This window comes from Centruroides vittatus, unplaced genomic scaffold (assembly GCF_030686945.1).
Source record: "Centruroides vittatus isolate TY-2023 unplaced genomic scaffold, ASM3068694v2 scaffold_1152, whole genome shotgun sequence".
In the NCBI taxonomy this organism is placed as follows: Eukaryota; Metazoa; Arthropoda; class Arachnida; order Scorpiones; family Buthidae; genus Centruroides; species Centruroides vittatus.
Genome location: NW_027122670.1, coordinates 2,536,775 through 2,825,132, shown reverse-complemented (window position 1 = coordinate 2,825,132; position 288,358 = coordinate 2,536,775). Strand labels below are relative to the sequence as shown.

Sequence of the window (288,358 nt, the reverse complement as noted above, 5' to 3'; positions counted from 1 at the left end):
CTATGTTGTTTATATTAGTTTTAGTTTACGTTGTTTAGCATCGCGCGTGAGTTCTTTTGTATTTTATTTAAATTTGAAATTGGTTATTCGGAACAGTATTCGAATGTTGTTAGCCTGACGATGGCCATGGAATGGGCCGAAAACGTTTGTTTATGATTAAAGTTAAAGGTTCTCAGCATCAAGGTGTTGTTGTCTTACAGTGTAATAGAGTCTGAGTGAGGTTAGGAGAATAACTATTAATTATTCCTATTTTATTAAAATTATTACTTAATATAAATATTAATATAAATAAAATATAACGTTCGTTTGTTCCTACCGATTCCTTTGAAATTTTGACACAACGTTGCATTCGAATACGCACGTGTTTTTATATAATATACATGTCGAAATTCCCCCCAGTGGGGGGAGATGGACGGGATTAAGGCTTACCGTGAAGAACTCGGCTTCTATTATACTATTTTACATGCGTTTTTTGCGTTTTTAATTGCGTTTTAATAGGTTACGTCAACAGAATATACACTAAAAAGGGATTTTTCGATATTCCCCAGCGGGAAAAGTGACGGGATTAAGGCTTACTGTGAAGAACTCGGCTTTTATTATACTATTTTAGATGCGTTTTTGATTGCGTTTTAATAGGGTACGTCAAGAGAATATACACTAAGAAGGAATTTTTTGAAATTTCCCCCACGGGGGAAGTGTTACACATTTATAATAGATACATTTTGAGCCACAACAACGCGTGGCCGGGTCAGCTAGTATTTAAATAAAAATAACAAATCTCTGCTTGTTTGGTGTTGGATTTTTATTAAATTTTCGCCATTGTTTAATTTTGAAGTCTTTTAGTTTTAGATATATTCTTAGTTTTAAAACCAAGAAAATATCTCATATGTGTATTTTAGAACTCTGAAGAGCAAGAGCGGAAGTGATGCATCTGGAAATCCCCAGAATTTCTATTTAATCATGTGGAGCGATCATGCTATTTTCTTTCGCAACCGCTTGCTTCGCGAAAATATTAATAATAAAACTTTATAAATAATAAAAATTTGTAAGCTAATCTGAAAAATTACTTATAAATACAACAAATTTAATTTACTCGACAATTTTGTGATCAGTGGCCCAAACCACTACTACTTATATTATGTAGGCCTATAATATAACCTCTTATATAATTATTAAAAGACATTTATTTAAGAGCAAGAAGAAAAATGTGTAAAATTTTAAATATTTGCAATGTCAATGCTTAGCTATCCCCGCAAACTTTCATCGACCCCTGAAGGGTCAATACCGACCCCGTCAATAAAACCGGAGTTAATATAATAAAATATATGTAACAAAATATTTCAGTTTTAGAATTAATAAATCACAGGAGGGACAATCGTAAATTACGTATCAGCAGTTTATAGTAAATTTAAATTTGATTTTGTACTCGACTTTTTCAACGAAACACCAATGCTCTGGGTTTTCAAAGTCAAACGGCATAAGAAATGCAGCAGTGGCCGAATGGATAAAAATGAAACAAGCAGCTCTTCGCCTGCCGTTCGTCATTTTCAGACAAACGACAACCCAGAACTCACCACGTGGAGGTGGCTGCTTCAGAGTTCCACCAAGAGTTGGAAAAAATCCTACTCCACAAGTGACCAACATCACTTGTGGAGTCGAGTTCTTCCTAACTCGCACGATGAAAATATTCATAATTACTTTTGAATACTCCAAATTCAGCTATTCGAAACTCACCGTATTATTACTATCTAAACTAAGGGATGCAATATTACAACAACTAGTAACAAAGAAAGACAGAAATCTATAAATACACCTGGTTGTAATAAAATGCACATTAGGGCCACAAAATTTAGTTCAATCTCACACCGAACTTCATTAATAAAAAGCAAATAAAAAAAACTCGCCCTGCGCGGTATTTAATAAAGCGGGACACAGAAAACCCTCTCATCCTCGATCGGCCTCTTCACTCGAGCGGACCTTAAAAATACGAAACACAGAGTCCTCTAAGCCTCACCGTTTTTTGTCTTCACTCCAGCGTGCCCTAAAGATGCAGGATACAGGAAACCTTCTCCACCTCTTTTGTCTTTGCCTGAGCGGGCCTTAGAGCCCTGTGTCTCGCATCTTTATGGCCCTCTCGGAGGAAGAAACGTGATTTGACCGGAGGCGGAGAAGTGCCTTGTGTCCCGCATCTTTAATGCCCGTTTGGACAACTGTTCTTGTCCGAGTGGGCGTTAAAGATGCGGGACACAGGGAACCTTCTCAGCCTCCGGTCAAATCTCCTGTCTTCGTCCGAGTGGACCTTAAAGATAGGGAGTCTTCTCAGCCTCCAGTCAAATCTCCTGTCTTCGTCCGAGGGCGCCTTAAAGATATGGGACACAGGGGGCCGTCTCTGTCTCTTGTCGGCGTATCCTGTTCTCGTCTGAGTGGGCCTTAAAGATGCAGGACACAAAGAGTTAGTTTGAATAAAAAGTAACTCGAGTAAAAAGGCCGACAGGAAATTCCATCCCTTTTCTAGGGCGGGCCTAAGAGAAAGGCGACACAGAAAGCGCTTTCTGAGTCCCGTACATTACCGAAGTTTACTTAATCGCAATTTTTTCGCGAAATATCAAAGAAACGCGGAACTTTCGAACAATAATTATCTACAATAGAAAAGGCCAACAATACATTCTAACAATTCGTTACGTATTGTTAGAATGTATTGTTTAGAATGCGTGACGTATTACGATCCCGTCATATTTTTACGTCACGTGCTACGTAAAAACATTAATCAGTTTGAAATATTTTAGAAAAGATCATTTTATTGAAATAATATTCATTAGAAACAGGATTGCTTTCAGTTTTTTAAGTTAAAATAATGCTTTTTTTGCAAATAAAATTATAGAAATGTCGAATCATTCATTTATTCTAAAGTAATGTTATGTGTATTTTTGAAAATCCAAAGAGGAATTTGTAATGATTGTTGCCAGATAATGAAACCAGAATGTCTTAATTCACAAATTTGGGAAATTTTCGACAAAAGGTGCTTAAGCTTCAAAGTAGGTGAACAAAATTTCTGAGATTTCGCAGGGTGGTTTGATTATTAAAGTAATCGATGATATTAAATTTTGGCGGTTAAAGGTCGAGGGGTTGGAAAGATAATTGGGGTCGTGTGAATCTCGGGTAGGGTCAGACTTAATGACAACTTTACTTGTTATGAGCATTTACAATTTTTTTTTTTTTTTAATAAATCTTATCTGTATTCCCAAAATTAAGCTTTCTGCCATTTTATAATATTTAAAAATATAACGAATATTTCAATAAAATATGATAATAGATGGCGCCACCAAACTTTTTAATGTCGCCGAGAAAGGACCAAGTCGTTGCTGGTTTATTTTTCAATAAAGAAAGTTAATGAAATTAAAACTATTAAAATTCCAACAACAAAGGAAATCTTTAATTTAAAATAAAGCCTTTCAAACACGATATAAACAATACGTGGTATTTCCATCATACATATAAGTATAATATTTAATTTTTCAACCTGGAGAGTATGAATAGAAGAATGTTTAAAAATTTTTACAATAATGCTCTCAATATCAATGGGTAAAGAATCTACAGCATGTTGAATACAATATGCACTATACATCCGCTATCTTCTAAATCAGCGGTTCCCAACCTTTTTTTGACCAGGGACCACTTTGATTTCATTGTTGTTAGCAGGGACCACAAGGTTTAAGAAAAATAAACTGTGTCAATCTAAAAATAAACTTTAATGAAAACTTTTAACATAAGTAATCGTTAAACTCGTGCTTTAACAGTACTATTATAATAGAAAACATAACATTTTTAGTAAAAATTAAATTCAGTTTGTATCAATGTGGAAATAATAATTTAAAATGAATAAAAGTTTTAAATCTTTCGTGGACCATATTTTAGCTCTTGCGGATAACTGGTGGTCCGCGGACCACTGGTTGGGAACCGCTGGTGTAAATAATGGCAATAACTTCTCCCCCGCTGTATACTGTACAGGAATAAATAATTTTTAAAATGTGTTAGATTCGGTACTTGGTGCCATAAACCCTTACCTAAGATGACCTTTGTAATTACATCAATCAAATACTATAATATAACAAACACTAAAACGAAACTATATAAAGAGTTTGGTTATTTTAGCCTATCATTGTTACGTTTACCGTTATACTCGGATGATACAAAATGGTACAATTTCATTGGTCAAATGGACAGATTTTTTTTCTAACGTCAAGCTTCTGTCTGTTTATTTCATTAAATTTGCACAATTTTACAATCAAACTTCCACGTTACGATCTTCTATACAGCGAATTTCTCCATATAACGAATTTTTGCATCGTACAGGTACACTGCTCTTTCAGCCAAAAAATATATGTAAAATTGCTTCTAAATAACAAAGTTCCGGATTTAGGTTCAATTTCAGATATCAATCTGTAAACCCTTTGTAAAACCGCGGCCCAGGCGTGAGAAATACTAGTCGCTAGATTTTAAAACCATTATGTTATCCGCTCCCTGCGGCTACCAGTTGTAAAGAAGGGAGTATCTGATAACGAGAATATTTCCACCTAAACGATTTACAGTATTTATGTATTAAAATAAATAAATTTAATACAATATTTCTTAGTAATACGGTACTAAACTAATTACTGTATTAAATTTATTTATTTATTTTAATACATACTTAACAAGTTGTTATTGAAAAAAAAATTGTTGTACTGTAATTTAATTTTATCTATATACATTTTAAATATATTAAACTTCATATTTATACATATATTTCATTTATAGTTGAGTACGTTTGACACTTTCATAGGCAAAACATACTTTTTATACTCTATCTTCTTTCTATCATAATGTCTAAATAATTTATAATATTTGTTTTTCTGTTTATTTCCAACTGTATACTTTCTTTAAATTGAATTGCTTGTTTTTCGTTTGTTTCTGTATTGTCAAATATAATAATAGTCATCTACATACCTATTATAAAATTGAATTCCTTTTCTATTTCATAAATAATTCTGCCAATCTCGGACCTATATACATGTTCCTATGGTATTTCTTCTATTGGTTGCAATATTCTTCATCGAACTGAAAATAATTGTTTTCTGTTATTATCATACATAAATTAATTATCCATTGAGGAGCGTTTGCTCTTATTAAATTAAGCAATTTTTAATATCTTCTCTAGTCAATTTTTTATATCTAAAGCAGGGTTGGCAAATTTATGTTTTTTTTTAAAAAAAAAATAATATAATAATACACGTTTTATTTAGAAACCTTTGTTTTTGTTTGTTTTAAAACAGTTTTATATTACTTTATAAAATACTGTTTTAAAACAATGTTTTAAATTTAAAAAAAAATATATTTTATTATATAAATTTAGTGAATAAACTTTTTGTGACTTGTGAGCTAAACGTAAACGTGGGAATGGGAAATTTTTCTCACTGTCATAGATCATAAAAGCACGTGACACGCCGACTTTCATCACTAAGAGGAGATTTCCTGACAGCACATGCCAGTTAATACTGTTAGCAATACAGCTAATGTATTGTAATATTATTTGGATGATAAAAGACATTATTATTATCGTTGTTACTTGTTAAGTAAAAAATGAGTGCAGGAAGAAGGCTTGATAGTATCTAGAAATCCAGGAAAACCGGCATGCAGGGTGCAATGCAAAATATGTAGGAAAGAAATGAATTAGTCGCTCGTATGAAAAAACATATTGAAGATAACCACCTACAGGATAATATACAAAAATTGCAACAGCTGGGTGAGTATTTCGAACCATTATCAGTTTTAAATTTTTCATATAGTTTTTCTATAAAAACACGTTTTTTGGGGGTATTTATTCCCCGGCAATTATTTCGGCTGTCAGATTCGCTTTTACATGGAAATAATTATTTAATATAAAAATATCAATAGATCAAAAATTTTCCGAGCGAAATTAATTAGGCCTCTGAAACTAAAGTCGATAGTATACAATTACATATCGTAATCATTGTGAACTGAACATACAGAAGTGTGTAAATTATTAGACTCTTGCATAAAGTGTATTATTTTTGGTTCTTATCCTAAAATGTATCATTTTATATTGCACTGGTCCGACTTGAGTCTAATAATTTTCACACGTCTGTATATAGTAGTAATTTCAAAAACATACACCTAATTAGTAATTAATTTATTGTTTCTATATTTATTATTTAGATTGGCAGGAGTCAGAAAGTCAGGAGCCTGAGTCTGAGACCAGTGGGAAGTGCTCCGCCACCACTTCTGGTTCCACTAGTGAACTAGCACTGCATCCCAAAGCAAAGTAAAATTGCAACGCATTGATTCGTTTATTGTAAAAACGTCAACTAATCAAAAAATGCAATTGGATCTCCCATGCGCATAATTTATATATGCCACCAATTCGGACTATACTCGTGTAGAACACCCCAAATTTATAAAATTTTGTCAGATGTTGCGACCTGGATATGACCCTCCACGCAGAAAGGAAATTGGGGGACCCTTGCTGGACACTGTACACAATTCCATTGAGAATGAATCAGCTAATGAGTTAAAAAATATTACAGTCTGTATGGCTGTAATATTTTTTGGTCTGTATTGTTGGGTGGAGTAATATCCATAATGAACTAGTGATTTGTGTCTGTGTGACTGATCCTAATAGAACAGTTCATTTGATTGACTCAGTTGATACAGATGCAGAAAGGCACACATCAAACTACTTAGAAATAATTGCAACTGCAGCAATTAAAAAAATGCAATCAAATCGCTGTAAAGTAAGAAGTCTGGTAAGTGACAATGCAAGCAATATGTGAAAAATGAGAGAAACATTAGCAATGACAGAAAATTTAGATATTGTCACTTATGGATGCTCTGCTCGTATTTTAAACTTACTGGCTCAAAATATCAATATTAAAGAGGTTAATGAACAAGTTAAAGCACATCATTGTATACTTCCGGAATCATCGTTTCCCGAAAACCGAATGCAAAGAGGCAGGTGGAAATGGATTGATATTACCACAGGATGTACAGTACGTTGGAACAGCTTAGCTGATTGCTTAGAGTCAAACATTCAGAACTGGAATATCCTAATGAAGTACTATCATAACTTTAAGTTGTTTTTATTTTCTTATTTGGTACCGTGGGGAAAGTCACTAGTTTATAAAGCATATACTAGTTGTGTTGAAGTGTGATTACTTTTAGCAATATAGTAATAATATACTTAGAGTAATAATGATGAGATGAAATATATGATTATTTTATTTTGTAAACTGACTGTTTACTCTAATGCTAGTTAACTCTACTCGTGTACTCAATGAGTATCGAATAATGAGTATCAAGTGTTTAATCCTGAAAGCAGTTACAAATCTTATGTTAACAGGTTTGCGACGAAAACAGGTTCGTAATTTACAAGGATATTGTAGCCAAAGTTCAAAACCTTGAAATTAAGCGTGGTGCTGAAGATTTGCTGACACGTTTAAAGATCATTGCTGTTGCATTAGACAAAATGCAAAGAAATGACTGCACAATCAATGAAGAAATTGAATTATGGTTTGGGTAAGTTACATTAGCCAGAATTGTTTTTTGTAACCAATCTGATTTCAAAATTGTGTTCATTAAATTCACTAATTTTATACGTCTAATGATATTACTTTTACTTTTATAGTGTTCAAAATGACTTGCAACAACTTGGGATCACAGGAGTCACGCAAGCAGCCAAAGATAGATTTGATATGGCTATCACAGACTATCACTTTTTAGCAAATCTTCTGGACCCAAGATACCAGGGTGCAAAGCTCACAGACAGTATGAAGGATGCTGCACTAACTGTGTGCCACACTCACTACCCAGATGATATGCTTTCAGTTTTAAAATACTTGGCAAAACTAGCCCATTTCTGTAACACATGTTTGCAGAGTCTGTGCTAACTAATATCACTCTTCTTACATGGTGGTAGTCACTACGTGACAGAATTGACTCTTTTAAAATTAGTTACACAACTTCACAAAGCAGTGGCTTCTTCAGTGGGAATTGAGAGAATTTTCTCTACCTATAAACTTGTTCATTCAAAACTTAAAAATCGACTTGGACAGGAAAAGGCAGCGAAGCTTCTTAAGGTTTTCAAGCACTTAAACAAACACTACTGATCATTGTATATTTGTGTAAATAAGAAATTCTTCAAGCTGAAGAAGCCACTGCTGTCAATCCTGTTTTAATTTTGTACATGCAAATCTTAAAAATGCCATTTCATAAAGAAACATTTAAAAATGCTGTATTTTATATTAAATAAAACAAACATTCTGTACATTCTTAAGTCTTACACTGAAGTTTTTCTAATTTTTTTTTCTATTTTACTAGATCCCAGTGTTTTATTTCTTAAAAAACCATGTTTTCATAAATGTTTTAAAACATTTTTTTAAAATCATGCCAACCCTGATCTAAAGACAATAATTTCATGTTACTATTAATGTTTATATTTTCATTTTTTAATCTGTTTAACAATTCATCTACATTTTTTAAACTATATCTTCATGTATCTAAAAAATTTAACTTACTTTTTAAAATTTTTCTATCAATAAATTGTAGTATAGCCTATATAATATTTAACGTCTATTAAGGGTCTATGCTTAACTGGTTCTTTGTGTGCTTTTACTCAAATATTGAACTTAGATGTTCTATTACCTTCTGTCTTCAATGTCTTCATCTGTTATTATTTTCTGATTTTTCATTCTTTCTAATTCTGTATCCAATAATTTTGACAAAACTTTCGTTGGTTTCTTTTTTAATTGCTTGTATCTTCCTTCTTTTAACACTTCTTTTATTACTGTTTCATCCCCTTGCAACAATTCTAAGTTATTTTGTAATAAGAATGTTTTTACATTATTTAATTGCCTTTTATAAGTTCTTACCTTATCTATTGTTTTTTTATTTAGTTTTTGATTTTTTTTACTATATTTTGCACACCTGATCTTATTGTTTCTCTTTCTTCTTCTGAAATTTTCAACGACAAATGTTCTGTAAATACTGCAAAATCTTCTATTTTCATTATAGTTGGCCCATTAAACTTTATTCCTAATTCTAATGTTCTTATTGGAGTAGGTATTTCTATATCTGCTGTGTTTACTATGTTTTCTCTCTATTCTTTTTCTATAAGAGATGGATATCCTACTTGTTTTTTTAAACAAATTTTCAATATTTATCTACGAAAACTTACCAGGACTTTCTTTTCTGTTTCTGTTTTCTTTGTTTTCTTAAACAATTTCTTTAATTTGTACTTATTACTATTAATACACAAAGTTCACTAATAAAACTAAAATGTATGCTTTTGTAATAAACCTTCATGAACCCCACAACACCCCATCGGCGGTTCATAGGACCCCCAGGAGTTTTGTAGGAACCACTTTGAGAAACATTAACTCAAAAATGGAATTAGATAGATCAAAGCGGTAGGTTAATACGACATTAATATTTAATTTGTTTTTGACAATAATGATGTCGTAAAAAACAATGTCACATAAAGCATCTAAATTAGCTGAACCCTTTTACGTTTCCTTCTGGCTGTTAAAAAATAACAAATGTACAGCTACATTTATTGTGTTTGATAGTTGAAAATTAGAAGAGTATTTAGATTATTAAGGAATATTTGTAGCTGCCAGTTAAAAAATCCAGCAACGAGTTGCTTAACTTTTCCGGTAACATTTGGTGGCGCATAAGATATAAAAAAAGTCGAGATTTTTGATAATTGTTCTTGTTTGTTAGATTGGTAGAAAATCGCTGCTCTACTTTTTCTAATTAATATGGCTGGAAAAAAGAGAAAAGTGGAAGAATATCGAGAATTTAGAAGTGAATGAACTGAATCCAGTGTAGCTGTTTGAAATTTAAAGGTATTTCCAGTGTGTTTAATATGTCAAGAAAAGTTTTCTGACAACAGAAAAATCAAATGTACAAAGGCATTTTTTAAAAATAAACATACAGCATTTGCAAACACTTATCGAGAAAGAGAAGAAAGAAGAAAGGCAGTAGAACTTCAGCGTAAAATGAAATTAAGTAAATGTACATTTTCAAATTGGATAAAATCAAGTAACAATATAACTACTGCTAGTTTTGTTGCCTATCTAGAAATAGTGAAACGGAGAAAGCCATTTACGGATGGGCTGTGATGAATCTTGCGATGTGAATGGTATTGCACAGGTTGTACTATTAACTCTGACGGACCACAGGAAGAGTTACTTGATATACTGCCACTTACAGGACAAACTCATCAATGAGACGATATAGAATCTGCTGTTATCAATTGTTTGAAAAGTAAAAATATTGATATTAATAAAATAATATCAATTGCAACCAATAGAGCACCAAGTACGAAAGGTGAAAAGAAAGGTGTTTTTTCTACGTTTAAAGAACAAATTTTGCATGACGTTTTTTTCTTTTCACTGCATAATCCATCAAGACGCACTTCGTTCGCAAACTTTTACGAAGGAAATAACGTTAGTTACAAACCCGGTTGTACAAATTGCAAACAAAATAATGGCAAAGACCACTATATTGTCGGCAATTTTGTGAACTTCTTAATGAAGTCTATAGTCAATATTCTGATCTTTATTTATACAATAAAGTAAGGTGGCTTTCCAGAGCAGCAGTGTTAATGCCATTTGCTGCTTGTATTGAAAAGATAAAATTATTTTTAACTGAAAAAATCTTGAATACATTGAGCTCAATAATCACGATTGGTTACAAACATTTTATTTTATGGTGGACATTTAAACACACTAAACAAGGAACTGCAAGGAAAGGGAAATACAGCTATTTTGCTTTTAAAAGAAGTACTTGCTTTTGAACAAAAATATGTTTGTTTACTGCAGACTTAGGAAAATGTAGCAATGTGCCTTTATCTATGTTGAAGGAATATCAACAGGATCATATTTCAATAGGTTTAACATATTTTGCACAAATAGTGGAAAATATGAAATTGGGATTTAATGAGAGATTAAAGAGTTTACAAAGGAAAGGGCAACCTTTTTACTAAGACCACTTAAAATCAATTCTAACCGATTTGAATATTTCATCTCTTAGTGTTATTGATCCAGCAGTTTTTCAACTAGAACTAGCAAATTTAAAGATCAAGGAAATGTGCAGTTCCAAATTTGTAAATCTTAAAAATGAATTAGAAAATTAGCATAAATGGTCTGAGATAAAAAAATCTTAAAAGGAAAGATCGAGTTGTTTTTTTATACTTGGAACCGTTTGCCCGATACTTATATTCTATTGAAAACTTATGCATTTGTACTTCTGTCAATTTTCGGAACAACATATTCTTGTGAACAGGCATTTACAAACACGAATTTTATCAAAAATAAACTAAGAAATCAGCCGAACGGTGCGACTCTGCCGTCTTGTATGAAAATAAAAATAATGTCGTATTTACCAAATTTTGACAAACTTTCTCGAGAAATTCGGCAACAAAAATCACATTAGAAACTATATATTATTCTTATTTTTTATGAAGTTCTCTATTTTAATTTTTTTATACATACAAGTTAAACATATTATAAAATATTTGAAATCCCAGCATATTGTTTGACCAAAGAAAAATGTTAATTTATATGTAAGGATGTTTAAAATAATTTATTTTTTACTTTAAATTAATAATTATATTTTATAATTATCACTATTGTAACATTGATAATAAATAATTGAATTGCAATGTATTTTATTACAGTACCTTTAAGCAAAGCACAAATAAACCCATTTTAATAAAAAAGAAAGACATTTTAGGCTCAATTTTCAAGAATGTATGGTAAGTATAATTCTTAAATGGCCCTTTACGAAAAAAAGGTTGCCGACCCCTGCCCTACACCTTCAATCACCAAAATTTAATAGCATCAATTCCTCTAATAAACAAACCTCCCTGCATAATTTCAGAAATTTCCAACCAAAAGAACAGAAGTTATTATTAAGCTTCAAACAGGGTGAACAAAATCATGCCCCCCACACACTAATACCCATAGAAAGAAAAAAACTGATTTTTTAATCTATGGATGTTAGTTTGTGAGGGGCAGGATTTTGATCACCCCGATTGAAGCTTAATAACTCCTGTACATTTTGTCGAAAATTTCTGAAAATTATTTAAAACAACGGAGTCAGATTATTTATCCAATTCTTACTTAATTGTATTATAGAGAAATACACGAAAAATCAATTTTTCTTTCTTTTCTGACTTACAGAGGGTAAATAACTTAAAAATTCTAAAACATTAGGGCCTGTATCAATAATGAAATAAAAATTGAAGTTAAAAAAGGTAAAAGCAAACTCAATTTGCAGAGAAAAACACTTTATTACATGGTTAAATCCCCTAAATGCATTTTGCCAAGAAAATTAGGCCTCCTCGGTAGGGTTATTAACGTACAGTTCAAACTTCGACAATATTCCATCGTGGGTTTCCATTATGAATTTCCACCTATATATCCGACAAAACTTTCCCAGCATGCATGCAGCTGTCAACACACCTGTATTTAAATTAACTGTATTATTTTGCATAATTATGGCAAAATGTTCTTTAACTTTTCTTTTTACATTATTTTTTTACTTTTAAACAATTTTTACATTATTAATGTTAATTTCACAATTATCAATACTACAATGATGAAAGATGGGAGAATTATTAATTTTTGATCTTACAGCTGCTGAATGTTCCGACAATCTGGTCTTCGGTTTTCTCTTCATTTCACCAATGTAGAAACTTAGAATATTACTTGTGCATTCGAGTCTGTAGACCACGTCTTCTTCTTCTAATGGGTCCTTTTTAATACTTCTTATAACCGTCAGATTAGACAACCTATTATTTTGAGTTGAAGCCAGTTTAATTAAATTTCGATTGAGAATTTTATTATATTTTTTATATAAGGAAATGATATGTACTGTTTTGTTTCCTGTTTTTCTTTCACTTTATATCTTCTTTGGATACCCGTTTAGAATATACTTCTTGTGCATTGCTTTTATTTCCTGTTCTCTTATATCCGTTTTTGTTGTCTGGAAAGGAAAATATCTTTCTTATTTCCATTAAATATATACTGTATTACATTTTTGCAATATGATTTAAAGTTAATAACATTTTTAGCACTACAATTCAAATTTACAATATTTGAGACGATCTATAAATTGTGTAATCGTTATATCTAAATAATTTATTTCATTATACTTCTCAGATTCTTGGGTGAATTTAATATTTGAATTAATTTCATTGGATTGTTTCAATATTTGAATAGGTGTCGTTATAACACTATTATATGTAATCAATATGTCATCAACAAACCTTTCAAAAAATATAATGTCCCTTAGGTTTGATAAAGTTTTCTCCATATCTAACATGCAGATTTCTGCTAGTTTCGGTCCAATTACTGAACCCATGGAAATGCCACCAGTTTGGCAATAAAAGTTTTCTTTTACTGTAAAATAATTATTAGCCAGAGCGAAAAATAATTTGAAACTCCATACTTACTTAGGCTCTGCGTAATCACATCATTATTGATAGAAGGGTACACAGACGTTATATCCAAGCTCATTAACTTATATTCAGGCAAATTTCTTCTTTTTCTAATTTCGATATTAAATCGTCTGCATTTTTCAACGCTGTATTCTGAATTTCAAATAACCTGTAACGACTTTTTAATAAATACTTCTACATTATATAATAACGTAAACTGAAACAAAATAAGTGCCGACCAATTATTGATTTTGTGTCTTTTAATTCTAATGTTCAAGATAGGAATCCTTACATTTCCTTAGGGAGTATTTCTTTACTTTGATGTATTGAGATGTAGCCTTCATTTACTAATTTCTTCAATTTTGTAGATACCATTTGTTGTATTTCAATAAACAGATCTCTTCGAAGTTTTTCAAAATTTCCTGTTTCCTGTCTTCTAAATCTTGTAAGTTCATTATTACTATTTGATGTGATTTGTCTGCTTTTATTAGGTAAAGGTTATATTTAAAAAAATTTTTTATTCTATTATATTTACCTATGTAATATCTTGCTTTATATAACCTTTCTTGGTATTAACCCTACTGAGGAGGCCTAATTTTCTTGGCAAAATGCATTTGCATACATTTGCAATGTATGCAAAATGTTTTGCATACATTGCATATACAAGCAATGTGTGCAAAAACAATGCATACATTGCTTGGCAAGTGTTTGCCAATAATTTTCTTGGCAAACACTTTATTACATTTTTAAATCCCCCATTAGGGGATTTAAAAATGTAATATAGTGTTTTTCTCTATAAATTTGGTTTGCTTTTACCTTTTTTAACTTTAATTTTATTTCATTATTGATATAATGTTTTAAAATTTTGAAGTTATTTACCGTCCATAAGTCAGAAAAGAAAGAAAATTTGATTTTTCGTGTATTACTCTACAATACAATTAAGTAGGTTCTGAAATTACGCATGTATGTTTGTTTATTAGGGGAATTCATGTTATTAAATTTTTGTTTGTTAATGGTGGAGGTGGAGAGATAAATGGAGGTCGTGTATTATATCTCGAGTATGGTCAGTCGGTCTTAATGACGATTTTACTCATTAGCATTTACAATTTTTCATAAAACCCATCCCTACCCTCAAAATAAAGATTTTTGCCATTTTATAATAGTTAAAAAGATGATGTTTTTAATATTTTAAAAGATGGTGCACATGCAGTTTTAAATGTTGCTGAGAAAGTTAAGCAACTCATTGCTCGATTTTTCTGTCGTGTAAAGAGATTTGATAAACTGATAAACTTTATTCCCAGCATAGCAACATTCGGGAAAGAGGGAAATCATTTTTTTTATACAAAATTGATCGATAGCTAAGCATCATTAGGTTTAAGAAAATGTGAGCTATTGTAAAAGGTATTTATTTTGTTGCATACCATATATCTTTTGTATCTTAAAAACTGGTCATTAGTCCTTCCTATCTCTAATCATTTCCAGTAAAAAACTACTGAATGGCACCAGTCAAACACCCTATACAGCAGCGTGTATGCAATTTATTGTCAGATTAACATTTTTAGTTAAACGAATCATAACAGATAAGGAAAATGATTTTTTTGCATGAATGTAGCAACTCAAAGAATTCTTTTATCGCCGTGGACAGCTTCAATAGTACACAAAATGTCCAATCTGCAATTGATTTCTTGCAAGTTTTTCAAGCATAACTTTATGAAAATATTATTTTCTCTCTCCCATTTGAGGTTTCAATTCTGCAATATCAGCAACCTTCTTTGAATACATCCTGTTCCTTTAAATATCCCCCAAAAAATACAGAGATGAGGCCAAAGAATAGAACAACTTCAACTGTACATCAGTCGTGTATCCTATCTAAAATTTGCTCACTTGTAATCCCAGGGTGGTGATGTTCCGTATTGCTGGAAAACACATTGGACTACATTTCTTCCGATTCAAAAATACAAAATGAGTTCAGCATGTTGAGTGACTTTTAACGAAAAAAAATGGTCCAAAAACTTCACGTGATACTGTGCACCAAGACATTTGTCTTCAGACTGTCTTATTTCTGCTAACAAAATGCACTTGTATTCAGATCCCAATTATGTCAGTTAACTTTTATCAACACGTGAAAGTATTGGCAGACAATTTTCTTGCCAAAGACATTGTCTGCCAATAAATGGGCCTCTAAATGTAGTGAAGAAAGTTGTGTAAATTTCAATTAAAACAACTGTCATAACATTTATTTGCACAATCAAAAGTTAAGTGTTGTTTTGTTGATTGGATAAAACAGTAAAAAATAGAGACGAACATACCCTTATCAGACCACATCAAACAATACTTATCAGAAAACATTCAAATGCTTTCATTGTCCATGTACAGAAATAATATTTTGATTTTATGGTTTACTGCCTTGCACTATTTTTCTTTATAAATATATTTTGTTTTGTTTATGGCAAAATGTTAATTTTATGTTTACGTTTATGCTAAAAAATTAGAAAGATTTTACATTAATCACATCATTACACATATAAAACAAATTTATATTTCACTGATCAATACATATAAATGTATTAAAAATACATACTCATTCAAAACCCCCTTCATTGTCTACGTGATTTTTACAAAATTTACATACGTACAGTACATTATATAAAAAACAGACTAAAATCATTATTTACATATTTGTACAGAACTCAGGAATTGAAATTTAAATTCAATAATGAATTTTCCAAGGTATACAAACTAAAAGTGGCTCCTGACCGGAATAAAGGAAGAAAATAGAAAAAGGACTCAAACTTTTAGTTTGTATACCTTGGAAAATTCGTTATTGAATTTAAATTTCAATTCCTGAGTTCTGTACAAATATGTAAATTTTTGTGAGATTACTCGAATCCGCCAGAGGGCCCGCAGCTAAAAAGCGATTATATAACACGGGTGCTATTGTGGAAGATTAACAGTTTTTAATGTTTTGTAAGCGCCGTTGCCTACAGAAACAGGTCGGCGCCGAAGATCATTTTTAATTGTGTTGTGAATCGTCTAATGGTATTTTGTTCGTTATTTTAGAAGTTTTTTTGACTTCAAGTCGCCAGCTGCACAGTGGTTCCTGACCGGATTAAAGGAAGAAAATAGAAAAAGGACTCAAACTTTTAGTTTGTATACCTTGGAAAATTCATTATTGGATTTACATTATTTACAGATAAAACCGTACATCTAGAACGAGCAATATTAAAACACTACAGTTCTACAATTCGTTATTCTTCTGAAGGTAAATCTTATATTTTTCCCGGGGAGATTGCCGATCCGCAGTACGATTTCTGATCCAAACAATAACTGATTAATTGCCTCCAGTGTTTATCCTAACAATGCAAACGAACAATCGTTACAGTTTGGAAGCAAAGTCGATAAATGAACTAAAAAAAATTACTTACGTGACACAGGAGACACTGATCTCCAATCACAATTAGCAGGGCTTGCGCTCTGGTAATTGCAACGTTAAACCTTTTCGGATCGATCAGGAAACAGTCGCGTCTGGCATTCGGCCGATATTTAGAAGTTCGAACCTGCGGTGTTAAAAATTAATTTGTGAGAAAAGGACCATCGACGTTAAAATTAAACGAACGACGAGAAACAATTACCGTAGAAATAATTATAACCAATTTCTCCCGGCCTTGAAATTCTTCTACAGAATCCACTTGGCACATTTCAATTCGATTCATGTTTACCATATGTTTGATTTTTCCAACCTAAAATAATGTGGAATAAAAATACTGTGTGAAGAAATTTGCATAAAATAACTAAAAAAGATGTTTGTATTTATAAATAAACTTTTATTTTGCTTTCAACACTATAGAAATTTGTTTTGTTCTCCTATTTTGCCCCAGTAGACACAATCTTTTTTTATAACAATTTCTTTTGATCCAAGTATGATTATTCCATAAAAAAGTCATACCGATCTCGTCGTCAAGCTAAAATTTCCAACATTTAAAAATCATCGTTATATGGGAAATTTAAATGAATTGAGTAATTTTTCTTATCATATAAACGTACGTTTATATCTCTTTAAATTATTCTCCAACCTACCTGTTTGCGATATGGAGTGATGATACCGATGTCGTCGGGCGAAATTCCCAAAGCATATAAACTTTTTAAATATTTAATCACTTGCTGGACCTCATACAGATTAAACCAAGAAGGACTGTCACGATCCCAAAGATTTTCACCCTATTCATACAAAAACTTTTAGAATTCTGAATATAAAATCATTTTTAAGGACAATTTTGACATACCCTGATTCCGCAGAATATCATTGGAAACGTCCCAGTAATGTTCAAAATAACCACTCAGTCGGTTTGACGAAACACACAGTTTATATTTACAATATAAATGTACAAAATAATACAAATTAGAGTTACAATTAAATATGCACAAACACTCATCCAAACGACAACCGACTATTTCCGTACAGTACAAGTTCGTCGAAAGAAACTCCTTACGACCTCCTTTAGCAGACCTCTAATTAACACCTCCTAGACAGGAACAAGTTCGTACTAAACCACGTAACGTCCAACGAGATAACAACGATCCGATCCGATCCCCCGATACGAGCTCTGTTCCCGCCGAAACTTGCTGCTTATATAGAGATCGGCGTTTAAATCCTCCGCCAATCAAATTCGAATGTTTCCACAACGGCCGGCCAACGGTCATTTTCCGTCGGCCAATCGTCCGTCTGTCGACGATTTGAAACTTTGACGGTTCTTTCCAACGAAAGTTTCTAACGGCCGGTTTTCCGTTATGAAAGTTCGTTATAATAAAACAGGGTGGAAATTGTGCGCCTTGGCGATTCCATACCCTACAGTCCCGTTCGGTAATTCTTCCCAGTTGCAAAATGTATTCCGTAAACTTTCGGGAGCAGAACAGACGAGTTCGGAGTCGTAGAAAATTCGTGACGATAACGAAATGATGCACGAATGGGATCTATAATTATCTACAAGTTTCGTTACCTATAAAAAAAAAATTAAAAAGTTATAAACGTGAGCCTTTGGTACTTTTCTAATTCAAGATGTGATTCTGAAAGTAATTATCGTACTAGTAATGGATTATAGTTTCCTTGTTCTCGATACTTTTCTGGATTTCTCTGATACAGAGGAAGAGCCATTATCCTTTCTAGAAATTAAAGAAAATGGACTTACAATTTCGAGTAAAAGGAGTGTACGACCGGTCCGAGCTGCTGAGGATCTTCAGCTAGGACAACCTTGAAAATTATAAAAGCATACATTTGTCATTAAGACCCGCCAATATTTGTAATAAAAGAACTACGAGAAATCCTGCATTTCCTTTGCCATATCATAGAAAAGTCCGGTTACCTGTCCGTTGCCTGTTGCAACTAATTCCATCGCTAACATCGATTCTGGCTCGGTAGTCTGTCCGGCCTACAAATAAGAAAATAAACAATATGTTTTATACAAACAGAAAACACTTACTCTTACGTTCAGTGAAATAAACAGTGTCGTTAAATAAGAAATACAAAACAATTACCTCGTCTAAAAATAAATGAGTGAAATGGTCTACTCTCAATCCTAGACTATAAAATTTTCCGGCAGTTACAGAAGTACAAACGATAATACGATGACTAGAAATCAAAGACAGTTTGTCTACACTTTTATAGAATGGCTTAACTAAGTCTGGCATAACCTGAAAGTAATCGTCATCGTTAGAGAGAGATGCTACGGCACTATCATTATTCAAATGAAATAATAACAAACCTTGTCGGGTCTATGGAAGGCATTGAGTCTAACCAGGTCGTCTTCGGTGAATAAGTTACTTTCTGCCAGACGTTGAACCTAATATTTTAAGATATAGAAATGAAATTATATAAAGATTTCGGATATAAATTTTACTTTTTGAAATTAATATTTCACTTACGATTAAATCTGCAGCACTATTTGTCGGAGTGCAGGCTAAAATTCTACTAGACTTTACACGACCGAATATTTGAATAATACACTCTACCACGTTCATCGTTTTACCCGTTCCCGGAGGTCCAAATATAACGTAAGGCATGGGTCGGCAAGTTCCGTCCAACACTCTTTTCACCGCAACTTTCTGTCGATCGTTCAGAGACCTGTTATGCCACTTAATTGTCACCGACTTTCTATTAATTGGTGACCGGACTTCCGTCTTTACCACGGGACAGCAGAATGTGGCATTATCATTACGAGGAATGGAATTTATATTTATATATTTGTTGGGTTCTGGCTCTTCCTTCTTTTCCAATTCTCCTTTCTGTGTACAAGAAATTGAAGGCATTGATGCCGCCACTTCCACAAGATGAACTTGAGGTGTTTTGTAGACTATTTTATTTGGAAAGAGAACTAAAAAAGAAAAATCAATAACAATTATATTAATATAGATCTCACAATTTCCTTCCGCAATGTAACGTATCACTCACCATTTTCGGGAAGGTTTAATGCGTCTTCAATAGCCTGATGATATCTTCTCATAATCATTCTGAAATAAAGAATAATACATTATACAACTAATATTAACACACTATTTGTTAATTCCTATTTTATTGTGAGTATCCCAACTTCAATGTAAAGTCGTAACATCAACTTTTTCAACTATCTGTCAACTTTCACAACTGGGAGTATATCTTCTTTTAAGTTTTCCACGTGGATAAAGACACTTTCGTGCGACCTTGTGGCCTGCTGTCTGATTTCATCATTTCAATATAACAACTAGCTACCAACTATTGGCAGTTGTTGCTAGTTCCTCAACCGAGCCATTCGTTTTCCTTGTGCTTCAAATTTCGGATTCACTTAAATACGTCGTTTTATTATATCGTTGGATACATCATTTTAGGTATCTCTATGGGTACATAATCCTTATCGCCTGCAACCATAATATCAACTGTTGACCTCTGAACTAAGACTAACTAAGAATAAGAACTATCATCTGGAACTTTCTTCTTTTCGACCGGCAAACACCCAATCTCCAACTCCTCTACAAGGTATTTATCACCCCGCGTGCTCGAATGTAAACTCTCTCTCTCTTGCGATCATATCTCTATAGTTGTTCCGATATAATGTGTATCGTATGTTTTTCTCAAATAAACGGTTATTTGTTGGTTTAATTAGAATCCGAATTCACTTCCAACCCGACGTCTCACGGTCTCCGTCCCGAATTCGATCACCCGTGCATGCGGCCACTCGTGTGACCTACTTTTAAAACAAACCTCGCCGTCGTGCCTTATGGATCAACGAGACTCAATGGTGTTAGTCCCGACGAGGCATCAAAGAGGTGCCGACTCTCCGGTCACATTATACTTTCTGCCTAAAGGCACTAATAACCCTCTTTTTCATGCCTAGTATAAGTCTGACCAGACTCTCAGTGAGAAAAATATCTAGTAATGGACAGAGGCCTACGTGTCTGCATCAAATTATGAAAATCTCAGATTCTACTACACAAGCAGTTCCTTAAAATACGCGACTAACGGCATTACTACTTTAGCCACTACCTTTAGTACATTAACACATAATAATAATAATAATCTAAAAGTCTTACCTGTTATAATGAAATTCTACGTCGTAACTTTCTCCTTTATATTTATTATGAAAAATGCTATTGAATTTGACAAATATCTTTTTTCATCAATCTGAAATAGACAAATCTCATATTACTTTTAAGTTTATTTATTCCGTATAGAATATATTAAAAACAAAAATTATAGTATGGTACCAAATCCTATATATAATTAATATACATTTATTTAAACTTATGCTTAAAATTTATTTAAAGTGACATTCCATGTAGCTCAAAAATCTTTTTAAAATAATAATGGTAACAAAAAGCAGTCTGCTTCGGTTCCAATATCAAAATATTAATTTTTGATTTCTAATACAAAAATTCCTTATAGGTTTTTGATACCGTAGCACATACCTCGTGAATAAATCCTTCGTATACCGGATTGGATTTCTCTATCGGGTCACTGGCCGTAATTCTGTCGCCTATGAATAGCATGGGCCTGTTTTCTGCCAGTCCCGGTACCTCTAACGTTAAATAGTCTTTGCAAGGTTGAAAACAAACCTAAAGATGCCAAAAAGTGTTATTACCAAACTGAATTTTAAAATTGGTGTTACTGTTTATCAAACAATATATCATACCTGATCCATACTAAAGTCTTTCGTGTCCATATTTATTTGTATTTCTTCAAGATGAAGCAGTGTGTGAAATTTCTCTTTATAATTTGTTACAGATAACTCCTAATTTTTTAAATAAACTTAATTAATCACAAATAAATTCATATTAAATAAAATTACGTAATGCACGGTATATTTTCGTAACGAACCTCTGCGAGAACGGACACGTTACGCACGGCGTGTTTTCCTTCGAGAACGACGCTCTGCAATTCTTCCTGAATGGGAAATGTCCGCAGTTTTCGAGAGAATCGACTTTTAACCCTATTAAAGTTAAGTGCAACAATTAACGTCAAATGCTAATCAAAATCTTGTGTAAAAGTTAGACAATATTACAAACCTGCGAGGTCTCTCTCCCGGTATCACAGAACCTGATTTTTTTCTTTTGAGTCACTAAATTATCAACATTTAAAATTAGACCATCATTTACTTTATAATTTATCCCGTATTAATCTGAAACCATAAAACTACCACATACGACCACAGTGGCCAACCCGCAGCTCTTCTCAACTCTCGACGCGACTCCCGTATATTTATACAATTTCTTTTTACGTATGAACTCGATACATATTATTTACATAAGAAAACTTACAAAAAATATAACAGGCAACCGAAATCAAGGGTACATTCATAAATTGAAAAGTTACATAAATTTGCTTTTATTATAATACAGGAACTTTTCAGGCAAATGGTAAAAAAAGACTTTATTGATTATAGAATATTAGACGTTACACTATTGAATAATGTTAAACGACGGTATAATATATAAATTCAAATGCAGTCGTATAGCAAAATGTTACGAAGGAGAAACTAGAAGACTATTAAACAGTAGAATAACAGAACATTTACGTGCAATTAAATACAATTACACAAATTCTGCAGTGGCAGTGCACTGTTCCCGAACTGGATTTGAAGTGTTTTTTTTTTTAACTCTTTCCGCCCTGTGGGCACTAAGAGAGCCTCTTTTAATAGGCCCATTATGGGTTCGACCAGGCCCACAATGGGGCGACCGGGTGGTGAGGGACGGGGCCCGACATATCCGAACGGACCACCCCCCGAAAAATTCCTGGGGATTATTCGACCCGTTCGGATTCGATCCCGGGTCCCCCAGAGCGGTAGGCTGCCACCTTGACCGCTCGGCCATCCGGCCTTTTTTTTTTTTTTTTTTTTTGGATTTGAAGTGTTAGCTAACAGTGTAAAAATTATTTAAAATGAAAAAGAATAATATTAAAAGACAATTACACAAACACTTCGTGAATACAAAAGTTCCTTTATACAATGGAATAAATTTAAATAATAAAATAAAAATCGATGGAACGTGGAAACTCATAATACAAGCAAATTTCTGAAAACAACAGTACTGTATCCCTTTAGTGTTTAGTGTAATGTTACTTTCCCTTCAAGGTGGAGTGCTTTGCAGTGAAGTGACGGTGATGAAATGCATATTGAAAGACGACAATGAAAGAAGGTCAAGGTATTACTACGGAAGAAGTGTAACATCGCTTTTCTTTTTAAAATTCGCGGGTTTCATCGTAGAATGTTACGGTATTACCGAAAACGTAACAAATGCAATATTTATCACACTGTGGTTCGAAGTCACTTCGACGTCGGAAAAGTTGCGGGAAAACACGTCAGAAACGTCACGTGGCCCAGATGAGCCACATTCCCGGGCAGTCACGTGAACGAGTGAGCCTTTCTACGCTTCCGCCACCGACGCGACACTCCACGACGAAAACCGGCTTAAGCAATGGCGACCCGAACGGTGCACAGTCGATAAGTAGTCCCATGGTGTTTTGTTCATTGCGTTTTTTATATGGATCGGCGTCGAATAATTCTGTGTGTTTTGCAAATACCACATAATATATCTGGTTTAGAAACCGAATTGAGAGAAAAAGCGATGCTCTACTTCTATAGTGGTTTCATCTTTTTAATAATAAACATTTGAAATAAACTTTATATTTTAGTTATAGATTCTTATATTTAGACCGAATGTGTTAGTTGCGTATTGTATAAAAGCTACAGCAAAAAATCTTCTAATTTACAAGACGAATATCAATTGCAAAATGTCTGTAAAAATATTAAAAGCAAAATGTTCCGTCGCCGCCGCACAAAAATAACGTAAATTTAAAAATTAATTTCATTTACAATTTAAAAATTTCAAAACAACTTTTAAACTTTTAATCGTTGTCTTATTATTTTTAATATTTATTAATTACAAGCGATTTCACATCCATTGAACTACCGGGCTGCCTTCTATTGTTTAATATTATAACACGCATTTCCAGGTGCATTTATCGACACACTTTAACAGAGTTAAATTGTTTCTTCCGTGTAAAAAATCTAGCAACGAGTTGCATTATTTTCCATTACTTTATAAAAACTGACTTTTATATTACAGAATTAGTCATAAAAAAATTGTGTGAAAAATTCGTAGGGTCAAATTTTATACAATTCCAATACTTTTCCTTCTTATATACACACAACAGCCGTGAGAGTAAAATACAATGCGTGTAAAGAGGGATAGGTATATTTATAAGTGAGAACTAACGAGGGGCGTCACACCCGAAATGCATATTCTGTAATAAATAAAGTCAATTTTTTACTCTTCGCTTGTAAAGTTCCTGTGTGATAAGCTCGTAATAAAAGCAAATTTATGTTAAATCCAGCAGATTGTTACTTTACTGGTATTTTATTACTTAGACAAATGATAATGATATATACCACACAACATTGATAACTATAGAATTTTAACTAGAAAAAAATAAATATATGGAGATAAATATAATAATTTAAATAACATAATACAGTGGTGCCTCGCACTTCGAATTCGATTCATTCCAGGATGCCCATTTGAACACCTTATCAAATTTTCCCATTAGAAAATAACGGTAAGCGACGGCCAGATACTAAACAATAGCCATTTTGATAAACTTACGGCAATGACACATAAATTGAGGCAAAAATTATACAATTAGATGTCCTAATAACAAATTAATACTCGAAAATAATCGTTGTAAATACAACGAAAATTTCATTTAGACTATTGGTGGACGCGGCCACTTTCGGCATCTTAAACATGGCCGCCATGTTGGCCTTTGTCGAAACGACAACCTTCTTTTTAGGCTTCCTTGCTTCTAAACACCTGGCGGATGCCATGATTAATAAGTAAAAGTTATATTGGGTCGGACGGATAGATTTTGCGTATTTTAGCAACTGTCGTAACTTATAACACAGAATCTGTGAAATTTAAGATGTTATTGCTATTGTAAAATTATATTCTATGGGGCACCCAAAAGCTATCGGTGAAGTAAAACTACGTCAAGAAATTGTTTAAAATCGACGAATAACGCAATCAAACACTCCAAAAATAAAGTTAAACAGGGATTAGAAACAGGAACGTAACACTCCAGCAAGAGACGACTTGAATGCACATAGAATGGAAAATCCTGTCGTTCTTCGAGAACATTTTTTCCCCTCCAGACGAATTTTTGTGGAATTCGTCGTTCGAAGTACGAGGTACCATTATATATAAAATACGGGATGCGGCCCTCAGTGGCGTAGCAAACATAACTGGCGCCCGGAGCCCGACACTTTATTGGCGCCCCCGCCCTCCTCCCTCCCCTGGAGGCCCTATTTCTGACCGCGATACACGGTTTCATCGGAAGAAGGCTTGACCATACCAAATGTGTGATTTCAGTAAGAACAAAAGGAAATTCTTATTATTCATTAATAAATCCTTTTGTCCGTTACAAAAGTGTGAGTTGATTAAATTTTTCCATAAATTGATAAATGATTGATAAATTTCACAAATTTTATAAAATATTAATAAATTGGAAGAAATACCCTTTCGTTATTCGATCAAAATTACTAAAATAAAAATTTAACCATGATAAATGACACTATTTAATGCGCGTCTGCACTTTATAGTGTTTAGGAAACAATAAATTACAACTAGTTGAGGTACCGTAGCTGGCTTCACTCGACAAAGTTATACATTAAATAAAGCTATTGTTTTATCCGAAGTCAATTCTATATTCAATGCTCTTCTACGGAAATACAGATGCAAAAATGTTTATAAGAAAAAAATATACTTACCATTTCCACAACCGTTTTGCAAAAAATTAATTTCGTAGTAGAAGAACAAGCAAGCCAACACTGACGAGATAAAGAACGTGAATACTTGTGTTTCGCTCAAATAACAAACTAGCCAATCAAATTTCACGTAACCAGCTGTAACATCCAATTAGCGACCAGAAATTAGCCTATTGTGTTTGAATTTCACGATTCGCTTCACAACCCATTTACCGGATTTAGTATTACTGGAATTCAAGTAAAACCGGCATTAGAATTATCTGTAGAATTATCTGTTCACATTTTCGTGTTTGTCAAAGAATGGGATTAGGACCATTTAGCCTAGGGAGATTCTCGATACATTTAAACAAAAAAAATTTTAATAAATTAATAAAAATTATTGTGAAACAGAGGAATGGATTTTTTTTCTAATAATTAATGTAATATATATTAATATATATATATATATAGTATTCTATATACTGTATATATAAATATTTGCCTGAGAGAAAGCAAGGCTACTGAGGTAACGTTTGCTCTTTGCCGTCCGATTTTTTAATAAAAATTCCCACGTTAGATTTTTATGATTTTGGTGTCGAAATGCTTAGCGGAACACTGGCGTGTCGATAAATTACATTTTAGAAAATATAATTTACTCTGAGAAAAGATATATTCAAAAAACGAAAGTGTCGACTATCGCCTCTTTGACGCTTAAAACAAAAAAAGTAATTTGACATTTTTCGGTGCTGTTTTCTGAAATAAAAAGCTACACAGTTGCTTGATATTTTTTCAAAGTTTGGTTTATTTCGGTTGAACTACGAAAAAGTAATCCGAGTTCTAAGAAAAAGAACCAGATTTACGTCCCTCGTCCCCACTAGATGGCGCCACGTTACCTAGATCCTCTATTGCTTCTGCTATAACTCCACGGCCGGACCTTTACCGATTTAAAGGAAGTGTTTTATCTGTACTTTTCATCATATTTTTTTCTTTTCTCAACAATAAACCACTTATAATCGTTTATTTGTGACATACTGCTCAAACTGGTCGCCCAGGCTAACTGCATAAACATGGTCTCCAGTTTCTCCATGTCACCTATCTAATATATATATACAGTATAATATTAAACACTAAAATAGCGTGGTTTGTACCTCTAAAAAAACAAAGTAATGAACAAATAAACTGACAACGAGATGCTCAAGTATCCCAACAACAATTAAAATTTTTGTAGGACTAGCACAGGTGCAACAGGTGCACCCGCACAGGGCCCACTTGAAAGGGGGGCCAAAAATATGCATGTATTGTTTTATTATTTTCCCAAACTTAATTAAGGGGCCTAAATCAAATTCTTGCGCAGGGCACGGGAATGGCTAGTTACGGCACTGGGTGAGGCCATCTGTAATATATTTTTTTTAATTTTTAAACTTTTAACATTATAAAATGGCAAAAGCCTTAATTCTGAGTTTAGAGATAAGTTTTATAAAAAAAAAAAAAACAAACTGTAAATGCTAATTACCAGTAAAACTGTCATTGAGTCCGATCCTACTCTCCCACCCCTCGGAACAGGTGTTGTTAACCGCGTCCCAATGTTGATGTCATTTATGTACTGTACACCCCATAAGGGTTCTTGGAAAATAATTGTATTGTAGATCAGCAATGAGGAAATTGCCGCGGAATAGTTTTCGTTGCCTAATTTATTATTATACGAAGTAAAAGTAGCTTTTCCCTATAAAACTGTCTAGTGAAATTATATAATCCAAAACATTATTTTCTGGTACAACTGTCCTATAAAATTAATTTCGATTCGTAAACACCATACTTTGGGATAGCTGTTTGAGTGCTGTCGGCGGATCAACGTATAGAGAAAGTATCACTGTTCTAGTGTTAGCTGTACAATTGGCTCAAAGCAATCAAAGGGAAACTCCTTTAAAGCTTTAATTGAGTATCTACTGTATTTGTTGACATTACTTTAACAAATCCCAGACTTGTGAAAGCAATAAATTGCCGCGAAAAGCCTAGCCCCGCCTCCAACCGTCGAAGTGAAATGTAAATAATCGCTATAAATTCGCTTCTTTAATCGTTTTCTTATCTCTGATTAACTAATTAATGCTCTTAGACAGTATTTAGGCGAGTAAACATCATTTTAGAACCGTCAAGCTATAAATTTTCCGGGAAAGTCAATTCCCCCCTTCCGCCGTTACGTAATACGAGAAAATATGTAAATAATCGCATAAAACATTACGTATTATACTTGAACATTGTAAAAATAATCGAAATACTATAAAAATAATGTATAATGCACATTATCGCGAAGAAAACTTGTGTTAACTTCGACCTTCCCACTCTCTCCCAGGAGAGTAAATAGAGTCTTACTTGTTAGTGTAAAGAATCTAAATGCTTAATGTCTTGTCTTAACAATGCAAACAGATTATTTTTCCGACATGTCCACATGACCCAAAATTTGTGTTACAGTTGTCTCCTTCAAAAGCAACACATTTTTGAGAATAATTAATTTTTCTCAGTGTATTTGTTAACAAGTCTTTAATGGTAGCTGCTTTTTGTTTGAGACTGATGTCATCTGGACATGTTTATATTCAATTCCAATAGTTTTGTGAGTAAAATAATGAATTATAACTGGAAATATCTTTGCATCTTTGTGATTGCTACTGTCAGTTGCAATTCCTGTGAATGGAATATTTTTTAACTCTTCTACCTGTAATATCTTTTCTAATGAATAGGATGCCAAACACCTTTAATCGAAGCTTCTGTCTTGGTTCCGGCAGAAGAAATTCGTGTTGCTACCATCGAGTCATTGAAAATTTTGGAGTTCAATTTATTTGTGCAATCTACAGATTTAAAGCTGGAATGATATATGGCTGTGTGGTAAGCTAATGATAATTCAGTAGCAGAAACCTTCTCCTCTAATTTGGAATTGTGGGGTGCAATACATTTCTCCATTTGAACATTGCTTCCAGGTGGTGTAATATTTTTCTTATGACAATCTGTTTCCAGATGTTGCTCTAATGATGTCTTCCCTTTATAAGCAATATTCAGAGTTTGGTTATAAATTGGATAAAATGCTTCATCATCCTTGTACATAGGTCTAGGACCCTGGTAAATCTTAGTTCTAAATTATGCCGCTATGGCGAACAGCACCAGTCGCGGGAACTGGATTTGTCAGTGGTTACACGTGGGTATCTTTGTTCAGTCTTGGTTAATAATGGAATGCAGTATATGCTTATCATTTGTTTGTCATACTGTCAACGTTGTTGAATTCGTTACACGTTAAATAAAATAGAATGTAATTCGTGTGGTTTAAAATATACCGGTACAATACTTGTGTTTTCTATTCATAATCATAAATTATAAATGCTTTATTCGAAATTATTAGACAAAAGTAAAAATAAAATAATTCATTTTTAGCAAGGTATCTATTCATAAATGTATTTTATAAAAAAATTAATATTGTAAGATTATCACATAGAAGTACGAATAAAATAAAACACAGGAAGACTTAAAATTTGATATTTTTCCACTGAGAAAAGTGCTATTATTAGTAATAATCGAACGTTCTGTAATATGCATAAGTATATAGCCTAAAAACATTACTGTTTGCGTTAATTATAAATTCATTACTTATATGACATATGCATCCATCATATTGTCTGGATATTATTTTGGAAAGAATAGTTAGAAATAACCGGATTTATGACAGTTATAATATAGGGAACTATTAGGCATAATGTACTTAACAGTATTTTCCATTTCATATTTCTGTTTGTATTTTTTAAAATCACTAAATGAATTATATGTCTGAATATTATTAGATATAAAAATGTCATGTACCTTGCCGAAATGTGACAATATTTTTTTTCTGATATTCACTTAAACACAAACTACATTTAAATATTTTTAAACTTCTATTCTTGCTATGACCCTTTTCATGCTTCCCTCTCATGTGTGTTTGCTTAAACTTTGTTTATATTTATATTTTAATTGGCATATAGTGCATTCCATTATTAACCAAGACTGAACAAAGACAAGACCTACGTGTAACCACGACCAGAAACTGACAAATTCAGTTCCCGCGACTATTTCTGTTCGCCGTAGCGGCATAATTTAGAACTAAGATTTACCAGGGCTCTAGACGTTTGTGACTTGACCCATGTGTCACTTGTAGGTTAGATGGGTGAGTGTAGTCTCCCACGTTCATTCCTTCAAAAGTAGGACATTTGCTGTTTTTGTTTAAAGGACGGAGGACGGAGGACTGGGGGTCAAATTGTAGGACATGTTCTCTCAAAGTAGTACGTTTGGTAACCCTATTTAGTACTCACAATGTGAAAGATACCAAACTAAAAAAAAAACAGCCGGTCCCACTGTGCCTTAACTGAACTCAAAATAGGCATGGTTAAAAAGTTCTCTTAGAGTACAAGGAGCGAAAAATGAAAAAAGTAATGTATTTTATATTACGACGTAGTCTTTACGTCATAATATAAAATACTATCGTTGAAATATATATATTTATTTTAAAAAAGAGTTAATTAAAATATGTTCATTAAATTTAAGTACTGTTTAAATATATGTTATAATTATTTTGAAAAGAAATTTTCGATCATAATTATTTTAATAAATTATAAATTAGAAAATTAGGAGAAGGTGGCGTTGTGATCTGGGCGTGTGTATGCCACGTAAGGATTTACGTTGGTGTGTTGTATTTGTGTTTAATTTGAGACATTTTCCATTCTAATTCATTAATAGTTAATTGTTTACAATGTTTAACATTGAAAGAATTGAAATTTAAATCAATATAAATACATTTTAATATAATAATTTAAAAATATGGGTGGTTCTCAGAGTAATCCTGTTCCCGGAGGTGGTACAGAAGGTTATCATGTCTTACGAGTGAGTAAAAATCTTTTATTTATTATTAATTACATAAAAGTTACAATATTAAATAACAAACAAACATAATAAGTACCCAACACTTTAACTCTTTTTTAATGAAAATTAAATTGGATGACATGAGAGAAGCAACGTGCAATAAAAAATTTGAAATACGATCCATCACCGTCCTAATCCTCTAAATGCTTTAATCTCTGTTTTTAACAGCAGAAATTTGAAATTCTTGTTAAACATACTGCAGATGACGTGTTAATTCCAGTTTATTGCACGTTATAGACTTGTTATTCATTTCTATCATATCAGCATGATCATTTTCTGTTTCAGTAAACAGAAAATAGCTCTTCCTGATATGTATTCTAAATATAAAATACATTTCGTGTATATCAAAATTCCAGTATTACAAATGCAGTTTATAACATAACTTCAAATAAATTTATTCTCAATTTATTTCAAGATGATGTCCAATTATAGATTGGAAACGGTAGTCGAAAAGTTTTTATTTTGATTTAAAACCCCGCTGGAATACAATAAGTCAGTTATATATTTAAAATTGATTGCAATTAAATCATAAAAAGATGTAATTATATCACATCTATGTGAGGTAGTTTGTTTATAATTTTCTATGTTTATGTACGAAATGGTTATACTAATGTGATACTTAACAAAAAGATTGAAGGTATATTTTATCTAAAATATATGCAATATGATCTGAAATATTTTTACACGATTTAGTACAGGAGAATATTACAATAAATTATTTGCTAAAAGAAGAAATTTGTTTTCACGTGTTCTTGTGAAATGTGTTTTTGTTTTGTAAACTTTAGAATTGCATATAAATTAAAAATTTGCTAAATTTCAAATTCATAGGTAGCTAAGTCTACAGTCATTTTACAAAATTTTTCAGAAATTTATAATACTTTAAATCTTGTAAGCAGTATTTCACAAAAAACATTCATGAACTTATTTTGTCATATTCAGGCATAGATTTAGATGTTCAAATATTCCAAAGATGTATGTCTTAAGATGACAATTGATTCCTGTCAAAAGTTCTTGCATGCTTTTTTCATTTTTAAAATTACTATTCCAAAATATATGAATTTAATATCAGAAGTCTGCATTTTTCTTTCAACCAAATATGCGTTTTGTTTAAAATTTTTAGATTCACATGTTTTTAATATTTTTTTAAAAATTATTTTAGATTAAATAATCAAATTTGTTAACTAGATTAAATATTTGGTATTATGATATATGAAAACAGAAAACATTATTCAGTTTTATATATTCATTTTCGTTATGGTCTTTATTTACTAGTCAAATTAGTTTATTTAATATATGAAGCGTGCAATGCCATAAGGTTGTAAATGCCATTTTTCTCAAAATACGTTTTATTGAAGAAATGAATTTTAAATGCAATGTTTTTTCCTACAAAAAAATATTGTGGCGATTGTGGCGCTCTAAGTGGCTATATTTTGAAGATGAATTTATGTGCAAGCCATAACGTTTTAAGTGCCAAAGTGCAAGCCACGTGACTTTTGGCGCATAAAATGTTACGGTTTACATTTACATCATTTTGTTATTCCAATTTGTAACGCAGTGAGTTTTTTACGCAGAACCGGATAACTGAATCCCAGTTTATTAATAGTTAACCTGTATCACCTTATTATTTGATATTTCAAAATGATATTCGGACTTCCATTAATCTTTCAAATTTGAAGTTTTTAAATACATTTTAACTTTTATTACACTAAATTAATACCTTATTGTTTATATTTTCCTTTATTTATCATAATTATATTACAATTAATAAAGATTACAACCCAGTTCAAGTACCAAAACTGTGGGCCAACATTGCTGAAGCCAGGAAGCAGTCACTAATAGATTATTGCCAGTTTTTAATGTTAAAATTGATATTGAATTTGTAAATTGTGTTTAATAATTTAAATGTAAGTTTTTGGTATTCAAAACTGTTTTTCAGCTGTAGAAACATTAATTTTATGATTGCAATTGTTTTTGGCATTTACAACTTTATGCACTTGCACAATTTTGGCATTTACAACGTTATGGCTCTAACCCTGTTTTTAAACTTTTTTTGTTTCCTTACCATCATACTTAGGTGTTTGAAATTAAACCCAATGTTTTATTCCAAAGTGTAAATTGTTAAAATAATTTTTATAGCATTTGATTAAAGTTTGTTCATTAGAAAAAGTGTTTTTTTTCTCTCCTGAAAAGTTTGTTTTTTGGCATTTACAACCTTATGGCATTGCACGCTTCATATATTAATTTATGATTAATGAGATTCAAATCTTTTTTGCTCATACTCAGTTTATTATATAATTAAAGATTTTACAGTAAAAGATTAAGTGCATCTTGAAAAATAATTGTGAATTTCTTATTATATAAAAGCTATAATGCAAAATCTAGTTATTAAAGTCAGAAAAATATTCTAAACAATACAAATAAACTCAAATTCTACTTTGAATGCTCAGTAAGGTTTTCACACATCAATACTGATATATGTTTAGAAATTATAAAAAGGTTTTTTATTTTAAATATTTGTGATAAAGAAATAACTTCAGATTTAAGTTATTAATATATAAATTTATTAACTAAAAGTTCATATTTGAGAAAAATTTGTTACTTTGAAGATTATATATAGCCTACTAACACTGTTCAAATGTCAAAAGAAAAACTCAAATTACAAAATTAATGTAAACTAGAAATTCATTTGCTTCAATTTGAAAAGCCAAATAACCACTGGGTTACATCAGGCTACTTTTCTGCAATTACTATGGAACCTCGCTTAACGAGCATAATTCGTTCCAGAATCTTGCTTGTAATGCAAAACACTTGTTAAGCGAAACAGTTTTTCCCATAGAAATTAACGTAAAATACAATAATGCATTCCATGCTGAAAAAATATTCAAATATTTTATGTATAACATTTATTCAAAGAAAATTATACAATATACATTGTTAAGGAGCGTAAATCATTGTCGTCTTTTCTTCTAGCGCAGAATGAATCAACCTGGAATGCGAATTTGATTTGCGGAAAACAAAAAGATCACAGATAATATGTCTGATGAAGATGCCAAACAATATGCCAAATTCTTGGACTATGTAAAGGCTATAATTAAATATTAGAAATTAATTAATTTGACTAGAGGTAGGCAGTTATGCTGCCATCTCGTATTAAATTTAATAATTATAAATAATTAATTTTTAATTTAGACATTTTAAAAATTTAATTTGTAATTGGTCATTAAATTTAGTATGAGATGGCGTGTTTATTATATAACAGGCTATGATTGTCGATGTTTATATGTAATATGTGTGAACACAAGTTTGGAAAAATGTTTGATCACAAGCAACACTAAGATGCTAGCGGAACTAGTGCTAAACACAGACTGATGGAGCATGTGCACAATCCGGGATTGCCCCTCTCTTTGTCCTCATTATGCGAAACATCGCTAGTTAAGTGAGTTAAATTTTTACAATTTGTTTTGCTCGTTAAGCGAGGTTCCACTGTATATTCAAGTAATTACTAAATAATTATGTCACCAGAGGGAGGCGTTAGGTGTCATCTTTTATAAAATTTAATAATTATAATTAGATTAATATTTATTAAATAATTATTAATATTCTGGAAGAAAAGAATCGGCCTGGAGTGGGACTTAAACCCACAATTCCTGCTTACCATGAAGATGTGTTGCTTGCCAGTTATGCTACCTGAGCCTCCAGTCTGATGTCCTCTTCCAGACATATTTAAATATGATATAACCATCCTTGGTTATTTAGGGTGCAAACTGGAGATGCCTTCAGTGCCCTCATTCTATAAACTCCTACCCATAGCATTCTCCATATTATTGAAATATACACCAGTAGAAAAATTATGGAAAGATAACAGTTTAGAGAATAAGATTTTTTGTTTCTATGTGAAAAAACTGACTTATAAATATGTGTTCATGTGATGACAAATTTCAAAAATAATCATTATTGCGTGAGCAGCTGTAAAAGAAACATGATAGAAAATAATATGAAACAATCTCAATTGAAAAAAATCTTTTAATTTTTCTGTTTTAGTTGTTTTTCTGTTATAATTATTGCTTATATAGGCTATATTATTTTCACTCTTATTTCTAAAAATATTATTATTTCTCATTAATTGTATTATATTTATATCCTAATTTTTTGCATTATAATAATAGCATATAGATACGTAGCCATTTTGGCTATTCTATTTTATTATACCTGATTTTCTTTCTCTATTCTTTGCTTAATTCTGTTAATTGTCATCTTGATATTCTTTTATCTTGGAGAAAAAATGAGTTCTTTTGATTCAAGTTCTGTTCTGCACTATATATTTTATTGTAGGAATTTTTAAAAAGTTTTTCTTTATTAAAATAAGGATACAAAGAATTGTCTGTAGAAAAACAAATTGTAAATAAAATTATAAATTGTGTGATCCTAAGGAATAGTAATGAAATCAGACCAATTTCTCTATCTGCTTTCTACTATATATTATAATCAGTTGTAACATTGATCTCAATGAGGTCACTCAATTAGAAAATAACAAAAAAGGCAATATAGAAAAATATTTTTAATAAGATTTTGTGTTTATTTAGATTGGGTCACCAAACTACGGCCAATGGGCCAGATCAGGCCTGCGAGGTCAATTCATCTGGCCTGCCGTTGCACTGTGCCACAAATGAGCTAAAATATAATTATTTATATGGAAATATCATAGATTGTAGATAAACTTACTATGTAGAGAAAATTAAATTAAGTGTAGGCTTAAGTAAAAATGTCAAAATTGGTCCAATTTGATTTTGCATCTCAGAGAAATATAATTTTTAGGAAAATAAGTGAAATGAAAAATTCAGCAACTTTGGATATCAGAGTGCTTATGTGTAAGTATCTGCAATGAAGTTTCTAAGAAATGCAATTATGAGCTTGCTGCAGCAATCATGTTTGTGTATTGGTAAATAAATATGTTAGTTGTCTTTATTTTTTGTCTATTCAATGTGCTGTATTGAACAAAATGGTTATGTGGCCCACACTTGTCATTCTCTGTTATGTGGCCCGTTGCGAAAAATGTTTGGTGACCCCTGATTTAGATAAACAGAATAGTAATTTATAACATAATGAAAAATTTTAGCTCAGTTAATAAATTGTTTTCGTAATTGAATTTACATGTCTTTGAAGTTGATTATAAAAAATACTCCAGGAACTGGGTTATATTGTACTGCGGAAACTCCCTATCTTGATATTCACCTAACAGAATGATGTAAGTTCAGAAAAAAAACAAATGTTTTCAGTCTTCTTCTAAGACCTGCTTCAGGTCACACATTTCAAATAGATGATACCAAGAAGGAGATGGATTGCATCATAGACATCACTACTATGCATGGCTACTCCAAGGACTTGACCTATAAATTAGTCCATAGATGGGAAACGAAAGAAACACAACCAGACAGCACACTCAAAGATGCTCCTGTAGATAACTCAGCACTACAAGAAACTAAATCTTGCCATAATGTGGTGGCTTATAATCATTGCATGCATGATGTATATCAGGAAATGGTGTCATATGTGGGCACAAGATTAACATACAAAACGTAGTCCCCATAGGTTTAAAATGCTCAGAAACAAAAGACCTGATTGGCTTTGCATAAAGCAGAATGAATATCATAAGAAATTTATTATTATTTTTTTTTTGTACTGAAAATTTAGAATCACTAATTTTTTAATTTAGACTCTGTACATATGTATATATGTCTCAAAGGACTATAATCACAGTGCAAAAAATGTATAAACATAATAATTGAAATTTTGATTACTTATGTGAAAAAGTAGAATCATATATATCTGAAAGCAGTAAAAAGACTTATGTTATGATTATTTATACAAGATCATAAATCTCCTGTTTTTGCAGGTGTTGCAAAAACATTTTCAATTTCTTTAATGTTATTAAAGTATCAGAAAATTTCAAACATTATTTTAAAATTATAAACATCACTAAGCTTTATAGTTATATTAAAGCCAAACAATTGCTGGATTAAAATAATATAGTGGTAATATAGCTTGATAATATAGCTTGATTTAATTTGACAATCATTTGGCTTTATTATTTAAAGATTAGAACGTTATAACAAAAAGAGTATTATTCTTTTTGGCCTGCAATTTGAAAAAATTGTAGACCTATAAATTCCCAATGTAGTCCATTCACCTGTCTTTCCTTAATCTCGAAAACGGAGTTAGATAGATGAAAGACAAGACCAGATACGGAAACCTTAGAGGCAGGAGGCCCTGTTTAACTATATACAAACTTAAGGTGCAAACTGGAAGGCACATTATTTCAATTCAAAACTTTTCCCCTGAAAGCAGTTAATAGATGACTTGGCATGACTCTATTGTTAAAGGAAAAGTATGATGTACAGGGGCAAGACACTACAGTTCCAATTTGAGGTGGCAAGCATATATTTTAAATTAAATAAGTTTAAAAATATGATTAGAAATTGTAGCCTGGCATTATGATGATGTCACAATAAATAATTGCATTTAAATTTAAATCTGGAGTTTTTGCGGAATTGGGAAAAATTTCGGTATTGTCCCATCGCTGATTATGGTTTTAATAGAATTTTCTTCATAAACCATATTAAACACAATACAAGGAAAAGTCAAAAAAGATTTCCTTTGTTTCTATTTTTTAATGAAAGCAAATTAGAATTAAAAAAACAAACGACAGATGTAGGCATATATTTGATTTATTTCTTCAAATAGTTCCTTCCTCTTTTGGAGTAATTATTGCATTTTTAATGTTTTAACTAAACAGAATATATTGTATAATGATAAAAATACATTTATTAGTTAAAATAAAAACTTTTATTTTTGAATGGTTTTTTAAATTTATTTATGCCTCAAGAAATAAATTTTAAAAATCTGCATAGCACTGTAATAATTCTAACAATTACTATTGAGTTCTTAACAAAACAACTAAATTAAATTTATAGCTGATTCACCTAAGTCTTAAAAATAGGACACATATGGCTGCCAACAGATTTTGTTTCATTAGGATAATTAAAAGAACAAATAAAATATTAGTGATGATTTAACTTTTTTATTTTATGACTATTTTTAAGAGTTATTTTAGAAACAATTAACTAATTTTGAATAAAATGGTGGAAATTATTTATATTTTCGAATTTTAATTATATTAATGTCTGTCAATGAATTTTATTACACTGAAAAGCATTTGTTTCAATTTGATTTTCATATTTTATTTTGATAATCATTATCAAAATAACAGAAAATATTCTGTGATATCATAAGTTTTCATACTTAAGGTCTACATATTCACAAAATATTTAGTTGAATACTTTTACTTTTCTAAGACTGATGAAGTTAATAATTAAACATGCTATTACTGATTGTAACTGCATTAAGTCTATGATAACATTAGTTATATATATATATATATTTGCTTAACTCTAATTTTTTGAAGATTATTTTATTTTAGATGAAATTATCAAAATAAATCTGTTTTGAAATAATATAAATTTATAAGGCTTTTTCTATTTTTATTTGATAATTCTAAATAACTGAAATTAATTTCTTACTGCTATTGATTTAATATCTTTTCTCAGTTAAATGACTTCATTTACAGAAGTATGCAGTTATCTAAACTTTATTTTAAAAAATAGTTTCCTGTAGGAAATTAGAAAATAGAGGAAATAACTTGATCACATTATATTTGATAGAAATATAGAATATTTTTATCAAACATCTGTTTTATGAAAATAATTATATATTACAATAAGTTGTTTTTTACAAATGAATACTCATTCTTTCAGTTTGAAACACACTAATGATATAAAAGTCAAAATTTGTTAATAAGATTTGAGTTAAATGTGTAATTTAAATGTTCACAAATTACATATACTGACAAATATTTTAAATAAAAATTACATTTATTTAAAACTGGTGCATCATGGAATAATGGGACATATAGCAATAAGTATCAATTAGCTCAATAATACTAGCAACATGCAGTATAAAATTCTCAGCATTTAAACATTTAAAATTCACAAACAGGATAATAGTCATTTTAGATACAAATTTTAGTTTGCACTATTTCACAAAAATCTGAGTCCAGGCATAATGATTTTCCAAATAAATTTTGCAAAAGTAAGGAACAAAACACAAAAATTTGGAATCAAATAGCAACTCTCACTTGTAATTTTTCTAAACAACATTCTCAAATCTAAAATAATCATTTCTCTTACATACAATGTAAAGTCTATTAAGTTGATCGGGGAGTGGTTATAAAATCTTTTTTACGTACATAATTACTTTATTATTCAAAGTCTTTCCATGATATAACTCAAATACAACTGACTCCCCTGATGTCCCTAAATTGTTTGCCTTTGCAAAGACCCATAAACCGGGACATCAACTCCACCCTGTCGTGGACAAGGCAAGAGCCCCTACCTCTAAGCTAGAGAAGGCCGTGAACACCCTTCTCACTCCCCACCTAGAAGGATACCCCTACACTATTGCTAGCCTGGTGGAGCTTATAACACAATTGAAAGAAGTCACCTCTTCACATTACATCATGGTCTTGGACTTTAAGCCCTCTACCCCTCCATAGAGCTTTCTCCTGCCTTTTGTGCGCTCAGGGACATTTTATTTTGTATTGTTTGGGATGCCGCATTACACAACCAAGGGCTAGAAACGGCACACTTAATTTGCTATAATTTGTTTTTCCAATTCAACGGCAACATCTACACACAAGGGAGAAGGGTCCCCATGGGCAGCCCTATTTCAGGGGACCTTTGTGAAATGGTTGTGCAACAGTTGGAGAACAAGGTCCTCCCCAACATCCAGTTATATAGGAGGTATATTGATGATATTATTTTTTGGAAGACTGTACTGAATGTAACAGCCTTGGTCGATTCTTTTAACAACAATCTCTACAGGTTGACAATGGAGATAGAACAATCCAACCCTACTGAAGTGCACTTCCTGGATTTAAATATATTAGAGTGGAATGCTCGGGCATCCACACTTCGGTGTATCATAAGCCAGGATCTATGTTGTCATACATTCCGGTGGGGTCCTGCAATCCAGTTTTGTACAAGACTGCAGCTTTTAAATCCTTAATCAGAAGAGAACTTCACACATTCATCCAACACCCAAGCACATGATACCAAAACAGCATCTATAGAACACATTGCTGCTTTACATGGTTATCACAAAGTTGCATCTAGGCTGATACAATGTTATCAACATATACATTCACAACACACACACAGGGGGTTGACCAGCCAATTGACAATCAGCCCCAATGACATAGAATGGATCCCCATTACCTTTAACCAGTACCTAAGATCTGTATATGCCAAGGTTGCCAGGAAACACTGGGTACGTCTTGCTTTCAGGAGGTGCCAACTATTTTTAATATCCTATGTAATGAGAAGGACCCTCCTAACCCCAGTAGACTCCCCAGAGTGTATAGTGTCTCTTTAAGAGATAATACATGTAATAGACTTGATATATATAGGCTCTACTAAATGGTCTATGGGCTAATCAGAATACAAGAACATCAGGCAGATATTTATTATGCGAGAACCTCCACTGCCTTCGTTATGTATGTAACAGATCCAGACATAGTAGCCGACTTTACCCAAGCCAATCTCCTCCTTGCTGTGCCTCCCAATAAACACCTCAAATGGTTAGAGGCTATGCACATCTTTAAATCTTCCATCACAGCCATGTGCATAAATTTCAAAGAGGAGATGGTTTTGTCATTGGCCTGGCAAGAGTTGATTCACAAATGCGCTCTAGCCACTCATTATGTCCGGGCAGGCTGACTCATTGTGCATGTGCGATGTAGTTTTTTTGTAAATTGTTTTGAACTTATGATCAAACTTTTATTTAAACGACATTCGTTAATTGAATAACCATCTAGGAACAGTTATGAGCCTGATGCAGAGCCCAGAAGGGGTTCAAAAATGTTCATTTTTTTTGTTGTTTCGTTATCACACCATAATTGGTTTTGTGTAGGTTATTAACAATATTTGGTGTGGTGAGTAGTTAGTTAACATAGTTTTTTAAATTTCATTTATAGTGGTGTTTAAAAAGCTGTTAGTTAATTGAACAAAAAGAAATCACTGTGTATATTTTTTTCACTGATGCTTTTAGTTTTGATGCTAAGGTTTGAATACCAGTCATTAGTAGTGCTGTACCAATAACCAATATATCAAACTGAAATCAATAGTCTAGACCAGAGGTTTCCAACCTCTTGACTGCGGGTTCGTGTGTGCCTGTGGCAAAGTGTTGAAATAATGGGAAAACAAATTTAATCTTAAAAATAAAGAAAATAAAAAGTTACTTTAGTTTTTAAAATCTTGCTAGATGTACTGAGAAATTTGCTAAATTGGTTACACTTGGGCTACATGCTATCTAATCCATCACGCCTATTATAATGATGTCTTCAACTGCAACCCTATTGTATTAGTAGTATTAATTGTCACCACGTGTTGTCGTAAACTCGTACTGTTGTCATCACATATTATCATTGTGTTATATATATGTATGTTACTGGCAAAATTCGATTTTATGCCAAACTAGTTTTGCCTAGGCCAAACTAGTTTAGAATTATTATTCAAGTATATTAATGGTTAAATATATTAATGGTTCAAGTAAAATTAAAAGGCAATCAATTAGATGAACAATATTTACTCTACTTAATTATAAAAAACGGGGTTAATGTTACCTTATGTATCGAAGGTGGCGGCTCGTTTCCGATTCCAGCAATCAGAAGACCAGGAACAGTGGGGACGTGCGTTCTAACCTAACCTAATCCATTCTAATAAATTACCATAATTAATAGCAACCAAATTATTATAATAGGTTAGAACGTGCATCCCTGGTAGTGGCTCATCTCTAGTTCCAGCAATTAGAAGATAGGGAACAGTGGGGACATGTGTTCTAACCTAACCTATTCTTAATGTCAGCTGTGGTAGCTGTATATATGTAATGTGAATTATTTATTTGAATTTGAATCTGGTAGACTTCCTCACAGCTATTGCTGTCAGGAAGTCTATCAGATTTATTTATTTGAATTAAAGAGGTTAGTGCGAATGTATGTCTATTTTAATAAATTACCATAATTATTAAGTAGACTATGTTTGAATAAATATTGTTCATCTAATTGATTGCCTTTTAATTTTATTTTAACTATTAATATACTTGAATAATAATTCTAAACTAGTTTGACCTGACACGCTTACGCCAAACTAATTTGGCATAAAATCGGGTTTTTCCGGTAACATATATATATATATATAACAAATGTTTATATATATATATATATATATATATATAACATTTTACCCTAAAATGAGTAATCCAAGTAAAAAACAACAAACCTATCATTTTAACAAAGTTTGGGAAGAAGACTACTTTATTATTGAAAGTAAGGGGAAATGTATTTATTTGCTTAATATGCAACAATGTTGTTGTGTCAGTGACAAAAAAAACACAATGTCAAATGTCATTACAAAACCAATTGCAGTTCTTTTGAAGTTAGTTATCCACCTAAATCTGAGTTAAGAAAAAGAAAATTTAATCAACTAAAAACATTTTTTACCAGCCATGTAAATAAAAATAAAAATGCCACTATTGCTTCCTTTAAAATTTCTTATTTGTTGGCAAAACGAAAAAAAAAAAACTTTTTAGAAAGTGAACTAATTAAGGAAGCATTTCTCATTGGAGCTGATTCATTATTTGAAGGACTTTCTAATAAATGAGAAATTATTTCAGCAATACAATATTTGCCATTATCAAACAATACAAGTACAAGAAGAATCCAGGTGATTTCAACAGATTTACAAAGTCAGTTGAAAGATGATTTGGAAGAATTTGAATATTTCTCATTACAATTAAACGAGTCAACAGATATATCAGATACAGTGCAATTGGCAGTAATGATGATAATAGTATTCAGTGATTTTAGTGTGAAAGAAGAACTATTAAAGTTACTACCAATGCAAAAGTGAACAAGGGGTGAAGATATTTATAATATCTTCAAAAATTACTCAACAGAAATTAATATGCTTTTACACAAGTTATTAGTAATAATTACTGATGATGCACCAGCAATGGTGAGCTGCAATAATGGATTCATTTCCCATTGCAAGAAAGATGAATCCTTTCCAAACTTTATAAATATTATCACTATATCGTACATCAAGAATCATTGTGCCAAAATATTATCCTTTAAACATGTTATGAATGTTGTTAAAATAATTAACAAAATTTGAGCAAATCATTTATTACACAGATTGTTTAAAGCCCTTTTAGAAAAGGACCAATTTTCCCAAGCTGACCTTATCTTACATACAGATATAAGATGGTTAAGTAAAGGCAAAGCACTTGGCCGAATTTTTGATTTTTTGGAAGAGATAGAGATTTCTTATTTCAAAATGTCAAATGTTTGAACAATTAGATAACCTACAATGGTTAATGGATTTAGCTTTTTTAACTGACATATGTGAAAAATTGAACAGTTTAAACCTGGACCTCTAGGGAAAAAATAAACATCTAGCTGAAATGATTAGCTTTATAAAAGAATTCAAAAGCCAAAATACTGTTTTGTATAAATAATCTGTTGAAAAATTCTCTTGTACACTTTCCAAGGATGAAAAAAGTGACTAGTGAAAATAATTTTGACTTGACTTATTTATTACTCATCTTAAAACACTTTTGAAACAGTTTGAAAGTAGATTCCAGCAATTTACCATTATCTAACCTGTGGCTACATTTTTTGTAAATCCTTTTACTACACAAGTAGACATTACTGAAGCTGCTAAATCTATAGCAGAACTTCTTCAAGAAGAAACAATGAAAATTGAAGAAGAGATTTTCAATTTTCAAAATGACATCATATTAAAATCTCATGATATGAATAAAAACTTTTGGAATTTAGTTATCATAAAAAGTGTAATCTTTTGAAAAAAAGAGCCTTCAAAATCAAATCCTGTTTTGGTTCCACATATTTGTCAAATCTGTATTTTCCACCATAAATATTATAAAATCAAAAATCAGATCTCAACTTACTAATGCCAACTTTGAACATTGTTTATGATTGGGATTATCTTACACTCCCAATCGTAAACAATCTTCAAATTTGGCATTAGTAACCAGGGGTTCCTAACCTATTTGTGGTGCCTGTGCAATAAATAGGTGGGAACCCCTGGTCTAGATGAATACACAGTATCAATATTATATTGACACTCTGTATTTTTCTAGAATTTTTATAATTGATTTTTCAGTATTAAATATTGATATATTAAAGGAATTTTGAAATCAAATCCAATATTGATGTTTAAATTTTGGTTTAGAACAGTTGTAGTCATTACTGCTGCCTATAATTGTAAGACCTGTATCAGTGCTGATATTGCAAGAATAATCAACACTGAAACATCTTTGCGCACCATGTTTCAAGTTTTTTAAATGGCCTTAACACATTCAGAACATTAGAAGCTAATTCCACTAGTTTGTTATTTTCATCATAATGTATCATGATGGGATGATGATTGATTAATTGATCTAATATATCAAATGATCAAACATAGTTTTATCAAGTTTGGAACATCTTGAATAAGAGAATGCACTGATGCCTTCATGTCTAGTTGAATTTTCCTCAATTTTTCTTTTGCTTTACTTGAATAGTTGAAATGTGTTGAAATACTTTTTCCCGCAGTCATTACATCTTTTAGGAATTTTTTGGAAAAATCATAGATGCAAATCTACAGGATGTTTATAGCACATTCTGTATTCTCTACATTTAAGTTAGTCATTGAATGTTCCATATTACAGTATTGTCTTGGACAAAATGTATTGCTTTTTTCTTCCGACAAAACAATATATTTTGTCTTTTCAGTATTCTACTTATTTATTGATTCTATAATCATATTGAAATATTTTTTGTGAGTTTCAGGAAAATGAACAGCATTTAGTATTGCCATTTCATAGTACTTTCATATTGCACATGATAGTGACATTTTGTTAGCTCTTTCACATTTTGTACTGTGCAAGTGAAGTATTTTGTATTTTCTTAGCACAATGTTGCTGTTGAGAATATATCACACAGGGAACACTTTCAGAGGGAAAAGGTTAGAACAGGAACACTTCCTTTTTTAACTTCTCATATCTTGTCTATGTTCTATGTACTGTACATCTCATCAGAATTATTTCACACCCTACAGCACATTATACTATCCTAATGTGTATGTGTGTGGAGCCAAAAATTCTTTTGGCTCCTTTTTCAACTATGTATATATCTTCTTACAAGTCGTGTTGGTTTAACTGTCACTATCTCAAGACTGAAGAGGGGTGTTAAGCCCAAAATGCAAATCCGTTTACACTGATAAACCAACCTTTTTCCTCTGAAAGTGTTCCCTATGTGATATGTTTTCAATGGCAACATTGCGCTAAGAAAATACATATAACAGAGAACAACAAGCAACCAAGATTGAAAGTATTTTGATTCTTCATTACGTATGGCTGCCATGCTGACAACACTACTAAACTGGGCAATATTTTTATCTAACTTACATCACTCTTAAATAGTATATTAATTTAATTTTTTCCTTTTCATCACATAATTATTTTTTAATCTTTAAAATATCATTAATTTAATATATATATATACTCCATGGTCTGTAAATGTAAATTCCTTACAACTCCTGTAATTTTTGTCCAATCCAGATGAAATTTTGTTTATATTCATTTTATGTTCTGACGGAAAGTATAGGCTACTTATTTTGCAGAAATATTGGCTATAGAATAAATGTTTTATTGGTTTTGGATCAGTGATCACACTTACGTTGCATTGACATCAGTGACCTCATTTAGTTCATGCTTGATGACAGAATTTTCCTTAAGTTGCATTTTTAAATATATTGGCAAATGGCATATTTTAAACCTACTTTATTAAATTTTAACTTTAAAAAAAAAGATAGCCACATTGTGTCACTTTTATAACAAATTTTAAAAAAAATCTCTCCGTGGTGACTACATGACATTCTATTATCCGATCAGAAGTAATGATCTAACAAGCTACATCTCTACTCTTCTTCTCAATACTTTAATCTCTACTTTCTCATAAAAAGCATTCTGTCATGCTTCATGGGAAAATTTCTAGTTATTATTGAATAGGAAATGCTGCCTCCACTTTATGCTAAGCCTTTTGTTTCATGCAGTTCTTAATAAATCAGCTGACATTCAGCAACAGAAAAGCCTGAATAATTATTTGATATTCAGCCAAACAACTATTTTGGTCTATTCCTAATTATAATCATAATTAAATTATTTTATTGCTTTTTAAACTTTTTAACAAAAGTCTTGTTGGATATTTTTGTATAAGAAATTTGGTATCATATGATTTTAAAGAAATATTTTAAATACTTGAATAACTTAAAAGAAATTCATCGTCTTTGATAAACAAAAAGATATCTTTTTCATCAAATATAAATTACTCAAAGAATAGATATATTTACTAAATCATGGCTTAATTATTCAATAAATGTAAAATATCATAAAGTAGTTTAATTTAAAATATAAATATATATTTATTTATTTATGTTTTGTTTAGGTCCAGGAAAACTCTCCAGGATATCGTGCTGGTCTTGAAGCATTCTTTGACTTTATAGTAGCTATTGGAAATACACGACTTGTAAGTATTAAAGCACATAAAATTCGTTGATTTACATTGTCATAAATTTAAGAAAATTTACTAAATTTATCATTCTTAGATTAAAGATAAAATTTTTATTAAATTATTATTAAAAGAAATAGAACATAATTAAACTGTATTAAATTATTTAAATCATGGTAATTATGATATGCTATTTTATTGGCATTATATTTAATAAAATATAATTTTGTATATATATATATATATGTATGTATGTATGTATACAGTAAATATGTATATAATATGATTAAAAACTCCCAGATATGGAAAAAATTGATTGGTTTATCTTATTGACTAGTATTGTTTTTCTTAAAATAGTTATCTTTTGCTTTTATGCCAAATTCTATATTTTCCTGTTTTGAAAGCATTGCTGGAACTTTAAACTGTTTTAAATAGGCAATGTTTTGTTTCAATTTAAAAATACAATGAGATTTTCATCCTTTGAACAGGTTTGACAACCTTTCTATAGTGAGTATAGTATGGACATAAGATGTTTTGATATGAAATCAGGCCGAAATGCCGAAAACATCAGATTTTATTCATTTAAAATCATAGTAATATCTTTTTCTTAAATTTTTATGTATTTATTTATTTTATGAGAATTTTGGGTTTGCTGCTTTTTGACCAGTTTTCCAATATGTAGGGGAGAATCTTGGAAGTTGAAACTTAATTATTGACAATTTGAATACATTACACATTCACTGACTTGTACAGGAAATGCAAATACTATTTGTGACTAATCTCTAACTATCACTATAGCCTTTTTATATACTTATAACTTTTCTTCATTTGACACACAGATTAAGATGTAAATAGAAACATCTTTACTAAAACCTGATACATTGCAATAACACACCATCAACTGCCATAAATCATTGGGCTATAATTTGGCAATAATAATTATAAATTACAAATAAATTTGACACTAGATGGAGGCGTTAGATGCCATCTCGTATTAAATTTAATAATAATAATTTTAATTAAATAATTTTAGATTAAACTGGACGAAAAGAATTGGACCGGAGTGGGACTTGAACCTGCAACTGCCGCTTACCGTGCGGATGCGTTGCCAGTTACACTACCCGGACCTCCGGTCTGATCTCCTCTTCCAGTAAGCATGATTGTCCTTGTCTTAGATAAATTTTTCAGAAATAAAAATTATTAGAAGTTTGGTCAAAGTTGGTGTGGAGGATGAAAATAATTGCAATGGTATATTTGGTCAAAAATTGTTGAATTAATAAAATATTGCTGATTATTGTATTTATCATAATGAAATGTATTGTCCTGAATTAATTTTGTTTAAATTTTAGAATTTACAATTTGACTCAGAGAAAGTCTTGATGTACATTCCTTTAGTCAGGAAATTTAGCATACTCTTGACATTTGACTTGATCTACTTATCTTCTATGGAGATAATGTTTATTCTGTTTAGACAGCCACCTTGTTTATAATTACAACTATTAATTTATCTTTCATCTTCTAAAATTTGTTTTAGCATGTTTTTGAATTTATTATATTTTGGAAAAAATGATTACCATAATCATATACTGTAGTTCTTCAATTCTAAGCTGCATCCTGAGTTTGAAGTAGAATTTTAAGATTTCTTATGAAGAGAAAAACATTAAAATAATTTTATTAAAATTTAAAAAGCAACAAGTTAGAAAAATGATATAAATGCCATAAAATAGGTGATATTCTTAAATCAATAACTGATGATTATAATGTCATTTTGAAGCCATTTTATATATTAAAAGAGAGTTTAAATTAAATGCTAATTATCAACAAAATACATTTGAACTGATGAGACCATTGGACAGTATAGCTAAAAACATTTATTATTGGTATATGTGATCTACTTATGATTACTGCTGATTGTTTTTTTGTATTACAAATGCAGACATGTCTATTTCAGTAAAAATGGGTAAAATATGTGTGTTAGAATTGAGTATTCCTTTTTCAAATTTTTGATATACTATATGTCAAACAGAAAAATATAAATATGAAGATGTAGACAGATGCTAAATATAATAATGTAATTATAGAAAATAATAACTATAATTATTGTAAGAACAAGTAGAAAAGCAGTTTAATTTTTCAATCTTGTTTATAATCTTGATCTTGTTTATAAAAGCCAAATTATAAAATATTTTAATCCAGAAATTCTTGATAAGTTTCAAAAACTAAATAATGTATTTTTTGATTTCCAATGTAAACAACCACATTTCTTCCAAATGACAAGGAATCTTGCGAGAATATCATCCAATATATTTTAATACCATTCTTAATGTATATGCATTTTGGGCTTTAGCCCCACTTCAAGTTTTTTGTTTTGTTTTTTACTTTACTATATTGTAATTTAAGTTATAAGAAATTATTAAAATTACTGATATAATTTTAAAATTGATGCTTCATGTATTTGAGATTATATTAAACATTTTATTTATTTATAGCAGAAATGCTTGTAGAAGTAAGCTATTATAAATGAGTGTAGTATTTTAAATTTTAAGTGCATCCAGTTACTGGATCAAAAGTTTTTTTTTATTCTCTGCCTGGGATTAAAACTTAATTAGATTAATTAAGAATATTTATTATTTAATTTGTTTATTATTAATTTTTTTCAGAATCAAGATAATGATACATTAAAGGAGATCTTAAAAAATAATGTAGAAAGAATCATAACAATGACAGTTTATAACAGCAAAACACAAAAAATAAGAGATGTAGAAATTGTTCCTTCAAACACATGGGGTGGCCAGGGATTATTGGGTGTCAGTATTCGTTTCTGTTCATTTGAAGGTGCAAACGAAAATGTTTGGCATGTTTTGGTAAGTATTTATAATTTTATAATGCTGTTATTAATATCAGTTTTTATTTTAGAATTGAATGCAAGTTGTTTGCTATAATATACCTATGTAAAAAAATATACAAATGAATCATGTGTGTTTGTGTACATACATATACTTGAGTAATAAGTATATTAAAGAACTGTAAAGTTACACTCTGAATTTAGTAAATTGCTAGTTTTAATAATTACTGGTTTGTATACTTAGTGAATTAAACATTACCTCATACTTTGCAACTAATTAATATTAACATTAACATATTTTTCAAATAAAATTTATTAGGATGTTCAGCCACATTCTCCTGCTGATTTAGCTGGTCTAAAACCATTTTCTGATTATATCATTGGAGCTGATTCAGTTTTACATGAGGTAAATTTAATTCAATTTTTAAATTAGGTAACATTTTATAAATTTAATTACAGAATATTTTGTTTATAGTCAGAAGATTTATTTACACTAATTGATGCCCATGAAGGAAAATTGTTAACTCTATATGTATACAATGTAGAAATGGATGCTTGTCGAGAAGTAGTAATTACACCAAACAAACAATGGGGTGGTGAAGGAAGGTATAGTGTCTTTTATTTTTAATTATTAACTATATGGTGTATTAGTCATATTCTAATAAATAGTGGGGTGTAAATAATTTAAAAGTTATTAAAACTTTATCATCATATTTTTAGTGAAAACTGAAATTATATATATATAAAATCAATTATTAAAACCAATGGGATCGGTGGTAATATTAACACACTAAAAATAAAAAATTTTTAGTTAAATAACAAGTAAAAATTATACTCTTTCCATTTCCGACTTCGAGGATTCTATGAGCCAAAACATGTTTTGGCTCATAGAATCCTCGAAGTCGGAAATGGAAAGAGTATAATTTTTACTTGTTATTTAACTAAAAATTTTTTATTTTTAGTGTGTTGAAATTATATACTTTGAATTTTCTAATGGTAGCTGTTTTATTTGTTCTGTAAATACAATTTACAGTGTTTACAGTACATGAAATTATATAATTAGTTATTGTAATAATTTGAAATAATTCATTTCTGTTACTCAAATCCTAACAACTATAAACAACATAATAAATTCAAAAATTTCTAAGTATTTTTCTTTGACAAGAAAAGAATGCAATATATCTGCACTACCAGATATATATTGTATTCTATAATGTGAAATGATATTTCCATGTGGCTGATAAAAGTAATATGATGTGAAAAAATAGCAGGTGACAGTGTGAAATGATTAACTTCCTTGTTAAGGAGGAAATTTTTACAGTTGATATTGTGGGAACGCCAGGAGGTAGGACGGAGTCGTACCTCCTTCTTTTCGGCGAACAGGTCGGCAAGACCCACCCCACTGTCAAGGATGGCGCAATTTTTATTGATATCCCGACGAGTCGGAATCGGGTAATTAATTGTCAGGTCGAGTGGAGGAAGTGTGTGGGGTCGTCGATAAGGTTAAGGCGATATTCGAAATAACGGAGTCAGTATAGAACAAATAAAGATTTATTGGGATAGATAACCTAGTACAGAGAATCTGCGCGTCCCATCCCTAATCGCGGGAGAGAGAGAGTTCACACTTGTTGGGGGATTCATACCTCTTGGTTATCGACAACAATCGCAGAATGTTCTTCGGCTCTGGCGTCTTCTCTGGCGGTGGCTGGCAGGATCGGGCTCGTAGGCGGAGGCTCCGGCGTCTTTGAATCGAACTTCGTATGGGACTGAGTTTAGCCGGGACATTCGTCTTCTTCGGACGTCAGCCACCCCGTTCTTAGAGATCTCCCCCCTATTTATACTTCCGATCGCGTCCGCTAAGCTCACCAATCGCGACGGAGGGCGATGATTCGGGCTCCGTGACGCAGAAGTCAAATCCGGAGAGGAGGGAAGCGAGTTTGACGGCGGAAGACTGTACATCCTTTGACTTGTGATTGTTATCTCTGATTTTGATCGTTATCTCTCGATGGGATTTGAAACAAAGAAATTTTAAAAACGGACCGACTTAATTCGGTATTCACAATATTTACCAAAAAATAAAAGATGAATATAGAAAAGTTTGCATGAATATTTGCAAATGGGTCAGACAATGGGTTAAATAAAGATGATAAAACAGACATCACAGATCAAATCCATAGTGGTCATCTGTAAATTGCCTCTAACAAAATCACCCAAGACAAACATGAGACTCTCATAAGGAAGAGCCAACATTCGATAAAGAAATTTCAGTGCATTTTGGAATTGGTCATTTGCAATGCAAGAGCTGATGAGTTTGTGATATGTTTTTCATTAGATTTCTAGATTATTGTTGGATAAAAAAAAACAACTCATTCTCTTTACAATCCAGATTTGGCCCCATCAGATAAACACATGTTTGATTCCATTAAGAAGCAGTTGAAAATCAGCATTAGAAAAATTATGAAGCAATCATTGAAACTGTTTTTGAATATGCAAACAGTCAAAACAAATTTGTAATGCGGAAGAATTTTTATAATTCTGTAATGATGGTAATTATATATCAAACAGAATGGAGATTTTGTAGAAAAGTAAATCAAGCTACAGTACATAAACTATACTGATGTGAAAAATTTTCATTGTCATTATTTAGAAAAAAATAAATGTGGCCAAAATTTTTGACACAAACCTTGTTATACACAGAAGAACACCAATTATCTGAGATAATGTGGGCAGATGGTACTTCCAATAACCAGAAACTCAGATAATATGGATGGTCACAATCATTTTGGATTTAAAATTACAATGATTTATATGCAATTAGCAAAAGTTATGTGAGCTTTGTTTTTTTTTTTTTTTTTTTTTTGTGGGAAACCTACATATTTTACAACATAATGATTCTTCATTGAAGGAAAGTGTCTTTTTGCCTCTCACTTTCAGGATGGCCTGAAAGTGAGAGGCAAAAAGACTGATTCAAAACCCATGTTTTGCTATTAGAGTTACTTTTCTTCCAGTCTGGAATCATTATGCAATAAAACTTGGGTTTTCCTGAAAAAAGGACTTGGCATTTTAATCAATGAAAATTAGTTATTTACCATGATTTGAAAAAATGTTTCAGATAATCCCTACATAATTTTTGACATAGAATTTGAATCTACTATGAAAAATGGGGGTTTCCATTGGAATTTACAAATTTGTTTCCCCTAGGTGGTTGGCGGGGAGGCTAAATTTTGTAGGGTTGAACTGCCCTCTCCAAAATACTAAGGGCTTGTTTCAAACATTTTTTTATGATGTGTATTTCTCGATATATTTTGGTCTCAAGTTAAATGAAACACCCTGTATATCACTCCTTGTGATAGTCAAGTCAGAAACTGAATTACTTTTTGTATTAGGCTCTTCTGAATCAATACTACATTTGATGCTCACATCTTTCCACATGCAATCATCTTCAGTGTCATTTGGCTCATTAGTTATGCAAAATTTTTTGAAAGAATGCTTCATAACTTTTTCTCTGATTTTTGTCAAAGTAGTTATGATGTAACTGTAATGGATTAATGAGATTGAGTTAAGTTCACCTCTTAAATACATATTAGGAATATTGGTCTAATAAAATCATTAAAATGATATATGTATTACATTAGTGACAGATTCAATCATAATTATTAGCAACCTCTAGTGCCATGTGCTTATTTTTCTAAGATGCATTCTACTCTCAGAGATACCAAAACCTGAAAAGTGCAACTTGCATTCGAGTAAAATGCTATTGGTACTTGCTATTTATAAGTATTTGTCATATTTTAGCTTAATTTTAAAGTAATAAGTACAGTAGTTTATTGTTTTATAAATCACAGTTTAAGAAGATAGTTTTGCAAATGAAGATATAAATATTAAAAATACATCATTATTACTTTTATTTATTAAAGAAAGCAAAATTTTTTGATGATAAAAGCACTATATTCTTCAGTTCCATAAAAATTTAAGTAACAGTTGTTTTATGGGAGAAATTCTATAAGTTATAATTATTGAATTACTTACTACATTTAGTATGTTAAATACATTTATTAAGCATTCAAATTATTTTGAAAATATAATTATCAATGTTAAAAATTTTTTTAATTTTGAATATTCAGACTATTACAGATCATTTTTATACTTTTATAATTTCAAATTTAACAAGAAATATTGTGCAGTTACGATTTACTTCTTTTGTGTGATTTCAATATAATGTGTGTAATTTAAATAGTAATTTTTCTTTATTCCAAAAGAAAAAAAAACTCCAATATTAATTGCTCTTTTTGAGTAGCCACCATTTTCACTTCATAAAAAGCAGTTAATGAATATTTAATTTTCTCTCACTTGTTAAATTAAACCTACCAGGTTTGTGCATGTGGGCCAGACACCTCACTTTGCTCTACTGTAGACTTAACTTTGACCTTGTATATTTGTCACAAGTTCAATTTTAAAATACTTTTGTGTCATGACCTAGACCAAGATTAATTCTATTTGTGTGCAAAAAATGATTTAAATTAGTTAAGAGGTTTCAGAGAAGTTAACTATTACACCAACATCAAAGTTGTCATTAAAAGAACTCTGCTTCACTTTGCTCAAATTAAAAATTTCACTTAATGATATAAAATTTGTTAATTTATCTGCATCAAATGAACTGAAAAATTTGTTATATCAGTAGCAATTATGTATTCATATGTCACAAATTTTAATCTTTTTGTGGACTAATTAGTAATGTTAAATTGTACAAAACTTTCTTTTTTGCATTTCTCAAGGATTACAAGATAAATTAATAACATAATTTTATCTTTACATGTATATAGGACATTTAGGGATGTTCTGACACCACAAAATATCGATACTGGTATCATGAGTAGTTTTAAAATACCAATATTTGTATTGGTATCAGTCTTAAAGTATCAATACTAGCCAGTATTAGCATCAGGTATTGAAACTGGAAATCTTGCCGAATGTCATTGTACCGTTCATTGTGTTGCCTTCCAGTTGTTTTACTCCTGAGAAGATAATGTACTCATTATAATGAAGACTGCATGGGCCCCAGAGCAATTAATATTTTGTTGCTTAATTCAGAGAATTGAATCCCGGTGACTTGATTCAGATATCAATCGGTACTCATATGTTGTCTTACGTACACGAAAGAAGCCCCAGATCTACAGTCCTGCTAACGGGCTCTGTGGGTACTACTATACATGGGATGGGGTGGATAAGAAATCACTGATGAAGAAGTAAAACAGTGTCTTTATATTGAAAATTCTTTATGATGATCAATTTTTACAAATGTCAGTACAAACAAGTCTATACAAATTGTTGCTAATTTTAAAAATTACTGATGGTCCAAGTTGATTAACAAACAAAGTACTGCATCATATTTAACTAATCAGAACTCTAAGCATAAATAGATTCTGAAAATGAAATTTGATGTAATACAATTATTGATTTTTGGTCATAAACTTATATAAAAAAAATGTTAAACTTAACCAAAAATAGTGTAAAATTCCATTTCAGTTTCTGATTTGGCTGCAAAATCTGGTTTGTCAGATCTTACCTGACTGTGAAAAATGTAACAATACCTTATCCAATACCCAAAGTATAGTATTGATATGGATATTGATATCAAGCCAAAAGTATAGAAGGAAAGTTATTGATATGGTATCAGTATCAGCAGTATCGGGACTTCCTACGGACGTATGGTTTATTATTTTTTTACTGAATTATTATTAAAGTACAAAATGCAAATAAATATACTGACAAATAACAAATATTATTGCATATTGATGGTAGAAATATAATTTTTTTCAGTGCATTTTTATCTTTCTGTCAGGATTATAGGATTTTTTTATTTTCAAAACATTTGGAGTTTTTTTGTTAACTGTTTTCCATTTTGTCGAAAATATAACCGATATATTTTACTTGTGTTTTTTTATTATTATTATTTAATAGATTTTATTTTATATCTCTGCATATTTATTAGTTGCTATTATCATTTTAAAATTTAATTTAATAATGGTTGTCATATTAATTTTAAATCATCTTTTTTTTCTCAGATTAATTTTTAAAAATGTTGAAGTTTTTGTTTTTGGATAAAATAGTTATCCATTTGTGAAGTAATATTAAAAATTCATAAACCAAATAAGAGGTAGCCTGTTAAATTTTACTGTATATAGAAAAGCACTAAGTCTAATCATTTCTTAACATAAGAATGTGAAAAACAAATAATTAATAATGCAATTTTTATGAGAAATTGTTTTTTATATAATTGTGTATCACCTCTTAGTTTAGGTTGTGGAATTGGTTATGGTTATTTACATCGGATTCCAACAAAACCTGTGGATAAACCTAAAGCATTAACAAGTCCTACTGCTACCACTTCTGCTACCATGAAGCAAACAATTAATGTGCAGCCAGGAAGTACACCTTCTAAAGATGGTTTCTCAGCAGTAAGTGTCATTTAATATATTTATTATGAAACTTTGCAGTTTATAGTGATCACATTTTTCTTCAAGATAAAATTAAAAGAAATCTTATGATTCATATTTTGTTTTGTATTAACTTTAATTTTATTTCAGATAAATTGGAAAATTTCAGATTCTGTTACTTTTATTAAAGATCATTTATTATTCTTTGTGAAGTAGATATAATTACAGATATTTTAAACTGTATTAAATCTTTAATATTAAATTGAAGAAATTGGAAACATTTACTACTAATATTGGAGAAAAATTATAAATAGGCTGTTTTTTTCAAGCTCCAATGGTCCATAAAAAAAAGACAAGTGTGAATAACAAGAATTTATTTAAAAGTTAAAGTAAGTTAGGTACAAACATGGTTACTTCAACATAGTTTGTACCTAACTTTTGATGATAAATTCACTTTGTTATTTACACCTTGGCTTTGATTTTTTGGACAATCTAAGTTTTATCTCAAAACAATTGAATGTGTCATGCAGTCTCTCAATTCAAATAGAAGGGCGGTTTTTTTCAAGCTCCGATGGTCCATAAAACAAAGTAATAAAAAAATTTTTTGGCAAATTAAGTAGGAAAGGTGAATTTTAATTTATTGAAAATAGAATTATTTGAGATTTGATAGATCTCTTATTAAATATCATTAACATAAATAATTTTTGAAGCAACACAACTAGTTCTTGTAAAAAGTAAATTTTAAAATGCTGCATTTCATAAATTTTAATCATCAGATAAATGAATAGAAAAATATTTTAATGTTTTATTCAGACCTTTCTGAATAATTTGATCAATAATCTAGCAGAAAACATTCTGGTATCAATTCTCTTAGCACTTTTATAATAATTACATTCTACTCTAGTATAAGTAAATTTTTCAGATATTTTGTATAGTGTGAGATAAGCAGAGGATCAGGGGGAAAACGTCGCTGACACTTACGCTGCATGGGTTGATAAAACCCAACCTCGTTGTCGTTGGATGGCTAGGAGGGCAAAAGTGAGTGGTGAGGTGCGTCAGTACGTCGACAGGCGTCCTAGCATGACAGGAGACAGGTTTGACAAATAACAACACAGGTTTATTAACTAACAAAAGCGAACATACAATAAAATACACATAAAATAAAGGTATACAGATAATTACTGCTAAAATGCGGATAAAATATCCCTATCGCTAATCGCGCTCTAACCAACAAATTAGTCATGTGCCTAACCTCGAGTGGGAGAGAGTTTACAAAGTCAATATACCTTGATAGGTGTGGTCCGATGACCGTATGCAACGACCTCCTGGACTATGGAAGCTGGAATCAGTCTTATGTCCGGGACTGGAGACACTGGATTCAGACCTTCCTGGATGATCGCGCCTTTTCCAGAGTTGCTCGGGTTTTTATACCATCGTTGTTGGCATTGAGCCAGTCTATTATTCAATGTTCGATGACTAATTGGCTGACTCGTGATGACCGTGACTTTTGTTTTCTCTTTCTGATCTGATTGCGATGACTTGGATTTTTGATTTCTCTTTCTGATCGGGTCAGATGTGTAATCAACATCCGATCGATTTCCTATTGAACTTGGGGGTCATGAACCCCCTTTAAACTCTCGAATTTATGCCCTCAAAACCTGCGGGCTCACATTTACTCTCGGTTTTCTTTAAAATTATATGTCCTTTTGGACAGTATAATTTTAACATTTGGCTTTACACTCTCTCCAGACCGACAGGGATATTCTATTCTTACGACTAGAATACAAAATAATTCTTAAGGACATTATGAAAATTTGGATGGATATCATTTCGCGTGACGATCTCAACAACTCAACGCGTAACATCTAAATCTGTAATTTTTCCGATAGCACATCTCAGTGTGTTCTTGGAAACGTTCATTGATCTACTGTCACAGTTCTTAGCGACGGAGGTGTCTGTTGGGGGTTGATGGTTGCTATGTCAATCCCTCGGATGTCCTACGTCAATCACTTGGACGTTGACCTGGTCCTACCATCGGTGGTAACTCGCTATGGCTGGTTTCTGTCGAATTGCCCAGGGTTGGATACTGGACTTGCAGTGTTGACTTGCGTTGTGTAGATTCACTTCCACATGAGTTTCCAGTCACAAAATAATCACACAATAATAAAGAACTAAGTTACAAAATTGGTTATAATGACTCTCTCTTACAAATAAAAAGTTGATAATATCCTGAAGCTAAGCCTATGCTAGAGCATGCGCTTTCCTAATTTCATTGCCAAAATTTTGGATTTACGGCAAGTCCCGAAGGAATGGTGCTTAACTTGCGGCATTGGTGTCGCGGGATGGATCGGAAGTGGGATATAACTTTGTTGTCGTTGTGCGTTTCTTTCGGTTATTTTTGCTGTTCGTGCTGTGTTGTCTTCCACAGACTGGCTTCGTCTGCTGAGGAGACCAAAGTAAATCATTAAAAGTCGAAGCACTTGCATAAACTTTTCTAAACATGGTCGAAATTCTGTCTCTGGAGAAGTTTCTGGTTCCGATCTGGTATTGTTGCTCTGTAGATCTTTTGACTCAACTTCTCTGGTCTTGACGTTGATTCATCTGGTTTCGGATTTAGTTATCTTTCCTCGATCATACCTTCTATTCGCTGGAGGAGGTGTTGCACGTATTATTCGGATCCGTTTTGGTTCCTTGACTTTCGCTTCCGTAACTTGAGCGGGATCTAATTGTTGCTGGCCGCTTCGAGGGGCTGATTGCATAAAGCGGAGTACCGATGTTTCGTCTGCTTGGTTGGTCAAATTTGTTCTACCTCTTGTCTTCTTGGAGTTTTTCCACGAACAAAAGTGGACTACCTTTCCGTTGGGCAAAAGAATTTGTTCGTTGTCCCTGTCGAGCATCAAATTTTCCTGCTGGAAGAGGTCCTTTCCAATTACACCCTCACATGGGAATGCCATTTCGGGTCTTACGATCTTACATGGTATGGAGAACTTGTGTCCCCTTAATTTAAAAGTAGGTACTACCAGACCAATGGTTTGGATTACCTTTCCGTTCAACCCTTTTATCTTCCCTTTTGATCCGAAGTGGACTGGAGCTTTAGTCATAAGTCTATTGGCTACTTCCTTAGGTAACAGCGTCTCGTTTACGTTAGGATTAATGATAAATTTGACTGGTACATTATTGACATACCCTAAAATGAAGGGCTCCCGCTTCGGTTGGGTTTTTGCGGTTTGAATGACGCCTTTCCACCTGTCCTCATCATCTGAGGAGGAGTCTGCTTGGCAAATCCGTTGGATCCGCTCATTTGATTGGAATTTCCGACGTCTTTTCTCCTGCTGGTTTTGATCTTCTTCCCATTGTGGGGTCAAATTTCTCTGCAGATTTGCTACTTTACTTCGAAGAATGTCAATCTCTTCCGCTAACTTCTCTAGATAGTCCTCCGAAGGAGCAGTGAACTCGTTCCTTTTATCTTTGAAGGATTTCCATGGTTCTGGCTCCCCTCGAATAGTTCGAATACTCCCGCGAGGATGTGTCGTTAGACTTTCAATAGTTTCTTCACTTTATGGTGGCCTCCAAGGCCTCGTCGAATGTTTTTGCTTCTCTGCTCATTACACGCTTCCGGATCCTCATATCTATCCCATTTAGAAACTGCGCTTTTAATCGCTCATCCAACTCCTTTGCCTGTATGCGCTGGATAATTGCAGTTAGATTACAAGCCCTCGCAGCTGAAATAGAAATAAAGCAAGAAGGCGTAGATGCCACTGAAACTGCTTAGGTTTGAACGTCCTCATCTGGACGCTGAAAACAAGCGTAAAATTTGCTCAGACGAACCGGAAAAGGATCTTTGACAAAGCGTTCAATTAGGATTTTCTTAAATTCATCATAGTTTTCCACTGTTTTAATACGCCGATCCTTTCTAACGAACTCCCTAGCTATCCCTATCAGTCTCAGCTTAGCTACAGCTAGCATTTGTGCTTTTGTCCAAACAGCTAACTTGGCTATATCCTCTAAGGATTCGAAAAATTCGCTTATGCGAAGACCCTCTGACTGTCCCGTAAATGCTGGCAGCAAAGGAACCAAAGTGCTTAGTCCTCCAAGCGTGGCTCTTGGATTTTCGCCTTCCATTCTTTTTCTGTACTATGTTCCTTTAGCTTAGCTTATCCTAGAATTATATGTTGGGAACGGGATTCCTAAATCGTCCCAAAACCTGTCTTTGATTGCCTAAACCTGTCTAAGCCGAACCTGTTATCGGCGGACAAACCTGTCGAAAGCCTGGAAGTTGGCTTCACCCCACTCCTGACACCAGTGTGAGATAAGCAGAGGATCAGGGGAAACCCTCTGCTTATCTCACACTGGTGTCAGGAGTGGGGGAAGCCAACTTCCAGGCATTGGATTTTTGATTTCTCTTTCTGATCGGATCAGATGTGTAATCAACATCCGATCGATTTCCTATCGAACTTGGGGGTCATGAACCCCCTTTAAACTCTCGAATTTATGCCTTCAAAACCTGCGGGCTCACAATAGTATTCAATATATTTTTTAATTGGAAGCTAAAATTAAGGAAGGAAGAATATTATTCCTTAGTGCAGAATCAAATAATTATAGATTCTGCACTAAATAAGAAGTGATTTTACTTAGTTTTAACTTGATAAAATAAAACAACGACCATGCTTTAACATTTTTTACTGAGAAAATATTGCATTGTTCTATTGTGGACTATTTTATTTCGAAGTTATTTGCATAATAAAGATTTTTTTGGGATTAGTCATATAGTATGTTTCATCAGTTTATTTTAATGTAAATTTATTTATAAACTATCATCTAATGTATTTGACTTCAATCTTTTTGCTGATGGTTTGGTTTTTGCTTGGTAAAACCTGGCAGTAGGTTAATGATGTCAAGGTAGTCATACCAGCTCTCCCAAGAATTTCTTGTACTTACTGAAAATAGCAGGCACAAAAAATTCTCATTTGTGCTGGTAAAAGGATTAATATAATTAATATACAACATGAAAGTATTTATTATTTGGATACCACCAATAAGCTTCTAATGATTTGACATTCAATTAAGCTCAGTTTTGTTTCAACATCCCATTGAGTCAGACAAGTCAGATCCTTACACTACTTTCTATCATTCCGCACTGTCTTTTATCAATGTCTCTCTTATTTTCTCCTAATTCTTCAATATCCTCGCTCACCTGATTGCTCCATCACTTTCATAATCACCCTGTGGTTCTCTTGGCACTTTGCTATTATTTTATTTATCCTCCTTAAATCTCTATACCATTTCAATCATCAAGAAAGTCTTTTGATTTGACACTATCAATCTTTGACATCATTATTCTAATAACTGTCAAATTCATCTAGCTTTTCTCTAATAATTGGGTTGCAATTTGTAAAATTGTAAACCTATAAATTTCCATTGTCTGTCCTTCCTTAATCTCAAGAATGCCATTAGATAGATGAAAGATGAGACCATATATGGAAAGCTTAGAGGTAGGAGGCCCCAATTATACACAAATGTCTGGTGCAAACTGGAAGTCACATTATTTCAATTCAAAAATTTTTTCCTGAAAGGAATTAGATGATGACTGGCATGACTCTGTTGCTAACAGGAAAAGTATGATGCAAGCCACTACTAATTTGAGGTAGGGGTATATTTTAAATTTATTTAATTTAAAATATGATTAAAAATTGTAGCCCAGCATTGTGATGATGTCACAATAAATAATTGCTTGTTTTGCATTTTGTCTCCTTTTGTTTTTCCCAATATAGTCTACAAAAATTTCATTATATAGCCTGTATTCTGTTTTCCTTTTTCTGTGTCTGTTCAAGTTTCTGAGGCAAAGTAAGGATACACATAAAGTAAATTTTAAATGAGTGTTTTTTGCATTTGAGAGGAATGTCTTTGGCTTACAACAATCCATGAACACTGTTATAAAATCTTCGGGGTAGCACCATACCTGACTATCTCACTGTTGAAAGGTTAAAATCATGGCAGAATTGATAAAGAAATAATAAGAATAACTCAAAACCAAAGTATTGGAGAATATACAAAAACTTCTAGACACTGTAATTTATCAGACTTACTTCTACTCAAACCGAACAGTGCTAATTTTGCTATATTTCTTTCTTCACTAACGTTTTTGAACCTCGGGTTCTTCTTCAGGTGAACAGATAACGGACAAATTATTCGATGGCAAGAATCTTTTCAAAAAACGAATTCCAAAAGTTCTACAGGAACACGTGCCGTCTTCATCATTCTGCGCATGCGCAGTTGATGGAAGTATGGCTTTGTTATCATGTATCATAGACCAGCTTTTGCCAGGCTACTGATAAATGTATTAACAATAAAGAAGAATTATCATTTTCTTCCTTTGCTACTTTATGTATACATATCGCTTCTATCCGTCTTAAATGGTGCGGCTGCAGTGTCGTTTGTATTATTTTGGCCTCATTAAAAAATGGTTCTATATCTGGGCCTGTAGCGTACTGTGCCAGTGTAGTTGTATATCTGTTATAGCTTTGTGCTCTTTAATTCTCACCTCCAATGATCTTTTTGTGGAAGATCTTCTTATTGGAGAATAAACTGGGAAATTTTTAAAGTATATTTCACATGTTTTGTCTCATTACTGTTTCGAAAAAGATTTTGTAAACAGTTATGTCTAGTAAAGAAAAGTCTTTTTTTTATTGTTACATAATTCATTTTTTATGTGAATTTTTTTTCACGGTAGTTTTTGGCAATACCCCCAAAAGAATTTAACGGATATATCCGTTCCTTACCACTGCCACACGATTGCCCTTGACTGATATATTTGTTGGTCACTGCAGAGTGATTAAAATGGTCTGCATCTTTAAATTTTGTTTCCTAGCATTATTTTACTGTTGTCTTTCCCTTTCAGCTAATTACCATTTTTTACTTTTGCTGAATTAATTTTTTGCCTGTAATTTCTGGATACTGACCATTTGCTTACTTTCTTTTGGCATTTCACCTGTGTGTTTGCCTAGATTACATCATCATCTGCAAATACTGCTGTTTCTTCTCTGTGTTCATCTACCTCTTCCAGGCTGTTATGAATAGCAATGAGGATAGGATGCTACAATATTTTTTCTTATACAGCTTTCACACTTTTTGTATCTGCTCTTAATCATTTCAATTTGTGGTTTATTAATTTTTAATCTTTCTAATAGTCTAAACTTTATTTTTGTTTACACTATGTTAAAGGCCTTTCAAAAGGAACTCTAGATATTCTGTGAATTTAGAAAAGATTTATATTTCAAATAAAATAAGCAATTATTTATTGTGACATTGTCACAATGCTGGACTGCAGTTCTTAATTTATTTTATTTAAAATCTATGCTCTCCTTATCAAATTAGTAGTGTCTTGCCCCTGTACATCATACTTTTCTTTTAATAGATGACTGGCATGACTATTGTTAACTGCTTTCAGGGGAAAAGTTTTGAATTGAAATAATGTGACTTTCAGTTTGCATCAAAAGTTTGTATATAGTTAAATGGGGCCTCCTGTCCCTAAGGCTTTCATATCTGGTCTCAAGATTAACAATAGATGGATGACAGTAGCAATTTATAGATTTACAATTTTTTCAAATTGCAGCCCAATAAAATTTTATTTAAAAGATTTTCTCTGAAAGATTGCTCAAATAAAATTTTTTTCTTCTTTGTCTGACCCTTGTTGTGGTAAATCCCTTTCTAAGCAAATAGACACACACAATTGCCATAAATAATCTGGCTATATTTTGGAAATAATGTGTGTCTAAACATTTTCTTTTGCTTAGCCCTAGTATATTTAAATTTCTGTCCTTCATAGTGTGTATTAGTTCAACTTTCTTCTTTTAGCTGAAGAAGAATCCACTGTTGGCTTGCTGGGTCTGTCACAGCTTTACCAGAGCCCATTAGCCAGACATTTCTGGTTCCTTCTGAGCCTTGCAGTAACAATGATAACTGGGCTCACATGATCTTTACTATATGTTACCCCAATAGGCTGGTCTCATATACATTTGTTACCACCTCACACTTATTCTTATGGCTAGGAAGTTGATACTTTGACATTAAATAAAAATGGAAAAATATTATTAATAATGGTAATATAAAAGCTGAATTTTAATTAATATTTTCAATTCTTCATTGTATTTATTTACAGTTTGAATAGATGTATAAAAATCTTAATTATTTTACTAAAACTTTTTGAAAGCTACTTTTTAAAAATATTATAGAAAGTTTATATTTTTCAAAAACTGTATAGGCTTATAATTATAATTGCTTTGAGATTGATAAAATTAACTGACTGATAACATGAAGCAGGAAGATTCAAATTTGTGAAAATTCTGGTTATTGATTCTGGCATTAAGAGAATATGTTAAAACAATTTAATAATTAATAAATCTTCAATATTGTTTAAGTTGTTATAAGTATAATCTGTATGTTTTTAAAGGATAAATTTTTTATATTTTGAGATGTTCTAATTCTGATAACTGATTGCAATAAGTAAATCCTATTGTATATTATTCAGATTCAATTAATCATATTTTATACAGACAGATAAAGTATTAAAACTATTGCATAATACTAGAGTTAATCCCAATTCCATGAAAAAATTTTTAACATAATGAAAAGAAGTTGTAAAAAATAGATAAAAAGATTGAAATTTAAACAAATATATAGTTTATTTGTAATTCTTATATGAATATTTTAAATATAAGATTATATTCTTTTAATGCAAGAAAAAAATGTTTTTTCTGTTCTTGTAAATAAATTAAGATACATCTACTGTCAATTTTTTAGGTTCCATTAACAACTGCAGATGTAATCCAAGGAGTTAATGCATTACATCTAAATGAAGAAGCAAAATTAGATACACCATTGAATCCAGGTATAATATCTATCTAACATATCTTAGCTGAAATTAAATATTTAAATGATATATATAAATTGTTTATTTTTAATTTTAGTTCCAATAACAACTGTACCACCAATATATCCAGTAGAAAAGATTGAAGCAAATTCTGATATAGGAGGTATGTTTTATAAAATTATAATTTAAAAAGTTATTGTTACTCTCTCTCATTTTTTAATATTTTTAGATCAAACAAATATCAGTTCATCAGCAGTTCCACTTACAACTGCTTTGAGTTTGCCAGGGATGCCTGTTATTACTGTTAGTGCAACTTTAAATACAGATACTTTGGCTAATTTGACATCACCTTCAGCACCACCTTTACCAGGTAAATTTTTCTAAAGATACTTTAACAATTTATTCATGGTAAATGTAAATTAAATAATTTTTAAGAATTAAATACCCACTACAAGATTTTTTCTTGTAATATTAAGGACTTCACCCTGGTATAGACCAAGGGACATCAAGAATAACTTTACCAGAAGAAGAGACTGCTAAAGTGTGGTAAATTAGTCAATATTAATCTCACTGCATGAGGCTGAATAACTTTTATATATTTTATTTAAAGCAAGCTATGCACTTCAGCATGCAGCATTCATTAACAACAATTTATTTTTACATTACTAATCATATTGTATTACAGTTTTGTCATAACACAAAATCACATTATTAGAACGCTGTTTTTTTTTTTGTTTTTTTAAGATGGTAGTAAAATTAAAATTGTTTACTGATACTTATGTCTAATTTGTTGAATGATTGATTTTTTTTTTTAAATACTAATTCACGTATATCTAAAAATTTTGATAATATATTTAGTAAAAATGCATTTTTAATTTGCTGTTAAAATATAAAGAAAGATATAGATTTCTACATAAGCATTTTTAGTTATAATCTTGAAAAAGTCCTTCATCTTAAACACTGGTTTGAAAATAGACTTAGATTATTATTATCCAGTCATGTTCTAACCTAGTTTAACCATTCTCATTAAATTTTGAAATCACAAAAGAGTAACTTTTTGTGAGTTTTTTGTTTATTTAGTTCCATAATAAGCAAATTATTGGTAATGTAATCCCAACAAAAACTAATTTTATATCAAAAGGAACTTACCTTTCCACAAATGTTTTTTCTTTCTGTAGATTGTCAAAATTTTTAAGTAAGACATTCGATAGTGTAAGACATAACAATGCATTCAAAAATTGTTAACACTGATCTTTAATGTGAAAAACATGATATGCATTTTCTCAAGAAAATTATAGATTCAGAAATAAATATAAAATTATTCTTAAAAATATTTACAGCTCAATAACAAAGAAAATAGTATATAATGAAATAAGAAGCTAATATTTTTAACACTACTTTTCTGGTGAAAAAAATAAGCAATCAAGTAGATTATACCAGTAATAAGGAAACTATGGAATTTTTAAAAAGACTTAATTATAGGATTAATAACTTATTTTTTGCCTGTTACTAAAAATTATGGAACTTCAAAGGAAATAGTAGACAAAATTGTAAACAAATAATAGATTGATAACCTATGAAAATTAACAATAGCAAAATAGTGATTTACAAAACTTCATAAATATTCATATTATTTATCTACCATATAAATCTGAAAAACTGGGCAGTCTCTATCACAGTATGCCAAAAACGGCCACTAAGGGCATCCCTAGCTATTATTTAAATTAACAATAAATTCAGTTTTTTGCGTAACAATATTAAAATAACAGTAAATGCAGTTTTTTGCATTTTTGACTGCGTTTTAGTAGGGTATGCCATGAGAATGCACATTAGGAAGGGATTTTTTAAAATTCCTCCCATGGGGAGAGGAGATTAAGGATTACCCTGAAGAACTTGGCTTCTACTGTACTATTTTAGATGCAGTTTTTTGCATTTTAGTAGGGTACGCCATGTGAAATTCAGTATATTATTATTTTTATTTGTAATATGAATTTATTATTTATACCATGGAATGACACTGCTGCTTAGACCACCCACTAGGGAGCATCCCAGGCTACTAGTATGTGACATAATAACATTTGTCGTGTAAATTACTAGAGAAGAGTTCATTTTGTTCAAAATTCTTTTGATTCTGGAATAATGATTTTCAAGTGTTATGATATGGAACTGTTGTTTACAATGTAAAATAGAATTGTTGATATAATACCAAATATCTTTAAAAACTACAGACTAGAAATATAGATAATTTAGTGATACATTCTGTACTTCACTTCAAGTTAGAATGCACTGTATCAAAACAAATCTTGTTGAATTCATATTCTGTAATGAACTTCCTGTGATTTGTTGGCTTGCTTTGGCCTTTTGCAGTTACACTTGGAACACTAGCAATGTGCCAATGAACCGTGTGAAGATATTTGTACCATTCTACCAGTCTGACTGTATTTTTATTAACAAATGTTTTAGCACATTGTCTTCAATTTAGCACATTTAAACATTTATCATTTAATGTTAACACAAACACAAAGTCTGCCCAAAAGGAACCACCATTTATTTCTTGTGTTCCAGACTATACACATTCATGGTGACAGACCTTTCTTTATAGGTTACATGCCACCAGAAGTTAAAAAAGTCCTATTTCATCTCTGAATTTCTTTTTTAACTTCTGGTGGCATGTAACCTATAAAGAAAGGTCTGTCACCATGAATGTGTATAGTCTAGAACACAAGAAATAAATGGTGGTTCCTTTTGGGCAGACTTTGTCTTCAATTTTGGTAATAATAATCTTCATCGGACAAAAAAATTTAGAAACAAATTATTTTTGTATCTGGTTGATGAAAACATTGAAAATTTAATTCATTATTCTAGAGTTCTTTACATCCAAATAGTTTTTTTTTTTTAAATTGTGTTTTGGTTTCTCTATTCAGTCTTTGGGAACTTTTGAGCCTTCAGGCTCATTATTGGGGCTAAAACTATAAGAAATGTCCATTCAAAATTTGATTCTTTGACTTTATGAATTAGCAGAATTCCAAACTTGTTCTAAAAGCTTTCAAGTTCTAACCATCTGAGCAGAAAAACTCCAATATTGTGCCACTTTGTGGACTGTATATAGTTTCATAGAATAGATCAGATCATTCTCCATATTTAAACTTTATTAGTTAATGAAATAATTTTAATTTCTGAATACTCAAGAATTTGATTTAATATATGTAAGAACAAACTTGAAAATTTTGGAGATTATTGAAAAAAGTTTTTTAAATTAAGAAATATAATTTGAATTATTGAAAAAGAATCTTAGATATTAATGTTTATCATTAAAAAATAAGTATGATAGCAATGGAATATCTGTCATCTCTGAATTAAGTATTTCAGGAATACTAAACTCCTCTTATGACAGTTTGAGAATTTTGTCAATAAATTTATAACAGTGAAGAAATGCTTTAAAACATAATTTAAATTCATCTTACATAAACTCTACAATTTGTTACTTTAATTTTTTTATGCTCTGATATTTATATTGCACTTTTTAATTTCAAATATCTTCATTAATGTTTTTTTTATACAAATAATAATTTCGAAATATGGATTTCTTAAGAATTTCAATGTTGAATGTTTATAAATAATACTATTGACAGTTTTGTTGAGATTTTTTTTTTGATGTTTTGTGTGTTTACTACACCTTAAAATTTAGTCTACATCTAAATTTTGGTAATTGTTTTCTTTGAAAGACAATAATCAACCCTTCCTAGAAATGATTTCAAAACTTTAAGAGATTATAAAAATAGTAAAGCTGTTTGACAATAAAAATTTTCTCATCTGTTTACTACTATATTAATTAAACCAGGCATATTTTCTCTTCTAGCTAAATATTCCATTCTAATTTACTTTATCCTACGTGAAAATCTATATGGGATTTGTTGGATATTTTAACACTTAAGGAGGATTTATATGCAGAAATTCTCTCTCTCTCAAATTTTAACATACCATGTGACACAAAAGGTGGGATTACACAAGTTAGGGTTTAATTTAAGGTACCAGGCCTGGACTTTATGGGAACAAAATATAAGTGTTGTGGATTTGTAATTATATACACTTGTTAACTGTTGTTATTTATATAATACTGGTCAATTTATTGTTTTGGATTATTATATTTCAAATATTCTAAAAAAAGTCAAACAACAAAAATGAACAATTAATCAAAGAAATTCTTTTTTCATATATATCAAATCAAATCAAATCTCCACCAAAAAATTCTCAAAGAAAGTATACGTTTCTTACACTGATCAGCGTATTAAGAACACCCAACAAGTCTCTGTCAGAAGTTACACCACACTGCTGGACGAACGTGCTGTCTTTTATCTTGTTCTCGGTGTAGCTCCACACTGCCCTATTTACATGTGTGTGCGTCACGGGATCAGTCACCGATGCAAATTAGTATTTTTCACCTTTTTTCTTTTTGAATTTTAGCACATTGAGGGTTTTTTAGGAGTTTCCATTCTGAAAAGAAAATAACTATAACTAAAAATAACACCCAAGACATAAAATAACAATCTGACTTTGACAACACTTGAGAAAACTTTTTTATTATATTGAAATAAGACATTAATATTCAACCTATTATTGATGAGAATTATGATTGTCATTTAAAGAAAGTTAGTTTTTTTTTAATATATACATTTTCTATTATAATATCAGGAGAAAAAATACTAAAATTATAGGAGTCAAGTTTTTTAATGGTAAAATGTTTTTCAGGACTTCTGAATTTTTATGGTTTGAAGATGTTTTTCAAAAGTTTGCTGCCCCATTTCACTAATAAAGATAACTGTTACTCCTATAGATTTAGCATATTTTTCTTCTAATCTTATATTAAAATTTAATTAGTTGTAAAACAAGATAAATGGAGTTGTCATAATCTGAAATATATCTGTGTGCTGTTATATGCATTGAAATAACTATTTGTCTTAATGAATGTGATTTTTGTATTTTATAAATTATTACAGCAGAAAGTTTAATATTAGGACACTTGGACTTACTCTCTACTAAATGCCCAAATGGGACAATTTGTCCCCACTATTTTTGTTATAATTTGAATTTTTGAGCATCTTCTATTGAAATATTGAGTTTTTCATTGCATTATATTTATACCTACATTTATTTTTCACACAAATTGCAGACAAGCTTTTTTCACACTGAGCATCTGCATCTATGTGTTGATTTGTTTGTACAATTTTTTGATGCTTGGCATTCATGTCTATTTGTTTCTTTGAGATCATCATTAGTGAGGGTGAGGCCAAAGTTTTAAATGCAAAAACGTGTACGTCAGACGTTCAGTGCCTCTTTCCTGTAAGCCTAGAAGTTTGACAATGGCATTTGGCGTTTGGAATGTCGAGCATGATTCCACTGACTTTCCAAACATTATTGTCAAACTTCTATGCTTACGGGAAAGCAGCACTGAACGTCAGACGTACATGTTTAAAACTTTGGCCTCAACCTCGCTATTGTCTTTTTCACTAAACACTGCTGGAGGAATGGAAATAATTTTCTTGTGAACTTCAGTGCAAATTAACTTCAAGAAATTTTTGTATAAGACATTAGATTTTGCCACAATAAATGCATTTGTATCATAAAAAGAATGCACATGCCAGCTTCTAGGTGATGCCTTGACAATATTGTATGGCCATTTTATCCACAATACCAATACCATATTTTGTGTTATGTAATACAGTTTTGGGTGTTTCTTTTTACTAGTCATAATAGAAGCAATACATCAAAGGAATTCAAAACAATGATGTTTTTCTCCGATAAGTAGTGATTGTCAAGTCATCATTTTTCAATATTTTCATACTGAATAGAGGTTCTTTCTATGCTTTACAGTGTAAAGAATGCAAAGAGATACCTTATTCATTGTTCCAACATGACTTTTTTCTTTAATTCCATAGAAATTACCTAAAAAATGGAAATGTTACCATGGACAATTACTTTCAATCAAACTTATAACAATGTTGATTGTCTGAACAAACTCATTCTTTCCCAAATGTGATATTTCATAAATGGATTTCCAATATCCACACACTAAGCCAGTATTTTTGGCCATATTTATCTGGCTTGGAGAGCATACAATTGCATAAATTCACATTCGATGGCTATATTTGGCCCTGGCTTATAGCAAGTTTGACAGTTCTCAACGAATTTGTTCCATACTGCTGAAATCAAGGCAAATTTATCATTGAGTTGTTATGAGTGGGTGGCTTTTATGTCAAAATAGAGAGACCAATTATTTTTGCAAAATAATGAGAAGACTTTTTTTCTTTCACTTTGTGTCAGTATGGTCAGAAAATTAATGGAACTCAAATGTTTCTGTAACCACTCATACGGCTTGCGTAAATTATAGCAATAAAAGCTTCAAGTTGTTTGGTTTCTCTCTGTAAATAATTGCCTTTCAGCACATGGCAAATACATTTATACAAAAATTTATTGTGTTGGAGAATGAAATTGTCTCCCATTAAATGCCCTGCACTTAATGTATAATAATATACTATGTTGTGCTTGGCATAAAATATTTTGAAAGAAGCTTCAAACAGATTGTTTTGAAAAGCATCCAGAATGATAAAAATGTTTGGGATGTTATTGACAGTAATCATCTTGTTCAATATACTGTACTGTACCAATCATCATCATAAACTCGTCATTGATTTCTGTATCACTTGGACTCATAATCACCGAGTGTAAACATGGCCAAGATTGGAATCGACATATCTTACACAGTGTTCTACACCAACAAAGTTTACTTCTTGACTGGGAAGGACTGTTTGTATTAGTGACATTAGCCATGTCCTCTAAATTTTCAGATAAATGAAAGTAATTGTGCTTACTGTTTTTGTAATCACTTTCTCTATTTCTGATGATAAAATTGGATGGTATTCTGTAATTTTTGATAAGTTCTTCACTTGTAAAGCAAGCCATTTTTACAACTAAGCAACTGGAAGCAGAATGAAATCTGACCTTTAGCCAAGAAATATCAACACACACAATTTACTTTTTAAAAAGTGTAGTTATTGAAGACGAGTCTAAAATTTTAAATAGAATACACAAAAAAAAAAAAGACATGTATAAATTTTTTTTATGGTGGTTGATTTTATCTTTTTTTGTTATGGATCTTGTTATTTATTGAGGGAGGAGATCTGCTCTCTGGTGACATTTTCTAATGTACTGTACTGTACATGAAATAAATTTTTTCCTCTGGGTGTTGTTAATAAATAAATCATCAAAGAAAGGCTACTTCTAAAACGATAAGGTTTAAAAATTGATATTAGTTAATTTTAGTAAATTTAAAAAGTATATTGTCTAAGAGTGCTAATTTTTTTTATACAGATGTAAAAATGAATGAAATGGAAGGACACTCTCTGCCGAAAAGGTCAATGCCCCAACGTTTGTGAACCAGCAAAAAATTTGGGTAATCTGGTGTTAATGAAATATCCATGCAGCAAAATATTTTAGTTGGAATAGACAATTGACATTTCATTTTTAAGGCATTTGACATTCATAAACGGGAGGAAATATATATATAAAATGAAACACTGTATCGTTTCGATTTTTCTTCTAATTCAAAATTTGTATTATTCTAACTTATGTCACCGCTGGACTTCACAGAAATTCTTCCGTTTCTACCCAACGTCCATACAAAGGATTTGTTACGTGCCTGTGATTCTACAAAAGATTTAAAAAAAAACAATAAAAGAAATTTTGTTCGTACGTAATGTGGTATTTTTTATTATTTTATTGAGCTTTACACATTTAATTTCATAAAGAAAAACTTATTGCAAATATGAAATAACAGAGCAAGCTATCTAGAATCTCTATGTATTTAGAAGACAATGTAATTTTTTTTTTTTTTTTTACTATGGGGAAAAAAGGTGATTGACGATCTTAAAATCATTTTATCTTGTAAAAGTATTTTATAAATAGTTGTATATAAATTTTTGAATAAACTTGTTCTGAAATTTAATTTATTAGTGTTATATCTATTTTTAATTTACCTAAATTCGTCTAGTTCAAGAATTGTAAAATTATTGAAATAAATGCTTTATAAGCAAAATTGATTCCATGATTCTATTCAATGAGCTCAGATTTAAATATAAGTTAAAAACAAGGGCGCTATGAAAGGAGTAATCGTGTTATTACGTTAAACTGATTTGGGCCTAAATGCAATAGTTAACAGAGCCCAGAAAAAATTCTGTGTAAAATATGTATATTTTTAGAGTATAAGCCGGGAATGGTCCGGATAAAGGTGTTTATTAATACTAAGTAGTTATTTAATTTGAGTAAAGTTTTGTTAATTCCTTCCTACAAATTGTTCTCAAACCGAAACAAATTTTCCCATAAACAATATATGAATTAAGTTCGAAAAGTGAGGTTTGACTTTAATAATGACAATCTACATCAATGAAAACTTCAAATTGTCCATTCGGATTTGAGGTTTGTTTAATGGAATAAGGCAGTTCAAACTATCTGACAAGGATTTTTCTACGGAAAATTGGCCCATATTTAGGCTTTCAAAATTTTGTGTGTCCAGCATATTCGTCAGGCGCAATCCCAGAATCAATATCAGTGTGGGATTGCGCCTGACTAATAAATTTTTTTATTAAAAAAACTATTTTTAGTACTAAAAATAAAAACAAGAAATTCTGTATATAAAATATTTTAGTAATTTAATATTTTTACTACTAATGTCAAGATAGATATTAATAGGAATCGAAGTAAGATTCAGGAGAAACGTAAATCGTAAACATAGAAAAAATATGAACTAGAGACGGAAATTCCCACTCTACGTAGCGCTGCCGTGGATTCAGCAAGAATCCAATATGGCTTTATAGCGAGGATGTTTCGAATGCACGCAATCGAGTGAAACGTACAGAGTTAGAAATTAATAAAATTTTTTCAGGCATATTTATCTCGACACGGGAAAACTAGGGACAGTTTCAAGAGTAGTTACAATTTTTGTTGCTAGAATCTAACGGCATCACTGTCGCATCAGCTTGAAAAGAACTGTTCGACGAACTCTGCCACTCTCAGTCACATATCGCAATCGAGTTGTAACGTTAGCCACATGTCAGGACTAATTAGACTCGTTTCCCTTCCAGTTTCTTTCTTTAGTTCTGATAATTTCAAGTAGCTTAATAGATTAGTTTGCCGTAAGCCTTCTTGCTATGGGCCATGCCATGGCAGCTTACAGCCTGAATTATAATAAGACACTTGTTTTTTAATTTAATACACTAGACAGAAACGTTGTACTTTGGTTATTAATTTATTTTCTCGAGTGAAATACGAGTATAACGTGTATTAAAGTAAGGAAGTCCAGCCTCGGCAGTCCATTAATCAGACGGTCGGATGGCCGAGCGGTCAAGGTGGCAGCCTACTGCTCTGGGGGACCCGGGATCGAATCCGATCGGGTCGAATAATCCCCAGGAATTTTTCGGGGAGTGGTCCGTTCGGATATGTCGGGCCCCGTCCCTCACCACCCGGTCGCCCCATTGTGGGCCTGGCCGAACCCATAATGGGCCTACTAAAAGAGGCCCTCTTAGTGCCCACAGGGCGGAAAGAGTTAAAAAAAAATTCCATTAATCAAGTTTTTACCAATCACAACGCGAGCTGATGGTGCTTTTGCTTAAACTGTTGTATTAAAAACTGGAGAGAGTATTTAGTATGGACAGTACTTAACGTATGCCACGGTTCAATACAAAGATGATAATTTGATGAGGATGGCTGCCTTTATTACAATTCTTAAAATGAAAATAAATGCATTTAAACAGACTTATTTTCTAATAAACTATTAAATCTGAAATTATATTTTGACAGGAAGTAATTTAAAATCACTATTTGAAGTTTTAATTGTTTATTTAACTAGCATGTATACTTTTTTCAAGCTGTGTTAGCAATGTTTACAACAAATACAGATTTTTATTAATAGAAAAGGTATGAGAATGGCGAATATATTCTGAATTATTTTGTAAATTGTAAAAACTAAGGCTTCTAACAAAAATTATGATGGATATATAAAATGCAGTCAAACGAATCGACTTATATTCTAGTAATTTCATATACGCTACATCGCGTGATTATGTCGTATTGCGTTAGAATTTAGGCGGAGCTGGAAAGAAAAACAATTTTTGCACTTGTTAAGTACAGAAGAGGTGATCTATATACCTTATAACAAAGCAATCTCCATCGACTGCTTTGTTCTTGTGTCTAGTTCGTTTTTCGCGCCCATTTTCCGTTAAACGCACGCAACGCTGTTTTTATTTTTGATCCCTGCCCCTTAATTCCATTAGGCGAACTTAGTGGCATCAGAAAACACTGGCACGGTAACTTTAACCTCTCTGTATATCGAAAACGTGTAGTGGACTCCTATCTTTTACATTTCAATGGACCCTCATTGCATTTTCGGATTCCTCCTGGCAATTAATGGAAAATGGCAAAGTTTTACTGATTGATCGATCAAATTTTGAGAAAGAACAATTATGTAAATCAAATAGAAGAGGCATCGCTAACCAAATATTGATGTTATTAAATTTTGGTGATTAAAGGCGAGATAAAGGGGCAGTAGCGTAGCGAGGGGGGTGCAAGGGGGTGTATCATGCACCGGACGCCACTCTCAGAGAGGCGCCCAAATGGTCTCCGAGACAAACTATATGTGTTTCTGGAGGGGGGAAGAGGGGCGCCAATAAAGTGTCGGGCGCCAGTTATGTTCGCTACGCCACTGTAAAGAGGTCGTGTGTATCTCCAGGAATGTCAGACTTAATGACGATTTTAACTCCCTATTAGCATTTACAATTTTTTATAAAACTCATCCTCAAAATTAAACTTTTTATATTTTTAATTATTATAAAATAGCAAAAAGTTTATTTTAATAAAATATCGTAACAGATGGCGTTACCAAATGTTGCCGGGAAAGTTAAGTAACTCGTTGCTGAATTTTTTTATCCATTCTTTAAATAATAATAATATGTATAAAACTACTCAATGCTACTTTCTCATTATAAACAATATATTTTAATAATATAATTATTTTTTTGCATAGTTATCATGAAATATATCTGGGAAATAACCGAACATGCTTTTCTGATTTTAATTTTAATTTAAAAAATAACGTAAGCCTGAACAAATTTGTTCGTTTTCCTCTTTTCATTTCAGTCATCTGTACAAATAAAATCATTAATTGGTCAAATAATAATAGTAATAATGCGAGGAACATGGATTATCATCAACATCAGGACCATTATAAATTCCACTTGGAAGTACAAACTTCAATATTCATCATGAAGAAATTCACAATTCGTTTGTGCTTTGCTCTCTTGGTAGTTCTACTGGGTAAGTATTTTATATGAACAAATTCATATCTTATTTTCCGTACAGTTTCGAAAAACAATCTAGAATATTTGAATTTTATGCTATTACATATTAAAACTGAACCCTTAAAAATATATATTTCAGTTGTCGGCGTTGTAATGGCTTCTAACAATGAAGTATCTAGTGAATCGGTAAATTATTTTTTTCATAAATTTAATTCAAAGTGTCATTTATTTTTGAAAATGTATGTGATCTTGATGCACTTCGTTTGTTGATCATTCAAAGTAGAGAAAACGAGATTTGTTGATACTAGTTTCTTTATTTTGATCACAATCTTGGTGACTTAATTCTGTTATTAATCGTCGGTTTTTTCTATTTCTGTAAAAAAATCTTCCCAAAAACTGTATAAATAATCCAATATTAGTTAACCACTTCAGTTCCAAAGCACTTTCTCATCCCCACTCCCTTTCACCCTTTTGTTTCTAATTTGTAATTGTGTGTCCCTCCTCTGTTGTTTAAAATTCAGTACTAAGACTATGTATTTGCAAACCATTGTTATTAATTTCTTCTGTTTTCTTTTTTTTAATTTTATAATTTCTGTGTGTTCATAGAGCCTTCTTTTAAAATTATTATTAGTTTTTGTTTTTTTTTAAAATTATTTTTACGGAATCTAACTATTTCGCAATTGTTATTGTTGCATTGTTCTCTTTTCTTCCTTTAGGCCTATATATAATATATACATACAATGAATTCGGTGTTTGCCATCAATCAAATATCACATATACCTAATTTATATTTCGCTGGTCGTATTCTTAGCAAGAGCTTTCGAATTTTAAAACATTTGAACAACATTAAAGAATTGAAACCAACCTTTACGAGAAGTTATAATTCTTTAATGTTGTTCAAATGTTTTAAAATTCGAAAGCTCTTGCTAAGAATAAGACCAGCGAAATATAAATTAGGTGTATGTGACATTTGATTGATGGCAAACACCGAATTCATTGTATGTATATTGACGTCACATTGACGTAAAAGTGCACAATTCTAACAAAACGAATCTACCCGTTACTTTATTTAAATATTGCCGACTCGTTAATTTTCATTGAAATTTTTAACTGAAATTGCATTTCAGATAAATATTTATCAAGTTTAAAAATAAATTAAAATATTTAAAACGATGGAGCCAGAATTTGCTAATCTTACTTAATTGTGCTGTGAGTGAGTAAACGAAAATACGAATTTTCTTTCTTTTCTAACTTACGGAGGCCTAAAAACTGAACTCTAAACCATTTACTAAATGAAATAGAATTAGAATTAAAGGTTAAAAAACATACCAGTTTTCCTTAGAGATAAACACTTTATTACATCGTATTTATCCCGAAATGCATTTCGCCAGTACACTGGCCTTTTCAGTAGGGCTCCAAAATGCACAATATGATTCAATTTGCCAATCACAATAACTATTCATTACAATCTCTTACTCCGTGTTTACTGTTTATATATCCGACAAAGTTTACCCAGCATTCCGCTGGCACCACACCATTATTTAAATTTACGGAGTTACTTTGCGTAACAATTGCAAAATGTTCTTTAAATTTCCATTTTACAGTCTTTATTTCTTTATACACAATTTCTACTTCGTTAACGTTAATTTGACAATTATTAACATTACAATGCAAAAAATCGGGAAAGTATTGACCCTTAAACGTACTGCGGCGAGATGTTCCGACAGTCTAACCTTCAACTCCAACATAAAAATTTGGGACTCCGCACGTGCATTGTAATCTGTACACCACTCCTTCTTCCTCTAACCGATCCCTTTTTTCAATGTATCCAATTTTCATCAGTTCAGATAGTTCCAATCCAAAAAACAGGCTAATTTTATTAAAGTTTCACTAACGACTTTTTGGTATTTCTCGTAACATTTAATATATGGAAACGATACGTATTTTTTAATTTCTTGTTTTGTCTTTACTTTATATCTATTTGACACGAAGTCATCATATCATCATACCATTTTTCGTGTACTCACTCACAGTACAATTAAGTAAGATTTTATCAAGTTTATTTAGATTTATAAAATATTATTTTCTTATAACAACATTTCCAACTTACATTTTACAATATTAAAATTTAAAAGCGAAATTTACGAATTATTCCAATAAAAATTTCAATGAATTAATAAACTAATTTATAAAAAATATTTTAAGTTTGTTTAAAATAGCCGAATTTCTTTTTCCGTGCGATCCATGGCCCGCAATGCGACACTGGAAACTCTACAATACGGCCTGTAGCCCCAAGCTTACACATATTATTAAAATAATAAAATGAAATTTAAAAAAATAAATGTAATGTATTGATAATTAAATTTGAAGTCGGTGGATAAAAAGTTTATTGTTCTATATAAATTTTTACTTTCGGCGAGTTCTTGTCTCAAAGATATGGCTACAGAATATACAGAAGAGAGCTTTTTTAAAACTCTTTGTTCTATTGGCACTAAGAGGGTTCTTTTAGCAAACCCATTATAGATTTAACCAAGTTCACAATGGGGCTGCCAAGTGGCGAGGGACGGTGGCGGCATATCCAGTCGGACTACCCCCAAAAACTTTCCTGAGGACTTTTCGACCCAACCGTGAGGATGAGATCCCGGATTCCCCAGAGCGTAGGCCATCTTATGGCTCTGGGCTCTGGGGAATCTTATGAGTTTGATACCAACGATGTAGACAAATAATTTGTTCCCTCTCTCTGTCTAGGTTGATATTCAAACAAGTTTAAAATAATTAAATAAGAAATGACCACAGAATTTTTTTTCTATGATATTGCAATTATTAATACAAAATATTTATTTATTCTAATTACAGGATGAATCGTCATCAGGTTTAGAATCAAACGAAGTAAGGATATTCTTTTAATTCAATCACAATAAAGTTACTAATTATTAAGAATTTTTTATTAACGAGAACTCAATTAATTACAGGTTCACGGTCGTAAAAAGAGAGTATGAAAGTTTCATTTTTTGTATTTTTAAATATTTTATTTTCTATTCTTTTTTTAAATATAAATATTAAATAAATTACTTATATAGTAACTACATATTCCGCTAACCTTAATTATTGTGCGCTCCTGTGCGCAATGAGATGGACAACAATAAAGCAAACAGCCGAAAAGCAGCAGCAACCATCGGGCCATGTAGCCTACTTACAGTACCACAGACGAGGTGGATATGGGAACGGAAAGCGTGCTGCGCTTTTGTGGCAAAAATGTGAAAACGGTGACAAAGAGCGTGCCAAGAAAGTAATGTCCGTTTCTGCCCACCAGCACATCCGATTTTCACCCATTAGGTGATCCAACTTAGAGTTGTGATACGAAGGTCAGATCGGAAGACCAAGAAAAAGAAGAACGCAATTAATACAAGTATAACCAAACGAAATTGGACTGAAAAAGTTTAACAATATTTGTATAAAGAATATTGTCTGCAGCCAGTGTTGTAAACAGTAATAAAAGTGCCATAAAAATAATGTCTTGGGACTTCCAAGCATTAAAAAAAATTCAATAGAAAAAAAAATTAAAAAGTCTTTAAAAGGTCGACTTCGCCGAAAAAAAGACAATTTGTTTCTGAAGTGGTTAATATATATTTAAAAAACAACTTTATAAATCGGAAATAATGAATGAAATGAAATTCATAATTATGACATTTAAATTATAGTATTATATATTTTCTATTTTAATCACAGAGCCTTACCACAAAGCAAAAAGACAATAGCGAAGACGATAGCGAAGACGATAGCGAAGACGATGACGATGATTAGGACGATGACGTAAGAATCTCAAATATTCTTTGAACAAAATTATTGTTATTAAATTTAAGTTTATTACTAACAAGACTCATATTAATTAATTATACAGATATAAATTTCACTTCTTATTTTATATAATTAATTAAATGCAAAATTTCTTATATTTAGTTTAATGCGTTTTGATTTACCCTATATACCCTATGAAGCTTGAAAAAGTAGCAATTACAACACTTCTCGAGAAAACTTAAATAGGAAATAGTTTATAAAAATCTTGTGAGATTAACTAATTGTAATTTGCGTCAAAATACCTTTTTAATGATTATTATAAGTAACAATTCATATTTGATGTTTACGCGTTGTCGACGCGACAATCGGGAGCGAAGGAGAATGTAAGTAAGAAGATGCGCTTCTCGAATCGGTTTGCCTTGTAAATGCATTAATTCCATTTAAATGAGGTTGGGAAATGATGCAACGTATGCCGAACAAATATATCATCGTCACGAAGCAACCAATTTTTGAATTCATTCACTGGAGCCACGAATGTCTAGAATGTCTCATATTGAAAAATCAATGTTTAAAACTCAAAAAGGCGGTAAACTTATATTAAAAATAATTGTTGGCGATAAGATATTTTTAATAAAAGGGCCCCATTAATGAGTAATGAAAAGCCCAATAATCTGTCACTGAACCCAAGCGAATTTAGAAAGAGGACGTTTTCGCCATTTACTTATCAGAATTTTATTTAATAATTGTACAATGTGTTTTAAGATATAAAAAAAATTAGAAAATTAGCGATGCTAAGTAGAATATCAAAAATATCATATACATAATATATGATATTATTTTTTTAAGGTTAATTTTTATTTTATTTATTTTTTCTAGATAAATCAAATTCCCGAGTGGATGATGATAATGTCTTTTTTTGGTACTAAATGATAATAAAAGTTAATGAGCAAATACTTGTTGTTTACCGATATTGTCAGCTCTGATTTCAAACGATTCAAATTAAAAACACAAACTAAAATTTATATTAGAAATATGAAACAATTACCTTACACGAATCAGCATGAAAGATACTCATGTACTACTGTACAGTACGTACAACATTAGGTTCTTTATTTACTGACCAAAACAAAAGGTAACGACATTTGCTACGAAAGGTTCCGCCAAAGTGATATTTAACAAACCTCGGGCCCTATATAATGTTGATTTATTTACTTCAATAATAATTTTATTTTCTATAGGGCCTAGGTCCCCATTACCCTCTGGGCAGCCCCGATATCACATAAAATACAAAATAAAACATTGAAACATAATGGTACTGTACATAATTGCATGTTTCAGCAGATTACAACAGACGAGGGTAGGGATTATATAAAATAATAATAATAATAATAATTGTAAATGCTAATAACGAGTAAAATCGTCATTAAGTCCACTTCTACTTGATATATGACACGAACCCTCCTTTATCTCTCCAACCCCTCGACCTTTAGTCGTCAGAATTTAATAGCATCAATCTTCCTAATAAACAAACCGTCCTGCAAACTTTCAGAAAATTTCTACAAAAAGCACAGGAGTTATTAAGCTTCGGAGGGTGAACATAATCGCGCCACCCATACAGACATTAACATCCATACATATTGAAAAAACCTTCGAATTTTTTTTTAAATTTCTCGACGTTTCAAGGTCTCCTGAATTCAAAAATGTAAAAACCTGGGGGTTATTAAAATGGAATAATCTATTGCTTTTAGCCCTTAACACCTAATTAATAAAACTCTATAATAAATTAAGGCTCTTTTTAACATGTATAAGTAACAGTTAAAACCCGTTTTGTCTAGTTAAAACTAGTTTTAACTAGACAAAGTTCTAGTTAAAACTAGACAAAACGTCTAGTTTTAACTAGACGTTTTGTCTAGTTAAAACTAGTTTTAACTAGACAAAACGGGTTTTAACAATGACATCCAGTAAAAACTAGTTTAAACTAAAAACGGGTTTTTTACTGTAACATATATAATATAGAACACTCAAAATGCATTTCGGACTCAATACGTCCCTCTTCAGTTGGTGTTCATACAAAAATATAAATTATAGAAACACATTAAAAGACCGTTGTAAATATGACAAATTCACAATTATCACAGGTGATCTCACACTAGTGTAATAGTTTCACAATCATCATTTCTTAGACTTGGGAACACTAATACAATTTACCAAAAATTTCTGTTTTTATAATTAATAATTAAAATATAAATGTAAAATGATGGATCTATACTCACAATAAACACATCAGTTGAACTAGCTGAAACACTTTCACACAACTGAAACACTGTACTAACACTACGCACTACCACAGCTAATTTGTATATTTATTCACTTCAAGTGTCACCTATTATTACGTCATTAATTATTAATTTATTTTTGTTTTTATCAATGAAATCATACTACCCTGCGTCTAACTTTATTCCTAAATTGTAATTAATTCTTTTTTCTGATTTAATTTTTAAAATTTCTATATGTTCATAGTATTTATCGCCTTTATTGTATCTTTCACTATTTCACAACCTTTAAAATTTTGAGTGTTCTATATTATATACATGTTAAAAAGAACCGTAATTTATTGTAGTTTTATTAATAAGATGCTAAATAATCATTAAAGATTTTGTGAATTCTCGTTTAAGCCCGTATGTATATATCAATATGTCTATTTAAACTAGACTGACAAGTCAGTGTTAAATAATTTAAAATCTTTTATGTTACATGACAACAGTTCATCTATTCGGGTTATAGTTTGAACGATTCTGGAATGAAAGAAACGTTTAATAATTGACAGAAAAGGAAATTTACAAAATTTTATTTAAAATAAAGAATACTTTATTTAATGTATCTTCAACTTTGTAAGTGAAGTGTCTATTTTTTAAATTGAAATACCATAATCCACTAGACATTGAAAGTTTGTATAAAACTGGGATCTTATAGAGGATTGTGAAATAGTGTCTCCATGAAACATGTCGACGAATATTCAAACTCAGCTGCGGTCTTGGTCAATAACGTTTGGTAGGGCAGAACTGTCTGAAATTTCTGGCTAAATCCCAACCACCAAAATGGCAGATGTCGAGGATTTTCCGAAGAACACCAGCATCAACGAATGGGATTATGAGAAAGATTTGGATCATTTGACCAATTTTTTAGAAAATAATTCTCTTTTATCACTCAAACTGCAAACATTAGCCTATTTCTTACTTATTGTAAAAACAGAAAATTAATAGTGTATACTTTTGTAATTTATTTCGCTGAAACTGAATCTTATCTTCTAAACTGTGCTATTTAGGAGTTAGACACGAAGAAAATCCAGAAAACTGCACGTTGCCAGCAAGTTAGTCAGGTGCGAACCCACGACCTGTTCAGTGGTTTTGTCTGGCAGGTCACTGGTGGGATGTTATAAAAGAAAGTTAAATATAAATTTTAAACTCAAAATCAATTACTTAGGCGAAATATTCAAGACAAACGTCTCAATAATTAAGTGTGTAAATCTATTTTTTATTTTGTAATTTAAATTCAAATGGTTGTTAAAAGTACGACGCGAAAGAAAAACACGTACACGTGTTGATCAATTAAAATAAATTTAATTTCGCGTTGGAAATAAATGGTACAAATTCTTTATGGATTCCCGCTGTTCGTATCGTAACCGTAATCCGCGAGTACAGTTCCGTTACAAATGCCGTCCGACAATACTACTTAACTAACGCGCGCGAATTTTAATCGGACTTAAACTAATAGGAAGGGATAGAAGAAAAAAGGGAAGTAAGAAGGATTATAGGATAGATGGGTACCCAATTCCTTGGCTGTTGTTGGACGCAGATCCTTGTCTCGACTTATAATGCTCGTATGCTCTCGCGTACAAAGACGGTTTCTTAGCGTTTTCTTCCAGGGATCGGATTCTCTTCTCGATCTGTTCCTTTTGGCCCTATTCCATAGAGCTCGCCAATTTCTCACTCGAGGTTCGCAGCCACACGTCTTTCTTCGTTCGTGTCCGGCCAAAGAATGTTCAGTGGAACGTTCCTTTTCCCTCCAGGCTCGTCGCCGTCTATTATTTTCCCCTACCTCCTGGTGGGCTACGGGCAAGTCCGAGTTCTCGGAAGTTCGAGACAATGAGACAAAGAAAATTGGAAAGAAGGATAGATTTATAGAAATAGAATATAAATTAAACTAAAAACTATACATAAATAAAGGCGTACAGCCACATGGTTATGGTTAGTGCAGTGTATAGAGTAAACAAATCACTTTGTCAGCAATTAGTTACAAAAAATAATCCATCAAAAGGATTATCAATTTTATGCTTCACTATATATTTAACTTTTATTTTAAAAATTTTAGGAAATTTTGGCACTATTAAAGTTACCATTGATATCAAAATTTTTTTTGTAGCTTACACCTCCCATATTTAAGTTTTGTTACAATTATTTGTGCTTTGCAAAATCTTTTATAACTTCATTCAGTGTGACTTAGATTTTTTCATTAATTTAATGGAAGAATAATTCAGATAAATTGTTGAAAGGCCACATGAAATTTGTTAGAAGTGGCAGACAAGTGATATATACATTCATTTGGAGATGGCAAGTTTAGAGAATTGTAATTACAGTAGACCCCTCTATAACACGGTACATAAGTTCAGCGTTATATGAATCAGTGTTGTACGAGTCACTTGAATACATGAGCCAATCACAGCCCGGCACACGGGCTGTGATTGGCTCGTGTATTTAAGTGACTCGTACAACACGGATTCATATAACACAAACTTATCTACCCGTGTTATAGGGGGGTCTACTGTACAGGATATTCATATTCTTAAAATCACAATAATATTCAAGTTAAAACTATTATTTCAAAAATTAATCCAGAAAAGTTGTTACTTTTATGAAAATTTATTTTTACAATAACAATTAAAAAAAATCTTACAATCATTTACTGAAGAAACATACACAACCTGATGTTAATACATAAACATTTCAAAAATTCAAATCCTGATGAATACAAAACCTTTTCAAAAATAATAATTCCTAAAATATTTACAGCATATAACTAAGAACATCCTAAAATGATTAATAAAGTTCCAAAATACAAATAAAATTTTTCATTTGAATTTATGGTATACGAACATTACAAACAATTAGTTACCGTACCGTTTAATAAATTTAGATATCTACAAATCAGTTCAAAATACCGAGATTAACAATATTATGTACAACCATAATAAATGCTTTCGTAGAAGATTCTAAGAAATTAAGATTCTTAATTGGTTTTTACCACAAAAAAAAAAACAAAAAAAACTGATAATATTCTTAAACAAATTTACCAGTTTTATGAACATTATCTGAGAAAATAGTTCATCTGACATATAAATTATAAAAATATAAAGATTTTTTCCCCCCTTGTTCTCCTTTCTTTCCTAACAAAAATAATCTTCAATAAGTATCACATTTAGATGGTTCATGATAATTACATATTTGTTGGTCCACAAATAGAAGATTTTTTAATGTAATTTACTTTTGTTTCTGTATGTTTCTACATTAGGGCAAAATCTGTTCGTAGAAATCTGGTTCTTCGTGTTGTTCATCATCAATTTCTTCACCATCAAGCTAAATAAATTGATGAAAATTAATAAATAATTGATGAAATATAAATATCTTAAACATATAATCATCATTTATATAAATACTCACAGCATGCAATTCTTTCACAGTAAAGCAACATTTTAACTGTGATCTGATAGGCACCATCATTAACAATACAAATGGAAATGCGAGAGCAGCTGCAGTTGACTTGACTATCCAAAGCACAGCTAGAGATATCAACTGGATAACTGTATAAAGATGCATCTTTATAGTTGGTACCTAAATCAAAAATAAAATGAGATTATTTTATTTAATTATCCTGATTTTTAAAGAAAAGATATCTAATAATACTTTTGGAATTAATCTAGATAGAGAAATATACTTAGACTAGCAGGTAGGCCCGGCGTTACTCGGGCAAAAGTAACGATAGCGAAGATTAAGTTTATTACATTATAGTCACAAAAAAAGAGTAATTTCATCAACCAACAAAATTTTTCTAAAGAAAGGTTGAATTTGAAAATCAAATGTTCTAATATTGTTCGATTTTTACGACATGTTCTCGTTATATCCTTCAATTTTCATCCAATGTTCTAAAGAAGAAAAATCGAGAAAAACTAAACTAATCTGTTTAAATTTGAAAATCGAATATGTTCCAACATATTACTCTTTTTCGTTTTTCTTTTTTTTTCCAGTGCCCGTAAATCTTGCACGTCACTTTCTCTTGTTCTCCATTGTTACTTAACACTTCCGTTGTTACTTAACACTTTGGTACTTAAATCTGGTACCCTAATTGTGCACCAAATTTCAACTTTCAACTCCTAACTGTTTTAGCAAATATTAAGATTATTACGTTATAGTCAACCTTACCCGTTTTCACAGAATGCAAGAATTGGGTCCTTCCTGTTTCCAGACTAATTACAGAATTTTTAGATAGGTCTAAAAATATGTTCGATTTCCCGCAAAAACGAAAAAAAACTACATCTGCGTCTTGCATGTCGCTTTCTCTTAACACTTCCATTGTTACGTAACACTTCCATTGTTGATGGAGGTGTTAAGACTTAATCCTGTCCTTCTACCCCGTGGGGAGGAATTTCGAAAAACTCCTTCTTAGTGTGTGTTCTCATGATGTACCCTAACTGTGTACCAAATTTCAACTTTCAACTCCTAACCGTTTGGACTCTGCGCTGATTATTATTATTATTATTATTATTATAATTATTATCAACTCGTCTCGATTATATATATAGATTACACGTGTAAACATCAACACAAAAACCAGATTTATAGTTAAATTCAAATATATTTAGTATTATTTAATTAATTACATAACCATATTATAGCCCGATAATTATGTAATCATTTGATGTCATTTAACAAGTTCAAAGTTATTAAAATGGAGAGTGCAATAACTGACAAAACAAGAAATGTTATCTACAGTATATCAATAATTAAGCTGGTAATTAAATTTAATTCATAGCTGGTAAGAAATTATAGGTTTGCATATTTTTTGCTATTTATTTCGAGGAAAAACTGCAGACAAAAAAATTTATTAGTTTTGGCATATCAAACACTGAATACTTTAAGTTTAATTTTAAAATATTCTTCAGAATATATTGTATTATAAAAAGGGGAAAAAATAAACATTATTATTTAAAAATGATCAACTCCTGTGATTGGTTTATTCCAATTACATAATTAAATTTTATTACTTATTTCAATTAATTCATTCTAAACTGGAAACTGACAATCTCTATGTTACGTTCTTTTAATATTACGTAATAGGCCTATATCTACTTAAATTCATTCTACGATGTACTGTACAGGTGTATCCCAGGTTACATACATAATATGTTCCATTAAATAGTAGTTGTTTGGGAAATGACAATTCAAGTTTCACCTAATGGAACTTTCCATTTGAGCAATGACCAATATGATTTCATGTCCTAGCTTTCCACAGAGAATGCCCTTATTAAATTGTGATACTCTACAGCAAGGAAAAGTGTGTGTGTTGTCTCTTAATATTTCTAGATATCAAAGGCACATTTGACAATGCATGGTGGCTCTCTATTTTATAACATATCGAAGATACTAAAGTACCTCAGAATATTTTCTACTTGCACAAGGATTTCTTAAAAGACAACAGCTTAGCTTAAATTGGGCTTTGTTAAAAAAAACCTGCTCCCCAAATAAAGGCTGTCCTCAAGCTCAGTATCTAGACTCCTACTCTGGAATGTTTCTGTTAGTTAGTTAGTTATAAAATTTGGCCATATTAATAATTAATTATTTTTTAAATGATAAGAATTGAGCTTAGGGGCCAACTTTTAAGGACCCAAGATAATACACAGCATGTAGTTTTTAAATAAGGAACATAGAAAGTAAAACAATACCATTGTAAAGATTTCTTGTTAATAATATAAAAGCTTTTTTTTATTTTAGATAGAGTTAGATAGCCTAATAAATAGGATTTTAACAATTTGGAGGACTTATCACACTAAGGCCAACTGAAAAATAACTAGATTTTTTACAAAAATATTGGTCTTTAATAATCACCTTCAAATTTAGGAAAGGATGCATTTCGGGTACATGGACTCCTCATCAGCTTACAAACACAGCACAACATATAATTATAACACTAACAGTTAACCAATACAAAGGAATTTTTGATATATACACTGCACTGTATTTACAATAGTTAATACAACCCATATACTAAATAACAATCTATCGAGCATAAAATTTATTTATATAATAATATCACATTATTTGGGACCAGTAAATATCACATCTTATTTTCTCCCACATTTTCTGAATTCCGATAGACGGTTCCACTATTAATAATAAAATATTGTTAAAATATATTAAAAACCAAATGGGAGAGAAACTAACAATGAACTTATTATTATTAAAATAATTGGTTTCCAGACCTTAAACAAAACAATACACCAAATCCATAAGACTGTGTGAAGCCAACTGCCTTGTTACAATTCATTTTACAATATGATGTGACTTTACTCCCACATCTGTTCAGCATCTGTTTCAAGGTTATGTAAAAATGGTGTCATTCCATCCCTCATGTAGCTTCACAGTCCCACATTGTTTATTATTAATAAAAAAGTTGTTGTCTGTGTCAATTTCTTATAACTCCTGTAATTTTTGTCCAATTCAGATGAAATTTTAGTTATGTGTGTTTTATGTTCTGATGAAAAGTATAGACTACTTATTTTGTGGAAATATTAGCTGTAGCAGGGTTCCTACTCAAACTTTTGTTTTAAATTCCATGACTTTTTCCTGACTTTCCCTGACCAACTTTGTACAAATTCCCTGACCTTCAATCTCTTACAGCATGGCACATTAACAAAATAAAACATCACTTGACTTACTACGCACACACACTATTGCCTCTCCAACTTTTTAACTGGTTATTTTTTCTAATTAACAGTTATATATTTTTTATAATCAATGAATTAGAAAAATTAAAAATAAAATAAGAAAGACAGAATTATGGCATGTCTTCTCTACATAAAACTAAAATGTTTTATTAAATAAAAATAATTTATCCTGTTATTGAATCATAACTGTAAAACTTCATGGCTTTGAAAAAGAAAAAGCCATTAATTATTATTAAAAAATTCTGTATAATCAACGTACAAAAGTAGAAATTTATTAAATTTGTTCCTTAATAAATTTTCCAAACTTTTTTCCAGTTTATTAATATTTTATAAAGTTACAAGAAATCAGACATTGTTTTGTTATGAGATCAAAATTATTAAATTAAAAAATGATAATATTAATTCAAAAGGTATCATTTAAGTTATTTATCATTTTTTGTTCTTTGTTATAATTTTTTTTTCATCAGTTCATTAACACTTTCCCTCAAAGTGAAAGAGTAAATTGTGAGAGATTGATAAAAAAATTTTTGAAATATTTTAACACTATGTTAGACTATTAATTAAGAGTATTAGATTTTTCTCTCAAACTTATAATACTGCATAATTAATACAAGTTTTAAAATTTTAAAATAACAATTGACACTGTTGTATGCTTATATATTTTGTGTGCGATAATTTTGGGAAAATTCTGTGTATGTTTGGGTGAAATTTTGAATCCTGAAAATATTGTGCACCCCTTTTCATAAATTGCATTGTATCACAATAGTTCTTGCTGCATGCAAACAGCTACACTGTCAACAAACAAAATCAATGAGACAGCCACAGAAACAAATTCAGACTTTCCAGATGCATAGGAACTCTGTATAGAATAAACATTTTATTGATTTCAAATTGGTGATTGCAATTACATTGCAGTGATGTCAGTGACATCATTTAATTCATGCTTGATGAGGAAATTTCCCTTAAGTAGCATTGTTAAATATTTTGGCAAATAGCATATTTTAAACTTACTTCATTAAATTTAAAATTTACACTTTAAAAAAGATAGCTGTATCATGTCACTTCTATAACAAATTTTAAAAAAATTCTTTGTTGATGTTCTATTATCCAATCAGAAGTAATGATCTAACAAGCATATTATTTAGAAAGTGTTATCACTTATCTAACTAATGTACAAACAATTCATCTTTGTTTAATCAACATGGAATTAAAGAGACTTTTTCCTCTTTTTTACAAAATGGCAAAAGCCTAGGGGAAAGCACAAGAGTAAAATTGATCAAATAAATTCTAGATCTAAAAAAATAAGAATAACTGAGACCCCTGAAGGCCATAAAGTCCAACTTGAACAATAACAAAAAACAATGGCTGCAGAAACAGCATCACACCATCAAGTTTGAGTATAAACTACTTAATTTATAGAAATGTTAGCAACTCTTCTAGAATTTCTTAAAATCTCTACTCTTTTCAATTCTTCAATCTACTTTCTCATAAAAAGTATTCAGTCGTGCTTGATGGGGGAATTTCTAGTTAAAATTAATTAATGTGGCAATTGGCTATCATATAATTTTCTTTTACCTACATAATCTTTATTTAATTCACTTTTACTTAATGCTTGTAACATTTAATAACATTTTATTAATGTTAAGTTGATAAAGGTTAAGAAATAAAATAATAATAATAATAAAATATTGCCTCATATATAAAATAATTTTTTTTAAAATTTATTATTATTTAAAAATTTTAGAAAAAGGCTCAAAGAAATCTCAAGTCTAAGGTCTCCACAAAATTAGATCCATCCTTGATCACACAATCAACGTCTCCCAATATATGAAAAACATCATTTGCAAAATTTTTCTGACAGTTAGCATTTGGCTTGTATAAAAAAAAAAGCTTAACAATTTTAAAACAAAAAAAAAATGCTCATTATGAAAACAACAATACATTGTGTCCTTCGGAATTAGCATAAAATTGCTATTGAGAATAAATCACACAAACATTTCTTTTTGGTGAAAAAATACATTTATTTTTACAGTTTTGCTTGTACTAAGCGATGATTTTATACGTTTTAACAAACATAACTTCATTGACAAAAGGAGAAAAACTCACATAAAAGGCATTAAGGAATATTTTATTTTCCTGCAAGCGCTTTCAATGCAGTTATGAATGTCGTCTTCAGGAAGAAAAGGAATTGAACAGATTTTAAATTAGAAACAGGAACAGCATTAACTGTTTAGAATATTAACAACTTTTAGAACAGAGTTTTAAAAACTTAAATTTGAAAATCACGTAACATCTACGCGCATGTGCTTTAATATGTGGAGAAGGTGGAAGATGCAGGGACAGTGGAGAAATGTGGTTAATTATAATGCTTTAATAGCTTAAACAAGCTGATCCAAATTCTAGGCAACTCAAGGGTGAGGGAAATGCATGGGGACGATAACGTGGTGAAAAGGGCCTCCCAAATGTGCACCAGATTGCTTTCACCACAGTGCCTAAGCAACACTGTAAGGTCCCAAAGTGAGATGTGGTGATGCTATAACACCATCTTGGACAACTCCACGTCATACCTTCCCACCATGACAGAATGTTGGTGTTCAGATATACGACTAGAAAGAATTCTGGTGGTCGCCCTTATGTAGCAGGTGTGTACCCCTGTTGCTGTATTCTCTAATGAGACAGAATACACACCTGACTTTTCCAAGATCAAAATCATGTCCCTGTCATTGCACAAGAGTCTCCATAGACTTGGCTGTGGAGCAATGGGTAAAAGTAATGCATTTTGTCTAAAAATACGACAAACTCCGGCTGTATATGGGGAGGATGCAATTACTGACCAAACATGCCAGAAATGGTTTTCAAAATTTAGGGCAGGAGATTTTTCTATCAAACATGCACCTTGGTCAGGATGGCCTTTGACCATAGAAGATGAGTCCATAATGGCTTTAATCCTAAATAATCAGCACAGAACAACACAAGAGATAGCTGACATCTTAAAAATATCCCAAACATCTGTTGTCAGATATTTAGCTAGCCTTGGATACATTTCTCATTATGATGTTTGGGTTCCCCATCAGTAAAATGAACAAAATCTTATTGAGTGTGTTTCTGTTTGTGATTCACTTTTAAAACACAATGAAAATGATCCATTTTTAAAGTGATTAATAAACAGTTTAAAACTCTGTTCTAAAAGTTGTTAATATTCTAAACGGTTAATGCCGTTCCTGTTTCTAATTTAAAATCCGTTCGAAAAACTATTAGATTCCTTTTCTTCCTCAAGACAATGTTCATAACTGCATGGAAAGTGCTTGCAGGAAAATAAAGTATTCCTTAATGCCTTTTATGTGAGTTTTTCTCCTTGTGTCAGTACAATTGTCAGCATGACGTCCACTGTATGTGTTTATGTTAATTTACAAAATAATTTCATTTCTACAGTTTTACTTCTTTTATCCCATGATTTTAATTATTGTTATTCCAGCTGTCCCTTCCAGCTTCTGGTTAATTTTTTAGTTTTTTACTGATATACTTAATAAAATATGGATTGAAGAAGGGCATAAAGCCTGAAATGCATATCTGTTCTAAATTATAAAAAATAAACCTACTTTTTCCATCAAAATGAAATGTTCTGTGTGATTTGTTTTCAATAGCAACTTTATGCTAATTCCAAAGGATATACAACTAATTATGAGAACAGCAAGCAATCAAGTAATAACAACAATACAGCACATACAAAATGCTCAATTATGAAAAAAAGTCAAAAGAAAAGTACATTTTGAAGTATTGCAATGTTACATAGTAAAGCTCATAATAATCAATATCTTTTTCTTGCTTACCTTTTGAACATAGGGAGCTTCAGGATGATGTTTAACAGGCATAAATAGTAACTGTATGCGTTCAAACAACTGAATACCACTCATTGAAGAGATACCCATGTATATAAAAACTCCAAATAGCACAGCAACAGGTACTTTTCTTAACAATGGTGCCATAAGAACAGAAACACCTATTTCATGTAAATAATTCAAACTAAATCATGCAAAATTTCAAAATCAAAATTGTATTATAATAATAAAGGTAAACATACCTATAAGAATGGATACGAAAAGATTGCTCACCCTTTGTTCTTTAACCTCAATTACATAAGGTGTTTCACCAGGTGCATGTGTACGACTCATTACAGTTAAGCTCGCGACATGAGATACAGATCTAACTGTTGCTGCACAAATCCAAGGTCCACCTAACAAAGCACAAGCTATTTCCATGTAACTAATTAATATTAAATCAAGATGAAATCCTGATCCTTTTTTTAATTTCCTTTCTTTCTTGTTAATTATTAGTCTACAGAAAAATACAATTGAAATTTAATAAACATTTCAGAATTAAAATCATGCTTTTCTAATCTACCTAGAATAATGAGATTTGAGTCAGATATATTTTTTTATTTTGTGTTACTTTAATGTGAGTCCGAGCCTTTATTCTAGAAGTCTTTTGTTGGTAATTAAACTAATATTGGGTTGGACCAAAAGTTCGTTCAGGTATTTACATAATTGCTTGTCTGTTTCCTCTGCCGTGCTTATCAAGTTTTAACTTGTTTAGTTGTACATTATTGTGAAGATCCTAACATGGCGCCGGGAATTCAATTGTTTACGAGATCGCTACATCGGAAAATTTCGGAAAGTCAATCGGAGCGAGAACGCGCATCGGGCTATAAACCGGACATCTGTAAAGCATTTCTTCTAAAACAAACACAACGCGGTAATAAACGACGAAGGGAATGTCGCGGTGCTCGTATACAAGAGTCGAGATGTAAACAATTAACAAAAAAGGGGAGAAAGAAGAGAGACAGATGGTCAAGGACACCTGCTAGACCATATGAGCCCGGGATCGTCTCGAAAGGGGGGCAGCCACAGAACGTTTGGCGGATCGGTTCAGCCCGATGTCCGCGAGAGGGGGGCAAACAGTGTAATTTATGTGAGTAGCTGTCAACGCCCGGGCGCCGTCCCTGGCCAAACTTGGTTTTCGTCTTGCTTAGAAACAGTAGACTGACCAATCAAAAAAAGGAAAAAGGGACTTAAGACTTGATTTGATTAAGGGAAGATTTGAGGGAAAATCATATAAAAACCCCCGAATCAAGGTCAGAAGGGGAGACGGCGGAGCTTTCTACCAGGAAGTGGACGACGGTACTCCAACCAGCCACCTACTCCTTCGCCAACGTCCGTCACCGACCCCATCGGACTCTCCTACCCGACTGCCCCGGGGCTTTACCGACGACTCCGACAGCATTCTCCGATCGCCGTCATCCGGAGCTCCTTCAGCCACAGACGATCTAGATCGCATCTTGTATTGTAGGCCTACTTTGTAAGTTTGTTTTGATGTTAAAATAAACGGTTATTGTAAGACACTTGTCATCTTTGCCTCTGCCGCCACCACCCACATATGATCGGTCCCTAGGTTTTTCCTGACGTGCAATTAACTAATTGCCCCCATATGTCGGCAGCTTACGTTATGAATATTTGCATATTTAATACATAACTTTAGTTACAGCTATTTTTTAAAATTCTGTTATCTTTTAAAAAGAAAAAAAACATTAAAATAAAAGATAAGAAGGGGCATCTCATGCTCTTTTATTTCCAAAAAGAAAAAAATGCAGCAAAAACTCAAAAGATGTACAGTACTGTATATGGGGAGGATGCAGTTACTGATCAAATATGCCAGAAATGGTTTTCAAAATTTAGGGCAGGAGATTTTTCTTTCAAGGTCAGGACAGCCTTGGTCAGGACGGCCTTCAACAATAGAAGATGAGATCAAAATGGCTTTAATCCTAAATGATCAGCATAGAACAACACAAGAGATAGCAGACATCTTAAAAATATCCAAAAACATCTGTTGTCAGACATTTGGCTAGCCTTGGATACATTTTCCGTTATAAAGTTTCTTTTCCCATCAGTAAAGTGAACAAAACCTTATTGAGTTGTGTTTCTGTTTGTGATTCACTTTTAAAATGCAATGAAGATAATCCATTTTTAGAGAGATTAATAATAGGCAATAAAAAATGAATCGTTTATAACAATATTCAATGCAAGAGATCTTGGAATAAGCCAGGTGATCTGCAAGTGCTGCAACCTAAAGCTGGTTTGCATTCCAGAAAAGTAAAGATTTCAGTTTGGTGGGACTGGAAAAGGATTCTTTATTATGAGCTTTTACCCAACAACCACACAATTAATTCCAATAAATATTGACTCCAACTGGGTGAACTAAAGGCTGCAGTGCATCAAAAATTTCCAGAACTTGCAAATCGACAGGGAGTGGTATTCCATCATGATAATGCAAGGCTGCACATATCATCAAATATGCACCAAAAACTTCCAGACTTTAACTGGGATGTTTTGACACACCCTGCATATTCTCCAGATATTCTCACTCAGGCATCATCATCTTTGTTCATTGCAGAATAATTTAAAATGCCATAGAATTTCAATCTTTAGAAAGTATCAAAAATCACATTGATAATTTCTTCAATCAGAAACTCACCCACGCAGGCTGCATAACCATTTTGTTCAATACAATATACTGAATACACAAAAAATAAACAACCAACATATTTATTTATCAATACACAAACACAATTGCTGCAGCAAGCTCGTAATCACTTTTCTTAGAAACTTCATTGCAGGTACTTACACAAAAAGCACTCTGATAACCAAAGTCACAAAAAGCCAAAAATTTCATTTCACTGATTTTCCTAAAAATTATATTACTCAGATGCAAAGATCAGATTGAACCAATTTTGGCATTTTTATTTACACTTATTTTAATTTTTTTCTACATAGTAAGTTCATCTAAAATCTACGATATTTCCACATAAATAATTATATTTTAGCTCATTTCTGGCACAGTGTGGTGAAATGAGGCACAATGGCTGGATGAACCGACCTCACAGGCCAGATATAGCCTGCAGGCCATAGTTTGGTGACCCCTGGCATAAGGTTATCGAACAGAAGGTTGAATACATTGTGAATTAAAGGTTTATATTTATTCCAAAATAGTATATTTTATTTCTATCTAAAAACCAAACAAACTTTCAGTTCAACCCAATATTTTCAGTTACTGCACCAATCAGAGATATCTTACATCTAAGTTTCCCCAAGAATGATATATGATTACCAGTGTTGTAACTAGCTTTCATCTGCCCTCTGCAAGGTTTTATTTTTGGGCATCTTAATTTTTGTAGGAAAATAATAAATAATAATAATAAAACAATTATTTATAAATAATTTGTGTATACAAGAAATATTCAAGATCATTCACATATATTTATAAATAAAATTATTACAGTATATTTGACAATTTTTTTTCATTTCCATTTTGAGGCTCCCTTCATCCCAGGCTCTGTGCCATGTACATATCTAGTTACAGTACCAATGATTAAAATCATGTTTTATTATTACATGAAAATTATTAATGAAATACTGACAAAGCAATTACTTACTCGCATATTTGAATTTCTAGAAAAAGCAATATAAATATTAAAACTGCAGCAATAAAAGCAGCAAATGCATGCCAAACAGCAATTGGTCTCTGTAATCCCATAGGAGAAATAAGCCAACCTCTTTGAGAAGGATCACTAGGACTAAGACCTTCTGGTACACTAAGTTTCTAAACAAAAAAAATTTATTTTAAAAACCAAATAATATTTTATATAATAAAAAAAATTATATTTACTTGTGTGTAACTATCTTTGATTGAAGCATCTAATCCAACCATTATAATAATGGCAATAGGAACACCAAAATCTCCTAATGCTCGTCTTGCCTTAAAAAAAACAAATTAAATGAGTTTATATATCTATCTAAAAAGCTACAAGCAATCATTAGAGACAGTAATTAATATCAATTTATGATAATTTTTTACTAAATTTAAATATTAATACTAACATTATAATATACTTTTGTAAATAAATGTATCAAACTTATTATCAATTTGCACTAAATGATCGAAATTCTGGAAGCATTTATTTTCCCATAATTTTGTGAAGTAATAATAAGTATAAAAGTATTAAAAAAAATGGTAAATTGTTTTTACCATTTCATAAATGCTAATCCTTGTAAAAAATTGTACTTCTTTTTTTTGATCAAATGACAAGATGATAAAGAATGTCTTTCCTATTAACAATAAAATTCAAAAACAAAAGAATAGACCTCTACTGACAATATTTTGTATTGTAAGTTCCCTCAATAAACAAATACTTTACATTAACTTTTTCTTCTTTTGAAGAATTTGCTTTTACATAATTGTAGGAATAATAATTTTATTTGGTTGGTTGATTGGATTTTGTGGCATAAGGGCCTAGGTAGGCCAAAAAGTGCTAGGTCTAGCAAGTTATATTAAAAGACTCAAGAGGGCATACAGCAACATGTCATAGTTATTCTGTTGTGTATCTTAGAGTTCTGTATATAAGTTCATTACCTTCAGATATGCCATTGTAGGTTAAATTTGTCCATTCTCATCTACTATATTCTGTAGAGCTTGGTCATCTGAAGATATTTGTTGTTGAAGGTAGTGTTCTCTGGCTGTTTTGTACTGACAGCAGGTTAATAATATATGTTGAGTGGTAAGTTGAACATATTGGTTAATTATCTACTAACAAGGGATAGCCATGTGTTAGTCTTGTATGTCCAGTTCTCAGTCGGGCAAGTACTATTTTTTTTTCCAATTTTTCTGTTGACTGGTTGTCCATTTTATTAACGCTATATGGTGTGTAGTTTATTGTTGAGTTGTTTGTCCCAGTTCCCTTGCCATTTGTTGTGTAGGTACTTGTTGATATGGCTGTAAAGGTTATAATAATATGGTCTGAAAGCTCTTGCTTGGTTCCTGTTTTCTTGTTTTGCAAGTTTGTCTGCTATTTCATTTCCTTGGAGTTCTATATGTCCGGGCAGCCAATATTGTATTTCGTACATGTTTGAGATGTTGTATGCTATTTAGTGTTTGGTGACTACCCAACACTAAATAGCACATACACATATACTCCAGTACACATACCAACAACACATACAGTCTGTTATCCTACAACTTGTTTAGTGCACTGCATTGGTCTTATTGTCTGTCTGTAGATGGCTTTCCAACATACACAAAGACACATGAAGATTACAAACAGCTCTGCAGTGTAGACTGTTGTTTTTGCAGGCACTCTGTAGCATAAGCTGCTTCAATGCAGACAAGAGCTGCTCCTACTATTCTTGATTTTGAACCATCTGTATATATGGATAGTGTATGACTATATTGAAACAGTGTTCTAATAATTTTATTTTATATTTATTTATTTAGTATTTACTCAAATGTAAGATGCACCTTAATTCCTACATGATCACTAGCAAATTATTTTTAATAGACAATTTGAAACAAATTTGTCAGCAGAATCAGTATTTATTGCACACAGTTATATATCTTCCATGGTAGTGAATCAAAAACTTCTTCACTTTCCATGTTAGGCTATCTTGAATTAACATTGGATTTGAAGTCACATTTTCCACATGCAATCATCCTCAATGTCACTTAAAGCATTGGAAAATGAAGCATTTCTTGTAAGAGTGTTGCACAACTTTTTTTGGGATTTTCATCCATGTATGCCTACATACAAGTTTATTACAATAAACTAGTATGTAGGCCTACTTGGATGAGTTAGATCAATCTCTTAAATATTTGCTATTACAAATAGTGGTCTAATAAAATTAAAATGACAATGGAATTAGTGACCTCTTAAATAAAGATGAGAAATAAGACACTTAGCAATAGGGGCTGCATATTACATCAAATCTAAGATGCCATTGAATCTTAAACACACTATTTCTAGAGATACTACAACTCTCTCGAGTGTGTGCGAGTGCATATATGCAGTATAAAATATAACTATTAGTGTTAGTTGTATGGTTTAAAAATGACAACACTTACTATTAATAATTACTACTTACACTTCTTCCTAAAAACTTGCTATTACGAAAATGACGAAGAAAATGAGCTATAAAAAATGTTCCAATCATCATAATAGTCGATAATAAAGCAGTGTTAGGCTGATTAATCATCTCTGGAACAGCAAGCTTTTTAGTAAAATTTGTTGCTTTTGTGCTTGAAACATTAAAATCTCTTAAACTTGAATTTTGTGAAATATTAGTATAATTTAATGAAGTTTCGTTAAGGTTGCTAATATTTGATATATTACAATAGTCAGAAAGAAGTGGATGCTGTAAAAATACCTGAAATGAGTCAATTTTAAATTAGTTTGCTGTAATATATAAAGAAACAAAAATTTAAAAACTTAAGAAACATAACTAATAAAATTCTTTAAGTTCAATTGTTTAAAATCGTCATAAAGAAAATGATTTTACCTGATATAATTTATTGAAACTTTCATATATATACAATAAAGAAATTAAAGCAGCAAATATTTCTTGAGTAAATCTAGAGAAAAATCGAACCAAAGCACTCCCTTCCAGTGCAACAACTACAGTGGCAATAATTGCCACCCAAAAACTGATCCAAACTCTCATTGGAAGAAATTCAATGTCATTGTCATTGCAGAACTACAATAAAAATAAAAGATTTTCATATCATATTAATATATAACTGAAAAATTTTACTCCGGTAAAGATGTGTTATAATGTCAAATGCATTTTTCTAACCTTAAAAAGAATCTCATCAAACAGAAGAACAGGACCAGTTGTTCCAATAATTACCATAGGCTGACCAGCTAATAAAGAATACAAAACACCAGAAGCTGCCGTAACTATCAATGTTTCAGATACTCCAATTAAATTATTAGTTTTATCCCCTAAACAGCAAAAGAAGTAAAGAATTTATTTGTGAATATTTCTAAATAAAAGCATATATTCTATAGAAAATCTTGTCAAAAGTTACTAAATTGAAAAGATAAATATTCAACAATTTTAAAGTTACTTTAATTGTACAAAAATGTTGATTTATTAAAATAACTCATTGTAAGTTTCATATTTCTGTTATAAACTTTAATGAATTTTACTTACCCATCAAACCACCAAATGTTATAGCACCAGAAAGAGCAGCAAAATAAATGAAAATTGCTGCAGCAAAACATTGGCCATTAAGACCATCTTTCAGATCACTGAGATACCAAGGAAAACGATGCTTAATGTCATTAATGACACCCCCAAAACATCGTCGAGAACGTTGTAAAGGATCATAGGAGGAAAACTTAGTTGGTTCTGCAAAATATCATATTGCTAAAGCAAATTATATAATAAAAACAGACATTCTAAATCTAAAATAAAGCTAAAAGGATTCAAAAGTGTTCATGTCAAAATAAATTGTATTTCTATATATATATATATATATATATATATATATATATATAATTTAAGTTCAAATATATTAGATTACTCTATAAAGAACAATATTTTGAAATAGTATGTTAATTTGTTATTGTTTATGCTTATATATTATATATAATATTCTGAATTACATATTAAATACTTATTTTGTACATATTTAACTAATGCATTTTCTACATATGACTACTGTTAAATTATTTAAAAAAAGAAAAAATACTTCAGAAATTACAAGCAGACTGATAAAAATACTTTACATTCAAAATGAATTGTTTACAATTTTATTTATTAGGAAAATATCTTAATATAAAGAATTTCATACATAAGTAAATTAATGAAAATTTCAATTGCTTTAAGATAAATTTTACTTGTTCAGATTCTCTTAATGAATGCAAATAAAATGTAATATTTCATTGAATGTAATGCTATTTTGTGATTTTCTATAACCGTGAACGAGTCAAAAACAGGGCGAGGCAAAGGCAACAAGAACATTTATTAACTCACATACATCCGACTTGGATCTTACACGAAAAGGACGCCTCCTATCGTGAACAATTGACAAATGGAAGTGTACATTGACCAGACAATAAATAAAGACTTAGCTTGTATATACGTAACTCGATCCCGAGTGGTTCTTTGACAGTCGGACACACAAAATAAGCGAATAGCGACTGACTAAAGCGCGGTTTACAATGACTAATATGATTAACCTTAACACTCCTCCTTAATCATATTACAGCGTAACTTTTCGAATATTACACGATTCAAAGGTTTTGTTAATATGTCAGCAAGCTGATCGACGCTTTTAATATGTTGCAGTTCAACGGTCGTGCCAATATGCTGCTGAATAAATTTTCTCTGAATCTCAATATGCTTTTTACCCTTAGTTATCTTTCCTTGGTGAGCGTTTTTAAGCATGTGAATTGCCGACTGATTGTCGACAAATAACGGGGTGGGTTTATCATTCTTTAATAATCTCAGTTCAATTCCTATTCTTCGTACCCAGCAGATATCGTCGATAGATGAAACTGCTGCACGGTACTCGGCCTCAGCTGTTGAGTTCGCCACGAGACGCTGCTTTCTTGAATACCATACGATTGGACCTCCTCTCATGATAAGAACTCCACTTGTGGAATGTAGACTATTGGCGTCTCCTCCGTAATCCGCATCTGTATATGCTATCAATTTCGGATCTTGGTTAAAAAATATTCCAAAATGTGTAGTTCCTCTTAAATACTGAAAAATTCTTTTAATCATCTTCCAGTGACTTTTCATGGGTCGATTACTGAATCTGCTCAGATAATTGACGGCGTAGCTTATATCTGGGTGGGAAATTGTTGCTAAATAAAGTAAGCTTCCGACGGCTTTGAGGTAATGATTTTGTTTTTCTAGTGTCTGGTCATTGACAAGATTTTCAGAATTCGTTTTCATTCCTGGCTCTATCGGTGTATTCACGGCGTTCACTTGATCATACCCAAATCGTTTTAATATTCGTTCTGTGTAATCAGGTTGACTCACAAAAATTCCCTCAGACGACACTTTGATCTTTATACCTAAGTATGTCATGTGTGATTGTAAAGTCCTTTTATAAGTAATTTCAAACTTGTCATTCAGTAATTTCAGAATCTTGAAAATGTCCTCCTCATTTTGGGCGGCAATGAACCCGTCGTCCACAACTAATATTATCATCACACTTCTGTCGTTGTTATAATAAACGCACGGATCGTCGTCAGTATTAGCGAATCCTATCGTGAGAAAAAAGTCAGAGATTTCGTCGTTCCAATCTTTGGCGGCTTGCTTTAAACCGTACAGACTCTTTTCAAGCTTGCAAACTTTTTCTGTCCCATCAGAGAATCCTTCCGGCTGGTTCATATATATCTCTTCTTTGAGATTGGCATGTAGGTAAGCTGTCTTGACATCAAAAACTGTTACTTTCATTTTACTGGATGCTGCGTGACTGAGCACGAGTCTGATAGATGCATGTCTGGCTACGGGACTGAAGGTGTCTGAATAATCGATGCCTTGTCTTTGTTCGAATCCTCTCACAACAAGTCTGGCTTTCATCCTGCCGTCCTGCTTACGACGTAACACCCATCTGCATGTAAGAGGTTTTGCATATTTTGGAGGTTCCACCAAGCTCCAAGTCTTCAGTTTGATCAGGCTGTCGTACTCGTTCTGCATAGCCTTATACCATTCTCTGTCCTTCAAAGCCTCCTTAACTGAAATATCCTCGGTTTCTCCTATCATGGCATAGTTGTGAATGAGTCCCATCTCATAATCGTTGAATCTGGTTGGAGACTTTAGTTTTCGGCGATCTCGTAAACTTCGTTGAATTTCCTCTGGCGGTTGTGGTCTTTCATCGGTTTCTTCTAGAGTGATGTATCGTGAATGATTCTGTGAACATCTATCATCCAAATCCTCCACGGTTTCGTCTTCAGTTTCAGGCTCTTCTATCTTCTCTCCTGTTCCTTTTTCTTTCATGCAGGTCTCGACTTCGGCAGTGCTTCCTTTAGTTTCAGACTTTTCATTGAAAATCACATTGTCAGAGCAGACGACCTCCTTTTCATCTGGTAAGTAGATTCTATAACAGGGTGAATCAAGATCATATCCGACGAAGATTCCTTTCATAGACTTTCTCTCCATCTTTTTCCTTTTATGATCTTCAATCAACACGTAACATTCACAGCCAAAGCTTTTTAATTTTGAGATGTTTACCATACGTCCAAACCAAAGTTCGGCAGGACTTTTGTCATCTACAGAGCTCTTTCCTGTTTGATTAATGGTGAATACAGCGTAGTTAATAGCTTCAGCCCAAAGATTCTCGCTTAAATTTCTGGCATGTAAAACAGATCGAGCTGACTCTACTATGGTGCGCATCTCCCTTTCTATTCGTCCATTCTACTGCGGTGTATATGTGTTTGTTCTGGTATGTAAAACTCCAAGCTCCTCCAATAACTCTCTGGTAGTCGAATTTTTGATTTCTGTCCCGTTGTCAGACCTTAGGCTTTTCACTTTTCTTCCAAATTGATTTTCAACTAGTTTCATGTATTTATCCAATGCTGCAGGGGCTTCGTCCTTGGTTCGTAAAAAATAAACAGTTCTAAAATGAGAAAAGTCGTCCTTGAATAAGAGAAAATATCTTGCCTTTCCCAGAGATAAGGTATCCATTTCACCTAAGTCAACATGCATCAGATCCAATACTTCCTTCGCTACCTTGTTATTTCTTGGGTGAGAGATGTGATGTTGTTTGCCGTAGACACAGCCAATACAAACATTGTTGTCCCAGTCATCAATATATCTTATATTGTTTCTGTCCAAAATACTCTTGCAGTACTTCACATTCTGATGTGCCAGTCTTTCGTGCCAGACTTTGATTGAGTTGGCCACCATACACATTCCTGTGACCTCTCTGCGGAACATCATTTGATATAATCCTTCGAGTCGTTGTGCTACTGCTATTTGCTCCTTTCCATCGGCCGTTTTGATAACTGATGTGTTGGCATTGGCAGTCTGAATAAACCCTTTATCCAACATTTGGGTAACCGAAAATAGATTGAATGATATATTAGGAACATATAAAACGTCTTTCACGGTTGCTGGATACCATTCCCTTCCATTAAAGGCCTCGAGTTCGACGTCACCTACTCTGATTCCATTGATTTCTGTGTTGTTCCCGAGTATCACTTTCATATGCTCCTCCAGTGCTTTGTAGTTTGTCAGCCAATCCTTCCTGAAGGTCATGTGCTGTGTGGCAGCACTATCTTGATACCAAATATCCTGTCGGTTTCGTCTTGAGTTCTTGTCATTTATTTTCGTAGACGTCAATCCTACAGTGACAAGAGCTCGTCGTTGTCCTTTGGTCTTATCTCCTTTGTCTGATTCGTCTGACTTCTCATTTTTACATTCCCTTGCAAAATGGCCCTTTTGATTGCAGTTGTTACAATTGTAGGTTTTCCTGCAGTATTCAAAATATTTCTGACACGGCTTATTCTTGCAATATTTCTTTATATGTCCCTTTTGTCCACATCTAAAACATTCGACTCCTGAATTTTTCTGCTGACTTCTGTCCTTGTTACCTTGCGTTTTCTGTTTTGAAATGAGGGCATTCTGTGCGATTGGTTCCTTCTCGTCGTCTTCCTTCAGTCTGTCTTCTTCCAGTCGAAGTCGCTCAATTAAAGTGTCGATGTTCTTGTCCGTTGGATTAGCATTATCCCATGACGTCCTGAAGTGATGTAGTTTCGGCGGCAGTATTCCGAGCATTCTTGTTATAATCCAGCTTTCCTTAATTGTTTCTCCTTCAGCTTTTAAGTCTTCTGCATATTGTTGAACTGATAAGCAATTCTCCACTACAGACTTACTTGAATCATACTTATAATTAAAAAAATTTCTCTGTAGTCCTTCAATTGTGAGATCGGACCTTTTACCATACAAAGTTTCTAATTTGTGTATCATACTATACGCAGAGGTGCAATTTGCAATTTTCTTTGCGATATTACTGCTCACATTTAAACCTATACAAGTTTGAGCGTCTAAATCCTTTTTAATCCACGCTGCGACATCTGCCGCATTATTCGCATCTTCAGGTTTAAGAATGATTCCATTCGCAACGTCATACAAGTCCTTCGATCTCAACGTAAGATTTAGCTTAAACTTCCATGAGATATAATTAATATTTCCCTGCGAGTCTTCTGACAAAGTTTCCATTTGAGATTTCACGATATCCATATTGACAGAGAGCACTGACAAGGTTGACCGACGAATGAAGCTCGTCAAAGATGGCGATTGCGGACGATGAACGAAGATGTGGCTGACACGTATCTTGACGCAACTTGCGGTTCTCAATTTACGCTATTTCCTTTCTTTCAGACAAATTCGACTGTTGAGATTCGTTCACGGGACCTGGGCCCATAACCTGTGGTGATTTCCTATAACCGTGAACGAGTCAAAAACAGGGCGAGGCAAAGGCAACAAGAACATTTATTAACTCACATACATCCGACTTGGATCTTACACGAAAAGGACGCCTCCTATCGTGAACAATTGACAAACGGAAGTGTACATTGACCAGACAATAAATAAAGACTTAGCTTGTATATACGTAACTCGATCCCGAGTGGTTCTTTGACAGTCGGACACACAAAATAAGCGAATAGCGACTGACTAAAGCGCGGTTTACAATGACTAATATGATTAACCTTAACATATTTCTACTTTTTCCATTAGTATAATTGACAGCACATTCTACTATAGATGAAAAGTTTTGAATTTACACCCATATGCTAAATGTGGCACATAAACAAAGTCAGTACATCATAATACACAAAAAGTATATGAAGTAAAATTAAACAAATTTATACATGTATAGAAATCAATAAATTTTTTGAACAGCTACAAATGTATTTCACAAAAAGCTGAAATTCATAAAATTAGCTACAGTACAAGAGAATGATCATCATTATTTGATTGACTCCTGCTTATTGCGTATGTTACTGACAGCATACAAAATGAATAAACTGTATCATTTCCTATTCTATTTTACCATTGATAGTAATTTTATGGACAAAGCAAAAATTCCAACGTTCTTTAAAATTTTGACAAGACATCTAGTGATATCAAATCTTCAACATGATAGCTGAAAGGATTTTGAAAAAAAAAAAAAAAAATATTGAAGATGGAAACAATTGATCTTTCTTCAAACAGCAGAAATTTATTTAAGGAAGAATTTAACTTATTTTCAGACAATATTTTACAAAATTTTCAAAATCTGTAAATGAAGAATTAAACAAAAATGGTTGACTTTCCATAAACATTAAAAAACACAGTGAATCCTTGTTTTATACTGTAAAGGGTTCAGTAAGTTCTTATACTATTCTGCAATTTAACTTGGATTTTGTCAATATCTAACTTCTTATCTATTACTACTACTTTATGTGATTGTCATATCTACAATATCATCAATGAAAACTGCTTTAAAAGTTCACCTTCAAAACACAAAAAAAAACCTCTAAAAAAATAAATAAAAATGAAGTGACCTTTTAATTATAAGAGCAATTTTTCTTTTTTTTCATACACTTCAGAAAACTTTTAAATAAATGGTGTTTTTGTAAACTGTTATATTTTTCTTAACTTTTTCTAAAATTTAAGAAAATTAGATCTATTTTAAAAAATATGTTTTCAAATAAATAATAGAATTCAATATAGTTCACCATTTTAAAAATTTGTACATCATTATTTTTGAATATTTTAAAATAAACATTGGCTGCAGCTAAATATTGTAGTAATTTATACAATTTTTTTCATAATTAATTAATAAGTATGTCAACATAAATGAAGAATATGTTCTGTAAAGAAAATACAGTAGAGCATTGATTATCCGACTTAATTGGGGACTGGGGTTGGTCGAATAACTGAAAAGTCGGATAACCGAAAAACATAAAAAAATACATTATTAGTATAGTGTATTAGGCCTGGTTTAAATACTACCTTCCCTTTCATGGTCGAGCCAGTGCTGCCAGCTAAAACATGCAAAAATTTAACAAAAATAATATTAAAGTAATCAAGACATAACCAAGTATTGTAGCGCCACATCACTAGCGGACATTTGAATTTGCCGACTAGAACGCGGTCAGTTAGCCGATAAGTCGGTTAATCGGGGGTCGGATAATCGATGCTCTACTGTAATAATCTAAAAATTTCCAAAACAAAAAATTTTGTTTTAACCTTATTTAAGGCACTTATAACATATTTCCACATTTTCATTGAAGTCAACAGAGGAATAAATAAATAAATAATAATATTTTTAAAAACTAGTAGTTATGCAGATGACTATTTAAATGGCTGATCTTAAAACCAGTTTCCACTGTATTAAAAATGAAGTAATTTTCATTCATTATGCTGTCCTACATATTCACCAACACCAAATTACAATCACCTATTAAAAGTTTCTGATTTTGACTATGAACAAATTTAATAGCTGCAATTATGAACCTTTGTGGTTTCTAAAATCATCTTTAATCAATCAAAATTTGATAAATTACAATTTGTATACAGTGGCCATTCTTTCAGATATTCTGTAGTGATTCCAAGTAATGACACTGAACAAACAACATATAAAGCCTAATCACATTCTATAATGACCATGACTTTTTTAGAATAATAGTTGTATAATCTAACACTTGTTTTATTTTTTTAATGAACTTTCAGTTTGATAAGCAAGAATATTTATTACTTAGTTCTTTATTTTGTAATAGTTTTAAAATAAAACAAACCTTGCACACTTTTCCAGCAAAATAGCATTTTAATGTATTTTTTCTTTAACGAAAGCCTAAAGTGGGCCCTAAATAGAGCCAAAAATGTTTGTTTGGTGTATGTTTAGATATACATTAAGCCAGACATTGTGACATCATCATAATGTCTGGCTGAAATTTTTAATCATTTTAATTTTAAAAATCACAAACTTTCAGTCCAGACCAGAAGTTAACATATAGTTTGTAGTGATTCGTCACTATTACTAACATCATTTTTATGTTTTTTTGTATATACATATATGCATTCCATTTCGTCCGTGTCGGAATTTGAAGTATCGTCACGCGGGTTATTTGTTTTGTGGTACCGTATCACCCTTTGACAGGTGCTTGTAAGTGGACAGAGGATTGGTCGACTCTGTACCATGTGGACGCGGCTGCAGCCCCGGATGACGGGCAATGTAAAATGCGGTGCTACATGTTACGAGACACCTTTTTTTCATTGGCTGGCTCACCACCTGGACAGAAGAATTGTCAGACTTCTGAGTAAGAGGTGAGAATCGTCGCTCGTCATTACGAAAGGGACAAGATGACAAATTAAAAAAAAGAAATCCACTTGTATCTGTACAGAAGATCAGATTTTCGTCTAAGTTCCCTTACCAAGGAAAGGTTATTGTTAACATGGATGTATAGTAACTATTAGTTCATGAAGAAGGTAAAGATAATTCCTTTCTCGTTTCTATGAACTACATGTGGTTTGGAAAGGAAGGCCAGTGTGGGGATGACCTTGTGGTATACTCAACGATTGCCCGCATATGAATATTGTGTAATTCATGTGATTTATACATACTTATATATACATATACTGTATATAGATTTAGATTTGTAGTTTTAGTCTGATATAATTGTCTGTTATATACATGCTATAAGGCTTCATCGGCATATTTCATGTTGCAAGATGGGTTAATTGTAGTTGTTATAAGCGTAGATATTGTATCACTGATCCTAATTATTATAAAAGATAATACAGATATTGACAAGATTTCAAAGTGTGCTTATTTGTAAGATCTTTACACTCTTGCCTTAACACATCAGGAACGTTTCGTTTGATCCTCGACACCACAAGTTAATCTAGACCTCTGGTCTTGATTTTCAGCTATCTAACTCTGTTTGAGATTAAGGAAGAACAGATAGACAATAGTAGGAATCTACAGATCTGCAATTTGAGAAATGCAGCCCAATAATATAATTAGCATTCATATAATATATATGCAGGAACTGAAAGAAGACATTGTTTCTTAATATAGTTATTATAGTTTGTATATCCAGGTTTCTTATGTTCAACTTTTTTTAAGTTTAAATCATACTATAATAATTAATACATTATTACATTCAAATTTTGTTAATTCAATTCCATGTTGATAACTTATTAATGAGTTTACAATATGCTTATGTCATTTTAATGAAGTATATTGATAAAACAAATCAATAAAGTAATATTTTTAGAGAGAATATATCATTATATCATATATTCTCTCTTTGAAGATATTTGTATGATATATATCATATATCATACAAATATATATCATATATCATACAAATATCATATGCATTTTCCTTGCATATGATATTTGCATACAGAAATGGAAGTACAAAATTTTATCCATATTATTTGTACAAATATTTGTATACAAGCTTTTAAAGTTTCTTCAAACAAATATGCAATGTTACTTAATTCTTTATTTTGTAATAAAGTAATATATTAAGAGTAATTACCTTTTTCTTTTTCTTCTTTCCGTTTCCTTTGACGAATTTCTTGATATTTCTTCCTAATCTCTTGAATAGGCAGCAAAGATTTTCTTTCCCAGTCCCCGGGTGGAAGTACAATGCTATCATCCAGAAACTCATTAATGGCACACAGTAAATCCTTGCGGTCATCTGCTTTGTATGCAACCTCATGGAAATTCTGTAATTGATGGATTTCACTTGATGTCTTGTGCTAGCCAATTTTCCACTTTTCACTTAACAGCCACTAGACAGTGAAAAATACTTTTTTTCAGTTGTAATTCTATTTGTATCAGAGCTTTAATAGTCAGGCAGTACGTGCCACTTCATACCAAAACTTACAACTGTTGTGCAAATACTGAATCATCATGCAGCAAAAAATCTCCATGTGCATTCCATGAGATTTAAAATTTCATTTTATAAATAAGTTTTTGTCAGTGCTGTTAAGAAAGTGTTCCATTGCCAAATATAATATATTTAAATATAAATTTGTTAATATACACAAATATTTTATGAAATTTAACATAACTGATATTATATATATATATATATATATATATATATATAAAATTTGAAATTTAAATAATTCATTTTTTTAAATAGATATTAAACTGGATAATATAGTTAGAGTGGACCACTTAAACCAAAATGCACATGATAAAAAAAACATCATTAATTCTGTAATATTTTTAAAATAGTAAATTTCAAATATTTTATGATTTGTCATCCATTTTAAGAGTAATCAAATTCTGATTATTTTAAATTTAACCTAGTTATTTGTTTTTATTTTCATATGTTCTTAATTAATAATGAAACAAACACCAATTTGGCTAAATATTGGAAATTTTATGAATGTTAGATATGTATTATTTAATTATTTGTTGGCCAAGTAATAAATTTATTTTAAAAGCAGATATAATTTTTTTCTTCATACTCTTGAAACAAATCTAAACAATAAAACAGTTTCTTGTGGTTTGAATTTAAACATCTTTGTTTAACATTTTAGTAAACTCATTCTCTTGATGCAAATTGTTCATTTTCCCTTTTAACCTCATCTCATTTGATTTAATCTATATACTTCTAGGCAGAAAGATGAGAGTAGTGAAAATGTTAAAAACAGAAGGAAAAAAATGTCAATTGGGCAAAAGAAACCTGAATTTTCTTCTCAATAGGATCTCAAATTTCTTAAGTTTAAAGTTATTTAAATGATGTATAAGAAAAACAAAAAATTTTTTAATATTAAAATTAAATCTTCATCGATTCTTCCATTGCTGATTTAAAATTAAATAGAATTAAAGCATTTAACTTTAACATAAGTTTTTAAATAAATCATTTTTTAAATTTTGAATAATACATTTACCGTATTTACTTGAATATAAGACGATTTCACATATAAGACGAGGTGTGACTTTAAAAATCAAAATAAAGAAAAATGAGATTTTTTTAATACAATACTAATTTTATTTTATTTAATAACAAATAAAATATCAAATGCACGTAAATGCACACATTGTCCCACAAAAATTACTGGCATTTTAAATTTCAGGAAAAATCTTGTAAAATCGACAACATAATTTGTTCATATATAGCTGGACAATTGGAAACCTTCTTTTGCCAATTCTTAACAGTCGAATTCACTCTTTGTCGATTACACTAATGAGTTTCTTCAAGTTTCTGATTTCTAAATAATCATCTGTTTTCACGTGGGAATAGATTAAACTTATATCGGGCTCCCGTGTAATTTTGGAATTCAATTCAAAAGCTTTGCTTTTCCTATTGTGATTCATCTTTACTCCTGACAATACACAAGAACGATTCAAATGACCCAGATAAAATACTTTCATTTTCAAACACCAGAAGGTGAGAATCCGGTAAAAAATACAAATACACAGTTTACAAAAATTATACAAAAACGAAATGAATTCTTTGCTTGCACATATAGGACAACCTAGGTTTTTGAAGCAGTGAAAAATGGATAAAAACTCATCTTATATACAAGTAAATACGGTAATTCATAAAAGCATTAGAACAGTATACTATTGATAGTAATACTGTTTATAAGCCCTAAAGTTGACTGTAGCCACTAAAATCATAATATAGAGGTGAAAATAAAATGTCATTCAGTCAAAGAAAAAATTTCCTTGATTTCTTAATAATTTTTGTTCATATCTGTCAGGTTTCACAATATAATGATGAAAAAGTAAACACAAATTTTTAAATATTGTTTAAGCATTCGAAAACTAATGTAACTAATGTAGGAATAATCACATTACACTTAATTTGTATAAATAAATATGCAAAATGTATAATATGATCTCCTATCCTATAAACTAAGAACATATAAATAGAAAAAGTAAGATATAAGAATTTGAAGAATTAAAAGAAAAATATTTCACTCAGATATTTCGAAATAACTGGATCTATAAAAGAAAAAAAATTTGAATGAATAAAATCACTAATTTACAGGGTTTTTAACCAGTAAAACTTAATCCATATAATTATATTAAATTTATGTAAAATATTTATAAATTTTATAAATTTTTATAAATTTTTGAAAATTATTTAGATTTGGCCTTTGCACAATAAAGATGATTTTAAAAACTGTGTGACAGCCACCTGCCACACATTATATGTAAATATATTTTAGTTGTAGATCTTCTGGAATGTTCTCTGCCTCTCTTTTGTCTCTGTTTTGAGTCTTGTTGGTTTATTGCCTAAAGGGCAACAACCCAGCAGAAGTAGAGGGGAGTTTTGTATAAGCCTAGTAGGTGGAAGAAATTGGAAGTGCATGTGTGTATAAAAGGCTCAAGAAGGTCACTAGGACATGGTGACCATAAAGTTTATATGAAATCGGGACAATAAAATCACTAACAAAAAGAAAATTCAATGTCACAAAGGATTGACCATCCCATTTTACATTTACAGAGAGAACATTAACTGCCTTCATCTACCATTTTAAGCTTAGAGATACCTATCCCACATTGAACCTTTTAATTTCTTCTCCCTCTCCCATATTTCTATCTTCTCCTCAGGATAATTTTAAGATAAACTTGTGATCTTAAAAAATCTATGCATTAAATGTATGTTGTGATTATTGAAATTGTGTAATGGAAATTGCAAAATAAACTTTTTTGTGACATATTTCTTGGGTTCATTTACAAGCCTGAATGAAAATTATTCTCACAACTGTAGATTAGATTAGTCTGAGCAAGTAAAATCCAAATATAAACTTAGCCCAATCATTTAATTATTACTCTAACCAGAATTTACAAATTCTCTTAAAAAAATGACAATCTTGAATTTTAAATTATTCTCTTATAATTTATTAAATATTTTATCATAACTGCTGATAAAGTGTACACAGAGTGATTCATAAAAATCTTCGATAATCAAATTATCATCATTAATATTCCAACATATAGTGAATTTACCACAAGAAACAGGCTGCAAATTATTTTTAAAATAGAAAATTAATTCTGGCTTTTAATAAATAGTTTTCAGAATATCAAAGATATGATGTATATTATCACAACATTTAGAGTAGCATCTAAACATTGTTTCATTAATTTAATTATTTTAAATATTGAATCAGTTTTTTTTAAATATCTATTTAAAAAAACCATTAAATTTGGTAATTATATAGTAATTTGTTCAATTGAAATCATATTATTTCAAAAAATATTGACTATTTAAGCATCAGCATCAGAATGTAATTGCATAAAATTTAAAGATAAACATGAAATAAAATGTGTGTGAAAATGATTTAAGTAAAAGACAATTTTAATCAAGATAACTAGTAAAGGAACTGTGAAAGTTTATGGTTTTGGCCTTTGCTATTATTTATAGCATTCAAAAACAGAAATCTTAAAAATTTGTATTTGTAGCCATTGCTTTATATTGTGTTGTATGATTCTGCTGAAAATGAGAGGCATGTCTTCTGAAAATGTTTCAAAAGTAAAGTTTTGTGGACTCCTTCAACAGGGTTGTGGCTGTCGGCCATATCATTGTATAGTTATATTAATATTTTTATATTTTATTTTAGATTTAAGATTTCCTTTGTCTTTACTATTCGAGGAATTCCTTCTTTAATCCTTTCCCCCCTCAGGTGGAGTCGCTGTTTTGGGGAAGTAACGTCCTGAGACAAAAGAAGTAAGGAGACCCAAGGGATTAGCAAGTGCGGGAAAGCGAGTTGGAAAGCAGATTTTGGAACCAAGAGATCGGAGGCTAGACATTCTTGGGGACAAGATCAATGTTCCCATGTTAAAGAATAGAAAGTGAGAAGTTGAGAGGATAAAAATTCCAGAGACTCATAATAAGAAGCAGAGGACAACCTTAAGAAAGACGGTAGAAACTGGACGATTAACAAAGTACGGTGACTCATCCCAGACCATGTGGCAAGCAGAACATTCCCGGGTATTTCCATCGTCCTCTTATGCTATTCCTAATTATCTATCTTCCTCTCTCCTTATAGTTTATAAGTAGGTTAAGGCTTAGATATAAGTTTCCTTGCATATAACTTTGTTGTGACTTGAATACCTGATTTTCATCCATTCGAAAAGTCCAATTATTGTATGTGAAAAGGAACCTTTTATCGCCTGTTATCGCCTTTCAAATTAAAATTAGTACATTATAAAGCAAATATTTTATCAATCAATATTACATTAATGAAAATTATTTACTGATAAGAAAAAGTTAAATTATCAGCAGTCATTAAGTCTAGTGGTAAATTCACAGGCAATAACATTTTTAACAACAATGAATATTGAATAGTTCTCTTAGGTAAACTATATTTAGAGTATTATTTTGATTTGGGTATTAGTTTTAAGATAATTACTAAAAGATATGGATTATAAACATTAGTACTATAATATATAAAACCAAATATCTAAAGGCTGGATTTCTTAGGCTATATTTTGGCCAGACTAAGATGCATCCTGAAAAAAAAAAATCTGTCTGGCTTTTGGATATTTGATCATAAAGATTTGGGCTTAAAATAGTATTTTTAATTACCATAAAAAACTTTTCCATTTATATTCTGTATTCATTTAACTAATAAAATTCATTAATTTTAAATAATTTCAGCTTGATATTGATGACATTTAAGACCCACATTACCAAAACTAAGAGAGTGGCATTTTTTTAATTATCATCTGTTGATGACGATTAAAAAATATTTTTAAAAATTCTTTAGATAATAATTTAGATTTTTGATTTAATCATTAATAAAAGAACATTCAGTTTTATGTGGACCACCCTATACTAATAGTAAAGTATAATATATAAACTGTATGTAAAAAAAAATACTTGTATATATACATACTCATGTATAAGCATTCATATACATAAATATGTACACATACTATGATTATATTAAAAAACTATACAGACTAAATATATTCCTTTTCCTTTTAGTAACATTTACTTAATTTTATTGAGCATTTTTTTCACTATCGTATCATATCATATATCATATATACAGGGTGGGCCAGCGAAAACGAAACGGCAGAGTGTTCGTGTTCGTCCAAGCAAAGCGCTCGGACAGGTCGATTTTACTCTCGAGGGGACATCTTTTGCAATAAAGTTTTTGCGATTCTGAATATTAACTAAACAAACATTTTTTTTCGAAATAAATGCTTGTTTAGTTAATACAAAATAAATGAGTTTTTAAAATTTTATTGTTGTCTGTTGTATTCAGAATCACAAAAACTTTATTGCAAAAGATGTTCCCTCAAGAGTAAAATCGACCTGTCCGAGCGCTTTGCTTGGACGAACACGAACACTCTGCCGTTTCGTTTTCGCTGGCCCACCCTGTATATATCATAATAATAATAATAAACAGAACAAATTTTATTTTTATATCGTTTAGCATCGCAGAATAAAATTATAAAAACATATCAAATGTAAGTATATCATCATCTTTAAAATAATTGATAAAGAAAAAATTTTCCTAACATTGCATTAACCCAAAAATTTTCCTATCTGAAATGAAATATACAATAGTTTTCATGAATTTTTAAATTCAACATAACAAAACATAAATTTGTTTATTGAAGATTTTTACTAAAATATTTAGATTTTGAAATAATCATACACAAGAATAAATTTTAAAGCATTTTAAGAATTTCTAAAAATGCTTTAAAAACATGTTAAAGATTACTGAAATTCATATTCATTAGCAACAATGCATAATTTAAATTTTTTTATATTTAATTATACTTGATTTAAATATAGAAAAAAAATTTAATTTAATATCAAATACATTGATATTTTTTTATACTAAAGTATTATTACTGATTTAATTTTTGAATGATTATTAACTTTGTTTTTTATTGCAAGGTATAAAATATTAAATCTGAATATATTTCAGAGAAGCATTAACTTCTTAAGAGCTATTGTTTCTATTTACTTAAAACCCCAAAAGGAAAAATGATAGATATATATAAAAAGTTTATTCAAAATTACAATATGCTTACAATTGTAAAAGATAAAACAGAAATACTATTCTCTAAATTAGATGTGTCACTAGAATAATAAAGTATTACAATTCATTGCACCTCTCTGATTATTCTACCTTACTAAATCTTCTACAATATCTGAAAAACTTATTTTTTAGATCATTTCTTCTTTTGGTATAGCACAACCTATCAATGTTACTGGCTTACTGTAAACAACATATTTTATTAGCCTGTTCAAGGTCAAATTATTCTGCACCTGCCAGCAATAGTTGGCTAAGTTTTGTTTTACTTTAAGCTTAATGTACTACATACATTGAAAAAATTTTTCTGAGTTATTTTACAAATGAAAATGCAGCAATTTTTATATAAAAGTCATTTTAACATACGTTAAAATAAATATGCATGAAATCCAAAAACAAATGCTTAAAAAAGCTTTGCAAATAAATTAAAATTTGATTTTTGTATGAAAAATTTTAAAACGCAGATCTGCACACAATGCCACATTTAGGGATTGCAATCCAGCAGTGAAATCATTCCAGCTGGATCCAGCGCGGATGTATTTTTGGTGCAATAAAGTGTTATCTATCTATCTATATATCCTGCAATTTATGTTTTTTTAACAAAATAAAACATTTTAAAAAATACTTTAAAAGCTTTTATTATTTAGACTGGTCACTATAAATCAGTAAAACTTCTTACACATTTAGGTAGTAAAATTAACTTTGGTTCGGTTTAACATTTGAGATAGAGATAATTAACTTTAAATGTTTAGTTAGATTATAATTATAATGTAATCTTTAAGTTAAATAATAGCAAAGGTAATTCTACTGATTAATTTATATTAATATATTATAATAATGTAAGGACGGATAATCGGTGGCTAAGTGGCTATCAGTCTTACCAGTTTTCATATATATAGGCTCTACATATTAGTCTGTAGTTATTTATAGGTATGTAAAACTATGTACTGGAAGTAGAATAAGTTAAATAAACTACATCTTTATCAATCCAGCAAAATTTAATAAAATAATAACGTTTTCAATCATTTTTAACGATCTTCCTCGGTTACAAAAAAAAATAGAACATTAAATATAGAACATAAAATGTGTTCGGAATAAATATGAAAATTAACGGAAAACGCCCAAACGGACAAAATATAGATAAATAAACAAAATAAATAGCGGAAAAAATATATACAGGGTGTTTTTTTTAAACTGACGGTACTCAGAAACATCTGTAGAGCAATCTAGCAGCCGGACTGTCGCCAAATTTGGGAGAGTGACTAAGGACGACATGGAAAAGAGATTCTGCGAAGAAAAAAGTAATACCTAAATTCGCCGGTAGAGGAGGATTTGGCGCTGTTGTAGCGAAAAAGCTACCAGCACTTCACTGAAGAAAGGGTCATCAGTCGCTTTTTTCCACTTGCATGGCCGCCTCGCTCCCCGGATCTAACCCCATGTTACTTTTTCCTGTGGGTTACTTAAAGTCCAAGGTCTATCTTGGTAGTGTCCCAAACTTGATGACTTTGAAGGACAACATTTCTCGAACTGTGATGAACATTCCTGCGAACATGTTACACTCGGCCATAGGGAACACGGTGTTCAGGATGCAATGAGTTGTCCAGCAGGACGGTGATCACATTGAAGAAGGGAGAAGGTTATTTGCTGATTAATTAAACTTTCATTATTACACTGAAACCTCTGTCTGATTATTCATTCGTGTGTTTGTTAATTGCAGCTGGATTTTATGCAGATTCTTAGCTGTTTTGCTACAACAGCGCCAAATCCACCCCTACCGGCAAATTTGGGTACTACTTTTTTCTTCGCGAAATCTCTTTCCCATGTCGTCCTTAGTCACTCTCCCAAATTTGGTGACAGTCCGGCTGTTAGATTGCTCTACAGATGTCTCTGAGTACCGTCAGTTTAAAAAAAAAACACCCTGTATATAAGATCCAATGAAACCAGCATTGTCCGTTAATAACATTAATTAATGTAAAAGGTTCTCCACATGGTAGACGATAAGTCCACATCTCTATGGTTTATACAACCAGTTGTCATGTGCGCCTTGCAGATTTCCAATCTCTCAAGATGTTTGACCGTTTGCCTATTCGTCGTCGTTTTTATAATTGCCACTTGATCCCATTGGACGTTAACATCCTTCTGTCTTGCGTATGATGCCAGCGCAGTGTTGTCAAGGTTCTTACTGATTGTATATTTGTGCTCTTAAGCCTTTGTTTTAAACTGCACATCGTTGCACCCACATAAACAAGCTTGAAATTGAAACGTTAGTTGTGTAAAGGCACCGAATTCCAATCTCTCTTTCTTTTTATCGTTTCTTAAAAGTTTGAAAACAGTGGGATTACGTCGGTATACAATACGAAAATTATCAGACCTGGCAGTACATCTATGTATCTTGTTTTAAAAAAATGGGATGTAATTAAGCACTATTCTTTCTATATTTATTTCAAACACATTTTATGTTCTATAGTTAATGTTGTATTTTTTTTGTAACTGAGGAAGATTGTTAAAAGCGATTGAATACATTATTATTTTATTAAATTTTGCTGGATTGATTAAGGTATAGTTTATTTATAAGTAATTTAATTATTAGTGTTAGTAAAGTAGTGAGTAAGTAATTAGTAGCAGTCTAGTAGTTAGCAAAGCGGGAACGCGACGACGTAGACTTTTGCGCAATTATTTAGAAAGTTAATTGAGTATTTGCGGATCCGCAGTGCTAGATCCAGCAGGCCGAAGAATACGCTGGATCCAGCTGGATTGCTGGATGAGGGATCCAGCAATTGCAATCCCTAGCCACATTACAATATTTAAACTCATATTGATTTTTTAAAAAGATATTCTCATGTACAAGCTCTCATTTACAACAGTTTATGTTCATTGAGCATTGACATAAAAAATTTTATCATGCTTGAGACTTAAATAAGTGCTAAGACACATGATATTATAATTTTGAAAGATCTAATGACAAATAATGTCATCTTGTTTTAATAAAATGTACTAAATGACAAATGAATTAACACAGGCAATTTCAAGTTCATGAAGAGTGCCTCTACAAATCAACTCAGATGTGGCCTTGAACAGGTTAATCTTAACTGAGAAAAACTATATTCTACTAAAACTATAGAAATGGGCAACATTAACATTATTCTTAATATAACAAATATAACTTAGATGAGTGGTCAGAGAACTTTGTCTCCCAATACTACTCTCTCACTATATACAATGTCTCAGGTGATAAGTTAGTACTCAACAAATTGCTACATCCTAGTAAAATATTTACCATCAGATATAAATGACCTATAAAATATAGTTAAGAGCAATTAAGTGCAATATTTTCTAAACTGATTTTGTCATATTGCAGAATCAATTTGCTGGAGACTTATATTTGAAAATGATTGTACCAGAATTTTTTATCATTTCCCATAGCCAGTCAGTATTTTCAAAACATATGATAAGTAAATACACAACTGACTTAATGGAAAGGAATGTGGTTATGGAGTGGAAAAGCATATTTGGAAGTATGGACAACCTTAACAAATTTTAAATTTTAAACATTGCTGTAACAAAAGAACTCTATTGCTACGATGACTAAATGCATAAAATAATCAGTAAAAAAAAATAAAGTAAATAAGTAGAAAAAAGTAAACAAAATAATGAGAATATATGGAAAAACTAATATTAAATTTAAAAAGTAGTGATGAGAAAAGATGCATCACGGCAATACAATTTGAAAGAAAAGCTCTTTGTTAGTATTTTTATTTTCTTGATATTTCTCATTTCTTGAGAAAATAAATTTCAAACCAGATTTTGAAAATTTTTGAAAAATTTAACTTACTGAATAATAAAATATAAAAATAAAACATTTATTTTTTAAACATTATAAATACTACTTATTGTCATCTTTACATTTTCATATAATTAAAAGTTAAAAGGAATGATGATGATTATAAAATTAGATGATTTTTACACTTATTTTATTGTGATTGATTTCACACAAGCAATTTGTTTTCTTAAGCAGTCAAAATATATTTTACTATTAAGTATAGAGACTAATATTCATAGATATACAGTACAATTTGGTTTTGACAAAAAAAATAGTGTTATAATAATTGTTCTTTTAGATAATTGAAGCATTACATACAGTCTTTACAGATAAAATATACAAGATCTACTTACATGATTTGCCATAAGAGTTGAAATAGATCGGCCAATCTCGTGATAATCTAATTCTGTATGAATTGGTCCAAGTAAAACAAAAATAAATCTCACTGGAATTGGAACCTAAAAGTTTAAAAATATAATTCTAAATCAATCAGCACAGAATCATTTAAAAATTATATATTTGTTCTTACTTAATTGTACTATGAGTGAGTACACGAAAATTTGAATTTCCTTTCTTTTTTGACTTACAGAGGCATAAAACTTTCTTAACTCTAAACCATTTACTAAAATGAAGTAGAATTAGAATAAAAGGTTAACCGCAGTGCACTCTCGGAACACCTCGCTGCAGTATGTTTAAAGGTCAATACTTCCCCGGTATTTTTGCATTGTAATATTAATAATTGTCAAATTGATGTTAATGAAGTAAAAATTGTGTATAAAGAAATAAATACTGTAAAACGAAAATTTAAAGAACATTTTGTAATCATTATGCAAAGTAACTCTGTAAATTTAAATAATGGCGTGGTGCCAGCGGAATGCTGGGTAAACCTTGTCGGATATAAAAACTCAGAGTAAGAGAGTGTAATGAATAGTGATTGTGATTGGCAAACTGAATTGTATTGTGTATATTGGAGCCATACTGAGGAGGCCAGTGTACTGGCGAAATGCATTTAGGGATAAATACAATTTAATAAAAAGGTTTCTCTCTGAAAAAAAAAAACCTGGTTTGCTTTTTAACCTTTTATTCTAATTCTGCTTCATTTTAGTAAATGGTTTAGAGTTCGGAAAGTTTTATGCCTCCGTAAGTTAGGAAAGAAAGGAAATTCAAATTTTTGTGTACTCACTCACAGTACAATTAAGATTAGAAAATTCTGGCTCCATCATTTTAAATATTTTTATTTATTTTTATATATTTGTTGTCTGATTAAATACATTGATATTGGACAGATTACTTTATTAATTAATGCCAACATCAAAATTTAAAAAAAAATCTTTTATGTAGAGATGAGATATTCTTTTCTAACAGCTTTTAATCTGCTAATGTCTTATATACCAACAATGGCTGATTTTTAAAATCAACTTGCCTGCCACACTAAATTTCATATAACCAATCTCCTGTAACATATGAGGTGAGGTGATAAAATCTATATATCTATATATATATATATAGAAGTTATTATACTATATATATAGAAGTTATTAATACTATATATATAGAAAAATTACTAATAATTTTATTTATTAGTAAATTTAAAAACTATTACAGTCAAACCCTGGTTTACAAACTTAATTCATTCCTAAAAGTTGTCTGGAAATTAATAACTTTAAGTAACTATTACAATTTCATAAAATAGCTATATCTGCAAATGAAATGACCAATTTACTCAACACGTGATTCTCACCAATAACTAACACCAAAATCTTTTGCAGCGGCAAAAAATGGAAACATGTGAATACCGCAATTTTCCTTATGGCGGACTGCCTTACTAGCAAAGTGATCAAGAAGCCTTGACTGTACATTCTGTTTGGTATTTTTTCCAAAACAGTCCAGTTTCTCACAATTAAACACTTGATGGGGGATAAAACCCTCAGCAGTCACATATTCTCCAAATTCTTTCACATCTTTTTTGTACACACTTGAAGCCTTTTCATGCTTAACCATGCTGTGTATGATACTTCACTCAAACTTTCAAACCAGCCTCAACTAGCCTTAAACACATCGGTCTTAGAACTAATGATGTCATCTATTTAACATGAACATCATCATTAGTTTTGATTTCAATTTACCATGGAGTAAGATTTCCTTTGTTTCTAAGTGCTGTGGTTTATAATTTAATTTAAAAATAAAAAATAGAGTTAAATGCATAATTTATGGAAGCAATAATTTGCTATTATTAATTACTTTTCTAAGGAAAAGTGAACTAGTTGTGGCTTGTAAAGTTGCATTGTCAATTCAAATATTATTTTATTTGTTGTTACAACCCATTATTTAAAATCATACATCTCCAGCTCAGAGGCCCACAGTGGTTTCCTATCCCTATAAAATTGTTTTGTTAGTAAAAATAACATCAAGGTCTTTAAGACTGCTTTCTATTGAATAAAGAAACATTCTATATATTTTTTTTTTTTTTTGAACAAATGAAATAAACTAAAAGAACTACAAGAAAGCAAAAGGAAGAAGAGGCACACACTACCTCCCAGTTCCTTCTGCATATACAAACTTCATGGCATTGAATACTGACAGTTGATCAGTAAAACAAAATTATGTATATATATAGTCACCATATACACATACTGGAAGTAATTATCTTTATAAAAATTACTGGAGATAACCAGGAATAACATTAAGTTTGTAAAAATAACCAACATATTGCAATTATTAGAGAATTGCTAATGAATCCAATACCTTATTTTGAACATATCAAGTAGTCAAACTAAGACTACATAAAATTTATTCTTTAGATCAGTGTTTCTCAAACTTTTTGGTCCGCGACCCCCTTTTGCACTTAAAAATTTCAAACGACCCCCGAAAAATGAGTATGTGTAGAAAAACATCCCGGAGGGAGGGGGGTTAATTTAAATTCAGGACGAGTTAATTTTTGTTTAATTAATCTATTTCATGTTGAAATTTCTCTCCGTTGCGTGTTGCTTTGTGTTGAATTTTTGTCAATGTTAAGACTAACGAAATTTTTAAAAAATTATTTCTTTATTTTTCACAAACAAAATAAATATATTGAAAAATATAAAAACAAAAAACATTATATTTCGGAAGTTAATCTAGTCTCGAAACGTTCCGATTCAGCACAACACAGTCCTCAGAAAAACAAGCAAAACTTACCACTCATGATGGGAAAAAAGTCTCGTTCAAATACTGGCGCGTCCTTAAGTCCCTCTCATGGTCGCGCCAGTGTTGCCAGCTAAAAACGCATATCAACTAAAATAATATCGGAGTATCCCAAGACATAGCCAAATATTGTGGCGCCACAGCACTAGCGGAAATTCGAATTTGCCGACTGAAACGCTTTTGGTTGATCGGTTTTCGGATAATCGACGCTCTACCTAAGTCGACTTGCCTACAGACGCAACGCTGCTAGCGAACATTGTTCCAAATGACAACGCTGTTCTATCATAGTTTAGGCGGAGTGTGGAACTCGGGGATTCCCCAATAGCGCACAAATTTATGATTATTATATTTAGGCTCGTATTTAAATATTTATATTGTTTTTATTTATATGTACAATTTATTTAAGTAAAAATTATTTTATATATTTTTTATTTCTATTATTTCTAAATATGAATTTATAGTAAATTTATAAAATATTTGAAAAAAAAAATTGATTTGGCATCAATTTTTCAGCGACCCCCCAAATATTTTTCACGACCCCCTTAGGGGTCGCGACCCCTACTTTGAGAATCACTGCTTTAGATCATATTTGAGAATCAAATGAAAAACTGACTATGCATTATTTGAAGTAAGAATCTCACCAAGCAGTAATCACCAAGCATTAATCACCAAAAATAAATTTATAAACACATTTCAAAAACAAAACAAATTTTGGCAATTATTTCAAAGTGGAAAATGAACACAACATTGTATTAAACAACATTGTCTTTGTATAAATTGAATTTCATCTAATTTACGAAAGAAATTTATAATTTAATTTTGAAGATTTGATAAATTGATGTTTCTAAATTGCCTTTAAGATATGGATACATTTCAAAAACATCAAAAAGGATCTGGAACAATTTGGCATGTAAAGCTACTTAGCTATTAGAATATACTGTAATTAATAAAAATTTTCTAACATTATTTTTTTTATCAAAATCCCACTTTATCTCAAAAAATTAAGTATTTTCTACTTAAATTTTAAGCACTTATAAGTGTTTTAAATGATTCTTAGACTTGTTTATTAAAGACATGGAAATTTCAAAGAACGGAAGGTTGTTAGGTCATTTTAATCATTTTTTACAATAAAGTTAAATTCTTTAATATTATAAGTATAAAATTTTAATCATCATTTTAAAAAAATCATAAAGATGACAGTTAATGATTTCATCTGAATCTTATAATTTAAATTTTTTTTCTATAAAAAAAAAAAAAAAAGATTTTAATACAGTAAAACTCTTCATTTAACAGAGAAAATTTCCAATCCATGTCTCGTGTGAAAATTAACACCTTGTTAATTAAATATAAAATGCATTTTAAAATTAACAGGTTTAAATTTTGGATAACTGATTATAGAAATAAATCTTTGTACTAGAGCTAGGCATTAGGCGCCATCATTTGCGGTGGTTGTGAGTGTATTTGCTTATGTTATCGGGTTTTGTTTATGTATATTTGTATTAACAGGTTTTTTCCAAATCAAAAAGTCACCATTCTTAACTTCACACCACAGCAGGCATATCTCTATATATCATCATCTAGAGACAAATAAATAGGAAATTTTGTGTCTCTTTTTTTGTCAAATTTAAAATTTTTTATTTTATTTTTAAGAACCTTATTTATTTGCTTATTTAAATACAATTAAAGTGTATTTTCAAAAAATGTTTATTTATTTTGCTTTAGAGCATATACTTGTCTTTTACAGTCTCAGAACAGTAACATATTATAGAAACACATAAGCAATAACACACATCAATTTCACAGAAAACTTTTTTATAAACTTTTCATACATACTTAATTTTCCTTACATAAAACACACATACATAAGTAAAAAGAAGATAAAATAACTATTTTTTTAATTTTTAAAAGAACACAGGTTCAGAAAACCTACCTTATCACCTAATGAACTTTTAGCTTTAACGGACTTGAATTAGTCCATTAAATCAAGATTTTATTGTATTTCTTTTAAAGAATTGTGAAAAAAATTTTTTTTTCTCATAATGCTACTGTATTCTTTGTTTCTGAAAAATCTGTTGTAATTCTAGCATTTTATTTTTTTCTTGTCCATCAAAAGTTGTTTCATATATGAATTTTACTTCTCTTATAATATGTCATCTCCAAGTCTTATAGTGTCTATTCTAATTCCTCAATTTATTGTACCTACTTATGCAGATAACACCAAAGTGATAACCACTGATTGTTCTGTTATCTAGTTTCTGAATGTTCAATTAAAAAAATTAATTTAAAAATCTATTTTTGCATCTGTAAGTGTTTATATAAGTTGGTCTGGTCAGCTGTAAATAATTAAGTATTTTTAAAGACTTCTTAAAAGTACTTTGTGCAAAAATCTGTAAAGTACCATAAAACTAAGTATTTTGAAGGACTACAGATTTCTAAGGATTGTGAGAACACTGATTTATCAAATTTGATTCCTTTAATTTTTTTGCCTCCCTAATGAACAGCATCTTGAAGAGAAGATGATGATCAAAATTTCAGAGATGCAAACAAACTGATTTGATATTTCTTAATAATCCTTAAAGCTATCAGAGGTATAAAGATACTCAAAATGTAAAAAAATAAATATAATACATCTCAAAGTCCAAAGTTATATTAAATAAATCAACCAATGCCTAAATAATCAGGCTAATAAATGGTTATAATTAAATAATAAATATAAACAAATTTGGTATAGAGGTAAGCATTAGGTGCCATCTCATATCTAAATTAATAATTATAATTTTAATAATTTAATAAATAATTTAGAACATTCTGGAAGAAAGTAGCTGACCCGGGGCGGGGATTGAACCCGCAGAATCCACTTGCCATGCGGTGTGCTACCAATTGCACCACCCGGACCCCAAGTCAATCATCACTTCCAGACATATTTAAAATTGTGATATAACAGTCTATGGTTACTAACGTCACTGGCTGGAGACGACTCCTACGTCTACTGGCCAATAAGGCACTCAGTCAGCTATCACTATCCCTAGCGATCAATCAATCGCTATCAATTTAAATACGTCTGGAAGTGATGATTGACTTGGGGTGGTGCAATTGGTAACACACTGCACGGCAAGCGAAGGCTGCGGGTTCAATCCCCACCCCGGGTCAGTTATTTTCTTCCAGGATGTTCTAAATTATTTATTAAATTATTACATTATAATTACTAATTTAGATATGAGATGGTACCTAACGCTTACCTCTATACCAAATTTGTTTATATTTATTATTTAATTATAGCCATTTATTAGCCCAATTATTTAGGCATTGGTTGGTTTATGTAAAGAAATAAATGAAATCTGAAAAAAAAAAAAACCTTAAAACAGAATTCTGAAATTAAAATATATAGTCACTATAATAAATTCTTTCAGGATTTCCAATGTGTATCTATAATTTCATAACTGGCCTTTCTATAATATCCAAAATAAAAAGAATAGTATTGAACAGTTTCATAAGTCAAGAAAACTGTAAAATTAAAATTTAGCAAGTTCAATTTAGTAAGGAAAATGAAAATCTCTCTGAATGAAGCCTAATTATATACATAATTTTATTTATGTATATAATGCAATTGGAAATAGTTCAGAGAGATAATTTGATGAACAACAAACAAAAACATATCTATGAGGTAAATACACCCAATAAGTAATAAATAAAATACAATGTAAAAATTATATTAAAATAATTTTAATATAAAAATTTTCATTAAAAATGTTTCTAAAAATTAATATATAAATACCTCAACAAGATTGGGCATCATTTGACCTTTGGCTAATCTGATAAAAGCTATTATGGGTTGCTGCAAGGTATCTAGAGCACCAACTAAAACTGTAGTTGCTTCAGCTCCTTCTGGGATACGTTTTAAAATACTTGTGTCCATCTTTTGTAAATCATCTTGTGATTTAGCATGATTAACAAGAACCTCTAATTCTGGCTGAAGCTGAAATGATTTGTTTGGTCACTGTAGTGCAAAATAAAAAAAAAAAACAATTAAAATAATATTACCTTAGTGTCTGAAGATACTGTTTTAATTGTACTCTGATTATGCTTTCCATTTGATTTATCCACTGTTTCTTGAGGACTATAAGAAGCCCGTCTTCCGATAGAAATAATTTTTGGTGATCTATTTACAAATGTAAACATTTTTGAAATAAATAAATGATATATTTTCTTTTACATTACGACATTCAAAAATAAACTTTTTTATTATAAACTTTAACCATTAATATCTAATACAGTCAAACCTGTTTTTATGCGCTCCTTTTATGTGCGATTTTTATTTGTGCGATTTTTTTAATGCGAATTTTTAATTTGTGCGGTATAGTTGGCGACTAGTCTCGTGCGATTCGTCATGTCTTACGTTGACTTATTATAGCTAAATAAACTTATTATAGCATAAATGCACTTATTATAGTAATATTATTGCATGAATATGCGAAAAATGAAATAATTTACTTTTTAAGTCAACAAAACACCACCTGGACAAAAATATGTAAAACAGACGATAGACCAGACGATGCAGTCAAGTGCTGACATCTGTTGTCAATAAATTCTATTTCGTACGGTTTTGAGTTATTTTCTATGTGAGACTTTTTTTATGCGGTCCCTGTTGACCGCATAAAAAAAATTATTTTTTTAATTGTGTCGCGAAAACTATTATTTACAGCCATTCGTGAAATTTTGTGAGATTTTTTTTAATGCGTTTTTTTTAATGCGGTCCCTATCCCCCGCATAAAAACAGGTTTGACTGTATATTTTTTTATATCCTCCAACTTTCAGTCCCCTACAAAAAATTAGCATAAAAGTGAAAATTGGACACAAATCAGAAACTATTATAGCAATTTATTTCAAATTTTACAGTCACAGAATAGAACTCTGCCAATTATTAGCATACCTACAAAAACAGTTTCAATGAATAATGTGACATTCAAGAAAATTAACAAAATGACAGAACATACTTATGAATGAGGAATATGTCAATAAGAAATATGACCTCATTTTACACTAATGCAGACTGCATAAAGATAATTCATGCCAGCTATCAGATGATCAATGAAGTCAGAAGGCAGAAATCCTACTGTTTTATGAGAGCACATTGGAGCTTGCTCTTGAGTACTGTGATTTGGAATTGGGTCAAAAGGGGTAAAATCACAGAACAGTGAAATCTGAAGAATTAAGCAGCTTCTTTAGTAGAGTGACTGGATTCCAACCTAGCCTTTGCACACCATCTTTGACCATTGCTGAAATGCCTTCTTTGGGACATAACAAACTGGCTATTTTGGAATTTCTGTCATATCTGTAATTGAAATATCAAAACACAGAACAAAACATCGGTTTTTATCTATGGTTTAATTTGTGTATTTTGAACAAAGCCAATGTGCATTTTACTATAATTCAATGTTTGCATATTACGCTCAAAGCATACAACAAATTTCATTCGATAAAACTCACACATTCACTTTTTATCTGAAAATTTTCATGTCATGCTTATTCCTTGGAGGAGAGTGTACATAAAAGTAAATAAACAAACACTTAGGAATTTCTCAATATTGAAAAATAATAATATAGTTTATTTATAGTATTTATACATCAATATTTTTTCTCAATATACGAATCAATATGATAAAAATAATTAAATTACACTGAATTATAAAGAATAAAACTCAGACCTCCCCATGATCTAAAGCTCTCTGTATTCAGATCTTTTAATAAGAAGAGCCTTTATACATTCTACTAGCATCCTAGACACACTGAGCTTACTTACATCAAAAAGATAGTAAAACAGCATCATTATATGATGGAATTGATGCAACATTCAATCACTACCTTTGATGCAACATTTAATCATCCAGAACCAGAAAATAATCAAGTGAAATGTGAAGACAGGACAAAAATGCAACTTTCCTTCTATCTTATGAAAAATATATATGGAGACAAACCAAGCTTAAGTTGTTATGGTTGGCTGAGTGCAATCCTACAGCATTCAAGATTTTACAGAATGACAAAATGTTTTATAACTATGACAATTCCTCTGGAATGAATTCCATTCTGACTGAAGACCTCTACCTCAACAGAAACATGACATCAACATGCCTCAAAGAATTAAAAAAGTGTATGGAGTTAACAAGAAACTGGACAATCCATCCCTAGCAGCATATGCTAGCCATCATGAGGTGCAAGTAAATTGTGATGAAGCCAAAATTGTTCAACTCGCCAATGACCTTAATTTCCTTAGGTACTTTGAGGTGTTAGAGATATACAAAGTAAATAGAAGCAACAGCTGTGTTAACTACTGCAATACAGACACTTTAGCAACTGCTTGAAAATCATATTAAAAATTTGATTAAGTCAGATTTCATTATATATTACTATTACAATTTAATATTTATTGTTCATTATTTTTATCTTTAAATTTTTGCTTCGGATTTAAACTTTATATGATCTATTTTGTATTTTTAAATTTATTTAAATTAAAGATCTTGATAGGTAAGACCTTGAACTAACCCCCATCAAGTTGTCAATTATATATTTGACAACTGAGGTAGACCTATGAAATTAGGTTGAAAATGTTGTTCTTTATTATATTGCTAGAGTTGCTTTAAGATGTAAATTTTTTAGTTTTTACAGCAACATTTTCTCCAGTTCTGCAAGAATTTATTGAAAGATATTACAGTGAAAACTGCTTAGGCGACCACCTGCATTCGACGGGCACCTGTCAAAACGGGCAAAAATTTCTGGCACAGAATAGTTTAATCCAGCAACTTCAACCTTTAAATTTCCGGTACAAACGACGAAAATTAACAGAAAAAACTAACGTTTTCGAATCTCCATCGAGATCTTCTTCAGGTTCGTTAATGGAATGTCATGAGAATAGAACTCTTTTGAAGTTCAAGAAATCGAACATCTCCAGCGTGCGATGACGATGCAAAACATAAGATTGATTTAATAGACCTGAGTCTACTATCGTAACGTCGCAAAATATCAATGCAGGAAATAAAACCATGTCTACCATCGTGGATTGACCTCCGAGATGTATCGCCACGCGTACGATAAAACGTTGCTGTCTTTGTAATTAATGCATTTCCCCGATTTGGTAGCTCTGTAAATCTCCAGGGTCTCCAATGCCCTAATGTGGTCCGTTTTGAACGACTTCTTAATGAGGGTGGCGTTATCGAAGTCCGCTTTTACATCGGGGTCCGTGGCGTACGTCGACAGGGCGGTGGTGTGCCTTTTTTTGGCAACGTCATTCTTATGTTCAGAAACCCTTTTTTGGAGGGATCTCTTGGTAGAACCAATATATACTAGGTCCCTTTGGAATCTGTGGTCTCTTAACGGGATACTATAAACGCCTGGTGCCCTTAAAATGCTCGGTTTGTCCTTGGCGTTTCTGAGAAGCGAATAGATAGATGGCGTTCTCGTGTACGCTAACTTGGTGCCCTTCCTTAGCGCTATTTCCCTGTACAAGGAATGGAGGTCTTTGTTGTATAGTACAACCGTGTGCTGGTCGGGGCTCGAGTTAGGATCACTCCGCCCTGCGGAGGTGTGATGCGCTGTGTTTATATTACAACACTTACGAGCTAAACTGCGGATAAGGCTACTTTTGTATCCATGGCTAGTGGCAATGTCTTCAATGTGTTTTAGCTCTGCGATCGTGTCTTCCCTTTTAGTATTATGGGTGAATGCCCTATTTACTAACGCCCTGAACGCCGCAATTTTATAAGGGTACGGATCCTCCGACCCAGCGGGTATGTACATAGGTAGGTAGCCGGGTTTGTAGTACACCCGCGTCTCAATATTGTTTATATCGAGCTGAATGGAGACGTCTAAAAAATGCACTCTGGTGTCCGATATTTGATCAAGCTTGAGCGTTAGACCAAACGGGTTGTTATTTACGATGTGCAAAAAATCATCGACCTTCGGCTCGCCCTTCCATATGATAATCACGTCATCCACGTACCTACGGTACAAAATAATGTCAGGTGTAAACATGGGAACGACATCCCTCTCTAATTGCCGTATAACCAACTCACATAGGTCGCCCGAAATTGGGCTCCCCATGGGTACCCCCCTTTTTTGTAGATATGTGGTATTGCCGAACCTAAACAGCGAATTGTAGCACATTAGGTGTGTGAGTTCCAGTACATGCTTGCGGTGTGCCGGAAGACTATATTTGGCCAGCAAGACGTCCCTGAGGGCGCAAAAGCAAGGCTGGAGTTTGATGGATGGATACAGAGCCTGAAAATCAAGCACCGTGAGGTGAGCGCTCTCTGTTAGCTGTGTATGTTTCAACGCGTCGACCAGCTCTCTGGAGTTCTTCACCGTTAAAGCATACTGTTCTAGATGTCCAGCCAATATGCGGTGTAATTTGTTCTCTAGAATTCTAGTGGGGGCTCTAGCTTTATCCAGTATTGGTCTGAGGGCCGGCGTAGGCTTGTGCGTTTTCGCAAAAGCAAAGAGCCTGGGCGTATCTGGTGACGCGACCACCGCCCTGTCCAAACCTTGCGCTTTTGCAAGGGGTGTGCTCGTGAACCGTACCACCCGAGCCTGTAGCTTGTTCACATAATTATCAGTCACCTGCTCACATTCAGTATCCGCGATGTATTGCATCATCATTGTCTTGTAGGTCTCTTCCTTGAGTAGAACCAATGCCCTGTTCTTATCCGCCCTTAGTAGAATAATACGTTCTTCTGCAAGCCATTTCTTGGTTCTTCTTATTTGCCACCATAAGTTCACTTTTTCATTACGCCTGCTATGGTTTATTTTCATGGCCGCCCTCCATCTGTAATGCTCCTTGTAGACCTCATCCAATCCGCGCACCATTCTTTCAATATCCGGCATAACTGTTTCCAGCATTGGTCTCGACGAGCCCGGAGTATACATCGGGCCGTGCGCCATAGCTTCGATTAGGCAAGCTGGAGGAACAATGCCGTCCCAGCAGACAAGTGGTGTGGGGGGTGCCTTTCTCCTGTTGGGTTTTTGTTTACTCATTATCCACTCCAATTTCTTCTTGTACTTACGGGCCAATTTTCTTGCCAATATTTCTTGAAAGACGGCTACCTTTTGATTTTCAAGTTGTAGGAACGCCCGGTTATGTTCAAAGAGGTCGTCTTCTGCTTCGATCACCTTGTTGAGGCAGGAGTATACGTTCTTCCTAGATGCTCTAATAGCTTTTCTCAGACACAACAATCTAAGTTTCGGTATTAAGGATTCACATCCCAATGGTAGACGTATCCTGAATATAGACATGGGATACACGTTATTATTCTTACATTCCAGAAGAAAGTTCAGTTTAGCCCTTGCTTTGGTTAAGGCCAACGTTAATTTCTTGTAAGCTCTAGCCGGCATAGCTATCTATTGAAAACAAACTTCACTCGTGACTACCGGTACATATAAAGTCTAATCCAGCAACTTCAACCTTTAAATTTCCGGTACAAACGACGAAAATTAACAGAAAAAACTAACGTTTTCGAATCTCCATCGAGATCTTCTTCAGGTTCGTTAATGGAATGTCATGAGAATAGAACTCTTTTGAAGTTCAAGAAAACTGGATAGTTTTCTTGTCAAGAAAACTGGATAGTTTTCTTGAACTTCAAACCCTCAGACCAATACTGGATAAAGCTAGAGCCCCCACTAGAATTCTAGAGAACAAATTACACCGCATATTAGCTGGACATCTAGAAGATTATGCTTTAACGGTGAAGAACTCCAGAGAGCTGGTCGACGCGTTGAAACATACACAGCTAACAGAGAGCGCTCACCTCACGGTGCTTGATTTTCAGGCTCTGTATCCATCCATCAAACTCCAACCTTGCTTTTGCGCCCTCAGGGACGTCTTGCTGGCCAAATATAGTCTTCCGGCACACCGCAAGCATGTACTGGAACTCACACACCTAATGTGCTACAATTCGCTGTTTAGGTTCGGCAATACCACATATCTACAAAAAAGAGGGGTACCCATGGGGAGCCCAATTTCGGGCGACCTATGTGAGTTGGTTATACGGCAATTAGAGAGGGGTGTCGTTCCCATGTTTACACCCGACATTATTTTGTACCGTAGGTACGTGGATGACGTGATTATCATATGGAAGGGCGAGCCGAAGGTCGATGATTTTTTGCACATCGTAAATAACAACCCGTTTGGTCTAACGCTCAAGCTTGATCAAATATCGGACACCAGAGTGCATTTTTTAGACGTCTCCATTCAGCTCGATATAAACATTATTGAGACGCGGGTGTACTACAAACCCGGCTACCTACCTATGTACATACCCGCTGGGTCTGAGGATCCGTACCCTTATAAAATTGCGGCGTTCAGGGCGTTAGTAAATAGGGCATTCACCCATAATACTAAAAGGGAAGACACGATCGCAGAGCTAAAACACATTGAAGACATTGCCACTAGCCATGGATACAGAAGTAGCCTTATCCGCAGTTTAGCTCGTAATTGTTGTAATACAAACACAGCGCATCACACCTCCGCAGGGCGGAGTGAGTCTAACTCGAGCCCCGACCAGCACACGGTTGTACTATACAACAAAGACCTCCATTCCTTGTACAGGGAAATAGCGCTAAGGAAGGGCACCAAGTTAGCGTACACGAGAACGCCATCTATCTATTCGCTTTTCAGAAACGCCAAGGACAAACCGAGCATTTTAAGGGCACCAGGCATTTATAGTATCCCGTTAAGAGACTGCAGGTTCCAAAGGGACCTAGTTCTACCAAGAGATCCCTCCAAGAAAGGGTTTCTGAGCATAAGAATGACGTTGCCAAAAAAGGCACACCACCGGCCCTGTCGACGTACGCCACGGACCCCGATGTAAGAGCGGACTTCGATAACGCCACCCTCATTAAGAAGTCGTTCAAAACGGACCAAATTAGGGCATTGGAGACCCTGGAGATTTACAGAGCTACCAAATTGGGGAAATGCATTAATTACAAAGACAGCAACGTTTTATCGTACGTGTGGCGATACATCTCGGAGGTCAATCCATGATGGTAGACATGGTTTTATTTCCAGCATTGATATTTTGCGACGTTACGATAGTAGACTCAGGTCTATTAAATCAATCTTATGTTTTGCATTGTCATCGCATGCTGGAGATGTTCGATTTCTTGAACTTCAAAAGAGTTCTATTCTCATGACATTCCATTAATGAACCTGAAGAAGATCTCGATGGAGATTCGAAAACGTTAGTTTTTTCTGTTAATTTTCGTCGTTTGTACCGGAAATTTAAACGTTGAAGTTGCTGGATTAGACTTTATATGTACCGGTAGTCACGGGTGAAGTTTGTTTTCACGGAATAGTTTGTACATAGTCTCTTCGTATAAGTTACCTGTATTAAATGACCACTTGTGTAATGTGGGCATTGATTTTTGGTCCGAAACAACATACAACAACTGTAATGAGCAACCACTTCCACGAATATATCTGGTCTAAACTCTTGTTCGAGCCCATCTCAACAATGTTCCCCCCCCCTTAGTATAATGAATTAGTCTAAACTCTTGTTTAAAACCCACCTTGGGCACTTCTCCCACCCTTGAAATTAGGTGCAGGTGTTAATGAATTAGTCTAGCAACAAACAAAATTCATTTCAGTTTGTACGAAATTGTTTGAAAACCAAAGAAATGCCAAGTGATGTGGTTAGAAGATTGTGTTAAAGTTATCAGAAAAAGTGAAAATGGTTTATCACAAATGGAAATAGTGGCAAAGTTTAACTGTGGGAAAATGCAATTTATTGTACTGTAGCCCTACAGTATTTTCCTTAGAGGTATAAAAATATTGTACATGATCCAATTAATCGGCTGGTCAAATTGTTTGATAAAATTTATTTACTTAATTAATTCTTTTTTTATGCAATAAATAGTTTCTGTATCAACCTACCTTATTTCCACGATATTTATAGAAAAATAATATCCAAGTAATTTTTGCATGCAAAATATTTAAAAAACAATAAACGCATTAATGAAAAATCAGTTTACAGCCAACCTTCTTTTTTTGATTTCGCACACCGAATGTAATGAAACTGTATTATAAGAAAAAATAATAAAATCATTTTATTATTAATTAATAATTTTTCTTATTGTACTTAAGAAAATATCAAATATTAAAAAAAAAAACAGTATTTTTAAAGTTAAAGTAAGGTTAAACTAACAAAAACCAAAACCAAAATGATGGAGAGATACAACGTGCTTGTATATGGATGAAGTAATACACGTAACTGAGGAGTGAACAAAAAGAACCAAGTTGAATTAATTAAGTCAGAAAAAAGAAAGAGTGCATTATAATCGAGAAAATGTGAGTATTGTATTAATCGTTAAAATATTGGTATTAAATCTGTCTTATAAAATCATGACAACTCCTGTAAATCGAGTTATCTGATAAGAATAAAATACAATACCAAAATAGCTCTATTGTTGAAAACAATTCATGTATTTTTGCTCACCTCGAGTTTTGCTTACTAGAAACACAGTTAAAAAGTGTGCAAAATAAATACAGAAATACGGTATTACAGCACCACCTGTATTGGACGACCACTGTCTAAAAGACCACTTTTTGAAGGAACCGTGGGTGGTCGCCATAGACAGGTTTTACTGTACTTATTAGTCTAGTTTTTAGATGATAAAAAGAATTAAATTTTTTTTTAATCAAGTAAAATAATAAAAATTAACATGGAATAAAAAAAGTTAAAATAATACTTATAATTTCATACTTGCTCTTATCATTTGCCACAAGTTGATTGAGATTTGAATAAACTGAACTATTTCTTCTCATTCCAAACATTAAACTCCTATCATTAACATGACGATGTCGCAAAAGAAGTGCTCTTAGAACAGCACCTTGATTTTCGGGTTTTAATTGATCTGTAGCAACCAAATTTTCAACAACCTTCTGTGCAATTCCAGGTAAATCTTTTTCTTCCAAATCTAACAGCACAGTACCTAAAGAGATAAAAATATATATATATTATACTTTGTAAACAATCATCAGCCAAATAATTGGGCAGAAATTAATTACAAATATCAATTAGAAATAACATGATTAGACAAATATTTTAATAAACAGTAAATTATATGTACCCTGTTCTAGACATTTTCTAAGAGATAATAAACTATGAAATGATAAAGAAGCTACATGGGGTTTCCCCCAACGTTCAGCCCCTTCTTCAACATTCTCCTCATATTTAATCCATCGAGCAGTTTCTCTCCATTCAAGATCTTGATGGGTAGGACCTTGAACTAACTCATCAAGTTCAACAAATATCTAAAAAGAAGTTTTGAGCTTTTAAACATCACTATTTAAATTTATTTATTTTATAGATATTGCTATTAAATATACCTCATGAGGCTGATGGTCATAGAGTTTCTTCACAAAAGGTAAACTTTTTACATCTACACCTTCTTTTCTACTGAGGTGAATAAAGGATGATACAGAACTTTTCGCTTGAATCTTATGTCTTCGAATACCACGAGGATTCTCAAAGCGATGGCCTAATAAATTCAAAAAAGTTAACTAAATACTGTATAATAATAAATTATAGTAAATGAGTTTGTAAACAAGCAGTAAAATCCTTTAATAACCAATACCTTTGTAATTTTCAATAAAATTGCATCTTAATTCAAAACTCAAATTAGCTCTTTTCATTATAATCTGGATTTAGAACTAAATTACAATATTTTCATGTGTTTAATACAGGTTAACAACGTTTAGAAAATAATTTGAAAGGAATGCAAAGTTATCCAATGGGGGAAGATTATACACTAATTTTTACTTGTAATTACAAACCTGTGTCTATAGAGAAATGGCTGTTCTCATGTGACGGTACGCCATAATTTTGTATATACGCGATAGTCATAAGCCTAACATTAATCCCTCAATTCTTTGTTCTTTATTTCCCCTATTTCTCGATCTTTCGATTTTTCACTTTCCTTGCGGATGGGGCAGTCCTTTTCCAGGAATTAAGGGGAAAGACGAAGAGAGTGAAAAGACCCCGAGGCACGTAGAACGGAGTAACGGTCATTCTTGGTGTGGAGCTGAGATGGAGAGGACGGCGAGAGAGAATCCAAATGGTTCGTTCAGCAACACAGAGATACAACAGGAAAAGAAAAAAGATAGTAGCCAGCACCTTGAACATAATTCCCCGACTCGAAGATCTCGAAGACATATCATTATCCTGGGTACCCCCTATACTTTCCTTCTATACTTCTCTATATCTATCTAACTTTTCTTTTTCCTCTCTATAGTTTGTAAGTTAGTTTTAAGTCTTAGTTTATAATATTTCGGATAATATTTCATTGTAACTAATTATCATTGAGTCGTGCTTCTTTTGTGTGAACCACGTGTTTTTGTGTGAAAGTGTTTTGTTAAAAATTGTTTTTTTTTCTATAAAAATAAAAATAAAGTTTTGTTTTATTCGTATTTCCTGTCCTTTCGTTGGCCATGCACTTGCGCGATCTAACACTCATAGGTATGTATATCCCAAGGAATATACAATGGAGTGCAATATGTAAAGGTTTTGTTTTTGTTCTAGCAATATTCTGCAAGTTACATACATGAAAATACAGTAATTAATTTATTTTTATTTACCAAATGATTTATTGGATTATTTATCTGACTACATTAAGACTAATTGATAATTAAATACAAAGCAATTTGGTTACAGGTAACAAACGGTACATGGTTAAGACATTGTCTCATGATAAATTTAATAAGAAATAAATTGATTTTAGTTTGAAATAATCTGGAAGAAAAGGAAAGAATCAGCCCAGAACTCCTGGGACTCAAACCCGCAATTCCTACTTATTGTGTAGGTGCATTGCCAATCATGCTACAGGACCTCCATCCAATCTTCACTTTCAGAGTTAAATTTGAAATAAATTATTTCTTTTTCTTTTTTTACTTGATCTGTGAAAGTGGCTACATCACGTCTGCCTATGTGTTTTTCCAGATGTGCTTTTATATCTGGAGGGTCTGTCATCAAACCCGCCAGTCTGTTCACACTTCTCTCATTTGATCTATGAAAGCAGACAGAGAACATTGCATTTGTGGTCTGTATATTCATGATCTGTGCTTCTAAGGTATGTTTTAATTATGTAATTTGTATTAGTATGTATAAATTTTCTTATGTTTAATTTTTAAAATTTAGTTAGCTGAAGAGGGGTGAATGCCCGAAACGCGACCTGTAATCGGCGTGCTAACTAAATGAAGTGATGAATAATATGCCAAGTGTTTTTGAAAAACGTCACTCCATTGTGTCAACATAAAACAACATAAATTAAAACACGGTTTCATTAGAATTAAATTATTTCTATTTATTAAATTTATCATGAAATGGCATCTTAACCATATCTCTCTAGTCAAATTGCTTTGTATCTAATTAATTAATAAATCCTAATACACTCCAATAAATAATCCAGCATACTGTTTGGTAATACAAGTGTATCAGTTATTTAATTAATGAATAAAAACAATAAGAATTAAACAAATTTATTTACCAATAAAGCTTTGAAATGACTCCATTTTAACAGCATCAAAAACAACTTTCATAAATTTAACTCATATCCTGCTTTTAGAATATTTTAAAAATTTACAGTTTAATAAGTAGAAATAAGTATTTTGTTTTAATCAGTAGTTAGTAGAATGACTGTCAGAAGAAGGGAATACAGATACTAGTGGTGATGCATTATAAAAAAAATATCTAAATGGCACATGTAACAAGATAGTAAGGAGCATGAGTAAGAAAAGTCAGATTATAGTAAGGTTCTTGCTTTAATATATAATCTGACTTTTTAGAAATGACAACAATCATGTAGACTTGGAGGTTAGAAAGGATTACAGTCTCCCTATTATGGACTGTAGGACTAACAGAAACATGGACTATGTGAGTATCAAGAAGTGTTCTTTAAAGTACAGGATAAGTGAACATTAACAGGATACAAAGGAAGGGGTTTATGTTGACAGCCTGACAGTACATTCATCTGAAGACTTGGTGGCAATGAAGTGAACAAATGCAATAATTGTTAGAAGGTGTCAATGAACAGTCATGGTATAAAATGAATCTTGGATTTGTAAACTGACACAAAAGGTACATTCATAAATTTTAACAACCAGACAATTATTTCTCAGGCATGAAGAGCATAGTATAAGATTTTAGCCATATAGAATAATTGGGGTGAATGAGATGATGCTATATTTCCTGTAGATGAATGTTCTGGTATATGTTTATTAATTTGTAAAACATGATTATGACTTCCAGCAATTGCAACGTTGGTCTGAGTTTTGAACGTGTGTTCAAAGATTGATTGTTCTATGCTCTATTCTGTTACAATTTAAACATTATTTGACCTATGTTATAGCCTGATGACAGCCATTAAAAATTCATTTGCTTAGGTTTGTTTAAATATGTGATTGCAAACTTAAAAGGTTTTGTTTTGTGTTCTTAAAAACAAGTTTTTATATTAGGGCATGAAATTTTATTTATCAAATCTAAAGTGGATATGGATTTCTTTTTGTGTATGAAACTAATCATTTATCTACAGTAAAATCTGGTTATTTCAATATAAGATGACTTCAAATTATGTGATACTTTGAATTAAGTCCAGCTCCCAGCCAAGAGAATAGGATTTTGCAAATATTTTAGTTCAGATAATTCAAAATATGTGTACAATAAAATTTGAAGTCATTATCTGGTTCAGTGACCCACAAAACTATTGTTTTGTGGTTCACTGAACCAGAAATCTTGAAATCTTCCATCATATTAAGTCTTTATAAGAAAGTTTCCATGTCTAAGTGATAGTTTCAGTTTTACCAATTATACATTGATTTATCAGACATCCATTCAAGGTCATTTAGACATTATATATGTTGCCAATGAAAAGAGAATTCTTTTTATTTTTATGGAATAAATCTGTTTGGCATTTAATCCTGTTTGACATTTTTTGCAAAAATCTATCGTTTCGAAATTCAAAAGTCCATTAAATATACATGTGTATTCCAAATAGAATGCATTCTTATGGCTTTAGCCATTAATAGAGCTTGTTTTCATCAGATTGCATGGTTTTCATAATCTCAAACTCAAGACAGTGAATTTTTCATACCATAGAACTAGCCAATGATCTTCTAGATGAAATTCATGGCAATTCTTATTGAAGCACTTCAGCTTCTTTTGTACATTATTTTCAGATCTTGCTTTGAATATAATTTGGTTACATTTTCAATTTTTATTGAGTACTAGCCAACTGATGGTTTTTACAAAATAGCTTAAATTACTAAGTAATAACTTGTAATATTAATGCATTTGTAAATGAATGGGAGAAATTATATAAGATAATATCATAATTTTATTCAAGAATTACAAAAAACTTTGAATTATCCAAACTATTCTGAATTGAAATAATTTATTTTTTGGTCCCTTGAGTTTCAAAATAATGAGTTTTACTGTACTAGATAATTTAACTATAATGCTTAAGCTTAATAACCAAGAAAAAAAAAAAATCACTTAATGTTTACAATTTCTTGTATTTTGGCCAGAAAAGCCAGAAAACTTTAATCATCAGTATATCAGTATATCAACAGTATACTGGATGTATATAGTAGAGAAACACACTAAAAGAACAAAAAACAGCAACAAAAAAAATTTTAAGTAAAAACAAAATGTTTTCCACTGTATTAAACAGTCATCTTCAGGTTTCTTTAAACAAAACAATATAGAATAAATACTCAAAAAATAGAATACAAATTTAAATTAAAACAAACAAAATGTAAAAACAAACATTCTGCATGAGGAATCTTGCATGTGCACAAGGTGTAAGTCAAGACAAGATGTAAAAGACATTAGGAATTCAATAATAATGCCTATAAAAAAGGTAGCAACTTTTAGGTCTCTGACAAAAATATTTTTTGTTCAAATATCAAGGCATTTTATATTACTAATATTAAGATATACATATATCACAATGTTTATCCAGAAAACATTTAAAACAAAATATTTTAAGTTATGTTTGTTATCACTTTGCTTATGATGCCACTAATTCATAAAAAGCTTTTTATGAATTAGTGGCATCAATGGATTCTAACTTCAAGAATTAATTTATTATCTGACTGTATTGAATCTGCACTTTTTGCACTAGATTATTTCAACTGAAAAAGTCTATTAAAAAATTTAATTTTTTTTCATTTTTACAAAAATGTATGTAAATATAAGAATAAGAGAAAATAATTAGTTTTATAATAAATCAGAACTGAAAATGGTCTATGCTTTAGTTTTTAAGATAAATCTTGAACTACTAAAATTACATTTGGAAAAATTTCTAAATCGACAAACATTAATTTTAAAACTATGTCATTGACCATAAAAACAGTACAGTACAAGTTTCAAACACATATTGTTTAAGTTCAGAAAATCATAACTATACATTCTATTTATCAATAATGTAATATTAGAAATTGTAATGTAATAGAATTCTTAATGAAAAGAAAATTGAACATGTTAATTTACTGTGTCTTATCCATTATGAAGTAAATAAATTGACTAAAGTGTTTTATTTCAGATTAATCTTAATTTTCTTAATTATTATAGAAGAAATCCAATAATGACTAAGGTATGTGATGAGATTAATAAGTTTTATATTATTTGTATAAACACACATTTTATATTTGTCAAAAATTATTTTGATATAACATTTCAACACATTATTTTGATCAATAATGAAAATTGTTTACTGTATATAATAATTGTATATATTACTATTAACAAATATTTTTTCTTAACAGTGATGAACAAATTTAACTGCTTAATAAATAAAAAAATTATATAGATTTGCAATACAATCCTAGAAAAAGATTTTCAATACTGCTTAATATTAATACTGTTCCGAGTATTCATATATTCAGATCAAATATTCATTAAATTCTTCTATATAAAAAACTTCTTTAAGTTCTTAATATTCCATGTTATTAATATCAATTGATTTTAGTCTAAATTTCAAAACAAATCATTCAAATTTATCAATTAATTTTTGAAGAATTGCTCATATTTATAAAATTTCAATTAAAAATTTTCATACTTGCTAAATCATCCAAATCGGCAGTTTGAAGCATTGCAGCTTCTTCTGGTTCTATAATTTGATGGGAAGAAAATTTGTCATGTTCGAGATTTGAACCCGACTGTAATCTCTGAAGAGGTTCATGTCGATGACGATGTTTCCGGTGGTGGTGGTGATGATGATAATGATCACTTCTAAAAATTATTAATAATTATTTAAGAATTTAAACTACTCACAAAAAACATAAGATTAAAATAACTTACTTTTTACTCAATGGTTTTTGATTAGAATCATCATCTACATCTTTTACTTGTTTCACATTTTCTTCACCTAAGAATGATATTCCATCTTATTTATTGTTCGATAAAAAAAAATATACACACAAGAAGTTATCTAACTATTTATAGCACTTTTATTACTTTCGTATTGACATATATGGCCATAATCGAACAGTATCCAATAAAACTGATACTCTAACAGCACGATGCACAAATTCAACTAATGGACTTTGTCTTTCCTGTAGAATAGTACTTCACTATTGTTTAAATTTTTTTTATGCCCTTACTGCGTTATATATTTTGCAAACTGTATGTGTTTGAATAAAAATTAATTTATATTATGTAATATCCCATTAAGTGAAATTAATTAATTAATAAAAATTAATCATTGTAACAAAAATTACTGTTATACACACATTATTTCAAATAATCTCATTAAAAATTAAATTTTTAAATATATATTACAGTTTAAACTTACCAAGTTGAAAGGTAACTTTAGATTGATTAGCATTGTAAGCTTTTGAATCAGTGAGTAATGGTTCTGTCACACTGGAATCACCTATATAATATGAACTTTCACCTTCATTCTCCTCTAACAGATGGCTGAAATCAAATGTTTTCAAGAATGAAAATTAAATCTTAAAATATTAATGTCAACATTGTTATTTTTCATAACAGATGCACACTCACATCTGTTTAAAATGAACAAATCAGCATTGACTCCATCAAGATAATATAAGAAAAGCAAATTTGACCTGCTTGTACTTGTACATCAAGTGCAGGTAATTAGTTAAATGACAAGAACACCTGTCCTTTTATAACATGCAGATCTTTGAGACAACGAGTGCACTACAGTGTCTAACTGGCAGAAAACTTTGCTGTCAGCTGAGAATTCACGCTGCGATTGACCACGTGGTTAAATACGCCCCCTTACAGTACCAGATGACAGTTGAATCGATTGATTGACTATACGATATTTTAAAAATCGAATCTGAAAATTGACGTCTCTGGTAATGATTAGCCGGGAAGTGTAACATCCTGTTCCTGTAAAAAGGTTCCGTTGTCGATTTACTTTTATTTGGTTTAAAAACTTTCAAAATTAATTTCCACGATATTTTTTATTTAGCAATTTGATTTCCGCGCTTAATCTGTATTTCATCACCATTCACTAATAATCACATTCAACGTCGTAATCGTTAATGAAATCACCAGCCTGATATTAACACAAACGCTCCATATGTAAAAACTCCAACATTTAATAAAATATTCAAAAAAGATGCAAATCAGTGCCGGCACGTGATCTCGTCGTACTTTTGAAACTTAAAAATCCTTTAAAAAACAACTATTTTACGCAAAAATTCTGGAATTTAATGGCTTAACTAGCGTTATTTTTCCCTCAAATATACATATATATATTTTTTTCATATTATAATAGCACTTTAAAACTTGAGTCACGTGATACGATTTAGCTTTTTTTAACCCCCGTTTCGGTAAAGTTTATAACGAAAATTCGATTTTGTCTTCTTATTTTAATGACGAAAATTAGTTTAATTAATTATATAACCCATGCTTATTTTATTAGATTGACGACAATTGCGCTCTTTTGACATACGAGTCTTTCTCGTCGTTGTGTAATGAACAGGCGTTTTTCTCTCCGTTACGCATTTCGAATGCTTTTATTTAATCACTAATCTTTTTTTTATACATTACTCAGAAGTTCTTTTCTCGGTAAAGATAATTGAATCTAGTAATTAAGAAGCTAAGTCGACTCTCCATCATTCTAGATGTCACGATGCCTAATGACGAGACGAACCCCAAGTGTCAACAATTTCGTCGCCATAGCAACGTTCAACGTCGCTTTACTTTCCTAAATACCATATGGAAGTATATATTTATATGTATATATATAAATACATAAAAGTAGGTTATATATTAAATATTTAATATAACATTAAATTTATCTTATAATTTTTTATAACGCCTATCCCAGTTTGGGTATACTTCACTGTAAAACAAGAGATTAGTCGAGTAGCGGAAGATGAAGATGGATCGTATTCTTTAGTGACAAAAAAAAGGAAATTTTAATAAAACGAATTCATCAAGCGCTTGTCTTACACGTCAAATTAGAGACAGAACCCAAAAATAAATCAATAAAGTATTCAATACCATTTTATATACTTCTTAATTATGTAGAATTTGAACAGCAATTATTACTTATTCGTAAAAAATATATGATAAATTTCATCTTAATGTAAGTGCTGCTCGTAAGAATTATTAAATAGACTACATAAATTCATCCCATTCATGACGTTTGTGACGTATCTCTCGAGTCTTAAGTTAATGTAATATTAATAATATATATTTTTGCTTGCAAAATTTGAAGCAATCAGCCTTACATATGGTATTTTCATTAAGTTACAATATTGATAAAAAAAATAAATCTTAAAACATAATTAAAATAGTAATAATGAGATTATATAACGATTCAGTATATATTTTCAAAATAAATAGCATTTTAAATGAAAACATTTCTGATATTATTTGAAAATATTAAATTCGGATATGATAAATTGACTAGTTTTTCTAATGAAATTTATGATAAAAGGTTAAATAAATGCCTGTCATGTTTTTCTTTTTAATTGTTTACAGGATGAGGTAGTTGTTATAATTTCTATCCATTCTGAATAATAATGTGAATACCAACATACTGTTAAGAAACGTGAGGGCTTAACTATTACTTTTCACGCTGTTGTGGCAACCTCGGAGCTGTCGAGAGTTTATATGGGGCCCATCAGCTATTTTTTACACAAATCAAATACGCAGAATATTTCTCTATTAATAAAAAGCAGTCTTGGAGATTTTTGTTAGTAACAGTAACATTCATTTTAGAGGGACGGGAACCATTACGGCCCCTAACTTTTCTCCGTGCCCGGAAAAAATCCCCAGCTTTCCTCTCTCGACTGCACTGGTGATAATTACTTTCGTGTTAATAACACTATTTTTTCGATTGTACTTTAAACATTTCTATTTTATACTTATTAAAACGTTAATAGAATTTTTATGTATCATTTAAACTAAGATTATTATTTGTGTAAATCTCGTAAATTCCTTTTACCCCCTCAAAAACTATTCATTTAAAACTTGAGAATTCATAAAAGTTGATGTTATTAGAGCTTTATTTATTTAATGATATCTACATTTCGAAAGATTTATTTTTTCTGTAAACATTTGGTGTCCAAATTTAACATCTTGCTGTTGATGAAATGATTATTTTTAAACCGCGGTGATAAAATTCTAATGATAAATGAAATATAAAGATTTAAACTTAAGTATTAATATGGTTAATACTCAACTTTTAAATGTATTAAAGTATTAACACTAATTAAAATTTAGGCTAAAACATCCTTTGTACAGTACAGTACATGATCGAAATACACAACTTATCCATACTCTGTTTCATCTGAAACTGTAATATCGTAATAAAAGTTTATCAATCATCATCTTTGATATGCTTTTTCGCAATTGTGCTTGTAGCATGCACAAATAAGATAAAACCAATAAATAATAATACAAAACATATACAAAATCAATATATACGTACAAAAAAGCAGTAAGATATACAGAAAATTACTAAAGACGATTTAAGATTTTTATATTATCTAGTGTAAAATCTAATGTAACTATTATTAATCAAAATGATCCGACATTAACCAAAACTTGTATTAATTCATACTTATTATTATTAGAAACTTCTTCATTTGAAAATTTGACAAATAATTATTATTTAAAATGATAAATTTCGATGGAAATATCACTAATATGTTAATAATTTACAATATATTAACAGAGATAATATGGAGCTTTTCCAGATTTAAAGCTTCTTTTCATTTCATAAACGTTACTCATTCTCAGCTATAAAAAGTCATTTCAATAAAATAATTAGAGACATTTTTTATGGTTGTAATGAGTTGTGTTTCAATATTAAAAATGCTCTGAGTTTTTTTAATATTGAACCAATTTGGATTTGACTTTTCAAAAATTAGCCTAAAAATTAATATATAAAAATTATGTTTGTATTCCTTTTCACATAGCTGCAAAACAAGAAAACTGGAAAGCATAATTAATATGTAGCACTACAACATAAAAGATAAATTCCAGGTTCGCATAAAAGTAATTAATGGAAATAAAGTAACACATTGATTATTGGAAACTTCATAGATTCATCTCTGAAATTCTAATACCTACATCTACGATATTTTTACTTTATAGTCCCTCGTTATATCGTGGATTCGGATATATCGCGCATTTTTTGGTCCCCAAACTGAAAAGCACTCGAGTCAATAAATTTTAAAATAATCGTCATTAAATTTCTTTTTCCAATGAAATTCTGTATTTTATTCCTTTCGTTGTCCTTGAAACTACCACTGCAAGTGAAACAATACATTTGTCAAGATCTAAATAAGCAAAACAGGTGGACAGATCAATTATCATTTATGTTTCCTTTTGATCCTAGTGTTTATTTATTGGTTTTAATTATTGTCTTCTCATTTACAAGTTTCTGTAAATTCGAAATTTCACATCTTTATGTGAATTGACGGTATTGTGTCAATTCACATAAAGGTGTGAAATTTCGAATTCACATTGGAATGTGTAAGGAAAAGATTTCTTTATTTCTGAACAGAAAGTTCTTACATTTTTATTCATTAGTAACTTTGCTTTGCTTTTTACTCTGTAATTTTATAAGTTTTGATGTTCTATTATATGTTCAATATTTATTTTTTAAATTTTCAATTACTGTATTTATAATTTTTATTGAAAAATATAAATTACACGAATTTTTAATAAGCGATTTATTACGAAATATAGTACTGTATAATAAAATCACAACTGATATTTTTTAGGCCTATATCACAGTATTTGTCTTTAAATGTCATTGTTAAAGAAAAAATAATGCTAAACGAGCGTTTGTGATATCGATGTTTACGTAAACGTCATTTAATACTATATAACCGCGAATAATATTCAGTATTGCAAAACTAAGCTTATTTTATATCAGAAACACTTGCTGATGAAAGAGTAGAGGAGAGATTCCAACGCATGGATAATATATTTATTATACTATAAACCCTGAATTTTAGTACTGAGTTATATCGCGCTTTTTCTTTATCTCCCAACAAGCGCGATATAACGAGGGTCTACTGTAATTTTGTCAATGCATGTTATTTGGAGATTTTCAGATCCAGTAGGATCCAAAACTAAGTTAAATCTTACATATTTAAAATGCTTTAAAAATTACTGGAAATGTTGACACAGTGTATTGTTTTATTATAATTTTATTGCGTTTTTCCGATATTATGTCATTCGTGTGAGTATTGTGAAGTTTTAACATTTTAACAATCTTATCCTTAGCTATCCTTACAGAAATAGTTCATATTATTTTTATCATTTACTAGGAATAAATGATCCATTTTCGAGATACTTGTTTATAATCTGTTTATTAATAATTAACATACTGTTTTGATGTACTTAAATTACAGTATCAAAAACATATAAATTTATAAAGTGTAGAAAAGAACATCAATTTTGAATTTTATTTACATACATTTAAATTCTACATGCAATATCCAATTCAATTCAGAATAATTTTCCATAAGAAAAAAATATATATATGTAATAAGAATTGAATTGTAATTTAGTGAGTATTGAGACATGATAAAATTTACTGGAAATTGGTTGGTGTAAGTTAATTTAGATAAATTATTAAAGTTACTTACTTAATTGATCATTTCTTACTTCTACCTTGATCTGTTTTATAAAAAAAAAGAAAGACGAAAGTCGTAAAAACTTAAATATAGAAATCTATGTATTGAGTTGAGAAAAACTGTCAAAACTGAATTAAAACTGAAGAATAAAATATAGTATTCGTTGAAAAGCCAGTATAAATCTTCTACCTAAGATACGAAGCAGTTTTAGTTCATTTCTATCTCCTCGAAAGAAAAATAAACAGAATTTTAGCGAATGAGTAGAGCATCTTACTCTTGCACCTGGGCTATATGACTGTGATTTGAAATTTTAAGTATGATCTACAGGGGGGGAAAGAAAGTCACTTAACACCCCTGCTACAGAATATAGAATGTACCCAAAGAATGTATGTACTGTACTGTACTCAGGGCCGGATTAACACTTTGGGGCCCTAGACATTTTCTTCTTACCGGGGCCCCCCTCTCCCACAAGAAATAGAGCACAATATATATATATATATATAACAATAAATAAAACGAAATTAAATAATGTGAAAAACTAAAACAAATCTTAAATTTTTATTAATAAAAAATATTATTCTTATCGCTATAAAAAAAAAATCTAAATTATCGGAAGAATTACTTTCAATAAGAAGAAACATAAGAACACATTTTCTTTAGATTTTACAATTCACAATAACCATATAAAAAGCAATATATTTTTGTTTATTTGTTTATTATATACAGTTATCCAACAGAAAAGTAAACTATCTTACTTACAAATCTTTTCAAAATAGACAGTTCGACCGGGCCCTTCTAAAAACCGAGCCCTAGACATTTGTCTCATTTGTCTATTCGATAATCCGGCCCTGACTGTACTGTACAGTACATTGAGCACGTCATGTAACGTGCATAACTCTTTAACCGTTCGAGGTAGGTCAATAAAATGTTTAAGCAATCAATTCCTTGTGAAATTCTGACCCTAAATGATGTCACACAGCGCCGTAACTAGCCTTTTATGCGCCCGGTGCGAGCTTCTGTAACTATGCCCCAAAACTTGGCCCAGGTCATTTCTGCGCCCTCTCAGGGTCTGCGCCCTGTGCCTGGGCACCGCTGGCACCGCCCTAGTTACGGCACTGATGTCACACGACCCCCTTCCCATTTACAATTTCGGAGTTGCATTCAATATGGTCGTCGTAAGATGGTGGCCGTGCGTATAACACACATCACTGTTTCCCCTCGGTCTAATGTGTTCCTAACATGAGCGAATTAACTTTGGGTACATTCTATATTCTGTAGCAGGGATGTCAAGTGACTTTCTTTCCCACCATATAGATTATAGAGCAGCATTGGCAAACTTTTTTGAAAAAGTAGGTCAAAACTAAAATCGAAATTTATTAACTTCAATTTTAAACGTTTAATTTGTGACTTGGAGTAATTAAAAAGAACAACAACAACAAAAAAAAGCTTCAAAATTCTACTTAACTTTTTAACCTATATCAGAAAAATAACAATAAGCTATGTAAATGAAAAGAAGTAATAATGCGATTATAAAGAAAACAAATATTTCATTTTAATGAGAAATCCTTGTTGTTAATTTGATAACTTTTCTAGAGTCATAATTAACGAGGTTGATAATTAAGGACCTTTAAAGACTTTTCATCATAGCTTCAGGACACTACTTTCACACTTGCCATATAACAGCTGTGCTTGCAGTCTATAGAACTGGGGGACACAGGATATAAACAAAGCATCGCACATTATGCAAGAAGCTTCAAACTCTAATGAATTCTCTCCCACAAGCACCACTGATCACACTCAGCGCTAATTTTGCCTTGTAAACAAGGAGTGATTTTGGTCAACATGCAACGAAATAACTACATAAAAATTGTTGCAGGAGATCATGACGTCCGCAGAGAGGACAAACGAACACTTACTTGCCCTCCTCTGGGATCCACCAGTAAAAAATTCTACAAATTATAATCGTAAAACTGAGACACGTAATCTTTCATTAGTTTATTTTACACAAGTATTTGCAGAATAAGTTAAAAGTCGTGCATTTTCTATTCTTTGCAGATAATGGAATTTGGGCCCCCTTGGGAATTAGAAAAAGGGCAATCCTGACGAAAAAGGGGACATTTGCTCCCAATGTACTGGTGCCCCTGCTATGTATGCAAAGTTTTGAAATTATCAAATATAGATATATATCTTTTTTATAATATATAAAAACCTAATACAGTGAAGCGTAAAAAAGTCCGAATTCCGCCGTCGAAAAATGGATAACTCTTTCAATGGTCACTTCGTTATGCTCTTTCAACCTTGTTCTTTTGTTCTTGCATTGTTGATTTTCTAAAATTCGTTCAGAATTCGTAATTTTTTAATTCTGTAGTTATGATTGGTGTATTTTTTGTTTATATATAATGATTCTGGAATTATATTTTGAATCTTTATAAGTATCCCTATATTCTTTATGAAATACTTGCTTAGGTTCAAGCCAGTATTTCATAAAGAATGAAGCCTACAGTGCAGGTATATTTGGTGTTTACAGTACTTAAATTTACACGTAGATTTAAAAATCCAGATGACTCCGGTCCAAATTAGTCCGGATTTTCGACGCTTCACTGTACTTCCTAACCATTCAATGCCGGTACTGTACAGTACCTTGAAATTGTCGCACAAGTCCTTGCGTGCCCAACAGATCACGGGTTCCCCATCGCTAATCTCTGGGGTTAAATTAGTAGAAAGACAGAATATTTTCGGGTTTGTCATTATGCTAGATAACACTGAAATTCAGGAATGCCACTACAGAATTTGAGAAAAGTGATTGCTTTATGTATATACAAGTATCTTTAGTATTCCCAGTTATGAAATCTCCAACAAAAATAATTTTATCTAATGAATGTTTTAAATATTTTATTTTGTTATCTGTTATCTAAAAAAAAGCGATGACCTTTCTTTGTCATATTAAAAATATTGGGTTTTTCATTTTCAAATCTTTTTAAATATTAACAACATTATATATAAAGTAAAATAATAAATTAACCAGATTATTATTTAAGTTTGTAATTGTTTTTATTTTAGAAACTGAATTTTTACATAATTACTTTTATCCTATATATTCACACTTAAAAAAAATTGAAATCTTGTAATGAAAAGAGTTAATTGTATCAACTTAATATTTAATTATCAATATCAAAAATTTCTATAATGTACTGTAGAGTATTTAAGAACTATAACTAAACAAACGGATTCAAAATTTCAAATTTTATACATTAAGATTGATTAATTGCTTAATATGAAAAATTTTACATATTGATAGTGTGATCAGTGCTGTAACTAGCCATTCTTGTGCCCTGTGCAAGAATCCGCATTTAGGCCCCTTAATTAATTAGATTTGAAAAAATAATAAAACAAATACATGCATTTTGGACCCCCCTTCCAAGCGGGCCCTGGGCGGGTGAACCTGTTGCACCTGCCTAGTTATGGCACTGAGTGTGATGTTCTCAAAACTGAAAAATTAAATTACATAAAAAGACCTATGAAAATGTAAAAGTATCATCAAGATTTTGATTTAGGTTTTGTTTACACTTAATGTTTTCGTGTTGATAGTAACTAAATGATAATTTCATTCACACTAACATAACATTGCACATTCTTCCAGCATTAAAACTTGTAACTATGCTGGAAGAGTGTCAAGGTTTGTGCCAGTTCACTTTTAGAATATTTCCAGCTTTAGAAATAAATTTTATGACTCCATAATTTCATTGTATCTATGTTCCAAACAAAATAAAAACTGTTATTTCTAAGTAATTGTAATGTAATGAATAGTTTATTCTTATTACATAATATTTCCTTTCAGTTATTAAATATTAACACATACATATAAAATTTTAATTTATTCAACAAAATATTAATAATAATTTTATTAATTATTATTATTATTTACAATTTATTTATTAAATGAGTATAATATTCGTAGCAATTAAATTATTTTTTTAAATAATAAATAAAAAATGATAAATGATATTTATATTAACTTATGTATTGTATTACTTATTATGAAGTACTTTTTTTAATTTATTATTTTTGAAAAACTAACTGAATTATTCCTTTTAATCACCAATATTTTAATATATAAAAATTTTCAAACATTAATATTTCAAAAGATTTCAATAAAATATCTCTCTACACTAATATGAAAACGAATTCAAATCAGTTTTTTATCATTTTTTATAAAGTAAATTCTGTTATCTTCAATTATTAGATAAATTGATTTTGATTAAATCATTTAATTAGAGATACTACAGTATATTTATATATACTTTATTAAAATCAAGTTATTGACATAAGTGTAAAACAAATAACTCTAACAACATACATTAGAAATTTAAATTAGAGTAAACAAAACTAAAATTTATTAAGTATTATTCTGTAGTATGTAAAACTTATTTATATATTTAATTTTCTTAAAAAAGAAACTTAATAGTTCAGAACTTCTAATAAATATAAAAATTCACTTTATTAAGTTTTATATTTATTAAAAAAATTTTTTTGTATTGGTTTAATATGCAAAATTTACATTCAGTAGGATGTTTCAAATAAGACTGATGAATGAAAATATAATATTTTTATTCTAATTTAAAGTTAAAATTTTATATTTACATATAAAATTTGAAGTTATATCACATGTAGTGTTGGACCAAATATCTGGTAAGGTAGGGACTAGAAGTGATTTGGTTTTCTGAGCACATGCTAATACATACATAAAATATAAAACAAACAATGAAAAGAAGAGAATGAAATTTTTCTAACACACTGTATGCCAGCAGTCACATTAAAACTGGCATCATGTAATGTATACACCACAAAAACCAAAATAAAGCAGCCACATGACAAACTACAGTTGTACTGCAGCTCACCAAATTCAAAACTACCCAGTTCTCAAAAATAGCTGGGTTTTTGGTCATTCAGATTTCTGGAAGCTGGATATTTAGTCCAATACTGTATGTACTGTATAATTTTTATTTAGTAAAAGTTGCAATTAATTTTTATTTTATATCATCAATGTTGTGGATAGCAATATAAGATTAATAAAAATTTAGTTTGGAATGAACAACTAATAAATTTATATTAGTTGTTCATTCCAGTAAAAATCAAAAGAAATTTTTATTGGTCTTTTTATTGATATCTGTAAACAGTGTAATGTTTACAGATATCAATAAAACGACACCTTTTGGCATATAAGGAAAGGTTCACTTTACATAAAAGAAAAACATGCGATAGCATTTCTCCACTAAAAATGACAATCATAGAAAAAACTACACAGCAGTTCTCCTAGTGTAGCTATGAATGTTTCAGTTTGAAAAAATCAGTCTTTAAACTTTATTAAACCAAGTTTCAATCCATTATATTATAAGTAAAAAGTTTTTACAGTTGAAATTCCTTGATATTTTCTATCCAGGATTAATGTTTTGTTTTAACTAAACTATTCTTAACTTAGTAAAATAAAATTATAATTTTCTGACAGTTTACTATTATTCTTTTTATATGTATACTACTTGTTTATATATATTGATACTAACAAAATATTTGGAAAAGTAATATTTAATTAAGTTTATTTTAAAATATAAAAGCATTTCAATAATAAATGAGTAAAATAGTTTAATATTTAAAAAATATCTTAATAACAATAAAAATGCTTTATTCTATTAGTCCAGACATAAAAATTGTCACTCCACTTATGAAGTAACTAAGATTCAAATGACAACTTATTATAACCACCACATTGTTTTCTTCTTTCACTTAATTTAGCTTTTACCAATGTGTTCACCATATGTTGTTACAACATATTATCCTTACTTTTTTTGTTTATTTATCAATGTCATTCTATCTAAAATGATATTTAATAACATGTTTAATAATAACTACTAAATGTCTATTTTTATTAATTTAGATAATTATTTTTTGGGAAAAAGTTGTATGTTATTTTAACAACTTCATGTAGATTGAATAAGTCATTAATAAGAATAATAGATCTTGTAGTTTGATCTCTTAATTAAAATTTATCTAGATCCTACTTTAATATTTTGCAGTAGCTCCTATAATCCTCTCCTTTTAATTAAAATATAACATGGAAATTCTAATATTTGATCTATAAACAATCATATACTTTGCTTTTAAGCTTTCATAAAATAAATTATCAGTATATCTGATATTCTCTATTTATCAATGTGTATGCTTTGATGTCAAACAGCCTAATTCCAAATATTTCTATGTTTCAGTAAATTAATATAAATATTTTAAAATGTACTTTTTTGTCTACTAATATGTAATCTACTTACTTTAAAAAATTTCCAAATTCTACATTTAATAAACAAAACTTAAATAAATTAATTAAGTAATAAATTTGAATATTAACTGAATTTATATTACTCTTCTATATGTATCGTCTGATTAATTAATTAATTTGAAACTATTATTATGAAACATATTATTTTTGTACAGTGTATAATAATTTATTGACAGTTTGTAAGAAATTTACAAAACAGTTTACATATGTTGTATGGTCAGATAAGGTAAGTGGAATAACTATATCTATCTATAATATCTCATCAAGTAATTAAAATTAAGCTGATACTAATAAATTGATTTGTAACTCATAAATACAGGTATTGATAGTATTCAAATTGATTTCAACATGGCTGCTTCTATGATTGCAACAGTGATTTAAAAAATCTGGATACGTTTGGTCTTTTCTATTGACAGAATGCAGGTATGTTAATTTTTCTATTTAAAATCCACTATTTGTGAATTTAAGATATAATATTTAAATAAATATTGTAGAATGATAGATGCAAATACTGTAAGTTGTGAAGTGTTTTGTCCTTGCAAGTAATTTCATCTTATTTCATAAATCACTTTACATTTCTATTGTAATCGGAGAGATGTAAATTACAATAAATAATGCAGATTTTACTGTGGCCTTTTAAGTATGCCATCATTACTTTATTTGCTATGCTTGTACTCACAATAAAGTTTACTGAAGTCTCTATACAAGCAAAAGGTTACTGTCAAGCTTCAGTATACTTGTCCTAGAATTTGATTTTATTTGGATTTTTGTAGTTGTTACAATGGAAGGTGCACTTACTTCCACTAGTGGGGGTAAGTGCCCTCCAGTATTATTTTTAAAAAGCATATTCTGGATCAACAAATAGCACTCACATGAGACCTGCAATATTCATGACCTGTTGTTGTAGAACCAGGTAAGTTATTTCAGCAATTAGTTTTTGAAATCAAGTACTCTTTACCCTTCTTACTGGCTAGAAATTTCAAATTCCAGAATTGAGGGTGTACTTATCCCACCTGACCTTAAATAAAATGCAGTAAACCATTCATTGCTTATGCTTTGCAAATAAATAAAATTCTATTACAATGTTTCTTACTTCTGTAAAGAAAAGAAAAGACCTCAAACTTTTGAACACAAAATTCTACAGATTACATTTTATCCAAAACTTATCTGTAGAAATCATTATAAAAAAATAATTTAAATTACAAAAAGACCAAATAGTATTGATATTTATTGAAATAAATCAATTATATATTCATTTCATTATTTATTCTATATGCATATATTATTTTTTAACATCTCTAATTTTAATAGATAACTGCATCTTTGATGTTAGACAAAAAAATCATTATTTATTTATCAGTTATGTGAGCCATTCTTAAATAGGACATACAAAATTAAATAAAACTACAGATGTAGCTGCGTATTGTGTGCTATAAACTGGTTAACATTGTGAGCACTGTAACTTTTTATTAAAGTGACTAGATCCTGAAATGTAAAAATCAAAACATTAAGTTGGGCATTTCAACTTGACACAATGAGTCATGTGATCAATTCCAGCTGGCGATTATTGGTTTTTGAGCTCTCTGACATCATCAATGACAGATATTACAAACAACCAAACCAATGAACATTTTACTTATTCATATACTTCTGTTTACAAAATAATAATCTACAGCAACAGTGAGAACAAACAATATAATTACAGCTTCAAGTGTAGCTTTGCCAATTTTTTTAATTCAGATAATTAGTAAAAACCATCAACTTACTCCCTTTTATAACTGATCCACAAAATTGAATATTAAAATTTTTATGCTATAATTTTTATGCAATTCATCTTTGACTTATAATTCGTGAAAAGAATATTGACTATTTTTGAACATAAGTATAAAACAATCCAAAAATAGGACATTTTTCAGACATTTTAAAAATTGAGACAGTTTTAAAATCAGGACAGCATATTAAAAACTGGGATTGTTCTGCCTAATTTGGAAGTTTGGTCACTTTACATAATATTAATAATAGAAAGTTTAGTAATGATATAACTATAATAGATAATCACTAATCTGCCCTCACTAATTTGATCTTTCAGTTATCAGGAATACCTCTAGTGTGATTGTCTTTGCACTTCTATTTCCATGAAAATGTTGGTTACATCATACTTCCTTTTTTCCTGTTTATTGGAGTTTCTGTATACAGTATTGTATTTCAGCACAATATATTATTTGCTTGCCTGCGTCCAAAACAATCAGCACCAAATAGCAACATTATTCATTGCCTTTTGGCCATACACACTCAGTAATCCAGTACTTTTGCTAATCCAACAGCTCTCTGTGCAAGGACTTGCCAGATTAGTGAGATTACATTAGTGATTATTACAAGTAAGAGTATAATTCCAAACAGAATAGTTACAATACAATGATTTGTTTCCTTCAAGCAAATTACTTTTAATCATACAAACATATATATAATGTTATAAATTACAATTGAACATAACCATGCCATTTTTTCCAACACAAAATGCATGACATATCACCATTGTATTTTGTGTTTGAAAAAGTAGCATGATTATGTTCATCAATTAAAATTTATTAAACTTATTTTATTTGTAAGATTTATTTAATCAATATTTATTATATAAGCAAATGGGAAAATATTAATACTATTACCTGTTGTCAGTGAAAGATACACCTTTCAAATCTTTTTTTCCCTCTTTTGACATTGGTTTTTTTAGTGATGATCGTAATGTTGGACCTACTGAAGGCACAGTTGGAGCTGATAATTTTCTTCCAGGAATGATTAAAGGAGAATTTTTGCTATCATCTGTCTGATGTTCTAGTGATGTAACACTTCCCAAAAAAAACTGAACTTTTTCATTTCCAGAATCTTTAGTAGGTTCTGTTTCTACTTTCTGAAATTATCAATGAATTTAATACATATTTATTTTTTTTAAATAATCTTATAATAAACAAGATAATTTTTTCCTTATTCTTCAGTAAAAATTTCTGTAAAAGATGGAAAAATCAACTGCCATGTGATGGATTTGAATTGTCAATCGTTTGCTAATTAACCCAAACAGTAGTGTAGACAAAGCCTTCCAAATTACAAAGTAATATCTTATGGATTAGGGGTCTTATGGATTAACTCTATACAGAATATTGAATTTTTTCAGATATTTTTTGGGTTGGATTATATGATTCTGAAAATATTCATTTAGCCCAGTGCAGATTCAGATTAAAATATTCAAGACCTTCTACATATGACCTTTATTATTAAAAATGAATTTTGCTGAAAAGTAACTTATTTAATGAATTGTGTACTTGCAACTTTATTAATAATAACAAAAGCAAAAGTTCTCTAATTGTTTCATTTGTTTTCACTAATAAAACAATAAAAGCTATGTTATTAGTTGGGACAGAAGTTCAGTAATATAAAGGGTAACAAATAGTATAAAACAAGATTAGGTAAAAGATATTATTAAGATGTTATTGTTAAATGGATATTATATATATATATATATATAATATATTTTTCATTTTTGTTTCAGGTTTCATTTTTGTTAACCATTTATTTAATATATATATATATTAAATAAATGGTTAACAAAAATGAAACCTGAAAGAAAAGAAGAAAAAGAAGGAGTAATAAACTAGAGAATCAGACATTTGGGAAAATAACTTATATACTAGAAACTTTTTGAACAAATCAAGAAAATATTTTATCAAAGTAATATTGTATTGATCCCTAATCAAGAAAATAGAGTAGAACAAGTATTATATTAACTGAGAGCACCAACCAATAGTAGAAGATAAAATTAATAATAGACTAAAAAAGGTAGATATGGTATACAGATTTAACTGTGGATGTAAAAAGCCATTTACTTACATTGGAGAGATAGGAAGAGAGTTAGGAGAAAGAATTAAAGAGCATGTCAGAGCAATAAGGTATGATTACAAGAACTTGAGTATAGCTAAACATTGTGTAAAGAACAAATGTCAGATTGATCTTAATACATTAACAATAGTTCATTTAGAGATGAATATGATGAAGAGATAGTTGTTTAAATACATAGTTAGTAAAAACTTTTTATTACTAATGAACACAGATAACAGAATAAATTTACATGAACTGTGGAATCAATTTTTGGCTAGTAGGCAGCAGGAGGAGAGATGTTTGGCTGTTGGGAGTTTTGGCAAATGATATGAAAGTAACAATAGCAAGGATTGTACAAAACAAAATATTGTTTACAAAAGAATATAGTTATTGATATTAGAATAGTTTCTCTTAAAAATTTTTAAATTAACATAAGTTTTTTAAAAATTGATGAAAATGCCTTAGTATGAAAGTAATTAAATAATTGGAATATTGGAATTGGAAGATAAAATATTTAATGGTTTTTAGTAAATGTAATTGTATATAGTTATTATAGTTTTTATGTATTTATTAGTGTATCAGAAAATTGTTTGTGTTTTGTTTAGCTTGCATGGAAGAAAACCCACTGAAGAGATATTGTAATTTCTGAAATGCATCTGGGTAAAATAAAGTTGTTGATTGGTTAGTAATTACGGCATCTGTGGATGTGATAATTCCTAAAAAATTAAGGTATTTTGACTGGTTACATATTGATATTACAATGGAGAAATTATATACGAGGGGTGTCTGACATTAAAGGTACAAGCCAAAATTACACTAACATTTATAATTAAAGAAAATATTTAATACATTCCATAAAAACTACATACTTTTGTTTATTTCTCAACATATCCCAGCATGACACTACTTTAAATGTCCCTTTATGGTACTGTTGCTTGTCAAGTTGCTTCAAGTAGTTCAGAACAATGTCTTCCAATTCCTACTGATCCACAAAGCATTTTCCCACCAAAAATTTCTTTAAAGGTCCAAATAAATGAAAATCTGAGGGGCTAAATCTGTATTATACTCCACACATCAAATCAAACCATGGTTGTCAGCAGAAATAGGAGGTCCTGCAACATCTCCAAATAGTCCAGATTTAGCCCCTCAGATTTTCATTTATTTGGACCTTTAAAGAAATTTTTGGCAGGGAAATGCTTTGCAGATCAGAAGGAATTGGAAGACACCGTTCTGGACTACTTCAAGCAACTTGACAAGCAACAGTACTGTGAAGGGATGTTCAAACTAGATTCATGCTGGGATAAATGTCTCAATGTTTACAGCAATAATGTTGCGAAACAAACAAAAGTATGTAGTTTTTGTGGAATATATTAAATATTTTCTTTAATTATAAATGTTAGTATAATTTTGGCCTGTACACCTTTAATATTGGACTCTCCTCATATATTTTTGTAAACTAAAAATAATTATATTAGAATAAAATCTGGTTTAAGGGTTTTTCAATTCAAGTTGTTTCCAATTATAAATATTTGGGTGTTACTTTTTCAACTAATGGTCTATTTCGAATGCATTATAATCAATAAGAATATTCATGCTAGATTATTGATGAATTACTCAGTTGGGGAAATCTGCTAGATTATGTAATTTGAATGATTATTTACATCTATTGAAAACTGTGGTTTCACCCTCTTTGTTATATGCCTCGGAAATATGGGATTTTCATTTAGTTAATGGTGATGAAATTTTTAAAATTTATTTTGTTTACCTCATTATACACCAAGTTATTTAATTATGATGGAATGTGCTTTGACTCTATAAAACATGATTTTTAGAAGGTTAAGGAATTGGCTTATTAGGATTTCTAATTTTCATGACTCTTGTTTGAGTAAGGTATGCTTTAAGTTTTCACTGGGTAAAAATCATATAGATTAGTCTGGTTTTCTTATCAATACATTTAATGATCATGGTATTAATTTTATATGTGATAATTTAAAGTCAATAGACTGATCTCTTCTACTTGTTAATATTTTTGATAATTTTTTATTTGGTATAAATGGAAAAATAAATAATAGTGTATATAAAACAATTGGTTTAAGGATTTAAATGTTACTTTTTTTTGATAATTCCTTATATAATCAAAATGTTTCTCTTATTATTTTGTCTTTCTTTATACAGGCTAAGTGTAATTCATTGTATTTTTTTTAAATGATTACTTGAATGAATTTTTGTGTGGAGGAAGAACCTGTGGATGCCTGGCATATTCTGGCTAAATGTGGGCATCTTAAAGTATTACAAGAAGAAATTTTTGTTGCATTGTTCTTTCCAGGTTGTTTTTCTTAAAATGTTATCAGAACCTTGTTTTCAATTTAAAGTATTTTGTTTTCTAAAAAAATCCGTTGATATTTTGTTTTAGGGGGCATGATTTCCCTGCTATAAATTTGGTTTAATTGCTGGTGTAGTTTGAGAGTATCTGTCAGTGTTGTGTCTATACTATTTTCTTTTTAATAGGTAAGAAATATTCTTATTAATAATTAAATAATAAATAATACCAATCAGTAATTATATTTTTCTTATTTTATTGACAGATGCTCCCAAATTTTAATTTTAGCCTTAACTTTAAGTTAATTCTAATGTAATTTAATATTACTTTATATTTTTGTTTGTGATTTTATGTTCAATGTAATTAAGCGATTTGTTTTTGGGAGATGGTATGGCACCCCGCATCAAGGAATGTATCTAGTATGCATAATAAATAAATAAATATAATCAATTATAGTAAATATAAAACCAGTTAAAAATTTAATTATTATTATTTACTGATTATTTTATATTTATTTTTTAAGAATTTTCTCATCAGTCAACAGTTTAAGAAAATTGAGAAAACAGTGCAACTGTTAATTGATGCTCTAAGCGCAATGTAAAAGTGAAAAGCATTTTGCCATTTTGAATGATTTTGATCTTGCTACAAAACTTTCTAAATGTTTCTAATTCAGATATATTTATGTATTATGTATGTTCATATATTTTATACCTACTACAAACTTCTAATTAAAAAAAATAAATAAAAAACATTTAAACTCAAAAATGTAATAGAAGAATTAACAAGAGATGATATGCAGAAAGCAAAACATTGTTCTAATCATTAATAAATTTTCTGGTACTATATGTAAATCATTATGAGCAATATATTATAATTTGACAAGTCATTATTATATTTCATTTAATAATCTGATTAATAAAAATAAATAAATTATATATTTTTTATTTGATATTGTTTAATATTTTCTACTAAACTTTCCATATAAATTATAGAGGAATTATATAAAACTAGTTTTAAAAATCTAATTGATATCAAATACACTGGTGTTCTAAACATTCAACAGGCATGCGTATTGCATGCCTGTTGAATGTATATGAATCAGCAGAACGATAATAATGCAAGTGCAACGTATGATGTGGATAACATATTAATGACAAGCAATTATTTATGACATTGTCAAAATGCCAGGCTGCAATTTTAAATCATGTTTTTATTTATTTATTTAATCTAAAATACTGTGTTTCCTGAAAATAATGCTGGGTCTTATATTACTTTTTGCTCCAAAAGACACATTAGGTCTTATTTTCAGGGGATGTCTCATCCAAAGGCACTTGCTTCAGTATTTACAAATACTTAATTATAATATCATTTAAGAACTAATGTCAATAATAATATTTATTTATATATAATTATTATTTTATAATTCAATATGTCTGTTTTGGGTTGCAATGGACATATTAAATACAAAATCTGGCTAACGATCTTAACTGGGGCTTATTTTAGGGGTAGGGCTTATATTACGAGCATCCTGAAAAATCATGCTAGAGATTATTTTCTCATTAGGTCTTATCTTCAAGAAAATACAATATATGCTCTCCACCTCAAATTAGTACTGTAGTGTCTTGCCCCTGTGCATCATACTTTTCTGTTAGCAATGGGGTTATGCTGGTCATTTATCTAACTCTTTTAAGGGAAAAATTTTTGAATTGAAATAACATGACTTCTGGTTTGCATCAGAAGTTCATATATAGTTAATCAGGGCCTTTTGCCCCTAAGTTTTCCATATCTAGTCTTGAATTTCATTTATCTAACAACGTTCTGAAGATTAAGGAAAGATAGAAAGACAGATGAGAGTGGGAATTTATAGGTCTACAATTTTTTCAAATTGCAATCCAACGAGTAGTAATAAATATAGAAGAGAATATAGAAAAGAATTTAGAACTGCAAAGTTCATTTACCATAATTTATTGTTATATGACAGATATATACAATACAATGCTTAAAAATGTAGAAACCTGTTTTGAGCAAATGCTTGGAGAAGTTAATAAACAAAAAAAATTTAGATGAACTATTCATGAAAACAGAATATGAATACATTATTTTCATTAATATTTCATGAAATCACCTTTGACTTAATAATGATCTGAAGTTTTTCCAGTGTACCATTAATTAGACTTCGAATAACATTATAAGTAATGTTCTAGTACTAAATACAAACAATCACTTCTTTAAGCTATTCTGTAGAAGCTTTTTGAGCACAAAACACCACACATTTTCAAATGTATTAATGTCAGGTGAATTTCAAGCCCAATCCAGCACTTGTATTCCCAGTTACAGGAACACCCTTTACATCTGGAAGAATGGTATATTGGATAATTATGTAATGTTATAAAGCTATTGAACATCATTAAAACCAGGTATGTAGTGGTACACTTAACTGTCTAAATGTGTGAAAGGATGCCAAATCTTCTTGGAAATATTTGGCTCCAACTGAAATTAATCTCTATGTTAATGATAAAACATCTAACCATAATTTCATACTGATTCAAATTCATTGTGCCATGAACAAAATAAAGCCTTCTAACATTATTATAGGTAATTACATTCCAAATCATTACTGAAGATGCATACTTTTTGAACCTCACAAGGCATTCTGAATATCTTTTGTCCATTTTACAACATATCAAATTGGAGCTGATCAATTGGATAATGAAAAATAGCTCTCATCTAAAAATATGACATGTTCCATTGTCCAATTGCAATGCTTTTTGGCCATGCAAATCTTGTTTTCTTAATTTTCTGTTTTAGTAATGTGTTTCTTCTTGCTTGCATTGCAAAACTTCTTGTTTCACAGAGCTTTTTACAAACACATGGATTTGCAGCCACTCTCCTGTTGATGCTTTCCACTCCATCAATTCCTGAGACATAGCAAATCATTTTTTTGGCTCAAACAGCAGAGAATTTTGCCATTCTTTGGCAAGGATAGGCATGGCTGCCTACTACAGGCATTATCCACGTTTCCAATATCTTAAGCTTTGAAATGTTGTAACTATCAGTGAAACAGGAACAGTTCAGTCTATGAGCAATTTTAGTTATAATTAAATATTTCTTGTGTAAAATTTTGATTCATTTCATTTTTCTAGATGTCAACTCATGCATCTTTGGCTTACTGTACAGTTAAATATTGAAAAACACTTACATGCTTGAACAGCACTCATCAGTAACTGACATCAAAATGAACAGTTTACTAAGCATCTTTCATTTATATCAGGGGTCACCAAACTATGGCCCATGGGCCAGATCCGATCCACAAGGTCAGCTCATTTGGCCCACTGCTGCACTGTGCCACAAATGAGTTAAAATATAATTATTTATATGGACATATCATAGATTGTAGATAAAGTTACTATGTAGAAAAAATTAAAGTGTAAGTAAAAATTAGTGTAAGTTAAAGTGTAAAAATGCCAAAATTGGTCTAATCTGATTTTTGCATCTGACATTAATACAAACAATATTTAGGAAAATCAGTGAAATAAAAAATTCAGCGACTTTTTACGACTTTAAATATCGGAGTGCTTTTTGTGTAAGTACTTACCTGCAAAGAAGTTTCTAAAAAAGCATTATGAGTTTGCTGCAATGATCATGTTTGTGTATTGGTAAATAAATACATAGGTAGATCCAAAGAAAAGGTTACAAGCAGCAGCATTTGAAAAGTAATTAATATGGAGGGAATATTTTTTCTGAGAGTGGAGACAAATGATAGTAGTTATCTTACAGTAGTTGTGTGGGTAGGTAGCATAAATGCGCTGACACGTCAGAGTGATTGAAATGGCAAGACATTTAGAAAAGTGGTCTCACTTGGAGGTGCGAGCTGTGATTCATTTCTTATGGGCATCTGATGCGAATGGCCTGGCATGTTGAGTGATGGTGTCATCCTCCTGCAAGACAATGCCAGGCCCCATACTGCTTGCAAAACTCAACAATTGCTGCAAAGTTCAAGTGAGAAGTCTGGAGCCACCTCCCATACAGCCCAGATTTGGCACCCAGTGACTATTTCCTTTTTCCAAAAATGAAGAAACACTTTACTGAAGAGAACCTTGTTCCAGATATGTGAAAACAGCTGCCAAGAACTGGCTCATTGGGCAGGGACATGATTTCTACCAAGCTGGGTTATACAAGTTGGTCCTGCTTTCAGATAAATGCCTAAATAGATTTGGTGATTATGTGGAAAAGTGATTGGCAATTATGCCTCTTAATTCCCTTTTGTATTTTCTGTCTATTATTAATAAATAATTTTTTATTACCCCTGTAACCTTTTTTTTTGGATCCACCCTTGTATATTGGTTGTCTTTATTTTTTGTGTATTCAGTATACTGTATTGAACAAAATGGTTATGTGGCCCGCGCTTGTCATTCTCTCAGTTATCTGGCCTGCTGTGAAAAAGGTTTGGTGACCCCTGATTTATATCAATCGGTATGACATATTATACAGATGATGACATATTATAGTACAATGTGAATGAACAATTCTTTGCAACAAGATGATACAATGCTGGTTTAACATTTCATAACCATTACTTAAGTTTTTTGTCCATTAATACTGGATTTAGCAAAAAATACACATTTTGTAGTAGGTTTGCAATGCTTTAGAACAATATTGTATAATGATATTATTATTATAATTGTAAATATTTATAATTTTTGAAATTAAGAAATTTGTCTTTTATTCTTAAAAGCCATGAATTTAAATTATATTTCAATATAACTACAGTAGAATCTCATTTTAATAAAAATCATGGAATAACGGATTTTTTTGGAATAATGGATTTTTTCTCCAGGTCCCACCAAATCAATGTTTTTACCTCTTTTTAACAGATCCATAACTCGGAATAATGAATGTTTTTCTAGCTCCATCTTCGGTAAACATCATATTTTTTTCAACCTTTAATTGGATATTTCCAGATACTGAATTCAAAAAAATACATTGTACGCTGTGCAAACTAAGTGCATAATCATCACAGTTCTCACTGCTAACATTGCAGCCATGCATTAGTGTTCTCATGTAGCATGTAGATTAGTGGTGGGAAACTACTTCCGGCTTAACACTTCCAGATATGCACATGTCTATTTCATTTAATATCTCATGATGAAATAAAGATTAAGAAAAGAAATTTGGCATGGTAATTTATACATAAAGGACATTGATGTTACTAAATTTTGAAGTATGGAACACAAGAGGGTGGAGATATAGAAGGGAGTCATATGTGTCAAATATCGAGTGGGGTCAAACTTAAAATTTTACTTGTTACTGGCATTTATAATATTTTTAAAAACTCATCTCTATCCTCAAAATTAAACTTTTTCTCTCTTAGTCTTTTTATAATAATTAATAATATAGTTATTTTTTAACTAATTCTTAAGCTCTGAAAACTTTCTCTTACTATGTAGCTGAAGACTAAATTGTTTTTACCCCTCAGGCTACAAGGGAAACTTATATAGCAAAACAAGTCAAACAACTTTTCTATCGGCTAATTTCATTTTGAACGGACAATGCCAATTTTGACCAATTTCACGTTTAAAGAGTTAATAATATCTCATAACAGATAGTGCCACACACAATTCTAACTTTTAACTAATGTCATAGGGTTCTTTAAACTTGAATATTATAACTGTCCTAGTATAACTGAAAATTATTGGACTTTGTAATGGTCTCCTTAACCTCTCCTGTTTGAGGCTGGGAAAAGCCTTTTGCTCAGCTTTTAAAATGCCAGTTTAAAATGCAAGAAATTTACTTTACAGATTTATAAAAGTTAAAGTCTTTTTACAATAATAATATGTATATATTATTGTAAAAAGAAATATAAATTTTGTGATAATAACTGATTATCATATTTATCAGTATATATCAATTTCTATACTAGTAGTTCTGAGCCTGTTTTTTCTTGAGGTGCACATTTTGTACAAGATGTGTACAAAATTAAAAATATATTACTATATTTTAAACAACAACACATAACACCGGAGTGTATTAAATAATGTACCCTGAGAACCTATATCCGGTGTTATTTAATATATTTTAAATTGTAAATAAACTTTGTACTATAATAACTGCTATCCTATAGATATAACCTAGCTATTAATTTATTATGGATGTAATAAATCTTTATATAAATTGGTTCTTCTCATTTTTCAAATAAATAAGCCTACTTTCATAATATCCATAGCACATCTAGCAATCTCTTTGACACACCAGTTGAGAATCATTGTTCTTTACATTAAAAATTATTTTTACGTAAATATTGTGAATGAAATATTTATAAAATTTAAACAGACATATATATTCTCTCATTGTTACCTTTGCTGGTGAAAGTGATTCTTCCACTTTCGGTTTGACACCAGTGTTAACATCTTCAGTTTTTTCTTCTGGTTTTATGAAATCATCATCAAATTCAGTTTCCTCTTGATCAGATCGAGAATAAGCACGATGACGATGGTGATGTAACCTTCTTAAAGGCTGATGATGATGAAAGCTTTCCATTCTATGTACTATTATTATATAATATATTAATAAATATTACTTTAAATAGTGTAAAATAATCTTATAAAAGACTATAATTTTAAAAAGTGAACGATTAATTTTAAAATATGATTATATAAAGTTAACATTATAATCTAATTCTGAAAATAAATTAATTTTATATATTTTAATCAATAAATATAATATTTTCATTAAATTATATAAGCTTCATATTCCTTAACTATTTATCTTCAAATTAACTATTCATCTAATAAAACTGTAATTGTAAATCATATATTGTAATTTCGAGTCGTTTATCATTTCAAACTTGTGATGTTAAATAATAAAGTTTTCTTATTTCAGACTTAAAGTAAGAAGGCTCCAAGTCTTTTCCAATTACAAAATACATTTATTCACATATCTCAAGTCTGTAAGTCAAATATAATACAAGTAAATATAACAGATACAAAAATTATGTTTTACAAAATATCTCTTATATCTAACAATATCAATTATTTAATTTGTAGATTTACTAAACTTCAAATCAAATTCAAAGTTTATAAAAAAAAATTCTTGAGTTTTTAATAAATTCTAGATTTTACAACTAGCTGAAAATTAAACATATTTAATTTATAGATTATTATTTTATTTAATTTTTAAAGATTAATTAAGTTGATCAAAAGAACTCAAATAAGTACACAGTAAACTCAAATTATCAGGATGGTGTTAGCCAGATCACCCTCTGACTTTAAAAATAAATAGGCATATACTTGTATGTACTGTTTATGCACAAAAAGTATTTTTTCTAAATATAGAAAATAAACTATATTCTATCATTTCCACCTAATTATGTACACACATACATAATGAGATGTATGAATAGTGGAAAAAAAATGTTTATTTTAAGTACAAATCCAATTATTTGGATGGTTCAAAGTCCCAATTATTTCAGATAATTGGAGTTTTACTGTATAATGAGTAAATTCCAACTTTTATAACAAAACTAAAAACTCTGTTTGTTCTCCTTCTGACAGGCTTGAGTGCCCAAAAATCCTAAAGAAACAATACTCAATTTAAATTTGTGAGCTATAATAAAACATAATTTGGATTATAAATTTTATGATCTATGAAAATAACAGATATCTTCTTGTATTAGGTTTGTTAAAAGTAATTCAAACAGTAGTTAATTTATTCATAAGGTATTCAAGAGAAAATTTTGCATTTTAGTTGCTTTGCCTTGAATAATAATTAAAATATTAATGATATTAAAAAAAGTCAACAAAAATTAGTAATTATATATTCATTACAAATTTTATATTTTTTCAAAATTCCTAGAAATTTGGTTCAATTTTAGTCTGTTTCAAAATTTCTTAACTGTGCTAATTTAAACAATAGTACAATAGTACAACATAAACTTGAAGTAGCTTCAGAATCAACTTCATTACTAAATTGAAAAAATCCTTTGATATAGGATACACAAATCTTTAAAATCATGTAAAAGAAAGTTTGTTAATTGAATAAAATATGTTCTTATTTGTTTTTAAGAATATGAGAATCAATAGAGTTTTAAAATTTAAATAATGTTCACTTAAATTCAATTTAATTTATCATTCCAAGCAAAATAGATGATGAAGATTAAGATGCTGAGTCAATTCAAAAACACTTATTAATAAAAAGAATTAAATCCTTTTTTACAGATCATTTTTATAGATTTAAATTTCTAAAGTCAAACTAGCTGTGGTTAATTAAATAAAGTAAGCAATATATCTTTAACAATAGGTAAGGTTGAAAAAATTGTTGTATTCAATAGACTAAAGAGTTTCAGAGCAGTTGAATATTTTCTGCTGAATATCCTCTGCAAAAACATTACTTCAGAACATATTGAGTGTATTGACAACAGGTTTAGTAGCAGACCTTCATTTACGCTACCTGATAGCTACAATTAACCAATTAACCAATTAAACAAATAAACCTATACAAGCGAAATATGTATTATTTACAAGGTATATGAAAGTATGCATTACAACATTAATCCACCCATATACAGCTTTTGACAACTAAAATCAAATATACAAAATAAAAACATATGGATTAATTTAATTTAGGCCTATTTCTTTGGATGTTTCTACAAATTTGGAAGTTTGTATAAATGAGCAAAAGCTATTGTAATACCCATACAAAAATAACCTTAATACAACACCAGCAAAGATTTTAATTCAACATAGACAAATGTTTTCGATTTATTCATAAACCTGCTTTCAGGTTTAGCATTAGCATTTAAAAACTGTTTTGTATCGATTTTGTTTTCTACAGTTTCACATAAAACACATAGTTAATTAACAATTAACTTTATTCCCTTTCGGATACAACTGACTGGGGTGATGACTGCACAAGAACTCCCCTCCCAGACAACGAAAGTATGTAGGAATTTTCACCCCTGACCTGACACTCAGATCAAGTTACAACCGACCGTTACAACAGATCTTCCCCCTCTAAAACGAAGTCTCGGCCATGACACCGAAGGGCCCGTCTCCGGTTTGGGGGCCGGCGTGGGCCGCGGCCCGCTAGCCGACGGAGCGGTGGAGAGGCGGCCGAGAGGACGAGATGGCAGAGCAGCACCCGCACCCAGACCGCCGCTCTGAGATGCTCAGATACCTGACCCATAAACTCCGCACTCAGTCGCTCAACGAAGGTGATCCGCCGCATTCCAAGGTTGATGACGATCATGATTGTCAGGCTACTACATATGGCTGCTATATGTTAACGTTGATATGTTGCTTGAATTTGATGCAGTTTATGGAAAGTGATGTTCAATCTCCAGGAGATAAGAAGCAAGCAGAGCGAAGTAGCAGTAATCAAGAGGTGATCACTGACAGTGCAGAAAACAGTGAGAGGCAACAACATTCAGGAGCCTCCAAGACTGAAGTGGATAGTCCCATTTTAGACACTGCATTAGATTCGGCCTTGCCCAGTGATAGTGATCACAACTGCGATCATCGTAGTTCAGAAGAAGAACTGGAAGTAATTAATAGTGCAGATGTGGTTCAAGAGAAAATGACAAAGAGTAGTTATCCCTAGAACCTTGCAACCACAGCTATTACACTTGTTACACTCCACACATGAGGGTATGTCTAGAATGAAAAGAACAGCCAGAAGCTATTTTTGGTGGCCTGAAATGGACTCCCAAATTGAAGAGATGGTATCGATGTGTAGAAAATGCCAAGAACAGATCTTCCCCCTCTAAGTGCGAGATCTCGTGTGCATTTCAGCTCCTGTGGAGTTTCGTTCTTCTCCTCCTGCGAACGTTCCCAAACCCAGTCGGTCATTATCCCCACCACCTAAATTATTTCACTCATCAGTAGGCAACATCCCACCTCTCGAACTATGTTCTGTGTCACCTAGGAAGAGGCATAGACATATACCAAATGTAAACACCAGTACAAATCTTCAGAGACCATGTCTAGACTTCGAAAAAATACAACAAACTGCATCATTCTGAAATTCCACAGATGAATGTTAAATGTATTTTATGACATTTACATTTAAATTTAAAATACTCAAATATTTAAATTACACTTTGTATTTTAAAATATTTTTAAGGGTTGAATATGTTAACAAGCAACATGATGTTAAGTTTACACCAGAACAAATCACGATTGTTTGAGCACATTTTATGGAGTGACGACGCATCTTTTCCTGAAATGGTGTGTAAATGCCATAATGCATATATTGTGGCATTCTGTTCCATGTATCCAAAATAAACAACACTAGGTACATTTACACTAAATGTCTAGTGTGGTATTTGGTCCTTTATTCATCAAAGGAATCTTGAGTAACGACTGCTATCTTAATATCCTATGCATGATGGTAGACAAATGGCTTGATGACTTGCTTTTAGAGAAATTGTGGTAGATTTGGTGTTAGGAGGATGCATGGACTGCACATTAGCTCATTCTAAGCAGACATGTGTCAGTGGCTCACAGATTGGTTTGAGAGCAACAATGTAGTCCTATTCTACTACGTTCCTTGGACTTTGATTTTACTGGATTTTTCCTGTACAATAATCTAAAAGTATCAACACATACTCATCAGCACTGATGATATTGGCAAACTGAAGAGGAAAATATGAGAGACTTGTTGGATGGTGACATAAGTATGCTATATACCAGGGGTGGCCAACTTTTGTGTACATAAGATCTACTTTTTATCTTAAAAATGTGTTGTGATCGACTTGTTGTCATAGGCATAGTCTAAGTGGAGAGGGGGAGGTGTGTAATACATACTATGTTTATACACTGTATTACAGTACGAGGTGCACTCCCGCGAGCTATGGGTAGATAAGCAAAATATATTCAAAACTATTTTTCTATTTTTTAAACCACTTATTAAGTTTTCGAGATATAAGGCTCATAAAAAAATAAATTTCCAGACTCAACTTTTGATATTTGCAGCTACCAGTTCATTCCGTACAGGCGGTACCTAAAAAATCTTTCAAGATAGATTTTTAGTAACTTACAATATAATTTAATTTTTTTATCAATTGCAATGTATAAGTTGTGGTACTATTTGTTCGGAAATATGAAAAAGTACAGTATGACTGATAATTTGATTGAAGACTATCATGGAAGAATGATATAAGATTTTTAGATTTATTCTTTGTTAATCTATCAATCGCGGGAGTGCACGTCATACTGAAACACTGTATATCTACCTATGTAAAAAACAACATAATTATTTAACAGGCCAAAAGACTCACATTCAGGGGAATTAAAACAACATGAGTAATTATTAACAATATTTATTAATTCGAATTAGCTACAGATAAAGACAGATTTGGAATCTATTTTATTACCTTAATAATAATGAGAGAAATAGTAATAATATTGTTAATACATGTACTAAAGAAAAGAAGCTACCGTATGACAGTACCAAATATTCAAGCTAAATGGCTGTGTTTTTCTATGAGTCGAGTCATAACTGCATGCATACTGTTGCGTTTGCTTGTTACGTTCAGGCGTTGCGTTCAGTTGCAAGTGTAACACATAAAGTAAAGGCATTGCGAGCGGTCGACCAAAATTGGCTTCGCGATTGACCAGTCGATCGCGATCGACTTGTTGGCCACTCCTGCTATATACAACCTATAACACCACTCTCAAACATCTACACTTTTGTATCACAGCTGATGACAGTAGTTTTGAACATGTACTACAGAAAAGTAAACTGCTTTTGTATTAAAAATTTTTAAAAAATAAGCCAGGACGATTAAGTACAAATAAAGAAAAAAATATATTTCTCTTACAGACAATACATATAAAATATGTCTTTTTATCCAGACGTCCTTTCTCACGCAGTTGCTCAAATAAAAGGTCGACTCCACCGTGGAATTGTCTTATCCCTCAACTGCGTGAGAAAGGACGTCTGGATAAAAAGACCCATTTTATATGTATTGTCTGTAAGAGAAATATATTTTTTTCTTTATTTGTGCTTTTGTATTAATTTATGTAATGTTGGCTTTCATTCCTTAAAATCAGAGATTCTTTGTACACTAAGTTAAATCTTCTGGCTTCTTTAACATTATTTTTATGCTTGGGAAAGATGGGAAAATTTATGTATTGTCTTGGAATTATCTTGCAATTTACACATGTTCTTTTTTTCAATGAATTTATTTTACTATAAACATTGCACTGGAACTTTTGCACTTGGATAAATGTTAATGTGAATACCCTGTATATCTGCTAGCAATGATCTTAAGTTTCACTAATAAATAAATGATTTAGATGATTTGAATGTCTTGTGAAAATTTAATGTGTATATCAAAACAAATAGATTAATTTTTTATAATTAAAATCGATGAAAAGGTTATACATAAATTGGTATTTTGGAATTACTTTTTATAAAACAAGATTTGAATACATTTAAGTTCAAACAAATAAATTAAAAATATAAAAATTTGTATAAAGTTTAATACTTACATTGATAGTCATTTTCATCATATCGGTGCTTTCTCTCAACATTCTCTTTACCATCATGAAAATCCGCAAGAGAAAAACGTGTACTTGGAGGATGATATATTTCTTCCATTGCCTGCTCTAATTCTGGATTTCTCCATGGAGATGATTGTGATTCTTCTGTATTCATCTGTAAATAGAATAATTATGAAATTATTATTGTTATTAAACATTGAAATTTTAATATTTAAAATTATTTAAAATTTTGCTGAAAATAACAATGAAATTAAAAATAAAACTACAGCTATATCATTATTCCAGAGCTTTTTAAATGCATCATAGCTTTGAATAAACAGCAGAAAAATAAACAAAAGTATATATACAGCAAATAAATTATATTCAATATCTACTGTAAATTAATTTTAAATTTTATTTATTTGTAGATATTATTTCATTTTAAGCATCTTTTAAGATAATATACAAGAGAAAAATTTTTGAAACAAATAAAAATGTATAGTTTAAAGTTTTATTATATAAAAAAACTTTCTGTAAATACTTTTATCAATTTAATATAATTATTTGAAATTTTTCTCTGTGATATATAAGTTGAGGCAAAAATTAATCGATAGTCAGATATATTTATTGAAAGATGAAATAAAATAAAAATCTGAAAAAGTAAATAAAAGAGTGTAACTAGTAACAAAATCAATTAGAAATTGGGATAATACGTGGTACAATCCAAAAGTTCGGGGAATGCAGTAATCTACGACAACAAAAGCATGTATTTGAAGTTATAGCGTATGAAATGGATTCTACCAAACCACCTCTACGTGCTCAGGTTAATTTCACCCATGTCACGTGATTAAACCGCAAGCACTGCTGTTTTTTTCCGGAGATAGTTACCTTTGTCCTGCGACGTAATCAAAGTGGAGTTTCAAGAACAACCTCCAACATTTCGACTTCACCGTGACCTTTCACCGTAGAATCACCGTACACCTTTCTTAGCAAGTTTAAAATCTCTGTAGGTGTTTTACCTAAACGCTGACAAAATTTAATGTTGGAGGTTGTTCTTGAAACTCCACTTTGATTACGTCGCAGGACAAAGGTAACTATCTCCGGAAAAAAACAGCAGTGCTTGCGGTTTAATCACATGACATGGGTGAAATTAACCTGAACACATAGAGGTGGTTTGGTAGAATCCATTTCATATGCTGTAACTTCAAATACATGCTTTTGTTGTCGTAGATTACTGCATTCCCCGAACTTTTGGATCGTACCACGTATATCTATCTATACATTAACCAACATTTCCAATGGATGTTCAGCATGAATCATTGTCAAATGACTTTTGTCTCACCTTATATATAAAATATTGCATGAAAGTTAAATGATGAATTAACTAAAATCTAAAACTACTTCTGATATCAACATAAATTAATTTTTATATTTAGTTAATAATTCAATACAAAATCAGAATAAATGTTATTAATGTAAATTGTAATTAATATCAATAAATTTATATATATCTAAATATAAAATTAACTCATATAATAAATTTTATAAATAAGTTCAAGTATGTTTACATATAATAAATTTAGTTATACTTTAATAGCATATTTGTTTAAGCTTACAGCTGACTATAATATCATTTCTAAATTAAATCTTCTGAAAACATTTTGAAAGTGATATTATTTTCCTATAGATTTAATTTTTATTTTCTATGTGTAACATTAAATCAGTGGATCTATGTTTATAATACTATTATGAATAATAATATATGTATTTTAGATACAAAGATTTTTATCAAAATTGCTAATCGGCTGTTTGAAACACTGACAATAGTACTTCTTTTATAAATAAATATTGAAATTTAAAGTTTATCAGATAAAATTCAGAAGAGAAATTAATAAATATAATTTAATATAATCTGTTAGTTTAAAGAGAATTTACCACATTAGATTTCTAGATATGTTTTAAATCAAGTTTGAAGGAAAAAAGTGCAAAATTTATTACTGCGTTATTTGTTACTGTTTTGATTAAGCTTATTTACTATGCAATTGACCAAGGAAAAAATCTTGTCAATGTAATTCATAAAGTATATACTTTGTTATTATCAGAAATGCTATTTATGTGTCCGATGATAAATTGAAAATAATCCAAAACTATGCTTCTTATTTTAGGCACTTATAATTTATAGAATGTTTTGAAAATTCTCAACAGCTATGTTTTTGAATTGTGTTTCAATCATTTGTTCTAAGAAATGTACCTGAGGATGACCTTTAAAATGTGATCAAAAACATTAGTTACATTAAATTTAATACAGCTGGAATATCAAGGTCGTGTTGCTCATTCAAATTGTTTTTCAGTTTTGAGTTAGTTGCTTCATTTAAAACAGCAAATTCCAGTTTGATATCTGATATTTTTAAAATAAAAATACTTTTTCAAAAATTGATTTTTTTTTTAAATTACAAAATTTCAATTTATTATTTACTAAGTGTATCATCATATTTTATAATTAAAAATTTATTGCTAAATTGTAACTAAATAAATCAGAAACATTAAAAAATAACACAAATGATATGCAGAAATGCTTTTTATTTAAATTTTATGCTGTTCTTAGTGAATTAAATCTAATACTGAGTTTAATATTCTAAAAAGATTATTAAATATACACCAAAATAATGAGTAAAAAATTATTCTCATAAAAATATGAGAATAATTCTGTGCCTGATCTGTGCACAGAATTTTTAACAGGGTGGAGTTTTAAAATAAAATTATTTTTTCATAACATAGTTTATATACCTGTATTTTAAAAATTAATAAAGTAACACTATAAAGTAGACTAATGAGGAAGTGAACAAGCACAAAATAAACATGTTATATACAATAGACTGTTTAATTTTATTTAATTGTTTAATTATTTCCAAATGGGAGGTGATAAATCCCCAAAAGCTACTGCACATATGAAAGGTTATATGTTATCCTCATAATACTATGAGAAGACAAGATTATTAGATACATAACAATATGTACTTAAATGTACTGGTGTACAATTTTACTAGGCAAAGATTAAAAGAACACATTGCAGACCTCAAATACCATAGACTAAACTCCGTTTTCCACGATCACTGTTTACTTAACGACTGCAACATAGACAAAAATAACGTTCAAATCCTATACAAAGAAAAGAATATGTATAACAGAAAATTTAAAGAAAGTGTTTCAATCCTAACAATCAAAAATTGCATTAATAAAAATCTAAGCGTAAAAATAAATGAAAACTGGTTAAAAATATTGTAAAACACACTGTATATATTAATAAATAAATATTGTAAATATTTATTTACAATATTTATTTATTAATATAATCACAAGTGTGTTTTACAATATTGTAAATATTGTAAAAAACACTTGTGATTATTGCAAGAAATTACATCGTTGTTAACCATCTATAATAACTGAAAATATGCAAATTTGTACTATGCCACAGCACAGAAAATGAGCCCGAAACAGCCATAAGACATTAACGAAAAAGAATTTTTATGTTCTTGTGAAAAATCAATTATTATATTCCGTAATATGAATACAACTATAGTCTACATCTTCTAGATATTGTGATAACTGGATATCGTAAAATAAGCAAAAGATTATGTACAATACAACAGGTAATCAGTTAATCTACTTCCTGTCAGTGCTTTTAAAGAATTTTTACATTTTTTAAAAATATCTTATTATATATGGCTTATGTTTTTATACCAGATATAAATATTGTGTGTAAAAGGGATTACTCCGTTTATAGAAAAAATAAGATACATGTGTTGACTGAGTTTTAACCTTGTATGCATGGCAGATCGAATATGTTAATGTTGACTGATGAGGGGCTTTATGCCCGAAACGTGCAAATGCCATATATAAAGATGGAAATAAAGCCAAGTGTTTAATTAAAACTCAACTTTGGGTTCATAGTCCAACAATCAACAAAACATGGTTTCAAAGAAGAAATAAAAGAGTACAATTTTACATTATACAAGTGAAAAACAATAGGTTATAAACTGTTTTGCATCTATATCATTATTATTATTAATATATTAGTATTAATTATAAATATTTGCATATTTTAGTTTAATTTAGAATGTAAAATTTTAACAGTAGACCATAACTTTCTTTATGAAAGGGATATAGATTAATATATACAGATAAGCATATAAAAATGAAAATAAGGACTGTCCTTTGAAGTGAAGAAAGTATAGCAACTATCTGTGTTTAATAGAAAGGAAGTTTTATTTATTCAAATTAACAAAATAAACTTTAACTTTTTAAATTTGTTAAAGTTTATTTTTCTTCTGTTGTTAAATATTGTGAAGTTGGAACGTGTCTAAATATTCAAAACTATTTACTGATTATTATATATTTATGTAAACTGTGTTAATAACTATTATTATAATTTTTTTAATAACTGACATAAATAATTAGAACATTTATTACATTAATTGTTGTTGAGTTTTCCTTAGATTAAAAAAAAATCATTTATTTTAAATGAAGCAAATCATTGTTTAATATGTGTTTAAAATATATATATTATGTATAAAGGACAAATGTATATTAAGTTGTTATTATTTATTTGTGTCCTGACACAAGTTCAGAAGAAACATTAAAGTAAAAGTGCCTTTGCAGTGACACTTTTACTCTAATTTAGTATTTCTTCTGAGCTTGTAAACTTTTAATTAATCAAATGTATTTTATATAATTGAATAACTTAAATGATGTTTAAATTAATTGTACTGTATATTAATGGTGTATACTAGTTATAATAATAAATCATTAATTATATAATTTTTTATATCCTTCTAGCATTAGTATAAATTTGTTAATGAAAGTTTTATAGGTATTAAATAAATTTTATTAGAAATTATTATTTTAATATTTATAATTTAATATAGTTCATTATACTATACATTATATATTATTATGTTATAGTTAATTATCGACATTATATATCATTGGCATTGATCAACTTTATATTCGGATATTATTGCAAAGTTTTCGATATTTTGCAAAAAATTCATAAACCAACACACATATGAAAAGGAAAAAAAAGTACAAAGTTTTTACACGTCCATAAATATGATGAAAACAATTTTTCACATTAAAATGCAGTTTTATTATTACTTCTTTTTATTTATTTATTTAGTTTTATTTGTTTTTTGTCTCTAAAAATAAAGTATATTTGAAAAATTACATTTTTAATGCTAAAGTTTATTTTTTCTTTCGAAAACTTCTAAATTCTTTTTCTATTTATTTCTAAACTTTTCAAACTAACAAAATTGTTTTTTTTAAAAAAAAAGAAATGTTTTTCCAGATTAAATCGACTGTAACATCGAATTAAATTTCTTTGCCTTCATGATTTTGAAAATAATTAAAATCCAAGAGGTTTTGCAGAAATCTAAACGTGTGAATTATTTCACACTAATTATTATATTTAAACACTAATTTGCAATTTCAAGAAGTCGAAGTGAAAATTCACTACTTTTAAATTTAATTAAATATGATATATTTATTTATTGGCATCCCAAGAGAATTTAGAAATCCTATCGTTCATTGATAATAGATAATGCAACAAAATAATTTATTATGGCATATTAGATTTGATGTTATCATCCGCATACTTTTCCATGTACTGTACAGTACTTGTATGAATTTTCTCAATATTAGGTTTGAAAGAAATAAATCATACATAAAAAAAAAATAATATTCCAGTTTTGAAACGAGCAAAATTGTCGTCATTTATCTTTGCCATCATTTTTCTTTAACTAAAAACATTCTGAAACGTTTCATTATTTATTAATATATTGCATTTTTAATCATTCTTGCTCCTCTATATCTCTATTTTTTTTTTTTTTTTTTTAATTTACTTATATAATTTTGGATATTATAATGAAAGAGTTTATTTTAACCTTAATTTGAGAATATAATACATTACTTAATAACTTAAGTTTGTTAATATTTTTAACGGCCATACAAAATATAGCCTCGTGGCTTTTTTCCCTTCTTAATTTAACCTTTCCTTATTTATAATTCATAAAATCCCAAAACAGAAAATTCTATGAAAATTATTTCATCATAATTACAATTTATATGCTTTCTGGGAAGCGAACAGAAAAATGAATAATATTCAAAAGTGACAATAATCACGTTTAAAACTTCGTCATTCCACTAAAATATGCATTAACTTAACAGTAAATTCAAAATCAATTAATCAATCAATATTAAAATTTATTAGTCTTAGGAAGACAGTGCTAAAAAAAAAATGACTAGGGACCGTCCATTAATTATATGTATACAGTTTAAGGGAGGAAGACAGTCAAGGCATTGTCTACTTGGACTTCTTTTTTACTGATATAGTGACATAAATTTGTTCTTATAAGCCTACTTACTAGTCATGTGTACAAGATAGTATTTGCATAACTTTTTAAAATCATTTAAATTTCAGGGAATCCGTGAACTATTGTATATGTAATTGAAGGGTATTTGACAAAAGTACACTATTACACACAATGGGAAAGGAGTAGGGTCTAAAGTAGCTCAAAAACTGCACCCGTAATAAAAGGATGGCCCCTTATATCTATATTGTTCAATAATTATGTTTTGTTTATACGAAAGTTATAAATTTAAAAGAAAAAAAATCAATATTTAAAGTCTGTATGTAACAATATTTTAATAAATACGAAGCGAAGATCAATTGACAAGTAACGAAATTAGAATAATTCTAAATGGTATTTTATAATGTAAATAATTCTAAATATAATTTATAATTATCGTAATTAGTTTTAAAAATATGAACTTATAATAAATTTATTCTAAAATCAAAATCTTTAATGCATTACATTAAAAGATTTTTATTTTAGTATAAAAATTGAGACAGATTATTGAAGAAGAAACGTTTCTTTCTCCGCAATTTCTATATAATAAAATTTGATAATAGTATTCAAACAACACAGTAAAAAAAAATCCTATCTTAAAAGATTAAAAATGTGTAGCAAAAAAGACGTTTCCGATAGTATAGGCCTATTATTAAAATTCTTTTGTGTTCAAACTAAACAGCAATAAGTCTACATTTATAAGGGAAAAACTATTTGATAAGCAGTCGTTAATTACAAATGCCAGAACTAATTTTAAATATTTTGCCAGCATCACTTATATTTAACCTCCCATGTCGCCCGTTATCATCATTCATTTTCCATTTCGATATGGTATAATGATATGTTGAAATCTCAAGGATGCAGAGATGACATAATTTTTTTGATGAATAATGATGATGTAATCGTATTCAACATAATTAAATGAATAAGTCAAGAATACGAAGAATCACGTTCTACAAAAAACGCTAAAAATACAATAAATGACTATCAGTGAATATCAATTATTATTAATTAGCACTTAGTGAATGGAAAAAATAAAAAAAAAAAAAAAAAAGCATTTTCCAGTATCTACATCAATTACAATCTAATCTAACAGCTTAAATACAGTAATGACCTTAATGATTTAGTGTTACTTTGTATTGAGAAATAAAAACAATAACAAATTTCTATATATATATATATATATATCCATAGTAAATACTGTATGTAATATATAAATTATGTTTCGAAAGAGAAATAGAGATCATTCAAATTAGAAATGGAGCTAATAAAACCTTAAAATATCTAATTTATTTATTTAAAAAAAAAATTCGTGGAAATTCAGTAACTAAATTTTGACTATTTCAAACAAAATTCAGTATTTAAATTAAATTAAAAAGGTAATTATTTCATATGCAAATATTTTATTCAAAAATATCAATTGTCTTTAACATAAATGATTATTAATGTGATGACATTTTTAGATGATTATTTATTATCCTGCAGTATATAATACATTATCAAATGTAAATTTGACTGTATTAAATACGCCATATATTACAAACTGTAATATATTAAGTAGCAAATGGAGAATTGTGTGAATTAAATGCATTTACTTAACGTAATATATTAAATCGTAAAAACATTTAACTGGTTGCTAAGTTAAAAATATAGAATATTACGTAAAAAATTCAAATTAATTGCATTTAAAATTAAAAAAACTTATTGTAATATCTGTAATGTTAATACGAAATGCATTATGCAATGAGATAATTATAAAACATATCATATTTGTGTTGAAAATATTACATTGTTTTCGAATTTCGAATGCCATCCGACAAAATATTTACCTTCTCTTATATAAATTTTTGAAGAATAAACTATCAATATTATATAATTATTTACTGTACTTAAAAGTTATGGCAATTATTTAAATCAAAAAACAAAAGAGAAAGCTGGTAATTATATAATTATTTATACGATTAGAATGTTTAAATGTGTAATAAATTTATTTTAAAGTAAGAAAATATTTTATGGAAACATCCACTTTTAATTGATGCTTAATGACTTCACATAGAAAAGGTATACAAACTTGTTGTTTAATGAATATACAAAAATATCTAAATTTAATTTCATATTAATGAAATTTAAGACGGAAAAGTATTTTGCAAGTAACAAAATATTTTAATCTTTTACAATTTCATTTTGTATATTGTAATAAAAATAATTTAAATTTTCTTCGCTTTTTTTATTCAATAACAACTTTGTTACTTCTACGTATGAAGTATAATTCAATATTCCTGTCTAAAATATTATTTCTATTGTGTTACAAATAGAATAAACCGTTACATTATAAAATTCTTCACATACTGTAAATTGGTTTTTATTGAATAAATATGTAATAATTCAATACATTTATATACATTAAAAACTTTTTAAAAATATAAAATTTACCTTTATTCTAATTTAAAATTTTTTATCTTAAAAATTACAGTATTTTTTTAAGTTTTTAAATTTAAATTATATAATAAAATATTTTAATTATGTTATTTTTATACAGAAAAAATGCTGACACGGGTTAAGATAATAGCATTTTCTTTTTTTAAATATAACTTTAAAAATAATGAATAAGATCGTTTACTATTACACGACATTCCATCACAATTTTTATTAGCTAAAGGCTAATAAAATTTAACTGTGTTAATATAGAATATAAATCAAAAACTTCAATGGCTTATTATTGCTTAGATAACTTGAGTCATTTTGTACTAACAAGTAATTATTTTTTTCTTGTAGAGAATAAAGAAATACAGTAGATCAAATTGGGATATGGCAACGATCTGCCAATGAGAAATGCCTCCCGAGAAGACTTTCTATGGGAAACTGGCCCCCGAAATAGTTGTTAGACACGCGAACAACACCCGAAAAACTCCACGTGGTCAATCCGTTGGTCAAAGATGACGACGTGAACCCACCACCAGTATTCGATGGTGGTGGATTCACGCTCAGCCACTGTCCGGCGATTACTGTGAATTACTAAATGTCCAAATCATATTTGTAATCTCGAAATAATTAAAATTAACGTATTTTTATAATTTATTGTGTTAATGATACTTTAACAGTCTTCTTATAAACATTTTCGGTATCGATATCGAATAAACGCGAGTTCTAATTTGTGTTCAAATTAGAATCTACGTGTCAAAAATAAATCCATTAACAAAATCTCCTTACTACTTTAATTTAGCGGAAAATAAACTATTTCACTGCAATTCTAAATTACTGTCGGAAGAGAACTCGGTACTTTGTTTTGCAAGTTGCATGGAAATTACATTCCCTTGTGCGTATGACAGATAATTGTCATATGCATGCCGAATGTAAAAGTACAAAAGTTATGTCGAGAAAAATAAATAATTTTATTGTTCACTTAACTATTAAAAATTATAATTATTATTATGCATTTTACTATTTTTATTTTTTTATTTTTACAGTGTTGGCGCTTATCTTTGAATATGCGCTACTTTTATGGCCTCGGTCGTAAAAATTACAAAAGGACATGAAAAGAATATTAAAGCCACACACGGTATACTGTTTATAATATATGTGTGTCTTCTTTTTTTTAAATAAATTACAATTTTCTTTCGAAATAATAAACAAAAGCTGCAAATAATGTAACGAGTAGAAATGACAAAGTATTATTATAATTAATGGAGAGCGTTCGTAAAATGTTTGCTGATGCAGCATTGTTAATTTTAATGATATAAGAAAATTTAAATATAAATTATGTTTTTTTCAGTAACAATCAAAAATATCTATTTTTAGATATTTAAACACGATTTCGTACGCAACGCCAGGTAACTTTACAAACAGAAAAATCAGTGGTCTGTAACAGAACTGTTTACGTATTTGTTTCACTATTTTGAAAGAAAAGTTTGACAGAATATTAATACCAAAAGGTTCCTATTCAAAATAAAATTCTATAGTGGTACTTTATGCAACGAATTATTGAGATGAGTAGTTTGAGAAATTATATATTCGTGGTGATCTAGAAGTCCTTCGACATAGCAACCATTTGAAAATAAACGCATATTAATAAAAAATATGCATACGTAAGCGAAAACATTCTGAATTAATGGGAAAAAAATCCTAGTTCAAAACCATTTCATTAAAAAAAAAAACTTACATTCTTGCCAAAAATAGCTGCTATGTTGAAGGAATTCTGGATCACCAAGTACATTATATACAGTATTATTAAATTAATATATTTATCCCTTCTAAAATATTGGAAACTGAACAGAAAAAAAGGATGTCATTTTGTAAGGATTTTTCATTACACTGGGAGAGATTCCGACTAAATCGTGATAAATGATAGAACACATATAGTATTAGAATATTAACATTTTTGACCTGGTGGATATCGAGTATATATAATTATATAGCGTATATAGCCTATGTTTTAAATGATTTTCTTTATGTCTATGGAGAATTTTTCGTTTTCACAAATTTATTTGAGCCCTTTCCAATCTAGACAGACTCGTAATCAGAATTTTCCTTCGGAGGGGCTCATTCCTCGAATTTAATGGCTGACACCTTAACCGCCTCGGCCTTCCAGCTGTCGTTTTGCTACTGGAAATAGGCTTCTACCGAAATTCAGAGGAGACTTTAGCCCCAAGAGCCCCCTCCTTGCCCGTGTGCCTGAACCTAGATAATAAAATAAAAATTAATTAATGAAATAAAGACAATTAGTAGATGCTTTTGAGATAGGCGAGGATAGCGTGCTACTAGCGCGAGGATACGCGCCAGTAGCACGATATCCTATGGGCAAAAAGGCAATTGCCTGGAAACCCCACTGACAGGGGCCCCAAACAAGTATTTTATAAGAAAAGATTTCCCCTAAAAAATTCCGTCAAAAAAGAAAAAAATGTCTGAAGTCAACACCGTACTTGGGGTTCTCTAGTTCAATTTGCCTGGGCTCCATTGCTACATGCGCGCCAACGAGAGGATAAGATGAATTCAATTTTGAAAATAAGAGATTTTTAGGTTATAGAGAGGAAATTTTTTTTAAACTCTTTCTGCCCTGTGGGCACTAAGAGGGTCTCTTTAGTAAGTCCATTATGAGTTCGACCAAGTCCACAATAGGGCGGCCGAGTGGTGAGGGATGGGGTCCGACATATCCGAAAAGACCAGCCCTGAAAAATTCCTGGGGATTATTCGACCTGTCCGGATTCGATCCTGGGTCCCCCAGAGCGATAGACTGCCATCTTAACCGCTCGGCCATCCGGCCGTCAAGGGAGGAAATTAATGAACAATTGATTTTCATTAGAAATATATTTTATTGAGAAGATTTAATGAATTACAAAAGGTTATTCAAAGAAAATCTTTAATGATCATTAATACCAACATTAAAAATCTCTATATTCTCGTTATAGGCCAACATTTCTGTGTAGGCTATATAATGTCTACTTAGACCTTCACTTTCAAGTGAAAATAGATATTTTGTTTTGACTTTTGACTAAGATCTCTATTTGCTAATCAGAAACTACACCAGTATAATAAGTCCTATTAATAAACAAGGTCCAAATAGACAGTATACACACAGAAATGTAAAACAGAGAGGACACGGAGGTAAAAATAACTCTATATTCTCGTATTACATATAGAGATTTACTTCTTTTATCATCAAATTTAATGAATTATTTTCCACTCAAAATCATTCCAAAACCATTTAGAATATCTAAAACTTTTCAAATTCCAAATTTTTTACTTTCCTCTTACATGCGCACGTTCTCACTAGCTCAAAAACATCTACTAATTGTCTTTATTTCATTAACAAATACTCATTATATTATCGAAGTTGGAAAGAGTTCAAATAAATTTCTGGAAATAAAAAATTCTCCATAGACATAATAATTGATTTTCTTTTAATATTATGTTTTTTTACTCGATTTCCACTCGAAAATTCTATTATTCTAATACTATATGCACCTGAAAACGTTCTTTCATTTATCACGATTTAATCGAAATCGAACTCACAATGTTATGAAAAAATCCGTAAGAAATGACGTCCTTTATGCATTAAAATCTAATGAAAAATCCAAGTTGGATTGCATTTGGTAAAACAAAATTAGAATTAAGTTTGACGTATCCATTTAAATAAATGTAGGCTACTAGTTGTTATTTACTTACAACTTTTTAATTAAATACATTTAAAAAAAATAAATAAATAAAAAGGAAAAGTTGCCTCTCCAACTGAAATTATTTTAAACAACGGCCCGTACACTAAACTTTATCGTATATTAATCAATTCAATCAGCAATAATTTAGTTATATATAGACATAAATATCATAAATAATGTATTCGTTTGTGTATAATTCTATGTACAAGTAATCTGACGAATTTTTCTCAGAATATTTACAAATTTTCCGAATTTTGTCATTAATTAATCAAAGTGAATGCAAAATCGAAATTCGGGGAAATTTTTGTTTATCCGGAAAATGTTATTGAAGGTTGTGCAGCTGTTAATTTAAAATATTTAAAAGAAAAATGTCATATTCACGTGTAATTGACAAAATAACTAACACGTCATCAATGAAAACTTTTGTGTAACTTTTCACGTTTTATAGTACTGTAATATATATTTACTTCTGCGACAAAATATTGTGACATACATCTTAAAGTCCGTGAAAACGTTCGTTTTCTCACGTTCTTTACTAATAATATAAATAAAATAGATACTTCAAACAGTCCTACTTACATAATCAAGTATCTTACCTTTTGTTTAACATTAAAACATGACACACGCTTAACTTAAAAACAGCTTTTCTACTATTAAAACTAAAAATTTCAAGTCGAAATGAATCGTTCTACTTACTTCAGACATTTGCCTTTTGTTCTGGTAAACGTTGCTTGCATAAAATTACAAAACTATTAAATCACACAAGTTGAACACAAAAATCAGCATAGCATAAATTGTTGTTGTTCATACAAAAGTTAACCTCAAAATTATCATTGCATTCTATTCTATTTTTATTATTTTTGAAACACAAATGATGATATAACTTTCAGCACATTTAATAATATATTATTATCATTATTATTATTATTTCAAATAACACTATCACAGTCTGTAATCTACATAGTTAAAATACTAGAGAAACATTGAAAATTATAGGACAGTTATTTGAGGAAGTAGAGTTTTTAGTAACTGTTGGTAAAGATATAATTTCATTTATAAAAAAAAAACTGGTTTTATTATGCTTATATAAAAATAGTTTATATTTATATGATTATATGCATATTTTAAAAATAAAATAATAAAATCTATATTAAAAATTAAATATTTTATTATACTACAAACTCAATACTGTACTCACTGTATTAAAATAAATTTACAATTTTATGTAATCATATAAAATATTTATTAAATATTCTTAAATACAGCATTACTTGTTATGCAAATTTAAATGTGACATAAGCCTTATTTTAAAAATTATTTAATTTTAAAGTTACATTTACTTACAATCTCTTTAGTCTTATAATTTCTATTTTCTGTATGAATTGCTTGTAATTTCTCTAAAATTTTTATGCTTAGTTTTAAGCTGCTCTTACTTGTTCTGTTTCTTGTTCATTGAATGATAAAAATGCAACAGTTTTTTTTCCAGAGTTATTTAAAGATATTAATTTTCTTCTAGATTAAAAGCATTGTAAGAGAGCCGCATTTATTATAAATTACAATACTTTTCAACCTTCTATTTTTTTAAATAATAAGTTAAACAATACTGTAAAATTATCATCAATTTAAATCTGATACTAAATAGGTAAAAGTTTTCATTTGAATGACTTCAATTTTTTATTTTACTTCAACCATTGAATTATTTTTAAAACATCTTGTCAAAATTGAATTAGTAAACATGCCATATGTCTGACAGAAATTTTGACACGACTTAATTTTTTTTTTTATGAAATAAACATGGAAAAAATTAGAATTACATTAAGTGTGTGCTTTACGACCTAGTTTCAATTTGTATATAAACGATTACCTATGATCTTTCCACTTTAAACACGTTTAACAAATATCAATGTATACGGCAATAAACCGAACAATAAATTACCAAATTATAAATGCTTCTAAAATTAATATTTGATTTGTAAATTTTATTATTTTTAATAATAAAAAAATATGCTATTTTGTTATTATTTCGAAATTGATAAGTGAAAATATTTATATTTTATAGTTTCCAAATTATCTTTAAACAACAACAAAAATTGAAAAATGATATCGAGTAATCAAAATTGCTTTCAGTTTCTTAGAATTCATTCTTACCAATTGCTATAACAATGTATTTTTTGTAATTTTCATTCATAAATAGTTTTAACTTATTATTATTCCATTCTTATATGACCTGTTTTGGTTTGTTTGAAAACTTCATAATATTAACTATGAATCAGCATTTGAATAAAATAAAGATTTATTTTATTAAAATGGAAAGTTCTAACATTCTAAATTGAAAAATATTTGATTTTTTTCTAATGTATATTAAGAAAACTTCTCAAATGTAAACACATTTGTATGCTTTTCCTAGAATAAAAACTTTTTTAGAAAACCGAAAACACTTTCGGGCTATTTGGCCATCTCGAGAAAATACGAAGAGAAAGATAAGCGTAAATAAGATTACTCGAGTTTTCTAAGAGTTTTGCTCTAAGAAAGGCAGTTTCAATTGGTTTTAATATACAGATCAATAACATAAATATTTAAATTTATTTATTAGATTTAGAATTTGCCCATAATAAATTATACTTCTTTATTGTAATATATATTCAGCTGTGTTTCAGAGCATAGATGCAGTACCAGCTGTAGTCTTATGCAAGAAGTTTTGCTGTATCTCGGGCTTGCTAATCAATGTATAAATTCCACGCCACACAGTTTGATGGTACCTAGAGCTGGCACTGCATAGATGATTTGATATTTGATAATAATCAAATACTTACAGCAGAGAGATTTTCTGGAGCACTGTTCAGATTTCTTTCCATGTTTTCTATAAGCTAAATTTAACCTTTAAAAAATAAAGCATTAAATTAATATCAGTAACAGATGATTAAATAAATATGAATTTATTATAAAACAATTAAGATAACGAAGATATGTTTTAAGGTTAATATCTGTGAAATGCATTGCTTAGAAAATATTAACTCTGGCTTATTACAGATAAACACAAATTAAAATTTTATGGAAGATAAAATATGAATAACTATTCCGAAGGACATTTACTCCATTGCAAAACTCTATTCACCGATTAAAAAAGTAAAACTTGCCTAAATTTATTACATAAAATTGCAAATAAATTTTTTAAGGTAGAAAATATTTTTAGTATTTACTAATTTAAAAATAAACATATTTTTCTCACTAAATTATATTTTTGTTTTGCACAGACAGTCATTGAACTAGAACAGGAAAGAAGAAAAACTATAAAGGCAAGTTTAGGAATTTTGATTGTTTTATCAGGTTCGTTTATTATTAGAATTTTTATAATAAACAATAATAAGTAATTATAGAGTATAGCGTGCCGATAATATATCATTTGATACTTTTGAAGAATGATATCAAGTGAGTTACATCAACACTGCGCTTCCAGCTTGACATCTGCAATGTAACACGTATTTACAGCAAAATAAAAGCTCTAAATCTGAGGATTAAAATCAGAATTTGGAGTTAAATAAAGAAGCAGAATTTGGATATCTTATTTTTTCCTGTTTACGTTTTGTATCGGAAAATATTTTATCCAGGAAACACGGTTGATAGATTTCTCTCACACGCGATATTATCTATAGAAAAAAAAAATGGTTATAAGAAGTAATAAATCGCTACCACGTTAAGAAAACAGATTTAACGATAAGACCAAGAACATTTTTATAGCAAATACGTCTTTTATTCATCACTCGTTAAATATTTTAAACGAGTTTTAGCGCATTTATTCGTTTTATCACACTTCATACTTTCAAAACATTCGATGAATTTCACCAGGAAATGCGAATGATTAAAGAGTAAACACAGTATTTGCAAGCAGTCATAAATAACAAGAGTTAAACTGGATTTCCACTTATAATACCAATTTTTAAACAAATTACCTAATTTTTAAGTAGGAGCGCTAACGTATGTTGAGAGTAATTTTATTTAAAATTCAAACAACACTCTCGGTACCTAAATAATGGGAAATAAAATGTATACAGTACGCTATTACTTTCCTACTATTTAGTAATTATTCTGTTTTTAACCTTGAAAAGAAGAGAAAAACCTGTTTTGAGGAAAGTAAATTTTCCATACCACTTGAAACTTGATTTATATCGGTATATCGCGTTAAATTTTTTGTTAGACCGAAATAAAATTATGCTTCACGCAGTTAAAAAAAAAACAAAAAACTATATTTCACAATAACGAGAACAATGTGAGCAATACTAACTTGATACGCTTTAAACCGTTGGAGTCAAAGGCCAAGGTTACTTAAATGACAATACTTTCTTACTAATGCTTTGAATAATGTGTAACTTAAACGAATATTTGATTTTATTTATTTAAATTCTTCATCAATTACTGTTAGAAAAATATTTTCATTGACTATTTTATAAACAGAAGGAGGAAAATAGTACATGTGTTATTTTGCAGTTTGATTAACCCGATAACGATATGGTCTAGTAACTCAAGTGTCTGCTTCTATATATTAGTTTCTTCCGTACGAACAATGCCTTTCGATTATATTATTATGGTAATTTTAATTCAAAAAATTCAAATTACAGAAAATTATACTTCTTATTGATGTAAATGCACACGTAAATAAGTACAGCAACTGCATATTTTTTAAAATAATTTTTTTTTCTTTGTCATCTTCACTGTGCATTAAATATTTTTGAAAGTAGTATAAAGGTAATCCAATTTTAAATATACATGTAGTGGTAAATTATATTTATGCATTAAATATAGAGGCGAACACTGTGCAATGAACATATGTTCACGTAGATCGAACGACATTACTGCGATTTTTACACGGTTTTCTGTTGAAAGGATGCCAAAAAAGAACAGAAAAATATGAAAAATTATCATAAAAAATGCGCTACTCATACAACATTTTATACATGAGATAACAATTCACGCGGGTTGACAAAATGCGTGTTTACACCTTCATTCGCTAACTAACAATGCTAACTACTAATGTTTCCATATAAAAACACACGCTACCATGATATACGAGACAAAATCTTTCGGTACCAGTCTCACCGCATCACTTTAATTATTTTGACCTTGAATTTTTGCTAAAAGAACTAAGATTTTAAACTCAATTAGATAGGGAAAAAAGTGTTTTATTTATTTAAAAAGGGGAGCAATTGCATTGCGATTACATAATTTATTTCCTCATAAAATACATTCGAGCGTTACCGAATGTGCATGTAATTAAGATGTAGATGTATGACAGAAAACCACAAAATCCATATATATATATATATGGGTGTATTAAGATTACAATTCTGAGTCATAAAAGGGTAATAACCGGAATTTATAAACAATCATCTTTTTTTTCGTAGCATAATTTAATAAGATATAAAATATTCCGAAATATGATTTAATTATAATTAACTATTTAAAAATATTTAGAAATTTCCTGAATATTTATGTAACTAGATTTTTTAAACAGATTTCAATTTATTGAAAAACGTTGACTTGCGTAAACGATCTTCTTTTGATCTTTATAAATACAATAATCTATTTTGAATTACGTGAAATAATTTGCCTTTAATGTTTTAATAATATCATTTAACTTCTTCTATAAAATACTGATTAATGGTAAAAACTTATCAGGTCGATGGTTTAATAAATCTTTTAACCTTACAAAAAATACTGTAAAATCAAAACTAAGCGTTATAAAAGTGATAACACAGACGTGTAATTTAATGTACAGTGTACAGGATAATATAGAACATATAAAATAGACAAACTTTGCCAAGAATTTATGTCTAGTCACGCTCGCGAGTACATCCATGTAAGATACCACGTACAATTATCATGTGTTTGATTTAAAATATAACCTTCTGCCACAAAATCATCCAAGGCTTATGAAGTTACTATAATAAACTAGTTTAAATATTTAAAAAAAAATGAAATGCATAATCCTGTAAATGTCACTTCACTGGAGATACCAGAGGACAAGTCAGAAAAACCAGGCATGAAAAAAAAATCAATAGTGATAATTTTAATATCGACCACATACTATCGATCATCCTCAGGATAATGGCCAAGATCATAGATCAAGATTTCAGTTATCTTCAATCGATCGACTGTAAAATAAATGGTAAAACGCCGGATTATATTTAAAAAAATCTCTGTCTAATTTAACAATTAAAGTGTTTAAAGAGGTGAGACTGGTTAGTCACTCAAATTAAATATTACTCATTAAAACAATGTAAACGTCTGATAACGCATCTTATCTGTCAACATAGAATTCATTTTAAAAAATACAAAATCTATTAGGGGAAAAAAATCACATATTCTTAGAACGACATTCGTTTCCTATTTTGATAACGTTTTCCTTTTTTTTTACAGCGAATTTCTTAGAAAATGAACATTTAACATTCATTATAAAAACATTTAACACGCAACATTGATTATCTAAAGCCGAGTCTAATTATAAACGAATAGCCACACACGTTTGTTATAAAAAAAAAAAAAACATATACATATACAATATACATAGTCTATATATACTACCCTTGCTATTTTGGTAAAGTGAGAAATCTTACACACACACCAATATGAAAATATTTTACTTATAAATTCTAGTTTTTCCTGTTTCCTGGTATCAAACTATTAAACGATCTTATCGCTATTTATGCGCCCGAAGAAAAATAACAACTTTAATATAATGCAGCATTCTGTATGATAAATAACCCAAAAAAACCTCAGCACGTGTAGCCTAGTTAACATTGGGTCACCGGGAGCTTTTTAGGTGTAAAATTTTCATTTCCTGAAAGAATTTTAAGGATAAACCTCGGAGATGAGTCATCGGCATGAGAAATTAATAAGAAAAAACTGAGGAGCCACTCTATAAATAGACAATAGATAGCTGACAACGAAAACAATTAAATTATTAGTATTAAGCTTAGGGTGAGTTAAGACACTGATTTTTTCTTTCTTTTTTTTTTTTTGTTTGCTACACTAGTCAGGTGCGTCAAGCTGTTAGACCAACGCACACGTGCTTTTTAAATCTAAATAAGTATAGTTATACACATACTTACTGGACAGGAGGAGAGAATACTTAGAACATCGCGACGACACACGTTGTAAACAGAATCAACAAAGGCACATGGTCTGTCTCGACAGAACACTTCACTACCTACCGGGCGTATTCTTCCACCAGTGTGTTCGGCACCATCGGTTCACAGACGCCCTCTGTTAGGAAATTCCATAATCTTTCTAATACTTGGATGTGACCTTTCTCAAAATTCTAAATTGTTATTATAAAATGGTGCCATTATTTAAACTTGACGTTTGTCCAACAGTTAATGCGATCATTTACATAATGGTGTACGATTTTATTGTTTAATAAATAAATTGGATAATTTCCCGTTCTTAACGCCGTTGGGCATTATATTATTTGCTTATATTGCGTTAGAAATTGTATCAAAAAAAATTAACGAATCTGTCATTTTCTAAAATTAATTATTGTCATTTATATAATTCAATTATTACGTGCGATAAGGACGCTTGGTTAATTATTTTTCCTATCTACGTTTTTCTCTTAAGCTATTTAAAATTACATTTTTATTATTATATCCTTTATAATAATCATCGTAATGTATTTTCCTGTTTAGTACGAATGATAATGTAGAAATATGATGGAGTATCATCTTCCATCTTCAACTGCTTTGTTGATAGCTTGTTTTCTTGATATATAATATACTTCGGACTTCAGATTACAGGAGCAATTAGCATTGTTTTATACCGCATTAAATACGACAAATAACTGAATTTTATTTTTAAAATTACGATATACTTGGTGTTAATTTTTCTTTATTTAAAAATTGTTTCAAACGCTTTTATGCGTTTAGCAAATGTTTTATTCATTATAACAATATAAAATTTCTTCTTATCGTAACACGAAAATTTATAAATTTTATATGTATCACCATGGCTTCATCATTAAGGGCCGTCCATTAATTACGTGTACAGTTTAAGGGGGAGGGAGGGTTGCGAAAAGTACATAATTGTACGCGATAGTGAGGGCGATCGGAACATTAATACCACTAAAAAAGTGTGTGCAGACAATGGCGTACGAGTCACGTAAATAAACTATCAAAATATTTGCAGAACACTTTTTAAGTCGCTTCTTTAATACGACGGGTCCACGAACTATTGTACACGTAATTAAAGATGGGTTTGCTAAAAGTACATACATCAATGTACACAACAGGGAGGTAAGGAGTCAAAAACTTTAATGGACGGCTCCCTGAATGAGCTGACATTTTTGCATTATTTGTCAATTTTAATACAAATTTCAAATTGTAATCCGCAAATTCATCCATTTATATTTGTTAAGTCATTAATAAAATATTAATGAATCAAAAATTTTACGCGATATGAAAATAAATAATTTATAAAATTACACTGTCATCACCTATTGTTATTTATAAAAATTCATTCACGTGTATCTCTAACTTGATTTGCGATTCTACTTTATTTGATATGGTTGTAAAATATTAAAACTAGATGTATCCACGGTCAGATATCAGTATTTATTTATGGAATAAATTTATCAAAAATTATCTATATATAAATATTTTAATAAGATAAATACATTTAAAGATATAAAAAATTTTTCTGAATTATTTCCTCTTTTAAACTTCAGATATATTTTTTAAATCTAATAATTAATTTTTAATGTACATGGACTATTAAATGCACTATTAAAAATTTAGAAATTGTCATTTGATTTTAAATCATTAAACTTTGAACCACTTAATTCTTTAAAACTAATTGTAAATTTTATATAAACAATAAAAAAGCTGGCTGTAAAACATTATTAAAAGTGTATATATATATATATATATTGCTTGTTTAACTTTCTTCATTAAATTAATAATTTAAACTACAGAATATATTTACTATATTTTATAATCATATACTATTTACATATATACAATTTAATGTTTTTATAAAATTAAAAACTAAAAATACTGAGTAAAAGGAATTTTAATTTTTGGATTTAGAGGTCATCTCTATCCATTTCTATGCTAAAAATATGATGTGCTAAAAAAGCCATGCTGGTGTCATGCAATATGCTTTTATAATTATGAAAAATGAGTTAATGAAGTAGCGTATTTTATGTATACACAACGGCATAATCAAGGCTAATATTATTCACAAAAATCATTCGGAATTATTAATATAATGGGAATGTTGCTTAGTAGAGTGGCTTTAGTACAAATGGATAAGCAGACCCGTGACGGCCCGTTTTGTTTAAAATGGATTACGTCACCGGTTCACTTACCCGGTTATATATTAAAGCCATTTTACCAGACAACGTACTCGACGTTTCAAATAAAAAACACAATTCTAATATTCATTAATCATTTTATAAATTTTTATTTTAAAATAACTAGATAACTTCCAATGTAAGTTTATTTTAACATAGGTTACCTTTAATGGTTAGTAATCACAATATTAGTTACCGTAATTTGTAATATATAAAAATTTTTGTAACCAAAAATAAATTCACACATTTTAAAATATTAATTCGTGTGTTTTCCCCTCTTTTGTATACAATTCATAAATTTTTTCCCATTGTAAAACAATATAATAGGGACAAAAACAAAAACACAAAAGCAAAATAAAAACAAATTATTGCAGTTAATGTTAACAAAGAAAAAAACCAACAATTACTTGTAATCAACTAAAACAAAATTTAGCACATCTTTGTTATTTGATTAAAATCATAAATGCCAAAAATGTGAGATTCAATTGATTTAATTTTGTATAAAATGAGTATTGCTAACATAACAAAATAATATAGAAGGCTAAGTAGTTCTATAAAATGAGAAATATATATGCAAGACATCACAAAAAAATAGCACTCATGATTGCTTTTTTGCATTTCAATTGTCTTGAGACTTGATATTTTACCATCATCTGCTTTTTGGCAAACTATTTACATATTAGGCAGTGGTTTAATACATATTAACAGCCCTATGAAGTTATACTATACAAAATGAAATCGGCATTGCTACCAATTAAACCGCAGCAATGACGATTATTTTTATCGGATATTATGGGTAAAACAAAAAAAAAAACGAAAAGATTAAAATTATAAAATGAGGTTTTACAATTTGACACTTGATTTCACAAAAGATGTACAAAATTTGATATGTTCAAAAAATTTTTTGGATTTTTTTTTTAAATTCCCTGATGTGTCAATTGTTAACGAATGTTCAATCCTCAACTTTTAAAAATCTGTATCCTCTCGTCGTGTTGTGATTCATTTATTTGAAAATAATCCATTTCTTTATCTTGTATGGTTAGTCTCCCGATGTCTCTGGCTGTCTGAGTTAAAAAACTGTCCCTTTCCGAATACTGATAAGATTGAGTGTTCTGTGGAAATAAATTAGCTTGTGCTCCAGAGGTAGAATGCTTGTTAATGGACACTTGAGATGACGGCCAAGAGACAACATCCGGTCGTTGACTGTAAGCTTCCTGACTGTTTATATTTCTACTGCAGTCATCCATTCCTCCCGCTTTTGTAGTAGTTCTCTTAGACATTAATCCTTGATCTAAAAGTTTACTATTCTTAGTTTTTTGTGGAGGTGGATTTAACTGACTTATTGTAGTAGTAGTTGAATTAGTAGAACATGGCACATACATTGAAGTATTTAAATTATTAATTTGAAGAGTCAATAAATTGCTTGTAGAATCATCAAGTTGTGATAAAATTGGTGATCTTGTCCTGATTTGAGGACTTTCTACTTTCTGAACTTTGAAAATTTCGTCAGTAGTTTTAACAAAATTTGTTCGAGTTGGACTACTGGAAAAGGGCAATCCAGATAAAAATAAATTTGCCTTTTCCTCCGAGAAACTTCTTAACTGTGGACTGTTTGACGGACTCGAAACATTCAGATTTTGAGAAGTACTGCTCTGAATAGATGAGGATGGTACAATATTTTTTGGCATCCATGATTCATAGCCCTGAGTAGGATGGAGCAAATTTTCATGCAATGGTGATCTTGTAGTTGTTGGAACCAATTCTGGAAGATTAGTTGAAGTTGGTAGTTGAGATATTCCACTATGTGCTACCTATATTAATTATAACAAAAAACAAAACATTAATTTTATTATATTATTGATATTAAAAATGATCTAAATTTTTGGTTTATAATGAAATATTACATATATACAGTAAAACCTCCCTTCGTTATCTCTATTTTGTGCTAACCTCTTATCTTTGACCAGAGGAAGAATTCCCTAAACTTTTCCATTGATTTAAATATCCACCAAACACCAAAACTCCAGTTTTGAAAACAAATTTAATGCAAAATGAATGTTTTTGATTGCCTTAAGCAACCATTGTCAGATTACAGAAAATGTTTTTTTTCCACTAAATTTACATTTTCAAAGCTGGAGTTTGGTCTTTAGTGAATGTCTTATAATCCAGTTTCTAGGCTGTTTTATTCACAGACCAAACTCTATTTCGTGATCACTTTTGACTTGTGCCATCTTCAATTTGTGACTGTATATTTTTGGTCTCTTCCATACACATCAGCCTCTGATATGTGGCCACAGGCATTCAGTTACTTCGAATGAAATTTCTTTGCCATTTGGAATTGCTTTCTTTGTTCAGTTTCCAATCTTCTGAAGCCCTAGGCACAAAAGATTAAAAGCCCATCTACATAATTTTATTATATCATAAACTAATAGTGTCTAATTGTAACTATAGAATTATTCATAAATTATTATTACAATTACAATGGTAAAATTGCTTTATTTTTTCCCTCAATATAAGGACCCCTAGGCATATAACTCACATGCCTAGTAAACAATCCAGCACTATTTCCAAAAATGTTATTACAATCATTAATCACCATGAAATGTAACTTCTCTACAATAATAAGAGGATTATCAAGGCTGGCAACATTTTTGGCAACTTGTGTTCATTAACAGAACTGTAAGTAACCATAAATTCCAACACAAATTCTTTATATAACTAACCTTATATAACTAATTTGACCTTATTCAAATACCTTCATCAGGCTATTAATAACACTCAAAGTTTTTGATAAAACAGTAACTTTATCATTAACAAACTACTAGTGCAAATTTAGCTTTTAGTTTATTTGCTTAAAATATTGTAAATTTTGAATAAACACCCTTCTTGTCTTTTTAAGTTGTTGCAAATTCTATAATACTGTATGTTAAAATAAAGACTATAAATAACACTCTGTCTTGTGACAACTTCTGATTTTCCATGAGAATGATCACAAACAGGAGGTTTTACTATATATAGAAGAAATACGATACAAGTCATGTTTAAAATTTTCCATGTGTTAATAAAGCTTTTAGTAACACTTCTATCTAACTAAAACTTAAAAACTAACACATTACACATTAAATAGATTGTCTTTCAACATTAATAGCCTTTTTTAAAACAATATATATCATCTTTGTCATTGAAAGTATGTGAACAGGAACATCAAATGGAATTTCTGCTATAAAAAAGAATTTCTTGCCTGATAAAGATGATATATATTGTTTTGAAAAAGGCTATATATTGTTTCGAAAATTTTAAAAATTAACATATTAAATAGACTGTTTTTGGCATTAATAGCCATTCAATGATTGATAATAAATAAATATATATGATAATATATATATATATTATCATATATATTCATATATATAAATATATATATATTATCATATACAGTAGAGCATCAATTATCCGACCCCCGATTAACCGACTTATCAGTTAACTGACCGCGTTCTAGTCGGCAAATTCAAATGTCCGCTAGTGATGTGGCGCTACAATATTTGGTTATGTCTTGGCTACTTTAATATTATTTTTGTTAAATTTTTGCATGTTTTAGCTGGCAGCACTGGCTCGACCCTGAAAGGGAGGCTAGTATTTAAACCAGGTCTAATACACTATACTAATAATGTATTTTTTCATACTTTTCGATTATCCGACTTTTCAGTTATCCGACCAACCCCAGTCCCCAATTGAGTCGGATAATCGATGCTCTACTGTATATTTATTTATTATCAATCATTGAATGGCTATTAATGCCAAAAACAGTCTATTTAATATGTTAATTTTTAAAATTTTCAAAAATGTTTATAAATAATTCTAAAATCATAATGTAACTCTGTGATAACTTTTTCTGTTCTTACTTTAAGTCAACAATTTTAAAATAATTTATTTGTAAATTTATCTCTTTTTAAAACAAAATGAATATTAAACAATTAAAAATACAATAACATATTAAATTATTACAAAAAGACTGAATCAATATTTCAATATCTATAATAAATAAAATAATAATATATATAAATAAAAAACTTTTGCTAATTCTCAATACAAGATTGTTTTAGCATCCATAAAATCTTTTGATAAAAAAGATGTAAAAAACTTGTTTAAAATATAATCTCAAATAATGAATAAATATGTTTGAAACAGGTTTATGATATATACTTGTCTTGATTTTCCCTTCTTTACATATTATCGTTACATCCAGGAAGTTAACGCTAACTCCACTTTCTTGATCCAACTCCAAGGTCAATCCATACAGGTTGTTGTTGATTCTGTTCATAAACTGGCGCACATTGCGGTTATTATTCCACAAGATGAAAATATCATCGACATATCTGGTGTATGCTACTATATCATTCTGGAGTGTGGTTAAGTGGAGAAGTGGAAGCCACTACTGGAGCCCAGTAATGGAGAAGTGCAAGGCACCCACTTTCGGTCTAGAAAAACAGCTGGTCGCATTTATACGTGGCAAGATCCAGGGATACCCCTTTCATATAAAGAGCTCATTGCAATTGGTACACAAACTGGAGAGAATTACACTTAAAGACGAAGAACACATGACAGTAATGGATTATAAAGCCCTGTACCCCTCCATAAAATTACCTCCTTGTTTCTGTGCTTTGAGAGATTTTTTATTTGCTAACATCAATAATGCATTCAAGTACCACAAACACATCCTGGAATTAGCAGATTTAATCTGCTACACGTCTTTCTTTGAATTTGAAGGGAAGACATATCTTCAAACTAGAGGCGTCCCGATGGGAAGCCCTATGTCGACAGTGCTGTGTGAATTAGTGCTCCGTAAACTTGAGTGCAAGGTCTTAACCATGCTCCAGAATGATATAGTAGCATACACCAGATATGTCGATGATATTTTCATCTTGTGGAATAATAACCGCAATGTGCGCCAGTTTATGAACAGAATCAACAACAACCCGTATGGATTGACCTTGGAATTGGATCAAGAAAGTGGAGTTAGCGTTAACTTCCTGGATGTAATGATAATATGTAAAGAGGGGAAATCAAGACAAGTATATATCGTAAACCTGTTTATCAGCCATTTTTTATACCGAGCAATTCTATAGACCCTGCGCACTTTAAACTGACAGCGTTTCTATCCTTGATAAAACGTGCGCACACACATTGCACGAATGTCTGTGACACTTATAATGAGTTAGAATACATAAGAAACGTAGCGGTTCAACATGGGTACCAGAAGAAAGTAATCGACGACCTGATTACGAGAAGTCATAGACGTAAACAGGACCAGCAACAACCCCAAACTGCACAAAGAAAAGATTTAGTTCTGGATTTTATACCGTTTCTAAGTAGAGTGGTTAAGAAGGTAGCGAGGCATAGGAATTTGCACGTAGTATACAGGCGTAACCCAATGGTGTATGGTATCTTGAGAAACGATAAGAGAAAAGAAAAGCACAACGACAGAACAAGAGTATATTCCATCCCAATTAGAGATAATCGATTTAACACTGATCTGGTGTATGTCGGCGCTACGATGAGGAGCCTAAATCAGAGAATATATGAGCATAAGCAGTTGGTGAACAAGAATGTTGATTCTATGGTACTGGCAGCATTTGCGAAAGAACAAGGAATAACGGTATTTTGGGATAAAGCCTCGATCGTGAGGGCCGCAAGATCAAGACAAGCTGTTAAACACATTGAGAAAATGGAAATACACAGAGCTCATTTAACCACAAACTGCATCAACCATAGAGATGCGGACACGTTGGCGTCAGCTTGGAAATCTTTCTTTGATAACCTAAACTAACGGAGAATTTGTTAAAGCGACGGAACATCATTAAAAACGCCTTTTTTTTTTCCGTTATATTTAATGTAATATTTTACGATGCCTACATTGATATGTTACTACATTTGAATTAACGTGCAAGCGCGTTACCGACAATTTGCGTGAGCGCAATAGAATTTCATTTAATTTTTCGTAAATTTAGAACTCTATGTGCTTATTTTCATAACTTTATAATTCTATGTTCTTTTTTATTGGTTAACTAAAGATGGCTGCTTAAAGCAGTTGAAAACATTCTTACGTAATTAAAATAGTGCTGGAACGTAAAAAAAGGTTGTTATTTTATCTTTATAAAAATAAATTGATGCCATGTGGCAAATATGATTTTTTTAACTTGTGTTTATTTAGAGAACTGGTGTTTGTATTCTTATTAAATGCTAACATAAGCATCAATTTTACAATTTCTAGAATTCACAATACTAGATTTAAAAAGATTATTATTCTCAAAGTAATTCTGCTAAGTTTAATACAACAGGATCAAAATAAATTTTTTATTTCATTTTTTACATAACATTAAGTTAATCAAGTGACTCCAAATTTAGATATATCACAAATTGTAATTTTTTAACCAAATGAACCTGTACAGTACATTATCAAAATTAATCACTTTTCTATCCAAATGTATGCCAGAAACAATGTATGCCTTTTCACTTAACTTTAATAGATTTATATCAAAAATAAAAATTCCTTAAAGCCTGTATTTAATGCCTGTTTTAAGCTGTAAAAATTATTTTTTCAATCAGTACTATTCCTATGGTAAAAACAATGTGAAATTTCTTACTTCTTCCATTGATTTTCACTATAATAAATTTTGAAATAAGAACTAGTAATTAAATTGTCTTTTGCAGGATTACGTACTCAGTTTTGCTGGAATCTATTCTACTTAAAATTCCAAAAACATATGACACTTGAATAGAAATGGATTTCTCATCTATAAAAGATCCATTATAATATAAGATTAAGTTTTTCAACATTTTTACTAAAATTACTGCTAAATTCAGCAAAAATATTTAATATGCTAAATCTAATTATATCAAAATATGTTCAATTTTGCTATACCTTGCTTCATAAAATGAGATACAGAAAAACACATTCAACTTGACATCCATTGGAAACTTTAATTCAGCAACTTGAAGGCTGACAATCATTAGATTTACAATTTTAGAATGATGCAAGACAGACAAGACAATCAATGATGTAAAAAGTATCCCATTCATTGATTGTCATCTACTGAACATTTATAACCAAGGACATTTGGCAATTTATCACTACAGAAAACAAATCAACAAGACAGACAAACTACAGGAATAACAAAAAAAAAAAAAAAAAATGCTTTAATGGAGGAAAACTTAATTGGTAAAATATTTTTAGTTTAAATAACAGGAATTATTTCATAATATTACTGATAATCATGCACCAAGTAATGCTGTTACTGCAAACATACTGAAGATATCTTGTTCTATATTATGATCAAATTAGAAAATTATACATAATCAATTATGTATATATGATGATTGGCAAAGTTCTGATTCAGTACTTACACGTCCTTATATCAATTATAAGATACTATTCAAGAAAATTAATATTCTTACAAATTAAGTATAATATGTTAACATTTGATATTAATTACTATACTCCAAATTTTATTCATATTTCTGTATAATAATGCTAAATTATATATAATTGCAACTTTATACATTAATGTTAAACAATTAGCATGATTTTCTAAAAGTATAAATTAAAAACATAATTTTAATTTATAGAAAGAATGTCTGATTACATCAGAATTATAAATTTAAAAAATAATCAAAAAGTTTATAGATGTAGAAAGGAAAGGAATGCATTGTGTCAGTAATAAAGCATTAAAAAATAATAAATTATGTAATTTAAAAATAATTAAAATTCCATTTCAAATTATTTTTATAATTGAATAATTTTTGCAATATGGCAAAAATCTTAAAATAAAAAAACTATTTCAGAAAACTATATTAATGACTTCTATCAATAGATTCTTTGATCTTAAACTTCAGAACAGAATTCTGATTGATACAAAACTACAGCACTGAAGTAAGTGTAAAGATCTCAAATTATTTTAAACATAGTGACTGTTAAATTAGACTCAGCTGCAAAAATATTAACTTGAATATAAAATTATAATAGTTTCATAATATATTATTGATTTAATTAATAACACATCTTGACTAATAATAAATATTTCTTACTTCTGATACAGATGGAAGTTCTGGAAGCACATTATCAGTCTTTCCTTCTACATGTTTCTTTTCAAACTCTTGGATTTGTTTCACTAGCATTCGAATATGATCCAAAAGTTCTTTATTGTGTACAAGAAGCTGATGATTTTGAGCCTAAAATAAAAATTATGATTTACATGTAAAAATTGTAAACCTATAATATAATTTTCTTCTCAACAGTTATATGCATTATATCAGTTCTACATAATAATGAACATCATCAACACAAAGAAAAATGAAAATTGATCCAAATGTCTATCAAATAAATCTGTATATATTTTTGTAATGTTTCTATAAATAATATTTATATAACAAAAGTTCAAATTAATTTATATGCAATGGTTAATTCTAGTTGAATGAACAACACATCCATAAGATTCCAGTAGAATTCAATTTAATAAAATTAGCATTTTTGACCATATTTTAAAGCTTATCTTCATGTACAGCCTTTAGAATAAATGAATAGAACACAATTCAAAACATATTTAGTTATAAACATTCTATGTTTTGAATTGTGTTCTATTCATTTATTCTCAATTTATTCTAATTATTTTAATTAAATATTTTTAAAATAAACTAATACAATTAAAATCTTAACTGTTGGTTTTATTGTATTGTCAAACATCTATGTTCCATTAAAGCCAAATAATATTGGGATATATTACTATTACTATCTGTGCTGTATCATAAATAAGGTAGTCTAACTTGTTACCAAAAAACTATTAAAAATAATAGTAATATGTTTCCATTATTCTATTTAATAGTCATAAATTTATTTTTATTTATTATTTTGGTTATATTTGAAAAAGTAAACTAAAGTAAAATTAAATGCTTTTTGTTAGTTCTGAAGAAGTTAATTCTTCAGAACTACCAAAAAGCATTTAATAGCAATAAACTCTTTGTATTTATAAAGTTTTTACAACTGATTGATCACAGTTAAAAATAGTCTCTGCATCTGAATTTATTACATGAGTATAATGAAGTAATCTCATCTTTTTTGTTATAACTTTTCATGAAATAAACCTCTAAGTTACAGAAATAAATAAATACTATCATCAATTGAAAAAATTTATAATTGTTATAAAAGCATGATTTTTGCTTAATATTTATATTTTGTAAAATAATAATATAATTATGTAATTATACTTAAGTTTCAAAGTCTGTGAATTAACAAAGTTCAGAAAAATTGTACAATACTGATATTTGTATTTTCTGTAAAAGTAATCTTGATAACATAATAATTTATAACAATTTTGTACAACTACTTTCTTTTTTTTTTGTCTAAAATGTACAAAATACATTTTTTAATATTTATTTGATTTTAAGAATTCAAGAAAAATCAATTACTTACATTTTAAAGACAATGTTTAAAAAAAAAAGGAAATTAAAACCCTAAAATATTCAATACACTATTATAAATATACACAACACTATAATTCCCTATTATTAGCAAACATTAAAATGTTACTAAATCCTATACATGGTCTTTGTTTTTTCTGACTGATTTTGTCAATATTTTGAATTGTTAATCTTATGTTTATGTTTTGTCATCCAATAAAAATTAATAAATTGATATGTATTTGTTTTACAAATAAACATTTCTATATATTAATTTCAACTTTTATTTTAAAAAAATTAATAATAATCATGCTAATTTTTTGTTTTTCATTGTAAATTCTGCATAATTTATTAATAAATTCTTACTTTTTTCACAAAACATCTACTGATTTATAATATATCTTGTTAGTATTTTCATTTGCCCCATACTCACTATTTACATTATAGCAATTATTTTGTTATATATAATAAGCAACAACATAGCTCAGAATTGGGTTTGGATATAAAAATGTCTAGTGCATACTTTGGTAGGGTTTCAGCTATTTCAGATGGAGTCTGAAGACATGCAATTACAGTAAGACCCTGCTTAACGCTGATTCAATAAAATGCGGTCTGCTCAAAACCTAAAAAAAGCTCAAACTTTACGCCAATTTAAATTATCACGGCATTTCGTTGATTTGTATATAATATGATTATTTACGAACACAAACCAATCAAAAAAGGTGGCAAAAAAGTATACTTTCTTTAAATCTATGTTTGTTTGGTGCAATTTTGAAAAAAATATAACATCATGGATGCAATAGGCAATAGCGACTTTGCTTGGCAAGAATTAACTGAAAATGCACGAACAAAGTGTGGAAGAAGTTATGGCTGAAGGTATCCAGGAATTCTTAACGAGAAGAGCCTATTGCTGTATCGTTAGGTTGACCGAACTCAACCTAATTGATACAGCAGGACTATGAGATGTAGACGAGCAGAATATTGAGGAGTTACTGCAGGTTTCTGATGCCTTACCAATGACAACCTTCAAGAACTGGCAGAACTAAGAATTCATGTAGAACTGAAAATAACTCTGAAAACGAAGAACCCAAAAAGCTTCTCTACAGATTTCCTAAGTAAAAGTTTGGTAACGACAACTGAAATCATTGACAAAAAATTAGCATTATTATTATTATTAATTTTTTAAAAATAAAAGTTGAAAGTTGTAGCAAACGATCCAGATTTTGAAAGAAGTGCAAAAGCAAAATGAGGTGCTTTGGATGCAATCTTCTGCTACCGACATTTGCTTAAAAAAAGAAAAACATGACAAATGAAACTTCATGACTTTATTGCAAAAAAAACAAGAATTTCAGAAAAGCCGTGTCCTTCATCACAAAAAAATGAACTTTACATTTCTGTGTGTATATGTTTATGCGCTATTTAACATATATTATTATACAAATTAATATAAAAATAACTTAAAATTAAAGTAAAATTTGTTTATTTTTGGTGACATGTTCCCCTATCCCTATTTACTCCATGTTAAAATGACCTTGTTTAACGGTGTTTCGTTTAGCGCTTTTTCATCTAGGAACGCATCCCCCACATTAAGCAGGTCTTACTGTATATTCAGGATGAGCAATTACAGTAAGATTTAATAGCAAAAACATAAGAACCTGAGAAAACAAATTGTTATAATTAAAAAACTTACTTGAGCTTCTAATCTTGCAGTGGTTTCAGCAGCAAGCTGATCCTTCAATAGTTGAACCTGAGCAACAGCTGCTTGAGTCTGTTGACTCTGTTGTTCTAACTGGTGCTTAAGTAATTGTAGTTGATGATAAAGACTTAATGGAGTACCCTCCGGAGGAACAACACCCATCAAAGGTAATGGTTCACTTAAAGGTGAGGAATAGGTTTCCCCAACCTAAAATCAAATATATATATAATTCATTAGTGAATTATTATATATTAAGATCGTAACAGAAATTTAAAAATTAAATCTAATATATGATTTCTATATATTGAAAAGAAAGTTTAATGATCTTGTATAAGTAAAAAATATATATTTACGGAGTGGTTTTTTTATACTTTTTTAAAAACAATTTTTTGAAAAACTTTAAAGGTTAAGACAAATTAGATAACTGTTTTTTCCAAAGAAAACCAGGTAATTTATGTTGGCAAAACTTTAAATACAACTGAAAAAACAACTGCAAATAATAGATTAAAATCTTGTGGACCAACAATTGCCTTAAATATCAGGCTAAAAACTGGCTAATTAAATGATCGATATAAAGTAATTTGACATTAGAGGTAGACGTTAGGTGTCATCTCTTAACTAAATTAATTATTATAATTTAAATAAATTATTAAATAAATTTAGAGCCTTTATTTCATTAGATGCATTGGGCTTTGAGTTGTCATTAATTATCTTGTGGACTTCCACATTTTTGAATAACCTCAAAAATGCAGTCTGGCGTACTCACAATAAATGTTTTGAGTGTGGAGGCTGGTATAGCATGCCATGGTTTTCTTCACTGTAGCTTTTAAGTCTTTTATTGAACTGTATTGTTTGTCATCAGCATATACAGTTCTTGAAAACACACCCCAGATATTCTCAATCAGGTTTAGATCTGGAGATTAAGGAGTCCAACAGTTGGTCTTGTTTTCACTGAAGCCAATTTTTTGTTGTGCAAGATAAATGGATAGGTGCATTATCTTGTATAAAATAAAATTTTCTTCCTGCTAATTTTCATACATTTGGAAATAAAGTAATTTTAATCAGCTTCTGATACTTTTTTGAATCCATTTATGAATTCAATAGGTGATTTTCCCTTGCAAGAAATGGCACCCCACACCACAATGGAACCACCACCCATCTATTCTCGAGATAAAATTATCTTTTTTGCATAAATCATGAAAATAATAGTTCAGACCATCATGGACCACAAACTTTTTTCATCTGAAAAAAATAAACCTATTGCCTTTCTGCATCCCAGGACATGCGATCTCAGGCATAAGTCAATGTTGCAGTTTTATGTTCTTTAGTTAGGGGAGGTTTTCTTTTCAATTTCTTTCTTTTAAGTCGTCCTGATGATTTTATCACTTTTTGAACAGCACAGAGATGAACTGTTAACTCTAACCGATTCACAATTTTTGATGCTGACATCACACTGTTACTTACATCTTATCTCTTTCATTAAACTTAAGTCTTCTACCATTGTTTTTCAAGTTGTATTTATCATCCTTTTTTAATATAGTTATACACAACAGTGTGACTCCTTCCTATTTGGGTAGCTACAGCACGGTTCTTGTTACTGTGGCCATAAAATATCAATTTTTCCTTCTTCTTGTTCTGCCAGTTTTACAACCTTTTTACATGTTTGACAGATGATTTTTTGTACACAAGTATATGCAGATCTCTTTTTACATGTATAAAGAGATCTACATATACTTAATCATCCTTAATTATCTACATTTATATGAAAATTTTCAGTTATTTTTTCAGTTGTATTTAAAGTTTTGTCAACATAAATTACCTGTTTTAAAGTAAAAAATTAATAAAAAGTACATGGCCGGCATTATTTACATTTAATAAATATATAAAAATATAAATATGACTATACAAAGATAAAACATTTCTTCTGCGGAGGCAGTAGCCTCAAAAAAAAAAGGTCGTCTCCGAGAGTTTGTGAATCGTCTAAAACTTATACAAAGATAAAACTTTGCTCTTGTCTTTCCTTCTCGCCGTTCACTCCATCTGCCGATGGAGTGAACGGCGAGAAGGAAAGACAAGAGCAAAGTTTTATCTTTGTATAGTCGTATTTATATTTTTATATATTTAATAAATTACCTGGTTTTCTACTTTTTGGAAGAACTATTCCAACACCATTCTTTCATTACTGTATAAACCTATTAATTTACTTTTTTAATGCATAAGAACATGATTGAATCAATAATTTAATTAAGTTAATTGTTGAGGTGGAATTTTTGCCTGTCTTTAAGGTTTTGTCCAACACTGTAGTGAATCACATCATGTATCAGTTAATCATCTGATGCTTGACTTCATCTTGTTGTCAGCATTAGTGCAAATAAACTAAATAAATAATCAGCAATATCTTTTGAATTGCCTGATATTATATGTTAGCTTCACATTTATGTAATTTGCTTGTGAAACTTTTTGCCACTTATTTAAAAACAACATACCAAAAATTACATTACTATTATCAATAGAACTAGGTAAACAATATTTCTTAAGAAAAACACTGAAAATTTTTAAAATTTTATTGTTGAAAGATGTTAATATATGATAATATAATTCTTAACAATATTTGATAAATGATTTTGAAAAACATTTTAATTTTTAAAAAGACTTATATAAATGACATACTTCAGGTATAATTCTATCTCCACTTTCAGAGGCTGGAGGAGCTAAAGATTCTAATTTGGTGGGTCGTTGGACAGTAGTTTCACAACTGGCACTAGGATTGACATCTTCTGTTTGAGTATCACAGCTATTGGGTTCTGATGATCTATCTGTTTCATTTTTACCTTTATTTCAGAATTATTATTATTATTATAAAAATGATTCTAATTAAATTGTGCTGAATATTATAAATTTTATATGACTAATTATAAATAAAGTACTGTACAAAAGTTTTCATTGGATATATTTAAAAATTAAGTTATACAACAAAGCTAATTAGAGCTTCATTTAATCATAAATCACCTTTCTGATTAAATACTCTTAATTTCATTATTATTGACTTCTTGAAAAAAATTTAATATTCTAAGTAAGTTTTTAATTACAAAAATTTATACTGCAATATTAACTGATATGTTTGTTGTTCTTGAAAACTTTTATGATAGTTTATACTTTTAGAAAATTTAAACATTTCTGTTCTGTTTCATTCTTCATCTAATAAATCCTATACAAGAAAAGATAAAAGTACCTTTGAATCTTGTTAAATCTGTTTTATTTTCTACTTTTAACATTGCTTATTTATATAATTACAATTCTATTCAATATTTAGAATTTTAAACTCCTTACCTGTCACTCTAAACTACATTGCCCTATACAGTTCAATACTATCTAACAGGTTTCCCATTCTTTTCAACATAGGGTTTATTTGTAACAACATCTTTATCACCAAGCTTTATTCAAAGACCAGGATTTATTTGAATCCCAGAATTTTAATTCAGAAAATAGAGTATTAACACTCTAAGTAGAAAGCAATGTTTTGCTGTCTCTAATGTTAATCAATTTATGATCTAGGCTTCTGCTGCAAATCCATAGTGACTCTGTTTTCTTGACAGTCTCTGCCTTGCCTAACTTTTCTAAAATTTTTGCTTAATTCCAAAAACTTCTAACATTTTTATTGAATGCAACTTGAAAAAGTAAAAGAAAAGATAATACTGTACTGTCTCTAAAAGCTTTTAGACTATCCTTCAATGCTCTTTCAATTCATACTACGTATTCAAAGGATTCATTAAACACCTGATGCTGAGAAATGTTTATTAAACAAACATTAAAATTATAAAAGTAATAAAAAGATTATTAAACTAATTAAAAGATATAAAGGAGGCAATATAATAAGAACCAAACAAATCAGTTTAAAATCTCCAAGTTCACTTATAATCAAAACATCAAGAACATCATGAAACAAGTGTTGGACAAAAAAACACTCAAAAGTAGTTTTCAAAAGAGTGCCTAATTTATACAATATTTTAAGAAATGATAAAGACATAATTAAAAAATAAGAAAAAGCAGGCGTATATAAAATTCCATTTGAAAATCAGGAATTAGGAATTAAGAAGGACTCTACTGGGGTCACAAGATGGAATTTAGCTATCAGACTTAAGGAGTACAAATATGACATTAACAAAGAGCACTGCAACACAGTATTATCATGTATGGCACAAGCAGAAAACTCTGTGGTTAAATGGAATGAAGCAACTATCCTCAGGGCTATGCATTCCCCATCATTAGCAATGCATGGAGAAAAAATCGAAATCTATAAAAGTAATAAAGGATGGTTGTATTAATGCCAAGGATGCGGACAGACTAGCTCCTGCATGGAAATTCTACATAAAAGAAAAACTAAAACACAGAAATTCTTAGCCCGCACCTGCTCTTATACTTAGAGGCATTTTTTGTGTATTTATTTCATTTTTATTTTATTTTACATATGATATTTTTTATTTCATTATATTATTTACATCATTATTGTATTAGTTCATTTAGTATAGTTTGTTTTATTTTACTATTTGTTTGTTAATTTATCTAGTATTTTGTTTTAAATTTAAATGTAAAAGTTTTCAAACGTTCTGTCGTTTAAATGTTAAGTTATAATACATTCGAATTTTCATTGCATCTGAAGATGGCCTATCATATTGGGTTAAAAACATTAATGTTTATTTAATAAACATTTCTCAGCATCAGGTGTTTGATGATTCATTAAATATTTTAAAGAGCTGAGTATGATATTTAGTTAGATTCATTAATGTTTGTTTATAAATCAAACATTTTTGATTATACGATAAGTAGAATATGGAACAGAAAATAATCATACAATATAATTAAACAGAATTATAGAATTAACAAGTATTAATTCTTATTTTATAAAAGTTTCTAAAAAATGCATATTAGCCAATATTCACAAAAATAAGAGATTTAATAAAAATAAACTGCAGTTTCTAAAGTGTTTGCTTGTAATATTCAAACTATTTACAAAAAAAAAAATTAAAAATTTAGAATTGTACATAATTTATATACATATAAATTAAATTACCTTTTGTGGAAACATCACAAATAGCTTCATTACTTTTCTCACAAGGAATGTCTTCCTGACTACTAACAGTAGAAGTTGTATGAACTAAACTTAATTTATGGCACACTTCAAATGCTTGTCCAACTGTTCGGACAATTCTCATTGCTTGACTCTGGAAAAAAACAAATAATATATACATAATTTTAAAAATGTATAAATCTGTTTAAATAAATTAAACTTCTATTTTATAAGAATTTATAATTATAAGTGTAGAATAATTTGATAGAAAATTAACTATTTAAAATATAATATCTTAATATAAATTTAAAGGAATATCTGTAAATAGTTATGTAAATACCAAAACAATTATACTAAATAATTTATAATGATTCAAATATGTATATTTTTATTTAAATTTTATCTAATATTTCATATTAAGACAAAAAGAATATGATATTCATCTAAGTGTATCAAAAAATTATATTTATTTATTCAAAATGTTTAACTACAATAAAGAAAATCACAAAAAAAACATATGAAATACTGAAAAGCATTGCTTAAAAAAATAGATAACTCCCAATCATTTTCTTTATTCCTTTATTTCTGTAAATACTAGAATTGAGATTAATAAAAGTTAAATTTAAAATTTTAAATAAACAGACTGGAATATAAATTGTATATATTAAAACAATATCACAAATATTAAAAAATAGTTTAATATTTGAAATTTCAATATTTATCTATAATTTTGCTTTTCTGATATTCATTTTCTATTCTCATGTTAATAGTTTTAGTAAATAACCAATGTTCCAAAATGTAAAAATGTTATTAAAACAGAAAAACCAATATTTTAAAATTTTCCACCATTTTGTAAATAAACAAATCTAATTCTAATTCTAATAAACTTAAATCTTATTCTAATTAGTGAAATATAAAAATACAAATCAATTTTATATGAAATTTAAAAAAAAATTATAAATCCTCTCTTATCAAATATCATCACTAATATAATCTGCATTATAAATAGTATATGAAATGTTAAAATAATTGCTTATTAATTACTTATTCTCTGAACCTTTTAACTGATTATATTTACTTTCTTATCTATAAGAAAGTAAATATAATTAGCTATTTTCAATTAAAAAAAAAAAAAGAAAATTAACTTAATTAATATATCAAAGCATTTCATTTATAATTTTACTTTAAATAAAGAATATCAAAGTATTTGATATGTGTGCTTTAAATTCTACAAGTTGGCACTTAATTGATTTCATTTAAAGGCTTCTTAAATAATTATCTTAAATAATTCATTCAAGATGTTTCAATTTATACAAACTATACTAAAAAATTCTAGTCACATTTATATAAAGTATTGTGCAAAAATAGTTTCGGATTTTTTAACCTTAAATAACTGAAAAATTAAATTTCTTATACTTCATGTATCAAGTGACATAAATTAAAACCAAACATATTAATTCAATATGAAGCTATTACATACAGTTTTAATTGCACCATTTTGTATTTTCATATAAGAAAAGAAAAAAAAACCTCAGAAATACACCAGAGAAATCATCATCATCAATATATCAGATAACATTTTATTAAATAATGAATGCATCTTCAGAATCTGCAGATATAAATTTTTGCATGTAATATAAATAACATGTTACACATTAAAATTTAATTTTTAATATATCATGTATGGATATCTTGAATATTTCAATATAATGTAAATTGATTATTCTATTAAAATTATTTATAAATTTAATTTCATAATAAAATATTAAATCTATCACCTTTAATACTTTAAATATATTATATTGACGAAGTTTGATAACTTCTTGTAGTTATCAAACTTCGTCAATATAATATATTTAAAGTATTAAAGGTGATATGATAGATTTAATATTTTATTACAAATATATTAATTTTTAATGTAAAACATTATATTAAAAATTATTAGATGATTTTAAAAAATTTTAACCTTTGGTATTATTTCTGTGTTATGTTATGGTATTTAAATATAAAAATATATTAATTAACTATCCCGATTATATAGTAAAATATATTACTTTGAAAATCATCAACAGTTCTATTATAATTTAATCATAAAGATCCATTCCTTCTGCATTCTAGATAGAAAGTACTTACTATAAAATTCAATTTCTCCAAAATATCTTCAATTTTTACCTATCATCAGACTATAATTATAATAAAAAGGTATTGATGCATTAAATAAAAAATTTTTATTATATTTGATACTTTCTAAATGAAAATATTAGATATATTTTGACTTAACAAAATATAATTTATTTTTTTAAAAAATGAAGGATATTTTCTTGATTTCCTATCTTCTTGAAATTACAAATATTTTCATTATATTGTTAAATATTATCATCTTTGTTAACTTAAAATGATATACAATTAACTTATTAGTTTTTTTTAAATCAAATATACAACAAAAGCTCTAAGCCAATCCTTATTTCAGACATTTCTCAATTGTTAATTAATTGTAAACTAAATTCTAACAATTAAAATTCTCTCAAAATAGCAGCATTGCTAACTTCTAGGTCAAACTTATTCAATTAATTAACAGGAGAAAAATCTAGCTCATGTTTATTTGGTTTTTATATATACACTAAATGTTCTACACTAATAAATTTATGACCTTGGCTTTTTATTATAAAAGAATTTATTATTATTATTATGGCATTATTTATTAAGACAATTATTCATTTATAATTAATAAAAACTTGATTCTCAAGTTAAAATTCTTCACAAAGAAAATTATTAATACCATTGGTAGAATTTAATCCACCTATTTTACTTAAACATATTACTACTCTAATAGATAAAATTCTAATTAATTCTAGATATAGGGATTTATTAAAATACCTCTAACTCCAAATCTTCTAAACTAGAACTTAATCTTCTGGCATCCAAAATAAAATTCTTTGTTGTAATATTATTATTTTCAGAATTTAGACTTTTTAATTCTTTACATCTTGGAATAGTTAATGATTTTTTTTCATTATTAGCAGATAAAATTTCAGCTTCGGGATCTTTAAAAGATAATTTTTTTCTTGGCCGTTTTCCATTCTTATCTTGTAACGATGATTTTCCTTTCTCTAAATGCATGTTCTTGTGCATATTCACAATGTTCACAAATTTTAATTATAATTATTAATAATACTGAACAGTTTCAATTGTCTAAAACTTACAATGTCTGTTTTTTAATATTTATTTTTACTTCACTTCCGTATAAACAATCTGCACTTCAAATTCTTTTGACAAATAATTAGAACAAATGTTTTACTTTTACACAAATAGTTTTGTTATTATTTTAACTAATTATTATTAAAAAATCTATGCTTTATAAAAAAATTAGTATATCTCAAAATAAAAATCTATATGGTAACAAATAATTGATATAAGTATTAAAAATGGTCCATCAATATTTTTTCTTAAAAGAACTGCATTCAAATTAAACAAATGAAATTTTCAAATCATAATCAGACTTGGAATTACATTAAAATATTAAGTTTCAAAATTATGATTTGGAATTAATTTAATCCTTTACAAACATAAAAAAAGAACAAACATTAAATAATATTTGAAATAAAAACTTATCTTACAATTATATCATCAGTTATCCTAATTATATGCATTATTCTTAAATTTTATATCCTATAAACTATAATTATTAGATTTTTACAGATGGTCATGTTAAATGTTTCTGCTGTGTACATTTATAACACTAAAGCAATACTGAGAACTGTCTTCGACTATCCAATTAATGTTCATGCATTATATAATAATATATTAAAACTCACAAGTAAATCTGTCACTTCCACTTACAATAAAAAATAATAAAAAGGAAATTATTATTAAATATTCAAGACAAGAAATAAAACTTTGCTATCACATTGTGTTTCATTCACTGTTCATTAAAAAACACAGTCAGTCAATCATAAACAATTTAAACTGCATTTATAACCAAGTTAGATACAAATGTACTCAACTTTAAGTGCAACAGTAAGTGATAAAATTTTAAAATGTCAGGCAAAGTTCCAAATATAGTTTTGGACTAAATACACTGTCTGTAGTCAAAAATAGAATCTCATGTTGATTGGGCACTATGCAGAGCATTTAACCAATACACAAATTAAACAAAAAATAAACTTTTTAATACAAATATTTATTTAACACACAATTTTTTGTTAAAATTTATCAATTAAAAATATGAATTTGAAAATTTAATAATTTACAAATATAAATATGTTTCAAATCATAAAATTACAATACAAACTTAACATTAACACTGAATTAATAAATATATAAGATTTTTCAAATAAAAAAAATCAATAAATTAATCAGTTAAAATTGCTTTTCCTGTCATTATTACCATTAAAGACTATACTAATTATTGCTATAGAATAATATGTATAAATAATTTTATTGTAATTGATAGATTCATTAATTATAATTTTATTGAAAATTTAAACACTTATTTTTGTTTAATTTTTTAATCATATATATAAAACTGATATTATTTTAAGCATAAGATATCAATGTTTAAATAAAAGATATATAATTATAATGATTATTTCAAATCATAAATAAGAATATTTTGGTAAATTATTTATGAGTACTTATTAAATTTACTATTCTTAATAAATATCTTAAAAAGGTTAAAAATAATTTTTATAACTTCAAATAATTTATAAAATTATATAAATTATATATGTGTGAGGTTGCCAACCTGAAGGGGGAAATCTTAACTTCCCGCGTCAGAGATGACAAAGGAGCACTCATGTATGTGGGTGGTATGACGGAGGCAAAGATGATAGTGTCCTTACACAGAAACCATTTATTATATACAGAAAATGTCTTATATGTTGTCCACTAGTCCTTATACAGTTAACCTCGACATGGTTTTCTTCTCAGAGTAAATGGGTTGAGAAATTAGGTAAGTCCGGTCTTCCTGTGGAATGCTTCTGAATGATCACAGCCCCGGGGTAGGTAAGAAGAGTCGTTCACTGGGCTGGCGAAGGTGCTGCAATAGATTCAAAAATGCTGGTCTCACCACTAGTGGATGAAATAAGTGAGGATGGTTCCACCCGGCAACACACAAAAGAACATTTAGATATCATGTATAACAAAAGAGGAGAGACTGCCTCTCCTCAGTGCATTGACACACGGTATGTGGTCTATCTGACTGGGGTGACAGTGTGTGCACATTGTCCTTCAAGACCCAGGATTGCATTAATCTCCATCTTTCAATCAGCTATTCCAATTGGTTGATTTCCATCATCCACACTTTTTGAGTGGTTGGTCCCTCATTACTAAGCATAATGGGATCCCAACTTGGAGCACAAGAGAGGTCAAACTTGAAGTGAATTCAATCTCCCAACCAGAGATGGTCAATCTTAGGACTACATTCCTTCTAAATTTATGACTCAGCATTGCATTGGAACATAAACAAAAATTGTGTCTAACTTTTATTCTAACATCTTTCTTTCACCATTTAAACATATGAAATTCGTGAACTTTTTGATGGTTTTGGACCCATCCAGAATCACACATATATATAATATACAGTATATATAATTTTATTAAATATAACAACAGAAGAAACAATATTCACTTAGTCAAATAATTAAGTAAAACTTTAAAAGCCATTAAAAAAGTAATAGATCTCACATAATGTCAAACTATTCCAATTATATTATGCCAATTATCAATTAATAATTAATTTCTGGGTATCATTAAAGTTTCATTTAAATTAGTAATTGTTTGTTTATAAAATGAAATAAAAATGAAAAACTATTTACAAAAGAAGCATTTCTTTTGCAGTTTTTAAAAATAATTGTTTCTGTAAATAATAAGAAAACTTTAGATTATAAAAATGCACTCAGTGACAAAAAATACACCCAAATAGAATTGTCTGATTATTGCAAAACTTGGCAATATAGCAATGTCTCAGACAGGTATGTAAATAATTACAGTTGTCACCCAATTGCCACTTAATGCCAACCTTAAAAGGCTTAAAAAGTATTCTATAAAAAGACTTGCAAAACCACTGTTCAGAATTTTTAGTAATACCTGTTGTATGAAGGTTTTTGAAACACTAGGCATGCTTGTGTGATTCAGTCAAAGACATTACACACAGCTGATGAAGTTTGAGGGAAAGAAGATGGCTATTGTTTTGTTGAATTTCCTATCATCTTGGTTGCTCTGATCTGACTGCAAGATGTTGGGACAGTGAATGTGTAAGGATACACATACATGTTGGGAAGGAAAACAGATCTAATCATAAGACAAGCAGAAACAGCTTCAACAGCATCTTTGTCCATCATCCAGAGACAACTGGAAGTCTTGCTACAAAATCTTATTCTTTCCATACTACTGGTAGGTATTAACAGAGGCAAATTTGCATGCACAGAGACCACTCTGCATCCTACATTAGCACCCTAACAATATTGGTTTTGTTTGCAGTGATGCCATAACAGAGAAGCATGGACTGTTATGGACTGGCAGCATATTGCTTTTAGTGGCAAATCCCAATTCTGTTTAGGAATGGACAATTGCCATGTTAGAGTAGGAAGACCACTGCTGAGTGGTACATTATTCCTACATTGGCATGCTGGTCTTGAAAGCCATCTCATATGACAGTCACTCATTCTTAGTAATGGTATAATGAATATTGACAGCATAGTGGTACATTTAGAAAATGTATTTGTATTTGTATGATGTACACCCTGATGTATTTCCTTTCATGACATGGCTGCTAAAAGTCATTTTCCAGCAAGATAATGCTTGGTTTCCAGGTTTCCTACTAATGTCTTTGTCACACTGCTACATTTGCTTGTGGCCTGTCCAGTGTCCAGACTTGTTGTCTAGAGAATTTGTGAGACTAATTCAGGGGTAGCAAACCTTTTTGAGCTAGCATGCTATATAGTAAGCATATTTAGTTTTAAAGATGTTCATGCATGTCGAAGTTTTAGACTTTGAATAACAATATTTAAATAAATTAAACAAATTCACTTTAATTAGAATAAATGTAAAAAAGCTGATTGAAAAAGATGATCAGGTGATAAACAAAAGGAAGATTGAAAATGACATATGATACATTATATGCTAGATAAATTTCCCTGATCTGCCACTTTGGGCATGTATGCCATAGGTTAACCCCCAGGATTAATTGAATGCTAGCTTTAACAATCTATAAGTGAGGAATCTAGAACAGCAGTTACAACATCTGTCAGAAAATTTGTCATAGGATAGCATACAGTATCTGTATTATACCATACCTACTGTGTCAGTGCATGTATCCAGACAAGTGGTGGTCCCACAAGACATTAAAGGTTCCATTAAACTATACCATTATACAACCAGAAATTGTCCCTGGAAATTGTTCCTTTGCTATAATATCATTATCACTTATTAATGTTGTCTTTATGTTCATACAAATAAAGGTTTATTCCATTTGAATACCTACTGTCGGTGCATAACTTTTTTGTCAATGAGTTAATCATAATAATAAATAGTTTTATTTATTCATTTATTAGTATTTTTTATTTGTATCCCTTTATAATTAAATGATGATGATAACAAATTAGATAAAATATCAGCAATTAGGTTTTAGTTATGGTTTTCCAATTCTAAATAAAATTGTCTATAATTTAATTTTGGAGTGGAAAATAGCATTAATTTGATAAATGTTATCAATAAAATAGAAAATAAATATAAATAATCAGTGTTTCCTTATAATTAAAGTTTCAATCATCACCATCACCATCATCATCATCAATGTTTTCATGCTATAAGCCTCAATACATGGCTGATAATGCTTAATCATTCAGTTATTATTATAAGTCTTAATCAGTGTTTTAAACATTAAATATTACCTGCTCACAGTACAGTAATGTAAATTTCTGGGATTTCTTACTTCAATTATACAATAGCTGTTATTAGAGACAGCGCTTCAAAAAACAGTAGTACGAATCACTGAATAAATTACTATTAAGTAACTATGTAATAATATAAGCCATTGATTGCGCTGTTTGTATATCTGTAATCTGTAATCGAATGCCTAGAATGGCCATTAGGAGCATTTCTAGCTATTATTTAAATTAACAATAAATTTAGTATATTATTATTTTTATTTGTAATAGGATTTTATTATTGATTTTAATTTATTATTTATACCAAGGAATGACACCGCTGTTACTAGAATGCCCACTACGGGACATCCTGGGCTACTAGTACAGTAGAGCATCGTTTATCCGAAAGCCAATCAACTGAAACATTGGTTAACAGAAAGCGTTCCAGTCGAACTGTGTCATGCTGAATCAAACATTTTTGATACTAAATTAACTTCCAAATTATAATATTTTTGTTTTTATATTTTTCAATATATTTATTTTGTTTGTACAAAATAAAGAAATAATTTTTAATGATACAATAGCCACGATTATTATTTTTAAAAATTTGCGTTAGGCTTAACATCGATGAAAATTCAATGCGTAACGACATGCAACAGAGAAAAATTTCAACATGGGATAGGTTCATATATTTTTTCGTAAATAATCAGTTATCCAAACAACCCCAGTCCCCAATTGATTCGGATAAATGACGCTCTACTGTAATTAATAGATCTTCGAGTTATGAATTTTTTATTATTTGACATGTACAGTACTTTTAAAGTCATATCTAATAAAACCAGAATTTCCAATAACTGTAGTCTTTATTTAATCTGCTTAATGTTATCAATACAGGCAAGTACCAAAGTTACTACAATAAGTGGATTCTACTGTACAATTATTATTATAGTTGAATATAGTTGAATATATAGTTTAAATATAAATTTTCTTTTCAAACAGATTAATACTTTAACCAATGATCTTTAATATTTCATTTACATATTAAATTATTTAAAAAATTATTAATTATTTAACTTTTATTCATTTTAAAAATCCTTAAAATAAAACACTTAACATTTTGATATAACACATTTTATAAACCAGTTTTTTGTAATGTTAAGTTCACATTAACATACAAACTGCTACAAAGTAGATATAAACTTCCAAACTTTGGTTTATTCGACAGTCAACTTTTTCTTTAAAATTAGTGATTGTAAATAAAATCTTTTCAACCAAGCACGTTTTAACTCATTTTGTGTCATTTAGAATAATGCAAAGACCATTTTGCTTCGATTAGTATTCATTTTTTTTTTTTTGTTTGTTCATAGTAACTTGTATGACAGTATGAACCTAGCTTAAAAGTGTACACCAATATATTCAAAAATCTAAAATCAATTTGTGTTCCATTGCTAGCTATACTTTGCTGCCACTAATTTATTGCTAATTTGGGGCTTTCCAAAAAGGGTTAGTATTGAACTCTTAGAGCAAGGGTGGGGAACCTTTTCTCATTTGAAGGCCGCATGAGAACTAACATTCTTCCAAGATGGCAGCATTCTAAAAAACACCAAATTTACTGCAAAAAGCAAATAATTCAATACTATTTTAGCTTTTATACAGAATTAACCTTTCAAGTATCTTATACTGCCATACAGCAGAGTTATCGCAGCCAGATAATGGCTTTTACCAAAGATCATCTAGCAGAATCGCCATATTGCCAAAAGTAGTTCATATACATTAATCAAATGTCATATATGTAACAATATGAAAACTTGTTTAGGAAGGCCACACAACACACTCCAGAAGGCCACAGGTTCCCCACCTCTGTCTTAGAGTATGATGAAAATTTGAGGGGGGATTGATAAAGCTTTGCAAATATAAAAAATTTATTAAAACTTTTACATAATTTTGTGCTTTCAAATAAATTTAGGATAATGCCTTTTAAAAATTACGTTTAAGAGCTGTTGCATATATATAATGTACATAATATTGAAGGAAGTGATGGAAAAATAATTCTTTTTAAGAGGAGTCAATATGCAAAAAAAGTTGGAAACCCAGTGTTAATTCAAAGCTACTGTGTTGTCTGATGGTCTACTTTATTCTTCACTATAGTATGACTTTGTACTTATATTGGATTTATAAAAAACAAAAATTTCATCATACCAAATTCTGTCAAATGAATATATTCAAAAAATGCAGAATCCATAAACTTTTCAAATATTTCATTTATATTGATATTAATTATCATCAGTTTTAAATTCTGTAGAAGGTAAAGAATAATTTTCTTATTGAAGTGAAAAAACAAAAATAAAAAATTCATAGATAGAAAAAATTTCATTTAATTGTACGAATTTTTAGAACATTAAAGTATTAACAAATTTTTTAAATTTGTTTAAATTTAAAAAAACCTAACATTAAATTTAAATATGATAAAAGATATAGTGTTCGAAATAATTGAATATGTCATCATCATTAAATTTTAAATAAACAATCACATAATAATAATAATATATTAAACTGAGATTGTTAATATTTTAAATTCCTAGCTTCAAAACTTTTAAGATAAGTTCCACTAATATTTTACTAAAAAAGTTTGGTTCATTCAAAATTGTAACAGAGGTGTACAAGATGTAAATTGTGAAGAAAGTTCACAAGATAGAAAACACACAGAACTAGAAAAAGTTGGTTATTGACAACAGTTATGATCCCAACTGGAATATGCCACCATTACTAAAACACCTGAGACACTAAAACACTATACTTTTGAAACATGCTTTGTATACTAAAAAATCGACAACCTGTAAACAAATCCATATTATTGATTACTGACCTTTGAAGCAAAGTAGTCAACTTCATAAAATTCTGTAATTCTTTTATACATTTACGATGTTATCATAGTTGTTACCCAACTACAATTATTGCTATTGGTCATATCCATCTTATAGCTTTATAAATACCTTTTGTATATTATTTATTTTTCACTAAAACAAATTTTACTTTTACCACACTTACTCTCTATGTGCAATATTTAGTTTCATTAAAACAAAATTTATTTATACTGCATTTACACTATGTATTTGTCACATACATAATCAACTTCGAATTTATGTTTCTTTACATGCAAAATACTTTGTTCTTTCACATTCTATTTGTCTTTTCCTGATGAAAATGATGCTTATTAAAGATTTTTATTTGCTCTATAATATGAGTTAACACCAAAAGACCATTTTTTATAAATTTAGTTCATTTATAAAAAAAATCTTATATTTTAATTTCTAAAATAAAATTAAATATTTAATAGCAAAAAAGATTTATTGTAATTATTAAATCTAATTATATAAATGATTAAGCAAATGAACAAATTTTAAAAATGAAAATCACTTTCTTTATTAAATCTCTTAAGTGCTATCTTACAGAAATGAAACTATTATTATTTTTATTATATTTTATAACTTATTAATGATCTTACTGACTAACTACATTAAAAATGTAAAAATAATTTCTTGTCTAACTACTTTTAAATATAAAGAAATTGTCTTGTTTAATGTAAGCTGCAGTAAATATTTTTGACAGCTCAATTCTATTAAACACTAACGAAGTTATATATTATTTAAGAAAATATAGCTATAATCTTATAGTACTGATGCATTCATATAACCTTTACCAGGACTTTTTAAAATGATTTTGAAGTCTAAGATGGCATATAAACAACACCAATAAACATTATATCTTTTTAGTGTCCATTCCAATTTGGCACCTAAGGCAGTTCATCTATCAACATAATTTTAACCTTTAATATAAAATTATGTTTAAATTTTTAATTCATCCTTGACTAATATTCTTCTACTAAGATAAAATTTTAAAATAATTCGGATTAAATATAGATTAATTATTTTCAAGTATTATTTTAAATAGAAGTTTACTTTTATCTTTGATTTTTTCAACATATCATTTAAAATTTGTTCCTGAACATATTTTTATGGTGAAAAACTGTGTGAGACTTAGTTTGCAAGAAAAAGTTTTCATTTTGTTTTAAGTTAAATCTAATCTAGCAGCACAACTACATTTCACTTTTCACTTCAAATTTTTCAAAATGATTGCAACTGATAAAATTATTTTATCAAAAAAATAATTATACATATATAATTTTTTTTCTAAGAGCCACTGCAAACTAGCACTTTGCAAGAGCCAAACGCTAGCACAACCGAAATGTGTGCTAGCACAACCGATGACATCAAAGGCTCCACCCATTTCCTCTTGCCTGCATGGTTTTTCCTTTGCTAGTGCAGCGATACAAGAGTGCACTCGCTGTTCACAGAATTCAACAGCTAGAGCAGTCACGCTAGCAAGAGAGAGCTGGGAAGATGGATGACTACATGAACATGTCACATATTGAAAAAGAAATAACAGAATTTTATCGATGTACATAAATTACATGATTAATACATTCAGTATTGAAAAGAAAATGGTATAAACGTTGTATATTAAAATAGTAAATATTGTAATTATATATAAATAGGCTTAACTGGTAGGCATGTTTTTCCCATGCTGTTTCAAAGTTTGGAACAAAAACTGACTGATTAGGGGCCATCAATAAATTACGTAAGGGTGATTTCGAACATTCTAGATCCCCACCCACCAGTGTAAGAAACCGTAATATTTTCTTTGATCCCTCTTCCCTATCTTACATAATATTGGGTCTACCGGAAAGTTCTGTCCGTTCCGGTTACAAGTTTCAACAAGTATGCGCATATTCATTTGATGCATATTTGGCTCTCTCTTTTTATCACTGAATGTATACATACTGGCCTAGCAAATGAACTAAAACGAAGATGATTCATGTTAGTATTAAGTGAGAAGCAATCGTGTACCCATGGCTACTGATAAAGTTCATTTACGCCACTGTATTTTGTACAAATTCCAACAAGGAAGAAATGCTACAGAAGCATGTAGAAATTTATTGAAAGTGTTTGGTGAAGGTACAGTTTCTGATAGAACATGCAGAAGATGGTTCAAAAAATTTCAAATGGGTGATTTTGACCTTTCTGATAAGCCACGCTCTGGGCGACCATCTTTGATCAACGACGATACTGTCAAGATCATGTTAAAGCAAAATCCTTTTTTGACAACATCGGAGATTGCAGAAAAGCTTGATTCAGCTCAACAAACCATTTCAGACCATATTCGGAAACTAGGATTGGTGTGGAAATATTTGCGATGCCACATGAGTTAAGTGAGTAAGAATTTGAATGATCAAGTCATTGTATGCACATCTCTGCTTGCACGGAACAAAATCGAACCCTTCTTGGACCGGATGATAACTGGAAATGAAAAGTGGATTACCTATGAAAACATAGTAAGGAAAAGGGCATATTGTGAATCCGGAAAACCTGCCCCCTCCACCTCTAAACCGAAGTTGAGCCTGAATAAGAGAATGTTGTGTATATGGTGGGACATTCGAAGACCAATACATTTTGAGCTGTTGAAACTGAACAAAAAGCTAAATTTGGAGAGGTACTGTCAGCAATTGGATAATTTAAAAACAGCACTCCAAGAAAAGAGGCCAGTGATGTTCAACAGGAAGGACATCATACTGCTAGGCTACATACTGCTTTGGGGACTTGTCAGAAACTCGCAGAGCTAGGCTGGGAAATTTTGTCACACCCACCATACTCCCCGGAACTAGCACCCTCCGATTATCACTTGTTTCTGTCCTTACAAAACTTTTTTCAGGGCAAACAATTCAAAAACGAAGAAGATATCAGACAAGCACTAGTTCAATTTTTCGCCTCTAGGGATAAGGCATTTTTTAAAAATGGGATACACAAATTGCCATCACGCTGGCAAGAAGTCATAAATAATGATGGAAATTATATTATTCAATAAAGTTTATTCAAGGTATGAAAAATTTATTATTTTGTTTTATTCTAAAAATGAACAGAACTTTCCGGTAGACCTAATATTTAGGCATGATTTTATAGAAAGATTTTAACGAAAAAATTATTTTTACGAAACCCTAAAAACCTTAAATCTAAAATATATAATTATTAATTAGTTACTTAATATGTACTATTATTTATAAAAGACTTTATGTGAACAAATTTAAAAATATAAAAATTTAATGAATTTGAATGAACAATATCAATTTATTTTAAGTACTTTATTTTTTAATTATTGACAATCTTTTTATTTTCTTCTTTAACTGCACTTAATTACTATTCAAGTATCAACACAAAAACCTTTCAAAATAGCCAAAAACATTAGAAATTTGAATTAAAAGGCTGAAATTTTTTATCATCATCATCATTAATCAATGGCATAATATTCATTTTTATATTAATTTTAATTTTCACAAAAGGATGCAGAAAACTTTGACAGATCGACTAGCTAGTGCATGTGTAAAATGACAGAAACATCATACAAAATGAAAGAAGTGAAAATAGGGAGAAACCACATTCCATTGCCATATTGATTACATCTCGGCTAAGGCCAAGAAAATAAACTACTGAACATGCTGCTAATATGTGCTAGGTGCACCTGGGGACTAAATCATAAAGCTTGTAAAAATCTATATAATGGGGCAATACAACCAATGCTACTTTGTGGCCTCTAGCTGGGGTCATGTAACTAGTAAAAATTCAGTAGCAAGTAAAATACTCTCTCTTCAAAGACAGTTTGTCATCAGAATTTCAAAGTGCTGCAGAACTCTGTACTAATGCCTCTGATACTTTGCCACTATGTATTGTAGAAAAGGTTCTAACCTACTGCATCAAAACTACAAACATTACAGGCCCAACAACGAGCTCTACTCCTATATACGGCTGTTCATATGCTACCACATTGCAATTACCCTATTATCTCTGATCATCACCCTGTAAACAAGGTTATCCCCAGGGTACATTTGGCATCATCTGTTTCCTCCACGGATAACCATGCAGACATTAATATCTACACAGATGGGTCTTCATGTCGGCTCAAGTATCTGTATCTTCCTCCAAACTGACATATTTTGCCCAAAATATGTTAGAAGGTACAGATACCCCCAAATACCTCTATCTATCAAGCTGAAGAAGAAGCTGTTTAGGTGGACCACTTAACTACCAAACAAAACTATCTATCAACATTTACAGTGATTCTCAGTCTGTCCTAAAAGCTCTATTAAATCCCAAATGCAATAGCAATAAAATCACATATATCCAGCACCATGTTAAAAATCTTGTTAATAAAATAACTTTTATATTCATTTCTGGCCATACTGACATACTAGGAAATGAAAAAGCCGACTTAGAGGCTAAGTTAGCTGCAAAAGAAACTGACTTGGACTACACTCACATTCCTCTCTCAGGTAGCAGCCTTAAAAATTATATTCATGACAACACTATGAAAAAATGGAATCAACAATGGTTGAGCAGTAAAACTGGTAGAATAACAAGACTTTATTTTCCTAGTGTTGAATGCAGGTTCTCATCACCACTTAGAGATTTAACGTTTGCTACTGCTCAACTACTTACTGAGCATGGTAATTTTAAAAGCTACCTGGCAATGTATAACCGGACAGAAACTGCCTCTTGCTTTTGCTCTACAGAAAACGTAGACACTGTCAACCATACAATCTATCATTGTCCAATTTATGATCAAGATAGACTTATTCTGAAATTAGAAATCTTTATACTTGGTTTCAGGTGGCCATGTCAACTTAAGCTTGTTCAGAAGCCACTGTTTGATGCTTTTTACAATTATATTCAAAAAATATGAAAGAAAAGACTATTCATAATTTCTAATTTTTAGTTTTACATTTTAGTTTTCATTAAAAGCCAAACACTAATTTTATGTCTACTTTGTATCATGTATTTTGGTTTATGTATTCTTAGTGTTATACACCCGTAGGAGTAGTGCACTTCAGTGGCGTAGCGTAGTGGGGGTGGTAGGGGCGCCAAATTTCACAATAAATAATAATACCATCTTGTAAAAATTTTTGTAATAAATGTGATTATTATATTGCAAAACATATATACATGACTTTTTTATTTGTAACCTGTACAATACACAATAATGATGATTGTTCTTGTCGGAAAGTTCTTTAGAATTACTGTATATTTTAGTCTTTTAAATTGAGATACCTAAATAAGGGGGTGGCAAAATTTTCCTCCACCCCGGGCAGCTGACTCCCATGCTACGCCACTGCTGCACTTATTCTAATAATAAAAAAGAGAGAGAAACCACCACACGGCCTTTCACCCATGGTAAAGCATGAGTCTGCTAGCATTATAATTCTAACACATCACATGAGATGGTGTTAGTATAATGAGCATTCCTAATAGAAACCACCAAATTGAAGCCAAATTCAAAACTCCATCACTCAACAAGATCAAAAACTAAAAATAAAAATATTACATAAGATGAGATCTATTACCCCCTACCCAAGTAAGAAATCGTAAGAAATGTTTGACCCCCACCCACCCCAAAATACTTCACGTAATTTATGGATAGCCCCTTAATATAGGCTATAATAAAATCTTTGTTCCATAGCCAATCCACATCTGTGGAATCCACGTCATGTGGACTATGTTACGCGAGCAAACATTGTCTAGTTTGTGGCTACTTCATGCCCTTGTAGCTTACCTAGCAAAAATGACTCATAGCCCCATGGGAAAAAAGCAGGGCTTGGGAGCACTACTAAGCATAAGCTAGCTTCTGCTTCCTGTAGTTTGTGGCAGCTCTAAGTTTAACATAGAAAAAAACATATGTGCCAAATTTTTCATTATTTTGACATGTTTGAGTTAGAAAAAACTTTTCACAAATACAATTATAAAAAAAAAAGGAAGCTAAGAGATATAACAACAGACACAAATAAAAAGAAAATAATAATAATAATACTAACAATATTTCAAATTGCTTGGTCATTTCTTGAAAAAACTAAACTAACTATAAATAGAGAAAGTCAAATTTACTAATGGAAGTAAAATTAAAACTATAACAAGAGCTACTTAAAAGTTTGTGTCTTTGCATAATTTAAATTTAAATTTAAATTTAAATTTATTATTAAATCATCAGTAATTTATACAATCATTAGGAAGTCATTTCAGTTACTATCAGATTTTTTTTACTATATATTTAAAATTAAAACATTGATTAAAATTTGGTAAAATTGTTCATGAATCCTAAATTATATATATAATTTATAATACTAAAAAATTCTAATAATCAATACCTTTTTATTTGACTTGAAAACATTACATTTAAATATATTGGTTCCACCATCTCTTGCTATATAACTAAAAATCTTCAGATCTTGTGAATCATGTGAAACATAGAATATCCTTTAAAAAAAAATAAAATAAATTTTTAAAATTTTATAAATGCATCTTAAACTATCAATTAATAATTTTAACTTGAGATTTAAAAACAAAATTATTTAACAATTATTCAAAACCTATCACAATCTTGTGTATGTTATTTAAAGAAAAGAAAAACCTCATGATTGTTTTTCAAAACATTGAAATAATTTACTATTTTTTTAAATTAATAACTAACAAAATGTAATTGATAGAGCAATAACAAAAAGTTTTGTAAGTAAAATAAATTATACAAATCTTTTAATATATTATTTTTGTGTAATTTAAACAGAATGTATGTAGATGTCTCAAAAATAATTCTTTATGTAAAGAAACTATATACATTATTTCTGATTACAGAATGTACAATAGAATCTAATTGTAATAAACTTGAGGGGGACCTCAAAAATGTTGTAATAGAAAAAAAACATATATATATATATTTAGCTATTTAACTTGCTTCCTAATAATATATATATATATATATTATTAGGAAGCAAGTTAAATAGCTAAATATAAAATTTACATATGAAACAAAGATGTTACACATGTAACTTATATAGTTTTTTTACTTATTTATGTAAATAAAACAGTTTAGTCTTGAATTTGTCAATTAAATTCATGCCTTTAAATCATATTCTTCCTATGCTTTGGTTTCCTATACGAGGGGAAATGAACAGGAGCCACCTAACAACTTGTTAATTGCTTCCAAACTCATCTCTCTTCTTTGTATTTGTTTAGCAGTTAAAAAAATAACAATAAAGAAGAGAGAATACTTTAACAAAATTTGTTATCTATAGTCAAGTGAAAATTATATTACTACAAGACTGATAAAACAGGAATGTTAAACTGGAAGTTTGTTAAAAATATAAACAAATAACACAAAGATTTTATTGTAGATTCTTATGGAGGTTGATTTGAGAAACATCTAAAACTGTTATTCTGAAAAGTTCATTATTATGAAGTGTGCTATGATTCCACTGTATTTCATTATGCTACATAACATCTCTCTTAATTTATTCATATAGTATTCATATACTATTTCCATTTTCTACAGCTTAACTTGATATAATGTTGATGATGAATAAATATTTAGCAACAGTAGAGATGAATTGAACATCACTTTTAATGAATTTGAATATTAATCAGATTGCAAATACCCCAAATATTTAGTGAACTTAATTACCTTATGTAACTTATTTAGTTAACAGTTTATTTATTTTAATATTTTCAATATATTAATAAAGTAAAACAAAAAAAGTAACAAGAAAAAAATTTACTACATTTTAAGAAATAAAACTTCAAATTTTTAATTTTGACTTTGAGTTTAAAGTACTTGTATTTCTACTACAATAGGTTAACAAATATTTGTTCTCATTCTAGCCTACTACAGATTTTTATTTAAAAAAACAAGAATTTGGAAATGTTCAGGATCTAGTCTGCTTCTGTTTCTTGTCACAAATTAAACCTGAGATGTTAAAGAGCCTACCTGTATGCAGTGCAAATGCAAGGGAATGCCATAAACACAAAAACTTTAAAATTAATTTGTTCGAATTTCAAAACATTATTTTTAAAAACATTTATGATGGCATATATAAGCTTGTAAGCCCTAAATTAGCCTTTCTCTATTGCTAGACTTATTACACCACCACAGGACATCAGATTAGCCTTAGAAAATCATTTCATTAATTCAAAATGTTCATTTTTGAAATAATAAAGTGATTTTCTAAGGCTAATCTACTGTGCTGTTAATATTTCTCATATCATTACAAGAGTGAGTAACTCTCATATGAGATGGCTTCCCAGACTATCACACAAGCAATAAAAGCAGTGTACCATTCAATAGTAAAAATGGAATTGAAGCACTCACCAATGATCCTCCACACTAATATAAGAGTTGTCATTCCCAAACAGAACCAGGATTCATTGCTAAAATATGCTGCCAGTCCATGCACAATAGTTCTCTGCTGTGCATCACTGCAGACAAAGCCAACATTGTTGGAATGCTAATGGCAGGTTAGAGTGGTCACTGTACATGCAAATTTACCTCTATTGACTTGCCAATGTCATGAAAATAAAATTCTATTTGGTAACTTTTTATCAATAAGTATATTTTTCAAATATTTTAATTCTTATTATTTTTGTTGGATATCTATGAATTCTTAAAATTTTTCTATTACAAAAGCAATCTAAAACTCTTAAAAATATGATGTTTATTGTATGTATTTTATTTATAAAGGAAAAATTTTAAAAATCATTTTATGATTTTACCAATAAATTCTAAAAATAACAAGTTTCAATAATGCATTTTTGAAACTTCAATAATTTTTCTCAAACTGTAATTATCACTCCATGAAATCATGACTGCTTTTGTATATAAAAAATGATATATGTCAGATTTATGGTACAGTATTTTGAAAGAAGAAAAATCAGCCTATGATGCTTAACACACTATATGAAAATTAAGAACTTATAATAGGTACTGTACATAATTCTAAATGAAAATTAATACAAATATAGAAAACTAATAATTCTAATCTTTACATAATTGATTATCTTTATAACTGACAATGCCATTGCCAATTAATGTAAATTTTATAATTCATTAAAAGCATACTCTCGAAATAATCTAGCTATTTGATTGAAATAACTGGCACTTTGATTGCAGCTGTTATAATTCAAATTATTTTCATTCACTTAATTACTAAATTTTAAATCTGGTTGTATATATTGTCTTAATGAAACTGCATATACAGTGTATATCATAAAACTCTCTTTTGCCTTGCAGAAAAACATCAGTGCTCAAATAAGATTCTCATGGGCAGCGGTGGTCTTAATGATTGCGAGGCCCTGGGTGGCAGATCTTTGTGAGGCCCTTGTCCTGTTGCAAAGTATGTGAATTGAAAATAGATATTTCTGATGATTGACAAGAAATGCAAAAGTTATAAATAAATAAATTTAGAGTTTTAAAACATTATATTAGAAGATTTATAAGTTAACAATCATAAAGACGACAAATTAGTAATGATGATAAACTAAGGTACATAAATGCCTTAAAAGATATATACAGGGATTTAAAAATGATGTTTGTGGCTTATAACTAATAGCTAAGGATAAAATAAAAAGTTTTAAATATCAACTTTTTTCTACTCGAGTTGTTGCGCGAGGCCCCAGACGATTGCCCTGCTCGCCACCCCCTAAGGCCGCCACTGCTCATGGGTAATGCAAGTACCCTGCATATGAGAATCTTGTGTTTTAAATGTAAATATAACCAGAAAAAATAATATAATACAATAGATTACATATATCAACATCTCTGGTTTCATTTTCTGGTTTAAGAACCCTGTCCCTTTTGTTAAATGCTGATGTTTTCCTGCTAATTCCTTATGTAACAAGAGATTGCATGGAAACTGCATATTTCATGACACCATATAATAAATAATTACTATTCATAGTAAACAGAATTAAATATAGTTTGTGTATATGCATAGAAGTAAATATATTAACATGGATAAGTAAATTAATACAAAGTAAAAGTTGTTTATTGTAACCATGAATAACATTATCAGAATTAACTTAGATGTTTTGGGACATGCTAATAACAACACATTCATTGATAAACAAAACAAAACCACACACAGATATATCAATTCCATATACCTACAATATAAAAATGAATATACATTAAAAAAGTCATTAAATGCTCAGAACTCACTCACTCAAAATAAAATGCATGTAGAGAATGGGTAAGATGATTATTGTGCCTATCACCCTCTCTTGCACAGGCATCATACCACATGCACTACACAAAAGACTAGAAACATTCAGTCTTACATGGTACATACATCACATTACAGAAAGCAGTCATACTAAACACCTGTTACAGTCAAGAAATTTTTAATTACAGATACATACACTAACAGCACATTAACAACATAACATCTTTTTTTTTCAGTAGCTCTGTCTTGACCTTGATCCAGCATAGTATTAGGCACTAGTATCAACTGAATAGGGCACATTCCATCAACAAAATAATTATAATTAATAAATCTTCAAATTATACCATTTTTAATTGTTTTAACGTCTTTTTAATGTCAGAGTCAATAGAACCAGAATCTATTGGAGATTCTAGTTTATTGACTTAGTTCATTTCATTCACTTTCATTAGTTAGTTGTAGTCATACTTATCCTACTTAATGTTATCAATACAAGCATGTTCTAATATGACTGCATTAAGCATTATACTATATTTTATATTTTTTTTAAATAAAATTGTATAGAAATATAAAAATTAAAATTTATATACATGTTCAAATTATTATTATTACATAAAAATATGCTTAAATTTCACATTAAAATAAGTCTTACCTGTATATTGGATGATGCATTAATAAAAATTTGCTATCATCCCAAGGCCACTGATTTTTCTAGTAAAAAGAAATAAATATACATAAAATTTTATTTTAAACAATTTCCATTAATAATTTATTTTTAATTCATATTATCAATATTTATATTTATTACAGTATATACTATTATAATGCATACACAGTATATAGAAAATTATCATTACAAAACACTTGATAACAAAATCTCAATACATACCAAATAAAAAGTAACTCTATTAATAATCTTAGATTTTGATAGCTGTTTTTATTTAAAGATTATCCTTAAAAGTAAATTAGTTTATCATCAAACAATTATTTTCAATTTTTTTAATAGTTTTAAATTTATATTTTAATTCTAGAACTGTAGCATTAAAATTAGTTTTGTTTTATTTTTATTTATTAGTTTTGTTATATTCCTTTAATTTTCAAACACTTTGATACAAAACTCACATCTACAACATCAAGTAATATCATTTTCTTTAATAAATAAATATATATTAGTTTTTATTAATTATTTAATAATTATTTTTCTCATAAATAATGACAGGAATTTATAAAAGAACATTCATTAAGAAAATAATAAATTGTTAAAGAATCAGCATTGTTTTATTTAATAAACATTAATAATTTAATACTAATTACAGTAAGAAAACACTTTTAATAACATTTCAAAATTAATGTAAATGAATGACAAAGTATCATTATATTTACATAAGAAAATAATTAAACAAAATCATGTATTTCATTGCTTTACAGCAATCAAAATGAAAGTCTTTCAGTTACATTTTTAACTTTAAAAATTCTGAAAATTATTGTAACATTAAATAACTTATATTTGGAATTTGAAACTTTTAAATATTTTATTCATTTTTATTTGTTTTAAATATTATTCAATCCCTGGTAAAAATTCCAATCACCTCCTAAATTTTCAAGGTCAAATATAATTTCAAGTTTATTACAAAAAAGTAAATCATTATTTCATTGTAAAATAAATAGCAAGAAATAAAAGAAGGAAATTTTGACTATAAAAACATCAATTTTTCCATAATGCTAACTTGTATTTTACAGACAGAAAAAATATAAACAAAAAATGAAAAGTGGAGAAGTTCCCAATTATATAATTTACAGGAGAAAAACTCAGTGTATTTAATATTTCATTGCCCATCTCTAACTCCACTTCTTATAAGCTAATAATGCTTATTACTTTATTTTTTTTCCATAAGCCTGAAATTGTGCATTTAATACATAATTTCAGTTAAGAGTTTTTGCAATATACCAGGTTGTTCAATAAGTTTTGTCGTTCGATAAAAAAAACACAATTTTATGGTTTGAAATACATTTTATTATTCAATATAATTTCCCTGAACTTCAATACACTTGTTCCAGTGATCTTCTAATTTATGGATTCCATCCCTGAAGTAAGAATCCGAAAGACTGTCGAAATACGCTTCCACGGCTGCTATTACCTCTTCGTTCGATGAAAATCGTTTCCCACACATGAATTTTTTAAGATGTGAAAACAGCCAGAAGTCAGAGGGAGCTAAATCTGGCGAATAGGGAGGATGTTGCAACAATTCGTATTTTAATTCACTGATTTTTGCGATGGTTTTTTGAGCTGTATGAGAGGGTGCGTTATCTTGATGAAAAATGTTTTTTTTCTTCTGTAAACCAGGTCTTTTCTCACGAATTTTTACATCCAGCTGGTCCAAAAGATTACAATAATAGTCTGAGTTTATTGTTTTACCAGTTTGGAGATAATCCACGAACAAAATTCCTTTTGCATCCCAAAAAACTGATGCTAACACCTTCTTGGCCGATTTCTGGACCCTAACTCGCTTTGGAGCCGAAGTACCGGGTTCACACCACTCCTTAGCCTCTTGTTTTGATTCAGGATCATGATGGTAGACCCAAGTCTCATCCATAGTAATGAAACGACGCACAAAATCCTTTTTATTTTTTCTAAAACGCTCCAAATGTTGCTGAGAAAGTTGCATTCGAATGTGTTTTTGCTCCATAGTTAACGAATGCGGCACCCATTGTGCACACAGCTTTCTGTAACCCAAAACATCAGCCAAAATATTGCTCACACTGCCTAATGAGATCCCTAGGGCTTCTACTAAATCTCTCTCAGTTAATCGACGATCTTCCAAAACCATATGCTGTATTTTTGCTACGATTTCTGGTGTTGATGCACTTTTTGGACGTCCTTCACGTGGATCGTCTTCAAGACTTGTACGGCCACGTTTAAATTCAGCAACCCATCTTTCTACTGTTCTAATTGAAGGTGAAGAGTCCTTATACACTTTTACCAATCGTTCATGAATTTGTTTTGGTGCTACACCTTCCAAAAATAAGAACTTTATCACTGCACGATATTCAATTTTTTCCATTGTAAAAAAATACACTGACACGTCAACTTTGAACAGCTGCAAATATAGAAATGAGTTGACAGATCTACATGAAACTTCACACGTGTTTATAAAAAAGTAGTACTATTTTTAGAGTAATAAAACGACAAACCTAATAGCGCCATCTCTTATTGAACGACAAAACTTATTGAACAACCTGGTACTTCTGACTATGCTCTTTCAATAGTAAAATTTCTCATTTGTTTTTTGAAGCTTTTTGAACATTTTAGTTGGTTAACTTGACTGCATTACAAACTATACAAAGCATGTGTGAATTGCTTGACTAGGTACTAATATTCACATGAGTATGCAAGTTTAAGCTTTGCATTACTTATCAATTAACATAATCTGACATGATCAAGTTTTTCTCTGTAAACTATATGAATGGGAACTTTTCCAATCTTCATTTTTTTGTTTTATATCTTCTTCTGCTTGTAAAATGCAAGTTAGCATTATGAAAAATTAAGATTTCTATAGTAAAAATAACTCTCTTTCACTTCTTGTTATTTATTTTAACGTATAATGATTTGCTTCTTTGTGATGAACTTCAAAACACACTTGACTTTAAAAATTTGTGGCGATTGATATATAACCAAGCAAAAAATTTTCAAACATTATCAACTATTAAAAGTGAAACAAATGACTTACCTTTTGCTTTTTTCTTAAATTAACTTTAACTCCATCAACTGATACAGTTACTGTAACTTTTTTCTTTTTTATTCCTTTAGCCTTGAATTCATACTAAAATTTTTTTAAAAGTTTTAAATTTAACTGAAAAATTCATATATTTTGAGAAACATATAAATATCCTTATTATAAAAAAATCACAGAATTACAAAGCTAGTTTTTTGTTCATTAGATAAACAATAGCTTTGTTTTATTCTGTATAGTGTTCCCTAAATTTAACTTTTCTAAAATAAACAAACTGTTGCTAAATTTACTGGTTATCTCTTTTCTTTAAAAATATTAAATTTATAATACAAACATTTAAAAGAAAAAATATTAATATATAATTAAAAAATATCAATAATATATGTATACAGTATTTGTATAATGCTTATAAAATATATTGGTTAGACACAATATACTAATTATATAAATTTTTAAAATTTCACTTACCCTTATCCTTCTCATAGCTGCCACAATTTCCATTCTACTACTAGGACGAGGAACATCTAAAGTACCTATGTACTAAAGTAAAAATTTACAAAGATATTAATATGAAATTTTAAAACTCATTCATAACATAGTTAAAAATTAAAACAAAATAAAAATAAAATAATTTTTATCTTAAGATTACTTCATGAAATATGTTAATAAAAATATTCATTCTAAAATATATAAATCAAATCATAAATGCAAAATTAAAGAAATAGTGAATACATCTATTCCTTTTCATACAATCTATTTATTCCTAAATTTTTGTTAATAATAATACTAGTAGTATTGTTATTTATCTAGTAAAAATGAATAAATTATTTAAAAAAAAAATAGAATACAGTATCATTATCCTTCAACATTCAAATAAATTAAAAACAAATTTTAATTAACTTTTAAATATATTATATACTTTATAGTTTTTCAGGCTACTACTCTGAATATAAGCATTTTATTTTTGTCTGCCCTTCAATTAACTCTCTGGCTAATGGAAGAGTTTTTGAGGGACAAATAAACAAAGACTACAAATGTTAATTCAAGTTTTTATTATATGCTTAAAGGTTAAATAATAATAGGTAATTCAGAAAATATATATTTAAAAATTAATAAATTTTTATAATAAAAACTTTTTGAAAAATATTAGTAGTGATAAACTTCTCATCAACATATTATAATAAATTTTAAATTACAGATTGTTGCTTTTCATATTTCAATAACATAAAATGATATAACCTAAAAACATTGATAAAGTGGATTTTTTCTTTACAAAATATTTATACTTTCTTCCTGCATAAATAAGCATTTCTTTTAACATTAAAATTTTCAATAATCCTATTATATTGAATATTTTAAATATTTTTATGTTATTACATAGAGATTTCAATATGTAATCATATTTAAATTGATCTATTAAATATATTTTGATCCATATATTCAAATCAATCTAGAATATAAAAAGTAATTAAAATTTTTTTTTATATTATACATTTGTGTATTTGTGTTCTAAGAATGCAAATACTATCAGCAAACTGATTTCCTTTGAAAGAAATTAGTAATAATGAGTTTCTCATTATTTAAAAATAATTTCAATGTTTTCATTATAAATTCATATTTATTATTTTAAATCATTGAAAATAAATTCTTTATGATCAAATTATAGACGATGTGATCTACAGAATTTTAAAAATATTTTCTGAATAAATTGTATTTATATATTTATAAGAATGTATAAATTTATTGTTATAAAACTACAAAAATTCCCCCTCAAACATTTTATTTTTAAATTTTCTTATAAAAAGTTTAAGATCTAAACTATGCTTAAGATCATTCATATTAAAATAAGATAATTTTCAAATACCATCTTTTTTTTATTAGAATGATTTCTTCTAACAATGTAAACAATTAAAAAAATTAGCAATTAAACTTTAATCAGATGATTCTTTAAAAATAGTGGTTAATAGATTTGAATACAACAAGCATTAGATCAGTATCCAAAAAAGTAATGGCATCACATCTATAAATACATAGCAGGTTATGTCAAGGCCTTTTTTCTCAATGAATAAAGAAATTGAAATTTTATTTACATTCTATTTATTTATTTATGTTAAAAGTGCTATATTTAAAGTGTTTATTACTTAATATAAATTAATTTTATTAATAATTTTAAATTACTAATAAAATTATAAACATATATTAGACTTCAAGACTAGAAAATCAATGAAAAGTTTAATATAAAATTGATAATTATGTAAAAATTATGAACTAGATTTGTAAGAATAATTTATAAAAAACAAACAGATAAATAAAAAAGCTATTTTTTTAATTATTTAATTAGCCAAAATCTAGACAGATAATAAATCAGAATTATTTGATAATTTAATTAATTATTATTATAGCAAACTGTCATCACTAACATTATTACATTGAAACCAGTACCTCTTAATTATTTTTTGTTTATAATATACTAAGAATTTAATTTAATATTACAATGAAAAAAACAATTACAACAAATACAACTGCAGCCCAGTCATTTTGATCTATATGTTAAATTTTATTTTTATACAATCGTACAAGTTGTAAGAGTAATGTAATGAGCATCTCCAAAATCATAAAATTTACTATAAACTTAAAATTATAGTTAGCAAAATTCAATGGAAATACACACAGAAATTTTTAGGTTCAGTTAAATATATTTTTAAAAAAACTGAAAAACACGAAAAATGATAGTTGCAATACAAAAAGTTTTAATTTTTTTAATTTATATGCATAACTTTTCTATTAAAAGACCAAAAACATTGGATAAAACTATACTATTCCAACCTAATATATACAAAATTGTTAAGAGTTAACAGTTAAAGTTTCAGTGTCATCTCATTGTTTAAAGGCTGCTCCTATACTTCAATCTTTTCCAAATCTTTAGTCCTATATATTCAAAACTTGAAATCAAAGTATTCTGAAATTTATATAAGCATAAATTTGAAATCATCATTATTGTCTAAATATTTAATTTACATTAATATACATATACATATAAAACAATCTAAATCAAAATAAATAGAGATAATTAAGATAATTACAGTCAATTTGAAACCCTTTGGCATCAGTAAAATCAAACAACATTATTTTATATGAATATTTGCAAATTTTATTCATCCACATAACTCAAGAATCAATACAAACTTCATATAATGAAAATTTATATTAAAGCTTTGAATACAAAATTACCTAATTTATAGATTAATTTGATTTTAAAATAGCATTTCAAAATTAAATATATTTGATAACTGAATCATATATAGAACTTTCATACAATAGTAAATTTTAATATCATATCATATCACTAACAATTCATTTTCTTGAAGTCATAAAACAATTTCTATTATATTTGTAATAGAAATTGTTTTGCGACTTCAAGAATTAAGATAAAAAAATTGAATTATGTATTTTATTTTGTACTGTAATGATCATAAATACAATAAACCATACATAAAACAAAATACTGATAATAATAATAAAGAGAAAAAGAAAAAAGTCTCTTTCCATGCACAATAATTTTTAAACAAATTATTTTAAATTAAAAATAATAAAGCAAATAGTAATCTTTGTCTGTTTTACAGAAAATATATTTTTACAATATCCACTAAAATGATAAACAATTTAAGCTTGTTTCATTTTTAACTTATTTTTATCAGTTATCTACCTGTTACATTTCACACTTGATAATTTGTGTTGATTGTTATATTTATAAATTGCAAATCATATTTTATCTTAAAACATTTTTAGAAACTCTTTTTGTATTATTAGAATTATATATATTTTGTCAATTAACTATTATGGAACTAATAAATTGATTATTGAAATATTAAATAAACAAAATTTTCAAAATACAATAATACAAAATTTTCTCCTTTTACTTTCCCAGCTGTTATGTACACATAACAAGGGAAAGTATCAAAATCGTGTCAAATCTGACCCTCTGAGATTTTGAAAATTATGTTTTAAAACCCGCTGAATCAAAAAAAAAAAAATTTCACATTTTGTGTGTTAGTATCTCATTTAATATCTCAGGATTGAGTAAAGATTGAGAGACAAAATTTGGCACAGTGGCTTGCGTATGAGGGGTGTTAATGCTAATAAATTTCAGTGGTAAAAGGTCAAGATGGTGGGGGTCATGTATCTTGAGAGGGGTAGGACTTAATAAAGATTTTATTTGTTATTAACATTTACACTTTTTCATAAACGCTTCCCTACCTTCAAAATTAAGCCTTTTGCCATTTCATAGTAATTAAAAATATAAAAACTTTTTTGGCACCACACACAATTTTATTTTTTGCTTAATAATATAAAAGATTATTAAATAAAAACTCATAATAGCCAGGAAAGTTATGAAACTTGTTGCTAGATTTTTTTTTATTAATGTTACAAAATCAAAATTATGAAGTTAAGAAATTATAGTTTTTAGTAAAGATTTATAAAAAGCTTCTGACTTCATTGTAACATGCAATCTGAAAAAATTTCTAGAGTGTATCTGAAAACAAACTGATTTTGCTAATATTTTTGGATTTCGTTTTTAAGCAATTGTATTTACAAATGTCCAATAGATATTACACTATATAATCATTAAATATAAAAACAAAATTACTTTCATTAAACTTAATTTTAATATTGTCAAGGTTTCAAAAGGAATATGGAAAAATTTAAGTTCTCAAATATTTTAAAAATAAAAATATTTAAAAATTACGAAACATTTTATGTCTTTCATTGTTAAACAAAACTTTCATGAAAAGAAAATATATACTAATACTATTAATCTTCCAAATGCTACATTTGTAATTTGTATATTACAAATCCAAATTCTCAAATACCTTTAATAATTGAGAATTTGAATTAGTATTTATTTTGAAAACTAATGAAAACATTAAGAGTAATTTTATTCTCTGTATGACAATTATATTATATAAGATCAATATAACAGTTAAAAATCCTGCAAATGTAATATTAAACTATGTTAAATGCTTTAAAATCAATTTAATCTATTAATAGCATTAGAAAAAGTCTTTATTAAAAACACAATTTGTTTCCATTGTTGGTAAATAGTCCTTACAAGTTAATGGAAACAATAATATTCAAAAGATATATTAGTTAAAGAACTGTTCTAAATAATCATTATTAATTTAACTTATGGGCTACTTCAGAAAAACTTAACTATGTTTTCTCATATAAATTCCAATTTATAAATTTTTAAGATCATTTAAAATATAATGTTAGAAATAGCAACTTTATCATTTTTATCTATTGCATATGCCCTAAAATTCTTTTTTTTTTTTATTTTTCCTAGTCATGTAAAATTATTCTTATTTGTTCATATAAAAAGTAGTTTCATTAGAAATTGCATTGTAATGGAATTATAGATTCAAAATCATTTCATAATTTCTTATTATTTACATTTGATACTATAGACCTTTCAAAATATCCTATACCAAACATAAACATGAGAAATAAGCTATAATAATCTCTCAAGCAAGTATAAAATCATTTTTTATTTTACAGTTAGTTAGCTTTCCAGATCAGTGGCATTCCAAAGTTTGTCATTATTAACAAAACTTTCATAATAAAACAAATAAATAGTATATATAAGAATGGCCATCCATGTTTTGTTTGGCATTGTCTATCAAAAACTTGAAAATTGTTCAGGTTCAACATACTTTCAAACTAAATAATTCTAAAAACAATTTAATCCATATATTGGCACTCATTGATCAAAATACTCATTCTTTTAAACTTCAAATACAAGCTACCCATTATAAACTGATTTCTGTGTATAATTTAACTTTTATGAATCAATTTATGTAGATTTATTCATAAAGTAACTGATTTCTAAATACTTTTAAAGTATCAACATCTATAAAATTAAAAAAAATAAGATTTTATAAGCATAATCCAATTTTCTTTCATTATTGATAATCTCTCTAGAACTGTATATAATTATATTCTTATAAATACATTAAAAGTCTATCAGTCTTAATGTATTTATAAGAATCTTATTATAAACAGTTCTACAGAAATAAATTTTTTAGGAAATTTTTTATTGTAAAGATCAACAGATATTCAAATCAAACTTTTGATATTCATCAACTCTACATTTAATATATAAAGTTGATAAATATACTTATATATGATCATGATTTGTGAGGTTTAGTTTTACACACAAGAGTGCTATGCTATACACATACTGAAAATCAGAACAGATACACATCTACTTGTAAAAAATATGAATTAAATTACTTATACAGTTTACACAAATATAATAAATGATTACAAAACACCTGTACATATTGTTCATTAACAAAATTTAATCAGAGATGCCCAAAAACAAAAAAGTAGATCCTTGTGTTCTTTCAGCAAATGATTTTGTTCTTGATTTGTGTTCTTTCAGCAAATAATCTCTAACAGATGAGTATTTCTTGTGCTCCCTCTTGACAATAAAAATTAAATAAGTAAATAATATTAATTTTTACAGAAAATTATTATTTATTTATTTATCAAACCACATGCAGAAAAGTTCTATGCTGCCATTGTTCTTTCAAAGAAAGGATACTGAACTTGAGTTGAATACTGGTATCATTGACCACATGGCACTGAGTAAGCATGTATTTGTTTATAAACATCAGACATTTTATTACATATTTCTGACTGTCATGTTGTTAATAAAATGAGATCTGAGTGTATAAATTTCAAAAATAAAACATCAAATTTTTTATTTCATTCTTGTTTTAATTTAAAAGAAATCAAAAATAAAAGTACTACTAGTTATCTACAATATACAACATAGGAGTGATCAAAATTACTGCATGTGCTTTAGATGCAGAGAAAACTGGAGTTTACAGTAAGGTCTAGTTGGGAGTTTAGTGCTATAGTGCTCTTGCATGTAAAACTAAATATTACATATTAAAATATAATTTTAATATTTACTTACATTTAATAATATAATAAATATAATTACAACTTTTAACAAAGATTAAACTTTGCTTCAGTCCTTCATTCCATTGTTTGCACCATCCGCAGTTCATAAAATCACAAAACTCGTGGAGATGACCTTTCCTTGTAGGCTACTGCCTCCGTAGTAAAAAATGTAAAGTATGATAAAAGCGTCATCTGGTGTCCTAGCCACAATCACAAAGTTGTAATTATATTTATTATATTATTAAATATAAATTACCGTTGGCCATGTTAAATTCATTTTTAATTTTACTTAAAATGTATTATTGTGATTGTGGATAGGACACCAGATGACACTTTTATCATACTTTACATTTTTTACTATGGAGGCAGTAGCCTACAAGGAAAGGTCATCTCCACGAGTTTTGTGATTTTATGAACTGTGGATGGTGCAAACAATGGAATGAAGGACTGAAGCAAAGTTTAATCTTTGTTAAAAGTTGTAATTATATTTATTATATTATTAAACATAAATTACCGTTGGCCATGTTAAATTCATTTTTAATTTTACTTAAAATTTACTTACATCTTTATCATGTTTGTGTAAAATTTCATGTTCAGAATAAAGTGCAAGAACTGGCTTCAAATAATTTATGTTTATGATTAAAATTATTTGAAGATTAAATGCAGTTTTAAGTGTAATAAACTCTAGTTAAAATTTCACATGTAATTTGAGATAAAAGATGAGTCTATGAAATTATCAATAATTTCAATACTGAACTATATTAATAATTTTGAAGTTTGAAAACAAAATGGTCTCAATCTGTCAAGAAATATTGATAAGCATCCATGTATATATGAACTATATTTATATATTTATCTCTTTTTCTACAATATCTAAATCTTATTTCATGAATCAATTCTAATAATCAAATTTATTAATTTTTAAAACTATAACTTAATAATTCAAATCCATATTATATTGGTTAACACAGTTAAGAAGGCTTACATCAAATTCATTAATATTTTTGAATTTTAACTTTAATAGAGTAAATTTCAAGAGTTGCTACAAACCAAGAAATACATAAAAGTTAATCATCATTCTTAAAACTTTACTCATATTCCTATATTATGCAACTTGCAGCTCATTTTTATTATCATTATTTATATCATATTTGCTAAGCAAATTTTTTTTAAACAGGAAATAAAGCATTATATTATAAACATTATTTTAATAAATTATAACGACAAGTGACACACTCAAGATTTAATCTTGGGGAGCCAAGTTGAACAGATAAAACATTTTTGTTTACCTTGGTAGTCCCAATGGCCTTGCTTCGGCTAGCTTAGGTTGGTTTGGTTAGGTTAACTACATTTTTAGTAGATGTTTTATTTTTTAGATTTTCCTTTCTTCTGTCTACTAAAAATGTAGTTAACCTAACCAACCTAAGCTAAGCTAACCGAAATGTGGCCATTAGGACTACCAAGGTAAACTTCAACCAAAATTTTTAATGAGAATTGAATAAAATTCCCACTTCTGTAACCACTAATTCCTAATATAGAAATATAGAACACTCAACACAATATAAATAAAAAAATTAATTTAAATTAGGAAAATATTTTTTGAAAATTCATTAGTGTTTCTTTTCCTTTTACTTTGAGCGTGATAGGGCCCTCATCCCACCTTTTGGGTGCACCACCGATAACAATGGCTGCGTTCAGCAGACTCAACAGTCATAACCGAGCAAATTGGTAGCCATTACGTAGCAACCCAGATCTGCGGAACGACGAGCGACATTGTGTCAGAACAAAAAGCCTCATTGGTCAGTTTCAGGTAGCAATTGATATTGAAAATAAAAGGCACTACCAAATGCAACATCAAAACACCAAACATGTTTCGAAAGAGTGCTACTGTAGAGGGCATTCAGCAGAAAAATACTCAACAGCTCCGGAACCATCAAGTCTGCCGAACGCAGCCAATATGCTTATCAAAACACTTAGAATATTACTTTTCTCAGCTGCAAACACATTGTTATTTGTAATTGAAAAAAATCAAAATAAAATATTAATAAAGGGCATTACAAATGACATATATGAAATTTGAGTGTTTGACATTTACGCACCCTCGTAACAATGCCGAAAAAAATAATCTGCAACAAAAAAAAGTTGAAATTTCTATTATTTTCATATTAAAAGACTACCAAAAAGAATAGAAATAAGTTTTGTAATTGTGTATATGTAATTGGTAAAGCTATTTTTAAACATCTGTTTTACAGAAGTTTTAAACTGGTGTAAATAACGTTGTTATAACAGAAATAACGATGAAATTATATTTACCTTCGCTTGAAAACTTATCCCATGTTGAAAGGCTTCTTCGTTATGCAGAGGTATTCTACTATCATAGGCATCATCGTTAACTAGATTGTACTGCTTTTTAGACGGCATTCTGCAAGGCACCTCTATAATCCTGATTCCATCCTTGATTTGATTTTTACCTTGTTACTCAATCAGTCTTTCGATGTTAACTTAATCATATTTACTTATAAATTTACAAACGTATACAACGGATAACCGCAGAAATTCCTTTTATCCGATTCCAACCATCGTCTGCTTATTGCCATTTACATTAGGCTTAAATTCGATTAACGTTAAACTGTTCAAGTTACCTTTCATTGAAAAACATTCATTTCCGACAAAATTTTAAATACTTTCTGAACCAAAATAAGCATCACGTGCTAGTTTTATTTTGAATTTGTTATCTGTAAATCGGTCTAACATTCCTACACTGATTGGGCCTGGACGATTTATCATTTGGCGTCAAATCACATAGTGACCTCTGGTGAATAAATTCAAATTTCAAAAAAAAAAAAAACGAAAAGAAAAGAAAAAAAAGGAAATGAATTAAAACGTGAAGATGTTTCGAATATAAATGAAAAATAATTAATTAATGCGATTATATTTAATTTTTTAAACTTATATGAAATTATTTAACGTTATAAACTAAATTTTTCTTGTACTTCCTACGTTCGTGTTATTCTCCGAAATTTATGATAACGATGAAACTCATTTTCAATTTATTAAATGAATACGCCTAATAACAGATTAAAAGTTTACGTTTCACAGTTAATATAAATCTATACTTATATAATAACATATTTTTAATTACTTAAATCAACGAATATTCCTAATCTGTAGATATTAAAAAATAGTCTAATAATTTTTTTATTTTTAATGTTAATTTTATAATGATAAAATATTTTTACGTTTCTTATTAATTCAAGATGTATTTGCAAATATAGTATTTTATTAATTATTATTTATTTTTGAAAAAAGCTTAGAAATGTTTCTTATTTATTATTTTTGTATAAAATGTTAATTATAATTTTTTCATTTTTTATTTAATTTGAATGAATTTATTAAAATGTTTTAAGATATGTTTATTTATTATATTGTATTATGCATACATAGAGAATATAAAACAAATAAATATAATAAAATCATCCAAAAGATGGCGCTAAATGTATATATAATCACAGCCTAGCCTCTGAACACGTGCGTCGATGCCTGAGGCGGTTTGCACGTTTTCTTCACTAGGAGCGCTGATGACCGGTGTATTCGATCAAGTGATCAATACTAATACTATTGCAAAGATGTGCATGTTATGATAGTATTTTCGAAATTTTAAATTTTTAAAATCTATATATCCAGATATTATTGAGTTTTAAAAAGATTCGTTTTAAAATGGTTTATTGCTCTGTGCGATTTTGTACATCAAATAAATCGAAAAAAAAAGATGAAATAGTAAATCTTTATCACGGAAAATAATAGAAGTGGCACCTCTATAAATTTTTGTATTATTTTGATAATTACTGTATATGCTGTATTTAAAGAAGACTAAATAGATTAATTTTGGTAATACAAAAATTTGAATTGCTTTTTTATGTTAAGTTATAAGGAACCAAGAGATAGGTATCAGCTTATATTTTAATAAATATATAATTCAGTTGAACGAATGTTGTTTTATGCTAACATAGGAAGCTTTAGGAAGTGTGAGAATTTTTTAAAGGTTATTTACGATGGTGGATCAAATATAAACGGTAATTTTTTTAGACATTGATTAATAATATACACAAGTAAAAACTTTAGTTCTTCTCTACATATCCTCCTGCAAGCTCTGCACACTTTTCCCAACGATTTGGAAGCTTCAATATCCTTCTCTCAAAAAGATTGAGGGCAAGTTATGAGCCAATTGCGCACGTGCTCCTCGACTTCTTCATTGTTTGCCAATCGTTTTCCTCCAAGTGATTCCTTCAAGGGTGCGAACAAAAAATAGTCACAGGGGAGCAAGCCTGCACTATAAGGAGGGTGTTCGAGGGTTTTCCAGCCCATTTCTTCCAATTTATTCCTTGTCAAGAACGCGGTGTGAGGCGAACAACCTCGAATCCCATCGGGCACTAATTTTTGTGAAGCCAAGATATCAGTGATAACGGATTGAACACTCCCATAGCTGATACCCACTTTCGATGAGATTTCTTCAACAGTTAACTGGTGATCACGTTCAATAAGCTCTTGAACAGCACGGATGTTGTCATCTGTAAGGACAAGCCTTACAGATGACAACATGACCTTCGTTTTCGACATGTTCTCGCTCACCCTTAAATTCTCTGTATACACACGATTCTGAGACAGTGTACTGTCCCCAAACTGTACCTTCAATCGACTAAAAATTTCCAAGGGTTTAATGCACTCATTAGTTAAAAACTTTATGATGATGCGTTGTGCAACAGACAAATGTACCTTTTGCTCGGTCATGGCTGTAGAGACGATAGAACCGAGCGCACTCGTTAACAAAGCCAGTTCCCCACTCCTCACAAATCAAACATCACCTGCCCTCTACATCATCTAGCTAGGAACTGCGTGTTATGCAAAATAGCAAAATTACCGTTTATATTTGATCCACCCTTGTAGTTTATTATATTTAAAAACAGCCATGGCCACAAGTGGATCAAAATATTTCATGATGCATCAGTTATGGCCACGGGTAACCAAAAATGATGTACTAGTTTTGTCCGTCATATGGATTCTTTCCATATGCATTATTAGGGTATTATACTTATATTAGGATTTTACTTTTTTTCCAGTCAAATAAAAATAAATAGTTTTATAAGTAAGCTGTACAACAATTTGCTGTGGCAGTAATACTTTTTCTATAAGTTAAGTCTGCTGTGGATAAAATAATATCGATAATATAAAATAGACTTGATGGGTATAAAACTACAATATATATATATATATATATATATATATATTGTAGTTTTATACCCATATATAAATATATATATATATATATATATATATATATATTTCACTAGTTTAAAAGCTGGAATAATATTCAGAAGCTATTGACTATATATTATACTTAGTTTTTGTCAATAATATTTAAAAATATTCTCGTAAAATAGTTTTAATAGTTTTACTTGCATTAAACATGGGGTAGCAACAACTGGTACACAGGTGGGCCAGAACTGGTATAGGCATGGTCAAAACTGAAACTGGTGATTTTTGCAATATTTTAAAAAATTATAAATTTCGTTTATAAAATGTTAAAATTAATAAAAATTAATGTCATAAAGTGAAAGAGAACATGTTTTTTCATTATTTTTACTATGTTTGATTGCTTTAAAAAATTGCAAGAATATAAAAATATTTTTCAAAATTGAAAATTGTCTTAATATGGCCCAACAAGTACAGTACATCTACCCTATTATTATTGCATTTAACCGTTTAGATGATTATTAATAGTATGTCTATTGTTTTAGATTGTTCTGCAGAAATCCGGGCAAAACTTAATTTTAAAAATTAATAATTTGCTATATCCTAAGTTTGAATTACTGTTTTGTTTTACGAGCATATGACAGCATAACTTAATCAGTGTTGTTTTGGCCGTTGTATGACTTTATCTAGCGGGAGAAAATATTTTCCTTTGGACACAACTCTTCTATGGGATTTCCCCCATTTGACTAGGCTGATTTTATTGTAGGCTCAGTGACGTAGCGAACATAACTGGCGTCCGGGGCACAACACTTTATTGGCACCTCCATCCCTCTCCAGAAACACATATACAATTGAGCATCAATTATCCGACCCCCGATCAACCGTCACATCGGTTAACCGTTAACCGACTGCGTTCTAGTCGGCAAATTCAAATGTCCGTTAGTGATGTGGTGTTACAATATTTGGCTATGTCTTGGCTACTTTAATATTATTTTTGTTAAATTTTTGCGTGTTTTAGCTGGCAACACTGGCTCGACCATGAATGGGAGGCCAGTATTTAAACGAGGCTTAATTTTATTTAACGACACTACAGTAGAGAGTCGTAAATCGGCACCCCGGTAATCAGAATCGCCGGTAATCGGCACGATTTTCAGTCGGACTGTGTCGTGCTGAATCGAACGTTTTTGATACTAAATTTACTTCTAAAGTATAATTTTCATGTTTTTATATTCTTCAATATATTTATTTTGTTTGTACAAAATGCAAAAATAATTTTTAACGATACGATAGCCTCGATTATTATTATAAAAATTTTCGTTAGGCTTAAAATCGACGAAAATTCAACACGAAGCGACACGCAAAGGAGAAAAATTCAACGCGAAGCGACACGCAACGGAGAAAAATTTGAACATCGGACAGGTTAATATAGTTTTTCGTACATAGACCGTAATCGGAACAAATCCCTAATCTGAACAACCCCAGTCCCCAATTGATTCCGATTTTCGGTTCTCTACTGTATCCAATTGCTGTTTTTAAAACGTACGTGATTTAGCGGCAAAAAATCGAGTGTCAGCTGTGAAGCAAAAGAAAATTTTGGACTTCTTTTTCTAATGTATAGGCCTACTTTATGTAAAATATGTAACCCGAATATATTTTTCAATATACAGTACAGTACTGTATTTAGTTTGTGCAAAATAAAGAAATAATTTTTAACGATACAATAACGACGATTATTATCTAATAAAAAAAAAATATTTTAAGCTTAACATCGATGAAAATTCAACGCGAAGTAGGTTAATAGCGATATACTAATATACTAATTACATGGGATGTACTGATATACTATAGTAAAAATGTATTTTTTCATATTTTTCGGTTATCCGTTTTTTCAGTTATTCTACCAACCCCAGTCCCCAATTGAGTCGGATTATCGATGCTCTACTGTAGTAATAAGAATTTGATACAAACAGGGCCGGATTAACCCACTTTGGGACCCAAGACATTTTCTTCTTACCGGGCCCTCCCTCTCCCACAAAAAGAAATATAAGAACACATTTTCTTTAGATTTTAGAATTCACAATAACCATGTAAAAAGCAATGTATTTTTGTTTATTATATACAGTTGTCCAACAGAAAAGTAAACTATCTTATTTACAAGTCTTTTCAAAATAGACAGTTTGACAAGGCCCTTCAAAAAACCGGACCCTAGACATTTGTCTCATTTGTCTATGCGATGATCCGACCCTGCATATAACCTCTGCAGAGGGAACAAATAGGGCAACTGACCTTCTCTGGGATCAAATTCTACAAATTATAATCCTAAAAGCGATTGAGCCTTGCAATCTTACATCCTCAACTACAGGATACTTTGTATCGATGTAATATTTTATTCTATAATCTACTTGTGAGAAACCCCCAAAAATTAAATAAATAAAAATGTATTGACGTAATTATGTCTCCAAGCTTATCCCCCTGGAAAATTTCCTTCGGATGCTCATGGTAATAGTAACTGGAAAGTAACTAGCGTATTATTATTCTTTAGTGGTTTAGGAATTTGTATCAATGCCACCCACTGTGGAGGGGGAGGAGGAGGTAACGATTGGTTTCTTTATTTTATTTATTACTAACTGAGATATAAGATGGCAAGGGGTGTTTTATTTTTCTCCCTTGTTATACTAACACTTTACATCCAATCACCGAAATGCAACACTCTTCACACTAATACACATGGTTCAAACAACGATCCAACGCATCCTTTTCCCTATATTCTGTTCGCACGCACTATTAACTTAATTAATTAGATATTCACGTGTATAGGCGTAACGTTTGTGCTAGTGTGAGTCTGATAACATGTATATAATGTATAAAGGCGTCTAAATTTTCTGTCTGAGGCGTCAGATAATCCTGCAAGTTCCGTCTCCCAGACAGATAAAATGACACCTTTACCATCTGGACATGTCGGGCCCCGTCCCTCACCACTTGGTCGCCCCATTGTGTGCCTTGACGAACCCATAATGGACTTGCTAAAAGGTGCCCTCTTAGTGCCCACAGGGCGGAAAGAGTTTAGAAAAAAAACCCCGTAATGAACAAAATTTCATAAATTTTCGACGAAAAGCACAGGAATTATTAAGCTTCAAACAGGGTGAACAAAATAGTGCCCCCCCACACACATCCACATACACATAGAAAAATTACACTAAAAATAAAATATTAAAATATTCTATCCTCTCCGATTAACGCGTAACAAAGAATCTCAACAATTGATCGTTGTTGGTGTTGCTCTTTCTATTGTTAGAGTGCGATTTTTCGAAAGTTATTGCAAAATGTTCTTTAATTCTGGTGATTATCAACCCTTGCCTCAACCTTTGGGGTAAGAAATTTTACATTTTATTGACATTTATTCAAATAAGAGATTCATTCGAAAAATTAATGGATTTAAAGAGAAATTTCTCGGTGCAAATTATAATTAATTCAATTTAATGTAAAGATTTCGAATCTTCGATATTTCTGGAGAGTCGAGCCCGCAAGTAAAATGCTTAGGAGCAGGAGACCCGAATTATATACGAACATTCGGTATAAACCGGAATTCACGTTATTTCAATTCAAATGTTTTCCCCCGAAGGCCTTTACAAATCACATCCCAAGGCTTTTTGAGGGCTTAGGATGTGATTTGTAAAGACCTTTTTCTTCTCTCAAATAAATTTAAAAGCACGAGGCTCTAAGGGGTAGTTTGTTTAGCTTACAGTTAGATAGGAAATTTTGTCAGGGATTATATAATAATTTTATAAAAGTTTATGAAAATATTCATTAATATATTTTTGTACATTTCATTTTAAAATCAGGAGAAATGTTTCGGAATTAATTAAATATTTATTGTTTTATGAATTTTCTCTTTGCATATTCAGGGCGCGGGTGGATGGATGTACGGGGTTGGTGAATCCAAACAATTTGGATCATTTTAGATTTCGTGGCAAGAAGAAAGGCTTCTTGGAGCAGGAGGAACCCGTACAAAGTGGATTTGAAAAGTCCATCTTCGAACATCGTATTAATCCTGCTTATAAACGGGCTTTGAAGAAGATTCGGCCATTTTACGAGAACTCGCGCCATCGTTTTAACAGGTAAACTATATTACTGTTTATATCTATTTGTATGGCATATTCTATCATTATATACAATCAAAACTCGATATTGGTACTAAATCGAGTTGGCACTATACCGAAGAATCTCGGCGATAAGAATTGCATATTGTAATGTGTGCTACAAACAACTTTGAGTTAGAATTAGGGGAGGTCCTACATTTTTATTAAATAGAAATAACTTTAATAACATGTTTTTCAAGTATTATAATCTTTGTTTAACTTTTATAAATGTTTATTGACGAAGTTTCATATATTTTGTTTCAAAATTGTATATATATTGTATTGTAAATTCTTTCTTACCACGTTTAGCGAGCGATTGGTCGAAGACGAGGAGGATCACGAACTCAATAATGACATTACGGTTCCTCCAACAAACATCAAAGTGAGTAAAGGGCTCGCGGAGTATGAGGATTGCGTGGAAAATCCACGTGGAGATACAAAGGCATTCAAAACAGTCGGATCGTTCTTCAAGGCTGTATGGAAACCAGTCAAGAGGTAATTGATCTAGCTTTATCATTCGTTTGCCTCTAAAATTCTCACTAAATGGAGTGTGGTGCTGTAGCGTTTTATCGAGGTTCAGCTGTCTTTTTATACGGCTGAACCTCGATAAAGCGCTTTCAATATGTTTTGATAGAATTGTAGTAAGTACTTATACTGTTTTTTCTACATTCAGATCCGTTAAGAAAGTGTGGAAAGGTGTTAAAAGTGGAGAAACAGAGTATCTCCGGTTTGAATAAGGCTCCGTTTGCTTGCATCTTTGAATCAAGTATAAGATCGATTTGCTTGATTTAATCCGAGTTCGTATCGGGTAAGTGTTTATCGTAACATTTTTTGTATTTTGTATCAACACTTAGGAGATTTTACACTCCCGTTTAGAAATTAAACACAATTTCTATTCCCCGATGTACCGCCAACAGGATATTAGTGGCCAGGTAACAGAGCAGAAAACATTTATGTATTAGTCTGGAAATACATTATGTTCTTCGTGTGATTGAAATTTTACATACATACAGCATAGGCTTTTAGGACATCAGGCTCTCATATATATATCCTTGTCTAAGTATGGACAAGAATATATTCTGGAGGTGTACTAATCTCGTAATGCAGTTCCTTCCCTGTGTTTTAGCAAATATTAAAACAGAAGTTAAAATATTCATTAAATTTATATCAATATGAGTAGACGAGGATTTCTGAAGTAATCAAATTAACAATAATAAATGACACAACAGTATCGAATTAATAATTATGCACTGAATAATTTCCGTTTCATTCGTTTTTGGAAGAAAATAAACTTACTGATTTAAAAATTATTTAAGCAATTGAATATTTTGGATAAAAATCTTGATTATTTTCATTTTATTTTTGCAGATTTTTGAAGAAAGTTTGAGATTTTCATCTCTGTACAAAGAGTTTTTTTTAAATACTGTATTTATTTTTGTTATTGGTATTTATTTGGTTTTTTTGACTTCCCAATTGTGACTTATCCAAGTTTGACTAATTTTACTGATTGTGACTCTACCGAATTGGACATTTCTCCTAATTGTGACTCTACCGAATCGGACATTTCTCCTAATTGTGACTCACGGAATTGGACATTTCTCCTAATTGTGACTCTACCGAATTAGACATTTCTCCTAATTGTGACTCTACCGAATTGGACATTTCTCCTAATTGTGACTCTACCGAATTGGACATTTCTCCTAATTGTGACTCTACCGAATTGGACATTTCTCCTAATTGTGACTCTACCGAATTGGACATTTCTCCTAATTGTGACTCTACCGAATTGGACATTTCTCCTAATTGTGACTCTACCGAATTGGACATTTCTCCTAATTGTGACTCTACCGAACTGGACGTTTTTTCCTATTTGCGACTTCTCGAAATTCGACTTTTTTTCCTAATTGTGACTCCTCGAATTGACTTCTCAATTGTGACCGTACAAATTTTCACTTCTAATCGTGTCTTCTCGAAGTTAGACTCTTCCCAATCGTGTTCATTCTTCGCCAACCCGTATCCTCGATTATTCACCGATTTTGTCCATTGTTGATCAACGTTTACACTCAATTCGTGTCGAATTCGGCTGCAAATTGCATCTAAGTGAATTTCTCAATAATAAGCAACGTCAAATCTACAACGTTATCCAAGTCCATTGAATATTTGATGAACACAAAAAGACAAAGAAGAGTTAAAGCAGAAAAGACAAGAAGAATTATTCTGAAATTCTTTGTGAAGAACAATTTAGTGAATAACATGATTTTCAAAGAATCATCAGAACAAATGAATTATATCTGTAAACAAATTTTTGACTTTTAATTAATAAAGACTTTTTTTAATTCGATTTTGCATCAAATCATTTCAAAATCATAAGAAAATGCCACGAATTTTGCATTTTAAAATTAAAAGTAAATTTAAATACGATTAAACCTGTATACAATTACTAATTTTTCAAATAATCTGCACGATAGAAGTGTTAGATTGTGCGAGGCCATTATTAAATACGTCTGAATGTATGCAATGTAAAAAACGTATCACGCGATATTTAAGTTTCTTTCTGCCCTGTGAGCAGTAACAGAGTCTTTTCTATGAAGTCCCTCGTGGATTCGGTCAGACTCACTATGTGGTGAGTGACCAACTCCAATACATTCCCGGGATTTTTCGATCCCGGGTTCTTCAGAGGTAGTGTGCCACCTTAACCGGCCGTCTTTATTATAGATAAAGCGCGATGTTAACGTTAAGAAGCACAAGACTTTTGGCAAAAGAAATAAGTGCCAATAAAATAAACTTCAATGCATTTTCCATCATAAAACAAGTGAAAGGTTGATATTTTATTCGATATGATTCAATGACGACAATGCATTCTAGCATTGTGCAGTAGAGATTGTAGTCCTTCCAAGATAAGTTGGCAGTTGTCAAGCCAGACTAAACCATTTTTAAACCATTTATGAGGGAGGAGTACCCAATGCTCCAGGTCTGCAATTAACAATTTACAACTAATAAAACAGTCTCTCCCTAAAAGTGGTTTAATCTGGTTTGAAACTACCAACTTTATGTTGGAAGGATTGATGGAATAAACTCAATACATGAACAATCTATTGGGGGAATGCCTCCCAGGAGGACTTCTATGAGAATTTGGCCTCTATTTAGATGCGAGACACTGAAATCCCGGAAAATTCCCGTGGTTATTCTGAAATCCCGTGGTTATTCTGTTGTTGAAGTGCAAACCTGCGACCAATGGCCAACCAATGTTTAATGATTTCAGCATTGTTCAGCTGCATTTTACATTTAAAATACATTGAAGTTTATTTTATTGGCACTTATTTCTTTAGCTAAATGTGGATGCTGCATTTCAGCTGAAATGCAGCAAAAATATAAATTGTAATATATATTACCAGGGCCGGATTAACCCACTTTGGCACCCAAGACATTTTCTTCTTTCCGGACCCCTCCCTCTCCCACAAGAAGAAATATAAGAACATATTTTCTTTAGATTTTAGAATTCACAATAACCATGTAAAAAGCAATGTGTTTTTGTTTATTTGTTTATTATATACAGTTGTGCAACAGAAAAGTAAACTATCTTATATACAAGTCTTTTCAAAATAGACAGTTTGACAGGGCCCTTCAAAAAACCGGGCCCTAGACATTTGTCTTATTTGTCTATGCAATGATCCGACCCTGGATACAAATAATAATAGAATGTAGTACCTACCTTAAAATATCTATAATATATTATGAATAGTTAATATTACTTTCATGCCCCCTTGCTCCCCCCTCGCTACGCTTCTGTGTAGGCTGTGATATAGTATTTTTTATATGCGCTTAGAAATAAATCATCACGGTAATTAGCTGCAGTTGTCACGTAATTTTGACATGACTGCCTCTTTTTCCCTCTAGAACAGCGTTCCCCAACCTTCTTTTTGTCTTGCGTACTCCTTACTAGCCCATTTTCCTACGTTTGATTTCGCGTAGTCTTCAAACAGCGGCCCTTGATCAATTATACAGCGCTGTACAATTTGCCTACATGTAAAAAAAGTTTTTTAAATCGGAAAACATTGGATGAAGGACAGATAAATATAATAAAAATATAATTATATTTTTTATTTAAGACTAAGCATCGAGTGACGTCACCAAAGGCTTCTATGCAGAATCCAAATATTCTTATAGTACATCCGCTATTACTAATTTTTTCGCGTACCTCCGGTTGGAAATCGCTGCTCTAGAAAAAGGATGTGATTGGATTATATAGACTTGACATATAAATGGTCCGGCAAAGTTAGTAGGATTTTTTCTCTGTAACTAAATCATCATATGATGATTAATGATATGTTGATCCTTGCTAAGAGTAACATCGAAAATGATTATGAAAAAATTTAAGTACATAATGATCCTCATAGTTATATGCTAATTTCATAGAAACATATACTGTATTTGAGATCACAATATATACTCGTGAGCCAGTTTTATGTCGGATGTAGATGAGTAACACAAGTGTTTCTATAGTAGAGCAAGAAGTAGGACGTCTGCAGCCAATTACCGTGATGATTCATTCCTACTTCTAAACGCATGTTTTCTTTTTCTCCATTGTAGTGATTTTACCAGAATACTTCTACCTATCGACTATGCTTCTACCACATCATCTGTAATGAGATATTTTTACAAATTTGGGTTTGAGATAATAAAAACCACATAATGTAGTGAAAATATTCTATTCTACAACAGCTTTCTGTGGAAAGAATATATTATTACTTAAAGAATATCCATAAATTTAATAATTTTAAATTTATGGATCTAATTTAATAAAGTTTAGTATTTGATAGCTGAAACAGTTAAGACATCAACGTATCTAGAATCGATTCCATGCGAGTAACTCCATCCATGCGAAATTATCATAAGTGAACTGTCTTCAATATGTCAGGAAAATTTTCTAGGAGTTTGCGATCCGTCCACATTCTATTCCGGGTCCCACGGATCTGTAGGGTGCTACCTTCTTAATACGTCCTGCAACCTCCAAAATAATAATAACAATAATGCTGTGTAAAATATGTATTAAAAATTATCTTTGAATTACGTAGAAATCTTCACAAATAGAAAAAAAAAAATTATTAAAGTTTGTTGAAATCTGCTTACAACAAAAAAAAAAGACTGAATTGAGTTGAAAATTTAAAGAAAAAAATGAACTTAAAATCAAACTTCTAACTTAGAAGTAATTTACGTTTTTTAAATAAAACATAATACAAAATATTACTGAAAATTTGTAGTGAAGATCCTTATGTAATCCGCTAAGATCTTTACGTTAATCTGTCTCGAGTTAGTTCTTACGACCCGAGAATGCTCTTACGTTTGTTCGTAGAAAGGTACACCTCCACACAGTCCAGTGAATATTTACAGTTTATTTACAAAACAAATATTTACAGGATATATAAGTTTGACAACATTACACACACTATGCAACAAAGGTGTGGTGTCTCACGTAGCAGCTTGTCAGTTGGGGACTATTAGACTCTGGGGAAACTCCGGTCGGTTTGCGGAGTTGGCTCAACCGTGTGGCCGTCCGGTCTCTACACTAACCCTTTTCTCAGAGGAATTCCTAAGAGGAGAAAACTCTCTCTACACCTCACGGGCTTCCTAAGTGTCAGAGACTACCACGTATCCGGTCTCTCGCCCTTCTCCCCGTTCCTCTCGCCACCCTTACAATTTAAAGAGTTCCACGGCGACAACTTGCGACCAATCAGGTCCTTCTTTTCCCCTGGGAGCTTTCAAAGACGTCCGCCCTCCTCCCGACGACGCAGCTTACAGTCGCGTCCGTTCCTTGTTTACATTTTTCAAGTCGACCAACACGTGGCAAACACATTGACGTGTACCCATAAACGGAGACGCTACCCCTTTGTTCTTCCCGGCCGTTTATAGACTCAACGCCAGGTGGGACCAATTACCCCGGTCGTGTGGCTTTTAGACCTGCTACGCTAAAAGCGGACCTTTACATTTGTATAATAAGATTTTAAAAAGCAAAGAAAGCATTACTCAATCTGGTACTTATTCTAGTAATGAAAAGTCCTACTACCGAGAATGCCTTTTCCAATTGGTCGAATCTAGGAGTGTATAGCGAACAAATAAATATCCTTATTTATATGTATAGATTAAATGATTGTTGAACTTTAGTAATTAATATAAAAAAAAATTATTAAAGAATAATGTAAATGTATTTTATTATAACACAATTCCTTACATTTTAAAATTTATTTTTCTAGTAAACAAGCTATATTCATTTAATTTTGAAAATTTAATAATAATTTTTGTTGAATTATCAAAAGTACACCCAAATTTTGTTTCTCAAACCGAAATTAATTACATTTTAAGCGGTACTCTACAGATTCGATATGACCAATTTGACAAATTCATCATAAACAATTCTGCCTTCATCATCTATCTTCACTTCTTGAAAAAGTTCATCCACTTCTTCGTTTGTCAGTTTCTCTCCTTGAGTTGTTAGAATGTAACGTAATTCGTCCGCATTAATAAAGCCAGTGCCATAACGATCCAAGATCTTAAATGCATCAAGAATATCTTTCTTATTGAATGTATCCTTCATATGTTTATTTATCAGATGCAAGAACGTAGAAAAATCAATAGTGTCAATACCACGTTCGCTCAGTTCATCTGCAATGGCATTTAGCTGATCTTCTGATGGATTATAACCGAGTGATCGTATCAGAGTACCAAATTCTGTGCATGATAATCTACCAGTTCCATCTTTGTCAAACAAGGAGAAAGCCTCTTGCAGTTGTGTAATTTGCTCTGACGATAAGTTATCCATCTTCTAATCTGTATTATAATTCTTAATATTCCAAAAGAATGATTATTGTAGAGTTTTTGTATTGTTATTTAAGTGTTTGTAAATTATCTGATTCTTGAGAATATGATTTGCGACTTTTTATGAAATGTCCCTTTCCGAAACATAGCGAAAATATGATAATGCTTAAAAAAAAAAAAAAAAAAAAGAAGAAGGAAAAAGTTTAGTCATATAATTCTATATATTAAATTAATTTTTAAAATTTAAAATATTACTCGTTACATCAATTTTTACATTTATATTTTATAAGTCTGAATTGAATTTATAAAAATTTTGAATGTTAGAAAAAGGTTTAAAAATTTCTGTCAGATTATATATTCCTTTATCGTTTTTTCAATTACCTTTCAAATTTCGATTCCTGAGATAGCTAGATGGCCGATCGGTTAAGATGTCAATCTACCTCTCTGAGGAACCCGGAAATGAATTTAAACGGGTCAAAATACCCAGGAATTTCTCGAGTTGTGTTCCTCGCCATCCGTTCGCTTCATTGTGAACATGTCCGAATTCATAATGAGTAAAATTTTAAAGATCCTCTTAGTGCTCAAGGACAGAAGAAGTCAAAAATGAAAAAAGTATTTAATATAAATTGGTTTAGTTTATTTATATATGGCAACGCTACACCTGGGCGATCTGCCGAGGGGGATCCTCCGGGGACGACTTTCTATGGAAACTGCTTCCTATTCAGGTGTTACGGCTCTATGTGGTCAGGCTGTTGACGATGCGCGAACCCATGACAAACTATTAGTGTTCGGTGGTTAATCCACTCGGCAACTGGTGGACGCATTTAATATGAGATAAACATTGTTTATATTTATCGAATAAACTAGATCTATCTAACAAAAATAGATCGACATGCATATTAATCGGTCTTAAATATATATATGTTTGTTAGTTAGGCTTACTTTATCTTTGAAAAGAAGTAAGACATCTTTAAAAAAAAAAAGCAAATTCATATCACGGCTTGAATCTTACTATTCCTGATAAAAATACTTCTATATCGTTACTCGAGTGAAATGAAATACGGTAACACCAGCAAAATCGTATCATCGACAATTTTTATGTGACCGATCCGGAAATATCTGGATCTGTTTCTCATCAACTCACTACTCATTATGAGCCTAGTCCATTACAAACTTTTAAAAGGATTTCTTAATGTCAACAAGACGAAAGATTTAAAATAAAATTTAAAAAATACTCGTACATAAGTATCTGCGAGTCCGCATTAGATTAAACATTCCTCAAAAATTTTTGTGGATGGTTTAATCAGGATTTACTGGTTTCATTTCCTTATTTCCTGGCAGTTTCACTGTGATCCTTATCGAACACTATAATAGGACGGCTGGATGGCCGAGCGATTAAATTACTTAAAAATGAAAAATAATTATACAGTACAGTACAGTACGACTGCATTTGATTAACGCGGCAGCATCGAGGGATCAATTAATCGCGTTAAACAAGAGATACCTGTACTATGGTTGTTAAATTGTTTGATTAATTAAGAAGAGGCACTAATGCATCAGGGCTATGCTGCCGGACAATTATTAATATGCTTATTGCCGGCTGGTCTGATCCGTAAAAAGCAGCCATTGTAGATGAAGGATAGGAATAATAATATCTTGACCCAGATACCCAAATTTACGTACAATAAATTTTTATTGTTTAGGTCATGATGTAAGGACTAGATTCGTACTCGAAAATCAGTTTAAGATTTCATAAGCATTTAATAATTTTCTCGATAAGAATTTTTATAATTTATAGTATTGGTAATTTCGACGGGATATTCGAGGAGGTTAAGGCATTAGCCTATCACTCTGGGAGATCCGGGATCGAAGGTAGGCAGCTCGAAAAGATCTAGGAATTTTTCGAGTGGTGATCTATCCAGGATAAGTTGAGCCATCCCTCACCATTGGGCCGGGCTTGTAATGAGCTTGAAAAAAAAATCCTCTTAGTACCCACAGACAAAAAGATTAGAAAAAAAATTAATAATCAATAAAAATCAGTACAAATTTATACAATAAAAATGAAGTAATTAATTTTATTTTATACATTATATAGTTATAAAATAATAATTTCATAGCAATTTTTCAACCGAAATTTTTCCATTAAAAATATAGTAAATATTAAAAATTTTAAATCGTACTTCTTCAATTATTTTTTAAATATAAATAAATTATTTTTTAAATATAAATAAATTATATTTTAAAATATTACAGAAAATAAACTTTTTAATTAATTAAATAATGAATTTGTCATTTAAAAAAATATTTTTGGCGATATTCACCAGGAGTAATTTGGCAATTAATTGATGTCGTCTGTTTGTTTTCCTCAAAGTCTTATTTTAATCATTTTATATTGAAAATGTGTGGAAGAACTGCGTGGTAAATTATAAATTATAAATTAGTTATTTAAATAAATAATTTTGTAAAAATGATAAGAACTTTATAACTCTCTCTATATATATACAGTCTTTGACATTCTTTAATATAAAACTGCAGTATATAAAATGTTAAAATATATAAATATAAACATTTTCTATTTCAGCACACTTCAAAAAGTAAGTTTAGTTAAAGCTTGCAAATATAGTACACCTAATGGAGAAAAACAGACACCAGCTTGGAAAGATGTCCATTCTAACATTGAATATAATCCTGGTTATAATATTGCTCCTGGAAGTTATGTGTAAGTTTCATTCAGTATAGTTAATACAAAAGTAGAAAGATAAAAAAAAAGAAACATATTAAAATTTCTTCTAATTTGATAATCCAAATATACGATATGTTTTTACAGTAGCTATACAAGCCAATCGTAATATTTAACTGATAGTTTTGAATCAGACAAAAAAACTGGCACATAAACTGGAACTATATACTAAACCAGGCCTGGCCAACCCAAATTGTTTTGCGGGCCACTTTGATCATGCGTAACATTACAGTGGGCCACAATTTAGGCAAACATGCTGTAAAAAAAGTAAAACAAATACAAAATGAATAAGATTTTATTGTTATACCAAGAGTTCGTGCTTGCACATGTGTATTATAACAATGACACATGCAAATTTTCATTTATTTAATTGTTTTGGTATACACATAACCGGAAACAAAAGTTTTAATAGATATATAATATCGCTTAGATGGCCACACAATTTAACGTGACGGGCCGCGAGTTGGCCAGGCCTGTACTAAATCAACAAAATTCACACCTAAATGCTAATTCCAGCAGTAAATGAACAAGTAACTTTAATACTCAAATGTTTTCGGCTGTCTTTCAGAGGCTCTCCTCAGAAATGTATGAAACTCGCAAAAGAACAGTTCTATCATTAATAAATATCATCAAATTCTATCACTGTTCATTTACTGCTGGAATTAGCATTTAGGTGTAAATTTTGATGGTTTTGATAGTTTTGATAATTTCAGGGTGTTTTTGAATAAAAATATAAATTTTATATAAAACAAATTTACCCTATACAATATATATACTATAGTATAGTATTGTATGAAAATTACACTTAAAAGTAAATATTTTTATTTGTTACAATAACAAAAATTTTAGATTTGGCATGAATAATTATTTGTGTATTTAATACTGGTTTATTATAAAACAATACAATTGAAAATACTCAAAATTATTAAACTAATAGATTTTTCTATTGCTAGCTAAATTCTTCATATGCCTTGATCAAATTTAATCTGTAGGATCATGTTTTTTATATATTCATATTCATTTACAATTAAAATATTTGGTATTAAATAAATATGTAAATGAAAATTTTGACTATAACAATTCAGAATTTTATTTTATGCCAGTGTTCTTATATATTTGAAAATTTGATGTCAAATATTGAAGAAAGTTGTAATATAACAGGAGAATATGAGATAATCATAGACAGAGAAAAATAGACAATCATGCATATTTAATTGAAATTTTCAAAACTTCTCATTTTGAGACAAATTAATGTTAAATTATTAAAGTATTTTACTTGTTCAGAAAAGAACAGGAAGATAAAAGCACCTTTTTGTAACTAGATTTCAAACATGATTGTTTAATAAATAGTAATAAAAGATACTTTATTTAAAATCAGATCTATTAATCTATTTGATTGATTTAAAAAGTAGTAAATTTAAAATGCAAAGGAAAAGTCAATTACAAGTCAAATATTTAATATTGGCAATAAATAAAAAAAACAAGGAAAAAGTACTGAAACATACCGAACGACTTAGATGCAGTGAGTTAATGCCTCTAAAATTATACAAAAGCAAAAAAATATTAAAAAAGCAATTTGTTTTCCTTTAGTCATTTTTACATTTTAAATCAGGGCTATGGAGTCAAAGACAATTCTTGAATTACTGGTGTTAGAATAGAATTGGATTGACTTTGAACTTTAACACGTTATGACTCTAAAAAGTAGCCTGATGATTCACGCCGACAGTGATAAAATACCTTGTATATTGCATATATTCAATCAATACAAAAGTATATAATTAGTTTATTTATTATTTATATCCTGTATTGATATATAAATTAAGGAGTTGTAGTTGGAGTTAGTGTTAATACATTTATGTACTGCACTAACTCCACAATCGTATTTTAAATCATAAATTTAAAAAAATTTGATAATATAAAATATTTATAGTTTTGTAAGCAATTATAAAAAAGATAAACTAACTTTTTGTTATTTAGTAACGTTATATGTCTATAATTGTAACGTTATAAATTTTACATTAAACTGAATTTTTTATGATACTATTTCCAACATTAATTTTTAAATAATTATGTGTAATATCATTTAATTTTCAATTATTTGTAACATGTACATGAAAAAACTTATTCAAAGTTTTATGAAGTTTAAATAACTAAAAAATTTTAAGTTATAATTAGTTTCATCAATAGTCTTAATCTATTAAAATTTATCAAAAATGTTTGTTTGTGGATAAGTTGTATTGTCTCAATATATTCATCAGTAATTATATCAAAATAAATCTAAAAAGATTGTAATTTTCTTTTTTAATGAGTATTGAAACCATATTTAAAATTCACAAATATCTGATATAAGTTTACTTATGTGAAATATATTTTTTTACAATTGAACAATATTTGGGTTTACTATAGATTACCCCCTATGGAATTTCAGGACTTTGATTATATATTGGAACTCAGGGGACCGAGACGAGTTCAACGGTACCCTATTTTTGGACCGGAGACGAAAAATAAAAAAGTTATCATACTTTTTCACTTACCATACTTTTTTAATGCTCTCACGAAGACGGCACCATAGTTGTTAGTTACTGCCATCTTGCGGTAAAGTCTGCAAACCATGACGTTGGACTACGGTCATCTCCAGTAGGGTTAAACACGCGATACGAGAGCGGAGAGAGCGACACGACTTCCGATCATCACGCAATTGCCATTTCAGTTAATGTTACTTATGGCAGCAAACATGGCGGCCGTTCCCACTGTTCGTGCTCCGACTGACCTCCCGGAGGGGAGCCGCCGGCAGGCCGCCATGTGCTAAACATCACTAGTTATTGATTCACAGTAGTTATTGAACAAAGTAAAAAAGGGGGGGAAACATCTACTAAAGGCAATTTTAACGGCAAGCGGCGCGACTCCCAATCGCGATAGCGAGGCCGACTTAGTGGAGAGAGCGACGCGACTCCCTAAGCATTGCGCAAATCGCCAGAAGAAAGTATGATAACTTTTTTATTTTTCGTCTCTGGTCCAAAAGTAGGGTATCATTGAACTCGTCTTGGTCCCCTCAGTTCAGATATATACTCAAAGTCCCGAAATTCCATAGATAGTAATCTATAGTATCCCCCAATATTTATAAAGATATTATCAGTTTAGAAGACTGATAACTTAAAATATTATTTATATTAAAAACTTTTTGAATATGATAATTTATGCATTTGCTTTAAAAATTGTAATAATTTTTCTTCAGTTTTCTGCTAGTTATAGCAGCTCTGGTGAGCCTCACCTCTTTTTCCATGCTACTCTATTCTGCGCTCGTGTCTTTAGCTCCTTATAACTATCCTCTCTTCAGTCATCAACCATTTTAATTCTCCTCCTCCCTTGTTTCTTTCTGCCTACAATCATTCCTTCCATTATGTCATTCCATAAGCCTTCCTCTCAAATCAGGTGTCCCTGTAATAACTATTTGCTTCCATCTGTTAATAAATTTAATAATTAAATAATTCAAAGTAATTCTGTAATCAGCCCACCAGTGGCCAAGTGGTTCTGTTCCCTGAACACTGGGAGTTCAATTGTGGGTTTGTGTCTCACCAGGATGGGCTGGCCACATGGAGTTTTCCGGATTCTCCACATCTGTAATGTCTGAATAGGGCCAGTTACTCTTAAAAAGACTTCCTGGAAGCATTCCCCTAGGCAGATCATCCAAGTGTTGCATTGCCATAACTTAACTAAACAAACAAACAAAACAATTCTGTAATGATAACTTATTTGTATGCAAAATTCAAAATTTGCTGCTATTAAAATTTTATTCAATTTTTTGTAAATAAATAAAAACATTAACATTTTATTGCTACAATGATGATCTTTAACCTGAAAATTGCTAAACTGTTACCACTATGAAATAATTAAAATATTATTATAAATTTCAAAATAAAATAAATGTTTTTCACTATCTGGAAACTGAAAAAATTTCATAAACTAAAATTTAGTAATATTGGTAATTAATGTAGTTAATTTTTAAAATCTTAAAATAATGGCATTTTAATTGTGGTTATAGTTGAAGAAGTTTGACAATTTGAAAATTAAAGATAATTATTAGTAAATGTATTTGACAAAATTTACCTTATGATAAACATTAGCTTTTTCATTTCGGTTAAATTTTTATTTCTTATATGTTTAATGACAAACTTAGGATTAGTTTCTGAACATTTTTTACTTACAGTAAAGCACAAATTTATGTGGAATTTTATGTAGTACCTGTTTACATAAACCCTTTGTAAAACAAGATCACACTATATTTTATAACAAAAGTATATTAAATTTTATAAAATTTTATTGTTAATACTTTACTGATTGATGTCTTTATTTTTTAGTAAATAGTTCTTAATTAGTAATGTAGATAACTAATGAGAGTACCTTGTGACTTAAGAATTGATGCTCACTGTAATTATTTGAGGTGTAACTTTGCAAAGCAAATCTTAATCACATTTTTGAAATTGAGTTATCTCTTATCTCCTGGATTACAGAAGTGCATATCACATTGAAGATACTTAATTTATATGAGAATGCTACTGTTTTCAAAAGTCAATAATCTAGTTCAAAGAAACCTATAACTAAATTTTTGTATTGTGTATGTTCAGGGAATCTCTAACAATTTGTTTTCCAGTTTTACTATAAATCAGTGGTGCAAAAACATTTTGATTGGTGGGCCAAATTGTCACAAGTTGTAAGTAGATGGGCCACAAACCTTTTGTATATTTTCTTATACAAAAGGTAGACATAATTTTTATCATTTATAATCATGTGGATCTGATTAACATATAAGCCATATTTTGAATGGTCTAAAGGCTGTAGTTTCGGTACCATTGTTCTAAATCATTGGTATCAATGATAACTTATATGTAGCTTCATATTTTCTGAATGAAATGAACTTATTTTAATTTAATTTTTAATATTTTGTAGTTCTTTAAATTTTTTATTTTAAATTTATATTTCTTTATTACATTTTGCAGACCTGTATTAATTCAAAGTTCTCATTTGGAAGATTTTTCTGAGAATATAAGGACTTTATGTCCTATGAGATGGGGTTTAATACCATCATGGTATAAAGGTGAAAAGAAAAATTTTCAATTTAAAACTACCAATTGTCAAGCAGAAAATATAGAAAATAAACCATCTTATCGAAATTCATTGGCAAAAGGAAGAAGATGCATTGTTTTAGCTGATGGGTAAACTTTGATTTGGAAATTTTTTCTTTTCTAAATTTTGTTATTTTATCTTGTATCATGTATTATTAACATTAAATAAATAATATTACAATATTAATATTTATCATCGTATAAATTCTTAAAATATATCAAAAATGTAGAAATTACTAATAATGATTTTTTTGTTAAATATGAGAGTTAGTTCAATTAGATAATTTATGCTCTTTTCTGATATTTCTGATATAAAACTAAGTTCTTAATATTGAAAAATTTATACCAACAGCAAAGGCACCTGCAGGATTTTGTCTTAGGAAGCAAACATATGTGATTTAAATCAACTAACCAACCAATTGATTTGTAAAAATTATTTTCCTTAAACAGGTTTGTCTATTTATATAGACTATCTTCATGGCAATGAATTATAAACACACACATAAGACAAGCAAAAACTAAAACTACTTTAAAAAAACAATGAGTCTTCCAGATACAGTAAAACTTCTCTAACTCAAATGTCTGTAACTCAAATATTTCTTTAACTTGAAGAAAATGAAGCACTTGGTGGGTCTGAATGGAACAGCATAGGGCTTTAACATCTCTAGCTTGAATTTCTTAAATTGAATCTTTTCCAAGTCAAAGTTTTTCATGGTTCCCCTGACACCAATTAATGTACTTTCAACTTCCTCAACTCAAATTTTAATATTTATTCTAGCCAAAGTGATCTTAATTATTGGATTTCCATGAAATTTTCAGACACTTAGTTGCATCTACTGTCCAACACCAATTTTCAGACAACATTTTACTCCAAAGTGAGAGGACCTCTCATTTTATCTCAACAGATGTACCTACAGAATTCTTGAATTCTATTAGTTACATTGAATATTTGACTGAAAGGCATTACATGGGCTGTTAAACAAAGAACTATCAAAGATTCTTTATGTAATAGAGGTAAAAACACAAACCTATTAAGAATTGGCGTTTTTTACTCTATTGTTCTCTAGCTCAAATCGTCTGTAACTCAAAGTATTTTCTTGCTTCTTGGAGCTTTGAGTTAAGAGAAGTTTTACCAGTGGCATGCTACACATCAAAATATTGTATAATGTTTCCAATGATTCTATCCAGGGCTGGCACAGCTTTCCTACCATCAAATGTCACTGCACGCCACTGAGTTTTCCTGTAATATAACTCCTGTATGTGGATTTAAAACTTAAAGGGACATTTTATCACAGTCAGATTAGTTACTTTGGTATAACAATTATTAAAATAAACTTACTCTTATAAAGTACCTTTGCTTTATAAACTTAATATGCCAAAAAAAGAAAATTGAAAGAAAGAATGAAAAATTTTAGGTGAGATAATTTATCCCCTCATTGGCTAGCTATAGGACTTTTCTGAGAATAGTTTTTTGTTTTTTTTTTTCTTTTTCTTTTTGGAAACTTGTATGTCAGTTATAATTAAAGCTTAAAAGTTTTTTAATTTTTAGAAACTACAAGCATATATATCTGAAAATAATTTGTCATATTCTTTTAAAACAGAGATGCATAGCATACTGTCTGCAGTTTGTATGAAGTCCACTAAATGTTTTGATGGCCTACCATCTGATTTTGATAAAAATATTATTATATTAATAGGCCTACCTGATATTCAAAAGCACATCAGCATTATTTTAAATCTGTATAATAATGGTATTTATATAGATTTAAATTAAAATAATGCTAATCACTTATGAATTCAGTTTTGTATTGTTGGATTTATGTAAAAATATTTATTTAATGTCGATTTGAATACATTTTAGATATTAAACTGCAGTCTGTTTAAAAATAGTGTAACCTAATATAGTATAATATTTAAGTTATACATACTTATTTAAAAGTATATTTAAATATAATGATTAAATTTTAAAATTTAGCATTAATAAAACAAGTAAATAGACAGGATTAGAATTACTTTTTAAAAACTTGTAAACATTTTTTAAAATTTTTCTTATAGGAAATTAACAGAAGAAAACACAGGGCTTTTTCATTTTTGTTTAGCCTTCATCCTTTTCATACTTCAGAAACAGTCTTATGACAACTTTTCATTGTAGACTCATCTGCCTCAATGTGTAAAAATAAATTTTCTGTCGGTAATGGCTAAAATTGTAAATGTGTATATATATTAACATTAATAAAATTAGTAAGAATTAGTAAGACTGTTTGTTTCTGAGGTGTGATAAAGACAAAGGGTGAAGAAAAATGAAGAAGCCATGTGTTTTCTTCTGTTAATTTCTTGTAAAAATTAAAAAAATTTTTTTTCTAAATTTTTTAAAAATAAAATATTTATTACTGTATACAAATGTCAAGGTTATATCATCATATAATTGTAATCATATCCCCAAGTTAAATTTATAAGAGAAATAATTTGAAGATTTTAATTTTTTCAAACAATTACTGTTGTATATGTTTTCATATGCAATTATATACTGTATTTAAAATGTTTTATATTGTAAATCATCATATTCATGTTTTGATATTTTTTAAAATGTTTAATTGACATTTAGTTTTTGTAAAATTAAAACAACTTTCTTTTATATTTAGAAAAAATACTTAATCAGATAAATTATTTAGATTTTACTGTTTGATACCATTGATGAGGTGCAATGCTAAGAACATACAGTAAGAATCTTAAATAATATAATAAAGCATTCAAATTAAATAGTTTGTCGCAAACAAGAAGTGAAAAACTTAAATCTGTTTCTCTTTTGTAAAATTTAGTATTATACTCTGTTAAAAAGTTATCTGGAAATATTTATTTATTTATTTATTATCTGAATTTATGAAACTCAAAACATATGCTTGGTTAAGGCAACTGAAAGTATTCACTGAAAACATTTTTAACCTTTTTGAAGCTATCTTTACTATTACTTGTTGTTTGGGATACATGTAGATGATGTACTGGATTGGATATACATTGGATAGAATTAGAATAGTGGTTTTACATGGTCTCCCAAGTGATTGAGAACTTTCATTAAGTCACATTTTAATAACCCATCAGATAGTATTATTAAAATATTAGGCTATAGTAAGAACAATTATACAAAAGTCATATTTATTATAGGAAAATATTTTTCTGCTATAGTTAGACCATTTATAAAAGAAGAGAATTTCTTATTATACACTAGGTATCTCTGTCATGACTATGTTCATATGATAAGTATAAGTTAAAGGATATGCAAAAATCTGGAGTATATATTTTGAAGCTATTCAAAAGAAATGACAATAAAGAAGTCTATAGGTTCTAATTACTACTCATTAGAGACATGAGTTACAGAACATTACTATTCAGTTGCTAAAAGCAAGGAGCCATCTATCCTGTTAGCAAAATGGAAAATGGATAAAGAAATTGAGGTGTAGTGGAACAGATCAAAGATAATTTATGAATTAAAGTACTATTATTATTTAATTTGATCATTACAACAAGTCTGATCCATATCTAAATATGTTAGGAGAGTTAATTCAAACGATGTACAGTACTTATTTTGTCAGAAATTGGAAGACATTGTTGAAATTTAAAGATTTTTCTACCTTTTGCTAAAGAATAGTAAAGTTTAGAGAAGAGTTACTGTATACTATACAAGCACTTATTTAGTATAATGTTGGATTTTAAATTTCTTTGCTTGATATTTAACTTTTAAATCTTACTTAACTATATTATAAATATATTATATAATAGATTTTTAATTGTAAAAATATTCAAATTTATTTACTTATGTTATATCAATAATTGTCAATTTAAATTTTAAATATTTTAAGTAATTTCAAAGATGTATTCCATTTTAGAATATGTAATTGTTCTAATTTCAATAGTTGAAGATAGCATCAAGTAAGCTGAAAATGTTTCTGGTGAATGACTTATGATAATGACCGCTTACTATAAAAATTACTAAAACAGTGTTTTTCAACCTTTTTTATCTCACGGCATACAATAATTAAATTTCTGTGGTGCAAATTTACACAGAAAAAAATCACATGATTAAAAGTTATGTTGTAAACATTCCATCACCATATTACTTGCCAGTTAACCTGATTTTTTATGTATATATTTTTTGTGAATTAAATAAAACAGTATTGTTGTTTCTTAAAATAGCAGCAGGTTACAATAAAAGTTATTTAAATTAATAATTTTCATTTACATAAGAAAGCAATTAATATTAAGCCTTAATTTGCATTTAAAAGTAGCATTATAATTGCCCTTAGAAAGCTGCTCAATATCCCATTATTTCTAAGTTAAAATAATTTGAACTAAATATGGACAATTATACATACATTTTTGATTTAAAGAAAATTTAATTTAAAATGAAATAACCCAGTGTTATGCACATAATTTTGCTTATGAATATATATATATATGTTTTACTATAGTACGTATACATTTATTTATTATAACAATGAAAACCTCGTATAATCAATTTAAAGAGGTTTTAATTTTGACATTTACACTTATTGTCTTTTGGGCTTCTTTTGAAAATAATTTATTTAATAACCTTCAAAAACTTTTTTTTTTGTGGCACACTGGTTGAAAATCACTGTGTTAGATAACTGTTCATTTGACCTAATGTTCTATCAATGGAAGAAAAGATAAAATAATAATTAAATTTTTAAAGTTATAAATTGTTTGGACTGAAAATTTACAGTTTTTAAACTCCAAACAACAATCGGCAATCATTACAAGTAAACCTTGTAATATTAATATTATGCACCGATGTTAGACATTTATGTCAATACCATTCAAGGATTCTATTACTTTAAATGAGCTTTATTGGTAATAAGCATTTAATTTAAACTATTTTTTGACATTTAAAATGCATTGAAGACAACATTATGATGCAGTATTAAAAGAAAAGTTATTGTAAATACAGAAGAATATGAGTTGCTGAACATTACTTATTTTATGGCATTTCTATTATTTTTCTAACTGTTACTTAACAAAATTTTACAAAATCAGTTATTTAGAAACTTTTTCTTTCATTAAAAAAAAAAAAAACTCTTAAAATTTGGTTTAAAAACCATGAAGTATCTAAGAACAAAGAAATGCGGTAATATTTTTTGTTAAAAATAGTCTTTAGTTTTTAGTTTTTGGTAATTTGAATGAAATAAACTTGAATAATTTCAGTTGAGTTAAAAGAAACAACTAAATCATTCTGGATTTAATAATTTACTTTATTATTTGTATTAGCAGTAATTTATTTTAATTAAGCTTTTAGATTGTTCTACAAGATGCACTATATTATCTCATTTTTGTAATAATATAATTATTTTCTAAAATTATCAATATATTTATATAAATCAAATATAATACATAATTAAACAGTTTGTTTAAAGAACTGTTATTGTTGTTGTTAATAATTTACTTTATTACTTTATTACATATACTTTATTAAATATGCATGTAACTTTCCATGTTGTAGCCTGCCTAAAACATTTTATTTTAATTTTAAAAAATGTAAAGTCATATGTTATATGAAAAATTCATTTTCACATGAATTTTTCATATAACATAACACTGCATTATATATATTTAATATGAATTTTTTTCATATGTTTATGTTATTTAAAAATGTTATATGAAAGTTCTCATGTTAAAAATTATACTTGATTTTTAATCATTATATGTATATATAACTTTAATATCTATAGGTTTTATGAATGGAAAAAATTGCCAAATGGAGGCAAACAACCTTATTTCATCTATTCTGTTCAGCCAAATGGATTCAATATGAAGGAAAGGAATTGGACAATTGAGGAAGAAAACAAATGGGCACTAAAAGGATGGTCAGGACCTAATCTTTTAACTATGGCTGGGCTTTTTGATATTTGGAAGTCTGAAGTATCAATTTTTATTTTTAAAATTATATTATAAAAAAGAATTGTGAAAGTATAAATAACAGTTTAATTTTTTTTTAGATTGGAGAATTGCTATACAGTTACACTGTTATTACTGTTGAGGCATCATCATCATATGCTTATCTACATTCTAGAATGCCAGTAAGACTATCAGAACTTTATTAATGTAAAATAATATTTTATCTAGTTATTTAGACATTCTCTCTCACTCTCAAAATGTAATTCATAAAATGTGTTTACTAAACTTTCAAATAGTAGTGTGTATATATATATAGGTAATTATTTGAAAGTTTAAATTATATGTGTATTTCATCAAAATTTTAATACATTTTAACAAAATTATATGTGAAATAATATTCATTTTTACAAAACTTATCTTATATTAAACATAAAGATAAAATAACAAAATATAAAATAATTAAATATTATTAAAATAACTGTACTTAATTATTTTTTGACAATTTTAATTAATAAACTAAAAATAAATAACATGAATATGAATGTCGTTTTGTATTACAATGACGATTTTAACTTAGTTTTTACTAGTTTCTATCAGAAAGGATATTTATGGAAATACAATTAAAAAGAAATTTAAAAAAGTTGTTTTGCTATTTAGGAATTTCATTATATACTTATTAATAAATTTTAAAATCTATTATAGATTGTACTTCATAAATATTTTGTTTAAATAGAAATTTATTTATAAAAACTATTTCTGTAATAAAATATGTATACTTTACTTCTAGTACCTTTTTAATTTTTTTTATTCATTCATCTGCTTCATAAAGATGATAAATGATAGCTGTACTCAGCAGTATAGACAAAAGTAATTAATTAATATTGTCATTACTACTTAGTATATGTTTCATTAATCATTTTCATTCTTATGTCTGATAGAATTTTTGTGTCATGAATAAATCGAAAAACTTGAATTAGTATTAATTAATCTATTTTCTGGAAAAGTTGGAATTATTTGGTAGTATTTCTTAAAATATTATTACTGATATAAACCGTATATATAAAAATTAGAGAAATTTTATTTATTGTATTGCACATAATCCTATCTTACTGATTGTAAACTTCTTTTTTACTCATGACTCTGAGGGCCTTTTTAAGCCAATTATGGATTCAGCTAGGTCCACAATGTGATGGTAAGGTAGTGAAGGACAGGGCTCAACATATCTGGGACATAACACCCCAAAAAATATCTGGGAGGTTTTCCCTGCCCAGACTCAATTTCAGGTTTCCAGAGTAGTAGACCTTTACCTTCTCAGCCATCTAAGCATGAAACTGATTGTTTGAAAGAATAAAAAATAATAATAATCAACTTATCTTTCAGCAATATATTTAATAAACTTATCCTCAGTTGACTTTTTATTACTATATAATCATAATTATTTAATATTGTGATGTGATGATATGTTTAATAATTACATAAGTTTTCTACAGGCAATTCTAAATGGAGATGATATTCAAAAGTGGTTAGATTATGGCACCATTACTACAAAAGAAGTATGTTCAAGAGAATTAAATTTTGTCTTTTAATAATAATTGAAAGTATAGTCTTTTTTCATAACTTTCAAAATAATTGTAGGCAGTTAAGTTGCTTCATCCTGCAGAAACTTTAGAATGGTATCCTGTTTCAAATACAGTTAACAATTCACAGAATAAAAGCATAGAATGTGTGCTACCAATTAAAGCAGAGTAAGCATAATTGTGTATTTATAAATGTAGTTGTTGTATATAAACTCATTAATATATAATTTTTCTAATCTTATTATAATAGAAAAAACATTCCAACAGAGAACAAATTCTTAACTAACTGGTTGAAGAAGGCAAATGTTTCAAAAGATGATAAAGCTGATCAGCCATTATCAAAACAAATTAAGTTAAAATAAACAGATTTCAATGTTATAAATTTTTATTCTTTTTTAATAATATATATAAAGTTATATTTTATTACAATTTGTTTTCATTATTTCAATATGTAACCAAGTTAAAGTTTTAATAAAACTAAGTTTTTAAATACATTGTAGTTATGAATTATTAAAAAAATCAAAAAATTCAGATTTATTGCATTCATTTCAGACTAATGATTTCAGAAATAATTTTAGTAAGAATTAACAACGATTTCATTTAACATAAATTCTAAAAATTGAAAATCAGTTAAATATTTGTTTGAACATATTTTAATTTTTATTTCGAAAGTGAAAATTTTAAGTGAAATTTCATTTATAAATTCATAGTTTAGTTATGTTGTTTATCTTTTTCTCAATATACAAATAAAATGAGAAATTTTTTAAGTTATTTACAGTAATAAAATAACATTTCTAGCTTCTAAATATTTGTTATGATTATATTTTCCTTTAACTTGTTTCTGACTATTTTATGTTTTATATATTTGCAGTATTTTACATCCAACATGTATCTTAACTAGAATTTTTCGTAAAACAGTAACATAAAACACCAAAATTACTCTTTTTTTAAAAACTTTTATCTTCAAGAATGAATAAAGAAAATCAATTTTTAACAGAAAAGTAATGGCACAAAAAGTAAGTATAATCCAGAATATAATAATAATAATCAGAAAATTGATCTAAAAATAAATAAATTTCTCACATTTATTTGAGGTGTATAGACATCTGTTAGCTATATTATATCAAGAAGTTATAACGAAATTAATATATAAAATATTTGAAAGATAATTTTAATATTAAAAATATTAATTTTTTGCACACGTTGGATTTCATATCGTTAAATATAAAATTTACCTAAAAGTTTTTTTTCCCTTCTAGCATTTATCAACGCCGTGAAGAATGCTTGACAGGGATAAATTGTAAAATTTGTTATTAAAATACGCGTTATTAATTATGAAATAATCATTTATTTTACTTTAAAAAAAGTGGCAAAATATATATAAGTACGTGTATAAGTTTTTATATTTGGAATATATAAATTATTCAAAAAAGTTTTCATTTTAACTTATAAAAAAAAAGGGAGAAATGATTTTTATCCTTTATTTATCATTCATCATTCGATTATATTCTGAAAAAAGCAGAATATTTCCTATTAATTTCGGAAAATTTCTCGCTATATAAATTACGTTGATGAAAATTATTAAATAATATATGTGAACGGTTACGAATAGGTTGGAAAATAAACAGGGGATTTTCCTCTGAATCATCTTTTGTGTTAGCTTCCTGTTCAAATTACCTATTTGGAAGAAGTTACCACGCCCAATTGGAAGATACAAAACTGGATCAAGGTAAATTCGGCGTAACTTTAAATATTAATATTTTGGACTCAGTCCCCTCATAAGTTTTTTAAATGAAGAAATTAGAAAATTTGTCACGCGGTAGTTGGATACTTTGATAGAACCTATGTGATAGTTATCATCATCATCATCTGTTCCATTTTTTCCCCCTTCTTCCCTCACCCTCGTTATATATGATTAATGACCCTACAGAATTCATCCTGTAAAAAGCACTCGGCTACTTAACGTGTTCCTACTGTCAAAACTTATGTGGAAGATTTTAAAAAAAATGGCCGCATTCAATTAAAAGTGCTGCCATCTATGTATTAGAGAAGAAATTGAAAGAGTCGTATAAGACGTGACAAGGAACCATCTTTCTGAACAACGCCCACTAACATGAAGGTAAAGGTCCCGGATAGGCGCCCCACCCTCTACAACGCAGCGGCAACAAAATGTGCTAGATGTATTATGGCAACTGCGACCAGGCTAACGGATGAGGGGAAGATCGCTCGCCTGTGTATGCCTTTATCATGTACACAGTCACCATCGAAGCTTTAAGTACACACGCTTAGTTCATACAGCATAAGCCTTTGATGTGAATATCCAAGTTAAATTTTGTGAAGGATTGAAAATTGATTTCCCCCCTCAACTATTGTAATGGAAGAGATTGCTTCAACGGAAAACGAGGGTGAGGAAAGAAAGAATAATGATGATACAGAACCCGGAAATGAGGGGGATGATGATCGTGAACCAGACAGTAACGATGATAAGCGAGTGGAAGTTAAAATCGAGGATGATAACGATGAAGAAAAGGACGAAGATAAAACCGAAGAAGAAAGGGATGAAGATAAAGCCGAGGAGGAAAAGGATGAAGATAAAGTGAAGGAAGACGAAGAAGAAGAAAAGGATGAAGATAAAGTCGACGATGATGATGAGGACGACGACGAAGATAAGGAAGAAGCTAAAGATGTTCCTGCATTAAGTTTACTATCGTGTCCGAGGCTTAGTCTGACTGGTGCTGATGACGATGATGATGATGATGATGATGGAGATGAACAACTGGAAGCTTTTCTTCAAAGAAATTTTAGTGAAAGAAGAAGAAGTAGATGGGGTCTGAGACGTGGTTCTTCGCCTTTTTTACCGGAAGGTGCCCGAAGACGATTATCATCATTTACCGTATCTTCGGGAGAGTAAGTAGAATTCACTCAATAAAACTTCTTAATAATATATATATATATATATATATATTAAACTTCTCAAAATGAACGTAAATAATGTTAAGTCTCTTTACATCTAAAATTATCCAAAATGGCGGCAAATTAGAGAGTAATTAAATACTTCAGAAACAACAAAAATTTATAACAGTCGGTAGTCATAATTTCTTGTAACTAAATGAATTTAAATTCAATAGATTTAAAATATTTAAGCATTAAATCACCTTATATATCACGTTTTATAGTGTTAACGTTATCTATTTATAGAAAACACGAGTAAAATGGCGTCCTGAAAATTAGTATTCTGTGACAATTCCATCTCTAGAGACCTCTTATCTGTTATCATTATGTTTAAAGTAACAGTTAACACTTAATCAACACACTGATTTTTATTTATAATCAGGTTAACGATACGAGATTACTACAATGAATAATATCGTTTTATTCTTAAATCGCGTAAAGAAAGGCTGTGTTATTAACCTTTTTGAGGCCCCAGTACCTAAAAACACACAAGTTTCAAAGAAATTATATTTTAATGAAATGAATTTGTAATAAATATTTTTGAGGCTCCCGCGAAGGGCCAGTTTTACGCATACTGTGGCGGCCCTTAAAGCAAGAGGCCTTTCAATGATTTTTATTGGCCATTAATGCGAGGTCCTAGGCCATGACTTATCTAGTTATATGTAAATTTGGTTTGATGGGATATGATAATGCAATACACAAGGAGGATGTTTTCTATGGGAAATTGGTCCTATTTACATATTACCACGTGAAGAAAACCCGGAAAACTCCACGTGAATAGTGTTTAGTAGTGTTTTCTATTCGGCCAGTGGTGAGTCTATACTTAAATATGAAGGCCACGTCAATTGTTTGTTAGCCTCTCTGTGATAGGACCAGTTTGTTAAATAATTCCAAATTTATTATTGATGAATCTAGAGAGAATATTTACAATACTCAATGTCAAAATCTGCATATAAATTAAATAGTCTTTTAAAAAACAATCTGCAAGAAAAACATCCGCAATCTGATACATCAATAAATAAAAACGTGGAAAAATCCTTGAATTGTCTAAATTGAGAAATTCGTTTCTTGACCTAAATTATGATGTTTTAAAGAAACTAGAATTCTAATAAATGTTTAATGATGAATCCTTATGAATTATGAATGAACGATAAGAAAAAATAAATCTTTTCTATTCGTTTCCTAGATAAATTTAAATGGAAGGGATAACCATTCTCTCACGATACTCACGATCCTCATTAACTTAACTTGCACCTGCCTACTTAATAGTTTGCATGTGTTTTGTTCAGACTGATACACATTTATTATCAATTTAAATGCAAAAAGAAAAAATATCCGACTATCATAAATAATTAATTTTTGCTTCTTTTCCACAATTCCGCGATTTACTAATTGATTTTAATAATAAGCCGCGCGTGAGATCAAAGAGCTAAAACGAGTTTTGCGTGCTTAAACGTGATACTTTACTATAGAAATGAATGTTTTTCTTATTGGAAGTACGCAAAAATTGAACCAATTACGAGCAATTTGTAAGTTTTTCTAGAAACTGATCCGAATTTTTAAAAAACTACATCCATTAAGCGAGCTCGTAGTTGAAGTTTTAGCGTGCCTTGGCCAAATATCAAAACTTTTCATTTGGACTATTATAGATGATATATTTCGCTAAATGGCATTAATATATTTAACTCGTCTTGACAATTTAGTCGGAAGAGTTGATTATTTCCACAAAGTAATATTTATATGACAGGATAACAAATACATTGATATGATTACATGAGCTACTGCTGTCTTGCTAATGGTATGAATAGGTGGGTGTTCGTACCCCCAACAACGCCCAATAATAGATGAGGAGTTCTTGTATCACCGGGAGTGGAGGTGTCCATTCGACACCCCTACATCAATAATCCAGGGCCAAGGGTGGTAGATGACCACACCCAAGAACCCCCCCGTCCTTTTTACCACACCCACATTCACTTGTGTTTCTATTCGATATCAACTTGTTTAGTAAGCCATGACCGCATCACTTCTGGTATTCGATGGTTTATGGAATTTCTCTACATGTGTTTCGATTTTTAAACATCTATTCATTAATTTGAACTTATTTAATCGAACTTTTCCACATAATTCACAGTTAAATTCCAAAAGGGAATTTATAATAAACATTATGTATAAGGAAAGGTGTAGACAATGCAAAGATGAGCATCTGTACTAAGTACAGTAGACCCTGCACTAATCAATTGTTAAGGATGCAAAAAAATGGCATACCTAAGTTCTCTCTCCGATAATTAACGATCTGATGTGTTCAATAGAAAATGAGGTAGCTTCAATAATAAATTAAGAATATTTTATGGCCGAATAATTTCATTTTTCACATCGAATATGAAGAAGTTCGTCACTACTACCGTCAACATGTTCAATTTTTATACTCACGCTTTTCACGTTATTTTCTGAATTTAACGGGATTATTAAGCTATACCTATTGCTAAATATAGATTAAATTATAATTAAGATCTTAATTAAGACGTGTAAACGTAATAGGAAATCCTATTCATAGATGAATAGACCATTTAATATAGTCACGCGAGATAATTTATCGTAATTAGAGCTTAAGAATCTTATCATCAGCAACTTTATTATTCAATTAAGGGAATTATATTAAAATCGGTAGAAATATGAACTTTAAAGTTCTAGAATAAGTTAATATCAACAGTTATATTATTGCTTAGTTATCAGGTTGTAATTCGTGTTGTAACCGGATGGACTATAATTTAAATGTTATTAATTTCTATACAAAACTCAGAGTGAAACGTCGTTAAATATATTATAAGGTACTCTAATACATATTTAAACCTATATGAATTGTATTCAGCGTTTAATTTCTTAATGGGAAAGTAATATTTTTAATTTTCGGAGTGATGACAACGTTTAATGGACATAACAGGTGCAGTAACGACTTGTCTACAGTTCAAGGCTATCGAATAAATATCGCTAATGACTTTAGCTTGTTTTCGTGATGTAATTATGTCATCTTATTTCCTTGTGCCTTTTTTGATGTTCTCTAGAATGACTGGATGGTTAGAAAGGACATAAAACGCCTTTTCTAGGATAAGTATTCTTAAAACGTGGAACAATTCGAATCCTCCCTTTACTTTATGACTACATTACAGTAATATAGGTTATGCCTTCCATAATCTATTCATTCTGGAGTTTGCTGGTGTTCAAAGAGGTTCGATTCTCTTCGATGAGTTTCTCTTTGATCATGAGATTCCGTGGGTATAGACCCTCTCCGATCTCTAATTAACATCTGTATATTGTTATAGCATTTGTCAGTAGTAAATAAACCTCTCTGTTATAGCGAAACGGCGATTTCTATAGACGAAGGAGAAGTAACAGAAGAAGAGATTCTCGAAAATATCAGATTACATAAAGAATTAATAGAATCGATTCGATATCAGCCATGGAGAATGAAAAAAAAGTACAAATCATTGAGGTAGGAATTTTATTTATTAATTCACTAATAAATAATATAATTAAAATGATTAATAATACTACTTTTAATAGACAAGCGAAGGCGTATGTGAAGAAACACGAAGGAGAATTGATGCAGAGCAAAAAGTCTGGAGATATCTTCACCAAATATACAATCATTTTATCCAGAGTAAAAAATAAAGATTTCAATCTTTAATTATTGTATCTGATTAAAATTGTGTCGAATTTTTAATGCCGTATAACTGTAATAAAATGTCCATTAATTTGGTAAAGTTAATTAATTAATTTTCCGGAATAGAGTGAATCGATTTTACTTTCATCTTTTGATATCAAGTCGTGGATTCAGCTTTAATTTTTAATTTTATTCTTATAAATTTATTAAATTATTAAAATATTTCATCATTTAAACAGGTTATTATAATTTTTATAAAGCAAAAATAAATTAATCTGGTCATTCTTTTTAGGGTTGGAACAAGTTTAAGAGAGAGGTTGCTAACTTGATAGTTATCCTTACACCATGGGAAATGAGAATAAAAAGAATAGAAAGTAAGTTCATTCGAATTAATTTTCCTTTTTCCTTGTTTACCTAATTTTTAATAAATTTATTATTATTTTTATTAAATTTATCGGCTTTCTTAGGTCAATTCGGTTCGGTTGTTGCATCGTATTTCACTTTTCTTCGTTGGGTGTTTTGGGTCAACTTTTTTATTACTATTTTTGTCTGTTGTTTTCTCATGGTTCCTGAGGTGAGACGCGATCCATATACACTTCATCATTGACCATTACCATCGTATCGAGTAATAGTAATTATAATTTTAGATTCTAAGAGGTTTTAACGACGAAACGGGTATGCGAAAAATCGCTAAAGACGACGAAATGGAAAACGAACCTAATTTAAATTCAGTGTGGAATTTTGAAGTAAGTTTCCATTAAAATATTAAGAAATTATCCAATTTCTCTTTTAACTCTGTGATATTTACAGGGTTATTTAAAATACTCTCCGATTTTCTACGGGTATTATGGCAATCAAGAAATGACTGATGAGGGATATAGATTGCCATTAGCATACTTCCTAACGTCCCTTTGTGTTTACATCTTCAGCTTTTTTGTCATTCTCAGGAAGTAAGTGAACAGAAGAATCATCTTCGTAGATTTTAAGATAATTTATATATTATTTATTCGTTTTAGAATGGCAGAAAATGCCCGCATGAGTAAATTATCGGAGAAGGAAGACGAATGTACATTTGCTTGGAAGTTGTTTACTGGTTGGGATTATATGATCGGGAATGCTGAAACGGCATATAACAAAACAGCGTCACTAGTTATGGGATTCAAAGTAAGTATTTAGATAAATAGATTAAATAAATTAAAAATGAAAAGCTTAGACATTCACTCTACGCAGGAATCAATTTTAGAAGAAAAGGAAAAGAAAAAACAAGATAAAAAGTGAGTTTCCCTCATCAAAATTTCAGTTTCATTTCATCGTTACTTCATGATTTTTCCTCTTTTTTAGCTGGAAGCTGGTAACATTTCGAGTTATTGCGAATTTTCTTGTATTAATTTTGTTAACATCCAGTGCCTATGCAATAGTTTTAGTAGTAGAAAGATCCGAACAACCAGAAGCCAAAGAAGGGAACTGGTGGAGGGAACACGAAGTACGTACAGAGATTTTATATATTTGCTATAAAAATTGTGCAAAGATTTTTCTCGTGTTTTCTAAAAGCGAGACTCCTTTTAGCTTCAAGTAGTCGTAAGCGGTATATCCATTATTTTTCCAAATTTGTTTGAGATGATAGGAATTATTGAAAAGTATCATCCTCGTGTTCAACTCCGTTGGCAATTAGCCAGGTAGGAACTGCAAGAGTTACACAAAAGTAAAATATTGGGCGGAGCATTTACTAATATATTATAATTAATGTTCTTATAATTTCAGAATTCTAATACTCAATCTTCTAAATTTATATACGTTAATTTTTTCACTTTTCAATCGTGTTTTAGGAATGGTGAGTTCGCAACTATGAATTTCATTGAATTTACTTTGTAAATAAAATTATATATAAACATAATATTGTCATTAAATTCGCAGATAAAAATATTAAACGAACTAAAATTAAATGTCACATTAACCATGGAAACAATGGATGAAAAAAAAGCAATTGTTGTTAATAGTACTACTTTTTATCAAGAGCCTCCTCTCGAGAGCCGCAACTTAGTGTTAAACCATTACGAACCAAGCCATTACGTTCAAGATCAACAGAGCACAGATTTTCAAAATTGTACCTTGCGTATCATCCAAAACTGTACTTTAGCACTACTTAACAAAATACAAACAACAACATGGTTTACCGTCAACGCTACGGATTTATACGACGCTTTTAATAATACATTTCCATACGGATTTGATACTACAACTTATTCTTATAACGCTACTGATGATAACTCCAACTATAAATCTATGGTTTTGAATATTGTTAACTTAACTTCACTCGGTAACTGGAGTTATTCAGCAGATACCAATATAGGATTTCAACCTATATATATAGAAAACAATTCTAATCCGTTCGAGATGGGTGATAGTTTTTGGAAATTGCCAATTAACACTAGTCATCTAGGTTTAGATGACGAAAACTTTACGGAAACCGTGAAGAATATATTTGATGAACCTTCCACTTCTACTAAATTATCCATGGATGATGTTGCTACGTGGTTGCTGAATTCTACTATGTGGAACGGGACAGAAGAATCACTCATGACTACGGAAGGGGGAGATCCCGATAACTGTACAGTATTTTTACGAATTTGTCCAACTTCCAGCGATACGCTCTCTCCGGATTTTAATTTTACTTTTATTAATTATACAACTTTACAACCGAACGTGTCCGAATGGATAGAAGTAGATGGGAATGCCACCGATTTGGATAACGCGACATTAACGACTCTCGAGACCACCGAAAGTCCCCATATTGTTTCGACTATGTTGTCACCCTGTAAAAAGTGCACCGATACCAAAGCATCGAAGCGAGACGATATCCCGTCTTTCGAATCTGTAAGAAAAATGTCCGACGAATTCAAAGAAGAATTAAAAAAGAATTGCTGGGAGACGATGTTTGGTCAGGTATTTATTAATTTAAATTATATATTAAAATATGATAGCCTTAATAAATAATATTAATTAACAGGAATTGGTTAAATTAACTGTTTCTGATCTGGTGATGACAATTGTGAGTACTTTAATAACCGACTTTATCCGTGCTGTTTTTGTTCGCTATGCTAATCAATGTTGGTGTTGGGATCTGGAAAAGGGATTTGTATGTTTATATTACAATTTAACTAATAATAAAATCATTTCACAATATTTTTCTTAATATTAATTAATTCGTTTACAGCCGGGTTATGGAGACTTTAAAATTGCTGAAAATATTTTACATCTTGTAAATAATCAAGGATTAATCTGGTAATTATAAAATTTATAATAATATTAATGGTAGTTAGTTTTTATTATTTTTAATACTGTTATATTATACAGGATGGGCATGTTTTTCTCACCGGGTCTTCCAGCTATCAATACAGTCAAATTATGTATCTTGGTTTATTTTCGTTGTTGGGTTGTCCTCACTTGCAATATTCCTCACGAAACTGTGTTTAAAGCTTCACGTTCTAACAATTTTTATTTTGCTCTTTTACTAATTATGCTCTTCCTCTGTACTTTGCCTGTGGGATTTGCTGTTGTGTGGTTAGATCCTTCGTGGCATTGTGGACCTTTCAGGTTAATATTTTAATAAATTTAATTAATTTAACTTTATTCTATACTTAAATCTTTACTTCATACAGTGATTACTATCGAATTTATGGAGTTTTCACTACTTATTTGGAATCAGTATTCCCAAGTTGGCTAAACAAAATTATGGAATATGTTACTTCTCCGGGTGTTGTTATACCTCTTTTACTGCTTCTTGTGTAAGTTTGTAGTAGTTAATTTTATAATTAGCGTTTTTATTTGTATTCTTAACGTAATAATATTGTTTTTTTCCCGTAGATTATGCATCTATTATCTACTTTCTTTGACGGGATCTCTTCGTGAAGCGAATAATGATCTTAAATTACAACTTAGAAGAGTAAGCAGAGAATTTTCTCTATTAAAAATAAAAGCCTTTCTATCGTTTTAAAAAATAAAAATATTTATGTTAATTCTAGGAAAAATCTAATGAAAAGGGGGCTAAATCGGAAGAAGAGGCTAAAAGTAATTATTTGCCATATTTTTTTAAAGCTAATTCTTCAAATAAATGTTCAATAAAATTTTAATATTTTTAAAGAGGAAGAGGGACAGGACCCAACGAAATGGTCATCTGCTAAGAAAATATTGCCTGTTCTGCCAAATAAATTCCGTTCAACTAGCAATATACCTGGGGAAGACGATGAAGAAGATGACGATGATGATAAGCAAACAGGTTTGAACTTCAATTGAACTTCTAAATTAAAATGTTGAAAATAAAATGTTTCATTAATGTCGAATTTTAATTTTTGAAAATAATAAAGTTCAAGTTAGTGAAGATGAATTGATTTTTCGCGTTACTGCCACGCAATATGCAAATTCGTATCGTATATAAATTATAATTCAGTGAAGTATAGCATTAGAAACAGAAAGCATAGAATTTAGAGTTGCAAACTTATTTAAGCTGTCATAATAAAAGTAAGGAATTAATTAGATTCGTTGATGGTTAAGAGCTAACAAACAGATTTAATTAACATGAATTACTATTTTGAACCATTTTAAACTACAGATGAACCTCCAATTACTACTACCTTTAACTTTTTATGTTTTTATCGGTACCCGCTGTTTGACTGTCATTAATTTGTTTTATTAATTATATAAATAATTAATTATCTTTATTTTTTTATTTTTATTATAATGTAACCTCTCAGAGGATGCTATGTCTTTATTTACACCAGTTCTTACATAAGATTGGTAGGAAAACTTAAACATATAAGCAAAATTTCTGCAAAATATTTCTTCGAGAAATTTAAAAACAATAAATGTGTAGTATTAACTATTAATATTTGATTTCTCTCATTTAGATTCGAGAAGTAGAAGAGTTCAATATTCAGAAGACGAGCAAACTGAAGAACCAAATGAAATTCAAACAGATTCTCAAAGTTCCGAAAATCATAAGAAATCTATTCCACAAACAAAAAAAAGGTACGTTGAATATTTCATAATTAAGTTTATTTTAAAATTTTTACAATTTAACTTTATACGTGTTCACCAGGACACCGAAGCCATTACCAAAATCAGTTGAGAATCTTAGAAGAGAAGAAAGCGAAGAAAGGAAACGGAAATCGAGTCGTGGTGCCTCGGGTTCTATAGGAAGCGGAGAAGTACCCGTTATAACAATCAGCCAACCATCAGAAAGTGGTCTATCGAACAAAAAATCTCAAGGTTAGATTATTAATGTATTTATATATATATAATTTTATAGATTTTCATGACATATTTTTCCCCTAGAATCTTTGAATAGTCTGGATAAAAAAGCGACACCACGACATGGCAAATTGATTAAAAAACACTCGGAACCCGTTACTTTAACACCTTCTCGAGGTAAAAAAGGAAAGAAAAGAAAAGGCGTTAGTTTAGACGAAACGGTTTCCGAATCTGATCTCGGAAACAGCACCGAAAGTAAAACTGATGATACCGAAAATTCCGATCCTGAAGGGAGTGTGCTCAATAATCAATCAGGCCAACTAAAACGCGATCGTCGTAAGACTGAACTTAATCGTTCTCAGAGTAGCAGATCACACAGTAGTTCACTAGATACTCCTCCTCTAATAGAAGAAGAGGAAGACGAAGAAAATAATAAAGGTACCCTTCCTCTTGCCGCAAGCAAAGCTAAGTTGCAGAGACAACAGGCAGACTCTGATAGTTTAGAATGCTCTGCGAAACCTGTTTGTTTGGATATCGAATCCGGTTCTTCCAATGGTGCCAAGGAAGCCGAACAACCCAGAGAGGAAGAAAAGTGAATATTACTACTAATTGATTTCAAATTATATTTAATTAAGCAGCCAACTAAATTCATTTTTTTTAGGAAAGCTAAAATTCAAAGATTAAGTACCGACTCGCTTTGATGGTGCAAACTGGTATGTTTAATCATTATATGATCGTTGATTGTACCATTTAATATATGTAAAACTCTGTTTTGTTTTATTCAGATTTATCAGTTCGTTCTTCATTATCCGTTATTAATGAGATCATCCGACTTTACTCAGATGTCTTCTCGTTAACAATAGATATTTATTGTTGTCCATCATCCGAAGATCAACAGGAAAACTTTCAAATTACAGCTTTTTTAACAAAATTCTCAGTAGATTTTTCCCTCATCTCTCCTATAAAAAAAATGCAGGAAAAAAACCAGAAAAGAAAGCCGAAAATGTTGGACAATTTGATTGATTATCATTTCGTATTTTACGATTTGAACAATTTACAAGAACAAAAGAATCTTTTATGTAGATAATTAGAAAAATGAAAATTTTATTATATACAAATAAAAATATCTGTTTTAGTTTTTTTAATAATTAATAATTATTAATAATATCAATAAATTATATTTAAACTTGTTGGATCGATTTGTAATCATGTTTAAATACAATTTTATCTCCTATATTATTATCATTCTTATTATTATTATTATTGAAACAATTTTAAAGTTAAAAAATATATATCTTACATATTGTTGTAATATAAATTCTGAAATAAATTCTCGTTGAAAGTCACAAGAACAATCAGAATTTATCTCAGGGGACGTATTATTTTAAAGTTAAAGCATGTTTTAAGCCGTTAAATTTTCATACTTTCCTAGAAATATTTAAAAATTTATTCACTAAATTTATAATAATTAATTTAATATTATACTCAATGCATCAGATATAATATATATACAAAATTATATATTCTACACATTACATTGAATATAAATATCTCCAAAAATGGAAATTTTATACACAAATTCAACTTGAAATATTAAGAATAAATATCTTTTATAGCAAATATTTATTATTTCTATTAACATTTTCCGTTTTATGGTAAAATATTTTATAAATTTCCTAGAATTTGAAATTATTTAATGTGACATTCAACCCTTACATTACCAAACTTATGAAAAAATTTATAAATATTTTCGTATATAAATTACATATTACTATATTCAATAAATTATTGTTGTTTATTTCCTCATCTGCCAAAAGCTTTAAGATTTTATCGATTGACAATATTAATTTTATGACACAAAATTTGGGAATCACCCTGGATCAATACCCAGTTATGATGTATGTAAACTATATAAAATAATAAAACTTAAAGCATTACAATATAATTTATAGATTACTGGGAATTGTGGTGTTTCTCGGTTGCATTCGTCATGCTTGCCGCATATTTATGTAAATTATAATAAGTTTTATGTATTATTTGCAACTATTTAATCTATATATCAAAAATATTTAGACAAAAAAAAATAGCTATAATTTAAAATATTTTAGGTTGTAACGTTGTTTCGAAAATGGAAAAAGGGCGTTTAAAACATTTTGGTTGTGTGACATTTTCCTTCGTAAGCGTTTAACGTAAACATTTGAAGGATCGTAGTAGTTACGAGCAATTATTTATTGTGACATGGTCACAATGCCGAACGGAAATTTTTAATCATATTATTAATTTATTTAACTTAAAATATACCCTCTCCGCCTCAAATTAGTAGTGGCTTGCCCCCCTGTACATTATACTTTTCCTGTTAGCCATCGAGTCGTGCCGGTCATCTATGTAACTCCTTTCAGAGGAAATTTTGAATTGTCCTTTGTATACGGTTTTCTGTATACAAAAGGACAATTTCCTGTTTGTATACGGTTAACCGGGTCCTTCTGCCCCTAAGATTTCCATATCTGGTCTCAGTTTTTATCTATCT

The 288,358-nt window shown here is 29.7% G+C and overlaps 8 protein-coding genes and 2 long non-coding RNA genes across 14 annotated transcripts; 5 read left to right on the top strand and 5 right to left on the bottom strand.

The window, feature by feature from the left end:
- Nucleotides 1–7,390: 7,390 nt before the first annotated feature.
- Nucleotides 7,391–7,889, top strand: LOC136986554 (uncharacterized). Its single transcript, XR_010882496.1, has 2 exons — nucleotides 7,391–7,572; nucleotides 7,682–7,889. It is a non-coding gene; the product is annotated as an uncharacterized lncRNA (long non-coding RNA).
- A 4,440-nt stretch (nucleotides 7,890–12,329) lies between these two features.
- LOC136986573 (uncharacterized) lies at nucleotides 12,330–12,962 on the bottom strand. Its single transcript, XR_010882497.1, has 2 exons — nucleotides 12,694–12,962; nucleotides 12,330–12,521 (listed from the first exon to the last, which is right to left on the bottom strand). It is a non-coding gene; the product is annotated as an uncharacterized lncRNA (long non-coding RNA).
- A 3,723-nt stretch (nucleotides 12,963–16,685) lies between these two features.
- LOC136986524 (RNA helicase Mov10l1-like) lies at nucleotides 16,686–28,857 on the bottom strand. The gene is made up of 18 exons (XM_067284075.1): nucleotides 28,502–28,857; nucleotides 21,843–21,954; nucleotides 21,658–21,756; nucleotides 21,434–21,580; nucleotides 21,059–21,135; nucleotides 19,944–20,002; nucleotides 19,418–19,866; nucleotides 19,258–19,335; nucleotides 19,031–19,186; nucleotides 18,859–18,924; nucleotides 18,708–18,746; nucleotides 18,349–18,495; nucleotides 18,194–18,266; nucleotides 17,782–17,834; nucleotides 17,576–17,716; nucleotides 17,131–17,238; nucleotides 16,924–17,055; nucleotides 16,686–16,851 (listed from the first exon to the last, which is right to left on the bottom strand). The coding sequence occupies exons 1-18, from the start codon at nucleotides 28,855–28,857 to the stop codon at nucleotides 16,768–16,770; spliced, it is 2,376 nt and encodes a 791-aa protein (XP_067140176.1). The 3' UTR covers nucleotides 16,686–16,767.
- A 1,562-nt stretch (nucleotides 28,858–30,419) lies between these two features.
- Nucleotides 30,420–72,281, top strand: Grasp65 (Golgi reassembly-stacking protein 2). Of its 2 annotated transcripts, XM_067284199.1 has the most exons (11): nucleotides 30,420–30,660; nucleotides 46,319–46,399; nucleotides 49,042–49,245; nucleotides 49,546–49,632; nucleotides 49,702–49,832; nucleotides 55,522–55,684; nucleotides 64,463–64,550; nucleotides 64,630–64,695; nucleotides 64,762–64,902; nucleotides 65,009–65,078; nucleotides 71,901–72,281. In XM_067284199.1, coding segments are annotated over exons 1-11 (1,095 nt in total). In that variant the 5' UTR covers nucleotides 30,420–30,597; the 3' UTR covers nucleotides 71,902–72,281. The 2 variants fall into 2 exon arrangements, with proteins under 2 accessions (XP_067140300.1, XP_067140301.1); XM_067284200.1 differs by lacking the exon at nucleotides 65,009–65,078.
- Nucleotides 72,282–84,578: 12,297 nt separating this feature from the next.
- Nucleotides 84,579–192,471, bottom strand: LOC136986575 (band 3 anion transport protein-like). Of its 3 annotated transcripts, none has more exons than XM_067284156.1 (25): nucleotides 192,304–192,471; nucleotides 188,021–188,074; nucleotides 172,661–172,826; nucleotides 166,527–166,717; nucleotides 156,649–156,890; nucleotides 142,371–142,495; nucleotides 141,878–141,944; nucleotides 141,636–141,808; nucleotides 135,910–136,061; nucleotides 135,651–135,834; nucleotides 135,284–135,512; nucleotides 126,579–126,696; nucleotides 126,313–126,513; nucleotides 119,708–119,812; nucleotides 109,051–109,240; nucleotides 99,710–99,907; nucleotides 99,350–99,498; nucleotides 99,056–99,250; nucleotides 98,642–98,923; nucleotides 96,396–96,485; nucleotides 96,163–96,329; nucleotides 92,758–93,011; nucleotides 92,507–92,676; nucleotides 85,396–85,566; nucleotides 84,579–85,311 (listed from the first exon to the last, which is right to left on the bottom strand). In XM_067284156.1, the coding sequence occupies exons 2-25, from the start codon at nucleotides 188,060–188,062 to the stop codon at nucleotides 85,243–85,245; spliced, it is 3,930 nt and encodes a 1,309-aa protein (XP_067140257.1). In that variant the 5' UTR covers nucleotides 188,063–188,074; nucleotides 192,304–192,471; the 3' UTR covers nucleotides 84,579–85,242. The 3 variants fall into 3 exon arrangements, with proteins under 3 accessions (XP_067140257.1, XP_067140256.1, XP_067140255.1); XM_067284155.1 differs by having other exon boundaries at nucleotides 188,021–188,085; nucleotides 192,310–192,470; XM_067284154.1 differs by having other exon boundaries at nucleotides 188,021–188,085; nucleotides 192,314–192,470.
- LOC136986586 (uncharacterized) lies at nucleotides 169,197–170,187 on the top strand. Its single transcript, XM_067284169.1, has 2 exons — nucleotides 169,197–169,752; nucleotides 169,934–170,187. Exons 1-2 carry the CDS (start codon nucleotides 169,293–169,295, stop codon nucleotides 170,185–170,187), a joined length of 714 nt encoding a protein of 237 aa, XP_067140270.1. The 5' UTR covers nucleotides 169,197–169,292.
- A 2,169-nt stretch (nucleotides 192,472–194,640) lies between the features above and the next one.
- Nucleotides 194,641–245,233, bottom strand: LOC136986576 (carboxyl-terminal PDZ ligand of neuronal nitric oxide synthase protein). Of its 2 annotated transcripts, XM_067284157.1 has the most exons (10): nucleotides 244,736–245,233; nucleotides 235,922–235,993; nucleotides 235,451–235,543; nucleotides 232,375–232,433; nucleotides 227,883–227,991; nucleotides 210,771–210,921; nucleotides 208,370–208,530; nucleotides 205,694–205,906; nucleotides 202,636–202,779; nucleotides 194,641–196,361 (listed from the first exon to the last, which is right to left on the bottom strand). In XM_067284157.1, the coding sequence occupies exons 1-10, from the start codon at nucleotides 244,841–244,843 to the stop codon at nucleotides 195,510–195,512; spliced, it is 1,962 nt and encodes a 653-aa protein (XP_067140258.1). In that variant the 5' UTR covers nucleotides 244,844–245,233; the 3' UTR covers nucleotides 194,641–195,509. The 2 variants fall into 2 exon arrangements, with proteins under 2 accessions (XP_067140258.1, XP_067140259.1); XM_067284158.1 differs by lacking the exons at nucleotides 227,883–227,991; nucleotides 232,375–232,433; nucleotides 235,451–235,543; nucleotides 235,922–235,993; nucleotides 244,736–245,233 and adding an exon at nucleotides 213,645–214,944.
- Nucleotides 237,298–274,463, top strand: LOC136986578 (abasic site processing protein HMCES). Its single transcript, XM_067284159.1, has 9 exons — nucleotides 237,298–237,304; nucleotides 261,007–261,042; nucleotides 261,206–261,343; nucleotides 266,362–266,577; nucleotides 272,229–272,418; nucleotides 272,496–272,576; nucleotides 273,885–273,947; nucleotides 274,030–274,139; nucleotides 274,222–274,463. Exons 2-9 carry the CDS (start codon nucleotides 261,023–261,025, stop codon nucleotides 274,331–274,333), a joined length of 930 nt encoding a protein of 309 aa, XP_067140260.1. The 5' UTR covers nucleotides 237,298–237,304; nucleotides 261,007–261,022; the 3' UTR covers nucleotides 274,334–274,463.
- LOC136986523 (calmodulin-like) lies at nucleotides 258,179–258,628 on the bottom strand. Its single transcript, XM_067284073.1, has one exon. It carries the CDS (start codon nucleotides 258,626–258,628, stop codon nucleotides 258,179–258,181), a length of 450 nt encoding a protein of 149 aa, XP_067140174.1.
- A 1,003-nt stretch (nucleotides 274,464–275,466) lies between the features above and the next one.
- On the top strand, nucleotides 275,467–286,986 carry Tmc (Transmembrane channel-like). Its single transcript, XM_067284179.1, has 25 exons — nucleotides 275,467–276,878; nucleotides 280,279–280,413; nucleotides 280,485–280,581; nucleotides 280,877–280,958; nucleotides 281,052–281,158; nucleotides 281,232–281,330; nucleotides 281,395–281,534; nucleotides 281,601–281,748; nucleotides 281,815–281,858; nucleotides 281,926–282,067; nucleotides 282,151–282,260; nucleotides 282,346–282,415; nucleotides 282,499–283,527; nucleotides 283,592–283,720; nucleotides 283,799–283,866; nucleotides 283,939–284,178; nucleotides 284,244–284,369; nucleotides 284,449–284,527; nucleotides 284,607–284,652; nucleotides 284,726–284,860; nucleotides 285,489–285,609; nucleotides 285,680–285,849; nucleotides 285,916–286,423; nucleotides 286,493–286,544; nucleotides 286,617–286,986. Exons 1-24 carry the CDS (start codon nucleotides 276,346–276,348, stop codon nucleotides 286,530–286,532), a joined length of 4,398 nt encoding a protein of 1,465 aa, XP_067140280.1. The 5' UTR covers nucleotides 275,467–276,345; the 3' UTR covers nucleotides 286,533–286,544; nucleotides 286,617–286,986.
- The last annotated feature ends 1,372 nt before the right edge of the window (nucleotides 286,987–288,358 follow it).

Excerpts from the sequence above, each read along its gene's own strand:
- LOC136986576 (XM_067284157.1), bottom strand. The coding sequence starts at position 244,843 with ATGCCGTCTAAAAAGCAGTACAATCTAGTTAACGATGATGCCTATGAT. Across the intron at positions 208,531-210,770 it reads TTGTGATGTTTCCACAAAAG|GTAAAAATGAAACAGATAGA; the intron begins GTAATTTAATTT and ends TCTGAAATAAAG. Across the intron at positions 205,907-208,369 it reads GAGATAGAATTATACCTGAA|GTTGGGGAAACCTATTCCTC; the intron begins GTATGTCATTTA and ends ATTTGATTTTAG.
- LOC136986575 (XM_067284156.1), bottom strand. The coding sequence starts at position 188,062 with ATGGAAAGAAATCTGAACAGTGCTCCAGAAAATCTCTCTGCT. Across the intron at positions 142,496-156,648 it reads GTATCTTTCACTGACAACAG|CCATCTGTTAGAGGAGAATG; the intron begins GTAATAGTATTA and ends ATTTGATTTCAG. Across the intron at positions 135,513-135,650 it reads TAGAAAATGTCTAGAACAGG|GTACTGTGCTGTTAGATTTG; the intron begins GTACATATAATT and ends TTATCTCTTTAG.
- LOC136986524 (XM_067284075.1), bottom strand. The coding sequence starts at position 28,857 with ATGTACAAGGATGATGAAGCATTTTATCCAATTTATAACCAAACTCTG. Across the intron at positions 19,336-19,417 it reads ATAGTGCTGCAGATTTAATC|GTTCAACGTCTGGCAGAAAG; the intron begins GTAAGTGAAATA and ends TTAAAATATTAG. Across the intron at positions 16,852-16,923 it reads ATCAGTGTCTCCTGTGTCAC|GATAAACACTGGAGGCAATT; the intron begins GTAAGTAATTTT and ends TTGCATTGTTAG.
- LOC136986523 (XM_067284073.1), bottom strand. The coding sequence starts at position 258,628 with ATGGATAACTTATCGTCAGAGCAAATTACACAACTGCAAGAGGCTTTC.
- LOC136986578 (XM_067284159.1), top strand. The coding sequence starts at position 261,023 with ATGTGTGGAAGAACTGCGTG. Across the intron at positions 272,577-273,884 it reads ATCTACATTCTAGAATGCCA|GCAATTCTAAATGGAGATGA; the intron begins GTAAGACTATCA and ends AGTTTTCTACAG. Across the intron at positions 273,948-274,029 it reads GCACCATTACTACAAAAGAA|GCAGTTAAGTTGCTTCATCC; the intron begins GTATGTTCAAGA and ends AAATAATTGTAG.
- LOC136986586 (XM_067284169.1), top strand. The coding sequence starts at position 169,293 with ATGGCAGAGCAGCACCCGCACCCAGACCGCCGCTCTGAGATGCTCAGA. Across the intron at positions 169,753-169,933 it reads TCAAGAGAAAATGACAAAGA|TGCGAGATCTCGTGTGCATT; the intron begins GTAGTTATCCCT and ends TCCCCCTCTAAG.
- Grasp65 (XM_067284199.1), top strand. The coding sequence starts at position 30,598 with ATGGGTGGTTCTCAGAGTAATCCTGTTCCCGGAGGTGGTACAGAAGGT. Across the intron at positions 49,633-49,701 it reads CTGATTCAGTTTTACATGAG|TCAGAAGATTTATTTACACT; the intron begins GTAAATTTAATT and ends TTTTGTTTATAG. Across the intron at positions 49,833-55,521 it reads CAATGGGGTGGTGAAGGAAG|TTTAGGTTGTGGAATTGGTT; the intron begins GTATAGTGTCTT and ends ATCACCTCTTAG.
- Tmc (XM_067284179.1), top strand. The coding sequence starts at position 276,346 with ATGGAAGAGATTGCTTCAACGGAAAACGAGGGTGAGGAAAGAAAGAAT. Across the intron at positions 283,528-283,591 it reads GGGAGACGATGTTTGGTCAG|GAATTGGTTAAATTAACTGT; the intron begins GTATTTATTAAT and ends ATTAATTAACAG. Across the intron at positions 284,370-284,448 it reads CCTCTTTTACTGCTTCTTGT|ATTATGCATCTATTATCTAC; the intron begins GTAAGTTTGTAG and ends TTTTTCCCGTAG.